The 288,358-nt window shown below is 45.8% G+C and overlaps 6 protein-coding genes across 19 annotated transcripts in view; 3 read left to right on the top strand and 3 right to left on the bottom strand.

Annotated features, from left to right (window-relative positions):
* Window positions 1-43,712, bottom strand: part of FAM168A (family with sequence similarity 168 member A) — a 281,858-nt gene extending 238,146 nt beyond the window's left edge. For 3 of the 10 annotated variants that reach the window (XM_084842406.1, XM_084842396.1, XM_084842398.1), the window contains exon 1: window positions 1-648. This exon is cut by the window's left edge and continues 7,078 nt beyond it. The gene's annotated coding sequence lies outside the window, so the exon portion shown is untranslated. Of the gene's footprint in view, window positions 649-43,352 lie in introns of those variants that run through there. The other 7 variants (XM_084842397.1, XM_084842401.1, XM_084842405.1 and 4 more) reach the window with 7 other exon arrangements.
* A 29,911-nt stretch (window positions 43,713-73,623) lies between these two features.
* On the top strand, window positions 73,624-119,570 carry PLEKHB1 (pleckstrin homology domain containing B1). Of its 2 annotated transcripts, none has more exons than XM_084841585.1 (7): window positions 73,624-73,704; window positions 76,475-76,535; window positions 83,211-83,363; window positions 95,169-95,271; window positions 102,385-102,424; window positions 110,417-110,519; window positions 113,221-119,570. In XM_084841585.1, exons 2-7 carry the CDS (start codon window positions 76,499-76,501, stop codon window positions 113,355-113,357), a joined length of 573 nt encoding a protein of 190 aa, XP_084697711.1. In that variant the 5' UTR covers window positions 73,624-73,704; window positions 76,475-76,498; the 3' UTR covers window positions 113,358-119,570. The 2 variants fall into 2 exon arrangements, with proteins under 2 accessions (XP_084697711.1, XP_084697712.1); XM_084841586.1 differs by lacking the exon at window positions 73,624-73,704 and adding an exon at window positions 73,923-74,192 and having other exon boundaries at window positions 113,221-115,527.
* A 4,794-nt stretch (window positions 119,571-124,364) lies between these two features.
* Window positions 124,365-224,905, bottom strand: RAB6A (RAB6A, member RAS oncogene family). Of its 2 annotated transcripts, none has more exons than XM_084842392.1 (8): window positions 224,493-224,905; window positions 157,274-157,332; window positions 143,170-143,223; window positions 141,066-141,171; window positions 137,671-137,782; window positions 135,878-135,971; window positions 128,138-128,204; window positions 124,365-126,492 (listed from the first exon to the last, which is right to left on the bottom strand). In XM_084842392.1, the coding sequence occupies exons 1-8, from the start codon at window positions 224,560-224,562 to the stop codon at window positions 126,428-126,430; spliced, it is 627 nt and encodes a 208-aa protein (XP_084698518.1). In that variant the 5' UTR covers window positions 224,563-224,905; the 3' UTR covers window positions 124,365-126,427. The 2 variants fall into 2 exon arrangements, with proteins under 2 accessions (XP_084698518.1, XP_084698519.1); XM_084842393.1 differs by lacking the exon at window positions 141,066-141,171 and adding an exon at window positions 141,239-141,344 and having other exon boundaries at window positions 124,371-126,492.
* An 8,865-nt stretch (window positions 224,906-233,770) lies between these two features.
* MRPL48 (mitochondrial ribosomal protein L48) lies at window positions 233,771-257,381 on the top strand. The gene is made up of 8 exons (XM_084842389.1): window positions 233,771-233,885; window positions 241,295-241,347; window positions 241,830-241,873; window positions 244,407-244,492; window positions 248,747-248,919; window positions 251,194-251,296; window positions 252,187-252,276; window positions 257,014-257,381. The coding sequence occupies exons 1-8, from the start codon at window positions 233,865-233,867 to the stop codon at window positions 257,086-257,088; spliced, it is 645 nt and encodes a 214-aa protein (XP_084698515.1). The 5' UTR covers window positions 233,771-233,864; the 3' UTR covers window positions 257,089-257,381.
* Window positions 257,382-259,359: 1,978 nt separating this feature from the next.
* COA4 (cytochrome c oxidase assembly factor 4 homolog) lies at window positions 259,360-261,023 on the bottom strand. Its single transcript, XM_084842391.1, has 2 exons — window positions 260,944-261,023; window positions 259,360-259,840 (listed from the first exon to the last, which is right to left on the bottom strand). Exon 2 carries the CDS (start codon window positions 259,828-259,830, stop codon window positions 259,567-259,569), a length of 264 nt encoding a protein of 87 aa, XP_084698517.1. The 5' UTR covers window positions 259,831-259,840; window positions 260,944-261,023; the 3' UTR covers window positions 259,360-259,566.
* Window positions 261,024-261,059: 36 nt separating this feature from the next.
* Window positions 261,060-282,341, top strand: PAAF1 (proteasomal ATPase associated factor 1). Of its 3 annotated transcripts, XM_084842386.1 has the most exons (13): window positions 261,060-261,127; window positions 262,392-262,432; window positions 263,330-263,433; window positions 265,226-265,315; window positions 270,131-270,229; window positions 271,494-271,644; window positions 273,726-273,920; window positions 274,826-274,917; window positions 276,098-276,213; window positions 276,503-276,585; window positions 276,860-276,942; window positions 278,448-278,511; window positions 281,720-282,341. In XM_084842386.1, the coding sequence occupies exons 1-13, from the start codon at window positions 261,081-261,083 to the stop codon at window positions 281,800-281,802; spliced, it is 1,248 nt and encodes a 415-aa protein (XP_084698512.1). In that variant the 5' UTR covers window positions 261,060-261,080; the 3' UTR covers window positions 281,803-282,341. The 3 variants fall into 3 exon arrangements, with proteins under 3 accessions (XP_084698512.1, XP_084698514.1, XP_084698513.1); XM_084842388.1 differs by lacking the exon at window positions 278,448-278,511 and having other exon boundaries at window positions 261,060-261,119; XM_084842387.1 differs by lacking the exon at window positions 278,448-278,511.
* The last annotated feature ends 6,017 nt before the right edge of the window (window positions 282,342-288,358 follow it).

The following is a 288,358-nucleotide window of genomic DNA, read 5'->3' as shown; positions in this document are numbered from 1 at the left end:
CTAATTTTAATGTGGTCACTGCCCCATGAGGCCAAAAATAACCTGAAGAAAATGGAAACGAGCTTCTTAGGTGTAGACTGCAAGACAACATATGCAGTGACAAATATTAGGTTTGAATTCTTTATTCCCCAGTAGCTTTTATTTTCCATCTCCAGACCAAGGGAGAGATGTAGCAGCAGAAACACAAAAGCTCTCCCTTAGGACTTTTAAGTGGAAGCTAAAGTCACTCTTCTCATCAGGATGGAACACTTCAAGAGGGCATGTATTATGTGATCATGAAAAGATCCACACATTGCAGTTTTACACAAAGTGATCACATGCTGGTGGCTGAGACACAGGAATGCAGCTAAAGCAGAAATACATTCTCCTCTTCAAAAACCTCTTCAAAACTTTTTTTCTAGGACTTGGTGCCTTTTCAGCAATGACACCTTCATTTTAAAGAATCTATTAAGGCTGCATATTGTCGCCCCGCTTATTGAACTTATATGCAGAGTACATCATGAGAAACGCCGGGTTGGATGAATCACAGGTCGGAATTAAGATTGCCGGGAGAATTATCAACAACCTCAGATACGCAGACGATACCACCCTGATGGCAGAAAGCAAAGAGGATCTAAAGAGCCTCTTGTTGAGGGTGAAAGTGGAGAGTGCAAAAGCTGGTTTGAAACTCAACATTAAAAAAACGAAGATCATGGCATCTGGCCCCATCACTTCCTGGCATATGGAAGGGGAAGAAATGGAAGCAGTGACAGATTTTATTTTCTTGGGCTCCAAGATCACCGCAGACGGTGACTGTAGCCATGAAATCAAAAGACGCTTGCTCCTTCGGAGGAAAGCTATGGCAAACCTAGACAGCATAGTAAGAAGCAGAGATATCACCTTGCCAACAAAGGTCTGTATAATCAAAGCTATGGTTTTCCTAGTAGTAACGTATGGCTGTGAGAGCTGGACTATAAGGAAGGCTGAGCTCCGAAGAATTGATGCTTTCGAACTGTGGTGCTGGAGAAGACTCTTACGAGTCCCCTGGAATACAAGGAGGTCAAATCAGTCAATCCTAAAAGAAATCAACCCTGAGTGCTCATTGGAAGGACAGATACTGAAGCTGAAGCTCCAATATTTTGGCCACCTAATGTGAAGAGAAAACTCTCTGGAAAAGACCCTGATGCTGGGAAAGACTGAAGGCAAAAGGAGAAGGGGACGGCAGAGGATTAGATGGCTAGATAGCATCACCGATGCAATGAATATGGACTTGAGCATGCTCCGGGAGAGAGTGCAGGACAGGAAGGCCTGGCGCGCTATGGTCCATGGGGTCACGAAGAGTCGGACATGACTGAACGACTGAACAACAACAACAATTGTGCACTGGAAAATCAGTGACCAAATACTATCGCTATTGGGCTTATTATCCACAACACATTAACACCATAGTCTTTAGACATGGGACCGCCTTTTTAAACCCAACCTGCAACATATGACCCACATTACATTTTTCTAAATCATATGTCCATCTTCTTCACTCTGGCCTAGTTATCTCTTTGTCTGGGCTGTACCACTTCAGAATGCAAGCAGGAGCTCATATAACTGAATGTTCCTCTGTGTCAAAACAACAAAATCCCTGCACACAGAAAACTAACATGTCAGAAACTAGCCTAGCCTTCTCCCTGGCTTCTAGTTTTCTATATGCAGTGATTTTCCCCTCAGACTGAAATGCTGAATCGTGCAAGCCTCTACTTGTATTAGGACAGGTGAAACACAGATTTGCCACAAAGTGAGTAGACCCCTCTCTCTCCTTCTCTTTTTCACGCCCTACCACTGTACTATCTTTTTTCCTCATCTCAAGGAAACCTAAGCAACCAGCCCAATGCAATCCCCTTAGGCTGTGGCATGACCCACCAAGTGGCTCATAACCCCATCAGTGGAAGACCATCTGTTACATGCCATGTTCACAAGTACTAATGCTTCTTATGTAGGTGCTTTAACAAAGGACTCTTCAAAATTATTATAAAACAGGCAAAGGAAGGACAAGCTTTTGACTTCTTGTCACCTGCTCACATTCAACAGACATCCCCATCCACTTTTCTTCCAGTTGTCCATAACAGCAGCTCTGTGGGGAGCTAACAAAGATCCTTATTACACCACTTGCGGCCCTCACCAACTCTCCACACACCTACCTGCCTGTTCTTAATATGCACAAATGCTTTTTCATGAACAACTACTCTCTGAGCCTCTCCTCCACTAGAGCATAGCTTAGGCCTTTTGATAGATAAGTGGCAAATATATTTTCTGCACACCCGAAATGGTTAATACTTTTCTGTGCTATGGCCTTCTGCTAACAGGAAGAAAGTAGCTATAAAGCTGAATCTTCAAGTGCAAATACATTAAGTGTTATGTTTGGGATGCGTGGATTAAAGTAGAGGGGACTGGCAGAGAAGCTCCAGCTATTCTTTGGCTTTTGCTGGCCTTGTTTTAAAAGCAACAGGGAAAACAAAGCAATGCAAAATGAGCCTCTTAAAAGCTCTCCCTGCTGTGCATACTTCCTTGACCAACTACACCTGATGTACAAATATTCCACTAACACCACCCCTCCCATGGAAGCCATTATCTCCAGGACAGCTTTATAAAAATCAACATTACAAGAAACAATCTACCCCCAACCATCAAACTACCATGAAGAGAATGAAAAGACCCCAGTTCTACTTAGTCAGAGCTGCTGTGAGCAGGAATAAATTACCTTCATCCTAAGAGAAAAACCTACTCTCACAAAGGTGACTTATTTTATTTTATTTATTTATTTATTTATTTATTTCATTGCTATACCGCCCAATAGTCAAAGCTCTCTGGGGGGTTCACAAAAATTAAAACCAAGCAACACACAATAAAACAATTTAAAATATACAGAACATTAAAACCACAATATAACAATACAACCACAATAAAACCTAGCAGCAGTGCAGGAGTTTACACAGATTTAAAACAGCAAAGATAAAAATTTAGAAAGCTAAAATGCTAAAATGCCTGGGAAAATAAAAAGGTCTTCAACTGGCGCCGAAAGGAATACAATGTAGGCGCCAGGCGAACCTCATTAGGGAGCTCATTCCAGAGCCGGGGTGCCACAACAGAAAAAGCCCTCCTCCTAGTAGCCACCCGCCTCACTTCCATTGGCAGGGGCTCACGGAGAAGGGCCTCTGATGATGATCTTAAGGTCCGGGCAGGCACATATGGGAGGAGGCGATCCTTCAGGTAACCTGGCCCCAAGCCGTTAAGGGCTTTGAATGTTAACACCAGCACTTTGAATCGGGCCCGGAAATGGACTGGCAGCCAGTGCAGCTGGAAAAGTACTGGCGCAATATGAGCTCGCAGGCCAGCCCCTGTTAACAATCTTGCTGCCCTATTTTGGACCAGCTGAAGTTTCCGGACCGTTTTCAAAGGCAGCCCCACGTATAACGCATTGCAGTAATCCAGACGAGAAGTTATCAGAGCATGGATAACTGCAGCAAGGCTGTCTCTGTCCAGATAAGGGCGTAGTTGGTATACCAGCCTAAGCTGATAAAAAGTGCTCCGTGCCACTGAGTTCACCTGTGCCTCAAGTGACTTGTTCTTGTTTACTAGTTCATCCACTGATCTTTATAATTTTTAAAGGCACCTGTAATCAAGCTATGGAGGAAATGGGTGCTGGGCACACTTTCTTTCAGCCTGAGGAGCCTAACCCAGGAGCTGGCCCCACACAGCAATGCCCCCTTGCATGCATATTTCCTCCTGGAAGACCAGAGGGAAATGTTGCAATAAAATAGAGATTGTGCACCATCACTAATTCTGAACATATTCTCTGCCTTCTGAGAAGGAAACTCAATGCACAGAACTTTTTGATGGTGCATGTGATGTTGCTTTTAAGCAAGTCCTTTCGGATAAGCCCAAAGAACTCTCAAGGTGGCACAGAATCCTCTTCCTATATGGAGAGACAAAAGCTAAATTAAATGAATGGCCATTCCCTTTTTGTTGTTGTTGTTCAGACATTAAGTTGTGTCCGACTCTTCATGACCCCATGAACCATAGCACGCCAGGCCTTCCTGTCCTCCGCTAAAGACCATATTCCTGCATCAAAAAATTGCAACGTACAAGGGCTCAGATGCATCTGACATGTTTGCCAGCACGGTGCTCCAGCTCATCTGCAGCCTACTATACGGCTGTGTTCTCCCTGTAAACCATGGTAGCAGGAGGCCTGCAGTAGTGCATCCATCAGATGGAAAAGAAATCCTGCTTTTGTGCTATCCTCCTGGTGGCTGTGGAGATAACATTTATGAGAAAAGGCAGTGCCTACTTAAAATACGAGGCCATGGAATGCTCTGGCAGCTCTGCCACCATCACCTGGAGAGAATCAACCCACACACAGCCCAAGATTGGCCAGTGTACAGAAATGGAAGGTAACACTACATGACATACTTTACAAAAAAATGAACCGCAGTTCCCCTTGGCCAGCACTCCACAGCCAATTCTCCAGACACAGACAAAATTTCCCCTGCAACATTTATATTTTCCCACCATTTCACCAATCTTGAAAAATGATTTCATAAAATGAGGCACTGTTCTGATCAGCATTGGCAAGATTTTTGTCATGTTAAGTCAACTGATGTCAGATTTACTATGCAGAAAGGCCAATAAGTTCTCGGGCATTTGATCTATTAATAAACCTACAAAAGCCACAAGAAAACAGATCAATCCTGTGTATTTCTACTCCCATCTAGTAAAATAAAAAACAAACTAGCAAAATAAGCAAGGTTTTATGCTCCAAGTTCCTCACAAAAGTATTGGAAACCTTTCATTATGATCGGATAAATTCAAATGTACACTTCATTAGTGCATGTAGATGCAAAGTAATCCCCAAGAAACTTGGTTTAGCATTACAAGGACAGGTCAGCGTGAGTCTTGAGCTTGCTCACTCCCCCCACCCCTTCCGGTGTAGCTGCAATGAGATTGGAAACTTCTGCAGGTATCAGATGAAGCATGCCGATGTGTACCAGTTGCTGGGGAACACAGGCAGGAGGGTGCAGTTGCACTCATGTCCTCCTTGTGGGTTTCTCATGGGCAGCTTGTTGGCCACTGTATAACCAGAATGCTGGACTAGATGAACCCTTGGTCTGATCCAGCATGGCTCTTATGTTCTTTTGCAAGTGCACACTTACGAACAACAGAAAAATAAAATAAACATACCCAACCATCCCAATATCCTGTTCAGCTGCCACTTTCGGAGTTCAAGGTTTAGGGACACGCCAAAGTGGGGGAGGACACTGACAAGTGTATGAACAGTTTTCCGTACCTTCGTTTTTTTTCTTAAATGTGAACAATGGAAGAGAAGTACATGCTATCGTTTTTTAATTCTGACAAGTATAAACATTCAACAAAATACAACATTTAAATCATGTTAAATGTGCTTTAATTTTGTTCATCAAATATTTCAGGTCAAATACTTGTAGTATATTGGGTAAAAAAAATAACACGGGTACTTTTTTAAGCTTTGCTATTTACTAAACATAAGTAAAATAAACATACTAAATTAGATCACTTTCTACGGCATCAGAAAATTTTACAATACAATTTACCTTACGCAAATTAAATGAACTTGCACTGGAAAATTTTCCAATTCAAAAATGTTCTGGAAAACACAGCTAATGAGTTAGCAACAGCAAAGAAAGTCTTTAAGAACACAGATCTAAGGATAATATCTTATCTCCCGACAATACCTAAGATCTCAGAAACCAATTGTGCTGAGCACATAATTAAAACAAAAAGGGGAGGAAGTGTATAAACATGCATTTCACTTATGATAGATGTACAAGACATGCCAAAAAGCATGCCTTATTTTTAAATATCCCTGATTCTTTTATCATCATTGTAGCTTTTTCCTCTGTTCATGACTGAACTGCCAAGTCATGTAACTACCTTACTAACATTTCCACTGCTAAAGTTTATAATGCAGAAAGAAAAGTTTGCCATACATAACAGATGGCAACTCATTAAGCCTCTCTGTTCGATCAGAACCTCACTGAACTCCTGAACCCTTTCTGCACATGGTCCAACTATTATTTACTATTTTTAGGCGGCGGCAGCCCTTACACTTTCCCTGCATCAATTAAAAACTGACATTATTATAAGTTACTGAGACCACAAAAATCACCATTTTCTCTGTAGTTATTCATTCTTCACCTGCAACTACAAAGCCCCACTGCCAATGACTCTCTAAATGTCCACATACAAAATTCTTTATGTCTTTTCAATCTATTATTCATAATGCACAGAACAGAGATCTGAGGCCTTGACTATTTTATACATAGAACACACTCTAGCATACAATGGCCCAGTTCGTTGTGAATGAGGCTGCATGCTAGTGGATGCTGCCTGATCACCCCCGCTGCGATTTAAAAAACTGTGGATTGTCATGATGTGCAAACTGGTTAATGCTTCCATATGAATTTCCAATAGAAGAGTAAGAGCGTAGTCCACCAGAAATGGCACACAGATTGTGAATTTAGCACCTCTCTAGATAAAGCATGCCTCCTTGGACATAACCCTTCAAGGACCACTTGTGGATGCTATGGCAGAAGGTTACTGAGCAAGGAAACAAGTTCTAGTGCGAAGCCAGATGTCAAACCAGGTTATCCACAACAGTGTGGAGGAAAGCAAGGAGGACTGGTACACATAGAAGAACGGGCACACAGGAGGCATGCACAAATAGGATAGCAGAGATGGGAATTAAGAAGGAATATAGGGAGAATGGGTAGAGACAGGAGACACCAACACTGAAGTCACGGGAGGTAAATGCAGGACACATAATACAAAAGTAGAAAGAAGAGGATCAAGATAAATAAATCCACTCAGGAACAATAGAGCAGAGGAGATTCCTGTTGAGCATGCAACTTTCAACCAATAAGCCATTAGTATTTATTATTGAAAATGGCAAATCCAAGCTAGAATTGGTGCAGATCCAAAGTCTGAACATTTTTGGTCTTCTACCCTTACATTCCTGACCTAAAGAAGATTCTGTTCATTTGCAGCTCGTGTGTGGCTACATCTCAACAGGAAGGAGGACTGCTGCAGCCAGATAGCCTTAAATTCAAGGCTTAAACTGCCTGATGCTATCTAGCTATATAGAAAGCTTTCCTCCTGAGTGCATCATTTCTTTTCCAACAAAAGTCTCATGCAGGAACAAGAAGTGTTATGCATGCACAGGTCTGTCATTTAAAACCCCAATGGCCATACAAAACTGCTTCTAGAGCTGTCTTTGGTCTGGTATTCTCATGGTGATGCTACTACTTCGTGTGCATATTGTTATGTCAACATTAATGTTCATTTATATTCACATATATAAAGCCATCTTTTCAATCCAATGTTGATGTCTTTAACAGAGTTCCTCTGAGCAATAATAGTGCTTTGTGCAGCATAAATCAATCACAGTAGTGGAGAGATTATCTCTTGTAAATATTTCTTCTTGGAAGTGAAAAAGAAAAACAGCACATCACTGATGTTTGGGGAAAGTAATATTTTGTAGATGCTGAAGCAAACAAAGTTTAAGTCGCAAAATTCCACATTATCCTCTCTTCTTGAAACCCCAAAATGAACTGTTTACTGCATGAAGCAGATACTATTTGCTTTCTTGCATGATCTATTAGTATTTCCATAATACAATTCACTTGTTAATAAGATTTTATATCTTTGGATAACTGTAACAGGTTGTGTCATTTCCTTTCCTTATGTAATTGTGAAACCTGAAAACTCTAATGCTCATCAGCCCATCACTAGTGGCTATGGTCCAAGAAAACTAACCTCCTTTTCTTAAAAAAAAATACAAAGTAGGGAGAAATGCCCTAGATTTATGAAGCTTTACACAAAGATTTAGCCCATTATATGATGCATCGGAGAATGGAGCAAAGAAATATCAGTAGGACGACTAACTCCAGCACAAGGCAAAGCTGGAACACTGACAACAATATAGAGCACTTTAAGTACTCTAAAGCTTCACATATGTTATCTCAGTAAACCTTTACAACAACTATGTAAGGTAGTTCAATATTATTATCCTCACGTTGAACGGGGGAAGGGGACAGTGGATTTGCAGCTGAGAAAATCAGCAGCATGCCTAAATCACCTACCAAGTTCAGGCCAATGCAAGATTTATGCATGGCTTCCTGCTTAACAACTCACAATAAATCATTTTGCTAGATCACATCAGATCCAGTAAGAGAGATCCAAATTCACCAGTACTGGTGGAATGCACACATGAATATCTTTAAATGTTAAGCCTCGTTGAACAACTTATTTATTAAGAGTATTTTTATACTGCCCTTCATCTATAGATACTAAGGCTGTATATAAATATATAATCAAAACCCAATACAATACAATAAAAACATAACATCAAACTTTAAAGTACAACAGTAAAGGACAGCATAAAGGCAAATACGTAACGTAGACAACTCACATCAATCAACTTAAAAGGCCTGGACAAACAAAAGATTCAACCTTGCACAGAAAAGAGTCCAATGTTGACGCCAATCACACTTCCATGAGGAGGATGTTCCACAACTGGGGTGGTCACAACAGAGAAGGCTCTCATCCTGTTCTCACATAATGCACCACTACTGGTACTTAAGAGAAGAGCCCCACCTGCCAGTCCTAAGACATAAGCAAACTAATATAGGAAGAGGCACTCCTGCTGATACTTGGGCCCCAAGCCATTTCGGGCTTTAATGGTAAACACCAGAACCTTGAAAAGGGCTAGGAAGCAAATGGGCAGCCAGAGCAGCTCCTCCAGGATTGGTGTAATACCACTGTGTTAGAGACACTGCCGTGTTAGCAACATAGGTACATGCCTTATACCGAGTCAGACTATTGGTCCATCTAACCCAGTATTGTCAACACTGATTGGCAGCGGTTCTCCAGTATTTCAGGAAGGAATTTATCCTGCTCTATCTGGAGAAACCAAGGATTGATCTTAGGACTTTCTGCATGCAAAGCAGGTGCTCTACTTTGGGATGTTGCAAGAGTCCATAGGGAGGGTGGAGTCGAACGGACTTCTGCTCACCCACCTTCCTGGACCCCACTCACCAAGCTGCAGGGCACTTGCAGACCCACTCAGCAAGCACCTTGTGGCTCGGTGAGCTCGTGACAGCTGCCCTGTCCTCCTAGGAAGCTGCCATTGTGCGCAACGTTGGCGGCTCGGGTGCTTCCTGGTAGGTCATGTTGTGTAATTGGTGGCCATAAAGGGCCCATTTGCACAACATTACAGGCGTGAATGCTCCATTCATGCCTGTAATGCTGCGTAAGTGGGCCCTTTACGGCTGCCAATTACACAACATCACCTACCAGGAAGCACCCGAGCAGCCAAAGTTGCACACAATGGGGCTCGCTAGGAGGACAAGCAGCCCCACAGCTTCATCAGGTGCTCGCTAGGGCGTGACAAAGCACAGGCGATGGCAGCAGCTCAGCGAGTGCCTGATGAAACTGGGCATGGGTGAGTCTGTTCATCCCTAGCTCTATTACTGATTCACCGCCCCAAAAAAAGTTTTGCCGGACAGCAACTCAAGGGCAACCAATACAATGGAGGCAAAGAAGTAAGACCACCTTGCTATCAGTAAAACAACAAAGCAGGCATGAACATGTGCTCTTTGGTTGTACTTGCTGTGAGACTAGTGCCATCTGTGTTCTAGTCATCGTCCTGCTTGTTTCATAGCCACCAATTCCCCAAGAAACCAGAGAGCTGGCTGGACTCATAGAATCATAGAATAGTACGGTTGGAATGGGCCTATAAGACCATTGTGTCCAACTAGGGATGTCAGAGAATTCTGCCACGGATCTCGGGGAGGCCGAATGCCAGCGCATTCGGCCCCCCAAAATCGGTGGCGGAACGGTCTGCCCCCCGCCCCCCGGGACGGGACTTACTTTGGGCGGATCTTCCTGGCGGCGGCTGTGGCGGCCTGTCTTCCGACCGGCTGCCACCACCGCCATTTCCAGTTAAAACAAAAACAAAAACGTGATAGGCTACGTAAAGATTTACGTAGCCTATCACGGCTAGATTTTTAAAAAACACCGTGATAGGCTACGTAAATGTTTACGTAGCCTATCACGGCTGATTTAAAAGAAAAAAAAAATATGCGCGTACGCAAATGGCGGCGCCCATGGGCGCCGCCATTTGCGTTTCTTATTTTGGCACATCTTAGTCTACGTAAACATTTACGTAGACTAATACGGCAAAAATAAGGGGAACTATTTGCGTTCCCCTTATTTTCGCTGTCTTAGTCTACGTAAAAGTTTACATAGACTAAGACGTGCCAAAATAAGGAACGCAAATGGCGGCGCCCATGGGCGCCGCCATTTGCGTACGCGCGTGTTTTTTTTTCTCTTTTAAATCAGCCGTGATAGGCTACGTAACCATTTACGTAGCCTATCACAGCTGACTGCAGGGACGCAAATGGCGGCGGCTACAGCTGCCACCATTTGCGTCCCTGCTAAGCCAGCGGCCGGATGTCCAGCCGCTGGCGGAGCTGGCCAGCGGCTCCGCAGAATTCCGCAGGAGCGGAGCCGGCCAGCCAGAATTTCCGGGGGGAGGGACGGGGTGCCTCCCCCCCCGGCCAGAATTTCGGGGGGAGGGACGGAGCGCCTCCCCCGCAGCATCAGCATAATCCGCGAACAGGTAAGTGACTTTCGTACATGCCTATGTCCAACCAGTCAAGACTCAACAGTGCTGGAGAGGATAGGAGTAATCATGTAGATCACCTGTTCTCTCCCACCATACTATAGCAAAGTATTAGATTATACTTAACATTCTGGGACAAAGCAGCAATGGCTGACCCCCATTTCTGAAAACATAAAGGCCAGCCGGTACTCAGACCTATCTCTTGCCGTGGGCGAAACACACAGGTTTCTGGGTGGGCAAGACACTTGCAAACATCTACCAGTGACTAATTCATTCAGTCTGCAATCTCCATTTTGACACTGAATCTTAACTGCAGACTTCATAGCCAAAACATCTGGCTTAACTTTTGAACTTTTCTGTTTCTTCCACCATCTTCTGGTTTTTGTATCACCTAGCCTAATGAAGTGTTCTGGAGAACCCGAAAGCGCAACACAATCTTTTGTGGCATTTTGGTGGGTCCCAAGAAAAGTACTGCCCAAGTGTGAATTTAGGATTTTTCCTTTTTCTTCTAGATTTTGGATTTTTAATTCAACTGAATAATTTTAAAGGATGAAAGATGCAAGACAACAACTGTTATGAGGGGGAACACTAAATCAAAGAATTAAGTAGCCTGCTTTTACTCATAGACAGCAATTCGGTGCTAAAATAACAGACTTGAACCATATACACCAGGCGTTCCTCACTCTGTATGAGGATTCTCATAGAAGCAATGGCTTTATACCATTGGTCCTTCTAGCCCAGTATTATCTCCTCCGGCTGGCAGCAGTTCTCCAGAGATCTTTCCTGGCCGCGCTACCTGAAAGCACCTTTATAACCAAATATGTTGGGGACTGAATCAGGGACCTTCTGCATGGAAAGCAGATGCTCTTCCACTGAGCTATGGCCCCTCCTCTAATTAAGAGCACTACACTGTTGCATCGAGCTCCTGTGGCACCCAATTAAGTAATGACACTAGAGAATCACTCCTAATTAATAAAGGAAGTCCTCTGCAAGGCTATGCACATGTACGTATCTCGAGCAGAGCCTAAGACAGCTCAATGGATGATTTATTCCTCTTTAAAAACACTAAGTTTTGGCATACAATTAACTGCAAAGGAGTAGCAATCTGTTAAGGCAATTCTTTTTAGAGCTTTTGTCAGTAATGTCCAGCAATTAAATGTGCTAGATGCAAAACTCAATGCAAAACAATCACTTTTACAAAAAAAACAACCATTTTTCAGCAATGGCACTGAAATACTGATGATGCAAGAAAAACAAAGTGTCTTGTGGTACCATGAAGACTAACAAATTTATCCTGGCATAAACTTTCGTGGACATTGTCCACTTCATCAGATGCAGTGGACAGTGGACATGAAAGCTGCACCAGTCTAACATGACCACCCCTTTGGAAATAAATGATACAGCTCATCCAGTTTTAATTTAATATTCACTCATCCAAACAACAAAAAATAACAAATTAAGGGCAGCTCGAGCAGAGGGGACTGGCAAGCTACTCACCTAGAAGGAATTGCTACTTGCCCTGGTAAAGACTGACATGCTCACTGGACCGGAAGGCCCGCAAATATCATCCAGTTGTATATATTTATATAGATTTTCAACATCTCCCTCTTCCTTAGATCTGGGCAGGTAAACAATACTATAAACACATGTCACAGGGCAGAAAAACTGATCATCCTCCAGCCAGCTGCCATTGGAAAGTTTATGCATACACACTCTCAGATGAAAACTCCATCATCTTATTATGTGAAAAATACACATAAATACACTTGTTTGATGGCTCAAACAAGACAACAGTGTTGAAAGATCAAAGAAAAGGAATGATCTCAAGGAAACACAAAGCAAAACTATTAGGCGCTTAAACTGGGAGGAATGTTCTTGGCATAAAATTCCTTATGCAAAATGATAGTTTTATTCTAATGTCTTGCCCACCCCATCGAGAAGACTGAAGAAAGGTAACACTTAAAGTGTTTAATTAAAATCAGCTAAACAAATATATATCAGGGACCGCAGTGGCTTAGTGGTTAAGATGCTGAACTGAGTGCTGCGTGACGGAGTGAGCTCCCGTCTTCAGTCCCAGCTTCTGCCAACCTAGCAGTTCGAAAGCAAGAAATTGCAAGTAGATAAATAGGTACCGCCTCGGCGGGAAAGGTAACAGCGTTCCGTGCACCTCAGTGTTCAGTCATGCCGGCCACATGACCACGGAAGCGTCTTCGGACAGCGCTGGCTCTTCAGCTTAGAAAAAGGGATGAGCACCGCACCCTAGAGTCGGACACGACTGGTTGGGGACACCTTTACCTTTTTTTTTAAACAAATATATATAACTGAAATATGCACACACTTGGGGTGTACCAGACACAAGCAAAGAAGTCTTAGCACATTTCTGAAAAACGCTCAACCCAGACTGACTCAGTGTCTTTCTTGGCTGTAGTATTACTGTTCCAGAGCATGTGATACTTTCAGACGTGGAAGAGACTTCCAGCAGCACTTCCACATTATAAGAAGTATCTCAGGGACATAGCTCTGAAATGCTCAGGATTTCAGCTGTCTCTTGACTGCTGTCAAGTTCTTCTGGGCTAGATAATGAACTACGCACGACACATCCAATTCAGCTACAGCAAAAAACATCAGATTGAACACAGCAGATGAGCATTTATTTAATCCACCCTATGAACATGCAAGAAATAATTTCTCTGCCTGCTTATAACGTCCATACAAAACATCCTATGAGCAACTCCCCATCACCACCTCCCAAGAAAAAAAACACAATGGAAAAATGTTTTCTGAAAGGTAAAAGGATGGACTCCTTTAAACAAAGGCAGTTTATTGTGTGTTTTTTAAAAAAAACTAGATGATCAGTTTAAATTACGAATTTAAAATCAAATTTCCTATTTGTGTGTCAGGTATAACCTAAACAAAAGAACATACTGATAGATTATATCCATTAAAACATTGATTTATGACAGAATAGGACACGTATAACACCTAGGAAGGCATATTTCAGATATGTCTGAAGTACATCTGAAGGACACTGAATAAGACCATGTACCTCTATACCAATAACAAGAATGGGGGTTTCCAAGGTAATAAACAAGTCCCTGTCCCGAGGAGCTTACAATCTAAAAATCAGCACAGGAGAGGAGGGGTAAATGAGAAAGGGCAAAGTTCACACCTAAAGTGCCCAAATCTTCCCAGAAGCAAGGTAATGGTTTTCCATGCCATGCAAAGTAAATGTTAATTTGTTTAGTTGGTAGGAAAAGTGCAAAATATTCATAATTTGAGAACTGAGCAAACCGCAGAGCTCAGATAACTAGAGGATATAAAACCAGAGTAGAAGTTCACCCAAATGGGTTCAGTGGATGATTCTAATGGTGCTTCCTGGAATCAGGAACTGTATCCCATTGATTACAAAAAAAATTGCCAGCCCCTTGCTAATAATAAATGTACTACATGATCTATTACATCATGTTTATAACACTTGACCTCAAAAGGCAGATAATCTTCCCATAACCATAAAATGGTTTACTTTATTCTTTACACAGAAATTAGTTTTCCAACTCTGCAACCGTCCAAGTCTAATAACATATCAAATATTTCCATGGACTCCCTCTATGGCAGTCTTCCCCAGCCTATCAGTGGCTACTAGACTTGAGGGCTATGTGCTACCTCCAGTACCAGAGGCAGTATGCCTATGTACACCAGTTGCTGGAGAACATGGGAGGGGGGGTGCTGTTACACTCATGTCCTGCTTGTGGTTTCCTGGTCAACAGCTGGTTGGCCACTGTGTGAACAGAATGCTGGACTAGATGAAACCTTGGTCTGATCCAGCATGGCTCTTCTTATGTTCTTATCCTGGTGCCATCAAGATGTGCTGGCTACAACTTCCATCACCCCCAGGGTAAGGCTGAAATGCTATGCATACTTCCTTCTGAATAAATATACCCAGGATCAGGTTGTAAGACTATTTTAAATTAAAGAATTGTTTTCAGTCTCCGCATGGGGAACTCCGGGGTTCCTCAGAAGCTTGCCCATTCTTCCCCTGCAATGCCCAGCTGCTGAAAGCTGGGGCATGTTCTGGGGTGCATTCTCAGTGCACACTGGGTGAGTATGAAGCCCAAATACAGCATGCTGCCTTATACCAGGCCAGACTATTGGCCCATCTAGCCAGTATTGGCTAGTGTGACTGGCAGCAGCTCTCCAAAGTCCTAGGGCAGAGGTCTTTCCTCATGCCTGCCAGGGATTGAGGCTGGGACCTACTGCATGCAAAGCATGTGTTTTGCCAGTGAACTACAGCCCCTCCCCTTTTTACAGAGACTGAGAAAGACCCATGCAGCCTAGAAAATGCCCCAGGGTATTGTGCCAATGCTCAGACTTCATCAGCAGACAAATGTGAGAACCAATGGGTTACAGTGAGGATAACGGGTCTATGAAATGTAACGTGGCACCTGCAAGATACCTACATTATGCAAAGTAGCTGTAGCACTATATGTATTAACATCCCCAGCATGACCCTTGCTATTAATGTTACATATGCTTGCCTCAGAAACTACTTCATTCTTCCCAAGAGTAACAAAGATTTCAAAATTGTAATGGAGCTTTTTAATCACAGAGCTATCATGAATCCTTACTTAGGAAAACCAACCAGTTACCTAGTAACCACCTGGCAGTCCAAAGCAAAAGAGAATGGACTGTGCATTGGGTTAATTACCCAAACATATGGGAAACAGTAGAGCAGATCTGCTGAAGACAAAAGGAGTAGATTAGCCAGCATATTAAAGAAATTAACCACAACAGGAGACCTTTGAGTCGAAATACGCAGAGCTATTTCCATGAGAATAAAATCACAGGCATTTATGAGTCCTGTGGATCATACCATCATTAAAAAACAAACAGCCCATTTAAGCAACTCTTATATGATAAAAGAGCATTATTGTATTTATTGTTCCATCCAAAGCAGCAGAGAGGTTGAGACTGAATGATCATTTACCAGAAGGTGCAATTTCTAGGAAATTGCAGTTCAGGCCTCCATCTTATTATCCCTTTGTGATGTGCAGAAAGAGTCCATGAGAAAGAAGGGGAAAACTGCATACAGAAACATATATCAACTAGCCTCTTATATCACAGCATCTATAACAGCAAGGACTTATTTTAGTTCATCAAAGCCAGTATTTTCATAACACAAAATGTCTATGTCTAAATAAGTTACACTGGCTGCCTATTTGTTTCCAAGCCTAATTTAAGGTGCAGTTATTAACCTTTAAAATCCTAAACTGTTTGGGACCAGGCTATCTGAAGAACTGCCTGCTCTTATATATACACCTGCCCAAGCCTCGAGAGCACTATCCTAGACCCTACTCTCTAGTCCATCAGTGAGAGCAGTTAGAATGGCAAGTACCAGGGAGAGGATCTTCTCTGTGGTGGACTAATTGTAAGCTCCCAACACATCTTGAGAAAAATCTTTATCAAGGGAAACTCAAACTCTTAAACACTGCTGAGGATTCTCTCTCCTTTTCTTCATCCAAGGAAGACTAAAAAGGTAACGGAGGCGTCTTCAGCATTACAGCTGGGGGGTTTTAATCCCTATTGGTGTTGCCTTTCTGTGGTGGCCTTGCATCTAGAATATCCTCCCCAAGGAAATGTTCGTCCCCCTTCTTGCTGGCCTTTAGGAGGGCCCCAAAGACCGTTTTAATCCAGTCAATTTTTGGATGATTTGTGGTGTTGTTTTATCTGCTGCAGTTTTAATGTTTTTGCTTTATTTTGCTGTTGATATTTTTATTTGATTGTTTTATCTGATTTATGTCCTGCTGTTATTTTAACGTTGCTGCATTTCTGTGGTCTTATACTGCTTTACTGACTATTCTTAACTGCTTTGGGAAGAAGATTTCTCTGAAAGATAAACATCCATTTTAATACTAATAAGAACATAAGAGGAGCCATGCTGAATCAGACCAAGGGTCCAACTAGCCCAGCATTCTGTTCTCACAGTGGCCAACCAGCTGCCAACAGGAAACCCACAAGGAGAACGTGAGTGCAATAGCATTCTGCACATGATCCCCAGCAACTGATGTACATAGGCCCACTGCCTCCAACACTAGAGGCAGCATCTAGTAGCCATCATGAACGCTAGCAATTAATAATTGCATCCTCCATGAATTTGTCTTCGGCGTAAATTGAAGAATGTAGGGAAAACCACTAAACCATTCCAGTATGACCTAAATCATATCCCTGATGAATATACAGTGGAGGTGAGGAATAGATTTCAGGGATTAGACCTGATAGACAGAGTGCCTGAGGAACTATGGACGGAGGTCCATAACACTGTTCAGGGGGCAGCAACTCAATCCATCCCAAAGAACAAGAAATGCAAGAAAGCAAAGTGGCTGTCTGATGACGCTTTACAAGTAGCTGAGGAAAGAAGGGAAGTGAAAAGCAGGGGAGAAAGGGGAAGATATATCCAACTGAATGCAGAGTTCCATACAATACCAAGGAGAGACAAGAAGGCCTTCTTAAATGAACAATGCAAAGAAATCGAGGAAAACAACAGAATAGGAAAGACTAGAGATCTCTTCAAGAAAATCGGAGATCTCAAGGGAACGTTTTGTGCAAAGACGGGCATGATAAAGGACAAAGAAGGCAGGGACCTAACAGAAGCAGATGAGATTAAGAAGAGATGGAAAGAATACACAGAAGAACTATACAGGAAAGATCTGAATGTCCCTGATAGCCATGATACTGCAGTCACTGAACTTGAGCCAGACATCCTCGAGAGTGAAGTCAAGTGGGCCTTAGGAAGCATTACTAACAACAAAGCTAGCGGAGATGACAGTATTCCAGCTGAGCTATTTAAGATCCTAAAAGATGATGCTGTTAAAGTGCTGCATTCAATATGCCAACACATTTGGAACACTCAACAATGGCCACAAGACTGGAAAAGGTCAGTTTACATTCCCATTCCAAAGAAGGGCAATGCCAAAGAGTGTTCAAACTACCATACAATTGCCCTCATTTCACATGCCAGCAAGGTGATGCTCAAAATCCTACAAGCTAGGCTTCAGCAGTATGTGAACCGAGAACTACCGGAAGTACAAGTGGGGTTTCGAAGAGGCAGAGGAACTAGAGATCAAATCGCCAACATTCGCTGCATCATGGAGAAAGCAAGAGAATTCCAGAAAAACGTCTATTTCTGCTTCATTGACTACGCTAAAGCCTTTGATTGTGTGGATCACAACAAACTGTGGCAAATTCTGAAAGAGATGGGAGTACCAGACCACCTTACCTGTCTCCTGAGAAACCTGTACGAGGGTCAAGAAGCAACAGTAAGAACCGGACATGGAACAACCGAGTGGTTCAAAATTGGGAAAGGAGTACGACAAGGCTGTATATTGTCGCCCTGCTTATTGAACTTTTATGCAGAGTACATCATGAGAAACGCCGGGTTGGATGAATCACAAGTCAGAATTAAGATTGCCGGGAGAATTATCAACAACCTCACATATGCAGACGATACCACCCTAATGGCAGAAAGCGAAGAGGATCTCAAGAGCCTCTTGTTGAGGGTGAAAGTGGAGAGTGCAAAAGCTGGTTTGAAACTCAACATTAAAAAAACGAAGATCATGGCATCTGGCTCCATCATTCTCTGGCATATAGAAGGGGAAGAAATGGAAGCAGTGACAGATTTTATTTTCTTGGGCTCCAAGATCACGGCAGATGGTGACTATAGCCATGAAATTAAAAGACGCTTGCTCCTTCGGAGGAAAGCTATGGCAAACCTAGACAGCATAGTAAGAAGCAGAGACATCACCTTGCCGACAAAGGTTCGTATAATCAAAGCTATGGTTTTCCCAGTAGCAACGTATGGCTGTGAGAGCTGGACTATAAGGAAGGCTGGGCGCCAAAGAATCAATGCTTTCGAACTGTGGTGCTGGAGAAGACTCTTACGAGTCCCCTGGACTGCAAGGAGGTCAAATCAGTCAATCCTAAAGGAAATCAACCCTGAGTGTTCACTGGAAGGACAGATACTGAAGCTGAAGCTCAAATATTTTGGCCACCTAATGCGAAGAGAAAACTCTCTGGAAAAGACCCTGATGCTGGGAGAGATTGAAGGCAAAAGGAGAAAGGGACGGCAGAGGATGAGATGGCTAGATAGCATCACCGATGCAATGAATATGAACATGAGCATGCTCCGGGAGAGAGCGCAGGACAGGAAGGCCTGGCGCGCTATGGTCCATGGGGTCACGAAGAGTCGGACACGACTGAACAACAACAACCATGAATGTGTCTGTTCCTTTTTTAAAGCCATCCAAATGATGGCTTTAAAAAAATGGGATGATGGAGAAGAGATCCTGGCCTTCTTCTCTGTGACAATCTTTCAAGTACTTGAAGAGCGCTATCCTATCTCCCCTCAGTCTTCTCTTCTCAAGGCTACACATGCCCAGTTCTTTCAGTCTCTCCTCAAAGGGTTTGGTTTCCAGTCCCCTGATCATCTTTGGTGCCCTCCTCTGAACCCTCTCCAGTTTGTCTGCATCCTTCTTAAAGTGTGGTGCCCAGAACTGGACACAGTACTCCAGATGAGGCCTAACCAGTGCTGAGTAGAGGGGAACTAGTACTTCCCGGGATTTGGAAGCTATGCTTCTATTAATGCAGCCCAAAATAGCAGTTGCCTTTTTTGCAGCTACATCACATTGTTGGCTCATATTCAGCTTGTGATCTACAACAATTCCAAGATCCTTCTTGCTTGTAGTATTGTTGAGCCAAGTATCCCCCATCTTGTAACTGTGCATTTGGTTTCTTTTTTCTAGGTGCAGAACTTGGCATTTATCCCTGTTAAATGTCATTCTGTTGTCTTCTGCCCAGTGCTCCAGACTCTCAAGATCACTTTGAATGTTGTTTCTGTCTTCCCAGCTACCCCACCCAATTTTGTGTAATCTGCAAATTTGATCAGCATTCCCTGCACCTCCTCCTCCAAGTCATTCATAAAAAAGTTGAAGAGCACTGGGCCCAGGAATGAGCCCTGCGGTACCCCACTCGTTACCTCTCCCCAGTTGGAGAAAGTCCCATTGATAAGCACTCTTTGAGTCCGATTCTGTAGCCAACTGTGGATCCACCAGATCGTTGTTTCATCTAGGCGACATTGAGCTAGTTTGCTAATCAGGATATCATAGGGCACTTTGTCAAAAGCTTTGTTTAAGTCAAGGTATATGATGTCTACAGCATTCCCACAGTCCACAAGGGAGGTTACCTGATCCAAAAATGAGATCAGATTTGTCTGGCAGGATTTGTTCTTGACAAATCCATGTTGGCTTCGAGTAATCACTGCATTGTTCTCAAGGTGCTTACACATGGATTGCTTTATCATCTGCTCCAGAATTTTCCCAGGGATTGATGTCAGATTGAATGGTCTGTAGTTCCCAGGTTCCTCCTTTTTACCCTTTTTAAAGATAGGGACAACACTAGCCCTCCTCCAGTCATCTGGCACTTCACCCGTCCTCCATGATTTCTCAAAGATAATAGACAGTAGTTCCGAGAGTTCTTCTGCCAGTTCCTTTATTACTCTAGGATACAGTTCATCTGGCCCTGGAGATCTGAACTCATTCAAAGGAAGTAGGTGTACCCTGACCATATGCATATTGATCTCAAGCTGCAATCCTGCCCCTTCAGCCTGTACTTCACCTTTGCCAGGGGGGGTCATAGACCCTCTTTTGGGAGAAGACTGAGCCAAAGTAGGAATTGAGCACTTCTGCCTTTTCTTTGTCATCTGTTATCATTTTGCCATCCTTATTTAATAGCTGGACCACCATTTCTTTCCTCTGTCTTTTACTATGCACGTAGCTGAAGAAAGCCTTTTTGTTGCTTTTAGCATCCCTCGCTAGCCTCAGCTCCTTCTCAGCTTTAGCCTTCCTGACGCCATCCCTGCAATTCTGCGCTACCTGCCTGTACTCTTCTTTGTTGCTTGGCCTTCCTTCCACTTCCTATATGTGTGCTTTTTTGTTTTCAGGTCATCTCTAAGCTTTTTGTGAAGCCACATTGGCTTCTTCTGTTGTCTTCCACCTTTTCTTCTTGTTGGAATTGTCTGTAATTGTGCCTTGAGAATTTCCTTTTTTAAAAACTCACACCCATCTTGGACTCCTTTTCTCATTAGAGCCGCTTGCCATGGGACTTTACTGATCATTGTTCTAAGTTTATTAAAATCGGCTTTCCTAAAATCCAGGGTTTGCGTTTGGCTTTTGCTTCCTTTAGAACCAAGAACTCAAGTAGAACATGGTCACTTCCCCCTAGAGTTCCTGTAACTGCTACTTTATCTCTGTTGGTTAGGATCAAGTCAAGGATAGCCGATCCTCTAATTCCTTCCTCTACTTTCTGTAGGAGGAAATTATCCCCCACACAAATCAGGAATCTCTTGGAGGGGCCATGTTTTGCAGAATTTGTCTCCCAACAAATATTGGGGAATCTGAAGTCCTCCATTACTACTACATCATGCTTCCTTGAAACGCTGGCAAGTTGCTTTTCAAAAGTTTCATCCTCGTCTTCTCTGTGATTGGGTGGCCAGTAGTAGACTCTGACCACCATGTTCCTTTAATTCTTTGCTTCATTTATTTTAACCCAGATGCTCTCGATGGGGCTACCAAGCTCATCTTCCTGTATTTCTGTGCAGAGATATGTATTTTTAACATATAGTGCAACTCCACCTCCCTTTCTGTTCCTCCTGTTCTTTTTGAACAAGTTATATCCTTCAATTGCTGTATTCCAGTCATGGGAGTCATCCCACCAAGTCTCAATTACACCTATCAAGTCATAATTTCCCTCCTGTATTAAGAGTTCAAGTTCATTCTGTTTGTTTCCCATACTCTGGGCATTAGTATATAGACATCAAAGACCATGTGCTTTATAGTCTGGCTTTCTCCCTACATGTTTCTGAAGACTATTTTTGGGCGCTATTAGAGCTGTTCTCTCTGTTGTGGTGTATCAGCCTTCATCCATTGCTACCCACAACTTTATGTCTCCCTCCCCCATTGGATTCAGTTTAAAGCCCTCCTGATGAAGTTCTTCATTCTGTGGCCAAACACATTCTTCCCAGCCCTTGTGAGGTGCAATCCATCCCTTGTCAACAGTCCATCTTCCAGGAAGTATAGCACATCTTCCAGGAAGTATAGCCCATGGTCTCAGAATCCAAATCTCTCGCACCAGCACCACCTTCATAGCCAGTCATTTACCCGGAGTATTTTTCTTTCCCTTTCTATCCTTCTTCTAACTACTGGAAGGATAGATGAGAAAACTATCTGGGCCCCAAAGTTCTTGAGTTTCCTTCCCAAAGCTTCAAAGACTGACGTGATTTCTTCATAGCTCCGCTTGGCGGTATCATTCCCACACGGATTAGAAGAAAGGGATACCTGTTGGTGGGCTTTATGAGTGCAGGCAACCCTTCAGTCACATCTCTAATCCATCCTCCTGGAAGACAGCATACCTGGCGAGTCCATGGGTCTTTGTGACATACTTGGGTTTTGATCCCATGCAGCAAGGGATTACTCAGGCCACACCCCCTCAATTAAATTGGAGCTCTCAGGAGCATATAGTGAGCACACAGCAACTGAGAATGGAAAGGACAGTCCCCTGGGCTTAATCCAGCCCACTCACCGCTTTGCCTTTGTCTCCTCTTCCACTGCAACTCCCCTGGCCAACTCTCTTGGCTCTCCCTATTCACTCACTGTGATCACTCACTCTCTGAGAGCTTGCTTCCTTGTATAGCCCCTAGACCAGCTGGAGCAGCTTCCTCTGCTCTGCTCAATTAGGAAATAGGAAACAGAGAGATGATAGATCCAGATGCCAAACGCAACAGTTCTATGAATCAGGAAGAATGGCAGGTTCGGTAACGTGCGCTAACTCCCTTCTAAAAGGCCAGTAACACAGCAAACCACAGTTGTCTGGGCCACCATGGAGTGATCAGAATAATGTCCAATCTGTCCTGTCGAATCTTTGCGAGAATGCTTGTAATGAATGGGATTGGAGGGAAAACATATAGAGGGGTTGAGTCTCATCAAAGAGGAAGACGTTGCCCAGTGAGAAGCAATTGCAGCCTGCTCTGCTGCGAAACAGGTCACACTGGTTATTTTTCTTGGTGGTGAAAAGGTCAATCCATAAAGGTCAATCTGTAGAGCACCCCATTGTTGAAAAAGTTTGCACTACTAACTGGCTTAGCATCCACACATGCAACGTCTGCTCCGATTGACTTAAAGCATCAGCTAATGTGTTGTCTGTCACCACTAGGCAGATTGCAAGCATGTTGACACATCAGGTGATGACCCAGTCCCAGGGGTCTAAAGTGAGCCATAGCAGAGTTTTAGACCTGGTACCTGAAAGGAGGAGGGGAAGGGAGTTCAACTAGTTACCTATATTGCACAAAAGCAAGAACCCATTTGTCGGTAGTGATGCAGCACCAGGCCTCATAGTACTTGCTTAAATGGTGCCAAAAGTCGGGGAGTTGGTATCCTCAGGTCTTGGTAGGTCAAAAGTGCTGTTTCTACCCGTCACCCTGTTTTCGACGTGACTGTTGTCAGTACTGGGTCAAAGGGAAGAAGCATTTAGACTGCTGGGATCCTACCTGAAAAGAAAGTTCAGTGGATAGGTAAGGTGACTGACATTTGTGCTGGGACCTGTTCCAGGGCCTAGAATATGAACAGTAAAGTTGCTGTGGTGTACTCACACCCATCTTTTTGGCTGAATTCTTGATCTTACAGACATGATCTAATGTGTTGTCTGTTGAATTAAATAGTCTTTGTTCATCAGAGACCATATATTCTATGTGGGATCAAGCCTCTTTGGAGAGTCCTGCAGACCATAACCATGCATGTCTTCATAGAGTAATGGCACCTGCCATTGACTTAGCTCCACAGCCCACAATATGTTTGGCCGTGTAGGGTTACTGCTTAGCTAAAGCTAGCACTTTGTTCTTAAAAAGACATGCTATTCCTTTCTTGTCATATAGCAGATATTTAAGCAGAGAGGCAGTTTTCTGCCATAAGAAGAGCTGGTAGCAGGTCATACATGCTTGGTAATTCATGATACAGAATGACAGTACAGCAGTGAAATAATTTTTATGTCCCATAGCGTCCAGTTTGTGTCCTGCCTGGTCAATCGGAGCTGAGTGAGGTTTCGAGGAAGCCATGTTGGATGCTGGGGCTGTGTGCTGGAAGAGAAAGGCACAATCATCATGTTGGACGTGGTAGAGGTGTTTGCAGAGCACAGGAAGGCTTTTTCCCTGACTCCCTCACTGCCCTAAGAAAGGAAGGGAGGACAGATAATGCAACAGGTCCTGTGGTCTCAGTCTGGGCAAAGTTATTACTGGGTTGTCAACTGGGGTACCCACTTGTTGCACATCTAGTCCTAAGGATGTGGCCATGCGGATTAGTTGCTCAGTATAAGGCCGATTATCCTCTGTAGACGATGGTGGTGAGTGACCCCTGACTCCTTGGTCTGGAGAAGGAGCTGAGAGGCTAGTTCAGATTCAGATGCGTCTGACTGATATTTGCTTTCTGACTCCAACTGCCTTGGTCATTCCAGTGGTTTTTCCAGAGTAGTCATGGTAGGAGAGAGACGTGTTGAGGCTGAGGGAGTTGTGGTGCGAGGAATATAGGATACAAGAATAGTCATGTTTGAAGTGGCAGGAACTGATGTCTGCGATACCTCAAGGGCTGAAACTATTGGCCAGCTGGAAGCATTGCGGTTAGAATAGCTAGCAGCTGTGATACTGACACTAAGGGAGGTTCAGTCAGAGTTGCCAAGACGGAGTGAGGCATCTGTAAAAAAAATAAACCCTGTTTCATACTGTGTGGAACATCTCTATATAGGCAAGGCTCTTTGAACCTGATGAGGGTATGGTTCAAAGTACAATGGACAATCTCTGTAGTGTCTCAGTGGGAATTCCCTTCTAAGAGACCTGTCCCAAGTACGGGATGGAGAGCGAGAGTGAGACAAAGCCCAGTCCCTTCTGTCCAGGTAAAAATGGTCAGAATCTCAAGTAGTACAAGTCAGGTGAGTCCCTTCTGGAATCCAGTGAGTGACTGTACTGGGGTGACAATGTGTGCGCCTCCACAAGAGGGTGATGAGTGGGGGAGAGGAGCCTCTTCCCCTTCTAAAGTACAGGCAGCAATGCAGGTTTCATTCTGAAACACAAGAGAGACCCATGGAGGATTTTGCATCATGGGAGGAGGTAGTGGCAGAAAAGATTCTTGCTAGGCAATGGCCACATCATCCTGTAAAACAGGAGAGGGCATGGATGATGGTGAATGTGCATCACGGTTTGTTGGTTTTGACTTTTTTCAGCTTGGTCGTTGTATCAGTAGTTGGAGGACATTTGGACATAGTCCTTTATGGGATGGTGCACTTTTGTGTCAGCATTTCTCTAGGGATGGGTCCTAGACATGGTAACCTTACTGGAACCATGATAGATGTCGGAACTGATGGTTGGGAGTGAACGTGACAAAAATGGTACCGAAACTGATGATGACACCATAGCCACCAAAGGAGAATGTCTTGGTTGTGATCCTGTCTGTTTTACTGGATACCCCGATTGCAAGGCACACTCCCACGGCACTGCAAGGCTGAAAGAGTGGTTACACTGTCCTTGTTTAGCAAAACCTTGGCAAAGTGTACATGATTATACCATATGTCCTTCGTCCAGACGACGATTATATCACATTCCTTTTGCCCACACAAAACAGGCAGAGATTATGGTAGTCTGTCGTCGGTAGTTTACTCCCATAATCCACACATTTAAAGAAAGGGGTTTGAAGGGCCACAGGCCATTGAAGGGGCTTTCAGAAGTGGCACCACACAAAATAAAATAAAATATTAATCTGTTTGAAAGAATGAATCACAAAATAAGATAGAAGGTAGTTAGAAAGAAGAAAAAACTCAGAAGGCTCAGATCAATCACCAGAAAGAAAAAAAAACCTAGCAATTTAGCAGGCAAAAGCTCTCAATGATGCTGCACCTGTGGCAGCTGAAGAGAAACTGAGAGGAAAGGCGGGAGCACCACCCTCTACACAGGCGGAGGGGGGCTTCCCACCTAAGTCTTAGCTCTAGAAAGTTTCAACACAGGAACCTTCTGCTCAGGCACAGAATGCATGTGTGTGATGCACACAGACCACAAAGAAGAGCCCCACACTGTTTCATGTTTCCCATTCCCCCACTTAATGCTACAACAGCAGTGGTGCAGCCAGGGCTCCACAGTCCAAGAGACCCCCAAATGACCACCCAGAGAGCAGCAGGTGACAAGGGCATCAGTGTTGCAGAAGCAAACTCCATTTTATTCCTGTAGTCGTAAAGGTGCTAGGTTTTAAGTGCATTAAAATGCAAAACTGCACAAGCTCAGAGTATTTCTATACATATCAGGGTTCGCAAACAATTTTGGCTGTCTATCTAACTAAAATTATTTGTAGGCCGCCTTGAAGGATGGAACCCTCTCAAGGTAGCAAACAAGACAAAATCCACAGAAAGTGGATATAATAAAAACTCAATAAAACAGGTTTCAATAAAATCCTTAAAAAGACATTGCCAATTAAAGTCATTAAAAACAAAAGTTACCAAATAAAAACCGAATGGCTCAGAATTAAGGGAAGGCCAAGAAAAACTGGTGAGTCTTCGGGAGCTTTCCTGAAGACCTGCAAAGAAGGGGGCTGACGAACCCCTGATGGCAGCTGATTCCAGAGACGTGGGGCCTCCACTAAGAAGGCCCTCTCCCTTGTACTCACCAGCCTAACTGCCCTTAGCAGTGGACAGGCAAGATGGGCCTCTGTAGATGATCTGAGAGTGCAAGCAGGCTGGTATGGCAGAAGGTGGTCCTTCAAGTAGATTGGGCCCAAACTTTTTAGGGCTTTAAAAGTTAAATCTAGCACTTTAATTTGGGCTTGGAAGTGCACTGACAAGCAGTGCAGTTGCTGCACTATTGGCGTCACATGAGCCAATTCCCTGGCATCCACCAATAACCAGGCGGCCATACTCTGCACCAGCTGAAGCTTCTGAAAAGTCTTCAAAGGCAGCCCCACATACAGTACATTACAGTAATCCAGCCTGGATGTCACCAGAGCATGAAAAACTGGGGTAAGATTCTCCCTCTTCAGATAGGGTCACAACTGGTATACCATCCTAAACTGGTAAAAAGTACTCCTGGCCACCACTGACACCTAAGCTTCCTCAGTTGCTGCCAAATCCAGGAGCACAATCAAAATGCATACTTGGTCCTTCAGGGGGAGTGCAACCACATCAAGGATGAGATGTACCTGGGAACTACTGACCAGTCAGTCTGACTTCAATCCCTGGGAAAATTCTGGAGCAGATGATAAAGGAATCCATCTGGAAGCACCTTGAAAACAATGCAGTGATTACTCGAAGCCAACATGGATTTGTCAAGAACAAGTCCTGCCAGACTAATCTGATCTCATTTTTGGATCAGGTAACCTCCCTTGTGGACTGTGGGAATACTGTGGACATATCTCAACTTCAGCAAAGCTTTCGACAAAGTGCCCCATGATGTCCTGATGAGCAAACTAGCTCAAAGTGGGCTAGATGAAATAACTACCAGGTGGATCCACAGTTGGCTACACAACTGGACTCAAAGAGTGCTTATCAATGGGATCTTCTCAAACTGGGGAGAGGTAACGAGCAGAGTACCGCAGGGCTCACTCCTGGGCCCAATGCTCTTCAATATTTTTATTAATGACTTGGATGAGGAAGTGGAGGGAATTCTGATCAAATGTGCAGATGACACAAAATTGGGTGGGATAGCTAATACCCTGGAAGATAGAAATAAAATTCAAAGTGATCTTGATGGACTGGAGCGCTGGACAGAAAACAACAGAATGACATTTAATCGGGATCAATGCCAAGTTGTGCACCTAGGAAAAAGAAACCAAATGCACAGTTACAAAATGGGGGATACTTGGCTCAATAATACTACAAGCGAGAAGCATCTTGGAATTGTGGTAGATCACAAGCTGAACATGAGCCAACAATGTGATGTGGCTGCAAAAAAAGCAAATGCTATTTTGGGCTGCATTAAGAGAAGTATAGCTTCCAAATCACGGGAAGTACTAGTTCCCCTCTACTCAGCACTGGTTAGGCCTCATCTGGAGTACTGTGTCCAGTTCTGGGCACCACACTTTAAGAAGGATGCAGACAAACTGGAGAGGGTTCAGAGGAGGGCAACAAAGATGATCAGGGGACTGGAAACAAAGCCCTATGAGGAGAGACTGAAAGAACTGGGCATGTCTAGCCTTGAGAAGAAAAGACTGAGGGGAGACAGGATAGCGCTCTTCAAGTACCTGAAATGTGGTCACAGAGAAGAAGGCCAGGATCTTCTTTTGGAGGAGGAGGTGCAGGGAATGCTGATCAAATTTGCTGATTTGCTGATTTGCTGATCATCAACAAAGATGATCAGGGGACTGGAAACAAAGCCCTATGAAGAGAGACTGAAAGAACTGGGCATGTTTAGCCTTGAGAAGAGAAGACTGAGGGGAGATATGATAGCACTCTTCAAGTACTTGAAAGGTTGTCACAGAGAAGAAGGCCAGGATCTCTTCTTGATCATCCCAGAGTGCAGGACACGGAATAATGGGCTCAAGTTACAGGAAGCCAGATTCCGGCTGAACATCAGGAAAAACTTCCTGAGTGTCAGAGCAATACGGCAATGGAACCAATTACCTGGGGAGGTGGTGGGCTCTCCCACACTGGAGGCCTTTAAGACGAGGCTGGACAGCCATTTGTCAGGGATGCTCTGACTTGGATTCCTGCATTGAGCAGGGGGTTGGACTCGATGGCCTTGTAGGCCCCTTCCAACCCTACTATTCTATGATTCTATGATTCTATGATTCTATGATCTCTTCTCAAGCATCCCACAGTGCAGGACACGGAATAATGGGCTCAAGTTACAGGAAGCCAGATTCCGGCTGAACATCAGGAAAAACCTCCTGACTGTCAAAGCAATATGACAATGGAACCAATTGCCTAGGGAGGTAGTGGGCTCTCCCACACTGGAGGCATTCAGGATGAAGCAGGACAGCCATCTGTCAGGGATGCTGTGACCTAGATTCCTGCATTGAGCGGAGGGTTGGACTCGATGGTCTTATAGGCCCCTTCCAACCGTACTATTCTATGATTCTATGTAATCCTCTATCCAGATTAGTCAATTGCCCTACCCACAGCACTTCTGTTTTATCTGGATTAAGCCTCAGCTTGTTTGCACTCATGCATCACAAAACTGTGTCCAGACACCAGCGGTTGTTGTTATTCTAACATGTCAGGAATGTAGAAGCAGCTTTAAGCATGCAATGGTATTTGGAGGGTGAGGGGAGAGAAATATTAGTTATGTGCTTCACAACTGAAGTAGTACACATGGCCATCCAAAGTGGCCCTCCATAAAACAATGGTTAAGTCCAGGGTGTAAAATTACCTAGCTGCGCCACTGCACAACTCCAAAACCACATTGATTGTCCATGCATTATTATATCAGGAAGGGGTGGATGGTGACCCAAACTCTTGACTTGGTACAGCAGCTTCAGCTGTCCCCAACTTTTGGAAATCCCAGGCACCTCAAAGTCAGCTCATAGTGGTACTGTGTTCAGTATTATGAGAGAGGGAGAAAAAGTTATCTTATCAAATTTCTCCACTCCATGAATAATTTTATACATTTCTATCTTGTCCCCCCTTACTCATCTTTTTTGCTTTACTTAAAAGGCCAAGACCTTTCAAACTTTCCTCATAGGGCAGTAGCTCCAACCCTCTAATCACTTTGGCTGCCCTTTTTGAAGGTCTACCATGTCTTTTTTGAGGCGTAGCAATCAGAACCGTACACAGTATTCCAGCTGTGATTGAACCATAGATTTGTATAAAGCACCCTTCTATTTAAGCACCAGCCCATTAGCCATAAACAACCTGGAATTGCATGCAGATGAGTGAGCAGGCAGGTGGAGGAGGAATGGAATACTCTGCCCCTTCTCTGCACCCGTCCCTCTTCTGCCAAGCCCAGCAGGGTAGTAAAATTATTTGCAGGCCAGTAACTGTTTATTTCCAAGGCTTTTATATAAGCAATAGGATAATGGCAGTTTATTGTCAGTCCTTCCCTAATTATCACTACTGCGCTCATGATCTGCTTGTGGGCTTCCCATACGCATCTGGATAGCCACAGTGGATAACAGCATGTTGGACTAGGTAGGCCTTTGGTCTGATCCAACAGGGGATCTTCTTATGCTCTTAAAGGGAAGCTACTTTGGGGGCAGATCTGGGGCACCAAACTCCAGGACAATTTTAGTAGAAACACTCTTATTTCATCATCAGCTCCACATTATAATATGCTAAAGACTACTCTTAGTAGTCTTCTAAGTTAAGATACAAGACATCAGCTTAATTTGCCTTTGAGGATTGCTGGGAGGACATTATTTTTGATTCGAAGGGCTGGAGGAATCTCTTATTCATACTTGAGGACAATTATCATTTTGTTCCCTTGGGCTTAGTTCTGCTGTGATTTGCTAATGCACTCAGATGTGACACTAATGATGTGCTACAGATTCCAAAATTAACAGCAATTCTGCAGACAAAGCCTTGTGCAATAAGTCCACAGGCCCTACATAATAATGAAGTTTATTAAAAATGTAGGAAGTGGAATTATATCTTCAAAACTTTTTAGGTATGTTCATGTCCTACTTCTGGGCTCCCTACAGGCATCTGGTTGGCCACTGTTTGAACAGAATGTTGGACTAGGGAGGCCTTTAGTATGATTCAGCATGGCTGTTTGTACATTCTTAATAAGCAAAAAGGGGCATTTTATTCTGATCTCGATTGCCTAACTTTCAGAGATGCTCCATAGGCAATCACAGAGGCTTTGTGGGGGAGGGGGGAAAGACTCTCAGAGAAGCTGGCATCCCTGCCAAAGATCCCTCAGATCATGGTGGCAACATCCTCATTTAGGCCCCTGGGAAGCTGTGCTTGCTTCTGTGAGCCACTGCAACTCCCCTTGCTCTCTATAGGCCACAGTACCTGTGCACTGCCCTCCACGCCTGGGGGACATCTACCTAGTGGCGCAAGATAAGTAAGCATATGTAACCAGAGATCCACAGTTCCACTCGACTTGCCATGGTGAGAGTCCCATCACCCACAAATGCAACAAGAGGAGCCCAGCCTCTACCCACAGCTTAGAGATAGGGAATGGGGTGCATGGATATTACTTGCAGCCACAATGCAAATTCCAGTATGAACTGACCCAATTCACACCTCCTGGACTAATGTGAGGAAAAGAACTTAGGTTATCCACTGGCTTTTGTACTTTCTGAGAATATCCACAAAGACGGCCAAATTTAGAGCAGCACCGGAATAACAGGCAGGCATGGCCTTGGTGTACAAAATGAAGCAGGACAAAAGCTAATAGAGTTTTGCCAAGAGAACATGCTGATCATAGCAAACACTCTTTTCCAACAGCACAAGAGGCGACTCTACACATGGACGTCACCAGATGGTCAATATCGAAATCAGATTGATTATGTCCTTTGCAGCCAAAGATGGAGAAGCTCCATACAGTCAGTCAAAACAAGACCTGGAGCTGACTGTGGCTCAGATCATGAGCTGCTTCTTGCAAAATTTCGGCTTAAATTGAAGAACGTCAGGAAAACCACTAAACCGTTCAGGTATGACCTAAATCATATCCCTGATGAATATACAGTGGAGGTGAGGAATAGATTTCAGGGATTAGACCTGATAGACAGAGTGCCTGAGGAACTATGGACGGAGGTCCGTAACATTGTTCAGGAGGCAGCAACGAAATCCCTCCCAAAGAAAAAGAAATGCAAGAAAGCAAAGTGGCTGTCTGATGAGACTTTACAAGTAGCTCACGAAAGAAGGGAAGCAAAAAGCAAGGGAGAAAGGAGAAGATATACCCAACTGAATGCAGAGTTCCAGAGAATAGCAAGGAGAGACAAGAAGACCTTCTTAAATGAACAATGCAAAGAAATCAAGGAAAACAACAGAATGGGAAAGCCTAGAGATCCCTTCAAGAAAATTGGAGATCTCAAGGGAACGTTTTGTGCAAAGATGGGCATGATAAAGGACAAAGAAGGCAGGGACCTAACAGAAGCAGATGAGATTAAGAAGAGGTGGCAAGAATACACAGAAGAACTATACAGGAAAGATCTGAATGTCCCTGATAGCCATGATAGTGCGGCCACTGAAATTGAGCCGGACATCCTCGAGAGTGAAGTCAAGTGGGCCTTAGGAAGCATTAGTAACAACAAAGCTAGTGGAGATGACAGTATTCCAGCCGAGCTATTTAAAATCCTAAAAGATGATGCTGTTAAAGTGCTGCATTCAATATGCCAACAAATCTGGAACACTCAACAGTGGCCACAAGACTGGAAAAGGTCAGTTTACATTCCAATTCCAAAGAAGGGCAACGCCAAAGAGTGTTCAAACTACCGCACCATTGCGCTCATTTCACATGCCAGCAAGGTGATGCTCAAAATCCTACAAGCTAGGCTTCAGCAGTATGTGAACCGAGAACTACCGGAAGTACAAGCTGGGTTTCGAAGAGGCAGAGGAACTAGAGATCAAATCGCCAACATTCGCTGCATCATGGAGAAAGCAAGAGAATTCCAGAAAAACGTCTATTTCTGCTTCATTGACTACGCTAAAGCCTTTGATTGTGTGGATCACAACAAACTGTGGCAAATTCTTAAAGTGATGGGAGTACCAGACCACCTTACCTGTCTCCTGAGAAACCTGTACGAAGGTCAAGAAGCAACAGTAAGAACCAGACATGGAACAACCGATTGGTTCAAAATTGGGAAAGGAGTACGACAAGGCTGCATATTGTCACCCTGCTTATTTAACTTATATGCAGAGTACATCATGAGAAATGCCGGGTTGGATGAATCACAGGTCGGAATTAAGATTGCTGGGAGAATTATCAAGAACCTCCGATATGCAGACGATACCACCCTAATGGCAGAAAGCGAAGAGGATCTCAAGAGCCTCTTCTTGAGGGTGAAAGAGGAGAGTGCAAAAGCTGGTTTGAAACTCAACATTAAAAAAACGAAGATCATGGCATCTGGCCCCATCACTTCCTGGCATATAGAAGGGGAAGAAATGGAAGCAGTGACAGATTTTACTTTCTTGGGCTCCAAGATCACCGCAGATGGTGACTGTAGCCATGAAATTAAAAGACGCTTGCTCCTTGGGAGGAAAGCTATGGCCAACCTAGACAGCATAGTAAGAAGCAGAGACATCACCTTGCCGACAAAGGTCCGTCTAATCAAAGCTATGTTTTTCCCAGTAGTAATGTATGGCTGTGAGAGCTGGACTATAAGGAAGGCTGAGCGCCGAAGAATTGATGCTTTCGAACTGTGGTGCTGGAGAAGACTCTTACGAGTGCCCTGGACTGCAAGGAGGTCAAATCAGTCAATCCTAAAGGAAATCAACCCTGAGTGCTCATTGGAAGGACAGATAATGAAGCTGAAGCTCCAATATTTTGGCCACCTAATGCGAAGAGAAAACTCCCTGGAAAAGACCCTGATGCTGGGAAAGACTGAAGGCAAAAGGAGAAGGGGACGGCAGAGGATGAGATGGCTAGATAGCATCACGGATGCAATGAATATGAACTTGAGCACGCTCCGGGAGAGAGCGCAGGACAGGAAGGCCTGGCGTGCTATGGTCCATGGGGTCACGAAGAGTCGGACACGACTGAACGACTGAACAACAACAATTGTGGCTTAAGGGGCCGCGGTGGCTTAGTGGTTAAGACGCTGAACTGCAGACCAGAAGGTCGGCAGGACAGCAGTTCGAGACCCGAGTGCTGCGTGATGGAGTGAGCTCCCGTCTTCAGTCCCAGCTTCTGCCAACCCAGCAGTTTGAAAGCAAGAAATTGCAAGTAGATAAATAGGTACCGCTTCGGCGGGAAAGGTAACAGCGTTCCGTGCACCTCGGTGTTCAGTCATGCCGGCCACGTGACCACGGAAGCGTCTTCGGACAGCGCTGGCTCTTTGGCTTAGAAACGGGGATGAGCACCGCACCCTAGAGTCGGACACGACTGGTTGGGGACACCTTTACCTTTATTATATAATTATGGATGTATTAATAATTATATTAGGATCTTTTATCCTGTCATGCTTTGTGCTTGCAAAGAGGCAGGATACAAGTGTTATAAAAGATCTATAAGAGTAAACAGCCTAAAAGTTTGAGATTTCTGTTTCAAATATACACCAACAAAAGGGGGTGGTATTTGCATCCTATTGTGGGTGCTGCTGTTATTTTTGTGATATTATTTTGATGATAGTGTTTTGTATTTTAGATGTGTTATAGTACTGTTATTATTATTTTCATCAGCTGCTTTGAGAGGCATATTTTTGGACTAAAAAGCAGGATACACGCTTAAGTAACACATTAAAATCTAGCCTAACATTCTTCTTTGAACACAACTGCTGTTTATTATTATTCCCCATAAATCAGAACCTTATCACATTACAATTTCAGGTTGTATTTTGTATGTGGCTTTCAACTTTGAGATATAAAGACCAGAACCTAGAATTTGTTTTAAAGTGTCCTCAGCATTCCTTTGCAAGAAAGCCTACTAGTTAGGACAGATCTGAAACAAAACTGTCCCAATGATCCTACTCTCAAAACCATTTTCCTCACCAGTCGATCCTTGGCGTCCAAGAAAACAGGACGTGAGCATCCAAAGTAAATCACAAAGAAGAGAAACAGGTTCTCAGGATCAAAAAAATTGTAGGAAGCTCAACCCGTTTCAGCCTTTTTCTTGGCTTTAGGCCTTCTTCAGGGGGTAGGGAAAAAAAGTCTGCAGAATTTTTTCAGTAAAAGATTGTCTCCTGTGTCAATCTACTGGCTGAAACACATTGGGCTTCCTACAATTAATTTTTTTTGTGCATCCTGAGAACCTGTTTCTCTTCTTTGTGATTATCCTCGACGTCCTCCACTATTCCTGCTTTGAAATGCCGCTACATGTTAACTGCACTGGCTTGTTATTCATGGCTCTCTAGAGGACACTTCTAATATATCTTTGTTATTGCAATGATTCAAAGAGGGGAGAAACACAACAGCATATGTCAAAACAAAGGTTAGTGTGATTATCTCAGGAAGTTTATTGGCTCTTCAGTAAAAAGAAGCAATAGAGGTTATGCTGTCAAGTGAAGCAACAAGTTATTTCCCCCACAACGGGCCATCTGGTCAAGGCTCCATACTATCAAGAACCTAACAGCCCCCTTTCATGCTGTACTGCTTTTGCTGAAGTATGGGCCCCACTTCTAGCAGGATATGTACCAGCTGGAGTGTAGGGTGGGGGGAAGCGCTTAAGATCCACTCCCCCAGCTGCAACTCTACCTGATTCCACACTGGGGTCTAACTAATTTGGGAGGTTAGTAAAAGGTTATGGCAAAGCTCACTGTGGCTGACTTTGCATTCTTCTTGAACTTGCCAAGCTTTGTGAAAAAATATTTTGTTAATTAGCATCCTCCTATCTAAAATTGTTTGGGTTTAATTCCCAAGGACTGATTAATGATGTCTCATTCTCAAGGCATGTTTTTGTAGTTGCAAGAAATAAAAAAAAATCGAAGCTCATCACTAGACAGAAACTACCTTGCTTCAAGGGCGAATGATCGCTCACAACAGGGGCGAATGCTCCTTCCTGGATAGGGGCGAATGCTCCTTCCTTGTTCCCTTGACCTCTCAGCAGCTTTTGATACCGTTGACCATGGTATCCTCCTGGACCGCCTGGAGGGGTTGGGCATTGGAGACACCGTATTACGGTGGTTCCGGTCCATCCTCTCCAGCAGGTATCAGAGGGTAGCACTGGGAGAGAAGGTGTCGGACCCGTGGCCGCTCATACGTGGGGTGCCACAGGGTTCCATCCTCTCCCTGATGCTATTTAACATCTATGTGAAGCCGCTGGGGGCTATCATCAGGAGGTTTGGGGTGCAGTGTCATCAGTATATGGATGATACGCAGTTCTACCTCTTGTTCAAATCTTCACCAAGGTTGGCCGTAGAATCCCTGTCCAAATGTCTGGAGATGGTGAGTGGCTGGATGCGGAGGAATAAGCTGAAGCTGAACACTGACAAGACCGAGGTACTTTTGGTGGGAGACAAGAGGAGGCTGGGGGATGTTGACCTGGTGTTGAGTGTTAAGTTGACCCGGCACTGAGTGCTAAGATGTTCCAAGTCAGCCCAAGTGCCAACATCAATTACATTACTACACCCAGCTGAGATCCCTCCCTTTCTGTACCTTTTCCATTCAAACAGTGCTAGATATGGGGTGAAGACCAAGTCTCCTGCTAATGCTATTTCCCTGAGTCACCATTTGAACTAAGCAAAGAGTTTATCATTAATTTGATTAATACTAGCAAAATGTCATTATAAAGATAGGTGTGTGTGTATGCGTGTGTGTGTAGGGGTGGCGTGTATACTGCAAGAACCTTTGGGGATGCAGTGCATCTCTGTAATCTGTCTACACACAGAACACACCACAGGATCCCTATCAGTGAAGACCAGGTCACCCACTGTCAAGAACGGAAGGCAGATCATGTCTATGTTGAAACCCTGTCCAAGGGCAGCACTTCACCCAATAGAAGTGAATAGCAACCATTTGGGGTCAGCAGTGTGTTAGATTTGCTAGGATTCCAGGTGAGCCCAGCCACTAAAAAATGACCCTGTTCCTATTTGCATAATACCTCCCCCATCAATCCCTATCCTGTTTCTTGGTCTGGCTAAAGTATGACAGATTGTTGGGAACTGCTTTTATACAGACAAATTTATTGCTTACAGTCATCATACTGTGGAGCATCTTCCTGCTATTCACAACATTTATGTTGCGATTCTGCTACCTACATACTAATCATTATGCTATCATAAAACAAAAGTTATTTTTTATTATGTAGACTTCAATGTTATAGTCCAAGATAGCAACACTTTTAAAATGCAGTATCTCAATCTTCAATGGTATCCCATGTTAATAATCTGAGACAAGAACACAAATTCTAGTACTGTTCATCATTATCACATTGGTCTTCATTAAGCCCTGGTTTACACAGGGCCCACAACACCTGGAGCCAGCCCACCACCAGCTGCGACTGTCAACAAAATCGAGCACTCTCCTATGGCAACATAGCAAAGAGCATCATGAGGTGGAGCAAGACATCCAAATTAAAGGGAAACCTGGGAAGCATAGAGGTCCATTGGAATGGACCTCAGATCAAGAGCTTCCAAAGATATAATCAAGCCTGAAAGGCATTAAGTGAAGACAAATGAAGATCGTAAACTGGACTGAAGGGCAGGCAGAGAGCTCAGGAGGGAACACACAGAAATAGCATTTCCCTTTTAACAAGCTCATCACCTCCAGCCACTCAGCATTTTATGAAAGGAAGATCAAAAATCAGCCATGATTGCCATGTTTTAAAATGAGGCAGAAATGGTTGTTAGGCTGAAGTATACACTCAGCCTGCCTAAGCAGGGTGCCTTTGCAATTGTGGCTATTTTAGGGCTTACCTGCACTCCCAAGACCGATTAGAGTGGATGAAATTTAGCTATGCTTCAGCTGACATACCGGGGAGGCAGAAAAGAGACAATTTTCTGAAACATCCTATGCTGTTGCCTAAGAGATGTGTTGTGCTCTCTGAGAACTGCAATTATTTCTCATTTGGATTTCTCGGTGTTGGACAGGCATACAGGGCCATCAATGTTCCTCTCTTCTTTTTTTGTGCATACGAACCATTAAATCTTTCACAAAAAATCTTCATTACAGGCAGTTTCTCTGGATGTTCTTCAGTCAATGCTCAATTTGACAAGTGGCCTAGCAACATTTGAACAAAGAAATTGACAACTACATTATTCAGCTTCACTAGAGAAACATATCCAAACAGGTATTTCACGTGATCAGTTCAGTGTTTCTCAGATTTAAGCTATTCCCAAGCAGTATTTCTTAGCAAATTAATAACTACTCATCTAACAAAACTCTCCCCTTCAAGTCTCCTTGCACCATTATTGTGGGGTAAACCTGATCAAGCTACTAATCAGTAGCTGCATCAGACAGAGAGGGATGGAGGGGAAAGAGGCAGCTGAACTGAATTATCTCATTCAGTGGCAATGGTTCTTGAATGTGCTTTGTTTTCTTCTTCCCTCTGTCCTTACTGTATTGCACCCATTAAATTATAAGCCATTATTTTAAATTGTGAACCGCTTGAGTGCACTGGCAGAAAGGCTGTATATAAAAGTAACAAACATACATAGAAATAATATATTTTAGTTAACAAGAACACCGCCATGACTTTCAGGATGGCAACTCATGCCAGTGAGTATACTTTTACTAAAACCAGTTAGATATCCTGGCAGTTATTTGTCAGAGGCCATGGCATGGGCAGCCTTGCAGGATCAGGGGCAACAGGCACACTTCAGTAGGAGAGTAATTAGAAGGTCCAAGGTGCCTTCTGAAACCCAGAAGAGTAGTCCTTCCATACACCACTTGGAGGCCAAGAAAGTTCAAATCCATTATTTCCATCCAGAAATCATGAAGGGAAGACTGCAACGCCAAGGATTAGAAAGAGCTGGAGCTTCAAAGCCCAGAAAGCAGGATAGCAGAAATCTATAGATCCAAGGCCCATAGCAGTTGGCTCAGGCAAAGGACAAATGCTAGCCACTAGAAATTGTACTAGACACAGCTGTTCATAGCCAGGGATGAGTTAATTGTTTCCAGATATAAAATGAAGCCAAAAAACCCAACCCACCAAACTATCTTGGCAGTCCATTCAGGTTAACTCTTTGGTTACTGAACCAGAGAATTTGGGGTCAAGCATACCCCACCTCGAACCAATTTAGTAAGGGACCCCGATGCTAAATCAAGTTATCTATTAGAGATAAATCGTACTGATTCAAACAGGAGTTAAACCAAATAATTATATTCAGCCCTGGTCTGCTGATCCAAAGGGTTTTAAAGTTTTATATTGTTCATTTTGGAGGGGGACAAACTAACACAAAGTTCTTAAGTAAGCTGATAAAGCTCATTTACATTCAGAAAAATGGTATGCAAGCATACCGGGCCAGTTCACATATAACAACAGCCCATGATTTAAATAACTCATGGGCTGTTGTGGACAAGCAGGGAGAGTGAGAGTGCTACCCCTCATACACCTGCCACTTCTGCTTTTACTCAACAACCTATGATCAACTCCTTCGTAGGTTGCTAGCCATGATGTGCGAACCCGGAGTGCTGGGTTGTTTAGGGATTAAACATGGCTTAACTACCAGGTTATTTAGCCCCTGAACAACCCAGCGCTCCAGGTTTACACATCACATTCAACAACCTACAAATGAGCCAACCATAGGTTATTGATTAAAAGCGGAAGTGGCCGGTGCACTGCAGACAGCACGCCTGCTCTGCTGCTCGTGCATGACAGCCCATGGGTTGTTTAAACTGTGGGCTGTTGTTACATGCAAACTAGGTAAAAAGTAATTTTATTATGAATCAGTAACTGAAATACATGTTTTATTCGTTAATATGTATAATTCATTAAGGGCGCAATCCTATGCATGTTTAGATAGAAAAAAAGTCCTATAACTCCCAGCAGTCCCCAGCCAGCACTGTTGGCTAGGGAATACTAGGAGCTGTAGGACTTTTTTAATGACTAAACATGCATAGGATCATACCTTAGGTCAGGCAGATCTTGCACAAAGGGCCACAACTAGAAAATTTAAAAGGGCAAGGTTTGCTTTAGTGGCAGAGTGGTTTTTGGTCCTCAGATTGTATCCTGTCTCTCATTTTACTCCCCTCTACCTAGACTGTGCTCTAATCAGCAGCCACTTTACAGTTAACATTTCATCAAATAACATTGTTGATTCAATCAAGCCCAGCAAAATGTTTTCCCCAAAATGCTTCCATCATCTGCATTCCTTGAAAAATGCCCAGCCTTTCTCCATCACAACGTCTCAGCAAGGATTCTCTGCTGCATCCGAAATCATATTTTGATTAAAACATAAAGGGAACCAATTGCCTTTTCCTCTCTTTGGTTAACACAACATGTCTTTGTCTGAAGGGAGGGAGAGAAAAGAGGAAAAACTCAACCTGCTAATTTTTCCACATTTGACAGTTTTCAGCACAAACTGAATTCCTTCTGGATGAAATTCAATCAACAGGAAATACAAGCTATAACCTGAACACTTATCACCAAACAGGGCAAGGAAGAGGGAAAAAAACCCAGCTAGAGCAGAAACAAAAAACACATTTCAACAATGAACAATTATTGTATCGCCATATTTCATGACTCCTCTCTGTTTGCATAGAAGAATACAGGACTACTTTCACCCTGACACTATTAATCCACAATATAATGATCAACTTAATTGCCCTTATTATTGCAGTCCCAATAAATGAACTCTTAAAGCAATCTTTTTCAATAGGAAAAAATCCTTCATCCCCACTCCAATCTGCACTCATGATAGAAAATTAATGCAGCTGAACATTTCTCAGCACTGCAATATATCTGCTTTCAGGCCACAGATGTTACGTGATGACATCCTCAATCACATTAAATCCAAGTCATCTTAAAACCTGGGTTCCAACACAAGACAGACAGGGAGGAAACCACACAAGTTGCTCCTTCTCCACCACATAAAGTTACACAATACCAATCAATTTGTATCCACCCAGTACATGCAAGCACAGCAGATCTGGCTACATTTTAAGCAAACACCCTGACACTACTGTATTATATATGCCACGTTCCCTACCATCCAAAACACATTCAAAGCAGCTCACAGAACAAAAGGGGTATACTGCAGAACGGATGCACTCCGTACTTCCTCTAAAAAATAATCCTTCTATACAACCCCAAAGCTTCCCTATGCAAACTTCAGATGAGGCTGCAAAGTTTAATGATATTTGCCATCCAAAAACCACAGCGATCCTGAGCAAGTACTTGTGTGCTTAAAATTCTCCTTCTAGCACCCAAAGGAAGGGAGGAAAGGCAAAGTAATATCCACTGCCTTACCTTCTCCATGCTCTTGCAAGATGCAGTTCCTCTGTCTGTGTGCATAAGTTCCAGAGCATCTCATCACCAACTAGGCTGGTGTGACACCCCTAGAAGCCCTCCTCTCACCAACTTCCCCCATGCCAATACTGTGCATGGAACATGGCAGTTAAGATGTACTACGTTTTTGAAACAAAGATTGCAACAAAAGCTCAGTTTAGGAGCTGCTGCAATCCTATACACACTTACCTGGGTGTAAGTCCCATTGAACTCTTACAGACTTACTTCTGAGTAGGCATCTATAGAATTACACTGCAGCCCTCACATACCACCTCCACTACCCAACCAGCTGGCTTTGCACCATCTTTACACCCACCTTATTTTCACCCACTCCTATGTTTTGGCCCTTCTGAACTACCTTTGCCAGCTTCTTCATAAATGACACTCACTCTTTCTGAAATGCTCTTCCCAGCTATCTGGAGAGTCCCGACTGGGTGGGATATACATATATTTAATATACTAAAATATTCCACCCCATCTCCCTCCCACCAAGCATTCTTGCCACTTTTCATACTTGTCATCTGCCTCACAAGCAGCAATACCAGAAACCCCAAACTACACACTTTGCCTCTTGGCAATTCCATTAACAACTGCTTAATTAAGACAGTAAACACAGTGTACTCCTGCCACCACCATTTGTGACATCAGTGTTCATTCTCTCCCATATCAGTCCAGTAGTAGTAAACATTTATATGCCTTACCTTTCATGCCTATGCCAGTGCTACTATCAAGATTCCTTGTAACACCATGCAAGCATCCTCTCACCACCCCCTACGCCAGGTGTAGGCAACTTGGCGCCCTCCAGATATTTTGGACTACAACTGGCGATGGTGGCTGGGACTTATGGGAGTGGTCGTCCAAAATATCTGGAGGGCATCAGATTGCCTACCCCTGCCCTATACTATACAGACATCACCTTGAGGAGGCTTTTTCTTGAAAAGCAGTATAACAATATTTAAAACAAACTATCATCACTGCCATGCAGCTTGCAACATGTGCTTGACAACTCCAGCAACCAGCACCTGTGCCACTCCTTTCATGTTCCTACTCTGATTTTCAGTGCATCTCCACCCCAAGAAGTATGCTGCACCATCACCTGATGATTGCTGTTCCCCTGGGCCATATTCTACACCCCTAGAAAGATTCCCCAGGCCATTCTCATATGTTAACGCCCTATGCCAGGCCATTCTGTTCTATATCATCCACCTTAAAGCCCATAAGGGCAACCTATACCACTATCCTGTTTTTAATCAATAATGCCCAAGCAAGCATCCACAAACCATTGCAAATGCATATACAAGTAGCCCCCATCCCAAACTCAAGGTACGTGCCACCACCACATTGGTATTCAGTGCTCCGAAACTCTGCTATTCTCCTCTGCCCCCATGCCACTGCCAATCCTGACATCAGCACCCTGTGCCATCGCCATACGTGCCATGCCAATGTCCTTTACCATCATCCACCCTCTACCAATATCAATGCCTTGTCCATCCCATACCACCTGCTAAAGACAGAGCCCAGTGTTAAAGCCATCTTCCCAATGAAGTGTTGCCATTCTCTAAGATGGGTGCTCTATAACAAACCCATGGAAACTCCCCCTTCCCAGAAAACATATTCCCCAAACAATCACTGTATCCCCGCTATGCCAGACCATAAGCCTCCACTGAGGCCGACGTTCTTTTGCCATCTCACCTTTCACCCCGTTTTGGTAAAGACCTTTGGAGTGGGTAACCCAGCGCCCTCCGGATAGTTTGAACTACAGCTCCCGCCAGCCTCACCCAGCACAGCCAACGTGAACTGCCCAGGGAGCTGTGGCTATGGGGCATTATAAAAACGTATTATTTTTATTATTATATTCAGCCACATCTGGAGGGTACCAAATTGCCTACCCTTCTCGTACATTGGATCCTCACAACAGCCCTGTGAGGCAGGCTAGGCCAAAGGTAGTGCCAGGCTCAAGGTCAGCCAGCGAGCTCCACGGCCGAAGGGCGACTTGAGCCGGGGCTCTCTGGTCGTGGCCCGACCACACGGGCTCTTCAAGCCCCACGCACCTCCCCAGCCCTCCACGCGCTCACGAGCCTCATTTCTGAGCTCCACAGCAGCGCACACCGCCCCGGGGGCAAATGAAGCCCCGGGGGGGCCCAGCGACTGCTGCCCCGTCCCCGCATGAGGTCAGCCGGCCCTCGCCATCGCTGCCCCGCAGCGCAGCATTCTTTTCTAAATCCTCGCTACAGCATCCTACGGGGTGCAGGTCACACACACGCCCCCCCCTCTCTCACGCGCACGCACGCGCAGCGCCCCGTGGCCAGGCGCCCTTTCCCGCCGCCGCTGCCCCGCATTAGGAAGCCCCCGGCTTCAACACGCGGGCGCGCGGAGCGCCGAGGCCCCCCCGCCCCGGGGCCCCCGGCCGCGTCGCCCCCGCCCCCGCGCACACCGTCCACGCTGCCCAACGCTGCGCGCCCCCTCCCCCCGCAAACGCCCCCTGCGAACCCCGCCCCACAGACGCGCAGAGCGCAGCCCTCGGCCGCGGCGGCCCCGCAGCCCGCCCTGCCCCTGGCGGCGAGGGCGAGGGCGAGGGCGCGGCGGCGGCGGGGGCCTCGCTCCCACCTGCGGGTCTCGGCGGCGGCTCGGGCTGTCCTCGGCGCTCCGCCGTCCCGCGGCTGCAGCCTCCCGTCGGTCGCTCGCACAGCCCCCCGCAGCCGCGGCCAGTGGGGGCGGGAACAGGCCGCTGAGGGAAGCGGCGGCGCGGCGGCGGCGGGAGGGAGGGAGGAGAGACCCGGCGCGTAGTGAGCGCGCGCGTGCACGAGGGAGGGAGGGAGGCCGCGCCGCGCCGGAGCCCGGCCGAGGCGCAGGAGGGGAGCGCGCCGCCGCCGCCGCCCTCAGCCAGCAGCAGGGCGAGCCGCTAGAGCGCCTGCGCCGGGACTGCCGCCCCCAGCGCGGCGCCGGGCTACGCCGCGGCCGACGCGGCCCCGCCGCTGGGCACCCTGGGGGCCGTAGTCACGGCGGCCTCCCTGCGGCTGGACGAGGGAAGCGTCTCGGCGGGGCGCGCCGGGAGTTGTAGTAGGCGCGCCGCCGCCCTGCCTGCGCGGGCGCGAAGCCAGGGCGGCCGGAGCGCCTCGGACGGCCGAGGGACGCCGGCGTGTCTCGCCGCACGGGCGGGGCCGCGAGGCCGGGGCGGGGCCGCGAACCCGCTCGGACGGCCCTCGCTCGCGCCGGCGGGCGGCAGGGGCGCCGGCGGCCTCCCCCGCGGGCTGCGGGCGATGGCGGCGCTTCGCGGCCCGCCGCCGCCTCGCAGCGCCCGGCCGGACGCCGAGAGCTCGGGCGGCGACCCGCGGCGCCCGCCGCGGAAGGCGCGCCGCCTCCGGACCTCGACACGCAGCAACCGCGCCTCGCCTCCCTTCCCCAGCCCGGCGCCCTCCAGGCGCGTTGGGCTGCCCCCCATCGTCCACAGCCACCTGGGAGCCGTGGCTCAGCGCAGCCGGAGGGCGCCGGGCTGGGGAGGCGCAGCTTGATGGGAGATGTAGTTGTCCTGGAAGGTCCGCTTGGCATCCCGGGAGCCGCAGGGGCCCCCCTTCCTGCAAGCGAGCTCTTTTTTCAGTGCGCTGGGACGTGCGGCCCCATCCGCGCCTGTGCGCCTCGGCCCGGGCCGGGCTGCAGCGCGTTGCGGCGCTAGGAGAAAGCAGGGCGCGCAAGCCCAGATGGCGGATTCCGGAGGAGCCGCCGTGTTACAGCTCTTGCAGCGAAAAAGAAAAGCGCTACGGCACCTTCAAGACGGACGGATTAAATGTGGCGTGAGCTTTTGCGGACTAGAATCTACTTCCGCAGATGCAGTAAGCCAGCCTTCCCCAACCTGGTGCCTTCCAGATGTGTCGGACTACAGCTCCCAGCATCTCCAGGCAGGGGTGCTGGGGGTTGTAGTCCGACACATCTGGAGGGCACCAAGCTGGGGAAGGCTGCATTAAGTGCTACCCTCAGTTGGCCGAGAGGAGGAACTGTCAGCATGGATTTTGCAGCAAAAGACGAGAGAATTTTCTAGCACCTTAAAGACAAACCAAGGTAGACACATACACGCATGGGTACAGAGGAAAGTTGTAAACTGTGTAAACCGTTACATATCACCTATTTAATTCGGAATCTTTCTACGCCAACTTTTAAAGAGGCCTCACAAAACAGTTCCCATCAAAGTCAATTAAAACAACCACCGCCAGTAAAATAAAATACAGCAAAATAATGGAAAACAGAACTGCAGTTTGGGCAGGGGGAGAACAGAAGCCGGATAAATTCAATCAGAACTAAAACACAATTTTTAAAAGCCTAGGCAAAGGAAAAGTGGGGGCTGGTGGCTCCGATGCCGGGGGGGGGGAACCTGCTCCGCTCCTTGGATATCTCCTTTAGGGTTCTGACTGAAACCTGGAGCGGATACACAGCCCCACTGACGCCCGCGGCGCCAGCCTCCCCTGGATTAGCCTAGTACCGGCAGAGCAGCAGAGTTGGTGCCAGGCAAGCGGCCTTGGGGAGATCATTCCAAAGAGAGGGTGCCACAAAAGAGCCGCCCCACCCCCATCTCCGACAGCAGGAGGACCTGCAGTACGGCCTCCAGTGGGGCTTTTCATTGCAGGCAGGAGGCAGTCCTGCGGACATTTCTGCCCCCCCCCCCATACAGAACCTGCCAACTCAGTACAATGTGTCATACATTTGACAAATTAGGTTCTAGCCCAGGAGCGGGGAATGCCTTTTAGCCCAAGGGCCAAGTTCAGTTTTGGAAAAACTCAGGGGGGGCACATTCCTGAGTGGGTGGGGCTGAGGATAAGGGGTGGGGCCAAAGGCAATGCAGGTGGAGCTAACACCAAAAATACCAACATATCTTTGCTTAAATCTCTCATCGCCAGTCACTGAGCCTCAGGAGAAGAGGCAGTTCAACGCTTTAGCCAAGTTGTCTCTAGATCCTGGCTTCCCCAACCTGGTGCTCTCCAGACGTGGTGGAACACAACTCCCATCATCCCCAGCCATCATGGCCACTGACCATGGATGGAGATGATGGGAGTTGTGTTCCAACACATCTGGAGAGCACCAGGTTGGGGAAGGTATACTGCCTCTGAACATGGTAGTTCTATTTAGCTATCATGTCTAATACCAATTTTTCTGCCTCTGTCATAATACTAGAACTTGGGGTCCTCCCATGAAACTGATTGGTGGAAGATTCAGGACAGATTAAAGGAAGTACTCCTTCACATCGTTAAAACTATGGAATTCGCTACCACAACATGTAGTGATGGCCACCAATTTGGATGGCTTTAAAAGGGGGTTGGACAAATTCCTGGAGGAGAAGGCTATCAATGGCTACTAGTCTTGATGGCTCTGTGCTACCTCCAGTACAAGAGGCAGTGAGCCTGTGTACACCGGCTGCTGGGGAACATTGGTGGGAGGGTGCTCTTGCACTCGTGTCCTGCTTGTGAGTCCCTGGTTGACAGCTGGTTGGCCACTGTGTGAACGGAATGCTGGACTAGATGGACCCTTGGTCTGATCCAGCAGGGCTCTTCTGATGTTAACTGTACACAGTATTCCAAGTTTGGTCACATGCCATAGATTTGTGTGTAAACGTTATGATATTGGCAATCATATTTTCAATTCCTTAATGTTCCCTAAGTGTGGAATTCGCCCTTTTCATAGCTGCTACATACTGAACTGATGTTTTCATTGAGCTATCTACTATGACCCTAAGATCCCAATGTTTGGAAAAACGAACGATCTCCTCTGATGAAGCAATGAATCCTGAAATGTTTATCCAATTCTTCCAATTAATAAAATTGTTATTGGCAGCTCCCTTCAAAAGAAAATCAAAATATAAACCATGCACCTATTTTTCTGACATTGGGCAGGTGTAATCCCCTTCTAGAGGGCTACTATGCCTGAAATTATCATCCAGTTCTGACCAAGAGAAAAAAGTTGCAATTTTTTTAAAAAAAATTCCAATAGTAGAAGCATAAAGACTCATTTTTACAAACCTTGATTCAGGTTTGGCGCTGAGCTTAAATGGTCTGACTACAAATTGGCCCGAGCAGAAGTGGGATGTTTTCCAAAATGCTGAATCAGAGTCTGAGTTGAAGTGGGGTGTGGGGTCAGTGCATACTTCTTATGTATGTATGTAATCTATACACACACACAAGCACACCGCATGCACACACCACACACATATATATTAGAGGTGCACTTAGACTCAGATATTTATATATATATATATATATATATATATATATATATGCAAATTTGTGTTATGGGCCTGTGCTCCGGATCTTTTAAGAACCTAGCAATGCCCCTGCCAAGGACCCCTCTCTTCAGCCCAGCCTAGTGAGAAATAAAAAGAAAGATACTTTGGATTTCCTTTCCCCAAAACTTGTGAAAATCCTAAAAACACAAATGGTAATTTTGTAACTGTGTGGTCCTTTGCATAAAGAAGAATTTAGTGAGAATTCCTTTTTAAAATAATGTAGTCAAATGTCAAAATATAAACAGTTTATTTGGGGGTGGGGTGAGGGGGAAAGGCCACAATCTCTCTCTTTCTCTCGCACACGCACAGAGTTCCAAATAAAATAAAAAATCAATCTAACTTGGCTAGTTACAGTTTACCTACTTGGGTAGAATCTTGAATTCCTGAGCATATGCAGAATTCATTGCAGAGAGAATGGCCTGAGAGAGAGTATCTTGGCCTCCAGTTAAATGGTATATAGAAGGCCCTCTAGAAGTGAGCTAACTCTTGCTTTTATGGGAATTTAAAGGTAAAGTTGTCCCCGTGTCCGACTCTAGGGTGTGGTGCTCCTCTCCATTTCTAAGCCGAAGAGACAGCGCTGTCCGAAGATGCTTCCGTGGTAATGTGGCCGCCATGACTGAACACCGAGGAGCACGGAACGCTGTTACCTTTCCCACCGAAGCGGTACCTATTTATCTACTTGCAATTTCTTGCTTTCGAACTGCTAGGTTGGCAGAAGCTGGGACTGAAGATGGGAGCTCACTCCGTCATGCAGCACTCGGGTCTCAAACTGCTGTCCTGCCAACCTTTCCGGTCTGTAGTTCAGCATCTTAACCACTAAGCCACCGCGGCCCCTTTATGGGAATAGGAGGACAGTAAAAGCCGGTACCTTCTCAGAGATTGATTATTGTTTTGTCCATTTCTAATATCAGTGGTCCCCTTCATGGATCACTGCCTTGTTGTGGCGAAGGGGCTTGCGTAACTCAGTGAAGCCATAAGCTATGCCGTGCAGGGCCACCCAAGACGGACAGGTCATGGCAGAGAGTTCTGACAAAATGTGGACACTGGAGAAGGAAGTGGCAACCCACTCCAGTATTCTTGCCAAGAAAACCCCATGGAACATATCACAAGGCTAAAAGAGGTGACGCAGGAAGATGAGCCCCTCAGGTCAGAAGGTGTCCAATATACTACTGAGGAAGAGCAAAGGGAATTTCCAAGTAGCGCCAGAAAGAGTGAAGCGGCTGGGCCAAAGCCGAAAGGACACTCAGCTGTGGATGTGTCTGGTGGTGAAAAGAAAGTCTGATGCTGTAAAGAACAATATTGTTTAGGAACCTGGAATGTAAGATCAATGAATCAAGGTAAGCTGGAGGTGGTGAAACATGAGATGGCAAGACTGAACATCGACATCTTGGGAATCAGCGAACTAAAATGGACAAGCATGGGCGAATTTAATTCAGGTGACCATTGTATCTACTACTGTGGGCAAGAATCCCTTAGAAGAAATGGAGTAGCACTCATAGTCAACAAAAGGGTGGGAAAAGCAGTACTGGGGTACAATCTCAAAAATGATAGAATGATCTCAGTACAAATCCAAGGCAAACCATTCAACATCTCAGTAATTCAAGTCTATGCCCCAACCACTGATGCCAAAGAAGGTGAGGTTGATCGGTTCTATGAAGACCTACAACACCTTCTAGAAATAACACCAAAAAAAGATGTCCTCTTCATCATAGGGGATTGGAACGCTAAAGTAGGAAGTCAAGAAATCACCAGGATAACAGGCAAGCATGGCCTTGGTGTACAAAATGAAGCAGGACAAAGGCTAATCGAGTTTTGCCAAGAGAACACACTGATCATAACAAACACTCTTTTCCAACAGCACAAGAGGCGACTCTACACATGGACATCACCAGATGGTCAATATCGAAATCAGACTGATTATGTCCTTTGCAGCCAAAGATGGAGAAGCTCTATACAGTCAGTCAAAAGACCTGGAGCTGACTGTGGCTCAGATCATGAGCTGCTTGTTGCAACATCCCGGCTTAAATTAAAGAACGTAGGGAAAACCACTAAACCATTCAGGTATGACCTAAATCATATCCCTGATGAATATACAGTGGAGGTGAGGAATAGATTTCAGGGATTAGACCTGATAGACAGAGTGCCTGAGGAACTCTGGATGGAGGTCCGTAACATTGTTCAGGAGGCAGCAACTAAATCCCTCCCAAAGAAAAAGAAATGCAAGAAAGCCAATTGGCTGTCTGATGAGGCTTTACAAGTAGCTGAGGAAAGAAGGGAAGCGAAAAGCAAGGGAGAAAGGGGAAGATATAGCCAACTGAATGCAGAGTTCCAGAGAATAGCAAGGAGAGACAAGAAGACCTTCTTAAATGAACAATGCAAAGAAATCAAGGAAAATAATAGAATGGGAAAGACTAGAGATCTCTTCAAGAAAATCGGAGATCTCAAGGGAATATTTTGTGCAAAGACGGGCATGATAAAGGACAAAGAAGGCAGGGACCTAACAGAAGCAGATGAGATTAAGCAGAGGTGGAAAGAATACACAGAAGAACTATACAGGAAAATCTTAATGTCCCTGATAGCCATGATAGTGCAGTCACTGAACTTGAACCATACATCCTCGAGAGTGAAGTCAAGTGGGCCTTAGGAAGCATTACTAACAACAAAGCTAGCGGAGATGACAGTATTCCAGCTGAGCTATTTAAAATCCTGAAAGATGATGCTGTTAAAGTGCTGCATTCAATATGCCAACAAATTTGGAACACTCAACAATGGCCGCAAGACTGGAAAAGGTCAGTTTACATTCCAATTCCAAAGAAGGGCAATGCCAAAGAGTGTTCAAACTACCGCACAATTGCGCTCATTTCACATGCCAGCAAGGTGATGCTCAAAATCCTACAAGCTAGGCTTCAGCAGTATGTGAACCGAGAACTACCGGAAGTACAAGCGGGGTTTCAAAGAGGCAGACGAACTAGAGATCAAATCACCAACATTCGCTGCATCATGGAGAAAGCAAGAGAATTCCAGAAAAACATCTTTCTGCTTCATTGACTACGCAAAAGCCTTTGATTGTGTGGATCACAACAAACTCTGGCAAATTCTGAAAGAGATGGGAGTACCAGACCACCTTACCTGTCTCCTGAGAAACCTGTACGAGGGTCAAGAAGCAACAGTAAGAACCGGACATGGAACAACCGAGTGGTTCAAAATTGGGAAAGGAGTACGACAAGGCTGTACATTGTCGCCCTGCTTATTTAATTTATATGCAGAGTACATCATGAGAAACGCCAGGTTGGATGAATCACAGGTCGGAATTAAGATTGCTGGGAGAATTATCAACAACCTCAGATTCGCTGACGATACCACCCTAATGGCAGAAAGCAAAGAGGATCTAAAGAGCCTCTTGCTGAGGGTGAAAGTGGAGAGTGCAAAAGCTGGCTTGAAACTCAACATTAAAAAAACGAAGATCATGGCATCTGGCCCCATCACTTCCTGGCATATAGAAGGGGAAGAAATGGAAGCCGTGACAGATTTTATTTTCTTGGGCTCCAAGATCACCGCAGACGGTGACTGTAGCCATGAAATTAAAAGACGCTTGCTCCTTGGGAGGAAAGCTATGGCAAACCTAGACAGCATAGTAAGGAGCAGAGACATCACCTTGCCGACAAAGATTCGTATAATCAAAGCTATGGTTTTCCCAGTAGCAACAGATGGCTGTGAGAGCTGGACTATAAGGAAGGCTGAGCGCCGAAGAATCGATGCTTTCGAACTGTGGTGCTGGAGAAGACTCGTACGAGTCCCCTGGACTGCAAGGAGGTCAAATCAGTCCATCCTAAAGGAAATCAACCCTGACTGCTCATTGGAAGGAGAGATAGTGAAGGTGAAGCTCAAATATTTTGGCCACCTAATGCGAAGAGAAAAATCCCTGGAAAAGACCCTGATGCTGGGAAAGACTGAAGGCAAAAGGAGAAGGGGACAGCAGAGGATGAGATGGCTAAATAGCATCACTGATGCAATGAATATGGACTTGAGCACACTCCGGGAGAGAGCGCAGGACAGGAAGGCCTGGCGTGCTATGGTCCATGGGGTCACGAAGAGTCGGACACGACTGAACGACTGAACAACAACAACAATATCAGTGGTCTTGCCAGCAAATTAGAAGGTTACTGGCTAAACCCACCTTTCTAAGGACTTTAAATTTACATCTCAAAATACTGAGCCAGTTTGAACCACCTGGTTTAGTCCTAAAATGAGCTTAAGCTTTTGGATGCATATTGAGAAAGAAAGAGATGAGATAAGCCCCAGGCATCCCAACATGGTGCCAACTTACCAGACATTCTGGGAGGCAATGTTGAACTACATCAGAATACAGGGGTTTGTGTCACAGGCCCATTTAATAATGTGCATCCTTGTAACTCAAATGTTGTGCAGAAGCTTTCTTCAACACTGGTGATAGCCTCTTCCCCCTCACTGGAGGGCAGCAGGCTAGCACAGAGGGCACAAGGCAGGCTGTGTAGCACACAGCACTCTCCTCCAACATCTTGCTGCCACCTCCAACTATCTGCCATCTGAGGCAACTGCTTTACTCTGCCTAATGCTAGGGCCAGTAGTGTTTATTCTGTCAGAACCAGGGAGAAACATCATATTTCAAAGTCAACAAGCCTGTTTTATCAGCTTTTATCTCCATCAGGAGACGGTCTTTGGAAAGCGGATGTGTTTTAATTTCCAGAGGGGTAGCCATATTACTCTGTTGCAGTAAAAATGGCAGTGGGTGTTACGGCACATTAAAGACAAACAAATGTATTCTGGCATAAATTATTCTATCATTTAAGATGGTTCAGAAGCTGCAGCTTGTGCAAAATGCGGCAACTGGATTGATAACAAGGACAAGAAGGTCAGAACATACAACACCGCTTCTGCTCCGCTTGCACTGGCTGCCTGTATGTTTCCAAGCCTGATTCAAGGTGCTGGTTTTGACCTATAAAGCTTTACACGACCCAGGACCGCAGTACCTGATGGAGCACCTCTCCCAGCATGAACTCCCTGTACACTACAGTCATCATCTAAGGTCCTCTTCCAGGTGCCTCCTCTGAGGGAGGCTCAGAAGGTTGCAACAAGGGAGAGGGCCTTCCTGGTGGCAGCCCCCTGATTATGGAATGAACTTTCCAAGGAGGCTTGTCTGGCCTTAACACTGTTATCTTTTGGGCACCTTCCTCTACTCTCAGGCATTTGGCAGCACATTATAAGATTTTTAATCAGGTCATGGGGTTCCTTATTGTTGATTGTTAAAATTATTTGGAGATATAGAGTGTGTGTGTGTGTGTCTGCTCTCTGTTTATATGTCTGTATGTAAACTGTTTTTTATTATGTTTTTTGTTGTTTATTCGTTCAGTCACTTCTGACTCTTCGTGACTTCATGGACCAGCCCATGCCAGAGCTTCCTGTCGGCCGTCGCCACCCCCAGCTCCCCCAAGGTCGAGTCCATCACCTCCAGAATAACATCCATCCATCTTGCCCTTGGTCGTCCCCTCTTCCTTTTGCCTTCCACTTTCTCTAGCATCAGCATCTTCTCCAGGGTATCCTGTCTTCTCATTATGTGGCCAAAGTACTTCAGTTTTGCCTGTAATATCCTTCCCTCAAGTGAGCAGTCTGGCTTTATTTCCTGGAGTATGGACTGGTTTGATCTTCTTGCAGTACAAAGCACTCTCAGAATTTTCCTCCAACACCACAGTTTTATTTTAAAGGTTTTTAATCCCTGTTAACTGCCCAGAGAGCTTTGGCTATTGGGCCATACAGAAATGTAATAAATGAAATTAACTTAAATGAAATTATATTTTGTGGATGCTGTCCACTTCATCCAAACCCAAGCCACTACAAAATACTTTGCATTACAACAGGGATAGCTCACAACAATATATTGTTGCTGGGAAAATCCATATCCCCCCAGCTACTGTGAGGATTGCAGCTAAGCTCAGAGGGAACAGGGAAGTCGGAAGGGGGTAGCAGACGAGGTCAGCATCCCTGCTAATCAGAAAGTCCTGAGGCTTTGACGCTGTGAGCCCCGACTCCACTCAACCACTGTCCAGCATAGGGATTATTAATTATTATTAGCATTATCTCCTTTGTATGTCTGTGTTGCATCTTGCCCAATGGAGCGTGGGTGGATGGAAGGGGACAATTTAGACTGAAGGACTTTATCCTAACACAAATATTTACTACTAATAAATCAGATACCAGATAAAAATCAATCCCCCAGGGATGTTTTCTTTGGCAAAGGCATTGACTAAAGAACCAGAGTCATTTAAGTGCACCATGCTGTGGCTTGTAGCCTCTGAGAAAGTGGTGTGCTCCCTTTCTGGTGAATTTTTTATAAAGCAACAGGCATGAAATATTTAAATAAAGCCCTTTAGGAGTCATTCCTCGCTGAACAAAACAAGAACAAACTGAATTCAATATGGGTACAAACATCTGTTACTTGCACCTACTCCTCCAATGGAGCGGAGCAGGGAAGTTTGCCAATGGGAAGGAAGGAAGGATGGCGGGAGAGAGGGAGGGAGGAAATGCACATCCACAGAACAGTTTGAGCCATGAGAGGTTGCCATTAGCTATATGTTTATTTCATTTATTATTACATTTATATCCCACCTTTTTTCCTCCTGCAAGCAACCCAAGGCGGCTTACATGGCCTTCCTCCTTTCCATGTTATCCTCACAACAACCCTGTGAGGCAGGTTAGGCTGAGTAACAGTGACTGGCCCAAAGTCACCCAGTGAGTTTCATGGCTGAGTAGGGGACTAGAATCCGGATCTCCCGAGTCCCAGTCCAACAGTCTAACCGCTACACCACACTGGCTTTTTGTGTTCTGTGGCACATCGGTGTGAATTGGCTTACCAATAACATAGCTGCCATTCTCAACCAAACAAAATGGACTTTGCAAGAAACATGATGTCTATTAACAATATGGATGTAATTGTTGTTGTTAAGAATGATATAGCACCTTCACAGCATATAGAATCATAGAATAGTAGCGTTGGAAGGGACCTATAAGACCATCGAGTCCCTGGTACAATGCTTTAAACCAGAGATGTGGAACCCCTTGAATTTCTTTTTGGAGAAGCCTTCAGGGGCTGCACTCCAGTGGTGGGTGGGGCTGAAGACAAAAAGAGTGGGGCCCAAATATTAAAACTACCAACATGTTTTAGCTTAAGGGTACAATCCTATGCACGTTTAGACAGAAAAAAGTCCTACAATTCCCAGCATGTCCCAGCCAGCTGAGGCATGCTGGAGATTGTGGGACTTTTCTCTGCCTAAACATGCATAGGATTGCACCCTTAGGGCACAATCCTATCCAGATAGATGGCCACCTCCGAACTTGGAGGCGACCACCTATCCAGTGCAGGGCAGGAGAAGCACGGAGGGGATTGTTTTCTCCACGCCTCTCCTGTCCCGCATTTTCGGCTAGACAGCCGATTGCAGCTGTCTAGCCACGTGACGGCTGAGCGGGGGAGGAAGCTGCTGTATGACACATTGGATGTGTCATACAGACATTTCGGCCCTCCCCACCCCAGAACACCCCTCCAGACATGCCCCTTTTCAGACATTCCATGTTCCTCTTGCGAGCACAGACGAAGCTGTTCCACGCTGCATAGGAGGCAGCGCAGAAGCAGGGGGAGGTCGATTCTCCAGGAACCGACCTCAGAGTGCTGGCTCTGAGGTCAGTTCCTGGAAAACAAGATATCCTATGGCTGTGTAGCGGCCATAGGATTGCTCCCTCCAGCTCTTACTGCCAACCCTAAGCCTTAGGAGAGAGCCATTTCAACTTTTTAGAATGGGGAAAAACTGCAGAAAAACTGGAAGACCACAAAATGATCAGGGGGGAGAGAGTGGGCCAGGGGAAGGATCATGGCCTTCTGGGGGAAGTGTGCTCCATAGACCCAATTATGGTTGCTTCTTGCATGATTTCCAGTAGACCTGGGGTGGGGGGCTTTTCATCCCACCAAAATGCCTATGAATCACTGGTGCGTGCAACCAGTAATATAATAAAACCCCTAACTGGTTCATATGTAAATACTAAAAATCACATTTAAAACACACTCATTAAACACAATTATTTATTTATTTATTTATTTATGTATTTATTTATTTCATTTATATACCACCCCATAGCCAAAGCTCTCTGGGCAGTTTACAATAATTCATAAAAAATACACCAGCATTACAAAAAATACAACGTGATAAAACAATCTAAAAAAATTTAACACACAAAAATTGTTGTTGTTCAGTCATTCAGTCGTGTCCGATTCTTCGTGACCCATGGACCATAGCACGCCAGGCCTTCCTGTCCTGCGCTCTCTCCCGGAGTGTGCTCAAGTTCATATTCATTGCATCGGTGATACTATCTAGCCATCTCATCCTCTGTCGTCCCCTTCTCCTTTTGCCTTCGGTCTTTCCGAGCATCAGGGTCTTTTCCAGAGATTTTTCTCTTCACATTAGGTGGCCAAAATACTGGAGCTTCAGCTTCAGTCTCTGTCCTTCCAATGAGCACTCAGGGTTGATTTCCTTTAGGATGGACTGATTTGACCTCCTTGCAGTCCAGGGGACTCGTAAGAGTCTTCTCCAGTACCACAGTTGGAAAGCATCAATTCTTCGGCGCTCAGCCTTCCTTATAGTCCAGCTCTCACAGCCATACATTACTACTGGGAAAACCATAGCTTTGATTAGACGGACCTTTGTCGGCAAGGTGATGTCTCTGCTTCTTACTATGCTGTCTAGGTTTGCCATAGCTTTCCTCCCAAGGAGCAAGCGTCTTTTAATTTCATGGCTACAGTCACCATCTGCGGTGATCTTGGAGCCCAAGAAAATAAAATCTGTCACTGCTTCCATTTCTTCCCCTTCTATATGCCAGGAAGTGATGGGGCCACATGCCATGATCTTCATTTTTTTAATGTTGTGTTTCAAGCCAGCTTTTGCACTCTCCTCTTTCACCCTCAACAAGAGGCTCTTGAGATCCTCTTTGCTTTCTGCCATTAGGGTGGTATTGTCTGCATATCGGAGGTTGTTGATAATTCTCCCAGCAATCTTAATTCCGACCTGTGATTCATCCAACCCGGCGTTTCTCATGATGTACTCTGCATACAAGTTAAATAAGGAGGGTGACAATATGCAGCCTTGTCGTACTCCTTTCCCAATTTTGAACCACTCGGTTGTTCCATGTCTGGTTCTTACTGTTGCTTCTTGACCTTCGTACAGGTTTCTCAGGAGACAGGTAAGGTGGTCTGGTACTCCCATCACTTTAAGAATTTGCCAGAGTTTGTTGTGATCCACACAATCAAAGGCTTTTGCGTAGTCAATGAAGCAGAAATAGATGTTTTTCTGGAATTCTCTTGCTTTCTCCATGATCCAGCGAACATTGGCGATTTGATCTCTAGTTCCTCTGCCTATTCGAAACCCAGCTTGTACTTCCGGTAGTTCTTGGTTCGCATACTAGTGAAGCCTAGCTTGTAGGATTTTGAGCATCACCTTGCTGGCATGTGAAATGAGCGCAATTGTGCGGTACTTTGAACACTCTTTGGCGTTGCCCTTCTTTGGAATTGGAATGTAAACTGACCTTTTCCAGACTTGTGGCCATTGTTGGGTGTTCCAAATTTGTTGGCATTTTGAATGCAGCACTTTAACAACATCGTCTTTTAGGATTTTAAATAGCTCAGCTGGAAGACTGTCATCTCTGCTAGCTTTGTTGTTACTAATGCTTCCTAAGGCCCACTTGACTTCACTCTCGAGGATGTCCGGCTCAATTTCAGTGGCCGCACTATCATGGCTATCAGGGACTTTAAGATCTTTCCTGTATAGTTCTTCTGTGTATTCTTTCCACCTCTTCTTAATCTCATCTGCTTCTGTTAGGTGCCTGCCTTCTTTGTCCTTTATCTTGCCCGTCTTTGCACAAAACGTTCTCTTGAGATCTCCAATTTTCTTGAAGAGATCTCTAGTCTTTCCCATTCTGTTGTTTTCCTCGATTTCTTTGCATTGTTCATTGAAGAAGGCCTTCTTGTCTCTCCTTGCTATTCTCTGGAAATCTGCATTCAGTTGGATATATCTTCCCCTTTCTCCCCTGCTTTTCACTTCCCTTCTTTCGTGAGCTACTTGTAAAGCCTCATCAGACAGCCACTTTGCTTTCTTGCATTTCTTTTTCTTTCGGAGGGATTTCGTTGCTGCCTCCTGAACAATGTTACGGACCTCCGTCCATAGTTCCTCAGGCACTCTGTCTATCAGGTCTAATCCCTGAAATCTATTCCTCACCTCCACTGTATATTCATCAGGGATATGATTTAGGTCATACCTGAATGGTTTAGTGTTTTCCCTACATTCTTCAATTTAAGCTGAAATTTTGCAACAAGAAGCTCATGATCTGAGCCACAGTCAGCTCCAGGTCTTGTTTTGACTGACTGTATAGAGCTTCTCCATCTTTGGCTGCAAAGGACATAATCAATCTGATTTCGATATTGACCATCTGGTGATGTCCATGTGTAGAGTCGCCTCTTGTGCTGTTGGAAAAGAGTGTTTGCTATGATCAGCATGTTCTCCTTGCAAAACTCTATTAGCCTTTGTCCTGCTTCATTTTGTGCACCAAGGCCATGCCTGCCTGTTATCCCGGTGATTTCTTGACTTCCTACTTTAGCATTCCAATCCCCTATGATGAAGAGGACATCTTTTTTTGGTGTTATTTCTAGGAGGTGTTGTAGGTCTTCATAGAACTGATCAACCTCAGCTTCTTCGGCATCAGTGGTTGGGGCATCAAATTGAATTACTGTGATGTTGAATGGTTTGCCTTGGATTCGTACTGAGATCATTCTATCGTTTTTGAGATTGTACCCCAGTACTGCTTTTCCCACCCTTTTGTTGACTATGAGTGCTACTCCATTTCTTCTAAGGGATTCTTGCCCACAGTAGTAGATACAATGGTCACCTGAATTAAATTCGCCCATGCTTGTCCATTTTAGTTCGCTGATTCCCAAGATGTCGATGTTCAGTCTTGCCATCTCATGTTTGACCACCTCCAGCTTACCTTGATTCATTGATCTTACATTCCAGGTTCCTAAACAATATTGTTCTTTACAGCATCGGAGTTTCTTTTCACCACCAGACACATCCACAGCTGAGTGTCCTTTCGGCTTTGGCCCAGCCGCTTCACTCTTTCTGGCGCTACTTGGAAATACCCTCTGCTCTTCCCCAGTAGTATATTGGACACCTTCCGACCTGAGGGGCTCATCTTCCGGCGTCATCTCTTTTAGCCTTGTGATATGTTCCATGGGGTTTTCTTGGCAAGAATACTGGACTGGGTTGCCATTTCCTTCTCCAGTGGACCACATTTTGTCAGAACTCTCTGCCATGACCTGTCCGTCTTGGGTGGCCCTGCACGGCATAGCTTATGGTTTTACTGAGTTACGCAAGCCCCTTCGCCACAACAAGGCAGTGATCCATGAAGGGGACACAAAAATTAAAACAATATAAACAGTTAAAAACAAAGTAAACAATAGTTTCCCCTAATAGAGCTGTTATTAGATAGGTCTATTAATAGACAGCAGACAAAGATGTTCCATCAAATGCCTGGGAGTAGAGTGCGGTCTTTACCTTGCGCCGAAAAAATGACAGAATCGGCACCAGGCAGGCCTCATAGTCACCTGAGAAGGTCCTCTCCCGTGTTTCTACCTTCTGAGCCTCCTTTGCTCTAATACAATCATCTCTGTCATCTTATTTTTTTCTTAATCTTGATTTTGTTTTTTCCAGGACTGGGCACAGGTTTTCCCCTTCTCTGCTGTCTGGCAAAAACCAACATTACTCCATTTCCTGCAAAAGTCCCATAACAGGGAAACGGCCCACAACATATCTAGAGAGACAGTGAGAGGGAAAGAAACCCTCTTCCACATACTCTACTGCTGTCCCATTCCATAGTTACCTGAAGTTCACAGGGGAAACTAAGGTCATCCGACAGTGTCAGAGCTGAGCAAGGAGATCCAGTCCATGTAGAGAAGTCAGGCAACGTTGTGTTAGATAGGTAGAGTCCGGTCAAGGTAAGTGCCTCTTGTATAAAGGGCAGCTGCAACAGGACCATGGACAGCTCAGAGCAAGCTTTGCTGGCTGGAGCCCTCTCCTAGAAACATAGGAGGATATTGTCTCAGCAGTAAGCTAGAGCCAACTGAAGCCTTATGTAGGCAGCCACAATCTGTAGTGTGGTTAGCTCCACCCTCTCTGGAGAGTTAAAAGGCCCTGCAAGACCAGTCTGATCCTCATCTTCATCTGAGTCTTTCCCTATACCCTGAAAAGGCTGAGGGTTAGGAGACATGACAGGTGCTGCTGTCATAGGTATGGCTGCTGTAGGAAGAAAAGACAGACACCACACCATTCCGGACTGGAGTGAGAACGGCACAGGATCAGAGAAGAGCCATTCAGTGCATTCTCCCCCTTTTGCCTAAGAGGAAATTCATTGACTACACTAGCAACTGCTGCTGTGCTGCCCTCCCCAAAGCAATCAGAAGCAAAATTAGTGTAGCACTGAAGGCCAATTAGCCTGCAGTGTTAAATGTATCTTTGCCTTTAACATGCATATTCTTCAAAATGCAAAATGCATCAGCAGCAGGCTGTGAGGGTGATTAATGGGGCTGCAGCAGATGTGGAGGGGCAATTTCACCCTTCTCCCGGAAGATCAGACTGCTCTTCCAGGAGAAGAACTGTTGGTCTCTTATTCAGCCCCCTTCCCTGCCAGCCAGAAGACACGGCCTTGTCATCAGCCTCTGAGTCCTAATTTTGCAAGTTCACATTAGAGTCTCCCTTTGAAGTGTGCATTGTTGTTTTTGTTGGGAGCACAGAGGCCCCCGACCATCAGGCCTTTGCCCAGACTGTGCAAACAAGGAGGCCCCATTGGTGTGGACTGGCGCTTCCACGAGAATGATTAACATGAGGTTGCTATGATTCTACCATTGGTATCACTCCAAAGAGTGTTGCCATCTTCACGGAAGTTGCCATTGTGGTTGTGCACTGTGTCCATGTGACCAGCCAGATGGGCGATTAATAAATTTAATAATAATAATAATAATAATAATAATAATAATAATTCATGCAAATGGCAACACTGCGTTGAGTGCAGCTTAGCTGTATCCCTGACTGTGACCCTGCCTGCTCAAAAGGTGATCAGACGGGGATGGGGACAGGGCCACTCTGCTGTGTGAACAAAAGATGCAGAAATATGGGGGCAGAGGGCACACTTTCCTGAGATCCATGGTGGAAAAACTGACTAGCATAGGTAGGGTGGCCATGTGTCCTACAGTACAAAGGACAGTCCTCTATTTGAAGGGCTGTCCAGTCCAAGTCCGGTTTAAAGATAAAGGGCCCTAAGTAGGAGATCAGGCAAGGGCCTTGAAGACGCCCATCCACAGGGAGCAGCACCTGGACAGCAGACTGTGCAGCCAACCAAATCACCTGGTCAAGGTCTTCCCCACTGTGGTGAGATTTTAATTTTATTTCATTTTCATTTCATTTATTATATTTCTATACCACCCTGTAGCCAAAGCTGTCCGGGTAGTTCACAAAAGTATATTGTATTGTATATCTATTTAAATTATAGTAATTATTTCCTAATTTGCATGCATACATATAAATTAGCCACTGCACATTTTATACAAATCTGCACCCTCTTTTGTCCTTTTTTGGGGATGATGCATTTCCCCTTTCTTGGCAATGCACAAGTGGCCACTCGAAGCATAGGGAACAGAGCTGCCTTATACTGGCCCTCTTCGCACAATCACGGCAGGGGAAATAAGCCACCATGGCTTATTTCCCCATTGCACGTGCCGGTCGTGTGCTGCAGGGGATTTGCATAATTACCCTCTCCTGTGCAGCTTGTTGAGAGTGGCTTGTTGCTGTGGTTAACAAGCCACCCCAGAACCCTACAACACCCCATAGGTTCTGGGTGGGTTGTTAACCACGGCAACAAGCCACCCTCATGGGTCTGCACAACACTGCAAGTTGTGCCGGCGCGGGTAATTATGCTAATACCCCCAATACATGACTGGCACAAGCAGTGGGGGAAATAAGCCACAGTGATTTATTTTCCCCTGCTGTGATCATGTGAACCCAGTCATTGAATCAGACTATTGGCCCAGCTCCCTTAGTATTGTCTGTGACGACTGGCACCAGCTCTTCAGGGTTTCAGACTGGCGTCTTTCCCAGCCCTAGCAGAAGACACTGGGGATGGCACCTGGGACCCCTTCTTTGTGCAAAGCATGTGCAGTGCTATTATATGTACATACTCTTGGTATTTTTGGCTCTGTCCTGGTTTTTTTTTTGGGGGGGGGGGTCTGAGCATGCATCTCCCAATCAAGTTTTATTAAGTGGTAGGTTGCAAAGGCATATGAAGTCTCTTCATCTTCTTACCTTCTTTCCTGTGTTAATTGCCTCTAGAATAGATTTTGAGCTATTCCGACTGTGCTGTTGCTATCAGTACACTCTAATAAGCTGCAAAAATGACACCGACCTGTTAATAACGGGCTTGGAAAGGATTGCCTGCTCAAATATCCCTAAATATGCATCCAAATTTATTTAGAAGCTGTCCTCAATTGAGCATTTACATATACCAGAAATGATCATGCCCTTGTTGCAAACAATTAGCGGCTCTGATGTGAAAGTAACGGTGCTGGAAATGTAATTTACTCAGAAACAGGCCTGATAAATCCTAGAATACTTTATTATTTCATTAGGGATATGCTTAAGAGATATGCCATCTCTTGACCCCACTGATTTAAACAATTATCACCAGTTTCAAATGTGCCCGTTTGGGGCATGATCAGTAAGTTCATAACAGCTCATCACTTTAGGTTTTTATGGATGAAACTGACCATGGAAATGCTTTCAGTCCCTGGCTTTGGACTGCAACTGCCTTGGTAGCCCAGTTGGATGACCTGCATCAGGAAATAGACAGGGGGAGTGTTTATTTTCCTGGATTTCTCAGTGACTGTTGATACTATTAAGCAGGCATGGGCAACCTAGTGTTCTCCATATGTTTTGGACTACAACTCCCCCAAACCCCAGCCAGCATGGACAACGGTCAGAGATTATGGGAAATGTAGTTCAATGCATTGTCCATTCAGGGAATATTAATGGCTATTACATTTAGGGTGCAATCCTATGCATGTTTAGACAGGAAAAAGGCCTACAACTCCCAGCATGTCCCAGCCAGCATGGCTGGCTGGGGAATGCTGGGAGCTGTAGGACTGTCTTCTGCCTAAACATGCATAGGATTGTGCCCTTATTACAGTTTATTTTATTCAATGCATTTCAGTCCTGCAGTGCACTTTAGCAGTGTAATCCTATGCATATGTACTCAGAAATAAACACTATTAAGTTAAATGGGGCTTATTTTCAGTAAGTGAGACTAAAGCTACATGCAACTCACCTGGGAGCAAATCCTATTTAACTCAATAAGGCTTAGTTCTTAGACAGGCATAGGATTTTTAAAGATTATTTAAAATTATTTGTAAGCCATTTTTATGGGTGGAAACCTTAAGAATAGCACTGTTAGGTTGTTCTGTGATATCTCATCGAGCTTCACATTAAGCAAAACCACCGTGAGATTAATCACAAGGCAAACTAATTTTTGGTTGGCCTTTTTGTCTCTTCTTCGAGGAACAGATTCAGTGCCTTCTCTCTTTTCATGGGTAGTTTCCAACAGCGAACCGCACCCCATTATTGTTCACTATAGACTTTGACACCCGAGAAAGTCTGGTACCATCCGTTTACAAAGCAGGCTCTCTTTGCTGCTAAGGCAGCAGACAATTCCGTACTGTTGGCAAATCTTGCGAAACTGAAGGAGAGGAAAAGGTTGAGAATAATTAGAGCCAACTGCAGAACACACCACCCTGCTGAGTTCCAAGCTAATACTTAGCAGAGAGTCTGGAGTGGATAAAAATTCCTGCCAAGACTTCAGTACTTCTTGCCTAAGGGAGCAACCTTAATTATTACTATTATTATTATAGATTCAGTTTAAGGATGGGGAGCCCAGCACTCCAGCCGAATTCCAAACCATGCATTTTATATATAGCAGAAGTCTCGACAGTTTAGAGGCCTCCCCACCCGCTCTTAGCAGAGGATAACACCCCCTCCTCTATGCAATTACAGTTTCACCCACTTTGTAATCAGCTGGTCTGTCGCTGGGTTAATCTAATTCCTCCTGAAGATTTGGCTTGGCAACATCAGCGCAACGCTGTATGAAAGGGGAGGGGGAAGTTTCAGATAGCAAGACTGCTGCCTGGAATAAAGGGCTTAAATATTTAAGGGTTGCCAAGTGGTTATTAAACAACTTTATTATCAAGCCAGGCTTTGATTGACTATAGATAATCCAACCAGAGGATTCGTTTTTTAAGACTTATAAGCAGTGCGAGGAGCATGTTTACAAACTCCTTCTGAGTAAATTGTGTCTCATATACATACATTGTCATATAGCAATAATGGGTATTCACTCCCACCCACCCACCCACCTCCCATCTTAATGCCGAGGAAAGACCAATGGCCAGGTTTACTGTCTCTGATAATGCCCAGCAGCAAATGTTTAAGAGAACAAGCCTAATATCATGGGACAATAACTGAGGACTTCGTATTGTTGTCCTAAACAAGTTGGATGGATGTCTGCTGGTGATGCTTCTGGTGCTGTGTGTGTGTGTGTGTGTGAGACTAGTAATCACTGGCATAATGAAGCAGGAATGGAGGTCTGGCACTTTTTTCAGCTGATCCTAATAAACTGGGTATTATGCTACATACCGCTGCTCTTTGGGCTTTATATTTGTTTATTTATTTAAATAGGAATAATTTTAAAAGTATATATACGCTGTCCTTAAGAATACTTCTGAAGAAGCCCACTCTGGACACAATGGTTTTAGACAACTACCTCCCAGTTGCAAATACCCCTTTCTTAGGAAAAGTTCTGGAGAGGATCGTGGTGGACCAACTGCAGGCTCTCTCGGAGGATACCAATTATCTGGACCCATTCCAGTCTGAGTTTCATCCTGGTTACGGAACTGAATCAGCCATGGTTGCCCTGATGGATGACCTTTATCAAGAGAGGGACAGGGGGAGTGCAACCCTGTTAATTCTGCTCGATCTCTCATCGGCTTTTGATACCATTGACCATAGTATATTCCTGGATCAACTCCGTGGGATAGGTATCGGAGGCACTGTGCTACAGTGGATCCAGGGCCGATTTCAGAGAGTAACATTGGGTGAGCATTCCTCGGGTCCTTGGCAATTGAGCTATGAGGTTCCATCTTGTCCCTAATATTGTTTAACATCTATATGAAGCAGCTGGAAGCAGTCATTAGGGGATTTGGAGCCAAGTGCCATCAGTATGCTGATGACATACAGCTCTGTCTCCCTGTGACATCTGAATCAGGAAAGGCTGTGCAAGTCCTGGACCAGTGCTGGAACTCAGTAATGGGCTGAATGAGGGCCAATAAACTGAAACTGAATCCTGGCAAGATGGAAGCCCTGCAGGTGAGTGGTACCCGAGTCCAGGAGACAGACTCATTGCCTGACCTGTATGGGGCTGCACTCCCTCTGAAAGATCAGGTCTGTAGTTTAGGGGTACTCCTAGATCCATCACTGTCGCTGGAGGCCAAGAGGCCATGGTGGCTCAGAGAGCCTTTTACCAACTTCACCTGGTTCACCAGCTGCGGCCTCTCCTGGACAGGGATAGCTTGGCCACAGTGGTACAGGCGCTAGTAACCTCAAGACTGGATTACTGCAACGCGCTCTATGTGGGGCTGTCCTTAAGGCTATTCCGGAAGCTGGAGCAAGTGCAGAACGCGGCAGCTTGGCTGTTATCAGGAGCTGCCCCTTTTCAACATGCAACTTCTTTGCTGAAGGAACTGCACTGGCTGCCTATTTGCTACTGGGCCAAGTTTAAGGTATTAGTACTAGTGTACAAAGCCCTAAACAACTTGGGACCAGGATACCTGAGAGAGTGCCTCCTTCTTTACCAACCTGCCTGATCACTGTGGTCATCAGAGGGCATGGCCCTGGTGGTTCCACATGAGCCTATGGCCCGGCTGGAGTCCACCCAGAGAAGAGCCTTCAGTGTGGCGGCCCCCTTCCAGTGGAACTCCCTGCCTCTGGAGGTCAGGCAGGCACCAACACTGTGCTGCTTTCAGCACCTCCTGAAAACAGCTCTTTTCCAGGAAGCATCCCTTAACGACCGGCCATGGTTTTTATTGGCATTCTGTTTTTAAAAGAACAATTTTAATATGGTGTTTCAATTATTTTATCTTTTTATTATTTTACCTTTTATGTTCACCACTCTGGAATCTGTTTTAGGTGTGGAGTGGTCTACAAATGTTGTAAATAAATAAATAAATATCCTTTAAAATATTTTTAAAAATATTGCTTTTAAATTCTTTTTGTTAATGGTTTTGGTTAGTTTTTATTATACACGTCACTGAGAGTTCTGGCTATAGGGTATGACTCACAAACTGAAGAAGTAAAACAACAACAACAACATCATTCCACACAGGGTCCTGCATTTTTAGACCTTCCTTTCGGGCGTGGCTCTGGGCACTGTCATGATGGTGGGCACTGTTACCACTACGTCACTGCTAGTATCTACATTTTGCAGATCCAGGGATCGTTACTGCCTGTAAAGGAGCCCGTCATACTCACGCAGGGCTCATCCCTCATTCAGTCTTGACATTCCAGGCTGCGCATCTCTCCAGTCCGACTTCAGGCTGGCCCTCTCACAGCCCAAGAGTCCGCCTTCCCTCTACCTTGATGTGCTCTGCTGGGGCACCGGCTGCTGTTATGAGTTGTTCAAGGGAGAGAGGCAAAATGCCCCGTTTTTTACTTTTTAAAGTATTCAGAATGTGCTGGATCATGAGTTGACCAAATTTCAATGTGCCGTGTATTGGGGAACTACCATAACCAATTTTATACCTCTTTCCATCTGTGTGGCCCAAACATCTTTATGTGGCACAGATGCTACATCTTACTATTTTTATAGCACAGCCTTTCCCAACTTGGCACCTTCCAGATGTGTTGGACTACAACTCCCAGAATCCCCAATAAGCATGCCCATGCTGGCTGGGGATGATAGGAGCTGTAGCCCAATACATCTAGAATTTGATGTGGCTGCAAAAAAGGCAAAAGCTATTTTGGGCTGCATTAATAGAAGCATAGCTTCCAAATCCCGGGAAGTACTAGTTCCCCCCTACTCAGCACTGGTTAGGCCTCATCTGGAGTACTGCTCATATTTTTAGTTCCCACCTTGTCAACTTGGTTTATCCTCCAATATAGCTCATTGTCATGCTTACAAGAGAGTCTGATGATTCTTCACCCGATTGCCACGCAGGCCCGAACTGCAGTCCAATGAGCTCTCAACGACACAATCCTTTGAACCACCTTGCCTATCAAGATAGGCCAAATTATACAAGCCACTGGAGCGGCTGCTTGGGTCAGCACCATTTTGAAAGGCCACTGTGAACCTTGAGAGGAACACCCCAGGATCCCATGCGGAGTCCAGGGGATGCTGGTGTACAAGTTCCTGCACACCATCCCAGAGCTGCATCCCAGCATCTTCTGCAACACTGTGGTTTTAAATATTTTTATTCTGTATTGTTATTCTTTTCTCTTTTATTGTTCCGTGCTCAGTAATCTTGTTAGATATGAAGCGGTATACACATTTTGCCAAATAATAAATAAATACATGGGTCCCCCCTCCCAGGCTTGCTATTGGCTTTCCCCAAAAGGAACTGCTTATTCAGCCTTCCTGTTAAGCAAGGGCTTGTTGGACTCTTGGCCTGGCAATCGTCAGCACTGAACACTGGTGTGGCTTTGGATTCCTCCCCTTGACCTACACCACAGCTCCTAACTCCTGGTGCCCACTCAATGACTGCTTATGGCTCAGACCCGACAAGTGGGTGGAACCACATGGAAGACAGCTGGGGATGTGTCTTGTAGCCTGAGGTTCCAGACAGAGCCAGCGAAGGTTCAACAGCAAAAACAAAAGGAAAAGCAAGGCCAAACTAAATATTATTTACATATTGATTGGCATGCATAGCTGTCTTTTCTTCCTTGATGATGAAACTTGAAGCCATGTCTATACAGGGAGGTTCCCAAGCAGTGGTTAGAGTGGGTTCAAGTTGGACTGGGACTCAGGAGATCCGGGTTCGAGTCCCCACTCAGCCATGGAAGCTCACCGGATGACTTTGGGCCAGTCACAGCCTAACCCACCTCACAAGGTTGTTGTTGTGAGGATAAAATGGAGAGGAGGAGGATTATGTATGCTGCCTTGGGTTCCTTATGGAGGAAAAAAGGCGGGATATACATGTAATAACAAATAAATAAAAAACATATTATTGATTATAAATAAATAAACAATGCCTGTCTGCTGGTTACTTGAACCGTTAGAGAAGTTCTTCATAGGTTTCCCTGGCAAGAGAAGCAGATCTTTGCAAGACAGCAATGCAGCATGAGCAACTTGGATGAATAGCTAATAGCTAAACTTTCAACATACTTGCAACAGTTAAAAGAAGCGGTTGATTTCTGAAAAGAGAAGTGCTGGAGGTGAGCCTTGCCTCAATCCTCCACTCTCTCATATGGAAGCCATTTCCAAAGGTTGCCAGCTTTTTTACCTCCCCAGTTCCCTTGCCTTTAAAAGCAGTGTGACCATCAGACATTAGCAAGAGGTCATGCATGTTTCCCCTTCATGGATCACTGCCTTGTTGTGGCGAAGGGGCTTGCGTAACTCAGTGAAGCCATAAGCTATGCCGTGCAGGGCCACCCAAGACGGACAGGTCATGGCAGAGAGTTCTGACAAAATGTGGTCCACTGGAGAAGGAAATGGCAACCCACTCCAGTATTCTTGCCAAGAAAACCCCATGGAACGTATCACAAGACTAGAAGATATGACGCTGGAAGATGAGCCCCTCAGGTCGGAAGGTGTCCAATATGCTACTGGGGAAGAGCAGAGGGTATTTCCAAGTAGCGCCAGAAAGAGTGAAGCGGCTGGGCCAAAGCCGAAAGGACACTCAGCTGTGGATGTGTCTGGTGGTGAAAAGAAAATCTGATGCTGTAAAGAACAATATTGTTTAGGAACCTGGAATGTCAGATCAATGAATCAAGGTAAGCTGGAGGTGGTCAAACATGAGATGGCAAGATTGAATATCGACATCTTGGGAATCAGTGAACTCAGATGGACAGGCATGGGCGAATTTAATTCAGGTGACCATCATATCTACTACTGTGGGCAAGAATCCCTTAGAAGAAATGGAGTAGCACTCATAGTCAACAAAAGGGTGGGAAAAGCAGTACTGGGGTACAATCTTAACAATGATAGAATGATCTCAGTATGAATCCAAGGCAAACCATTCAACATCACAGTAATTCAAGTCTATGCCCCAACCACTGATGCTGAAGAAGCTGAGGTTGATCGGTTCTATGAAGACCTACAACACCTTCTAGAACTAACACCAAAAAAAGATGTCCTCTTCATCATAGGGGATTGGAATGCTAAAGTAGGAAGTCAAGAAATCACCGGGATAACAGGCAGGCATGGCCTTGGTGTACAAAATGAAGCAGGACAAAAGCTAATAGAGTTTTGCCAAGAGAACATGCTGATCATAGCAAACACTCTTTTCCAACAGCACAAGAGGCGACTCTACACATGGACATCACCAGATGGTCAATATCGAAACCAGATTGATTATGTCCTTTGCAGCCAAAGATGGAGAAGCTCCATACAGTCAGTCAAAACAGGACCTGGAGCTGACTGTGGCTCAGATCATGAGCTGCTTGTTGCAAAATTTCGGCTTAAATTGAAGAACGTAGGGAAAACCACTAAACCATTCAGGTATGACCTAAATCATATCCCTGATGAATATACAGTGGAGGTGAGGAATAGATTTCAGGGATTAGACCTGATAGACAGAGTGCCTGAGGAACTATGGACGGAGGTCCGTAACATTGTTCAGGAGGCAGCAACGAAATCCATCCCAAAGAAAAAGAAATGCAAGAAAGCAAAGTGGTTGTCTGATGAGGCTTTACAAGTAGCTCACGAAAGAAGGGAAGCGAAAAGCAAGGGAGAAAGGGGAAGATATAGCCAACTGAATGCAGAGTTCCAGAGAATAGCAAGGAGAGACAAGAAGGCCTTCTTCAATGAACAATGCAAAGAAATCAAGGAAAACAACAGAATGGGAAAGACTAGAGATCTCTTCAAGAAAATTGGAGATCTCAAGGGAACGTTTTGTGCAAAGACGGGCATGATAAAGGACAAAGAAGGCAGGGACCTAACAGAAGCAGATGAGATTAAGAAGAGGTGGCAAGAATACACAGAAGAACTATACAGGAAAGATCTGAATGTCCCTGATAGCCATGATAGTGCAGTCACTGAACTTGAACCATACATCCTCGAGAGTGAAGTCAAGTGGGCCTTAGGAAGCATTAGTAACAAAAAAGCTAGCGGAGATGACAGTATTCCAGCTGAGCTATTTAAAATCCTAAAAGATGATGCTGTTAAAGTGCTGCATTCAATATGCCAACAAATCTGGAACACTCAACCTTGGCCACAAGACTGGAAAAGGTCAGTTTACATTCCAGTTCCAAAGAAGGGCAACGCCAAAGAGTGTTCAAACTACCGCACAATTGCGCTCATTTCACATGCCAGCAAGGTGATGCTCAAAATCCTACAAGCTAGGCTTCAGCAGTATGCGAACCGAGAACTACCAGAAGTACAAGCTGGGTTTCGAAGAGGCAGAGGAACTAGAGATCAAATCGCCAACATTCGCTGCATCATGGAGAAAGCAAGAGAATTCCAGAAAAACGTCTATTTCTGCTTCATTGACTATGCTAAAGCCTTTGATTATGTGGATCACAACAAACTGTGGCAAATTCTTAAAGTGATGGGAGTACCAGACCACCTTACCTGTCTCCTGAGAAACCTGTACGAGGGTCAAGAAGCAACAGTAAGAACCAGAGATGGAACAACTGATTGGTTCAAAATTGGGAAAGGAGTACAACAAGGCTGCATATTGTCACCCTGCTTATTTAACTTATATGCAGAGTACATCATGAGAAAAGCCGGGTTGGATGAATCACAGGTCAGAATTAAGATTGCTGGGAGAATTATCAACAACCTCCGATATGCAGACGATACCACCCTAATGGCAGAAAGCGAAGAGGATCTCAAGAGCCTCTTGTTGAGGGTGAAAGAGGAGAGTGCAAAAGCTGGTTTGAAACTCAACATTAAAAAAAAGAAGATCATGGCATCTGGCCCTATCACTTCCTGGCATATAGAAGGGGAAGAAATGGAAGCAGTGACAGATTTTACTTTCTTGGGCTCCAAGATCACCGCAGACGGTGACTGTAGCCATGAAATTATAAGACGCTTGCTCCTTGGGAGGAAAGCTATGGCAAACCTAGACAGCATAGTAAGAAGCAGAGACATCACCTTGCCGACAAAGGTCCGTCTAATCAAGGCTATGGTTTTCCCAGTAGTAATGTATGGCTGTGAGAGCTGGACTATAAGGAAGGCTGAGCGCCGAAGAATTGATGCTTTCGAACTGTGGTACTGGAGAAGACTCTTACGAGTCCCCTGGACTGCAAGGAGGTCAAATCAGTCCATCCTAAAGGAAATCAACCCCAACTGCTCATTGGAAGGACAGAGACTGAAGCTGAAGCGCCAATGTTTTGGCCACCTAATGCGAAGAGAAAACTCCCTGGAAAAGACCCTGATGCTGGGAAAGACTGAAGGCAAAAGGAGAAGGGGACGGCAGAGGATGAGATGGCTAGATAGCATCACTGATGCAATGAATATGAACTTGAGCACGCTCTGGGAGAGAGCGCAGGACAGGAAGGCCTGGCGTGCTCTGGTCCATGGGGTCACGAAGAGTCAGACACGACTGAACGACTGATCAACAACATGCATGTTTATCTCCAGTCATGCTGCTGATGAAGCTGCTGTTAAAGGCACAGGAGTAGGGCAGGATGGAGTTTCCTAATCCTGCCCATCCACCCCGTCAACTGGCAACCCTGGACTGTCTCCCAAAGCCCTAACATGCATGGCTTGCCTGTGGCTACTCTGTAGGAAGGAGAATTCATGCCGCACATGCTCAGAGGTACCACGCCATACCTAGTTACTACCAGCAGCAAAACTCCAGCTGAATTTAATGATGCGCGATTGCACCCTTCGTTCCTGCAATGCACTGTGCAATTGCACTTGCTCAAATTTAACAAAAACTGTATATCCTTAATGTAGGTTGAGGCTCCAGGGGTGAAAATGCAGATTCCCATGGAGTCTCATTCTCACACACTGTAAATAAGCAGATGGTTTCATAGCTGAAAGCTGCCCTTCCCATCTCTGACCATGGGAAGGGCGTGATTAACCTTGTAGTAAATTCTCGCTTTACCACCTTTGCTCTTCAGTGAAAGAGAATCTACTTTTTCTCCCCACAAGTACAGTACATTGTCTCCATACATTCTAGAGGAGGGAGAAACAGCCCAGCCACGAGGATGTATAAGAAATGGCCTGCAATCCTGTGAAGCTTTGAGGCCTAGAGAGGCAAAGGGAAAAAAGGTCAGGCTTAGAAGCCTGGAGTTTTTATTGAGAGGGGGTACCCCTGAGAGTACTTCTTTCATTTCCCCAGGAAAGTTTCATTTTAATTTCCCCAGTTAAGTTTCATTTTTCAGGTTTGAAACAGTACTTTTGGTTTTGAGGGAAGAGAGTATATAAGTAGAGCAAGAGAGCCAGTGAGGGAAGAGTCAGAGAGACCAGAGCACAAAGAAAGAGCCGGAAGAAGCAGCCTGGAGAAGTCTAAGTACAGCTAGGGTAAAGGAACGTGCATTTTGCAACTTTTATTTTCTCTTAAGGCCTTTTGTATCACTCAGCTCTCTTGTGTAAATACCTTTACTTGTGATTTGCTTCCTTTAATTTACCAGTAATCTGCTGTGGTTAAACCTGTGTCTAGAGTGTCAGTCACCCCACATCTACAGCCTAAATCCCATGTTACAGGGAAGCGGAAGGTAAAAGAAGGAAGGTGAGACTCTTAAGGAGGCAAGAGGTCCTTAAGGAGTTGCTCAGTGGGTCCAGGTCATAAGAGGAACCTTGACAAATCCTCATAAATTTTGCATGCAGGATCTGTAAGCTCAGTGCAGGCCCATTTGTCTCTTTCTGGTCTCTGATGCAGTTACAAGGGCTTCTAAGTCGAAGTCCCACCAGTAAATTGATGGTGGAAGTGTTACTACAAAAGCATTCTATGGAAAGTGCTACAGCATTTTACTGAATGGACCCCTGGTTTCCATATGTTTGCTGCCTATGCTGGCTTCTTCTGATTGGCTGAGCCATCGCCTGTGAGGAGCCATTCTGGGGGCAGGCGTCTTTAGGGTTGTCATGATGCTGAAGGACAAGCTGAGCCCGCCTGTGCACTTGCTTCTGCACCCCAGCCCAGCCTGTACAGATTCCAGACGCTGGAAGACTCCAGTGCTCCCCTCTGATCTTTGTTTTAATTTAAAAAAATCAGTTATGTAGAACACTAATACAGGAATGACTAACAAAATATCCAGTCCCTATTTTTCTTTCCTCCCTTCTCCCCTTTTCAGGTATACAACAATGGAGCCTCTGCACATATAATTCCAGGAATCGCAGGATGCCAAGACATCTAATATTATCATATCACTTTTCATCACCTGACCCATCTCTCCCTTTCTGTATCTGTATAACATAAGGGAAAACTTATCAAATACATACGCAACTCCATCTCTTCTGTCTACGGCACATTTTTTCTTCTTTTTATTGAAATATGCTGAAAAGGGGAAATACTTTTTGAGAACGTCATCTTTGACATTTGGATGTGCAGCTGCCGTAAACTGGATGGGTATTTTATCCATACGGATTCATTCCCATACTTTGCCAAATCAGCGTCTTATGTGGGTGCATTTCCAGGAACATGCTAGCTGGAATGTTGCTGCTGCTGGCAAAAGGTCGATACCATCACTGTATATATTCGGGATTACTCCCACATCCGTGACACCCAGTAATACTGGGTCCATAGGGAACGTGTATCCCTTGGGTGGGGAACCTCCTTCATCTCAAGGGCCAAATTCCATTTTGGAGAAGTTCTTGGGGGCTGCATTCTAGTGGTGCGTGGGGGCTGAAGGTTCTGACTGAAACCCAGAGCCAATTCACCACCCCACTGACATCGGAGCCACCAGCCTCCACTGGAAACCACTAAACCATCGGTGGCTGGGGGAAAAGGTTGGGGGCAAAGGGTGTGTGTGTAGCCTTCTGGGAAAACCCATAGGGCTGGATTGGGACCCTAGGCAGGCCAGATTTGGCGTAGATTGCCAGGGTTGCAGGGCAGGACCTTTTTGGTAGTGGACCCAGGGGATATTTCTCCCTTGAAATGCCTGCCAGCCAGACTCATGCAGCCCTGGGCAAGGGGCCCTCTGGTGGGTCCCCTCCTCAATCAGTGGCCCCCCTGGGCTTTTCCTGCTGGTGGCAGGCAGAAGCAGTAGATGCCACACCAGGTGCCTCGGTCTGGCGGCCATTTTAATTTCCCACAGTACCCCAGAGTTGTGTTGCATTACAGACACTGTGGGAAATCACCGCAGTTGGATCTCAAAGTGCGGCTGGGAGAGTCTTGCGACTGGGGGGCCCTGCTGGCGCACCCAGGCATGCCGCGTGCTGGCGCCGGCACGGGCCCCTGGGCTTCTCCGGAGGCTGGGGGGAAATGCATTTATTTCCGGGGGCTCGTGGAACACCGTCAGAAGAGGTTTCCCTGCAGCCGGGCTGCTTTGCCGGCAGGGCCAGTTAATCTCCTCCTGGTTTCACGACTGCCGCTGCGCCGGTGCCCACTGGGCCTCTGGAACCCGCCCCAGCCCCTCCGCCTCGGGGAAGGGGCGCGCGAGTCTGCGGATAAAGCGGCGCCGGGGGATCCGCGCTCAGGGCGACGCGGCCGGCCAGAGCGGCGCTGGAACACGGCGGGGCCTCCTCCGCGCCGCGCCGCGCCGGCCTGGCTGGCTGGCGCCCCGGGGCCGCCACGGCTGCGGCGGAGCAGCGACGCCGGGGCCGGCTCCGCCGGGCGTTCCTGTTCCCGAGGCCTGGCGTGAGGGGCCCCGTGCGCCCCCGCCTTGGGGCGCCGAGCCGCCTGCTGCCCTTCTGTAAGCCGGCCGCCGGAGCGTCGGGCTGATGCGCCGAGGCGGCCCTGGAGAGCGACGCGCGCGGCGCGGCGCGGCGGACGGATGCGGAGCCCGCGCGCGCTTCCCGCCGCGTCTGCGGGACAAAGCCCGGGCCCGGTGGCCGGTGGCCGCTGCCCGCAGCGCCCCTCCCGGGCCCGAGGCTGCGAAGACGAGAACCGGGGGGCCGGGCAGGCCCCGGCGGGCGACCCCCTCCGCCCCGGCGCTCGCCCAGCGGCGGAGGGCGCAACGGACGCGCGCGGCCGAGGCCCAGCAAGCGCGGGGGAGCCCAGGCCGGCGCGAACACCCGGCCCGCGGCGGGGAGGCGAGCGTCCCCCGCTCCCGCGTCCCGGGAGTCCACCGGAGTGACGGGCAGGTGGCGAGCCACAACTCCCAGGGCGCCGCGCGAGAAGACGAGCCGGCGCCGGGGGTGCCTGCTCGGGGCTCCATCTGCCCAGCGGGCTGGTTCGGCCGGCGCGCCAGCCCGCCCCGGAACGGCGGAGGCGGCGGAGCGCGCGGCTGCCCGGCGCTCCCTAGGTAAAGCGTCGGCCCGGGGCGCCGGCTGCCGTGGCCGGAGGGGCTGGGGGAGCGGAGGTGGGACGCAGTTTTCGTCCGCTGAGGGAGGGCGGCGGAGGCGGAATGCGCAGCGGTGTGGGGCAGCCAGTTTCTGGTACCCAGGAAGGCAGGCGCTGAAGCACCTGCGAATTTGCGCATCCTTCGGGACCTCTCCGGGATCCCAGCCGAAGCAAAAGGCAGCCCTGAATTGGCGATGTTGCCGCGGTTCCAGGCTTGCCTTGCCTTGCCTTGCCTTGCGCTCTAAGGATCAAGTATAGGCGATCCACCTGATCGAGAGCGAATCTGCCAGCCTCTTCATTCCAAGGGAAACGTTTCGTTATTGTCGGGATGGTGACAGTCTAAGGCAGTCAAGGTGCTTAACGAGGGGGAATGTAAAACTTCAATGTGAAACCTCGGTCCAGAAAACTTCAGAGTGCAACGGACTAGATAATTTAAGTGCTGTGTCCCAGTCTAGCATGGCCGTTTGTTTGGTTACCCATGCTGGTGAGCTTGAAAAAAAAGAAGAGTTTGTGTGTTCAGTGTATAACTGAAAGCTCCCACATAGCTGTTTATTTACATACACAAATAAATCCAGATAGAAACGTTGAGCATTTTCAGATGTTTTTGTTTACATCAGTCTCAGGACTTTGTTTTCTCCTTTTCAAAATTTCTCCCTCCCTTGCAAGTATTATCTGGGCAGGTGGCTCTGTGCATGTTTACTGGGAAACTAGTCCCACCGAGTTAAACGGGGCTTACTTGTTAAACAGGATAACAAGCCTATATTTTGCTTTTGTCCAGATCCTCTTGCATTTTGCTTTTAGAATGTTTTCATCTGTTTTAAGTCATTTAAAGCAGGTAGATTAAAAAGAACAAACCATAATTTATTCAGGATTACATGTGCTGTGATGGGTCCTATGAGTCTATATATCGGTGTGTTTCTTTCCCTTTGTGATCTGGCCACCCACTCAGTGCTCACTGTCTCGCAAGGGTGACCCACATCTCTTTGAGATACCTGAACACGATGCATCTCCTACTCTTGCGCTATCTGCCTGTGACCACATTTGCACTCTTTCGAAGACTCATGCTGAGTGTGTGTCTATGCAAATTAGCAAAATCATATGTTTTCAAACAGTTTGGTTTATTTACATGGGAGAGCTGCTGTTGAATGGGAAGTGGTGGGTGGGAGGGTGTTTATTCCCCCTTGCCTTGACTACGCTGCCTTCTCTTTATGAGTCTGACTGCATTTATAGCAAGGATCTCTGTACAGCCTTTTGAAGTGCAGCAAATGGGTGTTTGCAGTCATTCAGTACGGGAAATGAGTGGGGAACTTTAGGGAACATTCTAAAGTATTCTTTGCTTCAGGTATGTTCTAGATGGCTTCAGTTAAATATAGAATGGGAGTGCTAATCTCTAAATCCCACTGCGGGAAACCACCCCCCCCCCTGTAATTTACATAACAGAGATAATTCGAGAGGAGCACTTTAAAACTGGTTAGTGCAGACTTGTGCCTATATTTAGAAGTCCAATGACCCGAATGGCCACTCTTATTTCCTGACAGAAGCTTGCACGTGGCTGGAAAATTCCAAGTAGCTAAAACAAGTTGTTTTGGAGAGAGCTGATGAGTGACAGGGGTGGGGTGGGATGCACTGTGATGATGATTTAATAGTCTGAACTCCCTTCTTTTTCTTTCTTAAATTCTTCTGCCCGGATAGACTGGTGGAAAAATCTCTGCAGACATGGCCCTGTTGAAATGCGGCTGGCTCTGGAGGCAGAGTAAGTTGACTTGGGAAGGCCTGGGGTGGGATGGAGTAAGAGTCTCTCTGTCTTTGAGAGATGGGGAGGCGGCTGGCTTGTTGTTTTCCAGTGTTTGTTCTGTTTATGATGGGGAATTTGGGAGAAAAGTTAGGTTTTCTGCCTTTCTGTATTTGGGGTGACCAGGGAAGTGATTCTTGGCACAATCTGGATCCTGGGACCTTAGCAGCACAATCCTATTCACGTCTACTTGAGCATAGGTCTGATTGAGTTCAGTGAGGCTTACTCCCAGGTAAAGATGCACAGGATTGTAACTTAAAGAGACACTTGGTCCAGGGTCACTTTTTGTAGCCAAATCCTCTGTAAATCAGACCAAAATATCTCTGCATCCCAGAGGCATCTGGTTAACCTCACAGGGAAGCAAGATGTTGGACTAGATGGACTGGATCCAGATGGACTCTTTTGATGTTCTGATGACCTTTCAACACCTGAAGCAGAAAATCCAAACTGCACCCCTCCCTCCGCAGTTGGCTTCCCTTTAATGATACCTCCAAATTTGTCACTTCAGGTGGACCACTTTGACCTGCCTAATAGTAGGGCCAGCCAAGAAAAGTGGCATTTGGTCAGTTGAATTCATTGGTAGTTGTTGCAGAGATTCCCCCCTAATTTGTAAAGATTTACCAGGAACTGCTTGTGTGTCTTTAGGATTCTAATTAAAAGGGAGTTACTTTACTTGAAATAAGAAAGTAAAAATAAAACAAGAAAATCCAGATTCTTAGAATTTCATAAGGTGGAGCTGATTTATTTTTGGGAGACCAATTTTCATGTACAGCGCTTTGGGCTTGGGGTTCCATGGAAAAGCAGCACAAGCATTTAAATGAGTAAAATAAAGGAATGTTCCCTGTGCCGCTGTTTGGTGACTATTTTTTGCCAAGACTCACCTTGCCCCGCCCCTCACCACTCGAAATATCCAGAGCAGCCCTCCCCAACCTGGCACCCTCTGGGTGTTTTGGACTATGCTTCTCACCACTCCCAGGCTGCAAGGCTATGCTGGCTGGGGATGATGGGAATTGTGGTTCAACACATCCAGTTGGGGAAGCCTAATCCCAAGAATCAGCTGTGTTGGTTGACTGGCACAGATATCTTGGAATGGGCTGACTTACTGGATAGCGAAATCTTTATAGTATCCTCTAAAAAAATTAACCCTGTGGATAAAAAGGTGTGCTGCAGACTAAAGACATTTTTTGAGTGAAGATGCCTGTAGGCTGAAGGTGTCTTTCTTCCTAATGCATGTGTATTTGTCATGTCTATAAATAACAAGTAAAAGGAGAACCAAGTTCAGCGCCAGCCCTTGGCTTTGTGGGGTGCTTGGGCAAAAAGGCAGATCCCATGTTAGACATAATTAGAAAAGGAATTGAGAATAAAACTGCCAATATCACACTGCCCCTATACAAATCTATGGCACAACCACACTTGGAATGCTGTGTCCAGTTCTGGTCACCGCATGTCAAAAAAGATATTGTAGAGCTGGAAAAAGTGCAGAAAAGGGCAACTAAAATGATCCAGGGGCTGGAGCATCTCTCCTATGAGAGAAGGTCACAACAGCTGGGATTGTTTAGCTTGGAAAAAAGGAGGGTAAGGGGAGACATGATAGAGGTGTACAAAATTATGCATGATGTGGATAGGGAGACATTTTTCTCCCTCTCTCAAAATACTAGAACCCGGGGTCATCCTAAGAAGCTTATTGATGGGAGATTCAGGACATATAGAAGGAAGGACTTCTTCACACAGCGCAGAGTTAAACTATGGAACTTGCTGCCACAGGGTGTAGTGATGGCCACCAAACTGGATGGCTTTAAAAGGGGGCTGGAGAAATTCCTGGAGGAGAAGGCTATCAATGGCTACTAGTCCTGATGGCTCTGTCCTACTTCCAGTACCAGAGGCAGCATGTCTCTGAACACCAGTTGCTGGGGAATATGGGCAGGAGAATGCTGTTGCACTCTTGTCCTGCTTGTGGGTTTCCCATGAGCAGCTGGTCGGCCACTCTGTGAACAGAATGCTGGACTAGAGGAATCCTTGGTCTGATCCAGCATGGCTCTTCTTAGGTTCTTATGGTGTCCACAGTGGCCTGTATCCCTGAGCGCACCCATCTTCTCCTTTCTGCTGTTGCCGCTGCCCATTCCTTTGCCTTCTCATAACCATCAGAGGGAGAGTGCAAGGCAAGTGGATTTATCTCACTTTTGCGGAGGAGGAGGACAGGCAGTCACAGTGAAGAGGAGGAGGAGAAGGAGGAGAGTCATGGCACTCTGCGAGTCTGTGGCAGCCCCTGCAGGAGAGTGAGCCTTGACACGTGCCCAGTGATGCCCACCCCTGTCACCAGCCCTGACCGTGTTCACAATCTTTTTTCAAACTTCCATTATTTCTACATCTGTGCATCAGTATTTCAGGGGCTTAGTTGATTTTCTTCCCATCCCCATTTTGAGATAAATGGTTGTAGACTATTATGAAATAAACAAGCTTTTCTAATTGTTCCTCTAAAAGCAGGAAGAGTGGGGACTTGTCAGATCTCACTTGGGAGGGTGTTCTGTCCCTGCAGGGCCACCACTGAGATGTAGGGATGTTAGAGAAATCCAAAACAGAACCAAATGAGGTAGGATTTTTATTACTCCAACCTGCATATTCTGCAGCGGACTGGCTTCCCTCCTGTCGGGCAGGTTTTGTGGACTTGTGGACCGGTTTTTAACTTTCCTGAATTTTGCACAAATTTTGTCATAGAAAATGTGCAGAAGAAAACACCCAGCCAAAAATGTGCATTTCTCCCATAGGCTAAAATGCACATTTGGGGGGGATTTGCGCATCTTCGCACTTGCGAAAATACACATTTGGCAAATGCGAACTTGCACAAATTCGGAAACAAAAAAAATCTGATTCGGTTGATGGGAGGAGGATGGACCGAAAGATGTGTGACAATCTGGGAAACATGGACAGAACAGATTTTTCACAATCCATACATCCCTACTGAGAAGGCCCCATTCCTGGTACCTACCAAATGTACTTCCAGTAGGGACGAGCCACAGAGCAGAGCTTCCAAAGCTGATCATACGGCTTGGGCAGGCCCCTTTGGGCAAAGGCAGTCCTTCCAAGATGTTAATGGCTTTAAAGGTCAAATAGCATTTTTAATTGGGCCTGGAAATGGACCAGCACCCGGTGGATGTAAAATCAATGTAATGTGCTCCAACAGACACTCTGGCATTGCATTCTGCATCAGTTGCAGTTTCTGAACCCTCTTCAAAGGGGGCCCAAGATAGAGATTGTGGCGGTCATGTCCTTATTTACCGCATTGACATCTTGGCCTTTCTGCCAAGGCCTGCAAGGTGGCTTACCAGCTAAAAGACAAGAAGAAGACGAAGAAGAAGGAAGAAGAAGGAAGACGAAATAATCACACAAGACAAAATCATAAAGCCACCCACTGGTCTCCAGCTGTTGGTGGTCATGCCAGGGGGCGATGGCTTCCATTGTCCGGGCCTGGGCCACTCCTCTTTTTCTGTTTACATGGAAGTAGGCCCATAGATTCCAGTAGAACTCGAGAAGGTGTGCTGAGGGCTGCAGCCCAGGCAGTGTTTTGTACTGAACCGCTCTGCTTGAGGGATTCTCCACCTGAATAACTGCTGGACCTACTGAGGCAGAAACCTTGTCTCTCCACTCCCGTCAAAGCCTGACCATCTGCTGCCAGTCACTTTCTCCAGACACTTGTACAAGCGAGAACAACGGGATGGTTCTCTTTGCAGTGGCTCATATTTATGATTTTCTTTCTTTCTTATTATTTATTAAAGGTGCAATCCCATGCATGTTTAGACAGAAAAAAGCCCTATAATTCCCAGCATTCCCCAGTCAGCCATGCATGGGTTTGCACCTTAAATGTATTTCCTTCCTTTCCACCCAAAGTGCTGCTCCAGGCGGCTGGCCTGGGCGACCCGCATCCTCTTTTACAGAGGACAGCCCAGTTCTAGTCTGAAGATAAAGAGCCATAAGAACGGTTGTCCATCCACGCTTGTACGCCTGGGTTGCAGACTCGCATCTCAAACCAGGCGAGTGTGACATCATAGAACACCTTCCTCAACCTGGTGCCCTCAGGTTGTGTTGGACCACACCTTCTAGCATCCCCCCGCCAGCCAACATGGCTGCAGGGGGGAATGCTAGAAGGTGTAGTCCAACACATCTTGAGGGCACCAGGTGGGGGAAGCTGTCATAGAACATAGGAGGCTGCCTTATCCTGAGTCAGAGCGTTGGTCCCCCGAGGTCAGCCTTCTCCCGCTACAGCTCCCAGCATCCCTGTCCATTGGCCATGGCAGCTGGGGCTGATGGCTGCTGAAGTCAAGAAACACTAGCGGGCACCAAATTGGGGAAGGCTGATCTAGGTCATAAGAATATAAAAACCGTGCTGGATCAGACCAAAGGCCTTCCTAGAGCAGCATTCGGCTTGCACAGTGGTCAACCAGATGCCTGTGGGAAGCCCACAAGTTGGGCATGAGTGCCACATCCCCCCCCCCCCACTGGTATTCAGACGCATGCTGCCCCTGATACTGGAGGTACTATATAGCCATCCTGCCTAGTAGCCACTGATAGCCTTCGACAGCACAGTATTGTCTGCACCACCTGACCGTGGCTCTCCAGGGTTTTCAAGCAGGCGCCTTTCTCTGCCCGATCTGGAGATGCTGGGGATGGAATCTGGGACCTTTTGCATCCAAAGCAGGAGCTCTGCCATGGATCTGTGTCCTTCCCTAGCCACAAAACACTTTGCCTGCCTTTTGTTTTCCACACTACCCTTGTGCATCTGTTACGTAGTGACGAGGTGAAGAGATGAGTCCCCCAGATTGCCTTGTGGGTCATTCATAGATTACAGGGTTCGTCTGTGGCAGTGTGAATATAAAAAACTGGAGCAAATTCAAAATAACATACATATTGTTGTACACAAAACAAGTATCCTATATCATAAACATTCAACCAATAGAGTTAAGAACATAACATAACATCAGACCAAGAGTCCATCTAGTCCAGCATTCTGTTCACACAGTGGCCAACCAGATTTCGTCCGGGAACCCACAAGCAGGGCATGAGCGGAACAATGCCCTCCCACCCATGTTCCCCAGCAACTGGGGTACATAGGCTCACTGCCTCTGGTACTGGAGGTGGCATATAGCCATCAGGACTAGTAGCCATTCATAGCCTTCTCCAGGAATTTGTCCAACCCCCTTTTAAAGCCATCCAAACTGCTGGCCATCACTACACCCTGTGGTAGCAAATTCCGTAGTTTAACTCTGCTGTGTGAAAAGGGACTTCCATCTATCTGTCTTGAGTCTCTCACCAATCAGCTTCATAGAAGCTGGCTGGGGCACGCTGGGGATTGTAGGACTATTTCCTGTCTAAACATGCATAAGATTGCACCCTGAGCCAATCCACATCTTTAGTGTTAACTAAACCATTGAAAAACAACGCTGCATGTTGGGAAGGAAACTACTGATGTGACAAAAATTAGTAAGTGGCAGGCAGTTCATGAGAAGCTTATCCCACTTGGAAGCGTGAATTGTTTTACAGTACATACTCTTCTTCTTGTGGGAAGAGAGATGGCTCAAAAGTTGCTGTTCTGGCTGGAATTGTTAGGTCACTTTCAACTCTCTGCAGCCTCTTGACTTGCCCCTTGAACTTGCTAATAATAATAACAACAACAACTCAGTGGTATCACCTTATGGAACATATGCGGACAGACTATAAGGCTACAATCCAATACACACTTCCCTTGAAGTTAGTCCTATTGAACACAGTGGGACTTACTTCTGAGTAAACATGTATTGAGTTGTACTGTAAGCTATGTAGGACCTGTGACTTGTATTGTGGCTGAACATATGAGGCTGCATTACACTGAGTCAGACCAATTGCCCCATCTGACCTACTCAGGTAGAGACAGGGCTTTCCGCATCACCTGCTACCAGATCCTTTTAACTGGAGATGTTGGGATTGAACTGGGAATTTTCTTCATGCAAACCAGGTGCTCTTACCTCCTGACATGCATATGAACTCCTTCACTGCTTCATTCATTCCTGCAGTGCTCCAGAAGCAGCTACCATCCCTCTGTCTGCTGCTCATCTGAGAAAAGGAAAATATTAATGCACCTATTTAAGGCAAAATGTTTCCCTTTCTCTCTCTCTCTCTCTCCTTCTTGCTCTTCAGCGAATGGACCTGGCATCAGGCCTCTTTGTCATGTCAAAGGAGTGGTTGGCTGGGGATAGTTGATATTGGAGTCCGTCTCTTTAAAAACAATCTAGCAGACAAGGCAGAATAGGAGAGGAAGCAACTGGGATGTGGAATCAGCAAACCGAGGGCACGATCTCCTGAGGATGTCACCCAGTTGAAATGAATGGGGACTGAGTGGGCACACGCCCATTCATTTCGATGGGGCTTGCACAGGCAACATTCTCAGTGGATCGTGCCCTTGGTTATGATGCAGAAATCTTACTGCTGCAGAGTTGGGTCAGGATGATGGAGCTGGGCTAGGAATATGTAAATAAACGGACGCAGTGACCTCTTAGCTATACCGAAGGGCTGGCAAAAAAGTCTTTCATTAGCATTCTGCTCTCTAGACTCATTTCATCTCCTCTTCTTCACACACCCGTTTTCCCCCCTTCCTGGCTTGTCCAGGCTCCATTCTGCGGCGCTGGAAGAGAAGCTGGTTTGTCCTGTGGGTGGACGGCAGCCTCGTCTATTACCATGACGACACTGGTCGTGATGTGGATGGCCGGATCAACATCAGGTTCAACTGCAGGGATGTCAAGACAGGGCGCGAGTGCCGTGGTGAGTGTGCGCGCCGCATGTTCAACCATTCCGGCAGCAGGCCTGTTCACACAATGCAGCCAGCCGCTGGATTAATTCACCCATGGGCTGCCTTGATGTGCACCGGCTGCCATTTTGCATACGCAAACCATGGCAGGCCTGTGCCACAGTCTGTTGTACGAACTCGGCCGGGGTGAGTGGATGGCATGGTTAAGAAACCACCCACAACCCTAAAATGGGCCATGAGCTGTGGGTGGCTTGTTAACCACGCCAACAACCCTGGCCGGGTTTGCATGAGACAACAAGCTGCGGCATGCCCCAGCTGCAACTTGCATATGCAAAATGTCGGCTGGCGCATGGCATGGAGCCCCTGCAGGTGAATTAACCCACAGTGGCTTCCTGTGTTGTGTGAACCAGGTCAGTGCTTTGATCCATATCGGCAAACCAGTTTTCTTTTCTTCTTCTCCGGGAGCAGGCCTTCTGTCACGCGAACGGGTCTTAATTGCCCATTCAGGACCAGGCCACCCCAGAATACTTTGTAGTACAACAGGGAACAATGGATTGTGGATGGGGATGAGGATTGCAGCTAAGCTCAGAGGGGACCGGGAAGTCTCAGGGGGTTGGCCGATCCCTGCTAACAAAAAAGTGCTGGTGCTGCGTCCCTGGAAACCCTGGCTCCTCTACCCCGCTCTGTGCGTGCGTGCGTGCATGCGCGCGTGTGTGTTCTATGATCTTGCAATGGCGTTGTTCAAATGTATTTTTTGCACTGGGATCAAAACACAGCCTTGTGGGAAATCACAGCTTTTTCTTAAAGCAAGTTGTCAAGCCTGTGAAGATAGGTTGTAAAACAGGGCTGGAGCAAAACAGGCTATCCCTTTTCCTGAAATCTTGATAGGCCTCCAACCTGGAGGGCCTTAAACCACGCGGGGAGCAGACTCAATTAGCAAAGCTCCCTGCTGCAGATGTTCAGCCGCAAACACGTGGAAGGCCGCAGGGACGGCAACAGAGGGCAGGACCCACAGTCTTAGCGCTGCCCTTCCTCTTGTGCGATGGTAATTGTGTGGGTGGGAGAATGCCTGAATAGGGCTTGTATCCCAAAGCCATCTGGTTTTATTCAATTGCCATGGGGGCTAGGAGATTATTTTTCTCTCTCAGGAATTCAGAGGGGTTTCTATACATCTGGGATCGCACCACCTCCTGGTTGAAATCAGTGGAGGCTGGTGGCTGCGATGTCAGGGGGGCAGTGAATCCACTCCAGGTTTCAGTCAGAACTCTACAGGAGTTATGCAAGCTATCCACACCTTGGAGGGCTCCTTTAGAGTTCTGACTGGTTCTGACTGAAACCCAGAGTGGATTCACTGCCCCACTGACATCGGAGCCTCCACTTGTTGAAAGACTGGGCCGATGTTATGGTTTTGCCCAGAGGAGAAGTTTCCCACTCTTCCAGAAATGTCCTTTTTTGTCCATGTACTTTTTCCTGAGAATTCCAAATTGGGAGGAGAGGGTCTTTCTGCACGGTAGAGATTCTCTACTCGTGCAGAAAAATCCCGCCGTGTCCTAGAATTCTAGGGTTGGAATCTAGCCTAAATCCCTGAAGGTGCAGGGAATAATCCACCACTGCAGCAGAAATGTCCCGCTTCTTCTCTCCAGAGCTCCCCACAAGCCAGTGGAGGCTGCTGGCTCCGATGTCAGTGGGGTGGTGAATCCATTCCGGGTTTCAGTCAGACCAGTCAGAACTCTGAAGGTTGCACTGCACCTTGGAGAGTTCCTTTAGAGTTCTGACTGGTTCTGACTGAAACTCGGTACGGATTCACCACCCCACTGACATCGGAAACACCAGCCCCCACTGCCCCAGGCACTCTGGGCAAGGGCAGAGTTCCTAAAATTATCCGGCTGAGAGCGGGAGCTCTGTCTCCTTGATCCCCACCTCCTAATGTCATGTTGCCTCATCTTACGGCCTTAGCAGTTTCAGGCTCTTCCAAGGCTGAGGAGAGCCACTGAATGTCCTGGGTGCAAGATCTGCTCCTCTCCTGCCCTTGTGTTTTAATTTGGCAGTCGCTGCATCTCCCTCTTCCTTCCTTCCCCCAACCCCTCTGTTTGTGTTGCTCTTGTACTGCCTGGTACCACAGTGAGGAGTTACCAAGAGGCATTCTCTTGCGGACAATTGACAGAAAGAGTCCCAACAGGGGGCTGCTTCATAAAGCACAGAGCTCCTTTCTGAGCCTTCCAGAGGTGATCATGCAACCCGCTGCAGTTGTACAGCTGCCTGTCTGTATCCAGCTAAGTCCCTGTAGGCTTGAGGTCCCAGGCTATTGACACATGATGTTCAATAAACTTGCAAGCAATTTGTTCATCTTTTTATTTTTGCTCCCTGGCTACAACTAGGGCTGCAAAGAATTTGTGCGAAATAATGATCCGAGCCTGGCTTTTGTTTGCCAGAATCTAGTTTATGTTTTCCAGTGTCATTGCTTTCAAATGTTTGAACAAGAGCTAACGTTTAATTGAGTGAGTGAGAGAGAGAGAGAGAGAGAGAGAGAAAGAAAGTCCTTTGAATTTGAATTGCAGAAGTGGAAAGAGTTTGAACTTCCAAAAGTCCTGTTTGGAATCCTGATATTTCCCTGCATTTGTGTGAAAGTTGCTTTGCTCTCGATAGGATGCCTTTTGAGGATGCTTCATCCACAAGTTGGAAAGTCTCTAGGCAAATTAAATTTATGATACTGCAAGAAAAGCTTTTATAGGCTGAGATTCGAGACCACGCCTACTACGGGTCCAGAAAGATTGCTTATAAAAGGCCCAACTAAGAAACCTGCCTTTTCTTTTGGAGGCTGAATGAGAAGGAGAAATGTCTTCTTCCAGTCAGGCAAGATTCTGAGGGGTGCTGAGTGGCTCCCCCCAAATGTTCCCAGCTACCTCATTTGTTTCCCCAGCTTTCAGTCACAGTTTTTTAAAAACCAGCTCCAGGTTTCTGGGGGCCCTTGGGCAAGACCTCCTCCCTGGGCCCCCTCCCTCAGCGAGTCCGCCTTCGCACCGCCATGGCCACCATCTCCTCCTCTTTCTCAGCACCGTTCCCACTTGCGTGCTTGGCAGACAGAGGGCCCGGGAGCAAGCGGGCTGCGACGCCTCCTCCTCCTCCTCCTCAGCTCCGCTCTTGTCTGGGCCAGAGCAAGAGGCAGGGGCACCAGCAGGTGCCAGGGGGAGGAGGAGGTCTGCTCGACTGGGCAGAAAACAACAGAATGAAATGTAATAGGGATAAATGCCAAGTTCTGCACCTAGGAAAAAACCAAATGCACAGTTCCCAGATGGGGGATACGTGGCTCAACAATACTACAAGTGAGAAGGATCTTGGAATTGTTGTAGATCACAAGCTGAATATGAGCCAACAATGTGATGTGGCTGCAAAAAAGGCAAATGCTATTTTGGGTTGCATTAATAGAAGTATAGCTTCCAAAGAGAGCTTCGGCTGTGGGAGGTATAGAAATGAAATAAATAAAATAAAATAAATAATAAAATCCTGGGAAGTACTAGTCCCCCTCTACTCAGCACTGGTTAGGCCTCATCTGGAGTACTGTGTCCGGTTCTGGGCGCCACACTTTAAGAAGGATGCAGACAAACTGGAGAGGGTTCAGAGGAGGGCAACAGAGATGATCAGGGGACTGGAAGCAAAGCCCTATGAGGAGAGACTGAAAGAACTGGGCATGTTTAGCTTTGAGAAGAGAAGACTGAGGGGAGATAGGATAGCACTCTTCAAGTACCTGAAAGGTTGTCACAGAGAGGAAGGCCAGGATCCCTCCTCGAGCATCCCAGAGTGCAGGACACGGAATAATGGGCTCCAGTGACAGGAAGCCAGATTCCGGCTGAACATCAGGAAAAATGTCCTGGCTGTTACAGCAATACGACAATGGAACCCATTCCCTAGGGAGGTGGTGGGCTCTCCCACACTGGAGCCATTCAGGACGAGGCTGGACAGCCATCTGTCAGGGATGCTGTGACTTGGGCTCCTGCACTGAGCAGAGGGTTGGACTCGATGGCCTTGTTGGCCCCTTCTTACAATTCTGTAATTCTATGATTCTATGACTTTCGCCCACATTCAAGTTCTTTTCAGTCTCAACTTCTTTTTGTCCTGAATATGGAGAACTTTGCAAATTTTGGTAAATTCTCATCAAAGCCAAACTGAAACAAAATTCTTACCCATCCCTAGCTGCCTTGGATTCATTTTTGACAAAAGGCAGGATCTGCCTTTTTAAGCACAGACCAAAAGTGGATGGGAGATCATTTCCAGCAGCAGGCAGCACAAGCGCGGATCAGGCTTCCTGAGGAGCCAGCAGCTAGTGCCTGCTGAACGCTACCGGCTGTGGCAATGCGCCGATATGCCAAAGGGCCTCCAGACGCTTCTGGCAGCTGCTAATACTTTGATGATAACAACGGCAGAATGCAAGTGGGCGCCCAATCATGGAACCCATTCTATCACGAAGAATGATACTATCATACTATCAGTATCACGATATCCCCAATAAGAAAGTCCACGTTACTAAAAACAGCATCCAGTCCGCCACGTATCAGCTGGGTTGACCCTACACTACAACTTTTTAAATTGGGAAGTCTTGCAAAAGAGTGGCTGGGAGAGCAATTTTGCCAGGCTGACTACATTTCTTAATTTCCCAATAAGAATATCTGGAAACCTTTTTGAAGTTTCAGCATGTCTAATGTTAGGCCACGTTCTTTCATGGTTTTGACCAGTGGAAGCGGATGGCTCCGATGTCAGTGGGGCAGTGAATCTGCTCTGGGTTTCAGTCAGAACCAGTCAGAACTCTAAAGCAGCCCTCCAGGAAGAACCTCTGTCCCAAACTCAGTCAAGGTCAACAGAGCACTGAATGAACTTGCTTTTTCCACCACTTTCGCATTCCAGCATTTATATGGGTTAACCGAGAATCTTACTTTGTGAGGAGATTTGCCTTGACCAATGTGCTGTGACAAAGCTGAGCACCTAGATCTCTCCCAATATTCATTTCGAGAGCACAGAAGACATAAGTGGGTAGTCCATTAGAATATACAGATGATATGGCAGAGAAAATGGCTCCTTGGGGTTGCTGAGAGCAACTCGGGTATCTCCTCTTGGAGGTTAGCAACCACCAGGGCTAAAAGTGGTGAATGACGAATGACTTCTTTGTGCAGTCCGGTTGAGGAGGATATTTTATTTAAATATCGTAAAAGAAATCCTAAGTACATGTCACTTTATTGGCTCACATTTATCTCTTTTTTCTACCGTGGCCTCTCTCTTCCCACCCATGTCCTTGTATTCCAACACTGTTAAAGGTTAGACTGCAAGTTCCTCAGGGCAAGGAGATGTTTGTGTGCTTATGTTCCTCTGTGAAGAATCATGCCATTGATGGTTCTATATGGCATGAAAATTTCAGACACCAGGAAATGTGCTTTTTATTTATTTACTTTGCATGCCCCTTGTAATATGTGGCTTAGCTCACTGGACTGATTTGCCTAGACATGTTGGACTGCAACTCCCATAATCCCCAGTCAGCCTTGATCACCAGCTATGCTCTCGTCGTCCTCTTTATCACATGATAGCTGTATTCATAAAGCCCCTACGTTACACTACGCTTGCACCATTTATGCAGTGGCAGATGGGTTCTGCTGTTGAGAGACGGTGTGGTGTAGCGGCCAGACTAGAACTGGGGCGACACAGGCTCAAACTCAGCCATGGAGCTCGCTGGGTGACCTTGGGGCAGTTCCTGCCTCTCAGATTAGCCTACCTCACAGGGCTGTTGTGAGGATAAAATGGAGGGGCAGAACCATGTGCACTGCCTGCAGCTCCTCAGAGGGAAAGCGGGCTATAAACGTGCCAAATAAAAAGCACACGGTGATCTGAATCATATGGGCTGATTTTTATCGGTTGTAATGCAAGGGGTCCCACCTTAGCGCTGGTGGTTAGGCTACGACAGCCTCCCCCAGCGTGCCGCCCTGCAGATGTTTTGGACTACCATTTCCATCAGCCCTAGCCAGGTTGGACAGTGGTCAGGGATGATGGGAGTTATAGTCCAGCACATCTGGGCGAGGAAGTGGTCTTCCAGCTCTATGATTCTAGTTATAGAAAGGGCATCTTCTCTCTCTTCCAACCCTGAGCAAATGCGTCTCCCTGACCCTTTTGGTCTCTTGAGGTCTAGAGACATTTTTGTTTGTCTTTTAACTTTGGATGGCACAAAATTGCTCCGGGGTCATGTCCCGAGTCTCACGCGGCCGCCCAGGGTTGGCCTGTGACATATTTGAGGGCCAAAGGCCAGCTGCTCCTGGTCAACAGTGGGACCCAATCCACTGGGGTGTTCTCAAACGCAAAGCCCATTGCAACGGGCAGGAGCTGCGCAGTGGTGCAGCAGATCTTTCTGTTTGCCAGTGGCGAGTTGGGGGAATTGAAGACTCCCCACCAGTGGCGGCTGGTGGCTCCGATGTCAGCGGGGTACTGCATCTGCTCCGGGTTTCGGTCAGAATCAGGCAGAACTCTAAAGGAGCTCTCCAAGGTGTGAAGCATTCTACTTGCGAGTCATTTTACTTCTGAAGCACCTTGGAGAGCTCCTTTAGAGTTCTGCCTGATCCTGACTGAAACCCGGAGCAGACTCACTGCCCCACTGACATCAGAGCCACCAGCCTCCGCTGCCCCCCCCCCCCCACCTGAGGATGCTGAGAATTCTCTGAGACTCCAGGTCTCTCTCAGAACCACAGTTCCAATAGCATAGCAGTTAAACTGACGTCCGAAACACAAGGGCTGGCGTGCCCTTGATGCCTTTTCACCTGCTGTTCAGTGCTCTTTGACATCAGTTTTCCCAGGCTCACCTCTTCCGTGTTCGGGGAAGAGTCTGTTGCTGCTGGGGGCAGCTGGGGCTTGAACCTCACAGTGGCTGTCTGACTGATTCCAGCTCTGTTGTTGTAGATTCCAGTCTTGAGGACTAGAGGCAGAGCTTCCTCCTGATTTTGAGCAGACCATTTGGATCCGCTGGGGCCCAGCTCTGCCTGGCAGCCCGGCCCTCTGCTCCAGATGTCTTCAGCCAGCCTTTGCCAACCTGGCGCCCTCCAGAAGTGTTGGACTGCAACTCCAACTGGCCATTCTGGCTGGGCATGATGGGAATGGCAGTCCAACCCATCTGGAGAGCACCAGGTTGGCAAAGGCTGCCTTAACCCTCATCCCAGACACAGTGGGTCTTGTCGGGGGGAAGAATGGGGAACCTGGGCGCTCTCTCTCCCCCCTCCCTGCATCTTTCAGGGCAGCGTCCTAATAATTTATCTGGCTCTATTTAAGCCTTGTTGATGTTGATTTCCCAGATTTCACGGCGAGGCCATAAAATCCAGACACATCTCTGTTTTGTGTGTGGCATCAGCCAAAAGCAGATGTCGGACGCGGCGTCTGCCTGTTAGTCCCTTCTCTGTCCCACTGGTTGTCTTTGAAATTTGCCCCATCTCCCAGGTGCCTCTGGGATCGTTGCCAGATCTTGAGTTTTCTTGTGGCTGCAGCAGGAGCCGCTGAGTCGGAGCTCCTTCCCAGGGGCCCAATTATTCCATCGGTTGCTCAGGTTGCAGCAGCAGCAGCAGCTGACCTGAAATGCAGGGGCATTTGGCTACCTTTCCTGCTCTAGATCAGTTCTTTGCTTTGTTCCAGACATTTTGCTTTTAATGCATGTGTGGTGGGTGGACCTTTTGGCTTTTGCACCTTGACCAATGTACTGGGCTGCCCCGTGGGAGATGATCTCTGAAAGTATTTTTGTGCCACACACGGCCAAGACTTTGGGCATTCCTGCTTTCATTTATGAAAACAAAGTTTCTAGACCTCAGCATTCTGGAAATGTTGGGAAAATATTTTCCAACATTGGGTGTGAAGCTTGAAAGCCCTCCTGGAACCTCAGCCATCGCAAGTGAGGTGACACGTGTGGTCTCTCTGGGGAGGGGGGCCCTGACTGCGGCACTCACGTTTCCAAATTAATAGTCATGTTTGTGGCTACTATTTTTAATTTGTTCTGAAGCTGGTTCACTGATGTGTGTCAATTGGCTTCAGCGTTGCCACCTCCCCTGCCTGGTGCCCCCATCTGCCTCATGCAACATCGTGCATGATGTAGCTGCCACGACAGAGTTGCAGCTCTGGGTTGCCACCCTTTTGCAAAACTGCAGCTGGTGGCATTTGCACTCGCGCGGGGCCTTGTGCCTGATCTTAGCCACATCTTGCTTTGCACTGCAGATCCTAAGGCTGTGCTTCTGTCAATTGCTCTTTTTCCTCCTCTTCCCTCCCCATTCCTCTTTCCTTGTGTGATGCGTCTTTTTAGATTGTAAGCCTGTAGGCAAGAGCTGTCTTGTTAAACAGATTATTTGTAAGCAGCTCACTCTAAAGCCTTTTTGGCTGAGGAGCAGCATAAAAATACTTCAAGTAAATAAATAAAATAAAACATAACTGAACCTACATTCCAAATTACTTCTTTCCTATTGAAGTGCTCATTATGTATGGAAAAACAACAAAGAGTCCTTTGGCACCTTAAACACTAACAGATTTGTTCTAGGGTAAGCGTTTGTGGACTATAGCCCTCTTCCTCTGATGCATGGAATATTATGGACAGAGAACACATAGAAAATAGGAACACAGGAAGCTGCCTTAAACCAAGTCTGACCCTTGGTCCGTTTTTCCCAGTGGTGTCGACACTGACTGGCAGCAGTGGCTCTCCAAGCTCTCCAAGGAGTTTTTCCAGCCCTACCTGGAGATGCTGGGGATTGAACCCGGGACTTTCTGCATGCAGAGAAGGGGCTCCACCACTGAGCCGCGGCCCCTCCTGGCGCTTATGCCAGAATAAATGTATTCGTGTTTACAGTGCCCCAGGACTCCTCAGTGTTTTTGCTGCAGTAGACGAGCACAGCTGCACCTGTGGAGATTATTTATGGTGGATCGGATGAGAAGCGGATTCAAACATACCTGCACTGTGGCAGCTGCACCACACAGTGTTTTTGGGGGTTAGGGTTACCCCTGCTGTGGGAGCACCCCCATGTTCAGTGCTTGAAATGCCTCTACTGAAGCTTAAGTTACTGGCAGTCAGAGGTTTAAGCTACCGTAGGCTGGCATTTTTTGTATCTAGGGTCTGACCCCTTTTGCCACTGGCCCCTTTGCCTTTGGTCTGGCACTGGAATGTGGCCCCCGAGAGCTTCTCTGAAATGGAATTCTGCCCTCGGGCTGAAAGAGGTTCCTCATCCTGGTGTTAGCTGTTGCAGCCAGTTTCTGTCATTCCATAGAACCCAGCGGGCAGCACCGCAGGAAGAGGACACACCGTGGTACAGGCAGTCTCCTGGGATGCCCTCTCCCACAATGCCTGGCTCTCCAAAAGGATCCCCTCAGAGCTCAGCATTTGGGCCCGGCTGGCTCTCTGAAGAACTGCACTGCCTGCTTTCTCTGGCAGACATGGCTCTATGGAGAGCCCGCCTGCCCTCTGGCTTGTGCCAGGAGAATTGTCAGCAGAACCACAAGGCAGGTGGCTGAGACCAGCTGCCCATCCTCAGAGTGGGTGGCTGTGCCAGAGAGCCCCGCCAGTCCCCCCCCCCGCCTGCTGCAGCAAGTGCTGCAGTAGCTGAGCAGCTGACAGGGCTCTCCAGAGCACCCGCTGGAGGTGGTGGCGACAGGCCCTCCTGGCAGGGATGGAGGGGGTAAGCGGCACAATTTGCCGCACCTCCTGCTTCACTGCCTAAAGCAGGGAGTCCACCCTGCTTCATGGGAGGGCTGGCCCTGCTTTGTGCCTTGTGGAAGCCTCTAGCTGCCCACTGTTGGAAACAAGATGCTGGGCTGGGTGGATCCTTGGACTGATCCAGGAGGGCTGCTCTTATGTAATAGTTAGTTAGTTTTATTTATATCCCAACTTTCGTAACAATCCTTTGTTAGGATTCAATATGAAGAACAAACAACAAGAAAATACAAGGAAGTGAATCTTATAAGAGTCTTATTAAACCAATAAACCAGCAGAGAAAAGAAATACTCAGCAGTAGATCCAGTCCCATTCATTGCAGTGGCATCAAGCTGCTCATAAATGCCAGGGTAAACAAATGAATCTTAGCCTGGCGCTGCAGTGTTGGTAAAGTTGGCGCCAGGCACAGCTCTTGCAGGAGGACATTCTGAAGTCAGGGTGCCACCCAGAGAAGGTCCTACCTCATGTCACCACTGGATGTACTTTCCCTAGTGGCGGGATGATGAGACAGATGTCCTCCACGGTTCTCAGAGCATGGGCAAGTTGGTACAAGGAGATATCTGGCTCCCGGGTTGTTTAGGGCTTGGTAGGCCAACACCAGCACCTTGAATTCATCCCAGAAACACATAGGCAACCAATCTGTTTCGGGATCAGTGCAGTTGCAACAACAGCACACTGCCATCCTCTGCCTTCCCCATCTCTGTGGGTCAACTCACTTCTGAAAGTTCACATTCTGTAAGCCTTGAAACACTTGAGCTATGTGCCATGCGGCGTTTAGAAGGAACAGGCAGGATGATAACCCCTTGATTAATTACAAGATTGTTTGACTCTGACATTGATCTTGGGCAAAGTAATGAAAAAGCTCCATTAATAAAGACATTACAACTAGACATCTTCATCAACATTTTCAACACAATCTAATGAACAGTAGACCTGATTAAGCAAAAGCACCCTTTATTGTTTCCTTTAATATGATCACATTTAGTCGATTGCTGGTTCCTTGCTTCTCTTTCCAGGAGATGGGAAGTCCAGGGGCAGCTTGTACAGGATCTGGGTCCTTTTGGCAAGTTAGCTGTTTCCGGTATTTGGGGATCCCATTCTCCGTCCATAACTGTTCTCCAACAGGTTTCAACGTTTTCCTCTCTGCTCTTCAGTGGTCCCCTTTTGAATGGCATTTCACATTTTAACTTGCTGATAGCTTCTCAAAGAGGCTGAGGTGGCCTACACAATTAAACCCCTCCTTTCTGAGGGAGCTGCCTTACTCTCTGGGTGTGCTCCACACTCATCATCTCTGCCCAGGCAGTCCAAGCTGTGCTGTGAGAAAAGCTGGCTTTTGCCATCTGTGTTGTTGAATGATGCAACTTGAACAACTTTGCACGCATTTCTTCTTTTTCTTTTTGTGCACAACCCTGCAATGCTTATCAGTTTAGACAGGGTTGGGCAACGCAGGCCGTGCAGGCAGCATGCGGTCCTGGGAGGCTGCCTGTGTGGCCCACTGCAAGAACCTCCCCCCGCAATCCCCCTCCCTGCCACTGCTGCCACCACCACCACACCAGGTGAGTGAGGAAAGTCATCCCCACGCACCCTTTTTCCCAGAAAAGTCGAGCTCCCCACAGCCTGCCAGGCTCTCAGGAGCTTGATTCTGCAGGGAAACAGTTCCTGTTTAGCTAATCAAGGGGAAGGGCAAGGAGGGACAGAAATCCCTGAATATCTCCTTCAGCCATCTGTCTGGACTCTGAGACATCAGCAAGCATTGCTGGTAGATTTCCAAGCTTAGCTTCACTGCAATACGGTCTAGAAACTTGCTTGTTAAACATCGAAGCAGTGCTGCACTCCCATAGAATTGTACAGTCCGGCTTGTAGCGTAGGAACACGGGCAGCTGCCTTAGACCAGGTCAGGCTATTTCTCTGTCTAACCCAGCACTGCCCACACTCTCCGGGTCTTGGGCCCGGCCATGCCGCTTGGGATCCCTTAAGCAGAGGTGCCAAAGATTGTCTGAGGGCTCTTCTGCCTGGGAAGCTGATGGACGACCACTTGGCTGCAGAGCACGGCCTGCTGTACCCTCACTCTTACCTGCTGTGTGTGTCTCTGTCTCCTCCTTTTGCCTTCCAGACATTCAGCCTCCAGAAGGGAAAACCCGCGAGTGTCTGATGTGCATTGTGCAAAGGGATGGCTCCAAAACCATGCTGTGCGCCGAGAGCGAGGACGATGCCGTGTAAGTCATTGCAGGGTTGCGTTTCCACTGGGTGAGGCCGTGACCACAAGCCAAAGCTGTCGATGATGTAGGTCTGTCAAGACACAGCATGATGAGGAATAACCAGAATCCCATTTTACAGGTGGACGACTGAGGTGTAAACTTGCCCAAAGCCACCAGAAGAGCAGCAGCTTTAAATAGCTCCAGTCCCTCATTATCTCTGCCTCGGCCTTCCCTCGGTAGTCCTCCTCTGAGCTGTGCCGGCCCTCGGTGGGTTGTCTCAGGGCTCCTGCTGAGGCCTCCTGGGCCAGCCTCCCCCCAACCCAACATTCTCCACATGTGTTGGGCTATTTATTTTATTTAATTTATTTAATTTATTTCATTTCTATACCGCCCAATAGCCGAAGCTCTCTGGGCAGTTCACAAAAATTAAAACCAAACAGCACACAATAAAACAATTTAAAATATATAGAACATTAAAACCACAATATAACAATACAACCACAATAACACCTAGCAGCAGTGCAGGAGTTTAAAATACAGATTTAAAACAGCAAAGCTAAAAGTTTAGAAAGCTAAAATGCCTGGGAAAATAAAAAGGTCTTCACCTGGCGCTGAAAGGAATACAATGTAGGTGCCAGGCGAACCTCACTAGGGAGCTCGTTCCAGAGCCGGGGTGCCACAGCAGAAAAAGCCCTCCTCCTAGTGGCCACCCGCCTCACTTCCTTTGGCAGGGGCTCACGGAGAAGGGCCGCTGATGATGACCTTAAGGTCTGGGCAGGCACATATGGGAGGAGGCGATCCTTCAGGTAACCTGGCCCCAAGCCGTTAAGGGCTTTGAATGTTAACACCAGCACTTTGAATCGGGCCCGGAAATGGACTGGCAGCCAGTGCAGCTGGAAAAGTACTGGCGTAATATGAGCTCGCAGGCCAGTCCCTGTTAACAATCTTGCTGCCCTATTTTGGACCAGCTGAAGTTTCCGGACCGTTTTCAAAGGCAGCCCCACGTATAACGCATTGCAGTAATCCAGACGAGAAGTTATCAGAGCATGGATAACTGTAGCTAGGCTATCTCTGTCCAGATAAGGGCGTTATCTGGGTTAAGCCGCTGAGAGGTCCAGGAGAATCAACAGGGTCGCACTCCCCCTGTCCCTCTCCCGGCAGAGGTCATCCCACAGGGCGACCAAGGCAGTTTCCGTTCCAAAACCAGGCCTGAAGCCCAATTGAAATGGATCTAGATAATCCGTTTCATTCAAGAGTGCCTGGAGCTGTCCTGCAACCACCCGCTCAAGCACCTTGCCCAGGAAGGGGATGTTGGCCACTGGCCTATAATTGTTAACATCCTCTGGGTCCAGGTTGGGCTTTTTCAGGAGTGGTCTAATTACTGCCTCTTTTAAAGCGGCAGGCACCACTCCCTCTCTCAAGGAGGAATTTACAACCTCCTGGACCCAGCCGGACAACCCCTCCTTGTTTGATTTAATAAGCCATGAAGGGCAAGGGTCAAGCACACAAGTGGTCGATCGGACTTGGCCAAGCGCCTTGTCCGCATCCTCAGGCCTCAGTAACTGAAACTCATCCAATAAAACTGGACCAGACGGTGCTCTGAACGCCTCTACCAATGGAGTATTGTACCAATACTACAACTTCCAGCACCCCCAGCCAGCAGCTGCTCCCATCCTCAGCTCCAATGTCTGTAAAATGGGAACAAAAATGATTGACCACCAATGAATCACTGTTAGGGCCCTGACATCCCCCCCCCCCCCCGCAAAAGAACTGCTAGAAGAGACATCTTCGTGATAAACTAAGAAGCCAGCTGTCTGGAAGGCAGGCAGAAGAGGTGTGGTGCGTGGAGAAGAGGATCGATCAGCCTTCTCTAGCATCGCACCTTCCAGTTGTGGTGGATGTGCTGGCTGGGGATGGTTGGAGTTGTAGTCCAACACATTTGCAGGGGAAGGCTGGGTTATGGGACACTCTAAGGGAGCCATCCTATGCATGTTTAGGCAGAAAAGCTGGCTGGGGCATGCTGGGAGTTGCAGGACTTTTTTCTGCCTAAACATGCATAGGATGGCTCCCCTAGAGTGCCTCCCCCCACATTTTTTATCTGTCTCGAATCCAGTTGGCCAAAGGTCCCGTCGGATCTTGTTATGCTGTTTACATTTGTTGCTGCTTCTGCTTCAGCCCCTCAGGGAGCTCCTTTTGGAACCAAACCCGTTTCCTTCAGGGATGTGGTAACCCTTGAAAAATTTCCACCTCTCCATGATGGGTTTGTGTGTTTACAAGCTGGTGTTTGAGAATGTTCTCCCCACCCCTGGCAACAGCCCAGTCTGAAATATTCCACGGTTGCCTGGAAGATGGTCTGGGTGTTGTGCGCAAAGCTCGGGGACCAGAGTGACGTCCTCCAGAGGAAGACGCCCTGAATGGGAGTGTGGGTGGAACCTACAACGGAGACCTAGATTACCATGCTGAGGCATTCACACCTGATGCATCACAGCAAGGTATCGGGCAAAGAACAAGGGTGTCGTAGCAAATGCTGAAGTGCAGGAACTCATCCTGACAGTCCCCATAGCCCCCAAGGAGACTCCAAAATCTCAGGCAGCTGGGTTGATCCATATCAACACACCAGATCGGGTGTTTTCATCTCCACCAAGCTCAGGTCTTTGGGAAAGCTGATGGGTCTTGATTGCTTATTCCAGACCAAGCCACCCCAAAAGACGGTGCATCACATCAGGGAACAATATCTTGTTGCCGGGAAAATCCATTTCCCCCCAGCTGCTGTGAGGATTGCAGCTGAGTTCAGAGGGAACAGGGGGGTGACAGATCATGTCATCATCCCTGCTCATCAGAATGTCCCGGTGCTTCGACCCTGTAAGTCCTGGCTCCACTACCCCTCTGGCAAAGACATCACCCCACGCTGCCACCAAACACAGTGCCTGCTGAACCCTGGAGTGCGGGGTGCCACTCTGTGGATGGTCTCATCCTTCGACTCCGCTAGGAAGTGGTCATCTGAAGATGGCTATTGAGGCAGGAGGGTTTTAGGGATGCCCCGCTAGCTGTACTGCTGGAGTTAGGAACACACCTGGAGGGCGCCAGGCGGGGGAGGCCGCCATAGAGTTCAGGAAGCTGCCTTGTGCTGCGTCAGACCATTGGTCCACCGAGGTCAGCCTTCCCCAGCCGGATGCCCTCCAGGTGTTTTGGACTACAGCTCCCAGCATCCTTGACCATTGGCCATGGTGGCTGGGGCAGATGGGAGCTGAAGTCCTAAATACCTAGAGGGCACCAAATGAGGGAAGGCTGATTTAGGCCATAATAATGTAAGAGTTGTGCCGGTTCCGCCCAAAAGTCCGCTGTTCGCACCGGGAGCCAACCAGCTGCCCATGAGGAACCCACAAGCAGGACACGAGTGCAGCAGCACCCTCCCGCCCATGTTCCGCAGCAGCTGGCGTACAACCTAGACTTAGACCTGGGCAACCAGTGCAAATCCTAGTTCCCGACAAGCAGGAATTCCATCAGTGAGCCCCCAATGAGCAGAGAGCAGAAGACAACCCCTGCCGGACCAGACCAAAGATCCATGTGGCTCAGCATCCTCTGGACAACCAGGTGCTTCTAAGTAGCCCTCAGCAGGGCTTGGATGCAAAAGCCACCCTCTCTAGCCACTCTGCCCCATCAGCCAGGATTCAGTGCTACGCTTTTGCTGTGTGTGGAAGGCCCTATCCGGGAAGCGCTCTGGGGCAATTCAGGCGCAGAGGGGCACTGGAACCTTCACCTCAGTTTGTGTTTCTTTGTGTAAACAAAAGAAGCTTCCCCCCACCCCCATTGGGGCTCCCCTGAATCTCCCTCCCTGGGCAAAGCATGTGGAGAGTGGTGTGTGCATCCCAGGGGTGCAGAACCCCTTTCAGCTAGGGGCCAAATTCTGTTTTGGAGAAGGGGGCTGCATCCCAGCAGTGAGCAGGACCAAAGGCAAAAGGGGCAGCACCAAAATACCCCAAATACCAGCCTATTTTGGCTTAAATCTCTTCCTGCCAGTAACTCAGCCTTAGGAGAGCCATTTCAGCCTTTTAGAGTATGGGGGGAGAAACTACGCAAAACCTGGGAAACCACCAAACGATTGGCGGTGAGGGGGAAGGGGAAGGAGGCGTATCCTTCTGGGGAACCCCTGAGGGCTGGGTTTGGCCCCTGGGCCTGAGGTTCTGCCCCCCCCCCCCCCGGTGTGCAGTGCCCTTCTGTCCAGCCTGAGAGGCAGGCGGAGTTGGGAGCAGAGAGACATGGCTCCCCCTTGCAGGCCAGACCAGACTCCTTGTGGTTTCTGATCGTCTCAACCTTGGAAGGAGGGAGCCTGTTCAGGACAGATCCATGCGGTCATAGCCAGCCAGGCAGCATCACTGTATAGGATGCAGCAGCCATGCTGGTTGGGGATGATGGAAGCCAAAGTGCAATGCAGCTGGAGGGCACCAGGTTGGGGAAGGTGGCTGCATGCACAGAGTGAAATGGAACAGCAGTGCTCTGGAGAGTTGATGGGCTGTGTGCGGCTGGGCTGGCGGCTCTCCTTCTGGGCTGTGGCCACGGGTGACAGGTTCCTCCTCAGCTGGCCTAGAAGAGCAGCTTGGATCGATAATTGAAGACGACTTGACCGCATCACGCCGCACTCGGTCACGATGGGGCCAGTGCGCTCGGCTAAGCTGGGGCTGGTTGCCGTGATGCCTGTTGGAGGCCAGGTGATGCTCCCCCATTGGCTACGTGGAAGCAACTTGGATGGCTCCTTTAGAGTTCTGACTGGTTCTGACAGAAACCCGGAGGGGATTCAACGCCCCACCGACATCGGAGCCACCAGCCTCCCCTGCTTCAGGGTTTTTGAGCTGAGGCTCTGCTGTTTGCCCTGCTGCTGGGAGAGAGACCACACCGAAAGCTGCCCCACTCCTGCATAACTCTGTGGGCTCTGCATTGCCGGGAGCCACAAAAGGAGCCTTGTTTTCTCCCACATGCTCAGATGAACAAGCCAGGCTGACAGCAAAAAGGAGCTCTTCTGTCCAGTAACCACGCCAGCCTTCCCCAACCCAGCGGGGTTGGATGCAGCCCCCATCATTCCCAGCCAGCGTGGTCTATGGCTGCGATGGGAGTTGCAGTCCAGCACATCTGGACGGCACCAGGTTGGTAAAGGCTGGACTAGATGACATCCAAGGTGCCTTCCAGCTTAAACATGCCGTGATTCTATCAGATGGAATGATGGGTCAGCCATCAGTCTGACCTCCCTGCCTGCCGGTTTTTCATTTTCTGAAGGGCCGCGTGCATCCTTGCCCACTGACACTATCAAAAGACAATGAAATCTTTCTGTGTAGTCTGCTGCTGCGGCTTATAAAGAGCACGCCTTGCTTAACCCCCCTTTAAAGCCATCCCAGTTGGTGGCCATCACTGCATCCTGTGGTAGCAAGTTCCACAGTTTAACTCTGTGCAGTCCTTCCTTTGATCTGCCGTGAATCTCCCACTCCATCAAACAGGTAGGGTCCCATTAGTCCAAAGCAGTTGATAGGAGACCAGCGCACAAGCCAGATCTCTGGAGACCCCCTCTGTTCGCTATATGCCAGGGCGGGCAGCAGCTTTGGTGAAGAAGGTTAGACCGATACCTTTGCACTGTTGATGAGGGCAAACCCCCTCTCTCACTCTCTGTTATTTTTCTGCCTGCTTTCTGATGCTAGAACCAAACTGCTGCCAACAGTTCTAGATAGAATCTCTGCAGTGACAACGCCATAAAACAGAAGCCCAACCCTCACGTATGAGACACGTTTGCTGGTATCCTTTGTTGCATCTGCCACAAAGATTAGGGAAAAAATAGTGAAAGATTTAGGAGGCTACAGAGGATCTCGAGATTTCAGAATATTCCCGCCACTCCCACCCCCGAACCTAGTGCATTTTATTCCAGGTGTATGCTATTTTAGATATTAACTGTGGCCTTTTGGATTATATTTGTATGCCAAGATAGTTTATCTGGCATGTGTTAAGAAGGAAGGGCTGTAGCTCAGTGGCGGAGCCCCTGCGTTGCCTGCCGAAGGTCCCAGGTTCAATCCCCAGCATCTCCAGGCAGGGCTGGGAATCTCCTGCCTGAAACCTCGGAGAGCCGCTGCTGCCAGTCAGCGTCGACGTGCTGGGCTAGGTAGGCCAGCGGTCTGACTCAGGATAAGGCAGCCTCCCACGTTCCTATAACTTGTGCCCAGAGATAGACCAGCAGCCTGTGGCGCTGCTGGGGCGTGGGCGAGATGTCTTCTCTGTTGCTGGTCCCCGTGAGGAACCCGGCAGCTGCATTTGTAGTTTCCTAGGCGCCTTCAAAGGGAACCCCACTTGCAACGCCCTGCAGTAGTTCCGTCTAGAGTTACCTTCCCCAGCCTGGTGCCCTCCAGATGTTTTGGACTGCAATTCCCAGCATTAGCCATGCTGGCTGCCGCTGATGGAAGTTGAAGCCCAATACATCTGGAGGGCACCAGGTTGGGGAAGGCTGCCCTGGCCACGGTTGTCAAGAAGTAATCCCTGTCCAGGATGCTTCTGGACGGACGGCTCCTAGCACTGCCAATGCAAAGACATTGTGCAGCTATCCCCAGTGGAGGCTGGGGGCTCCAGTGTCAGTGGGGCAGTGAATCCGCTCTGGGTCTCAGGCAGAACTCTAAAGGAGCTATCCAAGGCGCAACGCACATCCAAGGTGCGGAGCAACCTTTAGAGTTCTGACTAGTTCTGACTGTAACCCAGAGCAGATCCACCACCCCACTGACATCAGAGCCAGCAGCCTCCACTGGCTATACCACCTTTTCCTCCTTCATGGACTTTTTGCGGAAAGAAAAAAGAGGGAAGAAATGGTGGGGAAATATGGGAGGGTGATGAGAGGAAGAAGGCATTTTCTGGACGCCCCCATGAATGAATGCGGCAGGGCACTCACACCATAAAAGCTTCTAGAGCCCCCAGGCGGCCCCCTCCGGCGGGGTAGAAGCTGTTTCAAAAGAGTAAGAAAGTCCAGATTCAAACCCGAGAGTGGAGCTGCTGGGGAAACACATGTGGGAGAGGGTCTCCGGGGGGGCGGGGAAGGCCTCCTACCAGCGTCTCTTCCTGTTGACACCATTTGCTTACCTGCTGCTCGCCTGGTTTTCTTCACAGAGCCTGGAAGATGGTGCTCCTGGAGGCAAAAGCGACTCAGGTGAGCCTTGCTTGCTTGTGTGGGGCAGATCTCGGATCTCCCTCCTGCCCCTGGAAATACTCCTTACCGGCTAGAATGCTGCTTGCTCTCCTGCAATTCTCCAGGTTTCCAGGCCTCCTGGTGGTCAGGAAAATAGGAGTCAGAGGGCCAAAGATAATGGCTTGCCCAACCAGGAGATAGGCGAGACCCAATGTGAAGCCCCTGCTTGCCAAGTCTTGGGTCTTTAGCTGGGTGGAGGCAAATCTTCAGGGGTCCCAGCCTGGTAGATCTAAGCTGATCTGGCGCAACGGTGGTCTAGGTAAAAACAACAGTAAATCTTGCAACTTAAAAAAGCCTTCCCCAGCTGGGTGCTCTCCAGATGTGTGGGACTGCAACTCCCATGATCCCAAGCTGGCTGGGGATCATGGGAGTTGCGGTCCCACACATCTGGAGGGCACCAAGTTGGGGAAGGCTACCTTAAAGACAAACACATTTATGATGGGATAAGCTTAGGTGGACTAAACTGGTCTCGGTGACTTCAGAAGCAGCATTGTTTAGCCTGGGTCAAATTTACCCTGGACAGAGAGTGATGTAATGAACACCGTGGGCGGGGCGGGGAGAGGGAGCACCTGCATGAAGCGCTCCTTGATGTGAACCAGACAGTGCACGACCTGAGCTGTGAAGGGTGCACTGGGTGAAATCTCGATCGCGCCGTTCATGCAGCCTGGGAAGAGGTGGAGGGGTGGGGAGGGGAGGGGAGGGGAGGGGGTTGTCATTTGTGCTTCGCACTGAATGGCCAGGCCCCGGGTGCCCTATCGGCTCGCGCGGCAGCGCTTTGGCCAGCAGCTGAGGACTCATTTCCCACACTGCTGCTACCGGCGCTGCTGCAGCTCTATTTTTAACGGCGCCACTTTCCCATTTCCGGGCCCGGCTAGTTACAGATCAATAAGTGCAATCAGGCTGCCGATCGATTGCTCTCGTGTCGCTGGAGCGCCTCAAGCTCTCTCACCAGAGACAAGAGACCAGAGAGTTTCGAAGTCAAAGATTGTCTTGAATCAGACCGGGAAATTCAGCTGGCCTCTGCTTTCAGCTCTTCTTCCCATCAAGGACGTGTCGCTTCTCTTACCTACAGGCTCTGAGGGGTTTGCCCCTTATCTTTGACTTATCTCCCTAGCATTGGACAGCTGTGCTTGCATTTTGTATGAGGATCCCCCCCCTCTCCGGCCCCGTGACAGACTCAGGTTCTTCTTTGCTAATATCAGCTGCACTGATTTCTCGGCATTCCATGACTGACCCCCTTCTCCACACCCACACACACAGAAGTTAAACTATTTGTGAACGTTCCATGATATGTCACCTGCTCAGCCAGTAGGGGGGTGAGAAAGGGTGTGCTCACAGGATGGAGATGAATGGTGTGTAGCCTTGTCACTCATATACACTCAGTGTGTGCGTGCGCACATGCATCAGTGTGTATCTAGGGGGACCTGCAACACAACGTTGCAGTGTATTCTCATCTACTAATAGGAATGCTGCTGTTCAGGTTTCTAGCCAGCTGAGCTCTTCACTGGCAGGCCACTCCCTTTGGCACCCTCTCCCCGTTTTCTGTTTTTCTTTTCCAACGAGCACTCAACTTTCTGTGACTACTAAGCATGTTCAGCCGTCCTTAGGCTGCTTGGGGAGGGCGGTGTTGCACGATAGGGTGGGTTCTTTTATTTGCAGGGCTAGAATTTTTTCTGTACTTCTGTAAACTTCAGGGTTCCCCTGAGTATGGTGATACCTCTCCCTGGTTTTTCAGGGGTCCCATTTTAGCTCCGTTTCTGTTGGCACTCACTCCCTGAGTTTGCTATTAGAGGGAATTATGTATATGCTCAGTTTTCACATATGGATGTGAAGTGTTACAAATGGGGAAGGGGTTATGGGGGAAGACAGGGTCTCGCCAAGAGTAGCAAACGTCCATCTTTGGAATGGCCCCCTGCTGGCCCCTAAACCCTGGTGCCAGCTGAGGGTTGCATGTTGCTCAGCTGCTTGGGGGTGGTGAGTTCAGTGGTCGGAGGGCTGGCCTGCTTCTCTTCATTGGACCCCATGATGGATTCGCCCCCCCCCCCCCGGCCTCAAAGCCACTGCAAGGGCTGCAAAGCCTCGGGGGATGAATATTTACATCTTAGAATGTAAAATGGCCACTTACTAACAAGAAAAAAACAGACCAGAGACGAGTTCCAGCCTATGTGGAGTCAAACACATGCTTTTGCCACTCGCCGAAGGGGAGGCTTCAGAGCCAAGAGGGCCTTCCTTGGGGGGTGGGGGAGCATCCCCCCATTTCGGTGCCACAGCCAAAGGGTCTCATCTCTGGCACTTGCCTGACAGTGGGGGGAACACAGAGCAGGGCTTCCAGTGTTAAGCAGAGCCAGTGGAGGCTGGTGGCTCCGGTGTCAGTGGGCTGGTGAATTCGCTCCGGGTTGCAGTCAGGACTGGTCAGAACTCTAAAGGAGCTATCCAAGGTGTGGGGCTCTGGCTGGTCCTGAGTGAAACCTGGATCGGATGCACCACCCACTGACATCAGAGCCACCAGCCTGCACTGATCAGAACAGGAAGGTGGGTTCGTACAGGCGGAAGAAACCAAGAAGACCAGACCAAGCAAGACTCTAGTCCAGTGTCCTCTTTGCGGGAGTGGCCAGCGAGATCAAGGTAACATCCCCTGCCCCTGCCCCTGCCCCGCCACAACTGGTGTCCAGACATATTCATGCCACCTTTGAACGTGGCGGTTCTGTTTAGCTATATAGTGCTCCCCTGACCTGCCTCACCATCCTCCCACCCTGTGAGTCCCTCCCCCTCAACAACAACCTTGCAGAGATGGGAGGAAGAGATGACGACGGGGAGAGCTCCCGGTATAGAACAGCCTTCCCCAACCTGTCGCCCTCCCGATGTGTTGGACGACAACTCCCATAATTGGCTGTGCTGGCTGGGGATTATGGGGCTTGTAGTCCAACACATCTGGAGGGCACCAGGTTGCAGGAGCCCGGTGCAGAGCTAGGCTTTGCCTCCAGTCTGCAAACGCAAAGGCGTCAGTTAAAACATCCCTCGGTTGGATTCTGCCGTGAGGCTTCACTTCCACCTAATCTCTGTGCCCTGACTTGTGTTGGGGCTGGAGACAGAATTCTTCAGGCCTCCTCCTCTGTGTTTCACCTCTGACAATTCCCTGCCCCCTGACGTCCGCACCAGTTATCTCCCCCTGCGGCGGGTGGGGAGGCATCGATCGGTGCGCACGGCTCCTGCTTCCTGCACTGCTGAGATGTGGAGGTTTCTGTGGTTGCTGGCAAGTGGAGTGTATCACTCTCCTCTTGGCAGTTGCTGGATTTCTGGAAAGTTGCATTGTGCTTGTGCTACTGTGTCACATTCTCCTTCCGCCGGAGGAAGTGGCCATGCTTAGGGCAGAAACACGATCTCCTCCTTCCAAGGGTGTGGGTGCACCTGCGCATTCGTGTTCATGGGCAGGTTCAGTCTGTGGCAAGGTGGTGGAGGTGGCAGATTTGGGGTGCCGTTAAGGAGAGTCAAATGACTAAGGACTCCAGCCACCCCCACCCCGCGTCTGGTCTCTCCTCCTCCTGCGAGGCGGTTCTTTAACTTGAGGAGCAGGGGTGGGGAACCTTCCCTCTGGATATTTGTTGTTGTTCAGTCGTTCAGTCGTGACCCCATGGACCATAGCACGCCAGGCCTTCCAGTCCTGCACTCTCTCCCGGAGCATGCTCAAGTCCATATTCATTGCATCGGTGATGCTATCTAGCCATCTCATCCTCTGCCGTCCCCTTCTCCGTTTGCCTTCAGTCTTTCCCAGCATCAGTACTCCAACTCCCATCTTCTCTGCCCTTTGGCCATGCTGGCTGGGGCTGATGGGACTTGAGCGTCCAGCAACTTCTGGAGGGCCCCAGGCTCTCCACCCCTGGGCTAAGCTGGAGGGACGCTCATGTACCTCTGGAATGCCACCAGCAGAGGGGACCCGTTTCCCTCTAGCTCTGCTCGTGGGTGGCCCCAGTGGGAAGGAGGATGCCAGGCAGGTACATCAGAGACTTTGCAGCAGCTGTTCTGCCCTGCAAGTCACCCCTTGGCACTGCAGTCACTACGCGGTGAGCAGACATGTGTGAACCTGTCCCCCTCCTTCCCCAGCAAGTTGGCGTTGCATGGCATTACCTTCTGGGATCTGTGCAGAGATGTAGGCAGTGACTCCACCACTCTGAGCTGGGAAAGGCGAAAGCCCAGCTGTCTTGCTGCTCAGCTGGACAGTGGACAGACAGACAGCAGGTTGAAGAGTAGACTTTCCAGTACACAGGCCAAGCTTTTAAGCTGCTTTTGTGGGGCTTTGAGGGGCTATTAGAAGTGCTGCGTGCGTTTTTGCTGTGACATGTGCAATCATTGACAGAAGGAGCAATATTCAGCACCCTGAAACTGTAGATTTTTTTTGGAAGAATACAGCAAGTTTCTAGTCCTTAAGGCAGCCAAGTGGAATCAGAAGACAGAGGTGGACTCTGGTGGTTGGAAGGGAGAGTTATGAGGGCTTGTGTTGCTGTTTCTCTCTTCCCAAGACTGGTGGGACACATTGTGCCATGACAGAGGAAGGACGTGCAAAATGGCATTGCTTTTGCAAAATGCACCATTCTGGATGAAAGAGAAGAATTGCTTATGATTTTCTTTAACGGGCAGAGGAGGTTGAGAGAGGCCCGACTGCGAGGAAGGCACCTGGTGTCTCTGGAGATGATCTTGTCAAGGGTTGTCATGGTCAGGCATCTGAGAGGGCATCTGAGAGGGCCCACCCCCCAGCAGGGGCCCACTGGCAAGAGCCCCTGGACTTGGCTCCTCCTCTCCATTGTTGCAACCTGCGTGTTCCCTGCCTCCTGCTCTGGCCCAGACAACGGCGGTGAGGAGCAGGAGATGCTGCTGCCCGCTTGCTCCCTGGCTCTCTGCCCAGCAGGCAAGCAGGTGATACATAGAATCATGGAATAGTAGGGTTGGAAGGGGCCTACAAGGCCATCGAGTCCCGCCCCCTGCTCAATGCAGGTATCCAAGTCAGGGCATCCCTGGCAGATGGCTGCCCAGCCTCATCTTGCGTGCCTCCAGCGTGGGAGAGCCCCCCACCTCCCCAGGTAATGGGTTCCATTGATGAAGAAGAGGAGGAGGAGGACGATGGTGGTGAGGAGGAAGGCTCGCTGAGGGAGGAGGCACTGGTGCCTTGCCCACAGGCTCCCAAAAACCTGGAGTGGGCACTGACCTCGGTTGCCCCCCTTCCTCTGATCAGCTGCACCACCACTGGAGAGGGTGCGCGCGCGTGTGGGAGGGCGGGCGGGAGAGTTCAGCGGAACCATCTGCTCCTGTTCAGCCTTCAGCTGAAACTTTTCGCCAATTAAGAGCTAAACTGCATCACCAGCTTGGGGGGGGGGGGGCGGTGAGCTGGCCACCCTTGAGCACATGAGAGACGTGAGCCGCTCTCCTTGACCCAGCCGACAGATTTGGATCTTGGCCGCCAGAGGCTGCAGCTGGGCAGTGAGCCAAAGGTTCCAGCTGGAGAGCCCCTGAGGCCCTCAAGGTCACTTTACATCAGAGGCGGGCAATTTCTGGGAGTCGGGGGGGGGCTACATTGTAGCCCCCCCCCCGACTCCCAGAAATTGCCCGCCTCTGATGTAAAGTGACATTGTAGCCCCCCCCCCCCAGAATCCACCAGGGGCCACACCCCACTCCCACTGAATTTGCTGCCAGAATTGCACCACTCACACCCCCTTTGCTCACTGCAAAAATGCCGCAACTTCTGCTGTGTTGCCTTCAGTGGAGAGATTGCAGAAGGGCAGGGAATGCGGTGGGGGCTGGAAAAATGCCCAGGGGCTGGGGGGGGGAATGCAGCCCCTGGCCTGTGTGTCACCCACCCCTACAGGGTGGCAGTGTGGGAGGGGAGAAATCTGCTCTGCCTTCTTTCCATGCATGCGTGTGTGTGAGCCTTAAGACAGCATGGTGTAGTGGTTAGAGTGTTGGGCAAACCCAGGTTCAAATCCCCACTGAAACACAAAGCTTGCAGGGCAATACTAGGTCAGTTGTTATCTCTCAGTCTAATCTGCCTTAGCCAGTGGGGATGATGGGATTTGTAGTCCAGCCCATTTGGTGGGCACCAAGCTGGGGAAGGCTGTTCTGGGAACTGCTTGTGTATGCACATCTGACCGAGGGCAAACCCACGCCAAACTACGATTCCCAGCATTCTTGCATGTGTGCGCGCGTGGGCTGTGATGGCTAATGTAGTACAAAACCAATATATTTGTGGATGTTTCCCCATGACATGCCAAAAGCAGGATCCTGCTTGTGAACTGGACATGCATGATCCTGGTTCTTGCAGCTTAAAGACTTTGTGGATCATCTTGGACTTGCTGCTTCACAGAGGCTTCTTTCTGGCAGCCAGAACTGCATGTGTGAATCTCTGGTTCTGCTGTTACATGGCGCATGTGCACAGGGCTTCTCTCTCTGCCAGCCACCAGCCAGGCTGCCTTGCATGGTGGGAATCTATGCTGGAGGGCCAGTGTCATTTGGCTACGCGAGTCACGCCTTCCCTATGCAGCTGCTGCTGCTCGCAATGGCTTCAGGTGCCCTGTCCCGGATGCCACATTTCCTGAGGATGCTTCACATGAGCAGTGGAAATAAGGAGCTCTGGCGGCTGGCCCTGACCACCTGCAGAGTCACAGGGTAGAGGGAATAACGGAGTGTGCAATTCGAGGGTTGCTAGTGGGTGGGAAACAAGGAGCGTTAGGTTGTTTCTTTTTGTGTTTACCATTTTCTGCATTCAACTATGTTTCCAGGGCAGTTGACAATCACAGAATATGAAGGCATAAAATGACCATGGGTGCTTCCAGGTGAGACCTTAATGGTGCAACCGCCTTGTCTCATTCACAGAATTTTATCTGGAGGTCCAGAAGTCATTGTCTTTCAATTTTAACCCTCCCATGTTTTTCCACCTGTTCTTCCATTTCTTTTCTTACCATAGAAAACCCATCTTATATAAGGATATGGTAGTGTAAAGCTTATTATTAGAGATCTACCAGACCAATTCTGCTCATTTTTTTTTAAACTGAAGCTTGAGCACTGTAGACATGCAGAAATTTTTTGAAACTTTGAAAAGTTCAGAGTGCCACCTTTGCGCAGCTCAGGGAGGGAGAAGGGAGAGGGATGAGGCAGAAGGGAGCTTAATGAACACTCAGGCTAATACATATGCACCACGCTGTGCATGTAATGTAACATGTGATACAGTGTGTGTATGCACGTGTAATAATGCTTACTCCTGTGAGCTCTTAAGAGTTCTGGGCCAACGAAAGGATAGGCACAGAATGTTGGGATGGGGCTGAAGAAAAGTCAGTTGGTGATAGTTAGAGGAGGAGGAGGAGAAGCTGAAGAGAAAGAGCTGAAAGGACACCAGAGGGAGAAGAGAGAGAAAAACAAGAGACAAAAACAGATAGACAATCGCAAGGGAAACGGGCAAACATTTTTTTCATCCAATTATTCTCAGACTACTAGTCCCTGTGGCAACATGAGATTTACACTAGTAAAGGAGAGAAAGACAGAATAATTGCACAATGGCTTTTGATGAGTTTGCCTCACTGCCCTCCATGTGGAAACACCCTACAATAAAATACAAAATCATTGAAGCATAGCCATAAACCTGACAGCAGTTTAAAACAGTTCAAGGGTTAGGACAATAAAAAAAAGTTTTCTTTCACCGAAAAAGGTAACCATGCCATCGCCAGGCAAGCCTCCATATCGGGAGTGGGAGGGAATTCCACAAACAGGACACCACCGCCGAGAAAGCCCCATCAGGTGGAAAGGGCATCTCATCTTGGGGGGAAAGGGCACCCACAGGAGAACTTCCAAAGATAGAACCCCCAAAGCCTCAACACATGGGCCGGTGGCTGTGGGATGTGATCCCAGGCCACCCAGGGCTTTTAAGTTCTTGCTGCTAATATTTAGTTGTGCCTCTTCTTGCCTTTCCAGGTTCACTTGTATGACCCTTACGACGACTATTACCAGATGGTGCCCCTGGACTCTCATCAGGCGATGTATGTCAGCTCTGATTACTACGGCAACCAGTACGGAGGTATGTGCAGTCTCACTAAGAAACAAACGTGTGTGTCGAAATGACAGGTGTGAGCCATGCCATTCATTTAGACTGTGAGCCTTTCAGCAGGTATCTGTTTGCTCTGACATATGCCGCCCCTAGGATGTTCTGTGTGCTTTGAAGAACATTGCTACTGCACCGCTGGATCAAACTAAAGGTCCACTCATCCAGCATTATGTTTCCCGGAGCAGTTAACCAGCTGTGCATAAAAAAAAAATGGTTAAGTTGGGAAAGGTGTGGAAAATGACAGCTGAAATTATCAAGGGGTGGGAGAAACTCCCCTATGAGAAAAGGTTACAATGTCTGAGACTGTTTAGCTTAGAAAAAGGGGGAGTAAGGGGAGACATCATAGAAGTGTACAAAATTATGCACGGTGCAGAGAAAGCATGTAGACATTTTTCTCCCTCTCTCATAATCCTAGAACCCAATGGAGTCATCCTCTGAAGTTGACAGATGGGAGATTCAGGACAGATAAAAGGAAGTACATAGTTAAAATGTGGAATTTGCTACCACAAGATGTAGTGATGGCCACCAACTTGGATCATTTTAAAAGGGGATTGGACAAGTTCATGAAGGAGAAGGCTATCAATGGCTATAGGCTACCTCCAGTGTGAGAGGCAAAGAGACAGTCTTCCTATGTACACCAGTTGCTGGCTGGAGAATACTGGGAGTTGTAGGACTTCTTCCTGTCTATACATACATAGGATTGCACCCTTAATCCCTTTTTAAAAGCCATATATAGTGGTAGACATTGTGCCAAGTTCTTTATATATTCAGCAAAAAAACTACCGTAATGTTCTTTACTATTTTCCAGATGTTAAAGGGTGATGATGTTCTTTCCTATAGGGATGCGGCCCTGCAGGGAACATCTGTCTGCTGCAGCGTGGCCCTGAGGTATAATGACTTGAGCAAAGGGCACCCAATAAGCTTATGATGTGTCCTTCAGCCAAAGCCCAGGCTTCTCCCCCCTGCCCCCCAAACTTCCAGAGAAAAGGATGACCCACAGTTGTGGCATTATTTCCACTGAAAAGGATTCCGCTCCATCCTTTGCCATTTAAACATGGTGCATTGGTGGTGGAGATATAAGAAGCTGTTCATTGTAGCCTTGAGCAGGCATAGAATGCCCAGCACCCACGGGGTGCCCTTCCATAACCTTGTGAGACTGAAACAGTTGGTTAGGCAGAATTCTGGCATCTCACACCCACACGTGCGTGCGCACGCACCTCCCCCCCCCCCAACCCGTTGCTGGCTTAGAGCATCCTAAGGTCTAGAGTGACATCTGGTGGTACCAACAGTGAATTTCCCCAAAAGCACGAAAAGCAAAGGGAGCTATGTTGATCAAGAGGAAAATTGCCACTATTGGAGAATACCTTTGTTACGACCCACCCACATGTCACAGAACAGCAAGCAAGATTTTGAGTTGTCAAGAACACTTCCGAATGTCCCCCCCCTGCCCCCCCGCACTGGATGAAGAGCTTTGGAGAACTCAAGCACTTGTTCATTATTTTGCAACATTTTGTTAGGCCCAAATAAAGGTATTCCCTGGCTGTGGATTTTGGAATTTTCCTGTATGGTGACTGTGCCCACTTTCATTTGTAAATGCCAAGGAACAGAGGTTTTCACACTTTTAATAGTATGTAGTTTGACTCTAGGAGTCCACGTGCCTATTTCTTGTTTCCAAGTCTTCTTGACCCCCACCCTTCTATTTTATCCACCTCTTCTTGCTAGATGGAAATCGGCATCCCTGAGCTTTTTGCAGCCAGGGTTGTTTGTTCTGGTCAATCTTCAGTTGGGAAAAGCACAGGATCAAGTGAAAAAGAAAAAGACTGGGATGTGGGGGGTTAAGAACATAGGAAGAGCCTTGCTGGATCAGATCAAAGGCCCATCTAGTCCAGCATTTTGTTCACACATTGGCCAACCATCGGACTGTAGGAAACTCACATGAATGGGAGGGTGCAACAGCACCCTCCTGCCCATGTTCCTCAGCAACTGGTGTACATAGGCTCACCGCCTCTGGTACTGGAGGTGGCATATAGCCATCAGGGCTAGTAGCCATTGATGGCCTTCTCCTCCATGAATTTGTCCAATCCCCTTTTAAAGCAATCCAAGTTGGTGGCCATGGCTACATTTTGTGGTAGTGAATTCCATAGTTTAATGATGCGCTGTGTGAAGAAGCCCTTCCTTTGGTCTGTCCTGATTCTCCCACCCATCAACTTCGTGGGGTGAGCCCACTGGGCTCTAGTATCAGGAGAGAGGGAGAAAAGTATCTCCCTCTCCAGTCAAAAGTAAGCACTTTGAGGGCCTGTTGGTTTCAATGTGAAAAAGGTAAGCACATGCTTTTTTCCAACCGTGAAGCAAATACAAGTAGAAGTCCTTAACTGTGGGTCAATGTTTTTATATTTTAAGGTTTTAAGTTTTCTTTTGCAAACTGCCCAGGGGGCTTTGGCTATTGGGTGGTATAGAAGGTAGGTAAGTAGGTAGGTAGGTAGGTAGAGATGATGGCCGTGAAATTTAAGAAAAATCTCTACCCCTGAGCCCTTTGAAACAAAATCTTTTCATATTTGTCAGAGGACGGTCCACAGGGGTGCAGGGTGAGGGGGAAGGAAGGGGAAAACAGTTTTTCTGGGTGCCATGTCTACTGTGTACGTCACTTACCCCATTTGTCATTTCCCTCCCACAGCACCGGGAATGACCCATGTCATCATCCGCGAGGACCCGTACCGCGTGTCTGGAGACCAGATGGCGCTGGGCCTGCTGGCGGGAGCGGCCAGCGGTGCTGCTCTGGGCTCCTTCATGTGGATGCCCTGTTGGTTCTAAGACTCGCTCTTCTGTGAGCTCCACCCAAGCCCAGCTGCTCAGCTAAGAAGCCTCCATCATTCCCCTGGTGGGGGGCTGACGGGGACCTGCTCTGCATTGTAGACCAGGGGTGGCCAGAAGGGAGATTGGGATCTACTGGGCTGTCTCTGAGTGACTCGCTGTAGGTCAGTGACGGTTTCCGCCTCCTCTTTGTTTAACAATAGCAAAAAATAGCAACACCAAAAAAGGCTTCCCTCCACCCCACTGAATTAGGCTGTTTGCATCTTTGATCAGTGGTAACACAGATGCAGACCATCCCATTGATGCAGTAGGCCATGATCTCTGCCCACTGAGCCACCATTTTGCATCTGGCCCTGCCCACACCCAAGCCACCATTTTGCCCTATCTGGATCCAGTTGGTTGAACCTTGGGTGAAAAACAAAGTAGATCCCTTGAGCCTGAGGTCTGCCCACCCCTGTTGTAAAATCTTGCGATGTTCCCTTCTGAGCTCACACATAGCCCCTCTATGATCATTCTTATGTTGTGGCATCCCCCGGCTTGTCAAGTTTGCGGCATACTTTGGTCTGTGTGGATTCTTGAGGGTAGCAGTCCGCTTCGTTGTCCGACCACACCGAACACAGCCCGGGCATCCCTCTGGTCACCCTTGTTTGAGGGAGAGCAGTGCCTGCAGAAGACGTATCCTCTCCTGCCTCTTCCCTGCCCCCTTTCCACCCTCTGGAGCCCACCCTGAGGAACTGAGGGGCTTGGCGGAATTAGGCTGACCTATGCCACGTGCTGGCTGGCCCCCGTGCTTGGTCTGACCTGTTGGGGCCTGGCTGAGCCCACTTAAATTGTCACAGAATTTCCTGTTGTACATGTGTGGTTGTCAGGGGCAGTAACGAACCTACATTCTATCCGTTAGGCTGTTGTAACAGAACTTGAGCTTTCCACATTGGGGTGCAGCATCTCAGACCCAGGGCTCAGATCCTGCCCACCTCAGTTCCCCAAATGCCTACACCTCCTTTCACTGGGTGTTTTGGTGGCTTCCCAGCTTTTGCACAGTTTCCTGCCATTCTAAAAGGTTTGAGTGCCTCTCCTAAGGCTTAGAGACTGGCAGTGAGAGCTTCAGGGTGCAACCCTATGCCGGTCTAGGCAAGGGTAAGTCTTACAGTTCCCAAGATGCCAGCAACTGGCATAGGTACATATGCTGGCATTTTTGATATTTTGACCGCAGCCCTTTTGTCTTTGGCCCCATCCATCACTGGAATGCGCCCCCCCCCCCTGAGCTTCTCTGAAATGGGACGCAGCCCCTGGCTGGAAGAGGGTCAGCACCCTTGTCCTGCATGTACGGTTCAAGACATTTTTTCTCCATCACAGTCTATCTACATGTGTGATGTCGAATATAAATCAGGGGTGGGTCAATTGTTCCGCACCTTTCCCAGATGTTTTTGGCCTACAGTTCCCATCATCCCTCACCCTTGGTTATGCTGGCTAAGATTTATGGGAATTGTAGGCCAAAACATCTGGAGGGCCACATGTTGCCACCCCTGGTAGAAATATTCCATCACGGAGCATACAGGAGAGAAAGCAGTTCCTTTCACTGGGCCACTCACAGTGGGTGAGATGGTGTAAGTCTTAAAAAAAATTGTTCAGAGCTCCTCCCTTGGCTGAGTAGGAGTCTTGTGATGCTTGGCAGCTTGCACATTCTGACCAACAGGGCCAGACTTTGGTCCCTGGAAAGCCTAAGCCGTGGTGCCAAGTGATGTCACTCCAATTCCATGCAGGATTTTCTGGAGTGGTTGCTGTAGAATAAAAAGGAGTAAGAATAGCCAATGTTTGTACACTTAGTGGCCATTCTGTTAAGCAGGCAGCAGGTCAGGGCATGGAGGCGTATTTTGCCAGGCATACAGACCCCTCCTGAGTAATCACGCTCTCTAGAAAAGGGGAAGCTGGCAGTAATGGGCTGGAGAATGTACGGATCTCCCCCATGCCTGGCCATTGGGCTCCCGATCACAAAATCATTTCCTCTCTTGTGGGGCTAAAGAGAACAAGCCCTTGCTTTTGCGAGGCGGCAGGTGGGAGCATCAGAAGCAAGTAGTAGGTTTTAAAAGGTGACCCTTGGAGGGGGATGTTACTCTGAGCTAAAAAGCAAGCCGCAGTGCTTGGCTCTCTAAATAAAACATCTTCATTTGGGTGTGTGGCATTAGCCTACCTTGTTCACTGGTGCATGTCTGCCTAGGGATGCAACAGTTCTTGTAAGACTGCCATTATGATGGAAGCTTGCACCGATGCAAACAGTGACTCATCTGGTACCTGAGCTGTTTACACGGATCACCTGTTCTGCACTGCACAGAGTTTGGAGGCTAGATGGCTGGGGCCCTGTGCCAAATCTGTGCTCCCATCTGGCATGTTCACTCAGGCTGAAGCTGCCTGCCCCTTGTCTCGTGGAATGGCTGGAAGGGAACAGCAGGGCTGCAAGGGCAGCCCCCCGCCCCTGGTCAGCCCCCAGCAGAAGCCACAGCATTGACAGCCTCAGTTTTTCCATTATCTCACAAACAGACCACATTGTAAAGCAACCATTAGGGTACAGCTCAATTTCCCGGTTCTGCCAAAGTATCTGCAGAAGAGGACAGAAGTGCCAGAGCAGGTGCTAAAGGTTCGCCATAGTCCTTTCTAGTACAGCTCCTCTGCATTTAATACCTACACTGGGGGAGGGCTGTAGCAGAAAGGCCGAGCCCTGAGTGTGTTTAGCTGCCCTGCATTCCACACGAGTATTTGGGACTCCAGTTTGCTGGAAGTGAGAGCCAAAGGGCAAGAGCCAAAGGAACAGGAGCTGGTGCCTTAAGTAGGGAATAGCTTCAAAATCTGCGATTGAACTGGGGTGCATGGATGCTACAGAAAGGGACGAAGAAGCCATGACTGGCTGCTGGAAGTACACATCAAAAAGTTCTGTGGCATCATAAAGATAAACCTTGAAGGGGACTAACCTGGGCAAAGAGCCTGCAAGGCTCTGTGGCATGTCTGGATAGGAGCAGAAGGGGCCCAAATATCTTTCCAGAGCTGAGATGTCCTCTGGCTCAATCGATTACATCGAAGGAGAGCAACTGGGGTCCTCCAGATGTTGGACTACTGCTCCCATAATCCCTGACCATTGATTATACCAGCCAGGGCTGATGGGAGTTGCAATCCAACACCATTTGTAGGGCCACAGGTTGCCCACCTCTGGACTAGAGCAATCCCCCCCCAGGCAAGGCAGTAGAGGGGGAGGGGCTGCATATGTCCAGCGGTCTGCTTTCAAGGAGCTCTCACTCACATTTTGATGAGCTGGTGGCACACAGGCTGGCCAGTTCTGGCCTACATGCTACACAAATAACAGCCTACTTTGCCAGATGTGGTCAAGAGCATGCAGGCCGTAGAGGGTGAAGTTGCTGTTGGCTGATTGTCGTCAGGCAGAACGACCAACGTGCTTTATAGATTGGCGGGAGACGTCCTTGGGGTACATTTGTGGGCTTGCTAGCAGCAAGGCTGGCACTGGGGCAAATGCAACATAGTGAAAAAAGGACCATGGCAAGGGGGGCAGGGGGCGCTACGAGACCAAGCCCCCTCCACATATTTCATTTCAAACCTTACTAGCACACCCGCTCTTCTTTTGCCGGGGGGGGGGGGTCAGTTTTAATATTTACTTCATCTTCAAATGCTGCTTTCCCTACAAACAAGCCCAAGGTGGAGAACAAAATAATAATAAAGACACCCCCCCCTCTCCGCTGTTGAACCAGGTTAAGACAGGCCAAGCAGGAGAGGGAGCATCTGGCTGGACAGCTGGAGCAAGCTCTCCATCTTTCCACCTGCAGCATAACCATGGACAGAAGTGGGAGTTTGGGTGCATTGCCAAGGTTCCACTTTACATGCTTGGGAGACTAGCGCTTGTGCATATTCCCCTGCCCCGCCCCGCCCCATCACTTCCAACCGCAGAGAAATCTGACACAGTAGCTCCACCGTCCCCAACCTGTTGTCCTCCAGCTGTGTTGGGAGTGCAACTCCCATCATTCCCAGCCAGCATCAACACACCTGGAGGACAACAGGTTGAGAAAGGAGGTTATAGCTGTAGTCATTACAGGATATCTTGAGGATATTCTTGCTCTCTATGGCGGAAGCACAATTTACATTTAATTCTACAAATATTTTGTAGACATACAACTTGGGTGTATTGGAAGCTGCCTTATACTGAGTCAGCCCATTCATCGATCAAGCCCAGTATTGTCTATGGTGACTGGCAGCAGCTCTCCAGGGATGCAGGCAGGAATTTTTCCAGCCCTCCCTGGAGATGCCTGGAATCGAACCTGGGACCTGCTGCATGCAAAGCAGGGGCTCTACCTGCTGAGCTATGGCCTCTCCCTGTGTGCGCATCTGTAAGGCGACAGGATTAGAGCTGGCTGCTTTAATGTGCAGTTCTGGTCTAAATGAGAGGCTTTGCACTGTTAGCTCGGGCCTTGTCATAGAATCATAGAATCATAGAATAGTAGGGTTGGAAGGGGCCTACAAGGCCATCGAGTCCAACCCCCTGCTCAATGCAGGAATCCAAGTCAGAGCATCCCTGACAAATGGCTGTCCAGCCTCGTCTTAAAGGCCTCCAGTGTGGGAGAGCCCACCACCTCCCCAGGTAATTGGTTCCATTGCCGTATTGCTCTGACACTCAGGAAGTTTTTCCTGATGTTCAGCCGGAATCTGGCTTCCTGTAACTTGAGCCCATTATTCCGTGTCCTGCACTCTGGGATGATCAAGAAGAGATCCTGGCCTTCTTCTCTGTGACAACCTTTCAAGTACTTGAAGAGTGCTATCATATCTCCCCTCAGTCTTCTCTTCTCAAGGCTAAACATGCCCAGTTCTTTCAGTCTCTCTTCATAGGGCTTTGTTTCCAGTCCCCTGATCATCTTTGTTGCCCTCCTTTGAACCCTCTCCAGCTTGTCTGCATCCTTCTTAAAGTGTGGTGCCCAGAACTGGACACAGTACTCCAGATGAGGCCTAACCAGTGCTGAGTAGAGGGGAACTAGTACTTCCCGGGATTTGGAAGCGATGCTTCTATTAATGCAGCCCAAAATAGCATTTGCCTTTTTTGCAGCCACATCACATTGTTGGCTCATATTCAGCTTGTGATCGACGACAATTCCAAGATCCTTCTCGCTCGTAGTGTGGTTGAGCCACGTATCCCCCATCTTGTAACTGTGCATTTGGTTTCTTTTTCCTAGGTGCAGAACTTGGCATTTGTCCCTATTAAATGCCATTCTGTTGTTTTCTGCCCAGCACTGTTGTCTCGTAAGCCAACAGTCACTTTGAGTAAGATTAAGGTATTTTGGTACCCCATTATGACAGCTGAATACACACAGACTGCAAGATGTTTAAAAGGGAAACTGCCCAGAAGACAGGCAATCACACATCACCCCTAACACATCACAGATGCATATGGGAGCATACCACACCCCAAGTATAAAAATGCTTCTGCCATTGAGACAGTGCCTGTCCACACTAGGAGACTGGTTGACGAGGAGGGCTGGGTGCAGGGGGGGGGGCAGCCTTCCAAATGTCATGGGGCATCTTCAGTCCTTGCAGGGGGAAACAGGGTGGCATCTGGACTCAGTCGATATCCGCACCCACAAACGAGGCCTCGCTTTGGTTCGCTTTGCTTGCCATGTTTCAGTGTCTGGGTTGCATGTGCGTCAGTTTGCAGAGTTTGGTTCTGTCCAATGTTGTTTAAAGCACTAATAATGTATATTTTGGAAGAAAAAAATTGCTATAATAAAAAAGTTGCTCTTCGCTGCACTAAGTAAATGCCGTCTTTCCATGCCTGGCTGCTCAACTGGGCCCAATCCAGGAACAAGCTATGAGCAGGGGTAGCTGGCTGGGTGGCTGCAGCGGTGCATTTTCATGTGCAGGGGCCATTTTCATGTGCAGGGGCGCTCAGTCCCCATAGCCATGCCCTTAAGGAGAATCTGAAAATGCAGGCAGCTGTCTTGATCCATAGCAACAAATCTGGGTAGCAGTTGTCATCACCAAGAGACACCGCAAAACACTTTGCATGACAATGGGGAAGAATGTGTTGTTAGGCAAATTCACTTTCCTGCAGCTACTGTGAGGGTTGCCCCTAAGCTCAGAAGGAACAGGGGATTCTGAGCAGGGGTGGTGGCTGCGCCAGATGATGTCAACATTCCTGATAATAAAATGTGCCAATGCTCCACTACACCACTGGCTGGCCAGCATTTTGCTCTAGATGGCCTCTTGTGCCTTCAACAATGGCAGGTCAGGCAGTCATTAGCAGGTGGCACTTCCCCCCATAACTGCAAGATGTGACTAAGAGAAGCAGCATCTGTTGAATTTCTGCCTTCCTTATATCTGTTAGTAGAGAACAGAGCCCCCCACGAGGGGAGCAAACATATACAATTGCATGGCATTCCCCCATCTGGTGCCCTCCAGAAGTGTTGGACCGCAACTTCCATAATCACCCAGCCAGCTACACATCTGGAGGGCACCAGGCTGGGGAAGGCTGCAGTGGCACCTCTACTTAGAGAACAATTTAAATCCATCTGATTGCTCCTGCCTGTCTTCAAAGTTTCTTACTGTGCATTGATGGTTAATCTACATCTAAGGAACATAAAATCCTGACTTAAAGAATCCTGTAGCGATTCGAATTTGCACTTGTTATTATGTGAACAGAAAAAGGAAGTGCCATTTATCCCCTGGTCAGTTGCTTCACAATTGTCAAAGCACATATTGCTCAATGGCGTGGGGTCCACCCATCTCCCACCCATACCTGTTTTTGTTCCATGCACACCTCCTCTGCTTTTCCTTCGGTTAATCAAGTCAAATTCAGCCCAGAAACTTTGATCTGCTGTTGCCAATCTGTCAGAAACCATTTTCTGTTAAATTCAGCCACCCACTGCAAAAGTGGTAATTACAGACAGGACAGCTTGCTGAGGAGCAAAACAGCAGAACCCTCCTCCAGGTGGACCTGGGCAAAAGATGAGCAGCAAAAGCTCCCGTTGATTCAGTACTGCTACAAGTCCCTCCAATTCCATAGTAAGATCAAAACAAAACCCATCCTGCTAAAGTTTCCCATTAACTCTCCGCAGCAGCTGGCATTGTCACCAGCACAGGCGTGGTAAATTCTGAAGTTCCTTCATCATGTCAGCGTCAATGGCTGCCCCTCCAAGGAAAGTCCAGAAATACAGGCAGCTGTGTGGCTCCGTATAGCAACAAACCAGTTCTAGCATTTTTCATCTCTGCCAGAAGCAGGCCTTTTGAAAAGCTAACGGGTCTAAATGGCCATTTCAAGACCAAGCCACCCCAAAATACTTTGCCCCACACAACCATTAACCCTGCAAGCTCTGGTTCCACTACATCACTGATTGCCACCCCTCTGCTTAGTATCAAGTGTATCTCATATAGCATCAGAAGAGCGATTGTCCTGAATGTGCTTTGTTTTTCCTTGTACAGATAAGCTTATGGAGGGGCCAATCCACCCCTCAGCCCAAAGCTTCCCGCCAGGCCCGCAGCGTCGATGTGATCCCAAGTACTCTTGCTCCCTTTTACTAGGCGCCCTAGCGCAGCGCATGAACAAGCACAGAGGCTTCAGCTAACCATCTACGAGCCAAAGTAAGACAGACAGGAGAGGGCAATTGAGATGTGTAAGAGAACTTTGCCAGCGCCTCCCTTATTGCTTGCTGCTCATGCTGGGGAGGCGGGAGATTAAGGATCCCTTTGCCTGCATGTGGCGTACACGGGAGTGAGTCAGGGCGCAAAGGCAGCCATGGCTGGGCTTTCAGCCTCGACACAAAAGTCATTGCAGATCAGGGCAACAGAGCAGGGGTGGGCGACTTGTAGCCCTCCAGTTGTTTTGGCCTATAACTCCCATCAGCCCTCACTACTGGGTATGCTGCCTAGGGCTGATGGGTATTGTAGGCCAAAACATCTGAAGGGCCACAAGTTGCCCACCCCTGCGTTAGAGTAATATTAGGGCTACCATAAGTAGAGGAACACAGGAACACAGGGAGCTGCCTTGTACCAAGTCAGACCCTTCATCCATCTAGCCCAGTATGGTCAACACTGACTAGCAGCAGCAGCTCTCTGTGGGTTTCAGGCAGGAGTTTTCCCAGCCCTGCCTGGAGATGCTGGAGATTGAACTTGAGACCTTCTGCATGCCAAGCAGGGGCTCCACCATGGAGCTATTACCTTTCCCACCTGTAGCCCTGTAGAGGCTAGCAAGTGCAGGCTGCAGTGAGACGAGTTTTCCTGACTGCCATCTAGCTCAGAGAGTTCCCTCTTCTGAGGTGTCCGGTAAGTATTCATCACAAGAATTTAAATAAAAACTTTGGGCAAATTTTATGAGTGCACATTGGATTTTATACATCCCCCACAACCAATTAATTGGCATCCAGAAACCTTAATGAGAAAGCAAATTGGTTTCTCAACCAGTGTGTGACGTTGTACACAGCCACTTTATTTTATTCATTTACAATATTTATATGCTGCTCCACATCAGAAGATTTCGGAGCGGTGAACTTCCTTCCCTTCTGCTTTGGGAAGAAGCACGAGGGACAGTATTGGCAGATGCAGCAAGATGCGTCCCTTATTTGGCTCTCTCTCATACTAGTCCAATTGCCACAAAAACGCTCCCAGGCAACATTTTCTGCTCATGAAGGATGCAATGGAAAGTGCATTGCAGGTATGCTTTTCAGCCCATCTCAGGGAAGCACCCAGCCACTCATCATTACATCAGAAGCAGGGCTGCAATGTTTAATGAAAAGAAGATTGACAGACTAGAGAGGTGTCCCCAAGTTAAATCAGGCAACAGGTTATTTTTAGAAGTACTTATAAAAGTTGTGAATGACAAGCATCGTCTCAAGAAGTAACCCCTCCTGTAGGGAGAATGGCTCTACAATGATGCCTGCCTGCCTGCTGCAACATGTGTGTTACCTGAACTTTTTTCTTCTTTAGAATGATAGATCCTCATGTCTGTATCAGAATTTTCTAGCCCTCGCTTTTTTAAAAAAGCAACTCTTGCTTCAGAAAACTCAAACTCTACCCGTAGTTTGAGAGCAAGACAGATATAGGGAGAGTGAATGGCTGTAGAACAAGTGACCAGAAGGGATTCAGCTCCAGGTTCTAGATATGACTGAGCCTGTGGAAGGGGCTGCCGGTTTACGAACACGGTGCTTTTTACCTTGTTTTTGTGTTACTTTTGTGTTAGTCTCATCAGGTGGTGTTTCTTTTTCAATATCAGTCCCTATGAATCACTTTTAATATATCTTGGGCTCATTTTCCAAACCAGCCATTTCCCGTTTCCTGAGGTGAGCCCTTCAGTGGGCAGCTTGTGGCCCTCCAGATGCTTTGGCCTACAACTCCCATCAGTCCTAGGCGGCATGGCCAACAGTGACAGATTAGGTAGGCCAAAAACACCTGGAGGGCTGCCAGTTGCCCACCCCTGCCTTAAACACCCCAAACAGGTGTGTAGAGAGTTAGTTTTCAGTCCTAATACTGGCCCCAAAGGGAGGACTCGTAGCCCAGTGTCAGACCACATGTTCTGCCTGCAGAATAGAGGCCCAGCATCTGCAGTCAAGGGCTCTCAAGCAGCAGAGCATGGAAAACTCCTTGCCTGAGACTGTGGAGAGCTGGTGCCAGTCAGACAACAATGGACAAGATGGACCAGCTGTCTGACTCCATAGAAGGCGACACCATGCTTTCTCTCTCTGTGTTTCTTGATTTGTTTTCCTAATACACGGGTGGATGTGGAGCGGGGGAATTGTTCCTTTGACTGTGCCAGCTCTTTTGCCAGTTCTAACACGATTCCCCCCATCTTTCCACTTGCTGCTCTTTTGCCACCATTCTCTTTGAGCTTCAAATGAGCAAGTTCTAATTTGCATTATCAGTTCCATACATAGTCACTCAAGAACATTTAACCAAACAAGGGCATTTCGGCCCTTGTGTCAGGCCCTGTTAACACTACCTGCCACATATAGCAAAATTAGCCCTGGTTATATATGAGCCAGAATAATCAGAGGCCCAAAGTATGCTACTTTACACGAGTTAATCATAGGCTGTATAACATGAGTAACTGCCTGTATACGTGAGCCTACGTCCTTACTATTGATTGTAGGTGAGCACCTTTGATAGTGAAAACGCTGTCATAGCTGTGGTCAGCTACAAAACAGTGGTGGATTAAGTAGAGTTTTAAGAATTATTTCATAGTCCTGATCTGATAGTGTTATAATTTTAGCAAAAGCCAGCAGATGGCACTATAGAGATGTCCAAGAGCACAGGCCTCCTTCTGTAAGCGTGGACTCTGGGATCAATAAGGGCAGAACACTTAAACAGTTTGTCAGTTCTTGGCATTAACAGAGGCACAATATTACTCAAGTGTCTGAAGGCCCAGAATGGTCTGCTACAAGTATGTAGCCATAAGCAATACAAACAGTATCTAGTAACCTTAAGTGTCATGTAGATCTGAACAGGTCTGCATTCTCTTGAACAGTTTTGCTGCCATGGACAGAAAGGTGCTGCTTTGGAAAGCAATGAGGGAAGGGAAAGATTTTGACAATTTGGGATGGGAGCAACCTTTCACTTGGGAAATAGCCACCTTCTCTCACCAGCCCTTAAAGACCTCTTCTCCATCGGAACTGCATAGGACTTCCCCCTCTTTTAGAGAGCCACCAGTATCTTTGTGACACCAACAGCCATTGCACCAGTCCCCATCGTCATCTGAGTTATTTGCATGTCTAACAACTGACATACCTCACTCCAAGGAAAGAATGAAGGCTGCTGTGCTCAGCGGCCTGGAAGCAAAGGGGTCAAGAATAGAAGCAGGCACACCGAAATGAGTTGCACCACCAAGGATCAGCCACTCCATCCAATCCCACCTTTCCATCACCACTGCCAAGCTGGCAAGACAGAAGACGGCCCAGGGGTGAGGACGGGGGGGGCTCCCATTCTGATCGTAGGAGTCGGGTAAAATGAACAGAGTCGAAAGTCTTTTGTTCTTAGTGTTTTGATTAGATACTTTATTGGAAGCAAAAAATTCTGTGCATGTTTAAAAAATCCAACCCGTGTACACATCTCATTGCTTTAATAACCCAAGCCACAGAAAACTCAACATTAAAAAGCAGCAAGATGGATTGTGTTTTTTTTTTAATTTTTGCACACGTAGAATACAACAATACAGGAAAAGTAGCCTGGTCTCCTTTAGTTTCTTTTCAGGATAAGATCATCATCTGTTGCCATATTTAAACATTTATTTCTAGACATGCTAATTCGATAAAAAGAAAAAAAAAGAAAAAACACCTCTTCAATATTGCATTAAAAGCATTTGTATGTCTTATTCTGCCCGTTAACATGATGTTACTGGTATATGCAAAGTTATTGGAAACTCAGGTCAAAGTAATGAATTTGCTATCCCAATTGCACAATGCAGGAAAAGAGAGACTTCACGTGTACACATCCGAAGGTGGGGTGCTTGGGGAGGGGACGCTGCCCTAAAACGGAGGAGATTCAAGCAGGAGAGGGTGAACACTCCCCCCGCCCCATTTTAAACGATCACTTACAAAAGGGAGACTCATGAAGCCTTTCCTGTATTGTACCCCTCCCCAGCTGCAAATACTCTTCCTGCAAACAATGTATTTACAGTTGTGTTAACTTACACAGCAACTTCACAATAACTAGTACAGATTAAGAGAGTGCACTTCTAGAGTGAGTGTGTGAACGGGTGTCCACGTCTCAGCATGTTTCTTGGATAGCTACACCTTGTGACATTGCCAAAGCTCTGAATGGTTTAACAAATTCTTCAAAAAATAAAAATAAATCCCCCAAACACAATAAAAAATTAAAGCAAAGAAATAAATATTGAAAGAAACTATCGTTAATTGTAGTTCAGTTAAACATAATACTAAACAACCAACAATTTTAACCAAAGTATGCAGAACTAACAAATATACTAGACTCTGAAGACCCAACATAAAAAAAAATGCTGAAGATAAAGGCGAAAATCTGCATAATTGTAAGTTTTGTTTCCATCTTATGTTCCCTTCCTTCATCATCTAAGGGACTTTTAAAATCTACTTTTACAAGTAAACTCTGCCTTCCCCCATGTAACTTGAACTCAAGAATACCCTCTTCTGCTCTGTCCCTTCTTCCTCATTAACTTTATATTTTAAAAAGTTTGGTAGCTCGTGCGCCACTTCCTGGAAATTGATTCTGCATAACCAAATAGTCTTTACTGCCAGAGCCTGCTTAAAGCCTCTGTACCTTCCTCCCTCACCAAATTTTGAACACATTCCACCCTAATGCAATACCCAAAAGGTGCATTGTGAACCAGTTTATTTGTTCTGAGGGGCTACTGTATGGAAGAAAGGAAGGTTTCCAAACTCTGCGTACAACGGATATCTGTAACCTTGTCCCCTAGAAAAAGCATCTTATTAACAGGTGCCAGGAAGCTGTTTGTCCACACCATAAAAGACTGGAAATAAAAATTAAAAATGCAATAGCCAACTTTACATTTCCAAAAGGCTATTGTTTAAAAAACAGATCAGAGGATCTTGGTTGAGAAGGCAAAGCAGGCTTTTTTGGTTTTGTAAAAGGACAGGCTTTAATCTCATGACTGCTCCACACCGCTTGCCTTGGGCGCTGGCTTTTTCTACCCTGCACATCCCTTTTCATCAAACCCAAACAACATTTTACCCCCATTTCCATTATTTCAAAAAGTGCAATATTGTAATATTTTAAAAAAGGAACAAAGATTTACCAAATTTGTACCTATATTTCTGGTTGTTTCTTTAAGAATGACTGGAACATGCTAGGATCGTTCTGGCTCTTTTTAAAATTTCCTTATAAATAACGAAGACACTGACTTTCTTTTGTGCTTGTGAAGCTAACAGATCATCTTCACGAGACAGGCAGCAATAATGAACCGTGCTACGTTACTGACGGGGGTGGGGAGAGGACAAGCCAATAGTTACACTGCTGTCAATGAGGCAAGGGAGGGGTGAGGAAGGGAAGGAAGGAAGAAGCAGTGATGGTCTGGAGAAAGGTAAGAGAGAAGCAGCACACTATTAGCACGAACAGCCCCCTTCACTGACTGGCTGCTCTTGAGGCTTTTCAAGTTTGATGTCAATCACTGGAAAAAAAGTAGTTAAGGGAAATAAAAACAGGAAGAAGCCCCAGCAGCTCATAAGCCTAAATGTCTCACCTGAGATTTTATTAGAAGACCAAACACTCAGGAAGAGCATGTGGTACAGTCACCACAGGTCAGTACCCAGTGGTGCAGTAAGGCAATTTTGGAGACTTTGGATCTAATAGTCTTGCACCCCAACCATTTAGATTGCAATATGCATCACTTCACTCACTTCAAATGGCAGGCACCCCCAAGCCTGCATTCCATGCTTCTCAGCTGCAACATCCTTGAAGTTTTAGAGGGGGAAAAGAAAGCCAGCCCTTTTACATTAAAAAGAGAAAAATGATTCAGCACAAGGGTTCTCATCATTGCCCCCCATCACTACTGGAATAAAACTCAGACTGCAATCCAGACTGTGCAACCTTTTTACCACTGTTTCCATTATTTCAAAGTTGAACTACCTGTTCCACACTCTCCCCTTTCTACCTGATGTCTTCATGTGCCATTAACAGATTTTAAAAATTGAAATTTTGTGGGTATGACGACACGTGGCAAAACTAGCCTAGAACTTTGGACACACATCTTCCAGCCTAGCCTGTTATAAATGCCTCCCTTATCAATCTGATTAGAGCAAATACTTCACAGAACCATGACTGGAGTTAATATTTACAATTAAGGGCTCAAACCAAAATAAATGGCCATAAATAGTCAGGGCAGAGCAGTGACAAGCGAACTGCCATGGATTAAAGTTCTTCTTAGTCCATTCATACTTTAACAGGACAGCTCAAGATTCAAAAATACTTTTCTATCTACACTCTGCAAGAGGCCCAGTTATAAGCGGCCTCTGAACTCTTCTAACATTTGAACTCACTCCCCTTAAGATTACCTTTGGCAGCATTCTAAACATCAGTAAGTGCTGAGGAATAAAGAGTGTCTGATTAGTTTTTAAGTGCATAAATTAATAGAGGCACCATTTTCCCCATCACTGTAACTCCATGCCAAAAGAAGCTGCACCCCTTGAATTTCTGCCTGGTCATGCAGCAGTAAAAAAATTAATTTATGAAGGATCATCATGCCCTTTCTATTCTGGTGTATTAGCTGGGGCTAATTGAAGCCAGGAAGAGGCTTTTTTATTGTATGATATGTTTTCCCCATACCCACCGGGAGTGGCACCCTACACTATTTCCTTCAGGCAACTCATGAGTTTTGCTTTACACCATTCTGTTTGGGATCAAGCAGCAATTTCCCTTCAGAGTACATTGGCTAGTGAATTCTTAAGGCTTTGGGGGCTTCCCTCAGCAAGCTGCGGCTTGCCATACTTGCTTGAATAATCTGGAAGTTTTGTTTGCACTGCAGATACTTCCTTCAATGTGCTCGTGCACTTCTGCACACCATGCCCTATAACTCTAGCTCAAATGCTCAACCGAAGTGCTTCATCACACTACTTGGAGTCCCCTTCAAAGACCTCTCTCTTCTTGCGATGGTAACAGTTCTCTTTGGGTAATCCACTTTCTACCCTTTGTTCAATACCCTCTGTTCACCTCCCCCTCTCCCATAATTCAAAAAGCAATGCCTTCTTAACTCCACAGTCCTCAATACCCACTGTCTTACTTAATCCACCAACTGGGAAATATGGTAAAAAGGATACTGTCTTCTCTGCTTTTGTCCTGCGTGCTTTCCATTCCAGGCAAGGCAGCAGCCACACGTCGGAAAAGCTGGGAGGGGTGGGGTGGGTGGGAAGAAAGAAACCAGAAAAAGCAAATCAGAAATGCAGTGACCAATACAGGAAGGGAGGAGAATGTCACATGAGGATTAGATGCTTTTGTATGGGGACAGGGCCCTGTGCTTTTAAGAATGCATGGCCACATTTCATGCCTACGATTCTGCACAGAGAGGAGAAAAAATGTTGTACATTTTTTCCAAGCATCTGAACATTTTTGCATCCAGACAAAATGAGGGGGCTAACACATACCATCTTAATGAAACTTACATTCACCTCCTATTTAATGGGCGCGATTAAGTGGTTAAGTAGTTGACCTGAATTTAGGGTCAATGTAAAGTGTAGTGCTTCAGTACAGACAGATTCAGCAGGTCAAAAAACAAACACCCAGGTAAAAACCAACACTATTAGTCAGGGAGATTGGGAATTCCCCCTAACAGTAAAAATGTCTGAACACACCATCTCCTGCACGCTTCGGTTGCCAGCCGGACTCAAAAAACTCTGTGTCTTTAGGGAGCTGCATCGCCAGCTGCTCCTCAGCCTGCTGCCTTTGCCAGAGACCTCCCTTTTGATGCATTGCCCAGTACTTAAAAGCATCATGGTTACAAAGTGATGTATTTTTCTAAAAAGTGAATGTCACTTGACAGGAACCAACTGGATTGCTGCATTTAAATCCAGCTGCTGACAACTGGGATTTAAAAATACAGTAATCGCTTCTTTGTATTTAAGCTGGGAACAAAATTATGCCCTGGGCTAGGTTTTGCTCCAAAATTACTATGCTAAAGAGGGGGAATTTGGGAAGCTAGTCAAGTTAAAGTAGATTTACCAGTCAGAGCATGAAGGAATAAATCCAATTAGGGAAACATTACACAAAGCCAGAAAGCTGTATGGGGAATTTAAGGCCTTCACACTCCAGGGTTCCTTCCCTTACCTTCAGTGCCCATTTTATCTCCCTGGGCTATGGATTTTCACACAGCACAAGGGCACACTAGTGTGGAAAGACAATAGTGCGGCTTCATCCTACAGTGTGCAACTCAGCATTATTTGGTACCATACTGTTTACTGTTTATATGCCATCTGTCACCGTGCAAGAATGAAAGAGACTTGGCTATACCTTGCTCCACTGCAGCTTTTCATTAAGTTGCACCTTTATTGAGTCTCCCACCCAGCTTCCCCCAGGATTCCTTTGCTTCCTGCACCTGTAGCAGGCATAGCATACAGGTTTTCAAGACCTTTTTTTTGGTAAGCATGACAACCTTTTAAAGGAGAGATTCCTGGAAAGCCAGATTTGGCACTGAGGGAGCACTGCAAATGTGACTCTCCCAGCCATGCTACTGTGACCAACACTACCGCAGGCGGATGTGTTCAGTGATGCTGGCCAAGCTGAGAGAGGGGGAGGGACTTGGGGTGAACGTGGCTTCACACCTGGGGGTGGGGGTTGTACAGGGGCTTCGTCCACGGCACTGCACCAAACCAGTGCTCAGGAGTTGGCAAATGCCTCAAACATGCTGCGTAAGTGTTGCAACAAGAACTGGTCAAGAATCTGCTTGATACGGAAGAGCACAGGGGCCAGAAATCACAGGTGTCCAAGAATGGCTTAAGTACATAGTCATGTACTTAAGCCATTCTTGGACATCTGTGATTTCTGGCGTACTTAAGGCCCATGACTATAAACTGATTCTAGTTTCCTAAAATGTGGTCAGAGGACCTAGGAACTCCTTTCATCCCTGTATAGTACAAGTCAGGCTCAAGTTACTGTACAGCAAGAAGAGAAGATATTGATACCCCATGAGTTAGGCATGTCGTCCATTTTTCCTAGATGCCAGCTACTAGGGTGGAGGTAGGTAGGGCTGAAAGGAAAGTTAAGCAACATTCCAACCACCCTTTAATTTCATAATGAAGGGCAGCATATAAATATTTTAAATAAATAAAATTAATAAATAAACCCCATCCCTGTTGCCTTCCCTACTTTGTACGCAATGCCATCTCCTACCACAGGACAAAAAAAAAAAATTGGGCAGATCTTGGGTGCCAATTCCCTTTTTATCTACATCATACTATAGAAAAAAACCCAAAGGTCAGGTTTTTACTTCAGTGGAGGTACATCACAATTTTTATTTTTGGGGAGTGGAGAGGAAGAGAACAGGAAACAAGCAGTACTGATCCAGGAGGGGAGAGAACCACAATGCATTTTCACCTCTGCAAAAAGGTACAGCTATAGGCCTACATATAAGCATAAATATAAAGTGAACCATTCTGTGGTAGCATTATTAAGTGCTTTGAGGCTTCTTTGCTTGATATTTGTAAAGGAGACCAACAGCATCTTTAAAGTCCCATCTCCCATTTGATGCAGTGCTGGTCTTTATGCTAGCTTGGCTGATGTTCCTGGAAGACCTGGAAAACCTACCAAGGATCTGCTTCTGTATCTGCCTATTGTACAAAGCCTCTGATTGAACACGGTACTTTCCCCCTTTACCCTGGCCTGCTGTTTTGACCGTTATGGCTATCTGCACTCCAGTAGTAAATGAACAATACACTTAAAATAATTTTACACACACACACACACACACACACACACAGAGGCAGTAAGCTAGCACTATAGCTTTTATGGCTTGAGACGATTTGCAAGTTGGCAAATGGAAAACGTTAATCTTCAATGAAGCAGGCAGAAAAAACATCATTACTGGAGCTCAATTGTGACATCTCATCTTGCAATATAAAACTGATAGCCACCAGCCTCCAAAGGCAACAACATTGTCCTCCCCACGCAGAGATCAACAGAACATACTAGGAGAAGAGAATTAAAAAGTGAAAAACCAAATGCTGCCACAACTATATTTTGCGCACAAAAAACTAGGCCAACACCTGCACTGCAGGATCTCCCAGGAGGAATTAATCTGATCAAAGGCACAAAGTGTTAACACTTTTGCAAGGACTATTGAGCAGGGCATACCCCACTTTTGTTCTGTTCACAGTTGTTTGTACTGAAACCCATTCCCCACAAAGTATGTCACATTAATTCTAGTCATGTGAGGATATCTCAGAGTCTTTTGAACTGCTTTCTAGACAAAAGTAGTCTGACTCTCTCTGAGGCAGCCCCTGAACTGGTAATAGTCACAAACCAAGATATGAAGCATGCTGTGTACTCATGATCCTTTACCACTTAACTTTTCTCAGTGGGCTACTTCATAGTTTTTGTGGCAGATGCATTTGAGCATGTTTATATACTGAACACTACAACTGATTTTGACTCCTCAGTGTGTCTTCCACCACCCCACAAGTTTATACATATGCATCTCCCCTTTAAACATGACACAAACATGCTAGACACGTGTGCTGTGAAGTGTGAAAGGGCTCTCTATGGCAACAAGAATGCAAACTGCTTCAAATGATCAAATGAAAAAAAATGTTTCTTTTAAAATGTTTTCATAGTTTTAATACGGTGTTTTATTCTTTTATCTTTGTTACTCACCACTCCGAAATCTTTTGATGTGGAGCGGTATATAAATATTGTAAATAAATAAATAAATAAATAAATAAATAAATACTCTGTCAGAACACACAAGAGGAAAAAGCTGCTACCAAGTGGAAAACAAACTCTCTGTATTGACAGGTAGCCAATGGCAGGAGGGCTGTAGCAAGGAAGGGGAGATTGTTGTCATTCAGTCCTTAAGTCGTGTCCGACTCTTTGTGACCCCATGGACCATAGCACGCCAGGCCTTCCTGTCCTCCGCTCTCTCCCAGAGTGTGCTCAAGTTCATATTCATTGCATCGGTGACGCTATCTAGCCACTTCATCCTCTGCCGTCCCCTTCTCCTTTTGCCTTCAATCTTTCCCAGCATCAGGGTCTTTTCCAGGGAGTTTTCTCTTCGCATTAGGTGGCCAAAACATTTGAGCTTCAGCTTCAGTCTCTGTCCTTCCAATGAGCACTCAGGGTTGATTTCCTTTAGGATTGACTGATTTGACCTCCTTGTATTCCAGGGGACTCGTAAGAGTCTTCTCCAGAACCACAGTTCGAAAGCATCAATTCTTCGGCGCTCAGCCTTCCTTATAGTCCAGCTCTCACAGCCATACATTACTACTGGGAAATCCATAGCTTTGATTATACAGACCTTTGTCGGCAAGGTGATGTCTCTGCTTCTTACTATGCTGTCTAGGTTTGCCATAGCTTTCCTCCCAAGGAGCAAGCGTCTTTTAATTTCATGGCTACAGTCACCGTCTGCGGAATCTGTCACTGCTTCCATTTCTTCCCCTTCTATATGCCAGGAAGTGATGGGGCCACATGCCATGATCTTAGTTTTTTTTAATGTTGAGTTTCAAACCAGCTTTTGCACTCTCCACTTTCACCCTCAACAAGAGGCTTTTTAGCTCCTCTTCACTTTCTGCCATTAGGGTGGTATCGTCTGTGTATCGGAGGGTGTTGATAATTCTCCCGGCAATCTTAATTCCGACTTGTGATTCATCCAACCCGGCGATTCTCATGATGTACTCTGCATATAAGTTAAATAAGCAGGACGACAATGTACAGCCTTGTCGTACTCCTTTCCCAATTTTGAACCAATCGGTTGTTCCATGTCTGGTTCTTACTGTTGCTTCTTGACCCTCGTACAGGTTTCTCAGGAGACAGGTAGTCTGGTACTCCCATCTCTTTAAGAATTTGCCACAGTTTGTTGTGATCCACACAATCAAAGGCTTTAGCGTAGTCAATGAAGCAGAGATAGATGTTTTTCTGGAATTCTCTTGCTTTCTCCATGATCCAGCGAATGTTGGTGATTTGATCTCTAGTTCCACTGCCTCTTCGAAACCCCGCTTGTACTTCTGGTAGTTCTCGGTTCACATACTACTGAAGCCTAGCTTGTAGAATTTTGAGCATCACCTTGCTGGCATGTGAAATGAGCACAACTGTATGGTAGTTTGAACACTCTTTGGCATTGCCCTTCTTTGGAATTGGAATGTAAACTGACCTTTTCCAGTCTGGTGGCCACTGTTGCGTGTTCCAAATTTGTTGGCATATTAAGTGCACTTTAACAGCATCATCTTTTAGGATCTTAAATAGCTCAGCTGGAATACTGTCATCTCCGCTAGCTTTGTTGTTACTAATGCTTCCTAAGGCCCACTTGACTTCACTCTCGAGGATGTCCGGCTCAAGTTCAGTGACCGCACTATCATGGCTATCAGGGACATTCAGATCTTTCCTGTATAGTTCTTCTGTGTATTCTTTCTACCTCTGCTTAATCTCATCTGCTTCTGTTAGGTCCCTGCCTTCTTTGTCCTTTATCATGCCCGTCTTTGCACAAAACGTTCCCTTGAGATCTCCGATTTTCTTGAAGAGTCTTTCCCATTCTGTTGTTTTCCTCGATTTCTTTGCATTGTTCATTTAAGAAGGCCTTCTTGTCTCTCCTTGCTATTCTCTGGAAATCTGCATTCAGTTGAATATCTCTTCCCCTTTCTCCCTTGCTTTTTGCTTCCCTTCTTTCCTCAGCTACTTGTAAAGCCTCATCAGACAGCCACTTGGCTTTCTTGCATTTCTTTTTCTTTGGGATGGATTGAGTTGCTGCCTCCTGAACAATGTTACGGAACTCCGTCCATAGTTCCTGAGGCACCCTGTCTATCAGGTCTAATCCCTTAAATCTATTCCTCACCTCCACTGTATATTCATCAGGGATATGATTTAGGTCATACCTGAATGGTTTAGTGGTTTTCCCTACGTTCTTCAATTTAAGCCGAAATTTTGCAACAAGAAGCTCATGATCTGAGCCAGTGTCAGCTCCAGGTCTTGTTTTCCACTGACTGTATAGTGCTTCTCCATCTTTGGCTGCAAAAGACATAATCTGATTTCGATATTGACCATCTGGTGATGTCCATGTGTAGAGTCGCCTCTTGTGCTGTTGGAAAAGAGTGTTTGCTATGATCAGCATGTTCTCTTGGCAAAACTCTTATTAGCCTTTGTCCTGCTTCATTTTGTATACCAAGGCCGTGCTTGCCTGTTATCCCGGTGATTTCTTGACTTCCTACTTTAGCATTCCAATCCCCTATGATGAAGAGGACATCTTTTTTTGGTGTTAGTTCTAGAAGATGTTGTAGGTCTTCACAGAACCGATCAACCTCAGCTTCTTCGGCATCAGTGGTTGGGGCATAGACTTGAATTACTGTGACGTTGAATGGTTTGCCTTGGATTCGTACTGAGATCATTCTATCGTTTTTGAGATTGTACCCCAGTACTGCTTTTCCCACCCTTTTGCTGACTCTGAGTGCTTCTCCATTTCTTCTCAGGGATTCTTGCCCACAATAGTAGATATAATGGTCACCTGAATTAAATTCGCCCATGCTTGTCCATTTTAGTTTGCTGATTCCCAAGATGTCGATGTTCAGTCTTGCCATCTCATGTTTGACCACCTCCAGCTTACCTTGATTCATTGATCTGACATTCCAGGTTCCTAAACAATATTGTTCTTTACAGCATTGGATTTTCTTTTCACCACCAGACACATCCACAGCTGAGTGTCCTTTCGGCTTTGGCCCAGCCGCTTCACTCTTTCTGGCGCTACTTGGAAATTCCCTCTGCTCTTCCCCCGTAGTATATTGGACACCTTCCGACCTGCGGGGCTCATCTTCTGGCGTCATCTTTTAGCCTTGTGATACATTTCATGGGGGTTTCTTGGCAAGAATACTGGAGTGGGTTGCCATTTCCTTCTCCAGTGGACCACATTTTGTCAGAACTCTCCGCCATGACCTGTCCGTCTTGGGTGGCCCTGCACGGCATAGCTTATGGCTTCATTGAGTTACGCAAGCCCCTTCGCCACAACAAGGCAGTGATAATTTTCTGTCCTTACTGCTAAGTCGCAATCATCGACTGATGAATCCACCACGGACTCTTATTGCAGCCCTAAGTACTGCTGAGCTCTGATGTCCTTTTTTTAAAGAGGAAAAGAACTCACAAGTTATTCCTGAGAAAAAACATGTTTTACAGTTGCATGCTGGTGTTCCATTATAAGGTAGGCCAACCTGTCTTCAGATTTTGTTACTCATCTTGAGCACCTGTTGCTCACATTTATCCACTGGTGCCCTAGTCCCAAATGCCACACCCCACCCTTTTCTGCTGCTTATAGAACAGTATGGGTGGGCGGGGGGACACATACCAGTAAGAAAAAGATCTATTGGGCACTAGCTCTATTGGGGGGAACAGAAAAAAAGAGTACAAACACAGACACGAAACTTGTTGAACCTAAAGGCATTTCACCTCATTGTCACTGAAGATCCCTCATGCTAGAACCCCTTTGATTATATATCATTGTCTGCAAAGCTTCCTCTGAGTTACCATGAGGGCTAGACACATTAAAAAATGCAAGCTGGTATTATCCAGCACTGCATGCTAGTCTAATATTTTGAGGGCCAGTTTAAAATATTTGTTCAGCATTTGTTCAGGACATGGGTTGATCTGATCCTAACAGTTGGGCATGTTGGTGAAAATGGTTGTTTGACTGCATTATCATGGGATTACTAGCCATTTGACAACCAATTCTCCATGCATCTAACTACAGGACACTTCAAGCAAAAAGCAACATGCTAGTAAAAACCAAAAATGTTGTGACAATCAATCCCACATGTTGTGATGTGACTGCAGTTGTTCAAAATTGGAAACACCACATCGTTAGGATGATGCCTTACCTGTTTTACATTGTATCCTGCCTTTGCACTAGTTTCAATAAACATTACATTCAGCTCTTTGGCTTTCCTCTCCCCTTCCTCAATAGATACTTGCCTGGAGAAAAAAGAAACACATTGACTCAGATAACATTACAGGCACCTGCAATCTTGGCTGGCCCCCAGTAGTTGCCTCCCCCCTACATCCCCCTCCCCCCAAAAACAAAACAGTTTCAGAACTGCTACTACCTGCCATATTCTAGTTGATTCAAGACAGACACTGTTCATTAGCATATAAAGCCTATGTTTATAGCACTGTTAATGTACAAGGCACTTTACAAAGTGATGTCTCAAGGGAGACAGCCCCTATAATCCACATCTTTTTTTTGCAGAGGAGGAGATGTAAGTAACAAGGAATGCATATTTTAGGAGGGGATAAGGACCTGGGGGTTAAGCCAAAGGTTTCACTGAAGAGGTGAGTGTTGAGCCGATGTTTGGAGTAAGAAATGGTGACACCATGTAGCTTTTCTAGGAGAGGGTTCCAGGTATACAGAGGAGCAAGTGAGAAAAGGAAAAGACATTTTCAGAGAGCAAGAAACTTTGGGGAGATAGAGCAGAATGAGAAAAGGTATAACAGGTAGGGATATCATGGGAGTAAGGTGAGAGACAGGGTGGAGGCAAGACTATAAAGAGCTTTAAAAAGGTAACGGCAGAGTTTGAGCTGGATGAACAGGAGGATGGAAATGCCTCATTCTTATTACTGATAAGAGAAATAAGTTCACAGGAAAGCTTCTTAAGTCTTGCACGGAGGTTTGGTGTCTTCAAGTGCATACCCTGTAGTTGCCTATTGTTATCCACAGCCTTGACTTTTTTTTAGCCATCAGTTAGTTCTCTCATAATACCGTGGAAATGTCTCTTGTGATAATCTATACCAACCTTCCAGGTGTGTTCGACTACAGCTCTCAACATCCACAATCAACAGTCCAATGGGCATGTGTGGCTGGGGATGTTGGGAGCTGCAGCCCAAAGTATCTGGAGGGTGCAGGTTGGAAGGCCACACAGCTTGTAGGTTACACAAAGGCAACAAATGTGTGCCACATTCGTTTGGCAAAAAGAGCACAGCCGTATTAAAAGCAAAGCGTGTGCTAAAACTCATCTCATCTCATCTTAGCACAAGGCAAAACATTCTGCATGTAACAAAAAATGCATTACTGATAAAGTTAGAGGCGAATGACATTTTCAAACTAATTCTGATTATGACATACAAATTTTAGCACACTAACAGTTGGAGCAGATAAGCAACTTATTCGACAACAGCATGGAACATTCCCAGAAACAGAAGGAAGGCATGGGGAGGCTCCTGCTTTCACTAATCTCAGTGTGAGCATCAGTGACCCATGGAGCTCCAGGTCAGTCCTAGTTGTACACTCAGAGGAAAGTCATGTCTAGAAAGTTATTCCTGGTGTGTTAGGAACATTCCATTTCTCCACTTGCAAACTGACAGACTGAACACTCCAATACGAAAAGGTACATGTTTCATGTGCTAAAGAGCAAATATGTTTAAGATCCATAGCTGTCACGATCTGAACATTATCCCCAGAGACACAAGGAGTGGAAGCCTTGCCTGTTAACGAGATGAAAGTTCTGTTTCTCAGGACTCCAGTTACACCCTTTCCTTGTGGAGATGCATACAGCCCATGGGCCGTATCTTGCATCATCATACTTCCCCTTCAAAACTCAGGTTTTAGCCTCTAACACACCTTCTTCAATAAAAGATGTTCAGACTGGCCACAAAGGCAAGAAATTAATCTCCTTACCTCTTATCTGCTAGATCTGTTTTGTTTCCAACTAGCATTATGATGACATCACTACCTCTTTCCGTTCTGACATCATCAATCCATTTTGTGGTTTGCTGGAATGAGTTTACATCTATGAAGGAAAGGTAAACACGAAGGTGAAGGTCACCTTAAACTATAAGGCCTATAGTATTCTTATCATGGGCAAAGCATTCATGTCTGTTGCACCGAGTCATCTGTGTCAGAGGCTTATCAAGATTCTGACATGTCTAGTGGTAGGCTTCTCAGCAAGGGGGAGGGCCCCAGCACTCAATATCCAATCATAAGCTAGGCTGGCATTGGTATGGAAGCAGCCCGTCTCCCCTTAGGGAGACCCACCACACTAAATACATAACCCTACAAAGGACTGCTACCTACTTTCCCATTAATATTTGCTTAAGCACAAACTATGGGTCACCGAATAGAAGGCTCCTCACGGAACATAACAGTATAAAAGTAATTTATATTTTGTGCTTCTTAATCATTTGTTAATTTGTCTTCTAAAAAAACTATCTATGGAGTAACTGAGCGATAAATTGATAGAAATGGAAGCTTTGCAGTGAACAAAGCAAGAATATTTCTATATTTGTTCTTTTCTGACTTATGAACATTTTATCCAAACCTTCAGGGATTTGGGGGGTGGGGGTGGGGCAGGGCTCAGTGATGGGCTCAGAAGAAGTGGGTAGGTGTGGAGCCAAGTCCATCGTTCCTGCACAGAGCAACAGGTGTGCCTGAGTAGCAGTAAGGATGACGGCCACACTTGGGCTGCTGGGCATGCACTCATTCCCATCAAATCTCTTTGGGGACAGCTCATTTGATTGTATTTTTTATCCCCCTTTTCTACCAAGGAGTGGACTACCAAGGCAGTTCAAGGCAATTAAAACCAAATACAAGCAACAATTAAAACGCAAGAGAGAAAAGTGCTGGAGAGAGGGGGGTTCTCAGCAGGAGCAGTGCCATGGCACGATAGTTCTTGGCAAGGTTTAAGGGCAAGTCAGTTGCACAGCCTGAACTATTTCGCATCCTACAAGAACATAGCCCATCCCTAGTTGTGAGCAAGACAGGCACTATGTGCTAGAACTGTTTCTGTTGCAAGAGCCAACACTGGCCTATTTCCACATCACGTTATCGGAGGCTGGCTGTTTCCCTAGACTTAAGTAGAGAAAGTTCATCTGGTAGGTATGTATTTATAAAATTATGAGTCGCCTTTCACCTCAAAAAGGCCCCCCCAGGGTAACTTACAATTTAATTTTTTTTAAAGAATATCACAAATAGATTCAAAGTAAGAAAAAACAGGAAGAATTAAATTATATTTAAAATAACTCAAAAGCCATGTAGAACAAAAAGGTTTTAATGCCCCATCTAAAACTAAACAGATGGAGTTCAGTCTAATCTCCCTGGGAAAGGCATTCCACAACTTGGGTGTGGCCACAGAAGAGGCCCTGTCCTGTTTTCTCACCAATCCACCAACCTAGTTTCTTTTGGAGGCAGGACAGGAGGGCCTTCAAGGCAGATCTTAAACCATGGGCAGGTTCATATAAGAGTTGGTCTTTCAGGTATTCTGTCCCCAAATCATTTGCAGCTTTATAGTTAACAGTGATCACCTTGAATTGCAGCCAGAAACAAACTGGAAACCAGTGTAGCTGATCTAGGACCTGTGTAATATGGTCAAAGAGCGCATCAGAAAGGAATCTGGCCACCGCATCTTGCACTAGACGTGACTCCCGAACACTCTTCGGGGGCAGTCCCATGTTGAGTGTGTGGCAGTAACCCAAGCAAGAGGTGATTAAGGCATGGATCTCTGTGGCCAGCTCTGCCTTCTCCAGGAAAGGGTGCAACTGGCACACCCTCTTGGAGTAATGCCAGATCCAGAAGCACCCCCAAGCTGCAAACTGGATGCTTCTGAGGAAATGCAATCCTATCTGCAACAGGCTGCACCCCCAATCCGCGATTAGCTTGTCTATTGACCAACAGAGCCTCTGTTTTGCCTTGATTAAGGCTCAACTTGTTTGACCACATCCTTTCCATTACTGTCCACAACCTCCTTGGCATCAGTTGAAAAGGAGACACAGTGCTGGGTACCATCAGCATAGTGATGGGACTCAACCCCAAAACATTGCTGGACCTCGGTGGCAACTACTGAGCATGGAACAACATACATCTTCAATTTGAAAAATACACACACACAAGCAGTTCACCTGCCAGTCTCTAAAAAGCACAAAATGTTTTATGTTCATGCTTGGGAACAATGGTTTCATCAGAAACTAAAGAGCTTATAGGTCATGTCCATTCAGGCTGAGCCTAGCTGGTTAAAAATATTCATTTTATGGGAAGACCTTAATTCTTCTGACCTTTATGCTTAAACACCAAATCTTTTGAAGTTGCATGCAATTCTTATTCCACTCAGTTATGCCACACAAGGTGATTTGAAATGGAGATTAAAAAAGTTTAACTTCCTTGCAACTTAAAAGTTAGGTTTCAAAAAAATGCTTACTAGTATTTTTCATTTGTCTTTCAGGTGGAGATTTAGTTCTTTAAAATGTACATACCTTAGTAGGAAATGAAAGAGCAAAACTAATTAGGAAAAAAAGAGACATTCTTGTGGTATATGAGAGGAGGATGTTAGAATTCTTGGTGCTCAGACCCAGCTATCAGGAGCAAGGGAGAAGCAAAACAGCAGATGACTTCAGTAGAGAAGCTCGATTTGGGAACCACCGTTTACAGAAAAAGCCAAACACATGACAGTGACACCCACAGAACAGCAGATGAACTAAGATGGTGATGAGGTCAGCTGCTTTTCAGGAGTTCTGAACACACACACGTGGGGGTGGTGGGGTAGGGAAAGAAGTGAAAAATGGAAGAGAAAAATGGTAGAGATTTTGCTTCAAGGGTGAAAATCCAGCACACCTTTGGACAAAACCTCCATGGTTTGCTCAAGAGGACACAGACAGTGCTTCAATTTAGGAAATCAGAGATGCCAGGGATCAAAACTGAAAAACCTTAGCTTTCAGTCTAGGGGTCCTCTTTCAGGTTCCCAATGTGCAACTTAATTTTGTCTAATCAGTTGTGAGGAAATGCTTTCTGCACATGATCCAAGACACTCTTAAGCAATGCTTTTCAGATTGCAGGTACAAACCTGACCAGTTATACGGTTCAGCCACAGTGAACCCAGCTCAAAACCCATTCCTACACACAAGACATTCGAAACAAAGTAGAAAGTCTCCCACTTGAAGCGCCTGGTGAGGAAGAGTTTTCATGCCAGGATGAGGAACAAGCAGGTGACTGTGGTATGGCATGCACAGCTAGGCTTGAAGATGAAGAAAGAGAGAGCGCGAGAGCAGAGAGTGCCAGTAATGCAGAAATTCCCCCCCACTCACTTGTGATATCATAAACAACAACTGCAACAGTGGAGTCACGAATGTAGCTAGGAATCAAGCTCCTGAACCGCTCTTGACCTGCTGTGTCCCATAATTGCAACCGTACCTAACGGAAATCAGTCAAAACAAGCAAGAAAAAACAAAGGGTCAAAGCCAGAGCAAAATATACCTACTTGTGATATCGTAAACTACTACAGCAGCAGCAGAGTCACGGATGTAACTGGGAATGAGGCTACGGAAACGTTCCTGACCTGCAGTATCCCACAGCTGCAACCTGATCTGTGGGATGGGAGAAAATTAAAAAAAAAGCCGAACTGCCACTAAAAATGAGTAAAACTGATTGCTTTTTTAAAATAAAAAAGCCAAGTAAAAATTATAAAACTCATGCATGGAAGGAATCTCTTTGAGGTTGCAAGCAGAAGCAGACAGCTAGGATTTTTCTGTGGCTGAAGGGGAGTCCACGGAGGGCAGGAAATAGAACACAGAGCTGCCACTGAAAGGGTAGTGACAACCTGCAGGATTCCTTCACAGGCTGTATTTGACATGTCCTGCTGCAGCTTGTTTGGGAAATTTAGAGGTATCCCTCCCTAGAAGGACCTTGTAGGCCCAACAACACAATGCCTAAAGATCAGAGCATATCTGATCTTTCCAGAGAAACCAGTGCCTTCTAAAACTAGTAGGCTGGTGACCAGTGTGCTTTATCAGCAAAGCCATGTACAGAGTATGACTTTGACTTAAAGAAACCAACAAAAATCCAAAACCAAATCAGCATTCATGACAAGGGGGACATTCACTCCTAATGTGAATTCAGAAACATAAGTAATCTTACAATACCCCATAAAGGCCACACCAGGGCTTGGAACAGTTAGAAGCTTAAGTTCATCAGGGGCACCCACACTGCTGGGACACTGATCTGCTGCAAGTAAATGTCTCATGTAGATTCTATGAATGTGATTTCTGCTGATACATGTTTTAATACATAAGTTTGGTAAAGGCAGTTGACATGTTAAGGGATGGAGAACATCATGGAGTGGATACCATGTTAGATTTTAACGTGGGAATCCCAGATTAATTTCTTTTCACTTGCTGACCTTGGGTCATATGTCCCTTAGTTCCCCATTTGAAAAGGGGATGGCCTGAAGGCACACAATGCAGCAACCTTGCTGAAGCTCAGCAGTTCTGGATCTGGTCAGTGCCCAGGTGAAGACTGCCTGGGAACCCTGCCACCTTGAGCTCCATCACTGAAGAAAGTGGCATATAATGCAATACATAACTAGTGAAATATATCCTTCACTATCTTAATGTGTTGCAAGGACAAGTGAGAAACATCGTAAAATAAATCTGTAAGCTTGAAACAGGCAAGCTTGGGTTTAAAATAAGTTTTTAATTGGACCAGCTTCTCTTGGTGAAAGGCCAATTTGAACTAGATGGGCTTTTGAATTAGGCATTACATTTTATTGTCATTTTATTGCCTTATTCTTTGTAAGCTGCGCTGAAAGTTTTGGCTGAAGAGAAGTCAATAAGTATGGTAAATAAACTGATGCAGAGCAGAGGATCAGTTTTCTTTTCTGTCCAATGAAAGATCTGGATAATCTCAAAGTCTGTATTCTCCTAGGTCAAGAACATGCTGTACAATAAAAAGATACCACTTCTTTTGCATCTCTATTTTGTATTATAATATTGAGACAGCATTCACTCACTCTGTCACTTGCTGACAAATTAGTGTCTCTGCAGCACAAATATAAAAAGCCAGTTCACTGAAAAATGTCCTCTAAACATGTTACATTGAGATCTAGTTTCTGAATTCACATAAAATGGGTCTTACAATAATGCATTTTTCATGTAAGCCCCCAAATACTCTTCGAACTAGACATTTTTCAAGCCAACGTAGACATGCAATATGGCATTGTGCAACATTTGCACCGGCAGTGTCAGAGACAGGAACTACGCACTATGACCCAATGGAGACATGACTGTAGCACACTCAGTTGGCCTCACCTGGAACTCCAGGCTGCTCTTGCACTTGGATCTAAGTCCCATTTAGACAATGCACTGTACTCCCTGTACTAGAGCACAGTCTAGTTACTACAAAACTCTTACTCACTGTGCGATCCTCCAAGTACATGGTTTTTGATAAGAAGTCAATGCCAATTGTTGCCTGCAAAACAAAGTTTTCATTGGTGAGTAAAAAAAAGCACAGTCACTTTCTCTGGATAGCTGTATTCCCATGAACAAGATCTACTCTACTATTGGTCAAGAATCAGGAAAATACAAAATACCTCAGATATTGGCCACAATGCTGGATCTACTTAAATTCAACATGAAGTGATGGGCAAAACTCCCTTTTGATCTCAAGTATGCAATCAACAATAAATCTGTATGTATGCAACTGTTAACACGGACAGCTAAATTTGACCTCTAGTAGAAGCGATCAGAACCCCGTACAAAAGACTGTTTCCCTTTAGAAACAAATAACAAGTTTCCATCCCTCGTGTGTGTGAGGGAAGAGCACAGTTATAAAGAGGGTCACCAGCTAAAAAGGTTCAAAAAGGTGGAGGATCCCTGAAGACAGAGGGTTGGACTGCTTCATTTGGCAAAGATATATCCACCTTTCCACCTCCACAAGATCAACCTTTGTTCTTGATAAACACATTGCTGTGCCTATAATTTCACCGTTACGGATGCACCATCAGTGAGTTAGGTGCTCTACATGTCACTGTTCCAATGCTGTCCCTGCCCAGAGGCCCAAAACAGGGATGGAGAACTTGGGCAAACAGAACTGGCAAGGGGAGAAACTATGCGGTGGCGGCGGTGTAATTAGGGTGCCCTGGACAAAACTTTATTGAAGATGTTAGCCTTGGACCTGAGGGAGGGAAGTATGTGTGTGGGGAGCGGGGTATTCCAAGGAGAAGCAGGCAAAGCAAGAGTGGACTGAACATTTATTTTGGAAGGGCCATACCCTGAGGACCCAACTCAGCACCATATTTGAATGGGGTAAGGTATCCTCCCCACATAAAATTTGCTGTGGCGGTGTGGGGCGGGAGGAGAAGGAGGAATGCAAACAGATTCACCTTCTTTTATAGCAGATGGCATAGCTGATTTGTAGAAAGCTATTTAGTGCCTCGCACCAACAGCGCCACTAGGTGGTGATGATTCATGGTGTTCCATTCAAGGCTTTTAGGATGGATCCTGCTTCTGTATGCGAAGCTGACAAGATGACATTCAGGTCGTTTCCAGCCAATGGTATGATATTTTATGGTGAAAAGCATTCCGGCCACATTCAAAACTCACCTTTTCTGTGAAATCGGTGTTGAACATTCATTCCATCCAGTTGAGCAGCTATTCCATTTGACAACATGGTTGCATCTACACCCACAAGTTTAAATTGGCTTAACAACTCAAACCCTCTCCCAGGGGTCTGAGTTGGGTACTGTAGTGCCACCGGACAACACAGCACCCCATTCTGTCAAATGTTCTATGTTTAAAATTAAGCAAGCAAAGAGGAAACTTTACTAAAAGAATGCAAGGTGGCCTAAGTATTATGACTCTGCATCATTTATCTTGCTTGCCAAATAGACACTACTATGCCTGCCAAAGCAGCAGAATTTGGACTTTGACACAATGTGCACATGCAGAGATTCATACATAAAATGGGGAAATTAAAATATAAAAAAATCTGTATGCAACTGAAACTGAGCCTTTTCTACTCTGTGCTATGAGAAGCCTACTTTGCCAAGTGCGCCATTTCATCTCCTTCAGTTTTTCTGAGACCTAGTAGGAAATGCTGCACTGATTTACAAGTCTGCACCACTGCTGCTCTCCTGAAGCAAGCTTATTAATAACTGGCAGGCAACAGCTAAAGTCCTGCACAGCAGCTAGCAAATCTACACATGCATACAAACACCACATATAGCAAATATCAAATATAAGCTCTCTAAGTTTTCTAGTGATTGACAACATTACAGTATTGGCAAAAGGCATTAAGTTTCCTCCCCCACCACCCAACCCAAACCATTCTGACTGGGTGCTGAGCATCATCAATTCTCCCACTGTGTCTTCTCTATCCGTATCACCAACCCTGGCCTCAACAGGCTTCTTGCAAGCTTGGGGCTTCCAGACCTAGCTTTCTATCAGGAAGGAGTAGCTGGGGTAGGAAAAACTTCCTAATAATCCAAGAGGGAATGAAGGGGAACAGCAAGCAGAAGCTCAACTCCCACCTGGTGTGTAGTAGCAGGAGGAGCACTCCACTCTGACTCCTGAGACAGAGGACAGACCTTTAGGGCATCCATTGAGGACCAACGGCCTCTAAGGAGTACTAAATGGAAACAATGTTCACCTTCTCTGCCTGCCTACTGAGCTTTCATATTAGTTGAGGAAAACGTTATTTTTCCTTACAATGGTTTGGTGAAACCAAAGTGACACTGGAGGTTAAAAATGCTTAGAGAGTGTACATTTTCTGAACACCAATAGTCCTGAAAAGACAACAGCTGCAAGATCTCTTATTTGAGCCTATGTGAACTATAACTCAATTTTAAATCGATGCTTACATTGGTTACATAATCATAAAGACAGCTTCTCATTTTTGCATAGTAAACACTCTCCTCTGCCTCCTCCACTCCATGTGATGAGTTCTCAAAAAAAGATATGTTCCAGGACCTGGTAAATCTCAGAGGCGCCTTCAGAAGAAACTTTCACTATTTGAAAGTAAAGTCCTCAATGGCAACATTACCACATCAAAAAGGGTAATGTGATATGGCTCAAGGCTTCCAAAACAATCTTTGCTTCAGAGCAACCATGTGACTGACAGAACCCCCAAATTGAGTTAGCTAACCTCACACATTACTATCAGCTTTCAGGGTCCAGTTAGTTGCGATGGGGCAGCCAAGTTTGTCTTCACAGCTGCCCTTTGTTGTTCAGTTGTTCAGTCGTGCCCGACTCTTCGTGACCCCATGGACCATAGCACGCCAGGCCTTCCTGTCCTGCGCGCTCTCCTGGAGCGTGCTCAAGTTCATATTCATTGCATCAGTGATGTTATCTAACCATCTCATCCTCTGCCGTCCCCTTCTCCTTTTGCCTTCAATCTTTCCCAACATCAGGGTCTTTTCCAGAGAGTTTTCTCTTCGCATTAGGTGGCCAAAATATTTGAACTTCAACTTCACTATCTGTCCTTCCAATGAGCACTCAGGGTTGATTTCCTTTAGGATGGACTGATTTGACCTCCTTGCAGTCCAGGGGACTCGTAAGAGTCTTCTCCAGCACCACAGTTCGAAAGCATCAATTCTTCGGCACTCAGCCTTCCTTATAGTCCAGCTCTCACAGCCATACATTACTACTGGGAAAAACATAGCTTTGATTAGACGGACCTTTGTCGGCAAGGTGATGTCTCTGCTTCTTACTATGCTGGCTAGGTTTGCCATAGCTTTCCTCCCAAGGAGCAAGCGTCTTTTAATTTCATGGCTACAGTCACCATCTGCGGTGGTCTTGGAGCCCAAGAAAGTAAAATCTGTCACTGCTTCCATTTCCTCCCCTTCTATATGCCAGGAAGTGATGGGGCCACATGCCATGATCTTCGTTTTTTTAATGTTGAGTTTCAAACCAGCTTTTGCACTCTCCTCTTTCACCCTCAACAAGAGGCTCCTTAGATCCTCTTCGCTTTCTGCCATTAGGGTGGTATCGTCTGCATATCGGAGGGTGTTGATAATTCTCCCAGCAATCTTAATTCCGACCTCTGATTCATCCAACCCGGCGTTTCTCATGATGTACTCTGCATATAAGTTAAATAAGCAGGGTGACAATATGCAGCCTTGTCGTACTCCTTTCCCAATTTTGAACCAATCGGTTGTTCCATATCTGGTTCTTACTGTTGCTTCTTCACCCTCAACAGGTTTCTCAGGAGACAGGTAAGGTGGTCTGGTACTCCCATCACTTTAAGAATTTGCCACAGTTTGTTGTGATCCACACAATCAAAGGCTTTAGCATAGTCAATGAAGCAGAAATAGACGTTTTTCTGGAATTCTCTTGCTTTCTCCATGATCCAGCGAAAGTTGGCGATTTGATCTCTAGTTCCTCTGCCACTTCGAAACCCAGCTTGTACTTCCGGTAGTTCTCGGTTCACATACTGCTGAAGCCTAGCTTGTAGGATTTTGAGCATCACCTTGCTGGCATGTGAAATGAGCGAAACTGTGCGGTAGTTTGAACACTCTTTGGCGTTGCCCTTCTTTGGAATTGGAATGTAAACTGACCTTTTCCAGTCTTGCGGCCATTGTTGAGTGTTCCAAATTTGTTGGCATATTGAATGCAGCACTTTAACAGCATCATCTTTTAGGATTTTAAATAGCTCGGCTGGAATACTGTCATCTCCGCTAGCTTTGTTGTTAGTCATGCTTCCTAAGGACCACTTCACTCTCGAGGATGTCCGGCTCAAGTTCAGTGACCACACTATCATGGCTATCAGGGACACTCAGATCTTTCCTGTATAGTTCTTCTGTGTATTCTTTCCACCTCTGCTTAATCTCATCTGCTTCTGTTAGGTCCCTGCCTTCTTTGTCCTTTATCATGCCTGTCTTTGCACAAAACATTCCCTTGAGATCTCCAATTTTCTTGAAGAGATCTCTAGTCTTTCCCATTCTGTTGTTTTCCTCGATTTCTTTGCATTGTTCATTTAAGAAGGCCTTCTTGTCTCTCCTTGCTATTCTCTGGAACTCTGCATTCAGTTGGGTATATCTTCCCCTTTCTCCCTTGCTTTTCGCTTCCCTTCTTTCGTGAGCTACTTGTAAAGCCTCATCAGACAGCCACTTGGCTTTCTTGCACTTCTTTTTCTTTGGGACGGATTTCGTTGCTGCCTCCTGAACAATGTTACGGACCTCCGTCCATAGTTCCTCAGGCACTCTGTCTATCAGGTCTAATCCCTGAAATCTATTCCTCACCTCCACTGTATATTCATCAGGGATATGATTTAGGTCATACCTGAATGGTTTAGTGGTTTTCCCTACATTCTTCAATTTAAGCCGAAATTTTGCAACAAGAAGCTCATGATCTGAGCCACAGTCAGCTCCAGGTCTTGTTTTTACTGACTGAATAGAGCTTCTCCATCTTTGGCTGCAAAGGACTTAATCAATCTGATTTCGATATTGACCATCTGGTGATGTCCATGTGTAGAGTCATCTCTTGTGCTGTTGGAAAAGAGTGTTTGCTATGATCAGCGTGTTCTCTTAGCAAAACTCTATTAGCTTTTGTCCTGCTTCATTTTGCACACCAAGACCATGCCTGCCTGTTATCCCGGTGATTTCTTGACTTCCTACTTTAGCATTCCGATCCCCTATGATGAAGAGGACATCTTTTTTTGGTGTTAGTTCTAGAAGGTGTTGTAGGTCTTCATAGAACCGATCAACCTCAGCTTCTTCGGCATCAGTGGTTGGGGCATAGACTTGAATTACTGTGATGTTGAATGGTTTGCCTTGGTTTCGTACTGAGATCATTCTATCGTTTTTAAGATTGTACCCCAGTACTGCTTTTCCCTCCCTTTTGTTGACTATGAGTGCTACTCCATTTCTTCTAAGGGATTCTTGCCCACAGTAGTAGATATGATAGTCACCTGAATTAAATTCGCCCATGCCTGTCCATTTTAGTTCGCTGATTCCCAAGATGTCGATGTTCAATCTTGCCATCTCATGTTTGACCACCTCCAGCTTACCTTGATTCATTGATCTGACTTTCCAGGTTCCTAAACAATATTGTTCTTTACAGCATCGGATTTTCTTTTCACCACCAGACACATCCACAGCTGAGTGTCCTTTCGGCTTTGGTCCAGCTGCTTCTCTCTTTCTGGCGCTACTTGGAAATACCCTCTCCCCTTCCCCACTAGTATATTGGACACCTTCCGACCTGAGGGGCTCATCTTCCGGCGTCATCTCTTTTAGCCTTGTGATACGTTCCATGGGGTTTTCTTGGTAAGAATACTGGAGTGGGTTGCCATTTCCTTCTGCAGTGGACCACATTTTGTCAGAACTCTCTGCCATGTCCTGTCCATCTTGGGTGGCCCTGCACGGCATAGCTTATGGCTTCACTGAGTTACGCAAGCCCCTTCGCCACAACAAGGCAGTGATCCATGATCACATATAAAGCAAGGGATGGGGTTTAATCTAACATGGAAAAGGCCATGGCACTAGTGCAAAGAGCTGAATTTTCCCCGCCCTATATTACATCCCTGCACTTCATCAAACCAGGTACTTTTCTCTCAGCCTAGCTCCAGTAGATGGGAAACAAGAAAAGCTGGGAGAAAAATGCCTGAAGTGACAGAGCACAGGGAGGCAAGATGAAGTGACATTCAGCTCTCTTCTCTTGCATGCCGCTCTCCATGTTAAAAATCACACACACACACACACACACACACACACACACACACACACCAGTTATGTGAGAGAGTGAATGGACATATATGAATAAAAACGTAGCTGTCCCCGTCACATCCAGTTTGTCTCTCAGTTCAGATCATTCGTAGAATGTTTTCCAAAATGTTTGCTACCTACTCCCAGTTTTGAAGTTGATGTTCAACTTTACCATCCAGTGTGTTCTTGGAGATTGCACATTATGCATCAACAGTGGGTCCAATACAGGTTTTGTTCTTTGAAGCCATTAATAAGCTGGCTAGGGAGACTGTGAAATCTTCTTCCATGGAGAAGGTCAAACGAAGGTGGGGCAAAAATCTGCCCCGTATGCTTGAATATCCTAAGGACAGGGGATTGTACTAGATATTTTGCTCTACAATTCCAAGTACTCTATGGGACCAACGTAGCAAGAAAGATGAGATTGCTTCCTGGGTGAATTCTGGCAAGCCATCTAAGAGACCATTCCAATATTTCAGAAGTACAATATAGACAATTGTACATACCAGTGGGTTGGCTTTAAAAACTCAAAATCCCAGAATCATGGGAACCCCAGCTTTCATTTCACGGTTTAGCCCATATAAAGGTAAAGGTAAAGGTGTCCCCAACCAGTCGTGTCCGACTCTAGGGTGCGGTGCTCATCCCCGTTTCTAAGCCGAAGAGCCAGCACTGTCCGAAGACGCTTCCGTGGTCATGTGGCCGGCATGACTGAACACCGAGGTGCACGGAACGCTGTTACCTTTCCCGCTAAGGTGGTACCTATTTATCTACTTGCAATTTCTTGCTTTCGAACTGCTAGGTTGGCAGAAGCTGCGACTGAAGACGGGAGCTCACTCCGTCACGCAGCACTCGGGTCTCGAACTGCTGTCCTGCCGACCTTCCAGTCTGCAGTTCAGCGTCTTAACCACTAAGCCACCGTGGCCCCTTTAGCCCATATAGCTGAGAACATAATGCATGTGATGAAGGCTCAGAAACCATGGGGCAGTAGAAACTCTACTATACAGTTTCTTAATTGCCTCTCATCACTGCTATTCTTCATCACCACTAATGATGCCCTGTTTTATCCTTCCCCCTTGACTAAGTAATTGCTAAAGGTCTCATGTTTGGAAGCAAGTGCAAGCTTCTCCCAAACAATGCAAATCCAGTTGAAGTTTGTGCAACTTATTCTGAGCACACAACTGGAATCCCCCTTGTGCAGAGGTGGTTTCTTTCCCTCCCACCCCAAAATCCTTTGGCAGAAAGGACACATGGGCCTGGCAATTATGTTTGCAAAGCACTTTGAGCATGTTCCATACAAGGTAATGTTAAGATTTGAACCACACAGACAAACCCCTTGAGCCAGCATGTTTCTTAGTTAGGAAAAGGCAATGACCATCACCTGTCTCAATCTCTCCTTTCCCCCTCACCTCCATTAAAGAAAGGGGACATACAGACACAATAATTCTGATGCGTTTCCCTTGATCATAGACAGAGAAAGCAAGGGAGAGGGGCCCCACAAATGCAACAGAAGTGCATTGTGCTTGCCAAGGCCAGGGAACAAAGCATATAACTAGGGTGGTGTTGGGAGCATGGGCAGGTACAGTTCAGAGACAAATATTAGGAGCACTGCCCCATGTGAGCAAAGGCAACCCTTGCAAAGGCAAAGGGAAGGAGCCTGGGGGAAAGAGGACCAGCCAGCAGCTGCACCAGGTGGATCCTGAGTCTGCTTCTGCCCCCGCCAACAGGTACTTAAGGCGGGGCTGCCAGAGGCTGCTCGGGAAGGAGCCTGGGGAAGGAGGACCAGCCAGCAGCTGCACCAGGCGGATCCTGAGCCTGCTTCTGCCCCCGCCAACAGGTACTTAAGGTGGGGCTGCCAGAGGCTGCTCGGGAAGGAGCCTGGGGAAGGAGGACCAGCCAGCAGCTGCACCAGGTGGATCCTGAGCCTGCTTCTGCCCCCGCCAACAGGTACTTAAGGCGGGGCTGCCAGAGGCTGCTCAGGAAGGAGCACTTAGCGTCGCACTTGGAGTCATGTAGGATCTGAAGACCTACCCACCTGCCTCTCCAGAGACACCAGCAGCCACAGATACCAGCAGCAGAGGGCAGCAGCTTTAAAGACAAGGGGAAAGGGGCAAACATGGACTTTATCTGCTCCTTCTTAGCTGCTGTTCTCTTTTATCTTTTATATTCTTTTAAACTGTTGTGCATTTTATATCCTAACATTTTAATATGTGCCTGGGAGGACTATTGGGTAACTCAGGGGGTCGGGGAGGTGCCACCATAACTGTGGTCACGGGCAGGGGGAGATAAGGCGTTGTGGGATTAACAGGCCAGCTGAGGAGAAGAGGGGCTAGACACCTTACAGCTGTCCCCTCTTCTGGTTCTTCCCCCAACCTGATGGTTCCTGGCAGCCTTACCAGTCTGCCCTTGGGTCTGGTGGTGCTGCTGCTGAATGCCAGGTCGGCCCAAAATAAGACCTCCCTCATCCATGATTTGATTGTGGATGAGGGGGCTGACCTGGCATGTATTACTGAGACCTGGGTGGGGGAACTGGGAGGGGTCACTCTCTCCCAGCTGTGCCCTCCTGGGTACTCGGTGCAGCACCAACACCGACTTGAGGGTCGGGGAGGGGGGGTTGCCGTGGTCTATAGGAATTCAATCTCCCTCTCCAGGCTTCCTGCTCATTCGAGTGCAGATCTTGAGTGTCTGTACCTTGTGTTGGGTACCCGGGACAGATTAGGGATTCTGTTGGTGTACCGCCCACCCCGCTGCCCATCAGACTCCCTGCCTGAGCTGACGGAGGTGGTCTCGGACTTGGTGTTGAGGACCCCTAGGATGATGGACCTGGGGGATCTCAACTTCCATGCCGAGGCTGCTGTATCCGGGGCGGCTCAGGACTTCATGGCCGCCATGACAACCATGGGGCTGTCCCAACATGTCATCGGCCCAACGCATATAAAAGGACACACGCTTGATCTGGTTTTCTCGACTGGGCAGGTGGATGGTGATCTGAAAGTGGAGGAATTAACATCTGTCCCTTTGTCGTGGTCAGATTACTTCCTGCTGAGGTTTAGACTTCTGGCGGCCTTTCCCCTCTGCAAGGGTGAGGGACCTATTAAAATGGTCCGCCCCCGGAGATTAATGGATTCCGATGGATTCCAGAGGGCTCTGGGGGATTTTCCTGCTGGTATGGCTGGTGCTCCTGTCAAAGCCCAGGTCGCTCTGTGGAATGCAGAGATGACTCGGGCGGTTGACATGATCGCGCCCAAGTGCCCTCTCCCTCTGAGCAGAGCCCGGCCAGCTCCTTGGTATACACCTGAGCTGAGGGCAATGAAGCAAGAGGGGAGACGGCTAGAACGCAGGCGGAGGAAAACTCACGCTGAGTCTGACCGAACACAGGTAAGAGCCCACTATCGAGCCTACTCTGTGGCGGTGAGGGTGGCAAAGAGGCAGTTCTTTTCCACCAGCATTGCATCTTCTCAGTGTCGTCCAGCGGAGCTTTTCCGAGTGGTTCGCGGCCTGTTACATTCTGGGCCAGGGAGAGAGACGGTGGAACCCTCAGTAGCACGCTGTGACGAGTTTGCGCAGCACTTTGAGGATAAAGTCGCTCAGATTCGTCATGAATTGGACACCACCATTAATGCAGTTCCATTGGTAGAGGCGTTCAGAGTACCATCTGGTCCAGTTTTATTGGATGAGTTTCAGTTACTGAGGCCTGAGGATGCGGACAAGGTGCTTGGCCAAGTCCGATCGACCACTTGTGTGCTTGACCCTTGCTCTTCATGGCTTATTACATCAAACAAGGAGGGGATGTCTGGCTGGGTCCAGGAGGTTGTAAATTCCTCCTTGAGAGAGGGAGTGGTGCCTGCCGCTTTAAAAGAGGCGGTAATTAGACCACTCCTCAAAAAGCCCAACCTGGACCCAGAGGATGTTAACAATTATAGGCCAGTGGCCAACATCCACTTCCTGGGCAAGGTGCTTGAGCGGGTGGTTGCAGGACAGCTCTAGGCACTGTTGAATGAAACGGATTATCTAGATCCATTTCAATCGGGCTTCAGGCTTGGTTTTGGAACGGAAACTGCCTTGGTCGCCCTGTGGGATGACCTCTGCCGGGAGAGGGACAGGGGGAGTGCGACCCTGTTGATTCTCCTGGACCTCTCAGCGGCTTTCAATACCATCGACCATGGTATCCTTCTGGATAGGCTGTCTGGGTTAGGAGTTGGAGGCACTGCACTACAGTGGTTCCGCTCCTACTTGGATGGCCGATTCCAGAAGGTGGTGCTGGGGGATTATTGCTCTGTGCCATGGCAATTGTGCCATGGGGTTCCACATGGCTCTATTTTATCCCCCATGCTGTTTAACATCTACATGAAACCGCTGGGGGAGGTTATCCGGAGGTGTGGGCTGAGGTGCCATCAATATGCGGATGACACCCAGCTCTACCTCTCTTTCTCATCAAAACCAGGTGAGGCAGTGGCTGTTCTGAACCAGTGCCTGGGCACGGTAATGGACTGGATGAGGGCCAATAAACTGAAACTCAATCCAGACAAGATGGAGGTACTGTTAGTGGGTGGTTCGTCTGCCCGGCTAGGTGATATTCAACCTGTTCTGGAGGGGGTTGCACTCCCCCTAAAGGATCAGGTTCGTAGTTTGGGGGTGCTCTTGGATCCAGAACTGTCACTTGAGGCACAGGTGAAACCATAGCACGGAGCACTTTTTATCAGCTTAGGCTGGTATACCAACTACGCCCTTATCTGGACAGAGATAGACTAGCTACAGTTATCCATGCTCTGATAACTTCTCGTCTGGATTACTGCAATGCGTTATATGTGGGGCTGCCTTTGAAAACGGTCCGGAAACTTCAGCTGGTCCAAAATAGGGCAGCAAGACTGTTAACAGGGACTGGCCTGTGAGCTCATATTATGCCAGTACTTTTCCAGCTGCACTGGCTGCCAGTCCATTTCCGGGCCCGATTCAAAGTGCTGGTGTTAACATTCAAAGCCCTTAACAGCTTGGGGCCAGGTTACCTGAAGGATCGCCTCCTCCCATATGTGCCTGCCCAGACCTTAAGATCATCGTCAGCGGCCCTTCTCCGTGAGCCCCTGCCAAAGGAAGTGAGGCGGGTGGCTACTAGGAGAAGGGCTTTTTCTGCTGTGGCACCCCGGCTCTGGAATGAGCTCCCTAGTGAGGTTCGCCTGGCCTGGCATCTACATTGTACTCCTTTCAGCGCCAGGTGAAGACCTTTTTATTTTCCCAGGCATTTTAGCATTTTAGCTTTCTAAATTATTATCGTTGCTGTTTTAAATCTGTATTTTAAACTCCTGCACTGCTGCTAGGTTTTATTGTGGTTGTATTGTTATATTGTGGTTTTAATGTTCTATATATTTTAAATTGTTTTATTGTGTGTTGTTTGGTTTTAATTTTTGTGAACTGCCCAGAGAGCTTCGGCTTTTGGGCGGTATAGAAATGAAATGAAATGAATAAATAAATAAATAAATAAATTAAGACAGAGTAAAGTCTGTTCTGCACCTCCCCCCGCCCACAAGATGTCTCACTGTTCCAAGAGTTTAGTCATTTGCTTTGCAGTTCCTTCATTTATTACATTAGACTTCCTTTCCATAGAGATGGGCATATTATTATAAAGCACTGAGGGCTAAAGTTCCAAGAAAAAGCTAGGACGCGCACATTCCACAGAGAAAAAGAGGACCATGAGAAAGACAGATGATTACATAAAAGAACTGCTTTAACGACTCTGTAATTACAATAGGCAGAAACAGAAAGGATGTTTGCTCCACGGGGAGGTTTAAGGCTTATTTGAGCTATCCTACTCCACAGAAGTTTTGCTGATTCTGCTGACACAACTGGAATTTCTGTCTGGCCAATAGGCTAAGGGTTGTTCAGACTGTGGGAGGGACTCGTTCATAACTGGTATAAAACAGGCAGAGAATCCTTACAGATGATTCTGAAGCGGGGAAAAATATCCCATCAGTCCTTTAACAAAGAGGGCAAGCGTAAAGGAAATCTCTCCATATGAGCCTTAAACGCTCCACGTGGGCTGTCCTTCTGCCTGAAAGCAGCTGGGGTAGTGGTTGTCAGGAGCACATTACTTCATGGTGTGTGGTTGCTTCCCTAGTATCTTCTGGGCCCGAATTCCAAGTTCTAGATTTACCTAAATGGCTTGTGTCTTATACCTCTTAGAGGATACTTCCTCACCGAGATAATCTGACTATCAAGTGTGCCCGAGTCCCAACAACAGAAGCATGCATGTAAAGAGGCAACCTTGGAGGTTGCCCTGTAACTCTGGAAAATCCCTCCCTGGAGACTGGCCAAAATCAAGGTCTGAGCATCCTTCTGTCAGGAGCATTACACAACACTTCTGTATAGCCTTGCTTTTGGAGCTGGAATTAAGCTATCATCAATGGGGGGCTTGAATACAATAAACTAAAAGATAATAGCTAGGCAGCTATCTTATATCTCTTTTTATGCATTACTTATCCCCCTCAAGCCTTTGCAATGGAGAAAGCTTCAAATCTATACAGATAGCGATTTCATAAAAGGAGCTGGTTTAGCCAAGGAACTGAAGTTTTCAATAGCATGCAGTGATGAACCAGGGCATTCAGACTGAAGGAATCACAAAATGGAGGGCCCCCTATCCAGTCAAATACCAGGGTAACTGAATGAATCATAGAATAGTAGGGTTGGAAGGGGCCTACAAGACCATCGAGCCCAACCCCCTGCTCAATGCAGGAATCCAAGTCAGAGCATCCCTGACAGATGGCTATTGGTATTATCTGGTCCCATCCTGTGACTACAGCAGTCACCACTTGCATCTCAGTAATAAAGTGATCTACTTCCATATTGTTTCCAAGTTTAATTCACAATTATCAGGAGACTTTTTTTTGCATTGTGGAACAACTTATGGTCTTTTCTGTTTAACAAAACAGCACATCCCCATTCCTTTCAAGGTCTGGCAAGGCAGGGCATCCAAAATACTTGTGTAATTAGAAGTGTTGTTTGATTCAGGCCCCAATGACAAGAAATTCAGGGAACAGATCAGTGTAGTCAGCAATTAGAGAAGGGAGAGTTCTACTCTATGTGACCAAGACTGTGCAACCAGCCTTATGTTTCTTTACAATCTAGACGATCCAAAGGAAACTGGGTCAAGCCAACCCTACACCAAGACTAGTCTCTTTTCTTTCCCTATTAAGTTGAGAACAACTTCTTGGCCTGGTCAACAAAGTTTCTCCTAATACACAGGTAGTGTGATTTCAGTAAGAATGAGGGTGGGGATCCAACTATGGATATGTTCAAGGCTAAATGTATTTTAAAAGCATCTGTTGCTGTTAGGCTTTGTATACTGTATAGTAATGATGACAGTCTTAAAAAAGGCCACTTTTTTTTAGCAAAGGGATTTGTAACGTTTAGCATACATAAATCCATTTCTTTATTTAAAAGCCATCTAGCTATTTAGGCAGAACCAAGGAGTTGGCCAGAGATATAGAAGCTCCTGAGGAATATCTATATATGGTATGAACCTTGCAAGGGGAACCATCTTCCCTCTCCTCCCAGTGTAGCCACTACACCTGCTATCAGATCATTTAATTGTAAGAATGGGGGCAAAGGTATAGTGAAAGCAAGGTAGAAACATTTCCAGTTTTGGGGTGCTAATAACACCTGATTTTTTATTTTTTACTTTTACAGCCAGGAAGGAAACCATGAGCCATAATCTCCCTGTTATGCAGTGTTTACAAAAATCAGATGGCAGTCTCTATAACTGAAAGGCCATTTGGCAGAGTGTCTGCATCATATGACTGAACATTTAGAAGTCATGGAAAAAAAGTGTTTTACCTGGTAGGTGTTGTCAAAGCTGTCATACATGAATCTGGTGATCAAAGAGGTCTTTCCCACTGGAACAAAAAGCCAGACAAAATTGTGAGAACATTAGGCGGATCCAAAAGTGGTATTCCAGGTGTTACACTGAAGTTAAAGCAGTAAGTTACCATACAATCAGAGGGAATTAGCATTTTGACAGTGAAGATGCTTTAGAGCTAGTGGTTAACTGAGCAAAATATACCAACATGTGTTCACATTTGAAGGAATGTGAAAAGTGACACAGACTACTATTGCCATGGCTGGGTCCAATTACTGTGCAATCTGCAATATATATTAGTTTGTTGACAACATTTCACTGCTTTGGCAGAGCGAAGCTGCATTCCAAACTTGATATGGCTGACCCAGAATCTATAGCATTCAAAAGTCTCAAGGCTATTTCTCATGTTATATTTTAAACATCTCGCTGAGTTCTTACATTTGAACAGTCAAACAAACATACAGTACAAGTGACAACTCATCAGCAGTTCTGGATTTTGTAATTCTTTCTCTGCTAGCTGTGGCCTCCATCACTTTTACACATGCATTTTTAAAGGACCAAATGCAAAGACATTTCTGTACACTTAGCAGCACACAACAGGAGCAGCATCAAAGTGCTGGGGCGGGGGGAGTGCGACAACACAGAACGCCTGCCTCCTCTATCATACCCACAATCTTAGTGTTTCCCATACATCACCAGAAATCATAACCAGTGTTGTTCTTTTGTTCTTCCCTCAGTGAATGGAGTCAACAGATTTCAAGGTCATTTGACTGCAGTTTGAATAACCTCCCTTCTGTAGTAAGGAGAGAGATGGATTGGCAACTACTGCACTACTTAGCATATCCAGAATTAAGTGTATTTTATGTCCCATTGTGTGTGTGTGTGTGTGTGTGTGTGTGTAAGTTACTCATTAAAAAACAAACATGCCAAGGTGTTCAACTTTGGCTAGTTCAGCCTTGTATTTAACCACTTGCCTGTTCACACAGGCGACAAGGAATTATATCCAGGCAACTGGGCTGCTGTAGGGTGGACCACATTTTCCATCCCTTCAGCAACCCCACATGTTTACGTTGGGCATGAAGGAGGGCTCTTCGCCTGCCTCCCTTCCTCTGGCAGTCACTTGCAGACTGGGCTGGGAGAAAGCAAAGAGCCCTATTCTACACCCAGCATGGAAACCAAAGGGGCTGTCACTCCCTCAGGTATCCTGTTTTCTGGGTATGGAAGAGGGTGAAGCATGTTCGTCCATGCCCAACATAGAAACCAAGCCTGCAATCTGTTTTAGTTTGTTGTTTTTTAAACTAGCCTGCTCTTTCCCCCCTCTTTTTTCTGTTTATGAGTCTGTCCTCTGTCTACCCCAATTTCTGCGTGAAAAGCAGGCTAGTAAAATAAAAGCTGGCTAGTTACTTTTGTGGGCTTATTGACAAGAATGGGCTAGTTCATGCTCTTAATACAAGCAGTACACTATACCAGGATTGGGGAACCTTTTTTAAGATGAGGGCTGCATTTTAAGTTGAGGGGTGCATTCCTTTGGAGAAAGTGGTAGTAGGAATTCATACTAGCAGAGGATGGGTCTGGTGGTGAGGGGGCGACACCAAAAGTGGGGGGGCAGCACCCCTTTTTTCTCTGCCACCCAGTTCTCCCCCTTTTTTTCACGCACCCACCATCGCACTCACAAACAGTAATTGGGATCCCAAGTCACATGAAGCTTGATTCAGCTTACGTAACGATTGAAGATGTGCTTTATATTGGATGCTTTTTCCTATAAAGAGACTTTAGCCACAAAAGGATCTCTTTTATAATAATCTCATCAAGATGGTCTCAATACTGGGATCTCACCATTTTAATTCAATGGTGACTATTAATGTGTCAGATTGCTAAAGTGAAAGCACACTGAAGTCTCTTCCCAGAGATTATTAGTATCAGCAATAGCCACTTCCCACTGTGTCTGTAATTAAAGAGAAACAGCAGGCTCTGCTCTTAACATGCACAGATTTATATTATGCAAGAACACCCACTCAGAAGTTCCAGTATTCCCAGGAATGAGATTTGAGAAATCGGTGACACTTAATACCTTCCTGTCTTCAAAACACTCCACCTTTGTAACAGAATACCAGCCAGCAGGCAAACGAGTAACAGAATCTATCCTCCCTGTGCTTGTTCCTCTTGCTTGTACTGCCCTCTGTGTATCAGAAGGGCAATATAGCCCATATCGCATTCAATTCTGCAATATTTTAGTAGGCAGCACCCCTTTTAGACAGCTGGGAGTATGGCCAGGTAAAGGAAGACAGCCTATAAAAGGAAGTAGTAAGTAGTAGTGGGGAATGGCCTAGACAAGAGCTACTAAGTTCTGCTATTGTTGTTACTTTGATACTTATTAAAATAAAGTGGTTGGTATCTTACTTCTGCCTTTATTACTGGATACAACAAACCCCACCCCCTCTCCCAAGAGGCTTGACTGGAACATCAGTCAACATTATTAAACTTATGACATTGAACACAGTGCTCCAAATGGGGCCTAATAGCACTGAGTAAAGCAGTGCCATGATAGGGTCACTGCCTGTGTATTCAGTGCTCCTGTTAACATAACCTAAAACAGCACTGGCAATCTGTGCACAGAACTCAGCAGACTGATCTACTATGACAGCCTTCCCCAACCTGGTCCTCTCCAGATGTTTTGGATTAAAACTCCCAGCGTTCCTGACCATTCACCATGCTGGCTGGGACTGATGGGAGTTGAAGTCCAAAACTTCTGGAGGGCACAGGTTGGAGAAGGCTGCATTACGTGAAGAGTCTGTGGGCAGAAGATCCCAGGTGCAATCTTTGCATCTCGAGGAAGGACTTGGAAAGACCCCTATCTGAAACCTAGAAAGCTGTTGCCAGTCAGTATAATTAAAACTATGACAAATATTTGTCCCAGAAGTCTTTGCACCGTAGTTTAAGCATCTTGCAAGACTCTTGCACCAATCTACATAATATTACTATTGGTCTCTACACCTCCCTCATAAATTACAACTTTCATACAGGAGCATATGAAATAATCTATTCTCATATGAAGGAAGAATCATTTGATTTTAGCAGAGGTATTCATGCTGACATGTGACGTTTTCACTGACCTATGAACCTGCTTTTGTTAACTTAAGTGACATCTGAAAAACAAGGGTGTTTTTCACCTAAACTCAGGAAAAAGCAACATATGCTTCAGATAAGATATCTGAAGAAAGGATGACTGCTTGTGTGTAATTTTGTTCATATGTTCTGTTTAAGATGCATGAAGATGAGGGAAGATAATATGAAATATTTTGGGAAGTGACTAGAACTGAACAACACTTCAGGGCTAAAATAGTCCAGAACAACAGATCTGTGGAAGAGAGCACAGATGGGACTTTGAATCAAGTATCCTGTTTTGGGAACTTAAAGAAATGTATTGCTCAGCAGACCGGACAAGGATATGAAATAAACATAATACTCCCAAATCACAGGTGGGAAAATTGGAAAAAATAGTAACTAATTGTTAAAGGGTGCTGCTCTTGAGTTCCGTTCTTTGTGAAACAACATGTAAACAGCTCATAAGAAATCATATAAATATGTCAGAGAGTCAGAGCTGAGGAAAGGCAAGGACAAAGACACCTGTCTTCATCTTGACTTCATATGTTACAGCTCAGAAATGTTCTATGGGTAAGACATTACACTTTTTTTTTTTTAGAAAGACATGCTCCTAAATCAATTCCTACAAAGCTTTTGACATGTTTTTTGCCTGTAACAACAACTTTGATTTCTGTATGTAGCCTATGCTCTCCTATCATGTTTTCTAATCATGTAAAGATTTTGATGTAAAAGATTAAAAGACATGCCTGATCTCAGAGTCTTGTATAAATAATTTCTGTGTGCTGATACCAGGAATTCCATGAACCTACATTTTCAGTGGTGGCACTTTGTTCTTGGGGAATGAAATGGAATATGTTAACTACTGATGCATGATCAAGCGAACCACAGAAATCCCATTTCATCAAATTCCTTTTGTTGTTTATTCGGTCAGTCGCTTCCGACTCTTCGTGACTTCATGGACCAGCCCACACCAGAGCTTCCTGTCGGCCGTCGCCACCCCCAGCTCCCCCAAGGTTGAGTCCTTCACCTCCAGAATATCATCCATCCACCTTGCCTTTGGTCGGCCCCTCTTCCTTTTGCCTTCCACTTTCCCTAGCATCAGCATCTTCTCCAGGGTATCCTGTCTTCTCATGATGTGGCCACAGTACTTCAGTTTTGCCTGTAATATCCTTCCCTCAAGTGAGCAGTCTGGCTTTATTTCCTGGAGTATGCACTGGTTTGATCTTCTTGCAGTCCAAGGCACTCTCAGAATTTTCCTCCAGCACCACAGTTCAAAAGCATCTATCTTCCTTCGCTCAGCCTTCCTTATGGTCCAGCTTTCGCAGCCATAGGTTACTATGGGGAATACCACTGCTTTCACTATACAGACCTTTGTTGTCAGTGTGATGTCTCTGCTCTTCACTAGTTTATCAAGATTTGTCATTGCTCTCCTCCCAAGAAGTAAACGTCTTCTGAGTTCCTGGCTGCAGTCAGCGTCTGCAGTAATCTTTGCGCCTAGAAAGACAAAGTCTATCACTGCCTCCACGTTTTCGCCCTCTATTTGCCAGTTATCCATCAAGCTGGTTGCCATAATCTTGGTTTTTTTGAGGTTGAACTGCAACCCAGCTTTTGCACTTTCTTCTTTCACCTTCGTCATGAGGTTCCTCAGCTCCTCCTCGCTTTCAGCCATCAAAGTGGTATCATCTGCATATCGTTAATGTTTCTTCCAGCAATTTTAACTCCAGCCTTGGCTTCATCAAGCCCAGCACGTCGCATGATGTGTTCTGCGTACAGGTTGAATAGGTAGGGTGAGAATATACAACCCTGCCGTACTCCTTTCCCAATCTTAAACCAGTCCGTTGTTCCGTAGTCTGTTGTTACCGTTGCTACTTGGTCATTATACAGATTCCTCAGGAGGCAGACAAGATGACTTGGTATCCCCATACCACCAAGAACTTGCCACAATTTGTGATGATCCACACAGTCAAAGGCTTTAGAATAGTCAATAAAACAGAAATAGATGTTTTTCTGAAACTCCCTGGCTTTCTCCATTATCCAGCGTATATCGGCAATTTGGTCTCTAGTTCCTCTGCCTTTTCGAAACCCAGCTTGTACATCTGGCAATTCTCATTCCATGAATTGCTGGAGTCTACCTTGCAAGATCTTGAGCATCACCTTATTGGCATGTGAAATAAGTGCCACTGTTCGATAGTTTGAACATTCTTTGGTGCTTCCGTTTTTTTTGGTATGGGGATATAAGTTGATTTTTTCCAATATGTTGGCCATTCTTGTGTTTTCCAAATTTGCTGGCATATGGCATGCATCACCTTGACAGCATCATCTTGCAAGAGTTTAAACAGTTCAGCTGGGATACCGTCATCTCCTGCTGCCTTGTTATTAACAATGCTTCTTAAGGCCCATTCAACCTCAGTCTTCAGGATGTCTGGCTCTAGCTCACTGACCACACCGTCAAATCTATCCCCGATATTATTATCCTTCCTATACAGATCTTCTGTATATTCTTGCCACCTTTTCTTGATCTCTTCTGCTTCTGTTAGGTCCTTGCCATCTTTGTTTTGGATCATACCCATTTTTGCCTGGAATTTACCTCCCATGTTTCTAATTTTCTGGAAGAGGTCTCTTGTCCTTCCTGTTCTATTATCTTCTTCTGCTTCTGCACATTGCTTGTTTAAAAATAATTCCTTATCTCTTCTGGCTAACCTCTGGAATTTTGCATTTAATTGGGCATATCTCCTCCTATCACTGTTGCCTTTTGCTTTCCTTCTTTCTTGGGCTGCTTCCAGTGTCTCAGCAGACAGCCATCTTGCCTTCTTGGTTTTCTTTTTCTTTGGGGTGTTTTTTGTTGCCGCCTCCTGAACAATGTTGCGAACTTCTGTCCATAGTTCTTCCGGGACCCTGTTTACTAAATCTAGTCCCTTAAATCTATTCTTCACCTCCACTGCATATTCATTAGGAATATTCGTGAGCTCATATCTACCTGATCTGTGAGTCTTCCCTATTCTCTTTAGTCTGATTCTAAATTGTGCAATAAGAAGTTCATGATCTGAACTACAATCAGCTCCAGGTCTTGTTTTTACCGACTGCATAGATGTCCGCCACCTTTGGCTACAAAGGATGTAGTCAATCTGTTTTCGGAGTCAACCGTCTGGTGAAGTCCATGTATAAAATCGTCTCTTAGGTTGTTGGAACAGAGTGTTTGTTATGCACAGTGAGTTGTCTTGGCAAAACTCTATCAGCCTATGTCCTGCTTCATTTTATTCTCCCAGACCATGCTTACCTGTAATTCCAGGCGTCGTTTGACTACCCACCTTAGCATTCCAGTCTCCTGTAATGAAAATAACATCTTTTTTTGGTGTACTATCCAGTAGGTGCTGCCGATCCTCATCGAACTGATCTACTTCTGCTTCTTCAGCATCTGTGGTTGGGGCGTATATTTGGATCACTGTGATGTTAAATGGCTTACCCTGAATTCGAATTGAGATAATTCTGTCATTTTTTGGATTGTATCCAAGCACTGCTTTAGCCACTTTATTATTAATTATGAAGGCTACTCCATTTCTTCTGTGGTCCTCTTGTCCACAGTAGTAGATCTTGTGGTCATTTGATGTGAAGTGGCCCATTCCAGTCCATTTCAGTTCACTGACACCCAAAATGTCTAGATTTAATCTTGACATCTCCCCAGTAACCACATCCAATTTGCCCTGGCTCATAGATCTTACATTCCAGGTTCCTATGGTGTGTTGATCTTTAGAACATCGGATTCGTCGTTCACCACCAGCACCATCGGCTGCTAGCCGTCCTTTCGGCTTTGAGCTAGCTGCATCATCACATCTGGGGCTAGTTGAACTTATCCTCTGTTCCTCCCCAGTAGCATTTTGACCATCTTCCGACCTGGGAGTCCCATCTTCTGATGGTATACCGACATATCTCTGGTTGTACTGATCCATTTAGTTTTCATGGCAAGAATACTGGGGTAGGTTGCCATTTCCTTCCCCAGGGATCGTATTTAGTCTGACCTCTCTGCCATGACCTTTCCGTCTTGGATGTCCCTTCACGGTTTACCTCATGACGTCACTGAGGTGCTCAAGCTCCAGCACCACGACAAGGTAACGATCTTGTCACAATACTGAGCTAGATGGACCGAAGATCTGACAGTATAGGGCACGTTCCTATGTTCCTAGAACCTTCAGAATAGTAGCTTTCAAAACTCTACGTTCAGGGAAGTCTTTCCATATCAATTCATCTCCCAGGAACCCTGCATATCTGCCATAAAACCCCTGTATGTTGCACAGCATACAAGGCCCACACAATTCTCACAAGGTGCTAGTCAGAACTGCTGGGATACATAACTTAACACATGTCAACTGTGAGAATGCCTTAGAACATACAGCTCATCCTCTTGGGGTCAGTAGTAATCCAACAAGCTCTCTTCCAAGAAAGCTCATCTGCCACTGCTTACCTTTTCTTTGGGGAACTGCTTTTTATCCCCAGGGTTCCCTGAAACAGTTTGAAAAAACACTACAGCCTCTGAAGTACAGATGCCTCTTTGGTGCCTCTGGCCACTTATGTTCTGTGTCTCAAACCCCAGGACTTCAAGCGCTTACCCATCAACACTCAGCAATATATTGCTAAGCAGTGCATTGTTGCTGTAACAACATCCCCAGTAGTCAGCTGCATAGTAGTTGCTCTGCTCTCCAGAGTCCTTTTGGACTATGATTCCCATAAGCCCTAGCCAGCATGGACAACAGTCAGGAAGGATGGAAGTTGTAGTCCAAAACATATGGAGGGCACCTCGCACCCTTGCATTGGAGAAACACAGGGAAAGGTCTATTTTTTTCCAAGATGGTCTTTGCAAATTTATGTGCTAGAAAATTTAATGGATCCCAAGATCTTGGATTCTACAGAATATTCTTGCTTAAATGAGGGAGCCTTCTCATCATGGCCAGACAAATAGAAGGTAGCTATGGCTGTGTCTTCTTCTGTCAGAAGGTATTTCTATGGTTTGCTGTGCAAAGCAAATTTGACTTTATTACTAGCATTCTGAATGTTCTTTTGTATTCCTTTAGAGGTCCAACAACAGAGAGCTTGTAGGTCAGGTATAATACTTAAATGTCCTTTAAACTTAAATTAAATGCTCCTTAGCTTTAGATAGCATCTTGCCATCCTTGCTGATTTCTGCCACAGTTGCCTGTGATTTTTATTTAGTTCTATTTAATGGAAGTTTGCTTTTATCAAGGAAAATGGAAATTAGAATATAATTAATTTAAGGAAAACTCTAAGCAAAACCATTCAAATACAAGATAATGGAACTTAACAAGCGTCTTACAAACCCTGAGGGACTAAACCAAATGAATGTCCATTAACTACTGAAGATCAAGCTAGCATCCAGAAATGTGCACTAAATATAAGAGCCCTAAAAATTTAGTGACTGAGTCAGAAGCAGCAGGGAGGCTAGAAATGGGGGAAAGGGCCAAGAGAGGAACTAGGGCAGAAAGGATACAATGCCCATCTCACTGTAAAATTTCACTGAGTTTGCATGTTTCAGAACTCTCTTCTGCCTTATCCTGGTGGGTTATAATACATCCGTCTTCATCAGCATATCAATGCTCAGAAGCAGGTTAGGCCAAGAGAGAATGACTCAGAGGCTACCCACTGAGTTTAGTGACTGAGTGGAGATTTGAGCCTGGTGCCCCAATATCCAAACCCCTCATCAGCCAATATTTATGTACCTCAATAGGACAGTCTATGAAATGCCCATTATTCCTACAAGGAACTGAAAGCAGCATACCATGGTATCCTTGTGGGACAATTGTCTGAGCTGGGAGTGGGAGGCACTGCATTGCAGTGGTTTCGCTACTACTTGGAGGGCTGGCTCCAGAAGGTGGTGCTTGGGAATACTGTTCAGCCCTGTGGATTCTCCAGTATGGGGTTCCACAGGGGTTGGTTGTGTCCCCCATGCTATTTAACATCTACACGAAACCACCGACTGCAGTCATCCGGAGTTTTGGAGCAGCTCTATTTCTTCTTTTCATCTTCAGGTGAGGCTGTGGATGTGCTAAATTGGTGCCTGGCTGCAACAATGGACTGGATGAGGGCTAATAAACTCAAACTCAATCCAGACAAGACTGAGATGCTGTTGGTGGGTGGTTCTCCTGACCAGATGGAGGGTGCTCAACCTGTTCTGGATGGGGTTGCACTCCCCCTGAAGGAGCAGGTTCATAGCTTGGGGGTCCTCCTGGAGGCATTTTTGTCACGAGGCTCAAGTAGCCTCAGTGGCACGGAGTGACTTCTACTAACTTTGGTTGGTGGTCCAGCTATGGCCTATCTGTGCTCTGGTAACATCCACATAAGATTACTGCAATGTGCTCTGTGTGGGGCTGCCTTTGAAGATGGTTCAGAAGCTGCAGCTTGTGCAAAATGTGGCAGCCAGGCTCATAATGGGTCCAGAAGGTCTGAACATATAAGACCAATTCTGGCCCGCTTGCATTGGCTGCCTATATGCTTCCAAGCCCAATTCAAAGTGTTGGTTTTGACCTATAAAGCCTTACATGACTTGGGACCCCAGTACCTGACAGAACGCCTCTCCCAGCATGAACTGACCTATATACTACGCTCTGCATCTAAGGCCCTCCTTCGAGGGAGGCTCAGAGGGTGGCAACAAGGGAGAGGGCATTCTCGGTGGTGGCCTCCCATTTATTGAATAATCTCTCTGTCAAGGCCCACCTGGTCCCAACATTGTTATCTTTTAAGCGCCAAGTTAAAACTGCCCTCTTCTCTCAGGCATCTGGCAGCATATAAGGAGTCTCTTTTATTGTCTCTGGCTGATTATTTTAAACTGTTTTAGATATGTTTTTTTTGTGTTAGCTATTATACTTTATATAATGTATTTTAATGGTTTTTAAATTTTTGTGAACCGTCCAGACAGCTTCAGCTATGGGACAGTATAGAAATATAATAAATGAAATGAAATACATGGGATTATCTGATTTTCTCTTAGCAACTTTCTCATAAAGATAAGGAGAGTGATTTGCCCATGGCTATCTGGAGACCATGGCTATCTCATTTCACATGCCAGCAAGGCGATGCTCAAAATCCTACAAGCTAGGCTTCAGTAGTATGCGAACCAAGAACTATCGGAAGTACAAGCTGGGTTTCGAAGAGGCAGAGGAACTAGAGATCAAATCGCCAACATTCGCTGGATCATGGAGAAAGCAAGAGAATTCCAGAAAAACATCTATTTCTGCTTCATTGACTACGCTAAAACCTTTGATTGTGTGGATCACAACAAACTCTGGCAAATTCTTAAAGTGATGGGAGTACCAGACCACCTTACCTGTCTCCTGAGAAACCTGTACGAGGGTCAAGAAGCAACAGTAAGAACCAGACATGGAACAACCGAGTGGTTCAAAATTGGGAAAGGAGTACGACAAGGCTGCATATTGTCGCCCTGCTTATTTAACTTATATGCAGAGTACATCATGAGAAACGCCGGGTTGGATGACTCACAGGTCGGAATTAAGATTGCCGGGAGCATTATCAACAACCTCAGATACGCAGACGTTACCACCCTAATGGCAGAAAGCGAAGAGGAGCTAAAGAGCCTCTTGTTGAGGGTGAAAAAGGAGAGTGCAAAAGCTAGTTTGAAACTCAACATTAAAAAAACGAAGATCATGGCATCTGGCCCCATCACTTCCTGGCATATAGAAGGGGAAGAAATGGAAGCAGTGACAGATTTTATTTTCTTGGGCTCCAAGATCACCGCAGACGGTGACTGTAGCCATGAAATTAAAAGACGCTTGCTCCTTGGGAGGAAAGCTATGGCAAACCTAGACAGCATAGTAAGAAGCAGAGACATCACCTTGCCGACAAAAGTCCATATAATCAAAGCTATGGTTTTCCCAGTAGCAACGTATGGCTGTGAGAGCTGGACTATAAGGAAGGCTGAGTGCCGAAGAATTGATGCTTTCCAATTGTGGTGCTGGAGAAGACTCTTACGAGTCCCCTGGACTGCAAGGAGGTCAAATCAGTCCATCCTAAAGGAAATCAACCCTGACTGCTCATTGGAAGGACAGAGACTGAAGCTGAAGCTCAAATATTTGGGCCACCTAATGCGAAGAGAAAACTCTCTGGAAAAGACCCTGATGCTGGGAAAGACTGAGGACAAAAGGAGAAGGGGATGGCAGAGGATGAGATGGCTAGATAGCATCACTGATGCAATGAATGTGGACTTGAGCACGCTCTGGGAGAGAACGCAGGACAGGAAGGCCTGGCGTGCTATGGTCCATGGGGTCACAAAGAGTCGGACAGGAATGAACGACTAAACAACAACAAATCTGGAGACCGTCATAGTTGCACAGAGTTTTGAAGCTAGGTCTTCTCCCTGGCCCACGTCCAACACTCTGCATCACATCACATTGGCTCTCTGTATGTAGATGTCCATAGTTCATCCTGCTCACAGAATATAGCTTTTAAGTTTGGAGTTCAAAGCAGAAATCTAGATCTACTTTATTCAACTCCACTGTTTTTAAGCTAGATCCCTACTACACCTTCTGGGGGAAGTAAGTTGTTTTAAATGTAGGCTTAGACAAGGTTCCATTGTACAGTAGATTAGAGGACTGGCCATTCCACAGCTTGTGCTTATGGAAGTGGTTAGCAAGAGGCATTTGCAATTTCTCTCTGCCAGTCGCCTTTGCCATCACTGCAAGAACTACTTTTGCTGTAACGAGACACAAGGGGAAAGTGGCTAAGAAGTTCAAACTGAGGAGACCTACCAGGTTGTGAGCAAGAAAAAAAAATCCATCTTGTTGTCTATAAAGGATGAGAAGTCATTCATTGTCAGGCAGTTTTATTCAAGGTGATAAGCAAGGGAGAATCATGCCAGTTTGCTCATATGAAAACTTGAAATAGCATTTTTTCACTCCCAAAGAAAAAAATGTGTTTTCCTTCCAGAGACAACTAAATTGAAAGTTCTATGGACTTTTCAGGAAAGCTCTAAAGTGTTGCAAGTAGTTTGTTATACTGAGCAACCCACATAGACTGCCAAGCAATAACCTAATATGGAAGTGGCCAACTAGCCCCAAATCAGTTTTTTCTGGGTTCCAATGGCAATAAGAATGTTTAGGTTGTAATACAGGTTCCACACTAATAACCTGCATTGTGTATTCAATATGCAAGTATATTTCTATGTAATACTCTGCTTATAATACATGTGGTTCATATGCATTACAACTTCACTGCTAGATGGTGCCAACTTTATTATGGAGCCAGCCACCACCTGTCCCCTGGGGATAAAACTTTGTTCACCTTTGACAAACAGTGGGCAGTTCATTCCTAACGAGAGCCCACTAGTTCTCTAGGCAAATGCTATATTGGGCTGCATTAATAGAAGCATAGCTTCCAAATCCCAGGAAGTACTAGTTCCCCTCTACTCAGCACTGGTTAGGCCTCATCTTGACAACTGTGTCCAGTTCTGGGCGCCACACTTTAAGAAGGATGCAGACAAACTGGAGAGGATTCAGAGGAAAGCAACAAAGATGATCAGGGGACTGGAAACAAAGCCGTATGAGGAGAGATGGAAAGAACTGGGCATGTTTAACCTTGAGAAGACTGAGGGGAGATAAGATAGCGCTCTTCAAGTACTTTAAAGGTTGTCACAGAGAGGAAGGCCAGGATCAAGTCTCAATCATCCCAGAGTGCAGGACACGGAATAATGGGCTCAAGTGACAGGACGCAAGATTCCGGCTGAACATCAGGAAAAACTTCCTGACTGTTAGAGCAATACAACAATGGAACCAATTCCCTAAGGGAGGTAGTGGGCTCTCCCACACTGGAGGCATTCAAGATGAAGCTGGACAGCCATCTGTCAGGGATGCTTTGACTTGCAGGGGTTGGACTCGATCATCTTACAGGCCCCTTCCAACCCTACTATTCTATGATTCTAATTACAGCTCCACTTCCCATTGGTAGGAAAACAGTGTTTTGCTGTTGTAAAATTTATGCAACGTGAAGGGATATAGCAAGTTTTTCAGAGTGCAGGTAGAAAGAGGCTGTAGACGTTAAGGCCACCCTTCACAAGAAGGGAATCTAGAATACTGTGCTAAATCCAGAAAACAGAAACAAATAAGTAGGGCAAGTAAAGCCTTCTATGGATGTTAGTTTCATCAGGAACTGTGATGAGGTGACAGAGAAGGGGTGCGAACAGAAGCCTAACTCTGTTCAAAAGTGAAAACATTTTTTTGACAAGAGTAGATGTGGCGATGATGCAAAATTTGTGATTTTTGCCTAACTTCCTGCCTAGACATTCTGCAGCAATTGTGTCAGAAGGTGGAATCTTGGGGAAAGGGAATGTCAGGTTTTTCTGGAGGCTCATATCTATGAGGCAGCCAAAAGGCTGGTCCTCACCATATAGGGGGGGTAAGAAGGGCAAAGCTAGGTGGGTAGATGAGCAGGTACAGGCAGTCTGATAACAGCTTGGTCTTTACTCAAGAGACAAGTTGCTCATACTAGCTAGGCCAAAGTCTAAGGAAGTGAGCAGGTGGTGCTCCTCTGGCCCCTTGCATCACCTGACAGTCAGTCACACCTGACACTTCTGGCCAGTTGCACTGGTGGCACCGAAATACAGTGGAAAGCAGGCAAACAGCTCCCTCTTCTGGCTCACAGCACTTGGGCCTAGTCTCTTCATTTGTTCAAGATTGCCAGTGGCACCTTACAACTTCAGCCTCAAGATAAAGATAAATGTACTTATAAGAGAAGTAGAGGACACTTACTGCATATTTCAGACTACAGTCAGTCTAATAAAACAACATTATGTACAATATAACCAGAGTGGAAAGCCCTGTGTTCAGTGTCTAAGTATCAGAAATTTAGGAGTATATTTCTGAAAGCTCTCATGGAAATCTAAAAAGCTATTTCTAGTAGAGAGCTGCTGCCCACATGGATTCAAGCAGCCGGGAACATCATGTACCGCTAGCAGAGCAGGAGGACCGACTGCTGCTGCTGGAGTCATTTATTCAATGGCTCATGTGTTCTATGGTGAGCTTTTCAGCAAATGTTCACAGAAAATGGTGTTGGCTGAGAATTTCTCACACCATCTGGGTTAAAATTTAAATGGATTTGGCAGTTAGCCAGTGGCCTGTGGCAAATAAAAATCCCCTCCAGACAAGGGGTTCAGCTGTATGGCCCTTCAAGCAACTCTAGGACAGAACAGTTAGCAGGCAAGCTTGTAGGGTTGGTACCGATCTGCACGGCTACAACCAGTTATGCAACAACTTTAGTTTGGCTATACAAAAGGGTCCTTTATGCTAACGTTAGCTCTGCTACTATAAAAGGTAAATACAAATCCTGCAACTCTTTCAGATTTGTCCTGACCGCCTCTATTCTCCAGCATCTCCACTGCTGTTTGAACAGGTGGTCTGAACTGAACATCTTGTGCAGGGGACTGACGCATTGGTGGGGAAAGGCACAGAGACAATGCTCTTGGGAACAGGGAATGCTGGAAGCCACTCCTTTGTTGGAAGGTTATATTCTATATATTTTGTCATCATCCAGCACCAAAAGAACAGGTTTACATAGGCATATTTCTAATCCATGCACTTTGAAAGGACAGTAAGTCAGTTGGAAATGTTCAAAGTTTTGGGGACTAGCCTTTTGCACACAGTGAAAAACAAGAACACACACAATTTAGCATCACATTTGTAGGCACTAGTGCCTACTGATGAAAGCTCACAGGCAAAAGAATTCTGCTCACCACCTCAGTGGACTTAATTTGAGCCAGATTTCACAAAGGATTAGCCCTGCAACCTGTTCTTAATGCCAGGACTTGGCTCTAGTATACAAGCAAAAGAGTACATTTGTGTATGTATAGAGTGCTTTTCCTCACCAACAAGTAACCACTTCCCCATCTCCATATATCTGCAATGCAGGGGCCTTCCAGCACAGAAACTGTATGAGATATGTAGGCTTGAACCATAACATCTCCCATTTTAGAAATAAGCTAGTTGGTCTCTGAGTGTAGTTTGTCTTGCTACTTGCTAAGTTTGCTACTAAATTTATAATCAGAAAAAGCACAAGTTTTTGCCAGCACATTCATTTGATCAGCCTGCTATCCAAAAGGGAGGCAAGACACCTTGATTTTCACAGAGTAGCGACAGGTCTGTCCACAGCTACAGTCAGGGCCAGAAATATTGGAACAAGGATAACTGTTTTGGCAGTTGGCCTCTGTACACCACCACACTGAAGTTGAAAGGAAACACACCCAGATGGGAGCAAGTCAGGACTTTCAGCTGTAATTCAAGGGGTGTGACAAAAGTGGGGCACTAACCATTCAGGAAGGACAGCCAGTGGCATACACACACACCCATCGTTGGTGGCTCATAAGCAATGGAACAAACCAACATCATTTCAAACTTAAGGATCGCCTTTAATACCTGGATGGAAATCCTTTGCAGTCAATGACTGCCTGAAGTCTGGAACCCATAGACATGAACCAATGCTGAGTTTCCTCCCTCGAGATGCTTTGCCAGGCCTTTACTGCAGCTGCCTTCAGCTGCTGCTTGTTTGTGGGTCTTTCTGCCTTCAGTCTTGTCTTCAGTAAGTGAAAAGCATGCTCTATTGGGTTGAGATCAGGTGACTGACTTGGCCAGTGAAGAACATCCCACTTCTTTGCCTGGAGAAACTCTCAGGTAGCTTTTGCTGTATGTTTTGGGTCATTATCCATCTGCAATTAGTGATGGCGGAGAATTTCTCCCCGAAACTTCGGGGGGCAGAGCGCCAACGTGTTCGGCCCCCCGAAGAAGTTTCGGGGAGAAATTCTCCGCACCCCCCCGCACCCCCCCCCGGGACGGGACTTACCTTTCCCGAATGTCCCTCCCGGCGGCGGTTCGTTGGGTCTTCGTCAGGGGCAGGAGCGGCAGCCGGTCTTTCGACTGGCTGCCGCCGCCATTCCAATAAAAGTAAAAAAAAAAACGCCCCCGTGATAGGCTACGTGACGATTAACGTAGCCTATCACGGCCAGATTTGCAAAGTCAGCCGTGATAGGCTACGTAAATCGTCACGTAGCCTATCACGGGTGACTTAAAAAAAAAAAGCGCATACGGCTAATGGCGGCCCCCATAGGGAGCCGCCATTCACGTTCCTTATTTGGTCGCCGTAGTCTACATAAAGATTTACGTAGACTACAGCGACCAAATAAGGAACGCGAATGGCGGCTCCCTATGGGGGCCGCCATTTGCGTACGCGCTTTTTTTTTTTAAAGTCACCCATGATAGGCTACGTGACGATTTACGTAGCCTATCACGGCTGACTTTGCAGATCTAGCTGTGATAGGCTACGTTAATCGTCACGTAGCCTATCACGGGGGCGTTTTTTTTTTTTTTTACTTTTTATTTCGCGGCCGGGCGAGGTGAGGCACCTCCTCCCCGGCCTGAATTTCGGCCGGGCGAGGCGGGAAGCCTCCCCCCCCCGGCCTGAACTTCGGGGGGAGAGCAGCGAAGCGCCTCCCCCCCACCGCGAAAAGCTGCGAGACCAGGTAAGTGGCTTTCGTGCACTCCTATCTGCAATACGAAGCGGCGTCCTATCAGTTTGGCAGCATTTGGCTAAATCTGAGCAGAAAGTATAGCCCTATACACTTCAGAATTTGTCCTGCTGCTTTTATCAGCAGTCAGGTCATCAATAAACACCAGTGACCCAGTTCCATTGGCAGCCATGCATGCCCATGCCATAACACTGCCTCCACCATGTTTGACAGATGATGCGGTATGCGTTGGATCATGAGCTGTTCCTTTCCTTCTCCATTCTTTTCTCTTCCCATCATTCTGGTACAAGTTAATCTTGGTTTCATCAGTCCAAAGACTCTTATTCCAGAACTGGGCAGGCTTTTTTAGGTGTTTGTTGGCAAAGGCTAATCTGGCCTTTCAGTTCTTGAGCGTTACCAGTGGTTTGCACCTTGTTGTGAAGCCTCTGTATTTACATTCATAAAGCCGTCTCTTGACTGTAGATGTTGACAATGACATGCCTACCTCTGCAAGAGCGTTCTCAACCTGGCTAGATGTTGTGAAAGGGTTCCTCTTCACCATGAGCAGAATTCTGCGGTCATCCACTTTAGTTGTCTTCCGTGGTCTTCCAGGCCTTTTGCTGTTGCTGAGCTTGCCAGTTAAGTCTTTCTTTTTCAGGATGTTCCAAACTGCTGTATTGGCCACTCCCACTGTTTTTGCTGTCTCTCTGATGGGTTTATTTTGTTTCCTCAGCCTAATGATCGCCTCCTTCACTCGCATGGACACCTCTTTGGACCTCATGTTTGGGGTTCCAGAGAACAGCTACCAAATGCAAATGTAACACTCAGAACCACCTCCAGGCCTTTGATCTGCTTGATTGGTCATGGGGTACCCAGGAAACAGGCCACACCTGGCCATGCAGCTGCTTGTCAGCCATTCGTTCCATTACTTATGAGCCACCAACGATGAGGGTGTGTGTATGCTACTGGATGTACTTCCTGAATGGTTAGTGCCCCACTTTTGTCAAACCCCTTGAATTACAGCTGAAAGTCCCGACTTCCCTCCCATCTGGGTGAGCTTCCTTTCAACTTCAATGTGGTGGTGTGCAGAGGCCAACTACCAAAACAGTTATCCTTGTTCCAATATTTCTGGCCCTGACTGTATGTAACATTAAAGGAGTGTAGGAGAGGGGCTGGAGTACTGCACCTTTCATGGTGCTGCAGACAGGTATATGCAGGTAATGAGGCCCATTAGCATCTTGCATGGCTTGCTCTATTCTTCAATATCTCAGTGGAAATAAGATTTCAGAAGAATGGAACAGGTTATATGAAGTAAAATTCACCAGCCTGAAATGCACGTTATTTATTTATTTACAATATCTGTATACTGCTCCATCTCTAGAAGAGATTTCGGAGCAGTGAACACAAGAGATAAAACAGTAAAAGGATAAAGAGATTAAAACACTAGATTAAAATTATGCTATATTAAAAACAGAACACCCACAGAAACTGTGACTGGTCAGTTATGTTTCTGAGCCTGATTCAAGGTGCTGGTTTTAACCTATAAAGCCTTATATGGCTTGGAACCACAATACCTGACGGAGCGCCTCTCCCGACACAAACCTACCCGTATACTGCGCTCAGCATCTAACACCCTCCTCCGGCTTCCAATACCGAGGGAAGCTCGGAGGATGGTGACAAGGGAGAGGGCCTGTTCGGTGGTGGCCCCAAATTATGGAATGATCTCCCCAACAAGGCCGGCCTGGCGCCAACATTGTTATTTTTTCGGCACCAGGTTAAGACCTTTCTCTTCTCCCAGGCATTCAGCAACATATGATAAGTTTTAATCGATCCTGGAATGTCTTATGGTTATGGTTGTTTGTTTTTGAGATAGTTTGTTTGAAGTTGTTTTAGATATATGTTTCTTTTTTGTATATAGTCTGTTCATGTGTTTTTTATGTAAATGGTTTTTAATCTCTGTATGTTGTGTTTTTAATGTTTTTAATCTCTGTAAACTGCCCAGAGAGCTCCAGCTATTGGGTGGTATAGAAATGTAATAAATAAATAAATAAACAAACAAACAAACAATTTATTTATTTATTTCATTTATATCCCGCCTTCTTTCCCCTTGCAAGGAACCCAAGGCAGCTTACATTATCCTCCTCCTCTCCATTTTATCCTCACAACAACAACCCTGCGAGGTAGGTTGGGCTGAGAGTCTGTGACTGGCCCAAAGTCACCCAGTGAGCTTCCATGTCTGAGTGGGGACTAGAACCTGGATCTCCCGGCTCCCAGTCCAACACTGTAGCCACTACACCACACTGGCTCTCAAACAAACAAAGGAATGGCTCCTGGAACAGTGCTGTTTTTGGGAGGCGGCGGAAACAGCAGTGCTGGTAGCTGCCTGACCTCCAGTGGCAAAGAATTCCAAAGAAAGGGGGTCGCCATGCTGAAGGCTCTTCTCCTGGTGGAGTCCAATCAGGCCATAGGTCCATGTGGAACCACCAGGAGCAAGCCTTCCGATGACCTCAGTGACTGGGCAGGTTGGTAAGGGAGAAGGCGCTCTCTTAGGTATCCTGGTCCCAAGTTGTTTAGGGCTTTGTACACTAGTACTAAAACATTTTGCTTCTTTTATTACTGACTTGACCACTTTCATAGCTATTCATTCTCTCCTCTTGCCTTTAGAACACACAAATGTTCTAAATTCTCCTCCCTTACAGGTCAAAATTCTGCATTTGACATATCATTTCTTCCTGCCATTTCATTCACATGCTCTTTCTTTTGCTGCTCCTACAGCTGTCCCAACAGCATGCTGCCTCAGCATTGAGGGAAGGGAGTTCACTGCTGTAATGGCAAGTCATTGCTATAACTGCTGTGGGCAACAACATTAAGAATTTGAGGGAGTAGGAGGGAAGAAGAGCAAGACAGACTAAAATGAGGTAAGGAGAGCTGAAATTTTTCTGCACAAATAGCTTTGCTCTTTCCGCTCATTATCTTGTACTTCGGCCAATTCTGTATTATGGTTTTGAAAACTGACTTTTTAATCACTTCCTTTAGAAAATTAGTCCCACTGACAAACAGTTTGCTGCCTGCAAATAAAAGCAGCTATTTACTTGTATCAGCCAGAAGTACCAGCTCCTCCAAGTTGGGTCCCCACAAATGCTTTTCATTATTCCAGCCCCTTCACATTTCCTTATCTCCAATTATTCTGGATTCCCAACTTCTCCCCACTTCAGTGAAAGCCTACATATAATCAAGGAAACTGCTTATGTGGCCCATGGGCTACAGTTAGAAAATGGGCAGCTTTTTTTTAATGGAAAAACAAAGTGTCTTGAGAGTTTAGGACTAGTTCTTGTGAACACAAAGGCAGAGCTGTTCGCATTCTGCAACTGCCTACTGAACATACTACCTCAGTGTTTCCTAAAAATATTTGATACCAAGAGAAATGTCCTGGATTAAAACTTCAGTCACACTTCACTCTCCACTCAAAAGGTAATTTCCCCCCTTGATCAACTCCCAGACACAGGTAGTAGTCCAGCATCCTCCTACTCCTCCACTCCATTAGCTTTCTAGGCAGTGATGATTGATTTTCTGAGTTTCCCCAAGCCTCTCTCAGGTGTAGTGTAGGATGCATCGGTGAATCCTAATACATCATTACTCCCATGTCTTGTCAGTGATGTCATTGCCCATATATTGGCAAGTGGGAGAATCAAATATTTCCACCTAGTGTTTGGGAATTGCTGTACTATGTGGGGCAGTGTTTAGGCTTCTTTAAACTTTTTCAAACACACAAATATACAGACTCCCAATGATGAAAGCATCGGTGTGTGTGTGTGTGTGTGGGGGTGACTGGACAGGCATTCTCCAAATACAATATTCCTTTAGGAGCCTAACATGTATACCTCATCATCATAATATAGATACTGAAGAAAATCGCATTTCTAAAGAGAGGCTTAAAAATGCTTCCCTGTCTAGAGATGTGAAGGCCCAGAAAAAAACCCAGAAAAATTCAGAAAAAAAATGGGCGCACATTCCAAATTGGAATGTGCACAGATTCCCCTTGAAGTGAGACCAACTTGGCATGCTTTAAACAATGCTTATATACTTTTTCTTCCATGCCTTAGTGGATGCATAAAGCATCACAGTCAGAGCTACCTTACTCAAAGAGAAAGAGGCCCCAACATAACAATCTGGGGAAACGCTTCTCAGCTCTTCACAGAGACATAACACTGCACTCTTATCCTAGAGGGATTAGAGTGACCTGGCAAGAATCAAACTTTCACATTTGTTGACATATAGAACTGGCCTTGTCTGGCACCAGCACTCCCACATAAAGCAGCCTGCTTAATTACCTAGAAGCCGCCCTCTATACTATGTTGTTGTTATTGTTGTTGTTATTATTATTATTAACATTTCTATACTGCCCAATAGCCGGAGCTCTCTCAAACTGCGTAGGACATGACTGTGGAAACTCACTATACTCCAGGCCATGTCTTCTGGTGTAGCCCACTACAGCATCCTAAGCATTCCACTAAGAAGCAAAGGTACCAGATAGTGCGACTCACATGCATGGTGGCAGGAGACTCACAAGGGCAAAGATGAGCAGGGAGGCAATGCGCAGGGCAGCAAAAGAGAATAGTTTGTGCGTTGCTGAATAATTATTAACAGTAATTCTGTTCTAAGTGTGCCTGCTGCAATCATGCTTAGTACTGGGTTGCAAGAGGCTGCAAGGCTGCAACTGATATCACAACATGATGCAAGAAAGTAGTCTTCCCCTTCACTATCACCATTACATAGTGGTTTCTCTCACTGCCTCTTTATTCCCGGGGCCAATGATGGGGTTACCCTCTCCACTGCACGGGTCAGCCGCAATAGGCTCCCGGCCCTGCAGTTCTCTGAGCCCACTACACTGGCTTTATCTGTACTCTCTTGTAATCGGCCCTGTTCTACATACACAAGAGCACACTTCACGGAATGTTTGGAAAGTCAACTGACCAGAGTCAACCTAATGTACATTAAGGCTTAGCAGTATTTAACTGAGAATCCTGAAAGTTAAGTTTTCCCCCCAGTTCCTCAACATTTTTGAGGTTTTCTGTATGGTAGGGGAAAGTGTTTTGTTTTTTTCACCACCACCCCGGCCCCTGAGCTCAAATGTTTGTGTTTTGCCCAAATCTTTGTATTCCTGCAACTCCAGCCCATAAGTTACTTGGACCAAGGTATAAGTGTTCCTCCCTTGCTTGAAATCAAAGGGAGAATTTGTTATGCTCTTAAGGGGCAAGACACAGGATAAGTTGCTCCTGTTTCTCAAGTTAAACAGTTTTGAAAAGCTGGGACATAACATGCCAGAGTCCAGGCAAGAGAAGACATGAATATTAAAGAGTTCAGAGTATGCTGTGACTTGCATGTTAAGAAAGGGGGTATGGGAATTTGGAAACTCATAATAAAATCCAGTTAGGTGCAAAGAAAGGTAAGTATTTAAAGTTCTTGGGATAATCATCCAGATGCAGCAAATCATGGTTACATTTTAGAGTATACCCCAAATACAAAGCAAGACTTGTAGCCCTCTAAAGGACAGTGGCATTTTCAACTGCAAAGCTAGAGTCTCGAGCATTAGCTCACTGAGCAGTCCTCTGCACTGGCATGCGAAGACAAAGCCCTTTTTAAAAAAATGGAACAAGCCATCAGCCAAGTATACAAGACTAAAAGGATGAAGGAAGCTTGCATGAATATTTATGACTGTCTGCTGCAGAAGAGCCAAGAAAGGAAGCTACAGAGTGGAGTGAGATGGCATGAAAGAATGAGAAATGACAATCTCCTAGCAGATAAGCATCCTCAAAAGAGAAAAAATGCTGCACACACAGTCACTACTGGAGGAAGAAAAAATCAACCCAAGCGTAGTCCGAAGTAGTACACCAATACCAAAAGAGAACAACCTCCATCTCATACACAGATGCAGGAGAAGCCTTCATTCTGCAGGCTTTTAGGAAGCACTTACCACCACCTCGTTTCAGATAGGACTTGAGTAGGCTATGATATTCTAGTGATTTATAGAAAGGTTTTGGCTTTGTGTTGACTGGCTAGTTTAGAGGGTAATTTGGGTTTTGATGGTTTTACTCATCTTTATCAAATTGTATTTTAAACAGGAATTGTGAACTGACTTGGGAGTTCACTTTTAGGATTAAAATTTAGTAGGCTAAATTTTTTTAATTATAAGTAACAGTTCAATTTCTTTAAAACACCATGTAATAGTCCAAAATCCCCTTCATGGATCACTGCCTTGTTGTGGCGAAGGGGCTTGCGTAACTCAGTGAAGCCATAAGCTATGCTGTGCAGGGCCACCCAAGATGGACAGGTCATGGCAGAGAGTTCTGACAAAATGTGGTCCACTGCAGAAGGAAATGGCAACCCACTCCAGTATTCTTGCCAAGAAAACCCCATGGAACGTATCACAATGCTAAACGAGATGATGCCGGAAGATGAGCCCCTCAGGTCGGAAGGTGTCCAATATACTACTGGGGAAGAGCAGAGGGTATTTCCAAGTAGCGCCAGAAAGAGTGAAACGGCTGGGCCAAAGCCGAAAGGACACTCAGCTGTGGATGTGTCTGGTGGTGAAAAGAAAATCCAATGCTGTAAAGAACAGTATTGTTTAGGAACCTGGAATGTCAGATCAATGAATCAAGGTAAGCTGGAGGTGGTCAAACATGAGATGGCAAGATTGAACATCGACATCTTGGGAATCAGTGAACTAAAATGGACAGGCATGGGCGAATTTAATTCAGGTGACCATCATATCTACTATTGTGGGCAAGAATCCCTTAGAAGAAATGGAGTAGCACTCATAGTCAACAAAAGGGTGGGAAAAGCAGTACTGGGGTACAATCTTAAAAATGATAGAATGATCTCAGTACGAATCCAAGGCAAACCATTCAACATCACAGTAATTCAAGTCTATGACCCAACCACTGAGGCCGAAGAAGCTGAGGTTGATCGGTTCTATGAAGACCTACAACACCTTCTAGAACTAACACCAAAAAAAGATGTCCTCTTCATCATAGGGGATCGGAATGCTAAAGTAGGAAGTCAAGAAATCACCGGGATAACAGGCAGGCATGGTCTTGGTGTGCAAAATGAAGCAGGACAAAAGCTAATAGAGTTTTGCTAAGAGAACACGCTGATCATAGCAAACACTCTTTTCCAACAGCACAAGAGATGACTCTACACATGGACATCACCAGATGGTCAATATCGAAATCAGATTGATTAAGTCCTTTGCAGCCAAAGATGGAGAAGCTCTATTCAGTCAGTAAAAACAAGACCTGGAGCTGACTGTGGCTCAGATCATGAGCTTCTTGTTGCAAAATTTCGGCTTAAATTGAAGAATGTAGGGAAAACCACTAAACCATTCAGGTATGACCTAAATCATATCCCTGATGAATATACAGTGGAGGTGAGGAATAGATTTCAGGGATTAGACCTGATAGACAGAGTGCCTGAGGAACTATGGACGGAGGTCCGTAACATTGTTCAGGAGGCAGCAACGAAATCCGTCCCAAAGAAAAAGAAGTGCAAGAAAGCCAAGTGGCTGTCTGATGAGGCTTTACAAGTAGCTCACGAAAGAAGGGAAGCGAAAAGCAAGGGAGAAAGGGGAAGATATACCCAACTGAATGCAGAGTTCCAGAGAATAGCAAGGAGAGACAAGAAGGCCTTCTTAAATGAACAATGCAAAGAAATCGAGGAAAACAACAGAATGGGAAAGACTAGAGATCTCTTCAAGAAAATTGGAGATCTCAAGGGAACGTTTTGTGCAAAGACGGGCATGATAAAGGACAAAGAAGGCAGGGACCTAACAGAAGCAGATGAGATTAAGAAGAGGTGGAAAGAATACACAGAAGAACTATACAGGAAAGATCCAAATGTCCCTGATAGCCATGATAGTACGGTCATTGAACTTGAGCCGGACATCCTAGAGAGCGAAGTCAAGTGGGCCTTAGGAAGCATTAGTAACAACAAAGCTAGCGGAGATGACAGTATTCCAGCTGAGCTATTTAAAATCCTAAAAGATGATGCTGTTAAAGCGTTGCATTCAATATGCCAACAAATTTGGAACACTCAACAATGGCCGCAAGACTGGAAAGGTCAGTTTACATTCCAATTCCAAAGAAGGGCAATGCCAACGAGTGTTCCAACTACCGCACAGTTGCGCTCATTTCACATGCCAGCAAGGTGATGCTCAAAATCCTACAAGCTAGGCTTCAGCAGTATACGAACCGAGAACTACCGGAAGTACAAGCGGGGTTTCGAAGAGGCAGAGGAACTAGAGATCAAATCGCCAACATTCGCTGCATCATGGAGAAAGCAAGAGAATTCCAGAAAGAAAAAATTTCTGCTTCATTGACTATGCTAAAGCCTTTGATTGTGTGGATCACAACAAACTGTGGCAAATTTTTAAAGTGATGGGAGTAGCAGACCACCTTACCTGTCTCCTGAGAAACCTGTACGAGGGTCAAGAAGCAACAGTAAGAACCAGACATGGAACAACCGAGTGGTTCAAAATTGAGAAAGGAGTACAACAAGGCTGCATATTGTCACCCTGCTTATTCAACTTATATGCAGAGTACATCATGAGAAATGCCGGGTTGGATGAATCAGAGGTCGGAATTAAGATTGCTGGGAGAATTATCAACAACCTCCGATATGCAGACGATACCACCCTAATGGCAGAAAGCGAAGAGGATCTCAAGAGCCTCTTGTTGAGGGTGAAAAAGGAGAGTGCAAAAGCTGGTTTGAAACTCAACATTAAAAAAACGAAGACATTGGCATCTGGCCCTATCACTTCCTGGCATATAGAAGGGGAAGAAATGGAAGCAGTGACAGATTTTACTTTCTTGGGCTCCAAGATCACCACAGACGGTGACTGTAGCCATGAAATTAAAAGACGCTTGCTCCTTGGGAGGAAAGCTATGGCAAACCTAGACAGCATAGTAAGAAGCAGAGACATCACCTTGCCGACAAAAGTCCGTCTAATCAAAGCTATGGTTTTCCCAGTAGTAATGTATGGCTGTGAGAGCTGGACTATAAGTAAGGCTGAGCGCCGAAGAATTGATGCTTTCGAACTGTGGTGCTGGAGAAGACTCTTACGAGTCCCCTGGACTGCAAGGAGGTCAAATCAGTCCATCCTAAAGGAAATCAACCCTGAGTGCTCATTGGAAGGACAGAGACTGAAGCTGAAGCTCAAATATTTGGGCCACCTAATGCGAAGAGAAAACTCTCTGGAAAAGACCCTGATGCTGGGAAAGACTGAAGGCAAAAGGAGAAGGGGACGGCAGAGGATGAGATGGCTAGATAGCATCACCGATGCAATGAATATGAACTTGAGCACGCTCCAGGAGAGAGCGCAGGACAGGAAGGCCTGGCGTGCTATGGTCCATGGGGTCACGAAGAGTCGGACACGACTGAACGACTGAACAACAACAATAGTCCAAAATGCTGTGCTCTTACATAAAGTATATTTTACACAGATTCATCTACTTTTGATCAATTAATATGTTATATTCTATACCAAGAAGTTCATGTGTTTATATAATTTGGATTTTTTAAAATTCTTGACAAAGAGCACTACAGCTGGAAGGATTCTCCATTTATACAAGACAGACTGCAAAGCAATCCTACATAGCCAGGCAGGCATGGATACCATCTTCCTCGGAGAGCATAACCAAGCACTTCACAGCTACTGCTTACATCACACCCTCCAATAGTGAACTGAGATAGTGAGTGTTGACAGGCCTGTTGCCAAAACAGGGCCGCTGAGAAACAAGAGGGAGGTATCAGCATGCTCAGGGGAATCCTAAGGTTTGCAAAAGTACAACAAATCTTTTTTTTTTTAACCAACAGAACGATCCCCCTCCGAGCACTGTTCAATGAGGACTGAGCATGCTCAGTAGGTATGGAATGTTGAGTGTCTGTTGTAAAAGAAATAGAAATGGTGTGTGTGTTTGGGTGGGGGATTAAATGGAGTATCCTAAAGAACAGTAGTAGAAGCACTCCCATTAGGTGGTGAGGATGCATTGCAACATTGCCCTGGGCTGGCCGGAGGACTAAGGGCTCCTGGGAATTGCCCCCCCTGCCTCCCAGAAAGATCATCACAGAAAGGGGAAGGCTCGCCTGTCACCATCTATCAATCTGAGAAGGAGCAGCTGAAGAGAGCTTGTGTCACCCTTCCCTGCCACAAAGAACCGTCATCTGCAGAACCAAAGTCATCTGCAGAACCAAAGGCAAGCACGTTCTGGCCCCGCTCATCAGCCAGAGGACAAAGGGCTGCTAGGTCTAGTGTATGTGCACATACAAGTAAGGTGTATTTTGCGGTGGGGGTGGGTGATTGCATTCCAACCTGCTGCAGGCAGCCTTGAGAATCATTCTATTGAAATGCAGGGTATAAAGCTTCAAATAACTGAACATTTTGACGCAGCCCACACTTACTGATTCTAATTGCCACCACAATCATAAAGGCAACTTATAAAAAATGAAAGCAGAGACTCACTCAATCATGTATACTACATACCATGTAGACAACTACAAACATCACCGACAAGGTCCACCCCCATGCACCATCAAAATCATCACCTCTTCCACCCCTCCTCAAGAGGGGCATTTGCCCAGTTTCTTGGCTGGAACTTTCAAAAGGTGTGGAAAGCATGTAGCTGTTGAGGAAGGCTATTGCAGGGATCCTTAGGCAATGTACGATGTTTGCACTAACTACAGATTCCCAGTTGGCAGAGGCTGTGCCAACCTCCATCAGGAGTCAAGGGCAGGCTTTGCCTTCGTACTCACCCTGAGAATATCACTTTTCTCTATAGAAACAAGTGGTGCAATTTATTTATATGGCAGAAAAAAATGGGATGATGCAAGGCTAAGACTGACACTCCTGGAGACTGGGACAATGTGCAGGCTTTGTTTTCTTTCAGCTGTATTCCAGATTACAGCAGACTTACTTGGTCCCACTGAACTCAGTAGGGCATACCAAGAACAGAGCCTGCTTCTATATTTTTTTTTATTTAAAACATTTCTATCCCGTCCGATTATCTCTGAGATCTTAGGGCGGCGTACAGATAAAATCAATTTAAACAGTATAAAATAATAATTTAAACACCTAAAATCATATTAAATGATTAAACAAACTAATACCAGTTAAAATCTAAAACAATAAAACAGTTAAAATAATGTGCTAGGGAATGCATTTAGCCCTCAAAGGCTTTGGAAAAAAGCCATGTTTTTACTTCGCGCTGAAATGAGACCAATGCCTGCACCAATCGGGCCTCCAAGGGGAGGGCATTCCACAACTGGGGTGCCAGAGCAGAGAAGGCCCTCTCCCACATCCCACCATAGTGTATGTCTTGTACTGGTGGGACGCAGAGGAGGACCCCTCCAACAGATCTCGGTTCTTGGGCAGGCATATATAGGGAGAGGCACTCCCTCAAATATCAAGGTCCCAAACCGCTTAGGGCTTTAAATGTCATCACCAAAATCTTGAATTCTGACCGGAAGTGTATGGGCAGCCAGTGCAATTCCTTTAAATTCTATACGCATACTCCCATCCTAGGTTTTGAGACTTAGAGTGTGATGGAACCTAGACACTTGTTTTAATACATATACAATTCTGGGTCATGCTGTTATTAATACATATACAATTCTGGTTCATGCTGTTAATGGGATTTGCCTAACCCAAATTTCCTACGTTCCAGGAGGAAGAAACCAGTTTTCAAGTGTGTTGTCTAATGCAATTTCCTTCCTGTTCTTATCTGGGAATAACTGTGCACATTTCTACTGCAAATGTATTCAGACACACTTCAAAACAATGCTGAAATCTTTCGACACTGACTTAATATATATCAGCTATCTATGCAAACTCCTCTGCAACTGAGGGCTTACTACAAAGCAGGCTCCATATGCAGATAAGCTTGAAGAGGCAGCCGATCCTATTCTCCCATCATAATCTGCCTGCCACCAAGTGCAGGCTGAAGGGCTTAGTTCCAGTCAGTCTGTCAGGCGACAGCTAATGTAAACAAGCTCTTTCATGCCTGCTGGTGCATTCCTAGGAGTGTTCCTCAAGCTTAAGAGCAGCAAGTTTATCGCCTGAGCATTGGCCAGAAGTCAAGCAATTAGTAGTCAGCTCACACCTTATAGAACAGATGACTGGGAGAAGATGCAGTGTGAGTTGAAGAGATGCTTCTATTGTGTTATGGTCCCTTGGCATCTTCACCTATTGCCCTAGTCAGGGATGCATATATTTATTTATTTATTTATTATTTATTCCATTTCTATATTCTATATATTCTGGGGACCCAGAATGTCAAAAGCTGCCTTGAGGCTTCATTGAGTAGAGAGACAAGGTTCAAATAAAAATTAAAATCTGCATTCAAAATTAGGCACACTTGGTTTTATCTTTTAGTTTATCTTCTTTTTATTACAATATAAAAATAAAATAGTCTGGAGGCTGTTTTGAGATGGATGAGGGTGAACAAGCTGAAACTTAATCCAGACAAGATGGAGGTAGGGATGGCAGAGAATTCCGCCACAGATCTCGGTGCGGCCGAATGCACTGGCCGGATCCCCCCCGGGACGAGACTTACCTGGGGCGGATGTTCCGGGTGGTGGCAGCTCCGGTGGCAGCAGTGGCTGGTCTTCCGACCGGCTGCCACCGCCACCATTTGATTTGCAGTCTTGTCGGTTTTTGTTTTTTTTACAAGACATGATAGGCCACATAAAGATTTATGTAGCCTATCATGGCTGGGTTAAAAAACAAACAAACGTGTACGCAAATGGCGGCGGCTATGGCCGCCGTTTGCATTCCTTCTTTTTGGGCGTCTTAGTCTACGTAAATATTTACGTAGACTATGACGGCGAAAATAAGGGGAACGCAAATAGCGTAGCGGGCGCTATTTGCGTCCCTTTTTGATTCGCCGTTTTAGCCTACGTAAAGATTTACATAGGCTAAAACAGTGAATCAAAAAAGGACGCAAATAGCACCCACTACGCTATTTGCGTTCCCCTTTATTTTCGCCATCATAGTCTATGTAAATATTTACGTAGATTAAGACGGCCAAAAATAAGGAATGCAAATGGCGGCGGCCGTAGCTGCCGCCATTTGTGTACATGGTTTGGGTTTTTGGGGGTTTTTTTACACAGAGCCCTACGCGGCCGGAAATCCGGCTGCGGACGGCTCTGGCCTGGCTGGCTGCTCCGCAGAGCTGCCGCGGAGCACAGCTGGCCGTGGAGGATTCCGGGGGGGAGGAGGAACGGATTGCCTCCCCCCCGTCGAGGATTCTGGGAGGAGGGACGGAACGCCTCCCCCCTCCCCATCAACATAATCCACGGAAAGGTAAGTGACTTTCGTACATCCCTAGACGGAGGTACTGTGGGTTGGGAAACTAACTACTTTGGATTGAGGTTTACAACTGGTCTTAGATGGGGTTGCACTCCCCCTGAAAGACCAAGTGCGCAGTCTGGGAGTCCTCCTGGACTCTGAGCTCACTGAGGAAGCCTAGGTGGCTGCAGTGTCCAGGAGTGCTTTTTACCAGCTTAGGCTGGTATAACAACTGTGGCCGTATCTGGAGAGGACGGACCTTGCCTCAGTTATCCATGCACTAGTCACGTCCAGGCTGGACTACTGTCATGTGCTATATGTGGCGCTGCCTTTGAAGACAGTTCAGAAACTCCAGCCTGTGCTGAATGCGGCTGCTTGAGTATTGGTGGGGGAGAGGTGATGCGATCATATAATGCCTATACTGTGCCAGGTGCACTGGTTACCGGTGTGTTTCCGAGCCCAATTCAAAGTGCTGATTTTGACCTTTAAAGCCTTAAACAGTTTGGGACCAAGTTACTTGAAGGACTGCCTACACCCATATCAGCCTGCCTGCACTTTAAGATCAGAAAGAGAGGCCCTTCTCACGATCCTCAAAGATAATGCTGTTAAAGTGCTGCACTCAATATGCCAACAAATTTGGAACACTCAACAGTGGCCACAAGACTGGAAAAGGTCAGTTTACATTCCAATTCCAAAGAAGGGCAATGCCAAAAGAGTGTTCAAACTACTGCACAATTGCGCTTATTTCACATGCCAGCAAGGTGATGCTCAAAATCCTACAAGCTAGGCTTCAGCGGCATGTGAACCGAGAACTACCGGAAGTACAAGCTGGGTTTCGAAGAGGCAGAGGAACTAGAGATCAAATCGCCAACATTCACTGGATCATAGAGAAGCAAGAGAATTCCAGAAAAACGTCTATTTCTGCTTCATTAACTACGCTAAAGCCTTTGATTGTGTGGATCACAACAAACTCTTGGCAAACTCTTAAAGAGATGGGAGTACCAGACCACCTTACCTTTCTCCTGAGAAACTTGTATGAGGGCCAAGAAGCAACAGTAAGAACCAGACATGGAACAACCGATTGGTTCAAAATTGGGAAAGGAGTACGACAAGGCTACATATCGTCGTCCTGGTTATTTAATTTATATACAGAGTACATCATGAGAAACGCCGGGTTGGATGAATCACAGGTCGGAATTAAGAATGCTGGGAGAATTATCAACAACCTCAGATACGCAGACGATACCACCCTAATGGCAGAAAGCGAAGAGGATCTCAAGAGCCTCTTGTTGAAGGTGAAAGAGGAGAGTGCAAAAGCTGGTTTGAAACTCAACATTAAAACAACGAAGATCATGGCATCTGGCCCCATCACTTCCTGGCATATAGAAGGGGAAGAAATGGAAGCAGTGACAGATTTTACTTTCTTGGGCTCCAAGATTACCGCAGACGGTGACTGCAGCCATGAAATTAAAAGACGCTTGCTCCTTGGGAGGAAAGCTATGGCAAACCTAGCCAGCATAGTAAGAAGCAGAGACATCACCTTGCCGACAAAGGTCCGTATAATCAAAGCTATGGTTTTCCCAGTAGCAATGTATGGCTGTGAGAGCTGGACTATAAGGAAGGCTGAGTGCCAAAGAATTGATGCTTTCGAATTGTTGTGCTGGAGAAGACTCTTACGAGTCGCCTGGACTGCAAGGAGGTCAAATCAGTCCATCCTAAAGGAAATAAACCCTGAGTGCTCATTGGAAGGACAGAGACTGAAGCTGAAGGTGAAATATTTTGGCCACCTAATGCAAAGAGAAAACTCCCTGGAAAAGACCCTGATGCTGGGAAAGATCGAAGGCAAAAGGAGAAAGGGACAGCAGAGGATGAGATGGCTAGATAGCATCACCGATGCAATGAATATGAACTTGAGCACACTCCGGGAGAGAGCTGAGGACAAGAAGGCCTGGCGTGCTATGGTCCATGGGGTCACGAAGAGTCGAACACGACTTAACGACTGAACAACAACAACGAGATCAGTCAGGTGGGTGACTACACGTGAGAGGGTCTTGTCTGCAGTGGTCCCACACGTTTGGAAAAAGCTGCCATCGGAGGTCTGCCATGCTCCGTCATCACAGACATTTAAGAAGGCCTTGAAAACGTATTATTTTACCTGGCCTTCTCTTTATATGACTGCTATTGTTGCTGTTACTGCTGTTAACATCGTTGTTGGTTTTATTGTTGGCTTTTATTGTTGTTTTTATCACTTTTAATATTTTAACTGTTTTTATGTATTTTAATGCAGTGAGCCACCTTGGGAGGTGGCCAAGAAATACTTTAAATAAATAAAAAAATAAAAATTATTGTTTTTGTAAACTGCCCTAGGAATACAATTGAAGGGTAATATAAAAAACTGAAATATTAATCTGCTTAAATATTAAGCATGCACAGTTTAAATTTGAAGAATACAGAATCTTTTGGAAACAACATTAGACAGCAAGGAAGAGTGTAAACACCACTTTTTAAAAAGGGATCCAGGAAGTTATAGGGCAGCTTATATAACGTCTGCTCAGGTAAATTGGCAGAAAATTTTATTAAAGATAAAATTATTGAGCATGTAGAAACAAGTCTTGCTAAAGAACAATCAACATGGCCTTTATAAGGTTTGGTCCTGGCTAACAAACCTTTTGCAGTTTGTTTATTTACAAGATTTATATATTGCTCTACATCCAACAGGATTCCCGAACAGTGAACTGCTTTAAAAACCAGAATCAAAATGAAGAATTAAAACGTTTAAAACCAGATTATAACAATAAAACCATAAAACTGTGACTCGTCAATCAGGAAAAGCTTGTTTAAATAAAAATGTATTCAGCAGGTGCTGAAAACAAAACTATGTTGGTGCCTGCCTGACCTCCAGATGCAGGGAGTGTCACAAAGAAGGAGTGCCATATTGAAGGCTCTGGGTGGACTCCAGTTGGGCCATAGGTCCATGCAGAGAATTCCATCTGATGACCTCAGTGACTGGGCAAGCTAGAAAGGGAGAAGATGCCCTCTCATATATCCTAGCCCCAAGTTGTTTAGGGCTCTATACATCAATACCTTAAACTTGGCCTAGTAGTGGAAAGGCAGTTCCCTTAGTGGACAAGTACGTGCTGAAAAGGGGCAGCTCCTGAGAACAGCTGAGCTTCTGCGTTCTGCACTCGCTGTAACTTCTGGACCAACCTTAAGGTCATCCCACATAGAGCACACTGTGGTAATCCAGCCTTGACGTTACTAGTGCATTACTAGTTTCTGTACCGCTGTGGTCAAGCTATCCCTGTCCAGGAGAGGCCATAGCTGATGTACCAGTCAAAGCTGGTAGAAGGCACTCCAAGCTGCCATAGTCACTTGGGCCTCCAGCAACAGAGATGAATCCAGGAATACCCCCAGATTATGAACCTGATATTTCAGATGGAGCACAACCCCATCTGGAACAGGCAATAAGCCTATCTCCCAGACTTGGGAACCACTCACTCATGGGGCCTTCATCTTGCTAGGATTCAACTTCAGTTTATTGGCCCTCCTCCAGTAGTACATCACTGAGTCTAGGCACTGATTCAGGACTTCCACATCCTCACTTGATTCGGATATCACAGAGAGATACAGCAGTGTGTCATCAGCATACTGGTGGCACTTCGTTCCAAATCCCTTAATACTCACTCCCAACAACTTCCTGTAGATGTTAAACAACACTGGGGACCAGATAGTCCCATGCAGAACGCCATAGCTCAATTGCCAAGGACCTGAGGAAGAGTCACCCAATGTTACTCTCTCAAATTGACCCTGCAGGTAGGACCAGAACCAGGGAGCCTGTTCCACAGGATACCATGGTCAATGGTATCAAAAGCTGATGAGAGACTGAGCAGAATTAACCGAGTCACACTCCCCTGCCCCTCTCTCAATAAAAGTCATCCACCAGGGCAACCAAATCTGATTCAGACCTTTAACCAGGCCGAAACCAAAACTGAAATGGGTCTAGATAATCAGTATCCTCTAAGAGTACCTGCAATTGCCCCATCATGACCCTCTCAAGTACTTTCCCCAAGAAAGGGGCATTTGCACCTGGGCAATAGTTGTCAAATACCATTGGGTCCAGAGTGGGTTTCTTTAGGAGTGGCCGCACTACTGCCTCCTTGGCAGCAGGAACCATCCCTTCACCTAAAGACACATTTAGCTCTTATTAGCCAGGAAGAGCAAGGATAGAGAGGGCACGTGGTTAACCACATTGCTGCAAGAGTTCTTTGAAAGTGTCATCAAACACTGAGGTGCTTTAGTAGACGTTGTATACCCAGATTTTCAAAAATCTTTTGACAAAATCCTTCTCCAAGGGTTCTGAGTAAAACTTAGCGGTTATGAGATACAAGGTCAGGTCTTCCAATATATCAGTAACTAGTTTAAGACGAGGAAACAGAATAAGAATAAATGGATAGTCCTCACAATGCAGTGATATAAACTGTAGGGTCCTCCAGAGATCAACATTGGGAGCAATGCTTTTTAGCTTGTTCATAAATTACCTAGAGTTAGTGGTGAGCAGTGAGGTGGCCAGATTAATGGACAACACCAAATTATACAGGGTAGTAAAACAAAAAGGGTCAATGGAGAGCTCTAAAAGGATCACTCTAAACCAGTTGAATGGATGCTAGTGTAAAGCATTGCACACTGAAGCAAAAAATCCTAACTTCACATATACGCTGATGGGGTCTGAGCTGGCAGTGACTGACCAGGAAAGTTATCTTAGGGTCATAGTACATAGCTCAATGAAAACATCAACTCAGTGTGTGGTAGCCATGAAAAGGGCAAATTCCACACTTAAGGATCATTAAGAAAGGAATTAAAATTAAGGTGCCAATATCATAATGTTTACACACAAATCTATGTCATGTTGCCACACTTGAAATACTGTATACAGTTAACATAAGAACATAAAAAGAGCCATGCTGGATCAGACCAAAAGTCCATCTAGTCCAGCATTCTGTTCACACAGTGGCCAACCAGCTGTCGACCAGGGACTCACAAGCAGGACACGAGTGCAAGAGCACCCTCCCACCAATGTTCCCCAGCATCTGGTGTACACAGGTTCACTGCCTCTGGTACTGGAGGTAGCACAGAGTCATCAAGACCAGTAGCCATTGATAGCCTCCTCCAGGAATTTGTCCACCCCCCTTTTAAAGCCATCCAAAGTGGTGGCCATCACTACATCCTGTTGTAGCGAATTCCATAGTTTAACGATGTGCTGTGTGAAGAAGTCCTTCCTTTAATCTGTCCTGAATCTCCCACCAATCAGCTAAATGGGATGACCCTGAGTTCTAGTATTTTGAGAGAGGGAGAAAAAATGTCTCCCTATCCACATTCTCTGCACCATGCATAATTTTGTAGACCTCTATCATGTCTCCTCTTACCCTCCTTTTTTCCAAGCTAAACAATCCCAGCTGTTGTAACCTTCTCTCATAGGGGAGATACTCCAGCCCCTGGATCATTTTAGTTGCCCTTTTCTGCACTTTTTCTAGCTCTACAATATCTTTTTTTAGGTGTGGTGACCAGAACTGTGCACAGTATTCCAAGTGTGGTCGCACCATAGACTTGTATAAAAGCAGTATGATATTGGCAGTTTTATTCTCAATTCCTTTTCTAATTATGCCTAACATGGAGCTTGCCTTTTTACAGCAGCTGCACACTGGGTGGACATGTAGCTCAAAAGACATTGTAGAGTCAGGGAAATGGCGGGGAAATGGCAGAAAAAGGCAACCAGAGCAATCGGGGCTGTAGCAACGTCCCTATAAGAAAAGGTTACAATGTTGGGGCTATTTAGTTTAGAAAAAAGATAAGTAACGGGGGGGATGGACATGATAGAGATGTATAAAATTATGCATCCTGAATTAGGAGATCCAGAACATATAAAAGGAAGTACTTCTTCACACAGTACATAGTCATAATATAAAATTCACAACCACAAGATGTAGTGATGGCCACCAACTTGGATGGCTTTAAAAGGAGATTAGACAAATTCATGGAGCATAAGGCCAAGAATGGCTACTAGTCATGATGGCTATATATTACCTCAAATATGAGGGGCAGTATGCCTCTGTATTCCAGTTGCTGGGAATACGAGTGGGGGTGCTGTTGCGCTCATGTCCTACTTGTGGGTTTCCCGTGGGCAGCTAGTTGGCTACTGTGCAAACATGACGCTGGACTAGACAGGCCTTTGGTCTGATCCAACATGGCTCTTTTTATGTTCTTAAATACACTTTCACATAGTGCATAGTTAAACTATGGAATTCACTATCACAAGGTGTCATGATCAGTGGTGTGAGGCAGAAAATTTTCCAGTGCTTTATTTTTCCGTGGAAATTTTTCTGTTTCATACCTCCATTAGCAAAAATGAATGCATGACAATTGCAATTACAATATTAGGCAAGCTGGGCATTTTCAAAGCTGTAATGTTTTTCAGATGATGATCCTTAGCAAGAATGGGAGAGAATACTTATATTTCATTAAAATACACACACCTTCGACTGAAACAGAACTAATAAATAGTGACAGCGAAGCTGAAAGTGCCCCAACAACCTCAGCGGAAGAGAGTTGAATTCTGTTGAAATAGATGACTGGTTGTCAGCATATCATGCACATTCATTTCGGTTGTTTAAATTAATGAGTGTGCCAACAGTTTTCGGTGCCTTTATTTCCCCCCCTTAAATTTAAACACTATAAAGGAAGTACATGCTATTGTCTTAAATTTTTACAAGTATTCCTATAAAAGTGTTTACATATAACATTTAAATCACATTAAGTATTTTTTATTTTTTCTCCTTCAAATATTTCAGGTCAAATACCTGTGGTGTATTAGGACAAAAAATTAACACAGGGGTTTTTTTTTAGCTTTGTTTACTAAATACAAGTAAAATGAACATGCTAAATTAGATCTCTCTAGGGCAGGGGTGGGCAACTTGTGGCCTTCCAAATATTTTGGCCGATGGCTCCCATCAACTCTAGCCAGCATTGCCAATGGTGAGAAATGGGAGTTGTAGGCCAAAACTTCTGGAGAGCCATAAGTTGCTTACCCCTGCTTTAGGGCATCAGAATATTTTCTGATGCAAACTCAAACATTTCCTATGCAAATTAGCCCAATTTGTACTGGGAAAGTTTCTGAAAATTCAAACTTTTTCAGAAAACCCACATCACTGGTCATGATCACCACCAACTTGGATGGTTTTAAAAAGGAATTAGTCTGAGAGCATGTGAGATTGGTGATATCTTTACTACTAAAAATCTCCATCCCCCTCTCCAACTCACTAGCCAGTAGTAGTGGGTTTTGCTACATGAAGCTGCCTTCCTATTTCTCCCCTTAAGACATGCCACAAAATGACCCTTCACATAAAGGATCCTCGAGAAGGTGTATCTGGACATGCCTTCATCCCAAGTTGTCTCAGAGCACACCCAAGTTCATAAGACTCCTCATTCTGTTCCTATCTACAAGCAGGTAATATAGACCTATACCATTCAGCAAAGGCTGCTGGTTCTGGATATTCTCTGAGAGCAGTTATTTATTAGTTTGTCCGTAATTCTGACCTGTTTCAGGTCTCAACCCCAAGTAAGCTTCCCTGCCTTTTCCTTGCAAAAGTAACCTCAGAAATCTTATTTTCACTCGTTCATTCCAGCCTCAGTGGCCTACTCCAACTGCTCAAGCCAATCAAACCATACATTCAAGTTGAGATCAACCCAGGAGCAACAACTACCCCATTCCTGGCTGCCTCTGGATTGTAACCAATATTAGTCTAACTCAAGTCCCATTCATATCAATGGGTCTAACTCTAAAATAACTCCTAGCCCATCTCTCCCACCAAAAATCTGTCACGGTCTTACAGAACTAACAGAACTGTACCCATGGTTAACAGAGTGTTTGAGGAACAAGGAAAACACATTCACAGCAAACTGGATTATTTGTCAAGAACAAATCCTGCCAGACAAATCTGATCTCATTTTTTGATCAAGTAACCTCCCTTGTGGACCATGGGAATGCTGTAGACATCATATACCTCGACTTCAGCAAAGCTTTCGACAAAGTGCACCATGATATCCTGATGAGCAAACTAGGTCAAAGTGGGCTAGATGAAACAACGATCCGGTGGATCCACAGTTGGCTACAGAATCAGACTCAAAGAGTGCTTATCAATGGGACCTTCTCAAACTGGGGAGAGGTAACGAGCGGGGTACCGCAGGGCTCAGTCCTGGGCCCAGTGCTCTGCAACGTATTTATTAATGACTTGGAGGAGGAGGTGCAGGGAATGCTGATCAAATTTGCAGATGACACAAAACTGGGTGGGAAAGCTAATACCCTGGAAGACAGAAACAAAATTCAAAGTGATCTTGATAGACTGGAACGCTGGGCAGAAAACAACAGAATGATATTTAATAGGGATAAATGCCAAGTTCTGCACCTAGGAAAAAGAAACCAAATGCACAGTTACAAGATACGGCTCAACAACACTACAAGCGAGAAGGATATTGGAATTGTTGTTGATCACAAGCTGAAGATGAGGCAACAATGTGATGTGGCTGCAAAAAAGGCAAATGCCATTTTGGGCTGCATTCATAGAAGCATAGCTTCCAAATCCCAGGAAGTCCTAGTTCCCCTCTACTCAGCACTGGTTAGGCCTCATCTGGAGTACTGTGTCCAGTTCTGGGCGCCACACTTTAAGAAGGATGCAGACAAACTGGAGAGGGTTCAGAGGAGGGCAACAAAGATGATCAGGGGACTGGAAACAAAGCCCTACGAGGAGAGACTGAAAGAACTGGGCATGTTTAGCCTTGAGAAGAGAAGACTGAGGGGAGATATGATAGCGCTCTTCAAGGACTTGAAAGGCTGTCACAGAGAGGAAGGCCAGGACCTCTTCTTGATCATCCCAGAGTGCAGGACACGGAATAATGGGCTCAAGTTACAGGAAGCCAGATTCCGGCTGAACATCAGGAAAAACCTCCTGACGGTTAGAGCAATACGACAACGGAACCAATTACCTAGGGAGGTGGTGGGCTCTCCCACACTGGAGGCCTTCAAGACGAGGCTGGACAGCCATCTGTCAGGGATGCTCTGACTTGGATTCCTGCCTTGAGCAGGGGGTTGGACTCGATGGCCTTGTAGGCCCCTTCCAACCCTACTATTCTATGATTCTATGACTTTGGGGTAAATGCAATTAGAACTAGTCATCTCTTAAATACATTCCAACCCAGCTAACCCCTCTACCATCCATCCTCTTCCCTTCTCCCAACTGTTAACTGACCAAATTCCCATCACCACCCTAACTGTAATTCCACGCTCCCTCGAACTCCAAATAGCTAACTCCCCCCTCACACTTAACATTCCATGGTCCAAGCGATCTCCTCTCCATTCCAAACATAAACTTCAAAAATAACACCCTTTGAGATTTTAGTAACATGGAGCCAGAAATGTTAGAAAACCTTCTGATATCATGAGTAAAGTGGAAAAAGTTTCAGAGAGTATGCTTTTTTTCAGAGCCTGCTGCTATTAGGTTTTCCCCAAAGATAAGAAAAAGAGCTCACTGGCAATTACAAGCAACAAATGCCAGACATAAAGACGCCAGGGCACCTCTGAGTTGCACCTGCCACTGCAGTGTTAAACATTACTTCCATAGCAATTGACACCTGAGATGCAGGTAAGTATTTAAGCAACAGTACCACTCATTCCTAAGACATTTAGTTGATTCAGTTGCTCACAGGACAATATCAGGAAACAGTTTACATAGAAGACTCATTCCAATGTAAGTTAAAAAGTGAAGTATTCACTTTAAAATGTTCTCTGGAAATGTAAGTGACCAGGAGTTAACCCTCTTCACTGTTTTAAAAAAAGAATCACAAATCATAGAAGAAGCTGGCCAGAAACAGCCACACCAAGCACTGTTCCTCTCAGGAGGTTCCCTCTATAATACTCCTAAGATTCAAATGCCACAATAGCAAGCAAGAGGAGGCATTTTTAGAGATAGAATCACAAATCTTGAAAACTATTTCAAGATCTGCTGCATAGTGGTTTGCAGGTCACATTTCAACACTATCAAAGAAAAATGACACTTGCATGTGAAATTTAGAATTAGTTTAACTAAAATCAGTATAATTTTTTCTTGCAAATAAACATCTTTGCATTATAAAGCTGCATTTAGAAGACATTTCTGTGCATATGGTTCAATAAACAGCACTTTTTAGAATGCCTTTGCACTGATTGTTTACTACTCCGAAAAACAGACACTGCCACAGGACGTGCCCCATGATCGAATGGTGCATTTAGTACCAGTGTTAAGAAGCTAATGCAGGCAGGTTCAAGACAGAAGCATAATATACCTCAACTTCATTAAAGCTTTAGACAAAGTGCCCCATGATATCCTGATGAGCAAACTAGCTCAAAGTGGGCTAGATGAAACAATCCGGTGGATCCACAGTTGGCTACAGAATCAGACACAAAGAGCGCTTATCAATGGGATCTTCTTAAACTGGGGAGAGGTAACGAGCGGGGTACTGCAGCGCTCAGTCCTGGGCCCAGTGCTCTTCAACATTTTTATGAATGACTTGGAGGAGGAAGTGCAGGGAATGCTGATCAAATCTGCAGATGACACAAAATTGGGCAGGATAGCTAATACCCTGGAAGACAGAAACAGAATTCAAAGTGAACTTGATAGGCTGAAGTGCTGAGCAGAAAACAAAAGAATGAAATTTAACAGGGATAAATGCCAAGGTCTGCACCTAGGAAAAAGAAACCAAATGCACAGTTACAAGATGGGCGATACTTGTTTCAACAATACTACAAGTATTGAGAAGGATATTGGAATTGTTGTAGATCACAAGCTGAATAGGAGCCAACAATGTGATGTGGCTGCAAAGAAGGCAAATGCTGTTTTGGGCAGCATTAATAGAAATATTAATCAACTAACCAAGTAGCAACGGTAAGAACAGACCAGGGAACAACGGACTGGTTTAAGATTGGGAAAGGAGTACGGCAGGGTTGTATACTCTCACCCTACCTATTCAACCTGTACGCAGAACACATCATGCGACGTGCTGGGCTTGATGAAGCCAAGGCTGGAGTTAAAATCACTGGAAGAAACATTAACCATCTCCGATATGCAGTTGATACCACTTTGATGGCTGAAAGCGAGGAGGAGCTGAGGAACCTCATGACGAAGGTGAAAGAAGAAAGTGCAAAAGCTGGGTTGCAGAGGGCGAAAACGTGGAGGCAGTGACAGACTTTGTCTTTCTAGGCGCAAAGATTACTGCAGACGCTGACTGCAGCCAGGAACTCAGAAGACGTTTACTTCTTGGGAGGAGAGCAATGACAAATCTTGATAAAATAGTGAAGAGCAGAGACATCACACTGACAACAAAGCATAGTTGCTTATCTGTAACTATGGTGGTCCCGTGTAGTCCTACACACGCGGTTCTGTGCTGGGCAACATTCAGACCCTTTGCAAGCTTAACTCTAAAAGCTTTTTGGTGTGGGGACCTGCCATAAGTAACAGTGCGAGTCCAGGTAGGTTGGGCCAGTGCCTTCCTGCTCAATTAGTTTCAAACAATGTTGCTGCAGTGGTCTGAAAAGTTCTTCACTCTTGAAAAATAAGCTAGAACATATTTTCCCTTCTTCTGTTGCTTATAGGATATTTCTCTTACTACTGTGTTTTTGTTTGGCCTCATTTAAGGAAAGGGTAGTATGGCTCAGCCTTCCCCAACTTGGTGCCCTCCAGATGGGTTGCACTACAACTTCCAGCATTCCTATTGGCCATGCTGGCTAGGGCTGCTGGGAGCTGGAATCCAAAACATCTGGAGGGCACCAGATTGATTAAGACTTGGATGGATGAACCTGTCAGCTTCATTTTCTCGGCAGTACCTCATTTTTCCAAAAATGGGACTGGGACAGGAATCTAGGACACTGTTGTAGATTGCAGGTAGGCAGCAGAGAAGTGGGATGGATAGGTGATGCTTCCCTCTTGGCTGCCTTCTGGGGAGAAAGTGGCAAACTCTGTGGCTTACACTTCTACTGTTATTGTGAGAACACTGTGCTGCACATTGCACAAGACCATCGTGATTGTCTTCATAAATGTTTGTTTGTTTCAAGTAGGTTGCACTTAAAACCCTGTCACTGCAAGTTCAAGAGCAGTAGCCATATTAGTCAGTTGCAGAAACAACAAGAGTATTGCAACTCCTTAAAAATTAACACATTTATTATGGCATAAGAGTTTGAGGACTACAGTCCATGAAAGCTGATGCGTAATAAACTTGTTAGTTTTTTAGGTGCCACAAGACATTGTTATTCATAACTGCAGCTATTCCAAGGAAGCCATTGAGCTTTGTAATTATAAACAGCAAAAGTGGAGATAAATCCATGACCATACCAAATGCAACAGAAATACGACGTGCCAGTCAAGTTGGACAGCACTAGTACAACTGGTTTATTGACTGATTCACTTTCATAGTAAAACCTAATCATGAATTATTCCAGAGAAACAAAATGGTAGCTAACTACTGGAAGGTATTGACTGGGTTTGTGTGATCAATGCAGCCCACCGTAGCTTATTTACGCCATGGTGGGTTGTGGTATGTTGTGTGAACCTGGCAAGGATGGCTTATACAAAATTACCCCTTGCATAACCCATGGGCTGTTTTAGGGTTATGTGAGGATTGTTTAACCCTTGCCAGGCACGTATGACACAATAAGCCATAGTGACCACCTGTTGTTGCTTGAATATTCAAAATGGTCTCCAGCATGCACCAATCAATCAACGTCTCAGCTTTATACCCTGTTTGTCAGATCAATTTTTGAAGACAGAACCATACATTAGAAGGTTCCATATTCAGACACTAGAATTCATAGAACAGACATCTTTAATTTATGGCATCTCTAAACTATGGTTTGCTTGTTGTATGCCTGGAAGCTCTAACTATGATTTGAGTTTTTAAAACTATGGTACGCACACACCATGGTTCAGTGTAATATCTGAAATGGACCAGTATCCACATGATGAAGTGGAGAAAGATGAACTAAATGCTTTGCATCAACCAACACACATCTAATTAATTAGCAACATACTTTCCACATCATCTTGACTTTAAAAAGCTTTACTCATGAATTCAGGTAATGCAACCATAAACACAGCAATATTTGCAGTCTCAAGGGGCTAATTTGATGCAATGGCTTACAGAATTGGGTTTGCTTCATGTGAAAGAATCTCTTTTAAATCTTTAAATCTTTTAAATCAGATCTCTTTTAAAGAACCTGCTTGAAGCTGAAGAAACGTTTTCCAAAATGCCACTTTACTAATGCACCTAACACAGCGTGGGATTAGAACAATTTACAGCCATGTTCTATCTATGGGACATTGAAAAAAGTGCCAGAGAATTGCTGGCATTGCCAAAGAAGAGAAAGTTTAGGAGTAATGGGGATATTCAAAGCACTGCTCCCTTCCTTTAACAGTTAAAGTTTAACTCTTATGCACGGAGATGAATTAACCTATATTAAACATTTGTTAACCTAAATTAATTCTTTTGAATATGTCTGGCCACCACATGTCCCAAAGATTTTAGTGTGTAGATGCAAGTGGATGTTCTAGTACAGGAACGGCTAGCGCTAGCCATCTATGTTTTCAAGCAGAGAGGCTTGTAGTAGAAATGCAGTATGAGTCAAGTAAGGCTGCCACTAACCTTGAATACTTTAGTTACATAATTAACATTGCATGAACAAAGTCCTTATGGACCAAGAAGCATTTTGCGTTTCTTGCACAATGCTATTTATGCCATTTCCAATGCAAGTCTAAAAAGGAGAGTATTTTAAAGGATGTTTTAGACAATCAATCAACGTCACAGCTTTATACCCTGTTTGTCAGATCAATTTTTGAAGACATAAACATACATTAGAAGGTGTCCATATTCAGAAACTGGAACTCAAAGAACAGATATCTTTAATTTATGGCATGAGTTAGTTCAATTATTTTACCCATCAGTTCATAATTTATAAGATGATTTATCCTCCCTGCCCTTTCTCCCCATTCAATAATGTTTCTTTAACTATGTTCCAGCTTTCCCACAATGGCTCACTTCCACAGGTATCTTAAACCACTTGGGTAAGTATCTTAGGCAAAATAAAATCTTGCAGAAGTGGGGCATCTGACCAGGGAGGTGACAACAGAATGACCAGTTTGGGGATGCCAAGTTTACCTGGCCTTGCTACACAAGAAGCCTGGAAAATATGATGAACATCGAGATTTTTAATATGAATGTCTCACTGAGAAACCAAGGAGGCATGCAATCAATACAAGCTAATTTTTAACAATCTGTGTTTTAACTGTCACTGTCTAAATGTGTGTGTAATGTCTAAAATCCTTTGTTGAGGGTGCAATCGTATGCATGGCTGACTGGGGAAAACTGAGAGTTGTAGGACTTTTTTCTGTCTAAACATGCATAGGATTGCGCCTTTAATGTGCTTATACTAGTTCTTGAGTTTCATCAGCATCTATTTGTCTTGTATAAATTTTCCTTTTCTGTTGAAAAGTAGCAGCATCTAGATGGCCATAGGAGTTTTTGGTTTCTGGGAACCTGACTTCCTGCCTCCTCCCCCGCCACTTGAAGCGGGTGGGGAGGGGACAGTGGAAGCACTGTTACAACGCTTTCAATGCACGGTCCGGCCTCCCCCCAGCCTGCTCCAACAGCTCTGGCTAGACAGCTGAAATCGGTCATCTAGCCACAAACATTCCCAGATATGGAGGCATAGACCCCAGGGCATCAACTATGGGTTTTCTTCACCCCATAAAGAAGAGAGAAGAGCTGAAGGTATACCCACAACTCTGAAGGCTTCGGAACCAGATTTAAATAATCCTTTCAAGCCCAGATTCTTAAATTTCAAAAGACAGTATTAATAAAGAACATAACACTGGCCTGGTTTGCACACAATGCTAACCCATAGTATGAGTTATTGAATTCTGACTTGTCGTGATGTGTAAATGCAGCCACACTAACAAACCATGGTTTCGTAACCAAGAACAACCCAGAAGGAGAACCCACAGTTCATATTGGGTTGAGAACTCCAGGTTGTTTAAACCATGGGTTGTTATGTGTGAACTCAAAACCATGGGCTATTCATGGATTATTTTGCCAGGCTACAAAAGCAGGGGCAAGAATGGTAAAAAAAACACCAGCCACTCTACATGCCAGCACTACAGCACTGCAAAGGCTTTCGGGATGCAGGGAGGGAGGAGGCAAAGGAGGAGGTTAACAAACAACCCAGGGATTGAGAAAACAAACCATGGTTTGTTCAATTGTCTGCCAGACAAACCCAGGCTAGGGCAACAAATCATTAGTTAAATAAACCATGGGTTAGTGTTATGTGCAAACCAGACTGTCAACCAGACAGGTAGTGACAGTACTTCAGGGGAGAGGGAAGGAGGGGTAGATTCTTGTTCCAGTTCTTTTTGTTTCATTTAACAGCCTCCTGAAGGCATTAAAGAAATCTGCCTTTTTGGTTGCTTCCAACCTAGACATCAAGACTTACAAAACTCAATTTGTTAACTTTAATACACTCACTCAAGAAAGATTAACATTTCAGGGGAAGCAGAAATGAAACAAACTAGGCAATCCCATCGCACAAAGATTTAACTCAAGTGGATTTTGTATTCTCCATGGGACTGCAGAGGGCAACGTTTTCAAACGTTGAAAACTGGGGATCTTTAGGGATGTACGAAAGTCACTTACCTTTTCACAGCTTGGCTTTGCGGTGGGGGGGAGGCGCTTCGCTTCTCCCCCCAAAGTTCAGGCGAGGGGGGGAGGCTTCCCGCCTCGCCCGGCCGAAATTCAGGCCGGGGAGAAGCGCCCCGTCTCCCCTGCCGCGAAACGAAGTGTAAAAAACAACAACAACAACCCCGTGATAGGCTACGCAACGATTAACGTAGCCTATCACAGCCAGATTTCCAAAGTCAGCCGTGATAGGCTACGTAAATCGTTACGTAGCCTATCACGGGTGACTTTGAAAAAAAAAAAAAGCGCGTATGCAAATGGCGGTGCCCTATGGGCGCCGCCATTTGCGTTCCTTATTTGGTCCCGGTAGTCCATGGGGACTTATTGCAGACCTTATTGCAGACCAAATAAGGAATGCAAATGGCGGCGCCCATAAGGCACCGCCATTTGCGTACGCGCTTCCCCCCCCCCCAAAGTCACCCGTGATAGGCTACGTAACGATTTACGTAGCCTATCACGGCTGACTTTGGAAATCTAGCCATGATAGGCTACGTTAATCGTTACGTAGCCTATCACAGGTTTGTTTGTTTTTTTTACACTTTACTTTGTAATGGCGGCGGCGCTGCAGCCCCCGCCCCCGACGAAAGGCCGACGAACTGCCGCCGGGACCCGCCGCCGGGAGGGACATTTGCCAAAGGTAAGTCCCATCCCGGGGGGGCGGAGAATTTCACTGCCAATTTCAGGGGGCTGAATGCGTTGGCGCTCAGCCCCCCGAAGATTCGGGGAGAAATTCTCCGCCATCCCTAGGGATCTTACCAGTTTGGTTGAAGTTTTAGACAAAAGCAGGACTTCAAGGACAGATCCATTTAACTTGTTATTTTTATAACCAAATTGAATAAATCTATATTTTGCTGGGTAAGAGTTTTTAAAGGCTATGACTTTTTGTTGCTAATCTTACAGCTTTCTTTTACCATAATATAACATTTTTGGTGTTTCTTCAATTTATAATCTGCTCTTCTACTAGGACACTGAATACAACCATCTTCCAAGTTAATCCATTACCTCACCAAGATATTATACAAGATAAAATCTTGGCCTTCTATTTGATCATCACCCTCTGTTTAAACTTACTTTCATATTTCAGGCACACCAATAGTAAATCTTGAAGTGACCATGTTTATGGAAACTTAAAGCAAGTCAGAAACATGTGAAATGCCTGCTTAAGCCACAGCGCATCAGAACCAAGTCCCTGAGGTTTAGTTAATCATTCAGAGTATGACACATTAAAACTGGACATCTTCCCTTCTCTTCCAATAAGAAAAAAATGAACTGCAGAAATGTATGATGATATAACAGAAATTACACAAGAGCTCAAGGGTATAAGGTTATATACCAAATATGTAAGTGCCTGATGCCCATAAAGTAAAAGAACAACATGAAACACAAGCATACTGACATAGAGCTTGGTCCCTGGCAACCCGGTTTGTCAGGAAACTCCAGCACCTACAATCCTCATGGCATTGTGAATGTCACTGGAGGCATAGTTAGAACAGACGGCTGGGGGAAGGGCAGTGCAGGGAGTTAAAAGTAACCAACCACTTTATGGAAGTACTTTGTGAAAGATCCCATCACAATATGTTACAGTTTTGTGTGCAGAGGAAGTAACCCCTCTCCCTCACTGCTTTGAAGTAGTTGTTGCAATGCAGAGTTCACACACAGTGGAAGCCAGGAGGGGAGTTGCCCTTGGAGTTGGGACTGTGTAAATAGAGGCACAAGGCACAGTCCCCATGGAAGGAAGACAGCTACCAATCTAAAAAAAGATTTACAATTACTGTTGATTTAACTTGTTCTACTCGTCTGTAAGGCATCAAATCCCTAGTTATCATCAAGAGGGAGACTAAACTCTCCTTGTGTTTTGGATGCTTTTCTTCCTTCCTTCAAGTAAGGCTGACATACAGAAACAATTTAAAGCTTCAATCTCCTTCCCTAAAGTGAATTATCTTTAGTATAATGTGAGCAAAATTGATGACAGTCTATAGTGTCATAAACACCACAAGTTTTTTTTATGGAAAAACCTCTATCTGATCTCAAACATGGCTATGCAATTCCTGCCTTTAAAGCCTCACAGCTTTTATGTATCTCTGAAGAACTGAGGGTTTAGCAATATAACAAGATTCACTGCAATATCAAGCTAATGGACTCATTAACCAAGGCAGGTCATTCCTTCTGGCAACTGATTATGGCCAGTAGTTACCCAAGCAGCATGATTTACTTGCTGCTATAATCATGGCTGTACTGAACATGCAGGTCTATCCCAGACCCATCTGCAGTAATGCAGGGGGAGGTTCTGCAAGAGCTAGATTGCATGCATCATGCAATGTCATTGGCGAGCAGAGCCAATGGTTAAAACTAAGCTGGGCTATTTCACCTAACATGTTCATCAAGGAGCTCACACATGTCAGAATGAACTGAGACAGGAAGTTACTAGTTCAAATTGTCACAGCCATGAACTTACTAGGTGGCCTTAAATAAGCCACTCACCCGTGTCAGTCACAACAATGCTGTTCCAACAAATCATGTTCTTTTATTTTATTTACAATATTTATAAACTGCTCCACATCAAAGATTTCAAAGCAGTGAACAAGATAAATGAATAAAACACCACATTCGAACAATTAAAACAGTTTAAAAGAATCAGATTCTGAACTTAATAAACCGCAGCTGGTCACTCAAGGAAGGCTTCTCGAAATAACAATGTCTTCAGGAGGTGCTGAAAGCAACACAACGTTGGCGCCTGCCTGACCTCCAAAGGCAGGGAGTTCCACAGGAAGGGGGCCACCACACTGAAGGCTCTTTTCCTGGTGGACTCCAGCTGGGCCATGTGGAACCACCAAGGACATGCCCTCTGATGACCTCAGTGACTAGGCAGGTTGGTAAAGAAGAAAGCACTCCCCCAGGTATCCTGGTCCCAAGTTGTTTAGGGCTTTGTACGCTAATACGAATACTTTAAATCTGGCTCAGTAGTGAATAGGCAGCCAGTGCAGTTCCCCCAGCAAAGGAGTTACATGCTGAAAAGGGGCAGCTTCTGACAAGAGCCGAGCTGCTGCATTCTGCACTAGCTCCAGCTTCCAGGCCTGCCTCAAGGGCAACCCCACATAGAGTGTATTGCAGTAATCCAGTCTTGAGGTTATTAATGCCTGTACCACCGTGGCCAAGCAAGCTATCCCTGTCAAGGAGAGGCTGTAGCTGGCGATCCAGCTGAAGCTCGTAAAAGGCACTTCGAGCTGCTGCAGCCACTTGGACCTCCAGCAACAATGATGGATCTGGGAGTACCCTCAGATTACGAACCTGATCTTTCAGAGGGAGTGCAACCCCATCCAGAACAGGCAACAAGCCTATCTCCTGGACCCAGGAACCACTTCTGAAGTAAGAACGAGCGAGTAGCTTGAGTACTCTCCTTCCCTACTCCTCTCAATGCCCAGCTTGAGGGACTTCCTGAAAAAAAATCAGTTTCCTGTGATATCCAAACTGAGATGATTTAAGTGCTGCCTGCAAACCAGGACTGCAAACCACCATTTGGTCCCAAGTCACAAACTAGGATTGTAAGCAGCACTTAAAGCACAGTTTCACAGTTTGATCAACACAGGAAACTAGGATTAAAGAAGCCAGGCATGTGAGGAGGCAGCAACTAATCATTTGTTCCCATACCAACACATGATGGTTTCTTGGAGCAGCAGCATTACAACTTAACTGGGCTGCTGTCTCTTAACCTCAGCCATCTGTAATATGTGATGATGTGATTATCACCAAGTACATTACAGGTTTGTTGTAAGGATTATCAAGAAGGTGTTTGAAATGCTTTGTATGTTTAAACAGTGTTTTTCTAAGCAGTATTATCATTAGTGCTATGAGGACACAGCTGCATAAATGATACAAACTTTACCCTGTTAGAAAGCCCTTCCCATGTTTTGCTTATAATATTGATGAGACTACAGCCAGAGCAATCCAGCCTTGGCTGCTAGAAATCTCTCCCCCCACCCTGCTGCCAACTCCACCCTCACCATTCAAGATTTGTCTGCAGACATATACTGAAGAGTAAGACTGATAGCACAACCCTCATTAGCCATCCAACAAAGTAGAAAAAGTTTATAGATCTCTTTAATCAGTAGTCACATTAGAATGATTCATAGAGCAAAGACCAAGACAGGTGGAACTGGAAACGGGGAGGTCTTCCAAGTTGGCCAGCCTGCCCAGAATACCAGGACACTTCGACCCAAGAGGCCAGTTTAAACTCCACTCAGCAGCCAATTTTGTGAGCTACCAGTTCCTAGTTCAACAGGAAAATGAGAAAGCAGGCTTCTGAGAGCTAATTTTACTCTCCAATGGCCACAATAACCCTGGGCACAAATATACATAAAAACTGAAGCTGCTTCTTAGATAAGAATTTTCTCCCAGTTCTACAGCCACCTTCTGTGAATATTAAAAAATCCCTCCCCTCCTTTATAAAATTTACTAGCAACTACACCCAACTGGCAAATCAGTTCCTTTGCTTAACTATATAGATCCATGCAGCAATTTTTCAACCAATGTGCACCACATCCTTGGAAGATCCATTCACTGTGGGGAAAGTTGGAAGGGAAGACTATGGATATGCGGTGGACCTGTATAGCCAAAGCGAAGTGATTGAGTTTGGATGCAGAAGGCTGTAGCTTGCCATGGGTTGTGATAACCAAATTGAATAAAGAAGCAGTAGTTGGAAATAGGCTCTTAGCCATTCTTTGGGGGCATTAAAAGCTTTTTAATAATAAAAAAAGTTTCTGCTGAGCATGACAATTATTGTAGTGAAGTGACAAAGCCAACCTCCCCCCACCCCCAAGGCATGGGAAGTTAGGGATCCATGAACTGCAACAGGCCAGAAGGAACAGTGAACTATGTCTGGGGACTACACAGGGCTAATAGAGGCTGGACCTGAGTAGCAGTTATGACAGAGGTTAGATCAGCAGGATACTAAGAGAGAAGGGGTTGTGAAATAAGAGGGGTGTTAGAGGGAGTCAAAATACTAGAAAATCCCTCCATTTCTTTGGGTGAAGGCATCCTTATTAGACTTGTTTAAAAGCAATGCATAGAGAATTGACCGGTTGTGCTAGAAAAAGCCAAGTTTATTCCTTCCTTGAACACATCTGTGCCAGCAGGAAAGGGATAAGAACCAGCCCTCTCATCCATGGTCACTCATGGACATCTCCACTTCTTCCTGCCCCACCATACAGTGTCCATATTGATAGTTTTGCCAAGTAGGCATGCTTACTCAAAAGGGAGGATTATTTCTAACCTATGATAGTCAAACACAACACCCCACAAGCATTAAATAAGCCTTTTCTGATACCTATAGAAACAGTAGCTTAACAAAGCAGAATTCCATTACAGATCCCTGGATTATACAAGTGCTGTTGGACTAACGCAAGGTGCAGTTGAATTGCCTAAACCAAAAGCTCAAAATAAAATGCACAAAAGTGATGGCTAGAAGATGGACTCCTTCATTAAAATTTACTTTTAAAGCAATTTAAAAAACAGGCTCCTATCCAGCCTGACATGTCCACAATATCTGTTCCAGTCACACAATAAAACCTGTCCATTTCTCTCCAACATTCATTGTCATTCATATGCTGGATCCTCTACATATACACTCAATTAATCTGTTTCTGCAAGATCGATATATTTTAAGCATCCATTCCTTGACAGCTGGAAAGTGTTTTTCCCAGTTTCCCTGCTCATGCTGTTATGGCTGCAATCAGTTTTATTATGAATGATTTCTCAGTGGTAGAAATACATGCAACGTCTTCCATTACATTAATACTAATAAAGAGTTTAATCCAAGATGACCCACAATTTATGAAATTATGCCTAATATTTTATTTCAATTTTTTTCATGCTGGCAGTCCCACCATATGGGGCCTTATTTCCAGGCTCTCCTTGCCCTTTTCCAATCATAGTTTGGGACTAGACAAGACCTAAAACCGGTGGGCAATTACTGGACTTAACGGACATCAGGTCTATGTAAAGTCAGCTGAAAAAGATCCAGACTCCACACCAAGGTGACTCATCTTTAGTGACCTGAAAGTTATGCAAACTGGCTTATATTTGCTTGCTTTGGCAAACCCTGCTTCTCCTAGCCAAGAGGACAAGGGGAAATGAAGCACTCTCTACCTCCACTCGATGTCCTGCTCAGCCTCCCTCCAGTTCCAAAGATGTCAGCAATCCATATGTTTTTCAAGTTCTAAAAGCAAAATTCTCAGGACACCAAGTTCTGCACCCATAACCATTCTTGTGCAATGCCATAACCCCAGCAGACAATACACGAAAGCCTGAAAATCACTATTCTTGCTTTCTTAATGGAGAAAGAGGGACAAAGCTTAGTATTTTGCAGAGTTAGGAACTGACCCATCCTATGCCTTCCAGAAATAAGAACACCAGTGTCAGAGATCTTAGAAGGCAGTTCCCAGTTAGTAATCCACAATGCTAAGGACCAAAAGTAAGGGACATATGTGAATGTTTACCAGTTACTGACTGCCTGATAAAGGAATGTGTGCCTGTCTATTCCATTACTACAAATTAAAGTTTATGTATCTTTTTAAAAATTTCATTTCAAACAAGTTATTTTGAACACGTACCTAAAGTTAGCTTGGTGCTCTGTTGTCATCGTCCCTCCCCCCAACACCCAAACTCAGTATCTTGCACCTTCAATATCAGTGAACAAGAGCAGCATTTTATCAGCTGATTTATTGTTTCTCAAATTCAGCATCCTGAAAATCTCAGTGTTTCTAAACTTTATGGTGCTGAGGTAAGCTTAAGTCAGAGGTGAGGAACCTGTGATCCTCCAGATGTTGTTGTACTCCAACTCTCAAAAGCCCCAGCCAGCACAGGCAATAGGCAGGGGTGACAGGAGTTGGGAGTCCAACATCTGGAGGGTCACAGGTTCCTCAACCCTGGCTTTGGTTTATGTGGGTGTGCCTGTGATGTCTCAGAAGCCTCAATGGAGCCAAGAAAGAATTCAAGTGATCAAAGTAGGACTTCAATATGCATATTACTTATCCCTGTCCTGTGGTTAGAAATAGTTGCATAGTTCTATCTAAATTTGCTAAAATATGCTTAATTTAGATAGATAGCTTTTCATGGAGTAGTGTTTGTTTTAAGGGAGGAGCAATAGCTCAGTAAATTAACACATGCTTTGCATACAGAAGAGCCTGGATCTTCTGTAGCAGGAAATAATACTGCCAGTTATCCGACTCTGTACAATGTATGTTCTTTAACAATACTTCCCTAGCTGGACCAATGGTCTGACACAGTATAATGCATGTTTATGTAAAGTTTGGGGGCGATGCAGAGCACACTCTACTTTAGCCACAACTGTTTAAATCCCAAGCCATTTGCGATTGTACAAAGGTGATAGCTCCACACTTAGCTAAATCCCTGGACTTACTAAGAATGTGAGTGCCAATTTAGCAAACAACCCTGAGGTAGCAGCAAGTGTATGTGATCTACAAAAAGCTAGTTGGCTGTCCAAAAGTTAGGCTCTGTAGGCTTTGTTGATATAATCAGAAGGGAAATGCAACTGTTATACCCACATAGGCACAAACTGCATCAATGGCCATATTTGCATAAAATAAGCCAGAGTTCTGAAGGATCCCATCTTATAGCAGCAGGCTGTATTGAGGGAGGTGACAGTGGGAACTGGGGTCATTCTACCAGCTCTGCTGAAAAAATAATTTTGTTTTCCTCTTCTCTCCCAATTCCTTTTCCTTTATGTGTCATGTGTTTTTAGATTGTGAGCCTGTGGGTAGGGGCTGTCTTCTTTAAACAATTATTTGTAAGCCACTCCTGGAGCCTTTATGGCTGAGGAGCAGCATAAAAATACTTCAACTAACTAAAATGGTTCATAAGCAAAGGTTAGCACACCCGACTCCTGGTTTGTCACTCCCAAACAAGTCAGGTATCATAAGACAACTTCAAACCATGGCTTCAGACTCTGGCTTGTTAAGAGAGCAACAACCAGAAGTCCCAATCTGAACATAATGCTAAGCTGTTTCTTCCTGGCAAATTCTTTTTTACTGAAGCCACTCCTACTAGTGGGAGGACCCAAGCAGGAGTGATCAGGCAGCATGCACTAGCACACTTGCTCGTGAATAAGTCAAGATTCTCTGGAATTCTGGCTTATCATTTAGTACTTACAGGGAACCCTGATTTGCCTAGCCCCAGCTTCTTCCACTTCCCAAGAGCCAAAACCCGGCCCATTTACATCCAGATTCACCATGCATGTCAGCAGCCCAACCTTGCAAGTACAGCAACCCTTGGTCTAGAGACTGAGTGAGCCTTTGAGCTAATTTCTCCACCTTTTGTTTCTGTGCATGGATGTTTATGGCATTCATTTGGTTTTCTGCCTCATAGATTATGCTTAAGATTGTTCTTTGTCTATGAACTGATTAATTCCTTATTGGAGTACATATAGTGCCTATTACCAGCAAGCTAATTCCCAACATGATCTTTGCATATATGTCTTGATTCATATGTATCAAATAAACCAACCCCCTGTAGAATAAACTTGGGTGTGTCTGCATGCACATAATTGGTACAAATTTGATGAGACATGCCAAGTTAAAAGATCTTAGACATGTGTATCTTGGAAAGTGTGTATAGTCATGTCCATGTTTGGAGAGGACACTCCTTAAGAGAGAGAAGAACCAGATTTGAAGCACAGCAGCAAAACAAGCATGGACACAAGCCTGAACAGTCCTATTCACCTCCAGAGAAAGGACTTGTTGGTTTGACCCAGTACCTCAGAGCATTTCGGGCTCTGGACATTTCAGGAATACAGCAGCCAAACAAGCCACAGCCTTTCTCTTAGCCTTGGAGCCAGCCAGTGGGGAAAGAATCATTCCTGCAGTTGCTCTGAGCTTCCAATTGCCTCAGGAATGCAGTGAAACTGCAAAGATGATCCTCACCCCCCCTTCAGTTCCAATATTGATAGGAAGGCTGGTGGCATATTCACCATCATGAGCAAAATTGTGTAATCATGTTTCAGTTTTTACTAAACATCAACCCTGCAAACATCAGGGCTATAGTTACACCACTTCCAACCCAAATTTCAAAGTAGGCAATCTAAGCAATGACATTTTGCAAGACTTCCACAAGTACTCAAGTTTCTATTAGGGGGAATTGTAATTCTGCACAGTTCTTTGTATGCCAGTGTTCACCAGATAGCTACATTAAAGATAAGTACTACAGCATGGCTTTATACCTGTGATCCTAGACAATCTATTTCTAGTATGGCAAGAACTGAAGAGGAATATGTCTTCCTTCTATGCTTAGGCTCTTTTCAACAATATCAACAAACAAGAGGAAAGAGAGATTTGTTCTGCTCTTTCTGTAGTGCTATATAGCTGGCCTGATTAATCCATTTAAATGTGCTGACCTATTGTCATCTTACACCAAATCAGGCTCCATTCTACCACCAGCATATTAGAAATGGGACCTCCTCATTCCATCTGGTAAGAATATTTGAGAACGAAAAGGCACAGCGTCACTGCAGGAATTGAACTAAGAGTGAACAGAGAGCCAAGTGGTAACTTCCCACAGCATACATGTAACCACTTGGCGGGGCAATACAGTCAATTGGCTTACCAAGATGCAAGGGTAGTTTTGCCATGCTTCTGCACTCTGAAACTGAGGGATGCAGAAGAGCAACAAGATGCGCCTGACCTCTTGGCAGTACAGTAGACCAAGTGGTTACACATACATTGTGGAAAGTATGTACCTAGGGAGGTAGTGAGCTCTCTCACACTGGAGGCATTCAAGACAAGGCTGGACGGCCATCTGTCAGGGATGCTCTGACTTGGATTCCTGCACTAGACTCGATGGTCTTGTAGGCCCCTTTTGTTGTTGTTCAGTCGTTAAGTCGTGTCCGACTCTTCGTGACCCCATGGACCACAGCATGCCAGGCCTTCCTGTCCTCCACTCTCTCCTGGAGTGTGCTCAAGTTCATATTCACTGCATCGGTGATGCTATCTAGCCATCTCATCCTCTGCTGTCCCCTTCTCCTTTTGCCTTCAATCTTTCCCAGCATCAGGGTCTTTTCTAGTGAGTCTTCTCTTCGCATTAGGTGGCCAAAATATTTGAGCTTCAGCTTCAGTATCTGTCCTTCCAATGAACACTCAGGGTTGATTTCCTTTAGGATGGACTGATTTGACCTCCTTGCAGTCCAGGGGACTCTTACGAGTCTTCTCCAGCACCACAGTTCGAAAGCATCAATTCTTTGGCACTCAGCCATCCTTTACCGCTTGGATAAATGGTCTGTATTCAGATTCCTTGCAGCCCCCTAGCTTTTTCATTCTCAGATTTGCATATTTAATGGTAAACTACTCCAAGAGGCAGCAGCTTGCTAGCAAATTTCCAATTTCATGCAGTCAATGTTTTACAGGCTTGTATTTTGTTAGCCATGGACTGCTACTGCCAATACTTTCAATTTGGCAAGTTTAGCCAATTTTTTCCTCCATAGGTCACATTGACATCAACTTTAGCATAGTTTTAGATGACTAACTGCAAATGACTAACAGTTCTACCATCACCTGTCATCAGGGTACCCAATTTATACTGCTTATATTAAGGCTGTAAAAAAAACTAGGAAAATAGTTGTGGCAGAAGGCCGTTCTCCTGGCAACCAGATAGGGAAGCTTTTGTAAAGTCTAATTCTCTCCACTTGAATGCCACAGATGGGGTTGACAAGTAAACTGCTTAGGGACCAGATTTCTACTCTTTCTTCAAGCATGAGTCTAGACTTATGTCATTACAAGCCATTTATTTTTATGGAGAGCAGTCCATAAAATGGTCCCTACTTTATGGGAGTAAAGGATCCTACTTTATGGGACGGACAATAGCTTAGTGACAGAGCACATGCTTTGCATATAGAATGTCCCAGGTTGAATCTCCAATTAAAAGGATCAGGTAGCAGGTGAGAAAACAGACACTGCCACACCATCGAGGTCAAAATATCTTGTTGTTCAGTCGTGTCCGACTCTTCATGACCCCATGGACCATAGCACGCCAGGCCTTCCTGTCCTGCGCTCTCTCCCGGAGCGTGATTAGATGGAAAGTTATCTGATCTGGTATGAGGCAGCTTCCTATGTTGTTTCACACCTGAGTCTGGACTGCAGTTGATCTATTTATGGGCAAGTGAGATGTCCGACAAACTCATAAGCTCCAATGAACCGAGTACCATCAAAGAGGCTTTCCATGAGAACAGGTTATTGTGGTCCCTGATGCAAGATCTCCCATTTTGGAAGCTCAGCATGTATATGCCACGGAGTTTCAATTATTCTTGACCATCCATTTAGCCAAAGCCTCAAGAGGTGTTGGGTGATAATGACTAAAGGGAAAGGGGTAAAATGTTCAGGCTGATGAAAACTACCTTGTTCACATTATATAAGGGGGTGACCTATGAATACACTTAGCCCTGGAAATTCTGCATATTGTAAAATCAAACATCTTCAAAGTTTCTAGCTGTCATGGTTATAGAACAAAGCTTGAAATTAGGAAGTTCCTGGTGGAGGTTCACGAACAAGAAGAGATGGGAGTAGGTCTTCCAGTAGTCAGTAGGTGGGACTTCACTCCTGTTAGCAATAGAGGTTAGCAGAGGATCTCTGAGGGGTAGAGGGAAGATACAACAGAAGCTCCCACCAATTAGCTTAATTGGATGACCCCATGTACTAGTATTATGAGGGAGAAAATGTCTGTCCACTTTCACCACACCATGCAAAATTTTGTACACCTCTATCATGTCTCCCTTTACTCACCTTTTCTCTAAACTAAACCATCCCAGATGTTGAAACCTTTACTCATAGGCGAGTTTCTCCAGCCCCTTGATCATTTTAGTTTCCCATCTCTGCACTTTCCCCAACAATATCCTTTTTAAGTGCCGTGACAAAAACCATACACAGTATTCCAACTGTGGTTGCACCATAGATTTGTGTAAGGGTGATATGATATTGCAGTTTTATTTTCAATTCATTTCCTAATTATGCCTAACAAGGAATTTTCCTTTTTAATAGCAACCACCCACTGGGTCAATATTTTCATCAAGCTGTTGACCACAACCCCAAGATTGCTTTCTTGCCCAGGCACTGCTAGTTCAGATCCCATCAGCGTATATGTGAAGTTGGAATTTTTTGCCCCAACATGCATCACTTTACAAGTCGCCCAGAATGAGGGCTCCTTACTGCGAAGTATGCAGATTATAGGATGGGTTTTATTATGATCTATAATCTCTTCCCATGTGATCTCATAAATCAGGTTTGTGCAAAACATTCCAGACACTACTTTGTTCCCAGCTCACCTGCTGGAAGGGGATTTGGGAGGAAGACTATTTTATTTGCATAATTTTATGAGCTATATACTCGCCATGCTCTTGTATGGAGCCACAGTAGTCATGCACCAAAAAAGTCAATTATCAGGCTCTGAAGATTTGAATTTTGCTAAATGTTTTGTTTAGCGAGAGTATTAATTACTCCAATGCATACCCATAACTAGGATACCAACAATCCCTAAAGGAGATGGAGGGGGGACTAAGAGAAGCCATGCATGTAAGGGTAATTCTGCTTGCCTGCATCAGTATGTATATCATTAAACACTGACAGAAATCTTTAATAAGTACCGTTTTATCCCTGAGATGTTCAGCAGCTCGTGCTTTTAAGTCTTTTTTAAAAAATTCTTCTGAACAATATGTGATAGGGTACCCTGATTTAAATTAATTTAAGTTGCCAACAAATGGCCAATTTAAATCTCAATTTTAATTAATTTATTATATTTCTATACCACCCAGAAGCTGAAGCTGTCTGGGCGGCTCACAAAGCAAATAGGTCCAGATTGTTTCCAGAGGGCCCTGGGGGGTTTTCCAACTGGTATAGGTGGCTCTCCTGTTGCAGCCCTGATCAATCTGTGGAATGCAGAAATTATCCAAGCATTTCACGCAACTGGTCTCGAGTGCCTTTTCTGTATTACTAGAGCTTCTATCGCTCCATGGTACACCTCAGAGCTGAGGGTGATGAAGCAGGGTGGGAAACAGCTTGAGCATAGATGGAGGAAAACGTCCATGAATGCAGTCGAACACTGGTGTGTGCCCACTTCCGAGCTTATTCAGGAACGATGAAGGTGGCAGAAAAACTTTACTTTTCCAGCTCCATTGCATCCTCTCTATGCAGCACAGTGGACCTTTTTACGGCTGTTTGGGGCTTGTTATATGCTGGCCCTAAGGTGGTTCTGGAACTATCAGATGTCCACTGTGACATGTTTGCAAGGCACTTCCAGGATAAAATCTCTGCTATCCACTCAGGCTTAGACTCCATTGTTATAGTAGGTGAATCAGGTGAGGTATCTAGAATGCAGTCTTGTCCACTTTTGTTGGATGAGTTTCAGTTGGTACAGCTCAAGTACGCTAACAAGGTGCTTGGACAGGTTCGTGTAACCACTTCCGTATTGGATCCTCACCCCTCTGGGCTTATTAAATCAGACAGGGAGAGAACAGCTGGAGGCAGTGGTAAGACCATTTCTGAAGAAATCCTCTCTGGACAAAGAAGATCTTAGCAACTTTAGGCCAGTGGTGAACGTTCCTTTCCTGGGTAACGTCCTTGAGCAGGTGGCTGCTGACCAGCCCCAGGCATTCTTGGATGAGATCAATTACCTGGATTCATTTCAGTCAGTGTTCAGGTCATGTTTTGGCATGGAAACAGCTTTGGTCACCCTATACGATAATATATGTTGGGACACAGACAGCGGAATGGGACCCTGCAATTCTCCTTGATCTCTTAAGTAGCTTTGGTATAGAAGGAGGGGAGGAGATCCCCTCTATATACTAACTCCCAGCAATATATTGATTGCTAGGACCACTGGCTCCCTCCCAATCCAGCAGGGTTGCAGGCTGCACACCCTCAATGTCCTCATGCTGCACGAGAACTTTGGCAGCAGAGGTCTGGGTATTGAGATGAAAGGGAGCAAGCAGCCTGCTACTTGCGCATCCTTTCAGTCTGGGGCCTAAAGTGGAGGGAGAAGGGAATATGGTTTGAGTTCTCCAAGGCCACTTCCTTGTTGTTTTTGCTACACAAGACTGTTGCTCCTACCTCGTGGACTTTCTTCTTTCTTTATAGCAGATTACTATACATTTCCTATAGTCTGAGGGTCATGTACTCCAACAATGTCCATCAAGGAAGAGTTCTCACTATCTAAACATTAACTGATTAGCTCATCAGGGAAGACTTATGATCTTACAGATTAAAATGAAGAATGAACAGCCAGCACACTGTTGCCAGCAATTCCTGTCCAACAAGAGCCACTGATTTTGAGATCTCCTTTGTGCATCAACCACCCCACTGATCTCACTTCCTTGAGCAACTGAATCTGCAAAACACTGAAATACTGAGTAGTGTATACCTATTCCTTCAAATTACACACTTCTCCACTAAATATGTGGTTTTCACAATGAGCAGGTGATGGCAAGGGTAGATAATCTCTGGACCTTGATAACTGGTTCCGAAAGAGTTTTTTCTGCATAGCAGTGAAAGGAGAGCAAGATTACAATTGTCTTCCTCCAGAAGATGAAGCCTAAGTATAAGAATTATCTGACCAGCAAAGACTGCCTATGGGCTCAAATAGTTCTTCATTCATTAGAAAGTGGATGCAGGTAACCAATCTTTTCTCAGGAGGCCTGATACATTAACTTGACAGTTCATAATTAATTTGACCTTATTTATTTATGCTTTAACAATTTATATCCTGCATTTAAAATTAAATAAAAATCCTTAGAGGAGATGTGTAGTCACCTGAACTCAAGATAAAACCTGCCTTTTCAGTCAGGATTCAGCCACACATAATTTGAAGCCATGCTTTGCATCCCAGGTTCTATCCCCAGCATTCCCAGGTAGGGTTAGGAGAGACCCCTGCTTGAAACTTTGGAGAGCCACTGCCACTCATTGTCAACAATACTGGGCTACATGGACTAATGGTTTGATCTGGTATAAGGTACCTTCCTATGTCCTATTCTTGCTTGACTAACTTACACTTAAAAATTAAATGACTAGTTGCTCTACAAGTTATGGAATGCTACTTCACAGGTTAGTTGCTTCTGCCAAATTCTGCAAGTCTCCAACCTTTTCTAAAGTCTGGCTTAAGTAAGTGAAAATCCAACTATCTTATGTCTACAGAGTAAGCATTCTGAGGATTGTAGGTATTTTCAATAAATACGCTAGGCATCACAAGGGGGAAGAGGTAGCACTGCTACAACTGAAGACAGAAAAAGTACTGGGCCAGAACCCCCAGCACGACCGCATTCTCCTATCTGCTGCTACAGGTTGCCCCCGCACAGAAGTCAATGAAAGAATGCAAAGCTTCCGTTTCTACTACCCACACAAAATCCCTCCTGCCTGGCTGGAGCTCTAGAATCCTGCCGGTGGTGCAGACAGAAAGGAAGAGGTACAGCAAGAATTTTTAACTGAGGAATAGCAGAGGGATGGGCTTGCGTCAGGGCCACAGTACCTGCTGGATGAATTATACCAATGGAGAAGTTCAGGAGCTGGGTTTGGAATTCACAGAATCCCAAAGTTCCTAACTGCAGAAACTCTACTTATAAGTACCAACATTTTTTCTTCAAATCCACGAAGCTGTGGACTGAACTAGAATTCTTCCCATTTTTAGCAACAAACCATGCCTCAGCGATCCCCACTGAAATTTAGAATCCATTGCCAAATGTCTGTAGTACATCTGTAAAAGAGCAGATGAAAAATTGCTGCTGAAATAAGTGGGTTCAGACAAGTCTAGTGAGAAGCTCTCAAGTGACTTTACAGTGTTAGGCCAGTCGAGGCTGGTGGCTCTGATTTTGGTGGGGCTATAAATCCATTCTGGGTTTAAGTCAGAACAAGCCAGAACTCTAAGGGAGTTATCTAAAGTTCTGACCCTACCCCCAAAATGGGTTCAGCACCTTGGATAGCTCCTTAAGAGCGCAGGCTGGTTCTGACTAAAACCCAGAATGGATTCACAGCCCCACCAAGATCAGAGCCACCAGCCTCCACTGTGTTAGGCTTATACCATTCAAGCAAACTCACACTAGGAGCAGCTGCATTGACGTACTGAAGAACCATAACACTGTAGCAGTATTTCAATTTTAGACTTCAACATATAAAAAATTACAACATCTGTAACAAATACATGATAGACAAGGAATGGAAGCATGTAAGAAGGCTGCAAGGAATTACTTGACCCAATAAGAAGCTGCATCTTAAAAGACACCCCCCATAAGGATTGCTGCAGCCCAAATGGATAGAGATTGGAAAATACAACTGAGAGCTACAATATTCCTTTAATAGAGAGCAAAAGCAACTTGCATCTCCAACTAGAATTTACTTCTATTTTTTATATGCTTCAAAAACAGAATTGCTCCAGAACATCCAATCTCAGGCAGCATACTTGATCACATGATATCTACTGTGAAAGCATTTGGGGCTTTAATCAACTTTAAGAGCCAACAAACACTTATGATTAATGGGAAGATTTATGCAGATAGCACATGAGGCCAGATCAGAGCCCTGACATACTGCCTTGGAATAATGCCCCTTAGCCCACTGAGGTACCCTACTCCACCTACTTTTTACTTTTTTAAAGTAACAAAATTTCTTACTGGTAGCTGGGATCACTTCAAAGCAACGTGAGGGACTCTAGCTGCTCCCATCTTCTTTTCCCATGAATGCCTCTGGGTCACATGTGGGGCTCAGAGACATACTTAGGAAATGAAGATGAGGGGTGGCTGCAGGCCGATGCTTTCATCTGCAGTGTGCCCATTTTGTGGTGGCGCACAAGGCAGTTTCTCAAATTGCCAAATGTGTCCACAGGCCCAAAAAAGTTGCCTACTCCTGCCATAGCCTATCAGTCACTTCAGAAAATGGCAAAAGGATCATCACAAGTACAGTACTCCACTCTTAAAGGGCAGCAGAAGAGACCATTTGACTGCCTGACAAAGCAGAATAAGATAAAAACAGGAAATGGAAAGAATATTCCAAACATATGCCTCAGGATTTGTGTTTCACACAATGTTTTTATTTCCATCACGTAAAGATCCCTTCAAGCTACTCCAAGGTAACAATTACAATTGTCTCAATTGAAAAAGTGTTCTTTATAGTGCTCACGCACTGCACTTGTGGCAGAAGATATGGTTCATACTTCTTACAACCCTATTTTTAAAGGAAAAATTCCTAGAACATAGTTATCATGGCTAATATTTATAGGTCAAACTAGAACTTCTGAATAGTATATGACTGGGAATGCTAGCAGTCAAGTGCAAATAGTAAGGCAGAGCTACTGCCCATGCCTGCTTCTGAGCTTCCCAGATACATCTACATGACCACCTAAGAAACAGATTCTGGACTAAACGGTTCTTCAGTCAGATCCAGGAGGGCTTGTATATTCTTAACAATTCATCAGTACAGCCATTCAGAAAGAATACTACCAGCTTTTGTAATTTATAAGCTTGGAAAGAAGTACTTAGATTACAGTATATGCTTGCATACATTATACATACCTCAAAGCAAGTTACATATGAAGTGATAATTAACTTCATAGAATACACAAGCCATATGGGAATTACTGCATCTCTACATGTAATCTTTTACAAAAATGAAGCCAAAGAAAGACTACATAGCAAATTTACAGCCTCCACTGTTTCATTTGAATCCCATTTTTCTACATAAAATATAATCAGAGTGGCATACAAACGTGAGTATTAATACAACATCACCTGGGTGGCATGATGGTTACCATGTTAGACGAGGACACAGAAGACTTGCGGTCTAATTCCCACTCAGACAAACTTACTGGGTGAATTTGGCCCAGCCGCTCTCTCAGTCTAAACTACTTCACAGAGTTGATGTGAGGATAAAATATATGCCAGCATGAGCTCTTTGGAGGAAGGATGGGTTGTACAGGTGTATAAATAAAATAAAGCTGGAACAAAATTATAATAGCAAAAAAAGATTACACTCTGCACACTGATCAACATTTTATAGAACCTTGTAGTCATTTATCTGCTTATGTTGTCTGAGCAGATGTCCTCAACCTCAGAAATTGTTAGTTTAAAATGATGCAAAATTCATATTATAAATTGCTTCAAGACAGTACAGATTCCCTTCGAAGCTTCACAAATAGTTATTTCAGCTGACACAAAGATGGGTTAAGTCTGATCTAGGACAGCAGTCTATTTACCACCACCTTGGCCATTGAACCATATATACTGACATATCAAATATATATTGTGCAGTATTACAAATATGCAAGACCTTCTACATTACCTAGGATATATTCAAAATTGAAATACACAAGTACTTGGATTGAGAAAAATCCCAAAATCTAATAAATAGGAAAACATCTACTACAAAGTGTTCCTTGGAGGCCTATCTCAAAGGCTTCATACAAACTAGATCTCTCCATCAGATTAGAACAGGCAGTTGAATCTCAAAGTTACCAAGCCAGCACTTTGCCTTCATTTTATCAATACTTAGTTGGTACAAACATCTGTCCTGAAATCCATGCAAATGGTTTGCAAAAGAGCTTGTTACATGCCCAAATGCACATGTCCTTTCATATGGCTATGCTATTCACCCCAAGCACACAAAGTAAGAATCGCCTTCCACAAAAACACTAAACAAGCCTTAAATATAGACTGATTTCCTTTCAATCATCTCTAAAGTGAATGACTGATACAAAGTAGATTACAAGGATGGCAGAAGGTAAAATATACTTGCTTTAAACCTATGTTTTGAATATTAGCATCTCTATGTATTATTAGAACCCCACCCCATCCTAGTAGTGGCTGCAAGTACTTACTACTGCCTATGGAAGGAAACCTTTTTACTCCTAATTAATGGGAAGCCAGGATTGTCCAACCAGATGATGACCAATGGCAATGCTTGAATATATAATACTCCCTTATACTGGAGTAAGACCATTGGTTCATCTTACCTAGTATAGTTTACTGACAGCAGCTCCCCATAGTCTTAGACCATGGCCTGGTTCACATGTAACAAGAAGCGGCTGTGAGTTTCCCTGGGGAGGTTTCTTGTTTCAGCGGTGGCTGCCATTTTGAATATTTGGGGCATGGCAGGGGCATACCCAGCGAGGGTGGGTTACTGGGGTGGTTGACAAGCCACTTTCAACCTTAAAACAGCCCATGGGTTGTGAGCAGCTTGTCAACCACCCCAATGTGTTCTCGCGCAATGAGAAGCTACAGCGCGCCCCTGCCACATGCAACAAAAGGCCACGTTGGCAGGGGCTTAGATTGCTAACCTGGCGCCACAACCCACCATGGTTAATAAGCCACGTTGGGCTGCAGTCATTCCCTCTCAGCCCAGCTATCCAAGATACTTTTTAGCTAGAGATACCTGGAACACAGCTTCTGCATGCACAGGAGGTGCTCCATGACTAAATGATGGATCCTCTTCTCTGGAAAGTAATGATTACCCATAAAAAAAGACAGAGCAAGAAACCTCAATTTTGTACCTCAAGTGGGAAAGACCAAAGTCTGGTCTCCTAAGGAGTAAGTGGGCATAATGGGAGGATTAGGAAAGGGGAAAAAATTATTATGGTAAATGTTTATACTACTACAATCACTTGGTGGGTTGTTTTCCTGCAATGAAAACATGCTTAAGTCTGAAAGCAAGTATTTAAGCAGAATTGCCAGGCTTTTCACCTCATTCCACTCCCAGTAAAGCCACAGAAACTGAGGGTGTATGAATCAGCAGGGTTATTTTTGTTGTTGAAACAAAGCTTATGTATACTGTTCTTCAAAACCTCCTGCAGGTATGAAACAATACAGAGAAATCACAGAAATTCTCACATCCCCAAGAATGGGGAGATTCAGATTCTAGTTGACTTTCTAGATCATGGAGACAATACAAGACACAATAAGGAAACCCATCTATCCTTTCCCAAGACAGCAATTCTTTCCTTCCACTATGGGAAATGCACCCTGGCCAAAACACTGCACTAAGCTCATATCTGAAAGCCAGTCCACAAAACCAAGAATTGCCCTTACAAGCTATAAGAAAAAAATCACACTCTACTCTTAATGAATGGGAGTGTCTATACTCCTGTGTTCAAGCCAATGCCAGGGCCAGAAGCTGATCAAAGAACAGATGAGAAACACACACACACACCTTTAAAAAACCTCCCATTTTACTGTGTAGCAGCTACAGTGGGAGTCATGGTGGAGATCCTAAATGAATTCTTTTGGTGCCTAACAGAAGAACTGGAGAGATTGCATTCATCAGGAGGTGCCATGCCTTGGTTTTTGCATAACCAAGTGGTACCATGATTTTTTCATGTGCAAAGATTTATCTGAAATTAATAATTGTTGGCTCCCCAAGGAAACTGGGGAGCTGAGAAAACATTTCAAAGGAATCTAGATCTTTACCCCAGGGGCAAGATTTTGGTCATATTCCTTCTTGGTGGTGGAAGTAGCAAAATCTCCTTTACGTCAGGATCTGTGATCCCTCCCTATGAAAAATGTGGAGAGAAAAACTGGAAAAATCTGGCTTTCAGGAAGAGCAACTAAACTCCAAGAGTGGAGATGGGAGTGAATGTTCAATAACCCAGGGGTGGGGGGCACAGAAAGGGACAAGTGGTTTTCCCACCATTCTGTGACAGCTTTACAGCTGGTCTCTGGCCTTGGTACAGAGAATGCGAGACAGGCTCTCCAAGTCTCAAGATTGGAAACGGAGTCATACGTGGACTGGGAGGGGCTTGACACCCGCACCTTCCCCAAACCAAATCAAAGCCGTTTTTCCCCCAACACATGAAGAACACATAGCAGACAGAAAGCTTGAGTTGTGGTCCGAAGGGCCTCGGTCACAGCTCTTATGGGGGGGAGGGGTGTTTAGGAATAAGCAGAGAAGGTACAGTGGGGGGAGGCGGAGGAGGAGGGGGCTGGTTCCCTCTATCATTGGATGGATTTGGGAGGATTCTTGACCCAGGTGGGGAAAGAAAGAGAGAAGACATTCTTCCCCCTTCATTCCCCCCCACCCGATCCCCGAACACACAGACGTCAGGATCGGAGCCACAATGGCTCATTCGATAGGACAGCGTTACACACCTGAAACATAAGCGGAAAAAAAAATATCCTGTTTAGCCCCACCCCGGACCAGGTTTTCCTCCCTATCCATCGATGGTCAGGTGGGAGGAAGAAAGAAAAAAGAAAAAATAAGAGTAAGAGTCCAGGAGAGGACTGAGGTCTCCGCCTGTGCCTGGATCGGGGCCAGACCCGGCTTGGAAGAAAAAATGCGGCGAGCGGCGAGCGGCGAGGGGGGGAAACAGAGGCAAATTCTTCTCCCGCCCCCCACCCAACGGTGGGCCCGAGGATTTGGGCCCAGCCTGGGCCAGGGAGTCCGCCCCTCCGCCCACCCCTCTGTCCATCACTCACCGCTTTGCTCCCCGAGGAAGACCAGCTTGAATTTCCGCAGCGGGTTGCCGAAGTCGCCGCCCGCCGACATGATGAGGAGTGGAGCAGGAGAGCTGGGCAAGGAGCCTCCGCCGCCTCAGATGGGGCCACCCGCCCCGCCCCGCTCCGCTCCCGGGCGGAAGGAATGAGGGGCGAGAGGGAGAGGGGCAGGAGGAGCGGGAGAGCAGCCGGCGGTTTTCCTTCCCCCTCCTTCGCTCTGGCCCCGGATTTCTCCCCCTCACGGAGACAGGGTGGCGGGGATGGGGGCAAAGAGGAACCCAAAGGGGCGCGGGGGGAGGCCGGTGGCGGCGGCGGCGGGGCGGGCGGGCGAGCCAGAAAGCGAACGACGGCGACAAGAGGCAGCCACGACACAACGCCGCCTGCGCCGCTGAGGCAATCTCGGCCCCGCCCGCGGCCCGCCTCTCCCTCGGCCGCGGCCCGCCTCCCTCCTCAGGTAGCCGCTGCGCGCGCCGCAAAAGCCCGCCCACAGCGCCTGCCACTCACTCAACCCGCCGGGAGCCAATTCAGCGAGAGATGCCGCGGCGGCGCTCGAGCCGCGCCACTGCGCAAGCGCGAAAGACCGGGCGGGGAGACGAGGGCGGGGTTCGAGATTTTCAGGGGTTTTAATGCGGCGCTCGGGTTTGTTTTACGCGTGCGCGCCCACGCGCTTGCCGCCGGCCAGTGTTGATTGGCTGAGATGCCCTCGGGGGGCGGGACTTTTTTGTTTATTGCCTTTTCCTCGAGTGAGACCCGTAGGCTTGCGTGGCGCTCGCTCCGAAACCTGACGGCAGCGGGGGCGACTTCTCCCTTAAAAAAAAAAAGAAAAAAAAAAGCGCAGCCGTGTTGGCCATAAGAAAAGTTTCAAAGTCCATATGGTGTCATACCCTTATTAGGCTGACTCAAAGATCACAAAAAATGTGCAAGCTTTCAAATTCTCCAGATATCTTCATCAGGCAAGATGTAACAAAAAGCGATTGGGAGATGGCGGGGAATAGGGCTTGCGGGAGACTTTTCTCCGTAAGTATCTCTGGGTGATCTGTTAGGGTAATTGGAGTTGTGGGATATGTTTGGGTAATATCCCCAAAACTGTGAGATATGTTTGGGTAGCATCCAGTGTTTGTCCCATGTGGAGTAGACCTATTGAAATGAATGGAGCTTAAGTTAGTCATAATTAACATAAGTTTTAATTCATTTCAGTGGGTCTACTCTATGTAAGATGAACATTGGATACTACCTTTTCATTGTTTTATGCTTTTGATTATATATTAAGATCGCAGTGGCCCAGGTGGCTGTGCAATAAAATGTATTCATTCATTCATTCATTCAAATTGACCCTGATGCTGGGAAAGACTGAAGGCAAAAGGAGAAGGGGACGGCAGAGGATGAGATGACTACATAGCATCACCGATGCAATGAATATGAACTTGAGCATGCTCCGGGAGAGAGCGCAGGACAGGAAGGCCTGGCGTAGTATGGTCCATGGGGTCACGAAGAGTCGTACATGACTGAACAACAACAATTCATTCAAATTAGATTTTTTTTTTATGTGATTTTTAATTGGGCATTTTATGCCTTGACGCTATGCATTGTTTACTCAGGCTCAGTAGAAAGTGTACTTTGAATTGCACTCTTAGGGCACAATCCTATGCATGTCTAGACAGAGAAAAGGCCTACAATTGTGCCCTTAATCCATTGGGAACATAAGATGAGCCTTGCTTGCTGGATCAAACAAAAGATCCATTAAAGGCACAGTCCTATGCACATTTGGACAGAAAAAAGGCCTGGGAGTTGTATGCCTTTTTTCCCATCTAAACATGCATAGGATTGCACCCTAAGGCTGCAATCTTATGCATACATATCTTTTAAAAGAAAAAAGTCACTTAGATGACCTTATAAATGGTTTAGATGAATTCCTAGAGAATAGATCAATGTCCATAAACCACGATGGTAATATGGAACCTCTGCTTAGAGACAGTATACCAGTTAGGACAGCATTATACACTGTAGTAACTGTAGGAGAGGGCTGATGCTTTCATGCCCTACTCTGGGCTTTCTAAAGACAACTGGATGGCCACTGCTGGAATGTAGGAAGACCCTTGGTCCATCTAGCCCAGTATTGTCGGCACTGTTGGTCTGATCGAGCGCGGTGCTTCATATGTTCTTATTCTGGGGAACGTTCTATTAAATGTCTGTGGGCAACAAAGGAACAGGAGCCATGACAGACAAAAATCCTAATTACAGTGCATCCCAACCCATTGGGAATAGGAAACAAGGATGCCAGGTCAGGTAGTGCCTTTCAGGCTTGAACCAGGACACCACTCATTTAGAGTTAACCAGAGGATGCAACTGTTTTTGATTCAGAGCATACATTGAGAAAACAGTCTGTAGAAGGTTGCCAAATGACCAGAGAAAAGCAGACTTTGCCTACTCTTCTGCCATTATCAGCAGCTGGACTTGCAGAAAGCAACAGATGACATTGTCACAGGGCAGAGGTAAGCATAATCATCCTGTTAAATCTGCACATCCATCTGCTGTTAAAAGGTACTGCTACAGTGGCTAGTTGAAAAGCTAGTAGCCCTAAGAACGTATTGATTTATAAGAATGTGGAAGGCATCCAAAGTAGTTACCATTCCTGATACCCAGTGTAAATGAATAATAAATGGCTAATTTAAAGAAGAGAGGATGACTTGCCCATAAATATATACACATGTGACATTATCTGGCTGCAACAGGGGCCTTTCTTTGAAAGGCAAATGCTTTCAGCTTCATTACAGTTCCTTTCACAAGCGTTTCCCCAGGTGGCCCAGGTTGGCAACAGGAAATATTTAAATCATTTGTGACTAAGGTTTTCAAGTGGCTTTTTGGAACTGCTTTCATCATCAAGGGGGGGTTGGGAGCATGAATGAGCTTCAGTGGGCTGGAAAGAGTGGGAAACGGCAGCAGTACTTTCTTGTGTGTGAAAGGCAGAGGATGTGAGTAGCTGATGGTGTCTCTTTTTAATAAGCATCAAGAGGAGAGGACTCATTTATAACAGTCCTTGCAGCAGCTCGAGTGTAGAGAGCGAGCTCAGGGATTTCTGATCTTGGTCACAATCCACTGACAATTTATCCTGAAATGAACAGGAGCTGCCTGGCTTCCTACACAAAGAACGTGACAATGGTCTTGCATGTCTCCCACTCACCGTTTCAAGGAGGTTTGCTACACAGGAAATCTCCCTGGTGGATTGTGCCCATTAGTGGAGTCATCATGGGTTGCCAAGCACCTGTCTCTAAGAACATAAAAGCACATCTATCCTACAGCAGCATATGTTGGCTTGCTTCTCTCCCCCCGGCCCCTGCCAATTATAAAAACCAGTGCTTTGTGCAGTCAGCCCATAATGCTACGGTATCCTGCATATGGTTATTTTTATCGCATGGTTATGATTCGCACCTGACCTGCATTTTTACTAGGGAAAACAAGTGGGAGCTGCAACAAAATGTTTCAGCATGGCATGTTCCTGTTCAGGAATCCAGCCATTCCACTTCCCTGCAATTTTCTGTTTCTCACCCACCCACCCAAGGTAGTCACCGCCAGTGAGCACACACTGTCCTCATTGGGCTGTGTGTCCCCCACCCACTAAGTTAGATTTTTTTTAAAAAAGATTAGGATTTCTGTAAATGTTGGGGTTCCCCCAGGCCTGTTGAAACCTCCTTCTTGTGCATGGGCAGTGCTGTTTTGACTACACAAGCAACGGCTCTAATAGCCAAAACATCAGAACCCACTGGAGTCATCCAATGAAGCTGAATGGGTGGGAGATTCAGAATAGATAAAAGGGTCAGTAAAAAAATTGGTAACCCTACATATGCAGTTTTTTGTTTTGTTTTCCACATTGTCAAGATATAAGTAGTGGTAATCTCAGGGTTGTTATACTGAGAGACACCCCTATGTACATGAAGAAAAATGCCACAGTGTTTCAGCTATACACCTTTACCATCTCTATGGTGACTATGGAAACTGGGAATTCCAGCTTCCAAAGACAGCAAGGCTGCTACATTGCTTTCATTGCTACATATCCCAGGAATAGAAAAGCCTCTGATCATTCCATGAGGTCACAATGAGCACTGCTTCCATGAGGTCTAGTAGCATGACCCACACTTTGGGCAACTTCCACATATTTCCGTACCATCTTCTAATCATATATATATATTAAATTTTGAGAGTCTAGTTTTCTGTATTTTGCAGTATATTATCATAACAAATCTAGTGCTCAGAGCTTATAGCTGTCAGAATTTCAGAAATCAGCTGGTTCTAAATCAAGTAAGCTTCTGTTCTATAAACAGGTAAATATGGAGAACACATTCTGGAGGCAGTAACAAGTACAAAGTGTAAGTACAAAATATCACAAGATATATATATGCACAACAAGCACATATAGGGTCATGCTCTTCATCTGTTATAAACCTGCTTCTAAAACGACTTCTTCCCCCGCCCCCACAAAGCCCCCGTGCCACACTCAATGTGGCTGTTTCTCTGGGCCAGGAGGTAGGGGCAAGCAGAAAGCTAGATGGTGGGAGTTGACTCCTAAGCCCCCTTGCTTTGATTGATGCTTCTGCAACCCCATGACAAAAGCTGCAGTGAGGCCCAATCCCAGTGGAGTGGGAGGGGAGCTCATGTCAAGGCCAACGTAGTACTGATATTCTGGAGTCTGAGTGCACCGTGCGAGTGCTTGCCACGTTTGAGATTTGCTGCTTTCCTACTGTAGGTATTCTGGTCCTGAGGCGGTATCATGCCCTCATGCTGACTGGAAAGCTCTGACAGCGCAGTCCTGTGCATACATCCGTGGAAGCAAGTCCCACTGTTTTCAGGGGGTTAACTCCCCCCTTTGCATGCATAGGTCTGCAGCTTGTCTGCCCGCAGGTGGAGTAGCCCAGCCACATACTGACTGCAGCTGCAAGCCAGGCCCTGCAGTAGCTGAGTCACTGAATCAAATCCTGATGCTGCCTTCCTTCAGGGTGATTCATTCCATGCATTTGTATTTCCATAGATCAGTCTATTGTGCCAACTCAGATGTCAGTTAAACTGAGCTTGGAGCCTTCTGGGCTGCTTCCCTGGGCTTTTCATTTCCTGTAGCTAGTGAAGAGATGTTAGGTGATGTCTGGGCCTCAGCTAGGAGAGGTTTGCTTTTTCTCCACAGACTCTTTAAGAGCAGGAAGCTAGCCCAGTTCCTGCCCAAATAAAGACCTGACCTTAACCTACGACCACCACCCCCTCACCCCCCAATGTGCTGCAGAGAGTGGGTGCATTGCAGGAAGGTACATCCCGCTCCAGATGGCTGCATTACGAAAGTCAGCCTAAGCAACATACTGGCGTTCCTTTGTTGCTAGATAGGGATGCCTTTCCTCTTCACTAATATGATCTGGCTTGAGCAGGCTTGCGGATGTCCTCCTTGTGGGCTTGGAAAAAATCAAAAGGGAAGCACCAAAACAGGACGGAATGTGAAAAGAGAGCATATTCTCAGAGATGCCAGTGAAAGACACACCAATAATGAGGTTTTGGAATGAGGAGCTCTGTACAAACCCAAATTCTAGGACCAGGCTAAGCCAGGTGCCAAAGATAGTGGCTATCTCTTCTTTATACCATCAGTTCTCTTTTCTCATTTGGTCCTGCTTGTGGGCTTCCCGTTGAGAAATACAGATTGTGGAAACACAATTTTTTATTCAATATAATCAATCATACTACAAAACCAGTAGTACAATAGTACATTTGCTAACATCTTTGTAAACTTACAATCTCGTTTATTACATAAACTATAACATCTTACATAAAATCTGAAATTGTTAGATGGTCTTAAGTCATTCCTGGTGTGCTGTTCACTTGCCATGACCAAAATTGCCACGGCCTTCCTTCCCATTGGGGCATCTTGTTGGCCGCTGTGTGTGAACAGAATGCTGGTCTAAATAGTCCTTTGCTCTGAACCGGCAGGGCTCATATGTTCTTAGGGTGGGACTCCAAGGGGGCCAGGCAGGGAGCTTGATGCTACCAGGGCTAGTGACCTCTCTGCTCACTCAGGTATTGTGAGGGAGAAGGCTTCTGGGGGTGCACAAGTGAGACATGGCTCATGAAGTGGCCCTCGGGGAGGGCAAGGCAGAAGCTGCTACCAGGCAGAGCTGGCCTATTAGGTGAAATGGGGTGGGGTAGCCTAAGACATTTTGCTGCCTGAGGGAAAGATGGTGCTCCCCGTTCCACATACAGAAGCCAACCAGACTGGCAGTTGAATCTTACTTCAACACTGGCTGGGAACCAGACAGCGCTCTCCACCACACACGAGAGCAGCAGGCTAGCTTAGGGGGCCCTGGGCAGGCTATGTGGCACACTATCCTCCAACCTACAACAATAGGACCAATTGCCTAGGGAGGTGGTGGGCTCTCCCATGCTGGAGGCATTCAAGACGAGGCTGGACAGCCACCTGTCAGGGATGCTTTGACTTAGATTCCTGCATTGAGCAGGGGGTTGGACGTGATGGTCTTATAGGCACCTTCCAACCCTACTATTCTATGAATCTATGAACCTCTTGTCATTGCTCCTCACCCGACCCCACCATCTGTCATCTGAGGCAGCCACCTCACTCTGCCTAATGGTAGGGACAGCCCTAGTCATATAGATTACCAGGGAAGGGGCTGGGCATAAAAGGTTAGTTGGCCAAATCAGCCCTCCTGCTGATTAGTTCAACTGTGCCTGAGTGCAGGAGCCCCTCACTTTTCCAACTTTTCTAGTGTGAGGCTGGTCCCTGGATTCAATCCAATGGGACCTCTGCTGTGTACAGCTGTTGCAGCTGGCTAGGGCTCCTCCTGCAGCCCCTGTGCTCCTGACATATATGATTGGGTCTTGAGGCTGGGGCCAGGCCAAGGAAAGACAAATGCCTCCAGATTACTACAATGCTGTGTACATGGGGCTGCCCTTGAAGACAGTTCAGCATCTTCAGTAAGAACAAAATATAGTGGTTCTATAGTGCTGGAACTGGGCACTATGGTCATATCATGCAAGTACTATGTCATCGACACTGGCTCCAAGTTTGTTTCTGGAACCATTTCAAAGGCTGATGTTAACCTATGAAGCCCTTCATGGCTTGGGGCCATAGTATCTATCGGAGCACCTCATCCCATATGTCCCTGCCTGTGCCCTGAGAGGGTCATTGGAGGCCATGCCCTTGCATGCTGATGAGTGGTGGGTGGCCACTCAGGAGTGGGTCCTTTCTGTAAAGCGCCTCGCCCCATCATGGAATAACCTCCACAGAGAGGTCTGCCTGGGGCCAAGTTTATGTCTTTGGCATGAGGCAGAGACCATTTTATTCACTCAGGCATTTTAATTTTCTTATATTTCTGCTGCTACATTGTGTTTTTAGCTGTTTATCCCTGCTATTTTCAGATTTTTTTTGTGGTGCTTGTTTTAATTGCTCTTTTAATAGATTGTTTTTAACTGTTTTATGTTGTTTTGATTTGATGTATATGGATTTTATTTGTTTTTTTAAATTATTATTTTTATTAGACATCACCCTGAGAGCTATAATTTTTTTATATATATATATATAAGCTATAGAGCAACTACTAAGTCTTAGAAATAAATAAATAAATAACGGCCTGCTTCCTGTTGCTGGTGTAGCTGATTGGGTAGGGAGCTGTTCTGTCCTGTCTGCAGTGTGGGTTTGAGTTCCAGGGAGCTCCCTCTCTTTTGCTCCAGACATGACTGTGTTTTGCCAGGCATGCAAGAAGTGAGTCATGCTTGTAGAGGCTAGTAGCAGAGGAGTTGTTGCTGCATGTGCCACTGGGGCTGACGGAGTGGGGGCGCCGTGGCATCACCGTGTGTGTTACGATGCAGGAAGGTGTGCTGGGAGCATGTCCCCATCATTGTGAGTTCAGTGGCTTCCTCCGAGTGTCAGTGGTACATCAGCACCATTGCCGGCACAACCCCTGCTTGGTAGGCATTGGCTGTGTTTGTTTCTTTGATTTTATATTATGCCTTTTTGCCAAAAAGGCTCTCAAGACAGCTAACAATAATAAAATACAAATTAAAAACACAAGAAAAACAACATCCAGCCAATTAAAAACACCTTCAGCAAATGATCAGTTTAGGGTGCAGTCCTATGACTTCCCGGAGCTTGTAAGCCTCTGAACCTGGATGCTTACGAGCATCCAGTGTGGAGCGGGAGGAGCGGCAGAGGCGAAAAGGCCTCGAGATAGCTCTTATCCCGGCCTCTCCAGTCCCCTGCCCTCCCTTCCCCTCCCCTTAGAATCCCCCATCTACCCTCTCTATGAGGTTGCTTTTCCAACCTTGGAGAGACAGACCTTACCGGATGCAGGGGAGGGGGGTGTGCTAGAGCATGGATTCCTGGCTCTGAGGTCGGAGCACTGTCTCCGACCTCAGATCCAGGAATGCAAAGTATCCTATGCCCCCCCTCAGAAACTGTACGGCCATAAGATTGCTCCCTTACATGCGAAAGGCCTGCCTGAATAAAAACATCTTGGCCAGCCAGTGGAAGGACAACAGAGAGAGGATCAACCTAGCCTCCCACAATAGGCAGTTCCAGATCCTGGAAGTATTTCCATGGCTGAAGCTGCCATTTCCCCCCCCGCCCACCCCATTTCAGGTTACCTGAGCAATGTGTCACCTGAGCCCCTCACCCCCTGGGCTGAGCATATATGGGATATAGCAGCTGCTGCCACAGGCTTCCTATCCCCCTCCCCCACAGGGATTTGGAGTATAGGATTGCTTTGTAAATATTGCAGAAAATATTGCAATAACGTCTATAAATATTGCCAAAGGAAGAAGGAGAAATTGTTATTAGTAGCAAAACAGTTAGTGACAGCCTGAGAGCAACTCAAGAAACAGGCTGGCTTTTTTTACTAGCTAAGTAGGTAACATTTTAAATTTCAGGCACAAATTCAGTACACGGCAGCAATATCTGTTCGAAATCCTCGTTCGTACTTCTGCCTGACGAAAAGAAACTCTCCAGCTTTGCCGCAAAGAAATGGACGGCTAAAATGGGATCCAAGGGAGACAAGGCTCCTTCCCCTGTTTTTAGCTCTGCTTTCCGTTCTTAACCGATCAGAGCAGCCGCTGGCAGGCGGATGCCACTGATTGGCAGCCGTGCAATCTCCCGCGGCCTCCAGCTCTTCTGCTGGAAGGCTACTGAAGCGAAAGGAGGAACAAAACTTGCGGCGGAACTGCATGTGAAGGAGCCAGGGAGCGAGGGGGGCACGTTTTGTCGCCGGACCCAAGGGACTGGGGGACGGGTGCGTGCGGGACCTATTCAGGCTCGTGCTTCTGCTGCGTCGCCGTGGTTACCGCCTGGAGGGTTGGTCGTCGCCGTTGGGGAGCATGAGCGCGGCTCTGGGCACAGTATGTACCCTTTGAGTGGGAGGCGGGGAGCGACGGGACGCTCCGTCGTTCTATTCGTTGTCTTTTCCCAGATCCTTTGCTTCGGTGTCTTACTCTTAGCCCTGTGGCCATATCCAGAATCCTTTGCGGTCTGTGATGTTAACTTAGGTTAATGCTGGGAGTTTAGCTGCCTTGATCATTGTGCTTGGACGAATGATGAGTGCCAGGGATTTTAGCTAAAGAAGCTTAGGCTATAATCCTGTACCCCAGCCTTCCCCAACCCGGTGCCCTCCAGTTGTGCTGGCTGGGAATTATGGGAGTTGCAGTCCAACCCATCTGGTGGGCACCGGATTGGGGAAGACTGCTGTACCCATTTATTGGGGAGTAAGCCCATTGGACTCATTGGGGCTTACTTTTGAGTAGATTGCGCTGGTTAAGCCGCTGTGGCTGTTTTCTTGAATGAATGTTCTACTTTGTAGGGATTGGGAGGGGAATCTGAGACCAGTGCTGGGGGCGGGGGGCATGAAAGGTTTTCATAGAATCATAGAGTAGTAGGGTTGGAAGAAGCCTATAAGACCATCGAGTCCACCCCCCTGCTAAGTGCAGGAATCATACTACCCTTATATAAATCTATTGTGCAACCACACTTGGAATACTGTGTACAGTTCTGGTCACCTCACCAAAAAAAGAATATTGTAAAGTCGGAAACAGTGCAAAAAAGGGCAACCAAAATTATCAAGGGGCTGGAGCAACTTCCCTACTAGGAAGGGTTACAACATCCTGGACTGTTTAGCCTAGAAAAAGAGCAAGTAATGGGAGACATAGTATATACATGTGGAGAAAGTGGATAAGGAGACATTTTTCTCCCTCTCTCAAAATACTAGAACCCGGAGTCATCCCATGAAGCTGATTGGTGGGATATTCAGGATAGTTAAAAGGAAATAGTTCTCACACAGAAGAACTATTAAACATAGTTAAACTATGGAACTCGCTACCTTGAACTGGAGTGAAGCAAGGTGGGGAAAGGAAGAGAGTTGTAACTGGTGGAGACATACCAGTTCCCTGGTAATCTGATGCAAGGCTTTGCAGTCTGCTTATAGAAGTGTATACAAGCAAACTAGCAAAAAACAATGTTGCAGTGTGTCCTTGCCTACTAACTTAAATGCTCCTGTTTATATTTTATATATTTAATTTCTTAATCACCCATCTGGCCAGGGTGTTCAGGGTGCCTCCCAGGCAGGCAGGCATGCTGTCTTCCAGAATTCTCCATTTCATCTTCCCTGCCCTTGGTTTTCTGTTTTTCTTTTTCTGGCTGGCATTCAACTAGGGTGGTCAGTTACACACCACCCAAAAAAGAGTTCATGCATCCTCCAAAAAGGGGATGAAAGAAAGTACAGGGTTGCATAAAATGTGCACATGCTTATTTATATGTATATATGCAAATTAGGAAATAATTACTAGAATTTAAATATACAATATATCTCACCTAAGTGGGGAAGACTGGGACCAGGTGATTTGTGTGCCTGTTTAGTCTTCAGGTGCTGCTAACTGTTGACGGGTAACTTCAAGGCCCCTGCTGCTTTCCCTTTTCATAGTTTTTATCAATAAACTGGACTTGGATTGGATAGTCCTTTAAACAGAGGATGCCTTCAAATAGAGGACTGTCTTCTGTAAGGTAGGACAGCTAGCCACCTTACATGGATAGTGAGTATGCTCAACCCTCACTGGATGGGTTTTGTGGGGTGGAGTTCCCCCTTAGTATTAAAAAAATGTTTTGCAAGCCTTGGGGTTACCCCAAGCGAGCTGATTTTTTTATTTTATTTATTTTAAACATTTTAACTCACTTTTCAGCTGAAAATGCTCCCAGAACAGTAAAAAACAACAACACACATACCATAAGGCAGTCCCTGTCCTCAGGTTTACAGTCTAAAAGACAGACACAAAAGGAAAAAGGGATGGGATATAGGAGGAAAAAAGCAAGCTCTGGCACCAATTCTTAAAGATGTAGTGCTGGATTTAACCTTTAAAGCCCTGAACAGCTTGGGGTCAGGTTACCTGAAGGAGCGTGTTCTCCCATATTTACCTGCCCAGACCCTAGGATCATTATCTGAAACCCTCCCCCAGGCGCCCCTGACTAGGTGGGTGGCTACAAGAGGTGGTGCAGCCCCATCTGTTGAGTGCTCTTCCCAGAGAGGCTTACCTGGCACCGCTGCTATGGTCTTTTTGGTGCCAGGTGAAGTCCTTTCTATTTTCCAGGCTTTTAAGGAATTTTAAGAAGTTTTTTTAGATCAGCTTCCCCCTACCTGGTGTCTTCCAGATGTTTTGTAGTTCAACTTCCATCAGCCCCAGCCAACATGAGGAGGGCTTTGGATAGAGGTGAATGCTCCTTCCTTGTTCTCCTCGACCTCTTAGCAGCTTTTGATACTGTTGACCACGGTATCCTCCTGGACTGCCTGGAGGGGTTGGGCATTGGAGACACCGTATTGCGGTGGTTCTGGTCCTTCCTCTCCAGCAGGTACCAGAGGGTAGCACTGGGAGAGGAGGTTTCAGACCCATGGCCACTCACTTTTGGGGTGCCACAGGGTTCCATCCTCTCCCCGATGCTATTTAACATCTATGTGAAGCCACTGGGGGCTATCATCAGGAGATTTGGGGTGCGGTGTCATCAATATGCGGATGACACGCAGCTCTACCTCCCATTCAAATCTTCACCAAGATTTGAATGAGGCCGTAGAATCCCTGTCCAAATGTCTGGAGATGGTGAGTGGCTGGACAGGGAGGAATAAGCTGAAGCTGAACCCTGACAAGACCGAGGTACTTTTGGTGGGAGACAAGAGGAGGCTGGGAGATGTAGACCTGGTGTTGAATGGGGTATGGCTACCCTTGAAAGACCAGGTCCGCAGCCTGGGGGTCATTTTAGACTCCCAGCTGTCCATGGAGGCTCAAGTGTCACTGTCAGCTGGACAGCGCTGTACCAGCTCCATTTGATACGGCAGCTGCGCCCCTACCTTCCCAACCATCCGCTCCCATTGGTAGTACATACCCTGGTCTCCTCTCGTCTAGACTACTGTAATGCGCTCTATAGGGGGTTACCGTTGAAGACGGTTCGGAAGCTGCAGCTGGTACAGAAGTGGTGGCTCGCCTGATTAAAGGCAGCTGTCAGCGTGATCACATCACTCCGATGCTGAAGGAGTTGTACTGGTTACCAGTTGTTTTCCGGGCCAAATTCAAGGTGTTGGTTTTGACCTTTAAAACCTTATATGGTTCCAGCCCAGCCTATCTTAAGGAGCGCCTCCAGCAACACCAGACAGGCTGCTTAACAAGATCAGCTTCGGATCGCCTTCTCTCTGTTCCATCAGCCAGGACAGCTAGGCCGGTGAGGACAAGGGAGAGGGCCTTCTCTGTGGTGGCCCCCACTCTAGGGAACTCTGCCATGCACCCTCTTTAATGAGCTTCCGTCGTGCATTAAAAACGTTGTTGTTCAGGCAGGCATTTGGGGCGGGTTAGGGTATTTTTAGAAATATGATGTCTTAAAGTAGAATTTTATTGTTTTAAAACTGTTGTATTGCTGTACATCGCCCAGAGTGGCTGGGTGACCAGCTAGATGGCGATTAAGAAATTCAATAAATAAATAAAAAGATCATGGCCAATATTCAAGAATGTTGGGAGTTGTAGTCCAAAACATCTGGAGGGCACCAGTGTGGCTGTTTTAGATCTTCACGCTATTCTAACCCTGTTGCTGGTTTTACTTTTGGTTTTATTATGTGCTGCTGGTGCTTTTATCTGACTTACTATTGTTTCCTCGTTACCTGGTATTTTATATTTTTAACTTGTGCATCACCCAGTCAACTTCAGATGTTCTTTGGTTTAAAATGTAATAAATAATGACCAGCTGAGATGGAAACAGTTCAGGTAGCCTAATGTAATGGCTGCCACTAAGTGACAGGGTGATACCTCCCTCTTCTTTCTCAGTGCCCCCATGTTGGCTCCAGTCCTGCCAACATGCACCATTTAAGAGTTTGCGAAGGAGTGATGAATTGCCTCTACTTGTGCTTTGCTTGTATAAAGCAAATATTATGACCTGGTGAGTCTCCAGATGTCTCTCATTTGAAACCCAGGAGTGATGGCCCTGAAGTTCCTCACTGTTAGGAGCAAGAGGGAGCATATAATTAAAACTTCTGTCCTGAAAAGCATAGCCCTTTTCCTAGCATCCTTTATGGAGCTTGGATGATAGTGTCTGCTGTTTGGTTAGGTTATGGGAAGTGAGATGGAGCTGGTAGTTCAATGGGCACTAATCTACATGACCATTTTATGTGATGCATACTGCTATTATTTGCCTATAACTTCTTAAGGATACATTCTTATGCATGCTTACTCGGGAGTAAGTCCTATTGATGGAGACAGAAATCCTCAATATGCCCCTGGCACCTGATAGACAGTGGTCCTAAATGCGGGAGCTACATTTCTAGCTAACAGATCTAATTGTCACTAACAGACCCATCCTCCTATATTCAAATTCTGATTCAATTAGAATCATAGAATCATAGAATAGTAGGGTTGGAAGGGGCCTACAAGGCCATCGAGTCCAACCCCCTGCTCAATGCAGGAATCCAAGTCAGAGCATCCCTGACAAATGGCTGTCCAGCCTCGTCTTAAAGGCCTCCAGTGTGGGAGAGCCCACCACCTCCCCAGGTAATTGGTTCCATTGCCGTATTGCTCTGACACTCAGGAAGTTTTTCCTGATGTTCAGCCGGAATCTGGCTTCCTGTCACTTGAGCCCATTATTCCGTGTCCTGCACTCTGGGATGATCAAGAAGAGATCCTGGCCTTCTTCTCTGTGACAACCTTTCAAGTACTTGAAGAGTGCTATCATATCTCCCCTCAGTCTTCTCTTCTCAAGGCTAAACATGCCCAGTTCTTTCAGTCTCTCTTCATAGGGCTTTGTTTCCAGTCCCCTGATCATCTTTGTTGCCCTCCTTTGAACCCTCTCCAGCTTGTCTGCATCCTTCTTAAAGTGTGGTGCCCAGAACTGGACACAGTACTCCAGATGAGGCCTAACCAGTGCTGAGTAGAGGGGAACTAGTACTTCCCGGGATTTGGAAGCGATGCTTCTATTAATGCAGCCCAAAATAGCATTTGCCTTTTTTGCAGCCACATCACATTGTTGGCTCATATTCAGCTTGTGATCGACGACAATTCCAAGATCCTTCTCGCTCGTAGTGTGGTTGAGCCACGTATCCCCCATCTTGTAACTGTGCATTTGGTTTCTTTTTCCTAGGTGCAGAACTTGGCATTTGTCCCTATTAAATGCCATTCTGTTGTTTTCTGCCCAGCACTCCAGTCTATCCAGATCACTTTGAATTTTGTTTCTGTCTTCCAAAGTATTAGCTATCCCTCCCAATTTTGTGTCATCTGCAAATTTGATCAGCATTCCCTGCACCTCCTCCTCCAAGTCATTAATAAAAATGTTGAAGAGCACTGGGCCCAGGACTGAGCCCTGCGGTACCCCACTCGTTACCTCTCCCCAGCTTGAGAAGGTCCCATTGATAAGCACTCTTTGAGTCCGATTCTGTAGCCAACTGTGGATCCACATGATCGTTGTTTCATCTAGCCCACTTCGAGCAAGTTTGCTCATCAGGATATCATGGGGCACTTTGTCGAAAGCTTTGCTGAAGTCGAGGTATATGATGTCTACAGCATTCCCACGGTCTACAAGGGAGGTGACTTGATCAAAAAATGAGATCAGATTTGTCTGGCAGGACTTGTTTTTGACAAATCCATGTTGGCTTCGAGTAATCACGGCATTGATGTCAAGGTGCTTCCAGATGGATTGCTTTATGATCTGCTCCAGAATTTTCCCAGGGATTGATGTCAGACTGACTGGTCTGTAGTTCCCAGGTTCCTCCTTTTTACCCTTTTTGAAGATAGGGACAACGTTAGCCCTCCTCCAGTCATCTGGCACTTCCCCGGTCCTCCATGATTTCTCAAAGAGAATAGACAGCAGTTCTGAGAGTTCTTCTGCCAGTTCCTTTATTACTCTAGGATGCAGTTCATCTGGCCCTGGAGATTTGAACTCATTCAAAGTAATTAGGTGTTCCTTGACCATATGCCTGTCGATCTCAAGCTGCAATCCTGCCCCTTCAGCCTGTACTTCGCCTTTGCCAGGGGGGTCATAGACCCTCTTTTGGGAGAAGACTGAGCCAAAGTAGGAATTGAGCACCTCTGCCTTTTCTTTGTCATCTGTTATCATTTTGCCATCCTTATTTAATAGCTGAACAACCATTTCTTTCCTCTGCCTTTTACTATGCACGTAGCTGAAGAAAGCCTTTTTGTTGTTTTTAGCATCCCTCGCTAACCTCACCTCGTTCTCCGCTTTAGCCTTCCTGACGCCATCCCTGCAATTCTGTGCTACCTGCCTGTACTCTTCCTTTGTTACTTGGCCTTCTTTCCACTTCCTATATGTGTCCTTTTTTGTTTTCAGGTCATCCCTAATTCTCAGAGTGCTGGTGCTTATGTAGCCAAAACGGCACCATCCACACATATGAAGGAGGTATCAATAGACTCAAGATAACCCCAAGGTTTCCAGAAGTATAAAAAAACCGTTAGGAAAAAAAACCTGAAGGGGGGAAGCCCAAAATACCCCAATGAAGACTGAGCATGGTCAGTGAAAATGAAATGTTGGGATGTGAGTGTGTGTGAGAGAGAAATAGAGTATCCCACACAGGAGCACTGCAATGTTTTGTTGCGGGACTACTTGACTGAACCTGAACCTGTTGCCAATGTGTTTCAGTGGATGGCCCCAGTTCTAGTATACTGAGATAATAATCTCTATGCATTTGTGCTCAGTTTAATTTAATTTATTTGAGATTTTATAAACCTCAGTCATGTCCCTGTGTAGTAAAATTCTCCCTAAGCTAACAAATGTTAGCTGCTTAAGCCTTCAGGTGCTGCATTCTTCTAATAACTAACTCCAGTCACCCCTCTCTGTACACTTTCTCCAGATCTGTTTCCTTTTTAAAGATTAAAATCCAGTGGATGGGATTTCATGTGCATTGATGTAAGTGAATGTGTATTATCTTGAGCTGAAAATAAGAGTGTGGCATCGAGAAGGACTTCAGCCTGATGTGTTCCCCATCCCCATGAATATTATTATGCTGTTGAAATGCGCACATTGAAGTGATGGAGTATGCAGGAAGAGAAATTGCAGTCATTGTCTTCTGGTTATTCTCTTATGAATACCAGCCTTTAGGGCTTCTGATAACACTTCCGAGGAGTTTGCTGATGGCTTGCAAATTTGGAGCTTCGAATGGGAGGTGTGCGCTAAATGAATTGCCAAAGAGCAACCCAGAGCCTTCAAAAGCTCTCTGCAGTCTTTCTTGCTTTATTTCAGGGGATTTAACTCTCCCCCCCCCCCCCCGCTATCGCACTAGGTACTGTGCCTGGGAAAGGAACCTTTTTTAAAAGAGACATCTGCATTAATCAGGTAAGATGACTGATATTTGGGCAGATATGGCATCTTTTGTCTCGTGTCCCGAGGAAATTTATCATTTATAGAAAGGTTGCACTACAGCTGGGGACTGTGGGCTGATTTTCAGGCATGTCTGTGTTGCAGTCTTCATTCAGTTGTTTACCACACAGCCAGCATGAGACATGGTACCAGGGAAAAGATAAAAATAACCTGATCCTCTGCCTATTTACCTGGAGTTCAATCCACTCTGACTAATGGGGCTTCTAAGTAACTGTACATGAGATTGCAACCAAGGGCTTTCTGTTGTGAATCCTTTTGCTTTGTGGCTACTGCCATTTGTACTGACTCCAAAGTTCCCTGTGCAGGCTGTTGGGGGAATCAGCCTGGGATCTTGTCATTATAGTTACACTGTTACTGGAGAACTTAAGAAGCTGCTGAAAAATATTGTAGGTGGAAGCTTCAACAAACTCTAACGATTATCATTCTTTTTCCTTTAGTGTTACCTTAAAAACATCAAGGAGGAATCCCATCTGTTCTGTAGGTAAGAATTTTATTTTTATTTTTTTAAACACCATCCGCGTCCTGTAGGAACCGTCTTTAGTGCTGGTAGCCTGGGGTGGAAAGAAAGTTATAATTTTTCTCTCCCTGGGAAGGGATAGAGTGGGCCTTACCCTGATAATGTTCACTTCATCATTATTTGCAAAAGCTATTAGGTGCTGCACAAAAATAGAAAACATCAAGTGCCTGCCCTCAAGTTCAAAACCTAAAAAAAGTTCACATAAACAAACAATTCAGGAATAGGGGTATGTACCCCTCCTTTTATTTGAGCTGAAGCTCAGATAATTTGGCCACCTCATGTGAAGAGAAAAGTCACTGGAAAAGACCTGATGCTGGGAAAGATCGAAGGCAAAAGGAGAAGGGGACAGCAGAGGATGAGATGGCTAGATAGCATCACCGATGCAATGAATATGAACTTGAGCACACTACAGGAGAGAGCGGAGGACAGGAAGGCCTGGCGTGCTATGGTCCATGGGGTCACAAAGAGTCGGACACGACTTAACAACTGAACAACAACAACAGCCCCTCCTTTTAACAGCAGTTTGTAATCATCATCATATGAAGAGCCCTGCAGGGTTGGACCAAAAGCTCATCTAGTCCAGTGTTCTGTTTCTTAGAGCAACCAAGCTGCTGTCCTTGGAAAGCCTACAGGCAGGACCAGTGGAGGATTGTGGTTGCGATGTCAGTGGGGTGAGGAATCCACTCCGGGTTTCATTCAGAACCAGTCAGAACTCTAAAGGAGCTTTCCAAGGAGTGAAGTATCAGGAATGCCCCTGTTGCCTTCTGAATCCTCCAATAGCCAGAATCAACACTCAGACAAAAGGGCTGCTTTCCAAGGCTTTAATTCCATTCAACCTAATGAAGCTTACAGATGCTAATTGCCTGAGACTCAGGGGAAATACAAAGGAACAGCCTAGTAGGGGTTTCTAAGAGTTAGGACATCAGTTGGTCTCCGTTTGGGGGAAAGCGCAGCAACGCTCTGAACTTAAGGAGTAGGAGGGGGAGGTCTCCCCCTCTCCTGTGGGACCTCGGGGCGCAGCTGTTGACGTCGAGCCAATCGGGCTGAGTGCCTAAGCTCGGCTCCCGCAACCTCTCACTTGTGCCTGTGCCTGTGCCTCTGCCTCACATCTAAAAGCTCAAGTTGTCCCTCCCTTTCCATGCCAGGGTCACTGCCGCTCTCAGGCATGTGAGCGGGGGGGGGCTCCCCCTCCAGCTGTGCCTCTGAAATCTGAGAGAGTTCCTCTCCCACTGATTGTATCTCCTCCTCAGAATCAGAGCTGCTTTGGGACTCTATGGGCTCAGATCCAACCCTGACATGAAGCCCCACTGACATTGCAGCCACCAGCCTCCACTGGTCAGGACATGAGGGCAATAGACTTCTCCTGCCATCTCCTCCTCCCTCGCTTTACCTCTTCTTTCAGTGAGATTTGGACTATGGCTGAAACGTACTAATTGTCTGATGCTGTATGTACTTACTTGCAAATAGGCACTATTGAACTCCCTGGGCAAATTGAACTTCAGAGTGAACATATGTATTTATTATATTTTTAATTGCCCACTGGCAAGTGTTCTCTGCACGCATTACCAGCAAACAAGCCTATAGGATTGTACATAAGGGTCTGTTGAACTGACACTTGGGTACAAAGGAAACTGCCTTATACCAGGTCAGGCTATTGTCCAGTCTACTCTGGTAGGCAGGGGTTCTCCAGGGGCTTGTGCAGGAAGAGGAACTGCTGGGGATTGAATTTGGGACCTTCTGCATGCAAAGCATGTGGTCTCCCACACAGCCACGGCCCCTCTCCTTGTGGGGCCTTAGGGCAGTGGGTTTAAATCTTCCTGCCTGCCTTCACAGGTAGATTTCTGTGCTGAGGAGCCCCTGCACATCTGCCCCTGAACCTCTCCGCATCTCACAGGACTCGGAGGTGTGTTCCAGGGTGAACACCCAGCTTATAAAGAGCCCCGGCCAGGCCTGCTGGGTCTTGCTATTGCCCCCCATGAACTAAGGGTGACTTGCTGCACATTGCAAGAGAAAGGTAGATGGTGATGGTCAAGCTGCATTTCCGGAAATCTTGTTTGCCATTTGATTTTTCATTCCATTTATTACATTTCCATACCACCCAATAGCCAAAGCTCTCTGGGCGGTTTATAGAGATTAGCCATTACCGATATTCTCATTGGGGAACCCCTGATAAGCTTACAAGGACCCCCCACCCCCGGGCTCGCAGGGCTGGACAGAAAGTAGCTCTCCAGATGTTTTGCACTTGCACTTGCACTTCCCACATTCCTGACCATTGGCCATGCTGGCTGGGGCTTCTGGGAGCTGATGTTCCAAACATCTGGAGATCTATCTCCTGCCCTCACTGGCCTTAGAGTACACTGAAGAGCACTGGATGAGCAGAATAAAGGTTCCTAAAGCATCCTAACCTTGGCTATGTCTTTACACCCAGAGCTCTGCTGTGGCTGCTTCACAGCGGGAGACTCTGGGCCTTCAAACAGTTCTGTTTTGTTTCCTAAAGGCAGCCCACTGCTGAACTGCCACAGGCACTACAGGTCCCAACCTACCCATGGCATCGGCCGGTTCAGACATCTGCTCCCCCCAGAGGTAAGCATATCCGATTGTAGACTCTACTGACTATGCAGCTTCTTCAAGATGGATTTCCAGAGACTGATGGGAAAGCACCTTATTTAGTGTGGACTCTGCAGTGCAAGAGATTCTCTGTGTTGGAAGGAGCCTGTTGTATTCCTTTATGCAGCACTATCGGGGCAGGGTACACTTTTAATAAGTAACATTTGACAAATCCTCATCTCCAAAGAGTTTACCATGTACCATTGTTGTAACTAATATTTTCCATTTCAACAGTTTGTTCTGCACTGAATTGATTATTTTATTGAAGCTTATCCATGCAACAACTTACACAAAATGCAATAAATATCACAATAACGATAATTTACCAAAGAAATATAGGATTGGGGGAGGAGAGGAAGGGAACAGATATAAAATTCCCACAAAATATAATCAATTTATATTACAAGACAAGAGATTTCAGCATAAGGCACATTCAATAACATTATTTCAGACCCCATTTTTGACAGCTACCATTTCCCTCCTCTCTGTTTCAACACCTGTCTCTCTTTTTAAACATGTTTTGCTCTGCAGAGTGGTGAAAATAGTTAAGCTGCCTGAATTGAGTCGTGTGCTGTTGGTGGCAGTGTTGAGGGAAAAGGTGGTCTGAAACTTTTTGAGAGAACTAGCATTCTGAAAGGAGACTGTTGTAATTTGGAAAGATAATGAACCAATAATTCATCTGGGCAGGGTGCCTTGAAGGCAGAGGCTGAAATAGGAGCCATTTATCCTAGTTTGTCAAGGGTCTTCTGGAAAGATTTGAATTGTGCTAAGACAGTTCAATCCCCATAGTGGGAATCTGCTGAATTGCGTCTTCTGGATGGGTAAAGGAAGTGCGACTGGAAGTTTGGCAGAAGCAATCCAGAACTGCAGTTGGGGAGCAGAGCAATGGTTGGGTTCTTGAAGAGGCAGAGGCCGTGTTCGCATGTAACGCTAAACCATGTTGTAACACCGCCTTCTCCAACCTGGCGCCCTCCAGGTGTATTGGGCTGCATAATCTCTGGCTAGGATGGTGGGCCATGAGCATGTAGGAGCTGCAGCAGATGCTCTCCTCCCACCCAGCCCTCTTCCCCTCCTCCCACGTGGCCAGGAAGAGGACCTTGGCAGCTTCTGCTTTCAGTTTCTTTGAAGCTAGCTTGTGGTGTCGTCCAGACCACGGGTTGTGGTTTAGCAGTGACTACAGTCAGTTTCAAAACAAGCCAAACTCAAGCTGCCTTGTTGAAACTAACTGTAGTTGCTGTTAAACCATGATCCCGGGTTGAGACAGCACAAGCCAGCTTCAGGGAAAACTGAAAGTAAAAGTTGCCGAACTCGTCTCCCTGGCCATGTGGAAGGAGGATTGGGGGGTGCATCCCAACCCTCCTTCCACCACCCCACCATTCCCACAGTGCGGCTGGAATTTGGAGGGTGCACCTTGTTTCCCAGCAGAAAGGGGCTCCGCACAGCCCACCAAACAGCTATCAGGAGCTTGATTCTACTGAGATTTTGACTGCATGGCCACTTGCAGTAGGGGAGGGGTGCGGCTCTTGCAATGTTCTGTGGGGGCCAGTGAGGCCCCCCAAAGTTGTCTACCCCTGAGTGAGACGGCTGTTGTGTTGCACTGTGGGAAGAAATCACAGCTGTAATCGACAGCCTGCCAAGCCCCTGCAGTCAAGAAAGAGGGTGCCTGCAGTTCACCAGGGGTCATTCACAGGAAGCCAGAGTACCATGCTGGTCCTAAAACGTTCTTCATGGACTTTGCAACAGACCCAGGAGCCGGTTCCTCCTACCACCACAGACACATGCTCCATACATCCCTGTGTCAGGGCAACCTGATTTTTAAAGCTTCCCTGAGTCACCCTTGTGCTGTCCCAGACTTCCACCACATGGTCCCTGTTCTGGGGTTGCCTGCAGCTGTGTCCACCTTGTGATTCCTGCCAAAGAGTGAACCCCCTTCAGCCAAGCTATTCAATCCTTTCTGAGGAGGGCACACCAGATGGGATTGCTCATTCCCTGCCACCAGCCCAGGGCAGAGCCACCTTGTTCCACAATACTTGTTTTCATGGTCGCTATCAATAATGTTTATTGGACCTGCTCCTGTCTCTTTAGCAATGGCCCAACATGCAGAAATTAAGCAGATGAAATGTTGGTGGACATAAAGATGAAACAATGGGCACGTTTCACCTGCTTGTTTCCTTTCTGTCAGATTGCTATGAAGCCTGAGAGCAGGGCTGACTAATTGCTTGTCAGCATGAGCTGTCACACCCCAATGGGTCAGACCATTCAGCTTCAGTGAACTTCTCATGTTCCCCTTCAGAGATTTTCTTTTTTTGGCTTTTTAATTTTTAATTTTTTAAACAACACAGGGGTTTGCAAAAACCCATTTAACAGTTCATTCAATCCAGTCATCTCAAAACAGAAATGTGCATCTGGCATTATTAAATTAATAATGCTGAACTCAATAAATGGTAACCAATGAGTCCTAAAATGCTCCAATTTTTGACTTTTTTTCTTTTGTCCTTACATATGAAGCAAGCTTGGCCATTGCTGCAAAATCCTATACCTTTGCTCTCTATTTTTGCTATCTGGAATTTTTGACAGCTTCCAGTATTTTGCAGACATGAATCTAGCAGCTGTTATCATGTAACAGTTAATTCATAATGCTCTTTACATATAAAAGTTTTAGTATAAGTCAAAAGTAATGGGTCCAATCCTATAGTATAGCCTAATATTTTTTCAATTGTAATTTTTCTTTTTCCAGATTGTTTTTTTTTACTGGGCACAGCCACCACATATAATAAAAATCACTTTGACTTTTAGAACATTTCCAAGGATTATAATTCTTATTATTTTTGGTTATTATCACAGGGAGCAACATACCACCCAACTATATTTTTTTCCTCTAATATTCATATATGAAGAAGTGAATCATCTCTGGATATAACTTATCTTGTCTGAAGGCACAGCTCTGCATCATCTACTGCTCCTCAGTTAGAGCAGCCTTCCCCAACCTGATTCCCTCCAGATGTGTTGGATTCCAATGATGGGAATAAGAGAAATTGCAGTCCAACACATCTGCTTGGGGGTGGCTTATGTGGAGAGAGGGTGAGGGTGAACAGCTGCAAAGCTCCTTTATCTGGGTCCTTCCTCTCCATCCCTGGCCGGTAGTGCTTGGAGAAGGGAGTAAGGAGCATGCAGTCAGACAACTAGCCACCCAGCTGCCAGCAGTCAGAGAACAGAGATGGGGTGGAAGGCGATAGAATTAGTCCCAGTGACTGAATGGGAACTGGATCAAGTGGGGAGGGTATGCTGCTCCAGAGCAATGCTGGCTGTTGGAGGGAGCTGAACCTGCCCCACTGGAATTTTTATTTTATTATTTCATGTTAGCTGTTTTGGGGATGTTAGGCTCCCAACTGACCCAAGCCCAGGGGAGACCTCTTCGGAGTATTTTGATCCCTCAGCACACCTCACTCCCTCAGAAGACATGGGGCAACCTGAAGAGCCTGGATGCAGGGATGCTTCACTTGAGAATCCAAAGAACCCCTGTAAGCCCATCCCAAGTCCTGCTGGGGTTCCTGACTCTCCGCCCTTGTCCCATGACTTTCCAGAGCACCAGCAGCGACAGACCAGGTGGGATGCACAGAGTTGTCAGAGCACCTGCCTTGCTGCCAGAAGACCCTTTCTCCCAGGGTCTACTGAGGTGGAGGAAGACCCAGCTGTAGCCAATGAAGAAGCAGAGCCAGCTGCAACTGGTGAACCAGGGTCAGCAAGTGGATAAGCCCTCAGTCTTCACCTGGACCTTGGCTGGGATAATGGCCCACATTGAGCTAGCGTGCTCAGGTCGGGTGGCTCCTCTTGGATTGAAAGGCAGGGATAGAAATGAAATCATAATTTAGGGCTGAGTCCCTGTACCTTTCAACAGTTGTATGGAAGAGGGAATCTTGGCAGGCTCAACTTATGGGAAAAGCAGGACCCACTGAAATTCTCTCCACAATTGTTAAGGGTGCCCTGTTGTCCTTTGTATCTGATTTCAGAGAACCTAGCTGTAGAGTTGAAGCTTGAGAAATGCATCCTCAGCTTCGTGTCCTACTTACGCCTGCCCCCTTCCTCTAAACACACACACACACACACACACACACACGCACGCTCTCTCTCACTGTCTCTCTCTCTCTTGGGTTCTGGGTTAGGAAAGAGCCATTTGTGGTTACAATGTTCCCAGATGCATTTAAGAGGACTCTGCTTCTTTCTCTGCAGGTTTCCAAGAAAAAGAGGGACCGCATACAAATGAAGGAGATTGATCCTGGGACAGAACAGGAGTATGGAGTCTTGAACATAGTGATGACAGGCTATGACATGACCCTAGTGGAGCACTATGCTCAGTACATTCACAAATTCTGCAGCCAGCTGGCTGTCAAAGTGGAGGAAAGGTATAATGCCGGGTGGCAGCATGTGGGATCTGTGTTATGAGCCTGATGAAGTTAGGAAATTGTGGGGGTGGGGGTGCTTTCCCTAGTGCTGGATTTCTGAGAGCTGATCTACGCATGCTGCAGAATCATGTGATGCACGTTTACCTGGACCGAACCATTTCAGACTGGAGGTTGGGAAGCCGCATTTTTACAGTGCTCCCACATACCAAAATAAATAAATCCCTGCACTTAGAAAACTACCATATAGAGGGGGGGTGGAAATGGCTTTTTAACATGAGTCATCCCTGCCCCCACTGCACAGTCTGAAGTGGTGCAGTCCGGGAAGACCTGTGTCCCATGAATTCTGCTTATGTATTAGTATATAGAGCCCCAGCAAGCCCTGGCTCCCTGCCACATAAGAATTGGAAAGACATAGTGCTCTGAAAAGGACTGTAGAAGTCAACCTTATCTTTAATAATTTGCCCAAGGAAAGGCTAACGTGTTTGAGGCTTTTTAGTTTAGAAAAAAGGACAATTAACCAGCAGATGGGTTGTGGGGGAGGTATGATAGAGACTTAGAAACTTATACATGGTGTGCAGACAATAGGCAGACATTTTTCTCCTTCTCTTGTGGCACAAGAGAATTTGGGGTCTCCCAGTGATGTGGGTTGACCATAGATTTAGCACATCATTGATCTGTAGAATTCATTACTGCAGTTGGTATGGGTGACCACTGGCTTGGTGGCTCTAAAAGGGGACTGGACAAATTCATAGGTCTGTCAATGGCTATTAGGCATTGTAAGTGGGACCCAGAAAACAAAATTGCAGTATATCCCTGCTGCCCATATGTGTGTGACTTGAGCAGGGGGTCTGAAAAATCAAATGTTCGCATCAAAGATGGGGTTTCCTGTTCCAACTTGGGTCTGTCCTCATGTGGAAAATTAATTTATTTTGGTTTTTGGATGTTGGAAAGTGCAGCCAGTCTGCACGCAAGTCAGTGGAGCATGAGGCTTCTGCATGCAACTGAGCCTGGGATTAGGAGGTGATCAGAGGGGACAATTTTAAGTAGATCGGCCTGTGCTGCAATCTTCCTTGGGCTGGAAGATATTTGACTGGGGATGCGAACCAGCTTCAGCCCCCCTGGCCCGCAATATTAACAGTGGGCTACATTTCAGGGCTGCCATAAACTACAATCATGTTTCTAGCCCTTAATGCTGTGGGATAGCCTGGTCAAATCTTTTAAACCAGAGAGGAGGCTGAGCAGGGGTCAGTGTTTAGCTCCGGGGTGGGCAACTGTGGGGGATTCACCACCCAGTCCCCCTGCCCCCCTAGTGGGCCGCACTTCTGCCTCTGACAGCAAAAAAGGGAAAAACAAGCAAAATGTGTCCTTATTAGGGCTCCGAAGCATGGATTTTTTAAGCCACTGCACCATGAATTTGTTGGGGGTTGGGTGTCCCATGCAGCCAATGGGCCAGGTGTTGCCCATCCCTGGTTTAGCTCTCCTCCCCCATGATGATAGGGTGGCCAGATGCAAAAGAGGGTGGGGCTCCTCACCTTGAATGGTTGTGTAGGAAGGAATTTCAGCTGGTGTGCCTTGCATGACAAGTTACACCTGTTGAACTTCCCTCTTCTGCACAGCTGTTGAAGGTGCAAGAGGAGCCTTGTTCCCTTCTACATCTGGGCACCCTACTTGAGGACTAGAAACAGAGGAGCTTATACAAAACATGTGCACATTTGCATCATTTAAGGAAGTGGCCAAATTCTGCTTTTCTTCGCATACGCCCGATTGAAGCCCACCCATGGAACTTCATGGCTGAGCAGGGATTTCGGTCAGATCTCCTGAAGCTACACCCAATCAAACCATCTCTGTGTGAGATAACGGTAGACTGATTATCTTAATGGGCAATCTGTGATATACGTGTTTGTTTTCTTTCTTTGACCCACTGTAAGCCTTTGGGAGGAGGCCCATAAATAAACTACACCGTCCTGATTTTTGCAAAATCTATCTTCAGGGCAAATCCGCCCCCCCCCCCCCAGCCATTTTGTTGACCCAGAAGTAGGAGTTTAGTGCAAACAGGCCTGATTAATGTAGGCAGCTTTGCTCCATTTAAGGGAGGCAGCCAATCTCATTTGCATCACTAATTTGTTGCAGGAAGGCTCCCTCAGGAGCCTCGTTCCCCCAGGCTAAAGTTCATTTCTTTCTGCTGAATACTGTAAAAAGCCACAGTTCCCCCTCCCCTCACCATCCTTTCTCTGGTTTTCTGGAATGCTGATGGCTGGTCTACTCTTTCTACAGCTATGCCATGCCCACAAAGACCATGGAGGTGTTGTTAACTCAGGAGCAAGGATCCAAGCTGCACCTGGATGCCATTCTTACATCCCACCAGCGTGTTGTTCAGGTAGGTAGGTAGGTAGGTAGGTAGGTAGGTAGGTCTTGTCTGTCTTTCCCTTTTTTTTTTTTAACTAGTATTTTAATATCATGTAGTCCTGGAGTCCTCTCCCACCATGTAACGTTTGCTCTTTTAGGTGTGGGTAATCATATTGATTTCTCAGCTCCTTCCTTACTTCTGCAGTCCAAAATATCAGATGGTCATCTTGCCAGAGGGTGGGGCGCAGGTGGGAGGAATGTATTTCACTGAACAACCTCCTGCCTTTTTTGGCAATCCTGTTTCTGCACTTTGACCCCCTCCGCCCTAATGGTATGAGCTAGACCTGAAACAAAATTTTGCAGGAATTTTGTATTTGGCAAATTTTCCACATTTTGGAATCTGTATCGTCAAAACATGAACTTGAGCACGCTCCGGGAGAGAGCGCAGGACAGGAAGGCCTGGCGTGCTATGGTCCATGGGGTCACGAAGAGTCGGACACGACTGAACGACTGAACAACAACAATCGTCAAAACTCATCATTCTGATTTCAGAACTGAAATTGAACATCAGTGTTGACTTTTTTAAAAAAATTGAATGCTGTTCTTTTCCTAAATGCTGTCGCCAGTCACCAGTGAAGACAGTGTGGTATAGTGGATAGAATGTTGGATTTGAACAAGAAACATTTGTATTAAATGGGGCAAGCCCCATGTGTGCTTTTTGGAGGAAAGGTGGATACAAATGTAATAAATAATTGCCTCTTTCCAAACCAATGACAGAACTGTCTGAGTGTACTAGTGTTACGCTATCCTTTTGTTCCTGCTGGAAAAGGATTCTTTATCTTATAATGTGCTGGTAGCATAATGGGTCTAATTTGTTTCTTTGTTGGTTTCACTCCTCCTTCCTCCCTCTCCTCTCCCCAGATCAGAGGTTTGACTGCCACATTTGCTCCAATTCTCTTGGAAATTATTCAGAATAATCAGCCTGAAGGAGTCCATCTGTTAGTGAAAGAGGTATGTGGATTCTTACTGAAGCATTCACAATTTAGGATTGTGCTCCTGACTTTGACTTTTTAACTGACAGGGCCATCCCTACCATGGGGTAGAGTGATTCAGTCACCCCAGGGAGGAGAGTTTATGTGTCATAAAGGGCAGCAAATTGTTTTCTATTTACTGCCAGGGATGGACTTATGGGATTTTCTGTCTCATGTACCAAAGTAACTTGGTTGCCTCTGGATACTGTGCACCTTGATTTGGGTAGGTCCCCTTCATGGATCACTGCCTTGTTGTGGCGAAGGGGCTTGCGTAACTCAGTGAAGCCATAAGCTATGCCGTGCAGGGCCACCCAAGACGGACAGGTCATGGCAGAGAGTTCTGACAAAATGTGGTCCACTGGAGAAGGAAATGGCAACCCACTCCAGTATTCTTGCCAAGAAAACCCCATGGAACGTATCACAAGGCTAAAAGATATGACGCCGGAAGATGAGCCCCTCAGGTTGGAAGGTGTCCAATATGCTACTGGGGAAGAGCAGAGGGTATTTCCAAGTAGCGCCAGAAAGAGTGAAGCGGCTGGGCCAAACCCGAAAGGACACTCAGCTGTGGATGTGTCTGGCGGTGAAAAGAAAATCCGATGCTGTAAAGAACAATATTGTTTAGGAACCTGGAATGTCAGATCAATGAATCAAGGTAAGCTGGAGGTGGTCAAACATGAGATGGCAAGATTGAACATCGACATCTTGGGAATCAGCGAACTCAAATGGACAGGCATGGGCGAATTTAATTCAGGTGACCATCATATCTACTATTGTGGGCAAGAATCCCTTAGAAGAAATGGAGTAGCACTCATAGTCAACAAAAGGGTGAGAAAAGCAGTACTGGGGTACAATCTTAAAAATGATAGAATGATCTCAGTACGAATCCAAGGCAAACCATTCAACATCACAGTAATTCAAGTCTATGCCCCAACCACTGAGGCCGAAGAAGCTGAGGTTGATCGGTTCTATGAAGACCTACAACACCTTCTAGAACTAACACCAAAAAAAGATGTCCTCTTCATCATAGGGGATTGGAATGCTAAAGTAGGAAGTCAAGAAATCACCGGGATAACAGGCAGGCATGGCCTTGGTGTACAAAATGAAGCAGGACAAAAGCTAATAGAGTTTTGCCAAGAGAACATGCTGATCATAGCAAACACTCTTTTCCAACAGCACAAGAGGCGACTCTACACATGGACATCACCAGATGGTCAATATCGAAATCAGATTGATTATGTCCTTTGCAGCCAAAGATGGAGAAGCTCCATACAGTCAGTAAAAACAAGACCTGGAGCTGACTGTGGCTCAGATCATGAGCTGCTTCTTGCAAAATTTCGGCTTAAATTGAAGAACGTCGGGAAAACCACTAAACCGTTCAGGTATGACCTAAATCATATCCCCGATGAATATACAGTGGAGGTGAGGAATAGATTTCAGGGATTAGACCTGATAGACAGAGTGCCTGAGGAACTATGGATGGAGGTCCGTAACATTGTTCAGGAGGCAGCAACGAAATCCGTCCCAAAGAAAAAGAAATGCAAGAAAGCCAAGTGGCTGTCTGAGGAGGCTTTACAAGTAGCTCACGAAAGAAGGGAAGCGAAAAGCAAGGGAGAAAGGGGAAGATATACCCAACTGAATGCAGAGTTCCAGAGAATAGCAAGGAGAGACAAGAAGGCCTTCTTAAATGAACAATGCAAAGAAATCGAGGAAAACAACAGAATGGGAAAGACTAGAGATCTCTTCAAGAAAATTGGAGATCTCAAGGGAACGTTTTGTGCAAAGACGGGCATGATAAAGGACAAAGAAGGCAGGGACCTAACAGAAGCAGATGAGATTAAGAAGAGGTGGCAAGAATACACAGAAGAACTATACAGGAAAGATCTGAATGTCCCTGATAGCCATGATAGTGCGGTCACTGAACTTGAGCCGGACATCCTCGAGAGTGAAGTCAAGTGGGCCTTAGGAAGCATTAGTAACAACAAAGCTAGCGGAGATGACAGTCTCCCAGCTGAGCTATTTAAAATCCTAAAAGATGATGCTGTTAAAGTGCTGCACTCAATATGCCAACAAATCTGGAACACTCAACAGTGGCCACAAGACTGGAAAAGGTCAGTTTACATTCCAATTCCAAAGAAGGGCAACGCCAAAGAGTGTTCAAACTACCGCACAATTGCGCTCATTTCACATGCCAGCAAGGTGATGCTCCAAATCCTACAAGCTAGGCTTCAGCAGTATGCGAACCGAGAACTACCGGAAGTACAAGCTGGGTTTCGAAGAGGCAGAGGAACTAGAGATCAAATCGCCAACATTCGCTGCATCATGGAGAAAGCAAGAGAATTCCAGAAAAACGTCTATTTCTGCTTCATTGACTACGCTAAAGCCTTTGATTGTGTGGATCACAACAAACTGTGGCAAATTCTTAAAGTGATGGGAGTACCAGACCACCTTACCTGTCTCCTGAGAAACCTGTACGAGGGTCAAGAAGCAACAGTAAGAACCAGACATGGAACAACCGATTGGTTCAAAATTGGGAAAGGAGTACGACAAGGCTGCATATTGTCACCCTGCTTATTTAACTTATATGCAGAGTACATCATGAGAAATGCCGGATTGGATGAATCAGAGGTCGGAATTAAGATTGCCGGGAGAATTATCAACAACCTCCGATATGCAGACGATACCACCCTAATGGCAGAAAGCGAAGAGGATCTCAAGAGCCTCTTGTTGAGGGTGAAAGAGGAGAGTGCAAAAGCTGGTTTGAAACTCAACATTAAAAAAACTAAGATCATGTCATCTGGCCCTATCACTTCCTGGCATATAGAAGGGGAAGAAATGGAAGCAGTGACAGATTTTACTTTCTTGGGCTCCAAGATCACCGCAGATGGTGACTGTAGCCATGAAATTAAAAGACGCTTGCTCCTTGGGAGGAAAGCTATGGCCAACCTAGACAGCATAGTAAGAAGCAGAGACATCACCTTGCCGACAAAGGTCCGTCTAATCAAAGCTATGGTTTTCCCAGTAGTAATGTATGGCTGTGAGAGCTGGACTCTAAGGAAGGCTGAGCGCCGAAGAATTGATGCTTTCCAACTGTGGTGCTGGAGAAGACTCTTACGAGTCCCCTGGACTGCAAGGAGGTCAAATCAGTCCATCCTAAAGGAAATCAACCCTGAGTGCTCATTGGAAGGACAGATAATGAAGCTGAAGCTCCAATATTTTGGCCACCAAATGCGAAGAGAAAACTCCCTGGAAAAGACCCTGATGCTGGGAAAGACTGAAGGCAAAAGGAGAAGGGGACGGCAGAGGATGAGATGGCTAGATAGCATCACGGATGCAATGAATATGAACTTGAGCACGCTCCGGGAGAGAGCACAGGACAGGAAGGCCTGGCGTGCTATGGTCCATGGGGTCACGAAGAGTCGGACACGACTGAACGACTGAACAACAACAACTGTGCACCTTGATTTGGGTAGGTGGGGCGCTATGTGCTGCTCTGCCTCAGGCAGCACAATGGTTTGGGCTGTCCCTGCTAGGTGTCATGACAGTAAGTTCTGAGATGCACATGACCTTACCCCCTTGCCTACATGCACACAGTACTGGACACCTCTTCACAATCACATCCCTGTGAAGAAGTGTGTCTGCACTTACAGGGCAGAGGAATCTACTTTGGGCTCAACATATTTGCTGTGCTCCCATACCCCAGATAGGCTCAAGGGCCACCTCAGACTGTACCACCAAAATGTGGCTGCAAAAAGTACCAGAGTTGAGCAAAATACACACGTGCTGCCAGCAGTTGCAAATGCTGCATGTGCATTTAAATAGCCAAGTTTCCCTGTGATAAGCACAGAAGGGATGGTGGGGTGGGCTGTTTTCTGATTGGTGCTGGGCCATGCAATAGCCATGCTGGCTGGGGATGATGGGAGTTTCAGTCCAATACCTCTAGAGGGCACCAGGTTGGGGAAGGCTGCTCTAGATCTTTTAATTTACTATCCTCTGTTCAAGAAATTGCAGTCTTTGGAATTTTGCTTGCATAATTTTTGCCTAGAAAGCCTTTTTTCCCCACAACCAGACCAGATGCTTAATGGCTTGTCCTCCTTTTCTTCCTGCCCTTAATTTATGCACCATCAGGCACCCACTACCTAATAAATCCCAGGCAGCCCCGTGAAGCAGAACCACAGCTGAGGGAGAGCAGGCTGGCTTCAGTGCTTTGGGAAAGGGTCTGTTCAATGTATTCTGCATCTCCCTGCCTTTGGTGCACAGGCATGAGGAGATCTGCATGAGTCTTGACACTGGGAGAAAATCTGCTTTAAAGAAATGTGTTTCTGTCCTCGTATTTCCCAAACTTAATCATGCTTTTTAAAAAAATCTCTTGACAATGGAGGTGTGCTATGCAAGCCTTACTTTTAGAGTGTGTGAGAGCAAGAATCTCTCCCTGCCCACCACCTACCAGCCATCTCTTTATTCCTCGTGGGATGCAATTTTGGTCTCTGATCCCATATAAAATGTGGAAACCTATAGCAGTGCCCAATCTCTGAAAAACGTGTGGGAGAGCTTCTGGTATGTCTTGCCATAACTGCTGTTCCCTGGCCCCCCTCCCACCTGTCAGCTGTGTGGGGAAATTCAAACATAATTATCTTTGTGGGGCGGGGCACCTGCCCCGCTAATCTCTGCTTGAAGACCTGTTCATGATCTTCTGCTGTTTCTGTGTTCCCTTCCGCAGCATACGGAGGGTGACTTCAGAATCCGACTGAAGGGTCGTCCAGAACTGGAAGAGCTGCTTGCCCAAGTGAGCTGAGCCAAGCTGGTGGCTCCTTACAAATATCAATTTTTTACATCAGGGTTTGGGTTGATCTAGCTGACTTTCTTGCTGCTTCCCATGACACTGTGGAAACAAATTTCTGTATTTGCTGGAAAAGCTCCCTCTGCCACCATGGGCCTTTTTTCAGTAATAAATCGTGAAAATCTTTGTGGAGTGCTGCAGCGTGTAGCGATTTGAGTCTGTGTCACTGGAAACAACTGCCCAGAGAACATTAGTTATTGGGCCAATTAGATATGTAATAAATATAGGGCCATTTTTGCAGCTGGGATTAAACCAGTGTTCCTGACATCACTTGCACCCATTCAGATTTCCACTTGGCAGGATCTACATGGTTAAGAATTAGAGTATGCTTCCCCATCCAGGTGCCCTCTAGACATGTTGAACTGCAACTTCTATCATCTCCAGCCAACATGCTGGCTGGGGGTGTTGGGAGTTGCAGTCCAACACAGCTGAAGGGTGCCGGGTTGGTGAAGGCCAGGCTGGAGCATGCTCATCCTCCAAAATGCTTCTTGACACCTGAGTGCCACTTAGTGGATAGCTAAAGCAAACCTAAAGCTTGAAGCGCCAATTTCCATAAAAAGTTGTTGTTCAGGCAGCTGCGCCAGGAGTAGAAATGACCACAAATCTTGGTTTGCATGATGGGGAAAATCCAGGCAGACCCTTGAGCTGCTCTGCAAGAGGGTCTGTGCCATTAGGTTGCAAGTTCTTGCTCTATAACTTCATGTCCTTATGAAGTAACCCTGCTCTTTCCTTAACCCAGTGCTTCCCAGTTTCCTGGCCGGTTAAGGTCTGCTTTTTCAGAATTAAAACTGAAGGTGTGCTTTTCCTTTTACACTTCAAAGGGTTTCACTTCTAGAGTGGAAATGTAAGAGCTACCTGTACACCGAAGAACTCACCCCTGGGATTCTGTGTGACTTAGGGCACAATCTTATGGCCGTTTGTCAGTGGCTAGATGGCCACAGGCTTGGTCCGTTCCCAGAGAACCGACCTCCACCCCCTCCTGTAGTGCCTCATAGGCAGCGTGGATCGGCTCCACACTTGGAAGACCACCGCGGAGCAGGGAAAACAAGGTGTTCCTGGGGGTGGGCCGGAGCGGGGAGGTCAGAAGTGCCGGTATGACACTTCCTGTGTGTCGTCCAGCTGCCCCTTCCCGCACTCCGATGTCCCACAATTAGACAGCCGAAATCAGCTGTCTAGCCACGAAAGCAGGGAAGCGGGAGCAGATCCACTACTCACTACTCCTCCCACCCTGCACTGGATAGGTGGTCGCCCCTGGGACTCAAGGTAACTGTTGATCCAGATAGGATCACTCCCTCCCTGTTCTAAGCATGAAGACAGCAGCTACGAGAACAGTCCTATAGACACTAGATACTGTCTAGAGGGCCATAGGATTTTTCAGTTCCCAGAAACCATGCTCCCCCACCCCCTCAGAGCTGGTGCAGTTCTTTCCATGCCAGCAACTTCTCTGCATTCGGGAACAGAATGAGAAGAGGGTGGTCCCAGGAGACCATGGAAGCCTCTTTACGAGCTTCCTATGCACCGCACAGCCTCCCCCCGCCGCCCTCCTGTTCTGATGCCCCCAGCTAGCCAAAAATGCAGGGCAGCCAGAGCATGGAGAGGATTTCCTCCATGCTTCAGCCACCCTGCATTGGATAGGCATCAGCCTCTGAGTTAGGAGGCTGACATCTATCTCCATAGGATTGTGCCTTAATTTTGTTTAATTAATGTAAAATTATTTTTAGGCCACCTTTAAGGATGGAAACCTGCATATCTGCACTGAAGTGGTAAAATGACCCAATTGCAGCCTCCATACAGAATTGCCCCGCCCCCAGCAGATGTCGACTGACTCCCTGCTCTTTCCTTCTTCCATTCAGAGCATTGGTGGGCAGCTGACCCTGGGGAAGGGTCTTTTGGGCTCAAGGAAATCCTTAACCCTTAGGAGCAAAAGGACTTGGGCCAGTTTGAACGATACATCTTTTGCGCATGGGAAGCATTGTGGGACAGAAGCACACTCTAGCTTCTGCAGTCAGCCCAGGGCCACAGGGAAGCTGCACCCTCTGCTTCCCAGGAATAACACCAAGCCAAGGAGGGGAGCAACCTGGCCCATCCATCAACCAGAGGAGGAGCAGCTGCAGGGAGCGAACTTTACCGATTTAATCTCTAGAATACCCTGGACTTCATTTCCAGAATGCTCCAAGAAAAAGATATCAATTCCATGTTTGTTTTTGGTGGGAAAATAGGTCACAGTTCTTCTGATAACAGCAAGAAGAATTTAGTGACATGATCACTGTAATAAGCCCCCACTGTGCACAAGCCTCTCTAGGTGGATTGCGCTCTTCCCATCTTGCTTTGAACCAGCAACAGCTTTCCCAGGAATCAGCTCTGCCCTGCTCTGGCTGTCCTTAAGCATTCTGCAGTGCAGAGGAATTGCCCATCTTGCCAGTTTGCCTTCTGTCAGCTGGTGGTCCGGTGCAGCTTCTGCCGTCTCTGCACCTCTTCCGCTCGCTGCTTCTGATACTCTCTCATGCAGTCCTTAAAGCTCTGCACTTGCTGTTGGCACTTGCGCCAGTCTTGGTGCTCGCCCATGCACTCCTGCACCGCGTAGTGGAAACTGGCGCAGCCGGTGCGCGAGATCATTTGATCAAAGGGATCTTCCTCATCCTCCTCTGCTTTCGATTTCCGGCTCCAGTTGTGACCGAAGGGGTTGGCACTGGACATCTCGGTGGATCTGGAGGGAGGGTAAGAGATAAGCATTTAAAAAGGGGGGGTGGGATAAGGGAAATGTCACTGACATAAATTTATTGCTCAGACAGTACCTACCACACTATTGGAGATGTAGAAATGCAGATGGAACAGAGCTTTAATGAGCTTCTGCCACGCACTGAAAACTTTGTTATTCAGGCAGGCATTTGGGGTGGTTTAGAGTATTTTTAAATAATGTTTAATGTAGAATTTTACTGTTTTAAACTGTACCATTGTACATCGGCCAGATGAGCGATTAAGAAATGAAATGAAATAAATAAACACCTCTTCAAAGATGGCACCTGCTGCGGCACACAAGTGTGTCCTCTGAACAAAGAATTTGGAGTGTGTCATTCAAGTGCAAATGTATGCAAATATAATCAATAAAGATGATTCATTGATTTGAAGCTGCCTTTAATGGAACAGCAGCCCTACATCCTACGGTCCAGCTCTCCGTTGTTTCGCCTTCTGTTCATTTCACATCATGAGAAGACAGGACACCCTGGCGAAGACGCTGATGCTAGGGGAAGTGGAAGGCCAAAGGAAGAGGGGCCGACCGAGGGCAAGGCGGATGGATGAGATTCTGGGGGTGGCGGGCTCGACCTTGGGGGAGCCGGGGGTGGCGACGGCCGGCAGGAAGCCCCGGCGCGGGCTGGCCCATGAAGCCCCGAAGAGTCGGAGGCGACTGAGCGAATGAACAACAACGGCAGGGAGGGGCGAGGGCGGCGATGCACGGCGCGGTCACAGGGGCTCTGCAGCGTTGCGCACGCAGCCGCTCCTCCGAGGAGCCCTGGCCGAGCGCCTCAGGCGGCCACCGGGAAGGAGCTTCACTGGCCGAGCTTCTGCCCATGCAAGCCGGGCGCGCCGGCAAGAACGCCGCCGGCAGCTGCAGCCCGCGGTCACCCCACCGAAGGGCGCCCAGGCTAGCAGGCTCCGCCGGAGCCCCCGCTCGCCGCCCCGGGCCTCCCTGCCGAAGGCTGTCCGCGGCCGCGCCTGCTTAGCTCCGGGCGCCCCGCGCGCCGGCCAACGGCCCCCGGCGCACCTGGCAGCCCCGCCCGCCGGGCCGGGCCGGCTCCCGCTCCCGCTCACCTGGGCCGCCGCCGCCCTCCGGCCCAGCCGCCCGCGGGGCACCGAAAGGGCCCACGCTGCGCCCCTGGTGGGCGGCGCCCGGGCCTTCCGGGGGAGCGGGATGCGCTTTCCGGGGCGGGGCCGAGGCGGAGGCTAAGATGGCGGCGGTGGTGCGGCTCCAGAGCGACTGGGACCAGGTGCTGAGGTGGGGCAGAGGACTCGCCCCGCGCCCGGCCAGGGCACGCCCACGCGGGCCCCCCGCGGGCCCCCCGTCGTGTCCGCTTCCGCCTCCCCCGCCGCCGCGGTGCCCCCTCCTCGCCTTCGCCTGTTTTCCAGCACTTAACCCCCCCCCCCGTCTCCGCTGCCTCCAGGGCTGCTCCAGCCTCTTGCCTCAGCCTCCCCTCTCCCCCGCCCCGCTCAGGTGTTTGACCTGAGGCTTCAGGAGCTTAACCTTCTGCTCAGGGTCTCCAGGGGGAGGAGGAAAATGGGGCGGAGGTGGGGAGGGCAGGCGCCTTCCTGCTGCGCGTGAAAAGTGTTGCCCTGTGCTCTGCCCCCAACCCCCACTGGTCAGCCCCCGCTGCCGAGGCGCAGCGCCAGGCTCTCCCCTGGCCCTCGAGGTGACACCAGGCCCCACCCGTAATCTGCCAGGCTTCCCCGGCTGATTTGTAGTGCTGTGCTTCAGCTGACCTGTCAACCAACTTCCTTCTCTCCTCCCCCCTTCTCTTCTGTTCTGACCCCTTGAATGCATCCCATGCCCTCAGTGGCTGCTACCCACAGTCCATGAACAATCCTAACAGGCCCATTCTTTCTGCCTCAGAAAGGGCCCCCTCAAATACTTCAGCCTGCACATCCATTACCAATGAGTGTCCTCTCCCCATTTCCGGCCTCAGCCCAGAATGAAGTGGATAGCCCCTGCTCCTCCACCACCCCAATTTCATTTTGCTTCCTCAGAAACCCCACAGAGTGAGCCCACCTGAACGAACTTCCAAGTTCCCCTTCCATGACTCCCCTCATAGTTGTTCCACTCTGCTTCATTTCTCTGAGTGATTCCTTCCCCTTATGCTTCCTCTGAACCCACTTCCTCTGGCAGCCCCTGTTTTTCCTTCCCCCACCCTGCCCCAATGCACCAAACATTCAGCCTGGTGAATCTAGTGCAGGGATGGGGAACCTGTAGCCCTCCAGATGTTGGACTGAACTCCCATGACTCCTAGACATTGGCTGAGGCTGGTGGAAGTTGTAGTTTAGGAACATCTGGAGGGCTACAGGTTCCCCATCTAGAGGTCTGAGGGGTCTAGTCTGGGAGAGATGTGATTGTATAAGTTAAAAGGACTGTTACCTAGCAGATGGGATACGGTGGATTGTATTGTATGACTGTATAAAACAAGTAACAGTAGTCATCTCTGTGTCTTCACGGATGCTCCCTTCATACATGGCTCTTTATACTAACTGGGGTTTTGTCATCTTTATAGGAAGAATGAGCAGGAGGTTTGGCTGAGCTGCAGGAGTCCAGGTGAGCAAGAACAATCCCCAGCCTCCCCTGTGGCAGGACAGCGAGGAAGGCAGGGAAAGAAAACACCAGAGCCTGCTCTAGCTGCACTGTCACCTTCCCCTCACCTCCAGTCCATAGGGCCATCCACCACCAATGGCCCTGTGGGGAGGATCCTGAAGAAGTGTTATAGTTTGATGTTATTATTGTATTTAACTTTACTTATTAGCCACCCTGGAAGGATTTATATCCTAAAGGTGGGGTATAAATAATTTAAATAAATTCAGGCATGTGAGCTTTTCTCATGTATCAGCTAAGTACATGAGCAATAAACTGGAAAGCAGTCCACTGCCTAAGGTAGTCCATTATTTTCTCAACCTCAGTCACCCCTCAGAATGAGGGTAATTATATTGACCTACAGGACTGTCGTAAGGATAACTATGATAATGTATGAGAAGCACTTTGAACATTTGATTAGTATAGGCATGTGTGGACCACATGAACTGGAAAAATTGAAATGGTGTTTCTGATCCCAGCAATTGGAGCTAACTTAATGTGCCCTTAATGTGTTGAACCTAGAATTGCTGACTTTGAAACATTGATAATAACCTATACATAGATGATAATGGGCTCTATAAAGTTGTTGTTCAGTCGTTCAGTTGTGTCCGACTCTTTGTGACCCCATGGACCATAGCACGCCAGGCCTTCCTGTCCTCCGCTGTTTCCCGGAGTGTGCTCAAGTTCATATTCATTGGATCGGTGAGGCTATCTAGCCATCTCATCCTCTGCCATCCCCTTCTCCTTTTGCCTTCAATCTTTCCCAGCATCAGGGTCTTTTCCAGTGAGCTCTATAAAGTAGTGTTGTCTAAAATGCTTAACTTGTCTTCTGTCAACAATGTCGTTGTTGTTGTGCTACTCTAGGAAAATCTACTCTATATGGGACCCTGACTTGTCAGGGGGTGAGCTCAGATGGAATTCCTGAAATCACAGCCTCTGAAGGGTTTTTTGTCAGTGAAATAACTAAGGTACTGTCATTTATGTCTTCTGTCTGTATTTATTACATTTATATCCCTCCTTTTTTCCTCCTTAAAGAACCCAAGGTGGCTTACACAATCCCCCTCCTCCATTTTATCCTCACAACAGCAACCCTGTGAGGTGGGTTGGGCTGAGAGTCTGTGACTGGCCCAAAGTCACCCAGTGAGCTTCCATGGCTGAGTGGGGACTAGAACCTGGATCTCCTGACTCCTAGTCCAACACTGTAGCCACTACACCACACTGGCTCTCTGTATGGTTGAAAGGCAGGCTTGTGGCTAGTTAAGAGAACTAAGCCAGTCATATAGTGTATATCTTTCCATGTATCAATTCATAATCAGAACTTTAGGGCACAATCCTGTGGCTGCTAGATAGCATCTAGATGGCCATAGGATTTTTTGTTTTCTGGGAAGTGAGCTCGGAGCCAGCACTCCAAGATCAGTTCCCAGAAAACTGACTCCCTGCCCTCTCCGCCACCACCTCGTAGGTGGCATGGTTTGTCCATGGCTCTGCGCTCATACGAGCAGCACAGAGCAGCCTAAAAGGGGACGTTCCTGGGGGATGGGATGGCAGAAGCACCATTATGACACTTCCTATGCGTGTTCCGGCCTCCCCACCCCGCCCCCCGAGGCACCCTGACTAGACAGCTGAAATTGGCTGTCTAGCCACAAATGCAGAGCGGCTGGAGCGCAGAGGAGAAGATCCACTTCACTCACCTTGCATTTGGATAGTTGCTTGCCTCTGAGCTCAGAGGCAGCTAACTATCCCCGTAGGATTGTGCCCTTAACCTCTTGTTTGTTTCCCTTTTGCCATATTTCATTTGCCATCCTCTAACTGGAGGTAGCAATATAACACTTGTGCTATAATCAAGACCTTCCCTAGGCCTCTGTCATAACTCTGTTTGTTTATTTATTTATTGGATTTATATCCTGCCTCTTGACTGTTAGGGCCCCAACATGAATTATGGCATTTTAAAATACAGTAACACCAAAGAACAATATCAACATTTAACATTAAAATTTAAATGGCAAAACACTAAAACAATAGCATATGCTGTTAAGAACAATGGTGAGATGCTACAGTTGATGACTGATACTTCACTTGGGGTAAGTGAATGATAACATTGCTGTTGTTCATCTCCAGATCACTGGCAGGAAATCCCTGAGCACCTGTCAAAATGGGTTTAGATTGGGTGGAAAATATTTAATGCCTAAACATAGCCTAGTATGAGGAGCTTGGGAAAGCACCTTACTAGTATCACTGGAGTGGTATGCTCTGACTAGTATCAACCAACAATCCGGGAGCAGCAGCATCAGTTTCCATCAGTTGAATTCTCTGAAGACTTTTCAAGGGCTGTTTCACATGGGCCATTTTACAGTAGAGTTTACTATTCTGATCTAGAGGTTACTGAAGCAACTAGCTTTTTCATCTTAAAAAATCGCAATGAAATATAATTTTTCAGTGGTTGAGAAGTTGTTCCTTTTGCGATGTGGCAGGTTCAGATACACATACTGAGTTAAGGGCTTGAACAGATGTCCTAAAATAGACCCAATACAGTAAATCTCATGTTACGTCATATGATATCTGAAAATACAAATGTATGGAGATGAGGTAGTCAGGTTCACTCTTAAGACTATCAAGTGCAATTGTGGCTATTTGTTTTACTCTCTTGTCTGGAGTTTTCCACCAAATTGGTCCCAGGTTGTTAGACTTTGTGATGAGTGAATGTACAAATAATCCTCTTTTGATAATGTTATCTCTTCCTTTCTTTTCCACCTGTTGCAGAAAAGTCTGCTTGTTTCCTGCCCCCGTGAAAATGCTTCCACCAAATTTCTGGCACCCTACACTACATTCTGTAGAATCCATCAAAAAAGTGTAAGTGTTTTTACAGACCGATTTGAAATGGGCTGTCTTGAAATGAAGATGCAATAGGCGAATTCAATGAGTTGCAGTTTGTTTGGTTTCTTTTCTTTTTTATAACTTGTCAATAGGTTTGTGCTACCTAAATTGAAGTTAGGAGAGCTGGAAGCATATTTCTGCCTTTATTGCGTCATCTTCTCTACTGTGTGTGTGTGTGTGTGTGTTTTGGTGCACTTTTGGCCTGTAGGCTGTAATGGAGCCATCCTAACTATTTAGAAGAAACCCAGAAACACGTGGAGCTATTATCATTCTTCAGATTGTGATACCTGGATTCCCTGCAGAACCATCTTTTGTCATTTTCTAACAGACAAGTTGAGTAACTCTCATGGTTATATATATATTCTCTGTACAAATGTCCCTATCCCTGTTCATGAACACCATCCCCTATCAGGAGACATGCCAACAGATGGGATTTATTTACTTACTTTGATCATTATTATGTTGAAAACATTTAAGGTGATGTACAGTATAAAACAAATAGCAAGTAATTAATTAAACAGGAAGTATTAATGTATCCCCTTCATGGATCACTGCCTTGTTGTGGCAAAGGGGCTTGCGTAACTCAATGAAGCCATAAGCTATGCCGTGCAGGGCCACCCAAGACAGACAGGTCATGGTGGAGAGTTCTGACAAAATGTGGTCCACTGGAGAAGGAAATGGCAACCCACTCCAGTATTCTTGCCAAGAAAACCCCATGGAACGTATCACAAGGCTAAAAGAGATGACACCGGAAGATGAGCCCCTCAGGTCGGAAGGTGTCCAATATACTACTGGGGAAAGTAGAAAGGGTGAAGCGGCTGGGCCAAAGCCGAAAGGACACTCAGCTGTGGATGTGCTTGGTGGTGAAAAGAAAGTCCGATGCTATAAAGAACAATATTGTTTAGGAACCTGGAATGTCAGATCAATGAATCAAGGTAAGCTGGAGGTGGTCAGACATGAGATGGCAAGATTGAACATCGACATCTTGGGAATCAGCAAACTAAAATGGACAAGCATGGGCGAATTTAATTCAGGTGACCATTATATCTACTACTGTGGGCAAGAATCCTTTAGAAGAAATGGAGTAGCACTCATAGTCAACAAAAGGGTGGGAAAAGCAGTACTGGGGTACAATCTCAAAAACGATAGAATGATCTCAGTACGAATCCAAGGCAAACCATTCAACATCACAGTAATTCAAGTCTATGCCCCAACCACTGAGGCCGAAGAAGCTGAGGTTGATCAGTTCTATGAAGACCTAAAACACCTTCTGGAACTAACACCAAAAAAAGATGTCCTCTTCATCATAGGGGATTGGAGTGCTAAAGTAGGAAGTCAAGAAATCACCGGGATAACAGGCAAGCATGGCCTTGGTGTACAAAATGAAGCAGGACAAAGGCTAATAGAGTTTTGCCAAGAGAACACGCTGATCATAGCAAACACTCTTTTCCAACAGCACAAGAGGCAACACTACACATGGACATCACCACATGGTCACTATCGAAACCAGATTGATTATATACTTTGCAGCCAAAGATGGAGAAGCTCTATACAGTCAGTAAAAACGAGACCTGGAGCTGACTGTGGCTCACATCATGAGCTTCTTATTGCAAAATTTCGGCTTAAATTGAAGAACGTAGGGAAAACCACTAAACCATTCAGGTATGACCTAAATCCTATCCCTTATGAATATACAGTGGAGGTGAGGAATAGATTTAAGGGATTAGACCTGACAGAGTGCCTGAGGAACTATGGACAGAGGTCCGTAACATTGCTCAGGAGGCAGCATCTATCTATCTATCTGTCTATCTATCTATTTATTTATTTATTTATTTCATTGAGAGACAAGAAGGCCTTCTTAAATGAACAATGCGAAGAAATTGAAGAAAACAACAGAAAGTCTTTTCTAGTCTGGGAAAGACTAGAGATCTATTCAAGAAAATCAGAGATCTCAAGGGAATGTTTTGTGCAAAGACGGGCATGATAAAGGACAAAGAAGGCAGGGACCTAACAGAAGCAGATGAGATTAAGAAGAGGTGGAAAGAATACACAGAAGAACTATACAGGAAAATCTTAATGTCCCTGATGGCCATGATAGTGCGGTCACTGAACTTGAGCCAGATATCCTAGAGAGTGAAGTCAAGTGGCCCTTAGGAAGCATTACTAACAACAAAGCTAGTGGAGATGACAGTATTCCAGCTGAACTATTTAAGATCCTAAATGATGATGCTGTTAAAAGTGCTGCACTCAGTATGCCAACAAATTTGGAACACTCAACAATGGCCACAAGAATGGAAAAGGTCAGTTTACATTCCAATTCCAAAGAAGGGCAGTGCCAAAGAGTGTTCAAACTACCGTACAATTGCGCTCATTTCACATGCCAGCAAGGTGATGCTCAAAATCCTACAAGCTAGGCTTCAGCAGTATGTGAACCGAGAACTACTGGAAATACAAGCTGGGTTTCGAAGAGGCAGAGGAACTAGAGATCAAATCGCCAACATTCGCTGGATCATGGAGAAAGCAAGAGAATTCCAGAAAAGCGTCTATTTCTGCTTCATTGACTACGCTAAAGCCTTTGATTGTGTGGATCACAACAAACTGTGGCAAATTCTGAAAGAGATGGGAGTACCAGATGACCTTACCTGTCTCCTGAGATACCTGTACGAGGATCAAGAAGCAACAGTAAGAACCGGACATGGAACAACCGAGTGGTTCAAAATTGGGAAACAAGTACGACAAGGCTGCATATTGTCACCCTGCTTATTTAATTTATATGCAGAGTACATCATGAGAAACGCCGGGTTGGATGAATCACAGGTCAGAATTAAGATTGCCGGGAGAATTATCAACACCCTCAGATACGCAGACGATACCACCCTAATGGCAGAAAGCGAAGAGGATCTCAAGAGCCTCTTGTTGAGGGTGAAAGTGGAGAGTGGAAAAGCTGGTTTGAAACTCCACATTAAAAAAACTAAAATCATGGCATCTGGCCCCATCACTTCCTGGCATTGAGAAGGGGAAGCAGTGACAGATTTTATTTTCTTGGGCTCCAAGATCACCGCAGACGGTGACTGTAGCCATGAAATTAAAAGACGCTTGCTCCTTGGGAGGAAAGCATAGTAAGAAGCAGAGACATCACCTTGCTGACAAAGGTCCGTATAATCAAAGCTATGGTTTTCCCAGCAGCAACGTATGGCTGTGAGAGCTGGACTATAAGGAAGGCCGAGCGCCGAAGAATCGATGCTTTCGAACTGTGGTGCTGGAGAAGAATCTTACGAGTCCGCTGGACTGCAAGGAGGATCAGGCAATCCTACAGGATATCAACCCTGAGTGCTTGTTGGAAGGACAGGTACTGAAGCTGAAGCTCAAATATTTTGGCCACCTAATGCGAAGAGAAAAGTGACTGGAAAAGACCGTGATGCTGGGAAAGATTGAAGGCAAAAGGAGAAGGGGACGGCAGAGGATGAGATGGCTAGATAGCATCACCGATGCAATGAATATGGACTTGGGCACGCCCTGGGAGAGAGCAGAGGACAGGAAGGCCTGGCATGCTATGGTCCATGGGGTCACGAAGAGTCGGACACGACTGAAGGGCTGTACTACAACAACAACAACATTAATGTATCAATTTGTTACACGATTAGGGAGGTCCTGAGGGTTAGGCGAGTGAAAGCTGCAGGTGGCAGGAGGAGGTCGGGCATGTCAAATGTCAAGGAAGCTCTTGCTTAGTGCCCTGGTAATCCAAATTTTGCATCAAGAAAAGTGTATATGGGTCATGGTGGGTAGTTGAGGATTTGCCACATCATTTGCTTTAAAATTCCCTATAAGCACATGTAAGAGTCCTTCTAAGTGGCTGCTTCGAGGCTGTGGGTGGAGGCTAGGTTGGCTCCCTCTCTAACCCTAAGCCTTTAATTAGCAGGCAGAGACATTTTTTATTCAAGCAGGCCTATGACATGTAAGCTGGTCTGTTAGGTTGGCTGCTGTTTTTATTCTGTTTTGTTTTTAATTGTGTTTTTAATGTATTGGTTTTATTATTGTTTTAATTGTGATTTTATTGTTATATTTTAAAATTAGTTCCTATGATTGTAAAGCCACTTTGAGTGCCATTTGCTTGGTAGAAAGGCAGGGTACACATCAAATAAATAAGATCAAAATGGGTATTGCCTACTCTTTTTTTATGCACGATTGTATATCATTTGTGGCAGATGTGATATTCCAAAACCCGACCATTGTTTTTATGATTACATAACTTTGATTGATTATTATTATATGTCAAAGATCCTGTCTTTTATGAGTTGGTAGTTTGATTATGGAACACAGATTTCTATATAAATACCTTAGACTACGGTTTGATCGGTAATAGGAGAAGGCTATCAATGGCTTCTAGGCTTGATGGCTATGTGCTACCTCCAGTAGCAGAGGTGGTATACCAGTGTACACCAGTTGCTGGGGAACATGGGTGGGAGGGTGCTGTTGCACTTGTGTCCTGCTTGTGGTTTCCTGGTCGACAGCTGGGTGGCCACTGTGTGAACAGAATGCTGGACTAGATGGACCTTTGGTCTGATCCAGCAGGGCTCTTCTTATGTTAATACATTGACTGAACTGTAGAAATTATGCCGCAAGGTAGGCAACCTTGTGCCCTCCAGATATATTGGACTACAGTTCACATCTACCCCATCCAGCATAGCCAATGGTTACGAATTTTGGAAGGTGTAATGAATTATGCCAGTGCCTATTTACTCTGGCCTCTTGTAGGCTGTGGTTGTTCATCTTTCTCTGTCTTCGTTTTAGATCACTTGCCTTGACATTTCTAGTGGTGGTGGGCTTGGAGTGTCAACCAGTGCTGATGGAATGATGAAGATTTGGCAAGCTGCCAATGGAGAAATAAGAGTAAGAACCAGACTTATTTATTTGGGCTTTGAGCCTCGCATTGAAGACATGTGCAACTAAAAACAATCCACCTTTTTGGCCTATCCCCCAACTGCTGTTCAAATTCAAGAGCTTTAAAAGCAGTTTGAAGGCTAGAAGGGATAGCTGTTAAAGAAGAAACAACCTGAGAAATCTGTGCTTACCTACCTGTGGATCATGGCCAGGATGTTTCTGATATTTAACTTAGGTGTACCTTCTGATACTTTAAACTTATTGCTGCTTGTCCTGTCCTCTCAATGGAAAGGGCAGTCAATTGGTCTTCTACTTCTTTCCCTAAAGGAATCCAGGACCTGACCACTGTGTTGAGAGTCAACTGACCTCTATGTCACAAAGAAAACCAAACACACCGACTGGTTAAATAGGAACCCAATAAGTTAACTATTTCACCCTGCCTCCTGACTGCTTTTTGTATAACAGATTTAGCCTCAGTGGCCTAACTCTTCTGAGATGGTAAACCTGTGTCTGGGTGGGGGCTCGCATAGAGAAATATGTCAGGGAGAAAACTATGCTAGAATACCTTTCCCTGACATGCTAATTTTTCTGTGTGTAGAGATTTATTTATTTTTTGTAGACGGGCATTCCATAACACAAGCTCCTACCTGCAGTCTGCAATGGACACAGGTTTAACACCTCAGTGAGTACTAACTAGGTCTACCTTGCCCTGGAGGTATGAGGCATAAGCGTATCTTACTTCGGCCTAGATTTTATTAGCCTTGCTCATGGCTTTTAGGGTACTGCTAGAACCTCAGGTGGGGTTTCTGCTAAGAAACAAAAGAGATGATATTTACGGCAGGTGTGAGTAGAAGGCAGAATGGGATCTATCCATAGCAGCAGCAACATGATTTCCCCCCACCCTAAACTATATACCTGAAGGAAGAGAGCTGGGGCCCCCAGGAATGGATTTTTGTGTGGAAATACAGTTCTGTTCTAGTACTCAGGACAAATTCCAGGGCTTAGAATTCTTTAATTCTGAGTGTATGAGTTTTGCACCAAGCTCCAGTTGGTGGATCTCATGGTCCTAGTTTTTTTTAAAAAGAGGTAGATCTCACAATCCTAAAGTCTGCCCACCCCCGTTCTAAAACGCCCCGATCCTTGCTGCTGTGGAGGTAGTCCAGCTAGCCAGTGTCCTTGGCTGATAAATAGATGTTTGTTGCTAAGTAACACAGCAGTAGATGAGATGAGGTTTGTAACGACAGCACTAGCACCTAATTCTTTGTCTTCCCAGAGGTGTTTGGAAGGCCACGTGTATGATGTGAATTGTTGCAGATTTTTCCCATCTGGCATTGTGGTCCTGAGTGGGGGGATGGATGCTCAGCTAAAGATCTGGTCTGCAGAAGATGCCAGCTGTGTTGTAACATTTCAGGGTCACAAAGCAGGTACAGAGAATTGAGGGCTGAAATAAATGCAATTGTAATAGTTGATTTAGGATATGTCTAAATAGTTTAAGCCAGTTAGAATGCACACTAAAGCTGTTGTGTGTGCAGCAACTCACTCATCCACCCTGCATCTATCTGGAAAACAGGGAAGATAGAATTAGACCAGCGCAATGCTGTGCTGATTAGAAAGCGGCCATTTCCTTTCCCCCTGTATTTCCCAACCAACTCTACCATAGAGTGGGGGCACACCCTGCCCCACACTCCCAGCCAGAGCTATAGCATCTTCCCTTCCATACTTGCCCTGTCACTGGTTGGCATCTCTGTTTGCACTGTTGCCTGTGATGCTACAGTTTCAGCTCTGCCCTAATCAGCTATGGGTGGGTGATCACATACTCAGCTGCTGAGCATCCCTATCTGGGTAGATGTTCCACCTGTCTGGAGGACAAGCTGACTCTTGATCGAAGAACAACACCATGTTTTCCAAGAGAACTAAATTCGATGTTCTTGCATGGAATGTCAACAAAGTGTCTTCTAGAGCCTAGAAATGAGGACCGATTTTGTAGGGATCCCCACTTCTACTTGCTTTGGTGAGTGTTCCATTGCCCTCTGGCAAACCCGATGAGATGGGTCCCAGCCTTCCTCACCAGCTCAGAAGCAGCACAACTGCGGGAAAGGTCCTCACTCAAGCTGGAGAGTGAGGCTGGGCTGCGAAGGTGTGTTGAGTGCCTCTGCAGCCCAGCATCAAAACCACGCTGATGAGGGTGGGGAGAATTGTCCTTGTTGTTGGGCTAGGTTGGTGAGGGTCTCCAAAGCCCAATGCAGCTGTAGGGACTGTCCCCTCACCCCCTCTCCAGTTCCAAGCTTGGAGCAGGTGAGCAGAGGTTTGTCTGTGACCCTCATGCAAATGCACAACATCAAGTCAGGGACAAGGAGAGGGGCAGGGTTCTCCTGCCCACTAATTTTGCCTTTGCTACAGGAGCCAGCCAAAAATTGTGGGCCCTGCCTGACTATTTGTTATTCCACTTAAGTACTTTGTCCTGAAATTCCCAAACTGCACATGGTTCTCACAACCTGATTAGGAGAGCCAGCTCTCTCTTGCTAGAGAGATTTACTCCACCAGAATTGAACACACTTAATTCTTTTTCTACCAGAAAAGGTAGAAACATTTGTTTAATATGGAATTATGTCAGCAGCTGTGGGCAACTGCATTTAGAATTGGCTTTCCTTAATTGTTTGGTAAACACTTACCATAATTTTCTCTTGCTCTGTGGAGCTACTACAAATATAGAACGTCATATCCTGGCCAAAAATGGGCACTTGAGGACGTGGAAGAGGCTGAGAAAATAGATAGGGAGATATTTTTATCCCTCTCATAATACTAGAACCCAGTGGAGTGATCTAATGCAGCTGAATGGTGGAAGATTCAGGACAGATAAAAGGAAATCCTTTTTCATAAAGTGCATAGTTAAGCTATGGTATTTGCTACCAAAAGATGTAGTGAAGGCTGCCAATCTGGACAGCTTTAAAAGGGGATTGGACCACTGAATGGAGGATAAGGCTATCAGTGACTGCTACTCATGTTGGCTATATATTACCTCCAGTGTCAGGCAGTATGCCTGTTAATACCAGTTGCTGGAGAAACACAAGCAGGAAGGTGCTGTTGCACACATGTCTTGCTTATGGACTTCCACTGGAGCATCTGATTGGCCACTGTGGGAACAGAATGCTGGGCTAAGTAGACCTAAGTAGGTCTGATCCAGTCCAACTCCTATGCCACCATATCTGGGGTTGAAAGCTGCTTTCACCCAGGCTGGATCACAAATGCCTCTGTAGGCTTCTTTCCCCTCTTGCCCCTTGTAGCTTACTGCCTTGGTTCTTACCCGCTGACTCCTTGAACACTCTTGCTCTTTGTCGCACACCTTTGTCAGGATTATGGTGGATTTGTGTGTGGAGGGAGTGGGGCGGGCTAAATGTATGAATCCCACCTTTGAGCGAGTGTGTTGGGCTTGAACTCCTGGCTTCCCCTTTGCGACAAAATGGTTTTTGCTTTTCCTAAGAGTGGTTCCTCTGCTATGCTGCAGGAATCCTGGACACAGCCATCGTGGATCGAGGACGGAACGTGGTCTCCAGCTCTCGGGATGGCACTGCACGCCTCTGGGATTGTGGGAAATCTGCTTGCCTGGGGGTTGTGGCAGATTGTGGCTCCCCTGTCAATGGTATCGCTGTGGGTGAAGCTGACAACACCTTAAATTTGGGTTCCCCTGAAAAAATACCTAGTACGTAATGATATTGGGCAAGTGTTCTCTCTCTCTTTAAAAAAATTGATTTGGAAAATGTTTTGTATTAATTGATGAGACAGGGCCTAAAAAGCAGGCAAAGGTCCATAGCATGTGCTCTTCCACTGACCTTTGCATGGCAGCTTAGCAGAGTAGTTGATGATGGGCTAGAACTAGATAAGCTGATGGTCAAACTCACTACATGGCAGCTTCATATGACTGTGTGACAAATGTAATAGTTAAAAGATCTTAAAATTAAAGAACAAGAGTAGCATTGATACTTAACTGTGCCTTTTTATGTATGCAGCAACAATGAGACTTACAATCCAAGTTTTTAACCTGGCTTAAAATTCAGTCAAACACGTGTGAAAACGTATGCTGAGAGCAAGGTCAACCCTCAAAAATAAAAATTACAAGTACAAATTTTAATGAACAAAAATTAAATGTATAAAAATTAAATTAAAAATGTACACACAGGCACTCATTTTTAAAACAAACCTTGCTCATCTCTTGTCACAGCACACACTCACAGACATTGAAGGTCATACTAAGAATTATTGGGCAGCCATGTTTGGTTATTCATATGTCTGTTCCATTCATTTGTGAAAAGGGGTGTGTGGATGTGGAGAGCTTGGAGTGTTGGCTGTCTTGACTCTCCACGCTGCATTGCTTCAGGAGCTTTTCTCCCAGCTTGGCAAGGAGCTGGGAGCAAGGAAATGGGCAGGGAGCAAAGTATCTGGGATGATGGGGCAGAGGGAGGCAAGGTGGGGGAGGATCCAGCTCCCCTCATCCAGGTACCCCTTTTCATGTAAAAATTAACTATGAAGCACCCTATCACCTCTAGTTTTCCCGTTTCTGGCCTTAAACATTTGCAAGGTGAATAGCTGCTGTTCTTTCCAACACAGGTGAGCGTGAAATTGGAACAGAAGGGAAACTCCTGCTGTTGGCTCGGGAAGACAAAAAGTTGCAAGGTGTGGGGTTGCAAAGCAGGCAGCCGGTAAGATTTCTCTTTGACTATGTTTAATGCCACCTCTTTCTTTTCACCCTTGGTTGCACATGTATGTGAAGAGAAAGCAGGGTGGATAAAAAGGATTATTTTTTAAAAAAAAAATCGGATTCTTAAAAATTTAAATTGATTTTTTTATGTTTTAAAAAAGTCATAAAATACTAAACCGATCCGTATCTTAAAAATAACATAGTTACCATTAAATCTCGTCATAAACATATTAAACCTATACTTACAGTTTCGTAAGAATGAAGTTGCCTACCAATCAAACATGGACATTAATTTCAGTTTTTATCTCAAAAATGGCTCTGTCCAGCTTAACTAACAGCTGTTGCTTCTTGAAAGTTCTGGGCATTCAGTTTCCCTGTCTAAAGGCACGTGTGCAAAGACACAGGCTAAATAGGCTAGGTTTGTTGTTCTGTGCTTATGTGGTGGTGGAGATGGGCAAAGCAAGACAAAGGAGTTACGACACAAAGACGATATAGCAGGTTGGATAAAAAATGATGCTTTAAAAAAATCTTTGAAATTGAACCTGAAGGAACTTATTTCTGAGAAGACATGTTTAGGATTGTGCTGTTAACCTCAAACTGTCATGGGCGCTGGTCATAAGAAAGACCTTATATGGGAATATGTTAAAGACATTCCCTTTATGTGTGAAAAAGGAAAGTATACAAAATATATACAGTGAGACAAAGCCTGCTTGTAAGAATGAAACAGTGTAAATACTACTTTATTTAGCTCTAAATTAACATGACTTAGTGGTCAGATTTGACCCGTTGTTCAGGAAATACATGGAAATGTTTCAATGAGTAACTTGAGTTAAATCAGTGATTTAAATCGACCATTTTTCTTGCTAATTTAAATCATTAGTTTAAATCGCCTAGATTTAAATCGATCCACCTTGATAGTAAGAAGAATAAGACAATGTTTCTACAAAGAAACTCAACTGAGCTTTCTGCATGGTCTGTATTTACAGGATGCAGCGATATTGCTGTTGGTAAGTGGTTTAGGTTTGATCAGAGACTGGGAACTTTGTGGATGTGCTTTCAGTGCAAAATTCCTTACTCTTTCCAGAGAAATTTCAGTTGCCTTCTTTTTTAGCTAGATTTTTTTCCTCATCCATGGAATAGAATCTCAAATTCACTTTCTTTCTCTCTTCCTCCCTCCTCAGGTTTTTCTTTTTGTTGGCTCTGATGCATTTAACTGCTGTACATTCCTCTCCAGCATCTACCTCCTGGGAGGAGCACAAGATGGAAATATATACCAGCTGGATGTGAGAAATACAAAGTGAGTAGGATTTAAAGGACGACTGTTACATGAGCGCTTCCCATGTTGCTCCAGTAATGTATGTAATGGGGAGGAAATGTGTAGGAGGGGCATGGAGAGGAGGAGGACCGTGTAAGCTACCTTGGGTTCCTTGCAAGAGTAAGAAAGGTGGGATATAAATGTAAGAATAAACAAATAAAAATGTGCTGTGGTCCAGTTCATGTGGCTTTTAAAACAGAATTCTGACCAATGTATTATGGTATGAGTGTCTTTGTGATAAAGACTGGATTTTTCTCGCTGCTCTTTCTAGGGCTCCAGTTAGAATTGTTCATAGATCAGGAGCACCAGTGCTTTCCCTGTTACCATACAGAGATGGATTTGTTGCCAGCCAAGGTAGCACTCCCGTTTACTCTCCCATAATTGAGCCTTTTAAGTTTACCTCCACCATGGATTTTCAGTTGCTATGAAGAAAAAAACTGTTCCTCAGAAAGCCTTGCAGCACTGCAAAGTAGATTTCCTTTAGCAGGTTTTTTTCATTTGACTTCTGAGTGTCTTGCAATTTTGGGTGGGCTAAGGAATAAAATTGGCACCTCGTCATGTAGAATGTTAAGCCTTCTAAAGTAAACCACAGTTTCCTTTTTTTAACACATTCTGTGCTTATTTCCAGGTGATGGAACCTGTTTTATTATGCAGCAAGATCTTGATCATGTCGTTGAACTCACCGGACCAGACTGTGATCCTGTATACAAGGTATCATTAAACAAGCCATCTGGGGCTGAGCAAAGCAGTTTCACCCAAGAGGAAAAGGGTATAACCGGTGTTTTAACTCCAAAATCCAGAGTAGAAAAGCAAATGTTAGGATATAAAATCTATTATGATAAAATATTTATCATACATTGAATTTATTATGACATTTTATACCTCTGTCCTTTTATACCCAAACTCCTTTATCCTTTTTATGATGAGAAATGTTTTCCCCAGTTTTAGCCATGGACTCTGGACCCAGAGAGGACCTGGCCACCAACTTCAGTCCTTTGGAATGGAAAGCCACTCTGGGGTTGCAGTGGTGCCATTTTAGTTCTAAAATGAACTAGAATAAAATAGCCCATTTCATTAGATCAAAGGCTCACTTTAAAAGCTGGACTTTACATTTCTTTTGAAGCTAACCATTTAGCATCTCCATTTCTGTCCCATTGAACAGGAAAGAAAGACCTGGGTGACTCCAAACAGTGGCTCAACCCTTGACTTCCTTTGCTTTTCCAGGAAGGAGAGAGAAATCCTGGGCAAATCAAAGGAATAGGAATAGCTCTTTATCCCAAGTGGTAGGAGTTGCATTGTTGTCTTATTAAGAGCCTGTTGTAGTGGAGAGTCGGATTAGACCTGGGAGACCTGGGTTCAAATCACTGCTCAGCTATGAAGCTCACTGGGTGACTTGGCCCATTGCTGTCTCTGTCTGACCTACTTCGCAGAGTGATTATGAGGATAAAATTAGGAAGGGAGAATAACATAAGAACAAAGAAGAGCCCTGCTGGATCAGACCAAGGGTCCATCTAGTCCAGCATTCTGTACACACAGTGGCCAACCAGCTGTCGACCAGGAAACCACAAGCAGGACACGAGTGCAACAGCACCCTCCCACCCATGTTCCCCAGCAACTGGGGTACATAGGTTCACCGCCTCTGGTACTGGAGGTAGCCCATAGCCATCAAGACCAGTAGCCATTGATAGCCTCCTCCAGGAATTTGTCCACCCCCCTTTTAAAGCCATCCAAAGTGGTGGCCATCACTACATCCTGTGGTAGCAAATTCCATAGTTTAACTATGTGCTGTGTGAAGAAGTCCTTCCTTTTATCTGTCCTGAATCTCCCACCAATCAGCTTCATGGGATGACTCCAGGTTCTAGTATTATGAGGGAGGGAGAAAAATGTCTCCCTGTCCACATTCTCCACACCATGCATAATTTTGTAGACCTCCACATGTCTCCTCTTACCCTCCTTTTTTCCAAACAATCCCAGCTGTTGTAACCTTCTCTCATAGGGGAGATGCTCCAGCCCCTGGATCATTTTAGTTGCCCTTTTATGCACTTTTTCCAGCTATCCAATAGGTGCTTTTTTTTTTAGGTATGGGGACCAGAACTGGACACAGTATTCCAAGTGTGGTTGCACCATAGATTTGTATAGGGGCAGTGTGATATTGGCAGTTTTATTCTCAATTCCTTTTCTAATTATGCCTAACATGGAGTTTGCCTTTTTTACAGCGGGCACACACTGGGTTGACATCTTCATTGAGCTGTCCACCACAACCCCAAGATCTCTTTCCTGGTCAGTCACCGCTAGCTCAGATCCTATCAGGCTATACTTGAAGTTGGGATTTTTTGCCCCAACATGCATCACTTTACACTTGCTTACATTGAACTACATTTACCATTTAGATGCCCATTCTCCCAGTTTGGACAGATCCTTTTGGGCCTCTTCACAATCCCTTTTTGTTTTAACCACCCTAAATAATTTGGTGTCATCTGAAAACTTGGCCACTTCACTGCTCACTTCTAATTCCAGATCATTTATGAACAGGTTGAAAAGCATTGGTCCTAATACAGATCCCTGTGGGACCCCACTATTTACTTCCCTCCATCGGGAGAATTTACCATTAATTCCTACTCTCTGCTTTCTGTTCTTTAACCAGTTACTAATCCATAAGAGGACTTGTCCTCTTATTCCATGACTGCTAAGTTTGCTCAGGAGTCTTTGGTGAGGGACTTTGTCAACAGTCTTTTGAAAGTCCAAGTAAACAATGTGTACTGGATCACCCCTGTCTACATGTTTATTGACACTCTCAAAGAACTCTAAAAGGTTAGTAAGACAGGACTTACCTTTGCAGAAGCCATGTTGATACTTTTTCAGCAGGGCTTGTCCTTCTATATGCTTACTAATTTTATCTTTAATAATGCCTTCAACCAATTTACCCAGAACAGACATAAGCAACTGGCCTGTAATTTCCCAGATCTCCCCTGGATCCCTTTTTGAAAATTGGTGTTACATTGGCTATCTTCCAGTCCTCTGGTGTAGAGGCTGATCTTAGGGACATGTTGCATATTTTGGTTAGAAGATCAGCAATTTCATATATGAGTTCTTTGAGAACTCTAGGATGGATACCATCTGGGCCTGGTGATTTATTTGCTTTCAGTTTATCAGTATGGCTGAGAACTTCATCTTTTGTCACAACTATTTGCCTCAGTTCCTCAGACTCCCTTCCTGAAAACATCAGTTCAGGCACAGGTATCTGTCCTATATCTTCTGCAGTGAAGACGGATGTAAAAGAACTCATTCAGCTTCTCTTGCAATCTCCTTGTCCTCCTTTAGTACACCTTTAACTCCATTGTCATCCATTTTATTTATTTATTTATTTATTTCATTTCTATACCGCCCAATAGCCGAAGCTCTCTGGGTGGTTCACAAAAACCATTGGTCCAACTGCCTCCCTAGGTGGTTTTCTGCTTCTGATATAATTAAAGAAATCTTTATTGTTGGCCTTGAAGTTGTTAGCGATATGCTCTTCAGAATGCTTTTTTTTTTAATTGGTGCTTGAATCGCCTTTGTGCAAGCATGTGCTACCATTTGTTTTCCTCACTTGGGCAAGACGTCCGTTTTCTGAAGGAAGTTCTCATTTCTGTAAGAGCTCCCTTAATACTGCTTGTTAACCATGCTGGTAACCTCCTGGACTTGGTGCTACCTTTCCTAACCTGCTGTATACATTTTAGCTGGGCTTCTATTGTGGTTTTGAGTAATCTCCAAGCATTTTGAAGGGATTTAATCCTCTTGACTCCCCCTGTTAACTTCCTTTTCACCAGTTCCCTCATTTTAGAGAAGCTTCCTCTTTTGAAGTCAAATGTGACTGTGTTGGACTTCCTGGGCATTGTTCCACTTAAATATGTAGTAAATCTGATAGCACTGTGATCGCTGTTTCCAATTGGTTCAAGAACATTTACATCTTGTCCCAGGTCCTGGGCAACACCACTTAGGATTAAATCCAAGGTTGCCTCCCCTCTGGCCCATTCCATGACCAGCTGTTCTAGGACACAATAATTTAGGGCATCAAGAAATTTAACCTTTTTGTCATGTCATGGCTAGAAAATGCATTTATCCAGTGTCAGTGTGGGGGTAATTGAAGTCGCTCATTATTACTTCTTTTTATCTGTCCTGAATCTCTCACCAATCAGCCTCATGGGATGACCCCAGGTTCTAATATTATATGAGAGGGAGAAAAATGTCTCTGTATCCACATTCTCCACTCCATGCATAATTTTGTACACCTCTATCATGTCTCCCCTTAGCCTCCTTTTTTCCAAGCCAAACAATCCCAGAATTATGTACACCACTCTTGAGCTCCTAGGACCTAGGAGAAAAGACTAGATAAAAAGGGTACTGATGGGTGAGATGGTTCGTTCTCTCTCTCTCTCTCTCTCTCAATAATATGGTCAGCTAGTCCCCTGATAAACACTGTAAGGTCCTAATCAGTAACCAGTGATTACTACTTTACTACCTAAAGCAGTAATCAGTGACAACTGCACTGGCTGTGTATGTTCAGGTCTCTCATCAGCTGTCACGAGATGGGCGACAGCATTCTGCACCAATTCTTATACACTAGCTCAGTAACCTTTACAATATGTATTAAGCCAGTATTATTCTTCCTGTTTTTTAGAGCGGGCTGAGAGAATGAGCTTGCCTAAGGCCATAAGTAAATGGCTGAGGTGAAGCTTGAACTAGGGATCTCCCAGTCCACAGCAGGCTGGCTTGCTTTATTTATGAAATGTATATCCTTGCCTTCGTCACAGAATGATCCCGGAGCAGGCCACAACAAACAATATATTGTTAAAAGACCAATGAAAATGCACAGCAACCAGTCAGTGTCAAAAAATTCATATAGGCCCTCTGTCGACTATCTCGCCATAATACATAAGCCCAACCATCTAATCAAAGGCTGCTTTGCTGCTACATGACACCACTGAATTAGTGGATGCCTTGGTTACGGATTCTCTCCCTGAGGTGCTCCAGACCAAATAACATGATCAGAACCGAATGCTGCTGGGTGGTGTTCTTTCCCATTGTTTTAGGTGGTAAGGTACTAACAGTAATAAGTATGATTAGTTGGGAGGAATCACTGTTACATCACGAGTGTCGTTAAGTGGTCTTTAGTTGTGACAGCGTGTGTCTCTGCTAATCTGAGTATCCAGAGAGTGGATCCTTGCCACCAGGAGGAGCTCAGGTGGCTGCTTTCTAGTCAGTGTGAAATGCAATAGCCTCCATTTCTCTGGAGTGTATTTGGGATAATTTCATATGGGTTTTTAAAAAACCGTGTAGCAACCCTTTTTTTACTTGCCATCTGGTGAATCCTCTTCCTCCCCTGCCCCCCAGAATTTCTGTGGTGATTCTAAACCAGATTTCCACTTCATTTGATTTATACCATGCCGTTCTACCAAAAAATGTCACTTTATTATGACTTCAGGTACCTCTTTTGTTTTGGTTTTAGGTGGCTACATGGGAAAAGCAGATATATACATGTTGCAGAGATGGGATAGTAAGGAGATATCAGCTTTCAGACCTCTGACTTGACTGAAGCTATGGACTACGAATGCTGGACATATTTCAGGGATTACTTTAAAAACACCAGTTTGAAACAAGCCATACCTGTGCCATGTTTCCAGGACTTTGTACAGTAGCATGAGTGGGATGTACATGTGTGAGTTGCGGGGACCATGTTAAGACATAACCCAAGATCGGTCTTCCTGCTGAGGGATGTAAACAGAACAGCTTTACGCTATTTCCCCACACTAAGCAGCATAGCAAGTTTGGGGTTAAGGCCCATTTTGTATTTGCAAATGTGTTTTTGATATCCATCATGTGGCTGTTGGTTGTTTCTAAAAGAGGGAGAAAGAGTTGATGGGTGCAAGGAAAATCAAGACCAGCAGACTTCAGTAAAGGGATCTGTTTTAGTAACCTCTGCACAGCCCTTTCTGCCTCTTGAGTGGAGCTGAAAACTACAGAAACCTGTTTTTATCTCATGACTTCCTCACAGAAATACTGTTCTGTGAGGCTTCGTGCTGCCCACAAGTTGTAAGTTTCCATCTAAAATAAAGCTACTTTGATCTCAAGCTGTTTTTAAATCGATTATCTCAGGACTGACATTTATTGATTTATTTTTAATACTCCACTCTTAACAGTTTTTCATTTGCCACTGATCTTTGATTTCCAACAATTACAGAGGACTTGTGTGTTGTTCTCACTGGGTCTCCTTTCATTCTTTGACAATAAGAAATTGGTGTTCATCTCTCTTATCCATATACCTTTATTAGGCCAATCTAAAGGTTACAAAATAGTGTGCAAGCTTTCGAGTTCTACAGAACTCTCCTATCAGGCTAGATGGTAAAAAAGCAAGGGGTGGGGGGAGTTGGTGTTGAAGTCATGGAGTCTGCATTTAATTGCAGTCTTAAGAAGGGATGTGAGAGGACGTAGCAGACATTCAAATTAGACTCTGCTGGATGCTGTGATGGTTTCAGGCTGCACCTTGCATTGTCCCTAGTATAGGACTCTTGGGATGAAGAAACAAGCAATGGCTGATCTCTCCCATTTCTCAAAATCTAAAATCCAGCTACCAGGATCTGTCTCCATCCTTGGGTGAAACATAAAGGTTCTCTGGTAGGTGGGAAACAGGTGTAGAGAAAAACTAGACAGATTCCCCCCTTCTTATTTCATGACATAACATGGGTGTAAAGATCACTTTGTTGAGGTGGTAGGCAGAATGATGAGCTTGTGGGGGCTGCAGTGTGCCTCTGCTGCTGTTGAATAGAACTGAAGCATTTGGCAGTGTATTTTTATTCATCTAAATTTGTACCTTGCTATACTCAAAAGGCAGAGTAGATAACAAAATTAAGAGACAAAATAAATCCAACTAAAACTTCATTAAAATCCAATAACATGGCTAAAACCGTAAGACTAAAATTCTACAATCTCTTATTTTCTCTAAGAAAACCTTCTAAATGTTAGAATCTAAAGGGAGGGCAAATAAAGAATTCTTACAATGGGCTGGATCCAGATTTAAGCAGGTGTAATGGCCGGCAGAAGAGGGAACAGATGAGTCTTATCTCTAGTGCACTTTGTAGGTAAATAGATGTGCCTGAACACTAAGGGCTTTTCCACATGGGGCTTTTATCCTGCCATTGAGATTGGTCGCTCAGAACTTTGTGTGTCCGTTACATGACATCAACTTCCAGCACCTCTTGTATTTTCCAAGCGCTTCTTTGGCTCAATTTGAAACTGAAATAATGTAGTAATAAACAGATCCATTTTCCATTTCTCCATAAAAAGAGGAAATCCTGTAATAAGAGGAGCTAGATCACTGTGTCATCTAGTAGTTGTATAAGTGAAACATAGAGAACATGTGAATAAAGGGGGGGGGAAGTGGGGGCAGGGGGGGAAGCGCATGTAAAGGGCGATCTTAATCCCGGGAAGAATCTGGAAGCTGAAGCCCCAGTAAAATCACAGGACAAAAAGCCTCTGTGAGGAGAAGCTCCAAGGCACCATGTAGTACACAGCCTGCTATTTCTCATGAATGCTTTGATAACTTCACTGTAGTGCCATCATGTTTTCCTCATAAAATTCTAACAGAAATAAGTGTTACCCTCCTGGGTTTTAAGTCAGTGGAGGACAAGGCTGTTGCACAGTAAACAAATACAGCTGCTGCTGCTGAAAAGCCATCCGCAGTCTGTCATAGCGTAGGCATGGGTAGGGCTTGGAAGTGATCCTTGCTATGAAAAGAGGATTTTTACAAGCAGCCAGCGAACAGTCATGTATTTGCTGAAGTAGGGTCAGCACAAAACCATAATACTTCCAAGTACCAAATGTCAGCAAAGGTGGTAAAACAATATGCACTTATATAAGATGATTGCTCCAATATGATGCAGCAATAAGCAGTGCATATCCTTTGTGGATTTTTTTCAGCAGCTACCACAACAGTTGTAGTCATGTAAGACACATTTGTCCAAATAAGATAACAAAAGAAACCCTATCTCAGTCAAGCAGCCAAACATGGCTACCAGTCAGACCACTAAGGAATCTTTCCCAGGGACCCAATGCAGTCATAGAGAACGATGTCTATATATTTTGGCCAGAGACACAAAGGTGTTCTGCTCCCTATTTCGTGGGCTGGGCAGAGTGCAGTTATGATGGGGAGGCTGGCTCGTGGGGAGGGTAATGTGATATATGCCATCTTCTGTCAGCAATGCCCTTCTGCATTCTACACAGGGCAAACAGGCCCGTCTCTACGGTAAAAGAATAAAGGGACACAAATCTGATACTGGAAATGGCAGTATTCAAAGACCAGTGGCAGAACACTTCAGCCTCCCAGGACACTCTGTCACTGACCTTAAAGTGCCATTGTGGAGCAAAATCAAAGGGAGATTAGAGCAAGAAGTGGCAGAGTTAGAATTCATCAATGGGCAATAATTTTCTTGCCAGAGGCTTGAATCAGGATAAAGGATTTTTATCATACTACTTTTTAATAGCTATAAATAGATAATAAATAAATTCCCCACTTTCTCTGAGAACATAACTTCATTTTCTTGGTAAACAAACCCACTAATAACAACAACAACAAAAAGTTATGAAGATAGATAGCCAGCAGAGGTGTGGGGGCTATTCAGTGTATTGCACTGGGTGCCACTTTTGACTATCTACCAGCTGGAAAGAAGTCATGGGTGTGTGCTTGGTATAATGAGCTTGGTGTAATGTCAGGGATCAAGTTAGTTCCATTGAAGATTTGTAAGGCACTAGAGGACATTTTGGGATGCCAGGTCTGTAGAAGAGAGATGTGCTCTACTTGAACTAGAATGGAACCAGACTGCTGGTACTTAACATTAAACAGGTGACAGAGCAGCTAATTTAAACTGTATCCTGAGGGAAAGCCAACAGGAGCTGAGAAACATCCAGTTTGGGGTGTATCATCCCTAGGGAATGAAGGTGAAAATGTTTTCAGTTGCTCAAATGGGGATGGGGAGGGAATATGCTATGATCATATAGTTTTTGTTTGTATGTTTGTTATTATATACAAATTTTATTAATATATATAGATGGTATAAATTTATCCAAATCTTTAAAACAATAAATATACAACTGGTTAAGTGAGCAAGCGAACACGTAGCATATAAACACATAGACCAAATATGCCAAGTAAAAATCCATTTCTAAAAAGACAAAATCTCAAGGCAGCGGAACCACATGAAGATAAAGAGTCTTACTGTCTAGATCTTACAGAGCTGAGTAGACTTGTCCATATGGCACTATGAGTCGCTGGAGCAGATCAAAATCCATTGCCTTCTCGATCAATGAAATTAATGAATGATGACCATGTCTGTTCAAATGTGTCGATGTCTGATTGATCTCTTGAATACCTAACTTACTGAGTCAGTTTCTCCAATAATGCCAAATTCCACACTCTCCCATACCATGCTGTGATCATATGGTGAAACAACATAGGCAGTCAAAGAGGAACATAGCAGAAGATGCTCGTGCCAGAGGCATCTGGGGAGGGAGACTACATGATTCTGTGCTAATGCTAGAAGCCTCTGAGCTAAGGTGGGAGAGTTGGACTGCCTGATTTTAAAGGAAAACTCAGATATAGTGGGCATAACGGAAACCAGTGGGATAGTCATGTCTGGATGTAAACTATAGGAAGGACAGGGAACAGCATACTGGAGGTGGTGTCTCTCTGTATGTCAAAGAGGGTGTAGTGTCAAACAGACTAGAAAACCTTAAAGGGACAGACTCTTCCGCAGAAGTGCTGTGAGTGACAATACCAGGCTCCAAAAGTTATTTAGTACTAGAGACATGCTATCATCTCCCAGACCAGAACACTCAGGGTGATCTTGAGATGGAAAATGAAATCAGGGAGGCCTCCAAAGGAAGTGTTGTAATAATGGGCGACTTCAATTACCCCCACATTTACTAGATAAATGCACATTCCAGTCATGACAAAGAGGTTAAATTTCTGAATGCCCTAAATGATGGTGCCCTAGAACAGTGGTGTCAGGGAACAGATCAGAGGGGAGGCAACCCTGGATTTCATCCTAAGTGCTCTCACCCAGGACCTAGTCCAAGATGTGAGTGTTGTTGAATCAAATGGAAACAGTGACCACAGTGCTATCAAAGCCAACAAATAATTCTTTGAATATATCAGAAACAGGAAACCAGCTAGGAAGGCAGTTGAGGCAACAGAGTTAAGGAAGTGCTTACAAAAGATAAGGAGATAGCAGAGAAGCTGAATGAATTATTTCCATCTGTCTTCACTGTAGAAGATGTAGGACAGATACCTGTACCAGATACCAGGTAAATTCCATGTTAGGCATAATTAGGAAAGGAATTGAGAATAAAACTCCAAATCTATGGTATGACCACACTTGGAATAATGTGTACAGTTCTGGTCACTGGACCTAAAAAAGGATATTGTAGAGTTGGAAAAAGTGCAGAAACGTGCAACAACAAGGATCAAGGGGCTGGAGCAACTCCCCTACAAGGAGAGGTTACAACATCTGGAACTGTTTTGTTGTTGTTTATTCGGTCAGTCGCTTCCGACTCTTCGTGACTTCATGGACCAGCCCACGCCAGAGCTTCCTGTCGGCAGTCGCCACCCCCAGCTCCTCCAAGGTTGAGTCCATCACCTCCAGAACATTATCCATCCACCTTGCCCTTGGTCGGCCTCTCTTCCTTTGGCCTTCCACTTTCCCTAGCATCAGCATCTTCTTGACATCCCCCAATAACCACATCCAATTTGCCCTGGCTCATAGATCTTACATTCCAGGTTCCTATGGTGTGTTGATCTTTAGAACATCGGATTCGTCGTTCACCACCAGCACCATCGGCTGCTAGCCGTCCTTTCGGCTTTGAGCTAGCTGCGTCATCACATCTGGGGCTAGTTGAACTTATCCTCTGTTCCTCCCCAGTAGCCTTTTGACCATCTTCCGACCTGGGAGTCCCATCTTCCGATGGTATACCGACATATCTCTGGTTGTACTGATCCATTTAGTTTTCATGGCAAGAATACTGGGGTGGGTTGCCGTTTCCTTCCCCAGGGATCGTATTTAGTCTGACCTCTCCGCCATGACCTTCCCGTCTTGGGTGTCCCTTCACGGTTTAGCTCATGACGTCATTGAGGTGCTCAAGCTCCAGCACCACGACAAGGTAACAATTTCCTTTGCTGAGCTGGAACTGTTTAGCTTAGGTCAAAATGGCGAGTGAGGGGACACATGATAGAAGTGTACAAAATTATGCATGGTGCAGAGAAAGTGAATAGACATTTTTCTCCCTCTCTCATAATCCTAGAACCCAGTGGGGTCATCCCATGAAGCTGATTGGTGGGAGATTCAGGACAGATAAAAGGAAGGACTTCTTCACACAGCGCATAGTTAAACTATGGAATTCGCTACCACAGGATGTAGTGATGGCCGCCAATTTGGATGGCTTTAAAATGGAACTGGACATATTCCTGGAGGAGAAGGCAGTGAATGGCTACTAGTCCTGATGGCTATATATGATACCTCCAGCATCAGTTGCTGGGGAACATGGGCGGGAGGGTGCTGTTGCACTCATGTCTTGCTTGTGGGTTTCCCAGGGGCAGGCAGTTGGCCATTCTGTGAACAGAATACTGGACTAAATAAATCTTTGGTCTGATCCAGTATGGCTCTTCTTACGTTCTTAATTGGCTTACCTGGTCCCAGAACATTTTTGTTATCAGCAACAACTGATAAATCTGATAATTTTGTTGGGAAGTAGCATATAGATTTGTGAAATAAATAAATAACCCTTTGTGAATGGCCACTGTTAATAATGTGATTGTTACTGTCAGTAATTTCTGCATTTAATTTCTTTCTGATTTCACTTTTTACAGTCTCCCCACCCCCACCTCAATATTTACTGTATAAAAACCCCAAACTCCCAGTAACATTTCATGCATCTGGACTAGAGTTTATGAAAGCTTATGCCAGAATAAATTTGTTACTGGTGCCACAAGACACCTTCCTTTTAAATCAGTGCAGAACGGGTTTTTGCAGACTAAATAAATACAGCAATCACAGAAGAACCTGCTCCCCGTGTCACACATGGGTGTGCGTCCATTTTC

Source organism: Heloderma suspectum, chromosome 3 (assembly GCF_057233095.1).
Source record: "Heloderma suspectum isolate Gila_16-S chromosome 3, 16-S_ref, whole genome shotgun sequence".
Classification (NCBI taxonomy): Eukaryota; Metazoa; Chordata; class Lepidosauria; order Squamata; family Helodermatidae; genus Heloderma; species Heloderma suspectum.
The sequence above is the reverse complement of the archived record's forward strand: the minus strand, read 5'-3'. Positions and strand labels throughout refer to the sequence as shown.

What these genes read in the sequence shown, in the direction of transcription:
- PLEKHB1 (XM_084841585.1), top strand. Translation starts at nt 76,499, where the DNA reads ATGGCCCTGTTGAAATGCGGCTGGCTCTGGAGGCAGA. An exon ending in GACAGGGCGCGAGTGCCGTG is followed by an intron (nt 83,364 to 95,168) that starts GTGAGTGTGCGC and finishes TTTGCCTTCCAG; the next exon opens with ACATTCAGCCTCCAGAAGGG. An exon ending in GAGAGCGAGGACGATGCCGT is followed by an intron (nt 95,272 to 102,384) that starts GTAAGTCATTGC and finishes TTTTCTTCACAG; the next exon opens with AGCCTGGAAGATGGTGCTCC.
- MRPL48 (XM_084842389.1), top strand. Translation starts at nt 233,865, where the DNA reads ATGAGCGCGGCTCTGGGCACA. An exon ending in GACATCTGCTCCCCCCAGAG is followed by an intron (nt 244,493 to 248,746) that starts GTAAGCATATCC and finishes CTTTCTCTGCAG; the next exon opens with GTTTCCAAGAAAAAGAGGGA. An exon ending in GCTGTCAAAGTGGAGGAAAG is followed by an intron (nt 248,920 to 251,193) that starts GTATAATGCCGG and finishes CTCTTTCTACAG; the next exon opens with CTATGCCATGCCCACAAAGA.
- PAAF1 (XM_084842386.1), top strand. Translation starts at nt 261,081, where the DNA reads ATGGCGGCGGTGGTGCGGCTCCAGAGCGACTGGGACCAGGTGCTGAG. An exon ending in TTCCCCTGAAAAAATACCTA is followed by an intron (nt 273,921 to 274,825) that starts GTACGTAATGAT and finishes TTTCCAACACAG; the next exon opens with GTGAGCGTGAAATTGGAACA. An exon ending in ACCCCAAGATCTCTTTCCTG is followed by an intron (nt 278,512 to 281,719) that starts GTCAGTCACCGC and finishes TTTTGGTTTTAG; the next exon opens with GTGGCTACATGGGAAAAGCA.
- RAB6A (XM_084842392.1), bottom strand. Translation starts at nt 224,562, where the DNA reads ATGTCGGCGGGCGGCGACTTCGGCAACCCGCTGCGGAAATTCAAGCTG. An exon ending in TGTACTTGGAGGATCGCACA is followed by an intron (nt 141,172 to 143,169) that starts GTGAGTAAGAGT and finishes GATTTCCGTTAG; the next exon opens with GTACGGTTGCAATTATGGGA. An exon ending in GGACAAAAGCAGAGAAGACA is followed by an intron (nt 126,493 to 128,137) that starts GTATCCTTTTTA and finishes CTTTTTTTCCAG; the next exon opens with TGATTGACATCAAACTTGAA.
- COA4 (XM_084842391.1), bottom strand. Translation starts at nt 259,830, where the DNA reads ATGTCCAGTGCCAACCCCTTCGGTCACAACTGGAGCCGGAAATCGAAA.